Source organism: Dromaius novaehollandiae, chromosome 14, assembly GCF_036370855.1.
Source record: "Dromaius novaehollandiae isolate bDroNov1 chromosome 14, bDroNov1.hap1, whole genome shotgun sequence".
NCBI lineage: Eukaryota > Metazoa > Chordata > Aves > Casuariiformes > Dromaiidae > Dromaius > Dromaius novaehollandiae.
Window position 1 is genome coordinate 13,707,556 of NC_088111.1, and position 288,358 is coordinate 13,995,913.

The 288,358-nt window shown below is 40.7% G+C and overlaps 1 protein-coding gene across 3 annotated transcripts; it reads left to right on the forward strand.

Annotated features, from left to right (window-relative positions):
• The first annotated feature begins 17,220 nt into the window (after nt 1-17,220).
• On the forward strand, nt 17,221-213,974 carry GRIN2A (glutamate ionotropic receptor NMDA type subunit 2A). 3 transcript variants are annotated; one of them, XM_026096401.2, is made up of 16 exons: nt 17,221-17,572; nt 18,346-18,601; nt 19,345-19,480; nt 20,116-20,538; nt 125,262-125,854; nt 138,846-138,960; nt 154,118-154,323; nt 156,195-156,363; nt 156,488-156,641; nt 161,134-161,259; nt 164,568-164,797; nt 170,804-170,964; nt 189,304-189,491; nt 199,622-199,860; nt 201,411-203,071; nt 207,089-213,974. In XM_026096401.2, the coding sequence occupies exons 3-16, from the start codon at nt 19,391-19,393 to the stop codon at nt 207,102-207,104; spliced, it is 4,371 nt and encodes a 1,456-aa protein (XP_025952186.2). In that variant the 5' UTR covers nt 17,221-17,572; nt 18,346-18,601; nt 19,345-19,390; the 3' UTR covers nt 207,105-213,974. The 3 variants fall into 3 exon arrangements, with proteins under 3 accessions (XP_025952186.2, XP_025952184.2, XP_025952185.2); XM_026096399.2 differs by lacking the exon at nt 19,345-19,480 and having other exon boundaries at nt 201,411-213,974; XM_026096400.2 differs by lacking the exons at nt 17,221-17,572; nt 18,346-18,601 and having other exon boundaries at nt 19,404-19,685; nt 201,411-213,974.
• Nucleotides 213,975-288,358: the final 74,384 nt, after the last annotated feature.

Here is a 288,358-nt window from a genome sequence, read left to right on the forward strand (position 1 = left end):
TTTTTACACTCCTGTTAGCCTGGGAAATTGGTCATACTTTGATTCAGGTTTTGAAAATAAAAATAGACTCTTATTTTAGAGCTATTCTCATTCCTGCTGAGCAAAGAGATTTTTTCTGTCTGGCCTAGAATGCAACATTCTAGATTGTAGCTCTTTAATATGGCTGCTTTACTAGCCAATTTGTCTGATTTCTTCGTTATGGGTCTAGTGGGCTGTGTGCTTGTGTCCTCTTCAGTTTCAGATATCTGGCAGAAAAAAATGCCCAGGCCCACTTTCCAACACTTTTCTTCCTCCCCACCCCCACATTAATCTGCGCTCGTGTCCCAGAATTGTGGCTGTCACTGAGAATATGTAAGCTCTCAATTCTAGCTTGGAAATATTCAGTTCCTTAAGATCTAGGTCAGAAGCTGATTCAAACGTAATAATTTATAATAATGAAACTAGGGCAAAACAAAAAAACAAATGCAGCTTTTCAAGTATGGGAGAGGGGAATAATCCATTACAAACAAAATAGCCAGCACATCGTGAGATGAGATTAAAAAAATTCCTGCTCTTTACCAAATGAAGCTGTGCTGACCTGCTCGAGCAGCTCTCTTTAACTGTTGTTCAGTTCCTTACAGCTTTGTCTTTCCTTTTCCATTTGTGTAGAATGATGACGTGCAGATATTACAGTAGCTTCCAAAGCAGAAATGAACTTAGCAAAGAGAAGTTATCGAACCTTCTTTAATGCACAGTGATCTATGGTATAAACAGCGCAAATCTGCCAATCAGTAATTAGTTTCCTGTGATTATGCATTAAAAACAGTTAAATATTTTTATATGTGTTGCTAGTATCCATGATAATGCTGTCAGTCAATCTGTTGAGATTGTTACATCTTGGAGTTGCTAATATTATCACGTCTGTTTTTAAAGTATAGCTACTCTGGAGTAAAACAAAATATCCAAGGATTTCTTTCCACCTTGTACAGTTGTTTGAAATTCTTGTAATGTGAAAACTTGTGACCATGATGTTACTCCTGTTGCTATCACGTTAAAATGGAGAGCTGCTCTTCCATTGAAATTTTGTACAAATGATGCATTCCCTCTTCCCCCAAGACATGGGATCTGTCATATTAATTTGAACTAACTTTATTTGAGAATATTTATATTATTTAAGATATTGGTGTTAGTTTCTTTAGAACTAGTATGTTTCTATATGCTGTTGTTTGTTTATCCTCTCTAGGGCGTCTGAGGCAGTGTTCTTAGTGCATCATATGAGTTAATGTTCCCAAAGATGCTCTGGTAAAGAAAGACCTATTGAGTAGTCACTGCATGAAGAAGTTGTCCTCCCAGGGAGCTGGGCTGTAAGGTAGATACTTTGGTATACTTCTGGTGGTTGACAACAATTAATCCTTCCTGTAAGCTGCTCAGAAGCCTTCAGAGAGAAGGCAAAGCAGTGCATAAGCTTCACTGGATGCGCTGGGATCCTACAGGATAGCATTTCTGCGGAGGAGTCGGGACAGACAGGAAAAGGCAGACAAAGGGAGAGGCAAAGCTGTCAGAAGCCGATTTTTTTGGATGTGTTCTGCTTACCTGTAGAACTGGGCCGTGGCTTTTTGGCCACTTATTTATTCACTAGAAGGTACAGATTTGGGTCGGCCAATGGTGTGAGATTTCTATCTACTCCTATTGAATTTGTCCAGTTGTTACAGAAATAATTTTGGCCTGATGCTTTTGAAACAACGTCATTTTACTTAGAAATCCATTAAAAAGGTTAATATCCCAGCATCTTCCCCCAAATAAAAAGTTTTGATTTAAAGCAAACAAAATTATTTTGCTCTCTTGGATTAACCAGTGAACTGAAAATATCCTTCATTCACACAGCAATATTTGTGATGCTTTTATTGGAGGAAGCTACAGACAATTCAAAGCTTCAAAGTAAATCTGCTTTAATGTGTTTGAAAAACATGCAAGACATTTCTTGATGAGAAACAGAACATTTTATAATATGTGGAGATGAAGAAATCAAGAAAGAAAGAGGATAAATGACTCATCAAGAAAGCTGATGGCAAAACATTTGCCCCTTTTCTCCATCCCAGCAGTCTTGTGGATAAGCATATTAAAAAATAGTGAGATGCTGAAATACAACATAAGAGTGTGTGTGTTGGGGGGGAGGGCGTATCTATAGTTAGAAAATTCCTCATGCAGCACTTTTCTCTTCAGTCTTGGCTTCTTCAGACTTCACTTAGCTTCTTGCAGATGTAGTTTTTTGGTTTTTTTGTTTGGTTGTATTTTTTTTCAGAAGCAATGCAGATTTGGTTCCCAATAATTACAGACAAACTGAAGTTTTAATGTGGTGGGAAGAGAAGGATGTGGCATTCAGATCTATAGGCAAGCTAGATTTGCTAGTGGTGCTGCAACGTGCCCTTGCCTTCTGCTTTGTGCCTTTTCATCTACTTAAAGTGGTGGTAATAGCTGGTACAGAGGTACAAACTGGGACCCATTAGTATGATGCCGTGGTCCCAGTACTGAAGTAGTGGGGGAAATGCTGGGATAAATGTGGCAAAACCATTCTCCCATCTGCCCTGGCATACGAAGAGGAGAGCTGGTTCTTCACCAGTGGTGGTACCAACACCTCACAAAAGGTTGTGAAATAGTCAAAGCCTTCAGTGAGATGTGGCTTGCGTTGGTTACATCCTCGTCTCCTTTTCAAGTCTCCCTTCAAATTCCTGTAAAATCAGAACACCTGAAATAAAAGCTTTAGTGGAATGAAAATACAAGCAATGGCAGCCAATAATGTGATCTAAACTGTGTGTGTATGTATGGAGAAGGAGGGGAGAGCAATGCAGAAGGAGTGGTGTCTGCTTTCTGTGTTCTTCCCCCCTCTCCCCCCCCCCCCCCCCCCCCCCAGGCAGGCTATGGCAGGGATGTAACTGTAAGCTTTTAAAGGAAAAGCAGTTATGGTTGCACTTCTGAACCTAACATATGCCCTTAAGTAGATGACCAGGTTGGAGTATATGCCCACATCCTTTACAAACAGATTAGACAAGCACCACGAGAAATAAAGCAATCTGACAAAACAAAGAACATCACATCGCCAGGCAATGAACTGAAAAGGTGCTCTGTATTCAGAAAGGTTTTGACTGTCAGCTTTCACCAGGGCCAGGGAGCAAGGGAGGCATCACCTGTAATTTGCCTTGCTTGTGTGTATGCTGCAGAGCACTCAAAGGCACTTCACATGCTCCCGTGCTCCGACTGCGTGCTTGTTAGGTTCTATAAATGTTTCCCTGCCCCAAGCAGTTCAGTCTGGTGGAGACCTACATAAAGGGATTTCTTCAGTGCCAGCTATGCTCTGGCTAGTTTACGTATGCTTTTGTTAGTTTTGATTGTCTCTGAAGAGTTAAATGTGCTATTCTTAGCTCTGTTTCTTTGCTTGCTTGTTCCACCTCTGATGCAGTGCAGTGCTGCAACTGCAATGCATTGTCAGTTTGCATCACGTTACACCAGTAACAATTTTTAAATCAGCACGAGGTTACGTGATTTGTTTTCCTTTCCTGTGGTTAGATGCCTACTCAGTAATCAGAGATGCATGCTAACGATTCAAGAGTAGTTACAGATCATACCTTGACAGAGTAATTTGATGTGGACAGTATGTGGATAGCTTCTCAAACAGTTTTGGTGTAAACAATATAAATATAGCTGTGAACTGAAAATCTTCAACCCAGTTTTGAATGTAGTTTCCGTGCAGAAACACACTAAAATAACTCACTTATGCGGAACATTAAGGTTGGGATATTTGCTTCATGCGGGATGGGTTTTATTTTGCAGAACAATGCAGTTGATTAAAATCAGCTGTTTACATGCTGATCTGTCCAACTGATACCCTGTAAATGTTAGTTCAGACTTGGGAAATTTTTCTGTTTAGTGGCTAAATTTTTGCTGTGGGAGCAAATATGCCCCTATCATATGTTTGGTAACATTCTGGATGTGACTTTTTGGACAATTGGACAGAACCACAGAGAAATTTTTCTTTAGCTCACACAAAAGGAGCTATAATGAAATGTCAAGCCAGGAAGCTCTATGGACTAGAGACTTCTAAATTCAAATAAGAAAAATGGTACTACAGTACAGTTGCAGGCCTGGATTTTAAACCTAGTCTCAGACAATTTTAAGTATTTAGTTTGAGCACAAAATAAGTTTCCAGTGCATCATTTCAGTGCTGCCTGCGAAGTGTAAGAGGCTTGAAGACTGGCATTCGTGCCCCATAGGAGCAGATGAGTTCTCACGGGGTGGAATTAGTACCAGTGACTCCCCTGGATGGAGTCTGTACAGCGCACAGTCTCAGCAAGCTCGGTCATCCTGCTGCTGTGGTTGGAAGGCACAGTAACTGCTGAAATAACTGTTTTCATAGTCTAAGTTTACGTTTCATACGGAACAACATAAAGCACGCAGTTACTTTGTGCTTATGCAAGACTGCTGTGCTCCAGTGACAGACAGCATTTTTTAGGTAATTGCCAGCCACAGCAATGTATGCAGTTGCTTTTTCTCCCCTTGAGCAGTTCTCCTGCCCTTTGACTGTTAGACCACCTTCCCATCCATTTAAGGGAGTGGATTATTTCCTGCTGCTCCCTCTCCTCCTCTCAGAGGGAGGTCAAATACTGGGATGCTGTTCAGCTTGATAAGAGTAGTCATAGTGGAATTTTGTGATTTTGCCAGCGCTTTAACTATTCAGAAGTCTCGTGAATGAAGTAGATTATTCTGAGCATGTGATACTTCAAGAGGAACATTTTATACAGTGATGTACTTGATACTAAGAATGTGCATGATTTCATGTATTCAGATTAACAGTCTGGTACTCCAGAGGCAATAAATATACAATCTGTTTTGCTCTGCATGTGCTTCTATAAGATGAAATGTAGTTGGCTCTTCGCGTTCTCTGTAGTCACTAGAGTACACCTCTGTGTGCCGCTTGTCTGTGTGTGTGTGTTTAGCTGTAACAGGGCATGGTTTCTTGAAATATGACTGTATAGATGGAACCTGGATCTTAGGATAAGTGAGTAACAGGCATGTTTAACCTTATTTTAAATGGTACCTCAGATAATTTTGGCCATAGTCCTCTTACAGCAACATGGAAAAACAACTTGAATGTAGGAAACATAAAGGAAACAATACCATCCTGCAGCAAACTTCCAGGTGCAGCTTCTTGGTAAAATACCTGCTGGGTTCATATAGGACTAATCACTAGCCTTTCGAAGAAGAAATTATTTTTACTTTTTTATCTTAGCTTTTTTCTAGAGACAGAGTAGTTCATACTCTAATGTTTCCATGTTTCTAAGTTCAGTTAGAATTTTGACTTAATGTTCTCCCCTGTTACATGCAAGTGTCTTGTATGGATCCATATATAAAACCCAAGGCTCTAGGTCTGCGTTGATTTGTCAGTTCAGATATGTATTCTTTATACTTATAAAACTAACTTATTTGAAAAACATTCTGAATGTTAAAATACTATTCACTCATCCCTAGAAACTGAGCTTTATTCCTGCCCGTGCTCTTCTCTCTCAGCAGTCTAAGTGCCTTAATTGATCATCTTGAGATGAGGTTTAACTTGACAGTTAATTGACCTTCAGGGAGCCAAATGCTTTTTTTTGTTTGTTTTGGTTTTTTGTTTACACAAGTGCTATTATACCTGTGAAGACAGTGGGCCTGCCAGTGCTCCATGGAAGTGAGTTAACGATTCACAGACAAAATATATATGATTAAGTTGAGCCAAGAAACAAATTACCTCAAAGCTCATGAGGAAAAAGAATTTTAAAAGGATTTTACTGTGCATAAAAAGTACCAAGTCTTCATGGACCTGTTATGATCAGTTGGAGAAAAGAAAAATTGTCAAATCTTTCAGCAGTCTTCTCTGGCATGGTATGACCTATTTACAATATATGCATTGTAATGTGTGCATAAAAAGATTTATTTTAAAATAATAAGATACAGCAGTTTTGTATATAGACAAGGGAGAAGAATGCACTGCCAGGGCAGTGTATGGATTTTTAGGTGGTCTCTTGAATCAAAAATCTCTGTCATTTTCAGAGGATAACTGAGTGTGGGTGTATTTCCCCCCCACACCTCCTTCAAATTATGCTCTACTAAGATTCTTGGAGGACATCTGTTTTGGATCCGAATTGTACATAATTTTTGATGGTTTTTTTACTACCCTCTTCAGTTGTGAGCTGATTATTGGTGTTCTATATTGCCATATCCGCCACTCTGTATTTGGTGGTTTTTTGAACTGACCCTGGACTATAAAAAATTATCAGAGATAAATAAAAAAGTTGCATGAATTACTAAAGGAACTATTGCATGGAAATTCATTACTTCAGCGACAAACTCTGTTCCTTAAACAAGTGGCTGCAGTGTACGTAGTGAATGTTCTCTTACTGTGAGTCCTTTTCGTTTGACTCAGGATTGTACAAAAGTAACACAGAACGCCTAACTATTTTTACCTCAAGATACTTTCTATAGCTTTTAGATGTATACACCACTGGCACATTGTAAAACTTTAAACTGTCTGGTTTTGGAAGAGCAAAACTCTAAGATTTGATTTTTCTGGGTACTTATCACAAAACCAAAGTTGTCATTGAGGTCTTACCGCTGGATTTGGAAAGGAAGCTTACTGCCTAGAAGGTGTAATAGAGGGCAAATCTATCTCTTACCTTGCTCTGGAAAGGTGACTTCTTGCTTGCAGAAGGATTAGTGTGGTCAGATGGTCTTTAGGTTTTTATTACTTCCCTTAACTAAAACACTTGCTAATGAGCGGTGTGTGGGAATGAACAGAGGGCTGTCCTTTAAAAATCTGAGATAACATTTGGTTATCTTTCTACAGATTTGCCAAAGGCAATGTTAACTTTGTAGAGCAGTTAGGATCTGAAAAATGATAATCCTCCAAAGTGTTCTTTTTTAAAAATAAAAAAAAAGAGAGAAAATCCAGGCTTGATGCCCCATCTCACTTAGGCAGGAAGTGAGTGGTATGGACTTACAGTGCAGGATGTTAATGAGAATGTTTTTGTCATTTGTGTATTTGATTGGCATAACCTCATTAATGGAACTGGAGAGTGAGGCACCTGGTGATTGAGGGAAGGGTGAAAATATCATTTGGAACAGCAGAAGGGAAAAGGCAAGGGAGCATTTTGAAACAGTCCCCTCCCTTCTACCTTTGTTAAACTTGTATTTATAATGTTAATAGTAAAAATCTTATTATGGAAGTTCTTTCCCTCCATCCTGCTCTACTCTCTTCAATAGCACTGCTCTTGTAAGCACTATCTAACTTTGAGTGCTTGTCTAATTGACCATGGTGACATTTTAATGACTCTAAATCTAAGGGAACTGGCTGCCCCTACATCAAAACTCTAGGGGTTGTCAGCATTGGGGAGTGATGTCAACTGTGAACATGTTTCAGATGCCTTAATGTTAGCACAGGCAAAGCAACTCAAGTGAGGGAAATGAGTGTTAATGTGAATGCTGGCAGCAGAACTAGGATGGACATCCCAGTCTCCTTTCCTACGCATGTATACATGCTGATGGCTGGTGGAGCTGATGAAGAGGGGAAGAGATACCAAACAAATACTTGTAAGATATTTTCCCAATAATAAAGGGTTACTGTGGGAATGTTGTTTAAAAAGAGCATACTCATTGGCTCCTATGTAAAAACTTAGCCTACTTCTATTTCAAAGCATTAAGCTATTTTATCCCAGAATGGGGATTTTGAGGAAAAAATTCCACCTTACCAACACTATAATTCACTTCTGGAGTAAACTGCCAATCTAAGAATTAGTGTTATTTAAAAGTTCTCTTTTTTCTACTAGGGTAGAATTGAAAGATGCAAAATATGCAAAGACTAAGCAGAGAGTCTGTCTTTCATTTTGTTTTTGAACCTTGAACAGCTCTGTTACATCTGTGTACAAGGATGAATGTTGATAACCAGAGAAGGTAAAAAGCCAATTGGTAAAAATTTAAAGTTCAGACTTGCATCAAGGAGAATTTTGGCCCATACAATACATTTCTCTGATGGACTAGGACAACAGTGAGATCAAGTAGTTGTTATTACTTTAATACCTGCATAGGACTAGATGTGAGAACCAATGTGTCTTAAAATTGCTTAAAGAATATAGCTGCTTTACATTAAGTGTCTTTATTTGGGCTAGTGCATAAGAACCTACCATTCTTGCCTCAAATGCATTTCTGTTAATTTTGTTGTGGGAGTATCATTAACTATTTAAAGACAGAAGCTATCTACACAATGCAAAGTAAAATACAGATTCATGGCTCCTGAACCCTTGTGCTGTATTCAGTACTTCGGGAGACTGCGTGGCTCACTACCTTGCAGGTAGTGCAAAAGGTCTAAAAAGAGTCTTATCTTGTTGGTTATCAGCTTCCAGCATTTTGGCTTTCTGGCTAGAATCAAGAAAATGGATTATCTGTCTGATCTTTGCAAACAAAAGATAAGACCTGGCAGGCTTAAACTAGAAAAATATTCTTCTTCCTATATATATTGGTTATTTCAAAATCTGCATAGTAGAAAAGGTTGGTGGGAACAGAAGTGGTTGGGTGAAAGTAGTTAGCATACAACCCTCTGCTGCAGGAAATTCCAATTAACTGGCTTATAAAAATTAAGCAATTATATATAAATTCTGAAAATTGGATCTGGGACCAGTTTTTTCAATAGTTTGGCAAAGTAACTTAAGGCATTTATCTGTCTACATGGCTCTTCATGTGTAATTGTCACTTAAAAAAATAGACAAAAAAATCGATTCAAAAAATCCCAACTCTGCATGTGTTTTTGTCATTGAACGTGCATGTAGTATGTAGATGGGTAGATAACAAAACTGAAGATACTTAAATTTTAAAATACACATTTGAGCCTATCTTATTCATAAAATTATCCATTCTCCTTTGTGAGCACCAGTAATGAGCAGCAGGAATCATATTTCTTAGTTGCTAAGTTTTGTTGCTAGCACTAAGATGCCTCTTGGCTGGGAGCACAAGAAGGACCTACAACTTTTTAGTGAAGGTAAGTTGTTACATATTCAATACTTTATTTTACAGAACTAATGAGAACTATCCACAGTGCTTAGTTCTACCACTCCCCTTGCCGTGTTTCAGTATGAGGTAGTTCTGTGCCAGCCTTAAATGGTTTATCTTACAATTATACCTCTTCTGGTGCTATCTTTGAACAACTTTTGTACTGCTGGCTGGATTAAACTGGTTTCTTTGCAGTCCTTAAATTTTGTACGAGAAACACAGCTAAGGCAAGGTCAGATAAGATGTTCTGCTTGCAGGGTGCGTGACCTTACATGTTTTTTTTCCTGCAAACCTGGAGTATAGTGGAAATTTCCTTAGCATTATCATAGGTTAAAAAAGAGATTTGATACTTTTGCTGATACATCAGTGTTAATTTTTAGCAGATACTATTTCAAAGAGTAGTTGAGCTCAGTTTAAATGATGTGTATTGCATGTAAAAATTCTGTCCATATCCACTAAAGTTACTGTAATGAGGTTGTGTTCATGAACCCATTCCCATAAATCATAAAAGGATCCTTATTTGGAAAATAAAATCGCTTATGGTTTGCTGCCAGTTTCTGGCCTTCATAATAAAATTAATCAGGGAAAGTGCACCTATGTATTTTAAATAGAAGGTAACTAATCAAAATATATTTAGGCATCTACATATATGTTCAAATATCTATGAACATATCTCTGTTCAAATATTAAAACCAAAAATCTTTGTGCAAGTGATTTATATAATTTAATGTGAACAGAACTGCAACTTGAACTCTGAACCAGCTTGGAAAAATCAGATTGTAGCACTATTGCTGCGACGTCTGCATCAGCAGTATCCTCTGTGGTGCAACTGAAGCTACCAAGTATAGGATTCACATAAATCTCCGTGTCTGAACTCGATTTTCTTTTAAAAGCACCACAGAACTGTATTGTGTGACACCTGGAGAACTAGAAGCTTCCCATCTCCAGTCAAGTGTTTAAAGCAATAGTGTGACCTTTGAGGTTTAGAAGTAATGATGTATAAAAGTTAGAAATGAGCCTGTGCAGTCCTTGAGCTCTCTATACAGAATTCATACAGGAATGAATTATTTTCTTTTGTACCCTTAGGGCAGGAAAGGAGGAGAGGATAGGATTGTCAATGATAACTTCTCTGGGAAAAGGTGTGTATATAATAAGCCTGTGACTTTAGACGGTGTAACAAAGCACTTACAGAAACCACCACAAGCTACAGTCATGTCTACTTCTAAGAGTTAATTCAGTATGAGTTAGTTAGCAGGTAGGCAAGAAAGCAAAGACTTTCTGTATTTGCAGCAACCTAAAGAAATTCCTTGGACCCTTCTCTCCATCCAGCCTGTCCTCCCAGCCCCCACCATAAAAGGCAGAGTCCTTTCAGGCTTAGGAGACACTGTCAGCTGGCCAAAATTTTGGGGGTAGGTGAGATAATGTTGGCTTTTCTGGGTGAGGGGGGAGAGACTTGAGAACTACAGCAATGATTGATTTGCACATCAGCCCCTAGAAATGGGGTCATCCAGATAAGCTAAGCCTGCAGCATTTAGAGGAGATGAATGTGCTCTAATATGTTGTTTTACTTAAAGCTCCTTTGTCTTATTCTTTATTCCCACCAATGAGATTAAGCTGTGCAAGGTTTAAAAAGGCTAGAATGAAGCTAATTAGAATGAAACTAATTAGATCTCCTAGTAATGGCGGTTGAGCGAATGGAGAGCACTGTAGCCTGCAACTCCCTCCTAGGGCAGGGAGAAGCAAGAGCCTTGTTATCTATCAGAAATGAGGAGTGGAGGTACTTTGATAGGAGCAAGAGTCTTGAGTAAATGCAGAACCTAGAACCACCACGACAATTGCCCTTTAAAGAAGAATATGCAAGTGTCTAAGTAGCATTCCTGTATATGAACAGTATCCTGCCATGTAACACGTATGGCAGAAACAGGTAACAGAAGGCTCTGACTCATCATGTGGAACTGTAATTTAAGTTGAAGGAGGACTTTTCTCTCTTGGATCTATTCCTGCTGGCTCAGATGTCTCAAAAACCTTTAGCAGGTAGTTTTAATAGAGCTAGTGCCTGCAAATGAGAAATGGGCTGGATGCAAGAGGCAAAATACTATCTCGTCTTAAAAATAGAGCTGAGGTAACTTTGTGTTGATAAGGAGCTTCCATCAACCTTTACTATATTTGATTTTCTGGATTTAGAAGAAAATCTCAAATCCCTCACAAAAACTTGCTTGGTGAAGCACTCAGAAGCAGATGCAGTGTAGGCATCTTGATGCTTCCCACTCAGTACAGCTTAGTCTTACCAAGCAAGTACCACTAATGAACAATGTGTGAAAGGTCCCCTGTGTCTCTAACAGTCATAAGTACTTCTCTTAAAGTCATGGTAGTTTTCTTTATGTATTGAGTCAAATTTTGAGTGAAATAACCTCAGAATATTTAATGAAAATATTTTTACAAGCAAGATTAAAAGGACTGTGATAGTTTACCTGTCTTCTAGAGTCATAATGTATTTTCCTGATTAGTATTTTCAAACCTAATCTGTCTGTCCAGCTCCTTGAATAAATACATATGTATTTAAACAATAATAAATGCATATGTACTACTACATAATAAATGCATATGTATTTATTCAAGGAGCTGGATTTTAGAACCATGATTGTTTCCTCAAAAGATCAGGATGACAGTAATCTGACTTATTCAAATACACTTTTGGTAAGATTTCTGAAAACATACATCAGATATAGGCAGAGGGCCTTTTTTAGGTAAATGTTATGCATTTATACAGAAAGATTTTTATCTCAAATATGGAGACATAAAGAATGTTCCGTGTGAGGCAGGAGGAAAACTATTCCTGTCTTTATACACAAAGAATCTGAGCATCCTTTAGGTAGACTAAAATGAGCTAGTAACTACTTGGCTAGGAGACCTATAATACTGTCCACAGATAGGCACACGGAGATGGATTTACATGGTTCAGGAGGTGAGTGAAAAGACGAGAAGACTTAAAATTGTACTTTAAAAAATTCTGATTCACAGAAGTCTTGTCATTTTTACAGAATTCAGTGAGGAGGAGGAGATCATGTTTTGGCCCTAAATAAATAATGACAGTTGTTTACCTGCTCCTCTGCTGTTCTTGACACGAATGAACGTGCCGTTCTGCTCGTGCAATAGTCAGGCGTTTTCTGGAGTGATTCCTAGGATGTTTTGTTAAAATGCATTGGTATTTCACAGTTTCAGGGGGAGGGGAGGGAGGGAAGCTGTCTTTAAGTATTGACACCTGATTCAGTTCCCTTAAGCCCAGTCCTTGTGCCAGCAGTGGATGTGTGCTGGCATGGTTACTGACACAGCCTTCACAGGGCTGTGTTGCTGTGACACAGATTTCTTTGTAAATAGAGCAGCTTTAATTAAAAAGTACAGAGTTCACAATGCGATTCTGGCTCGACCCTCAGAGGGAGATCTGACTGACTTAGTGATTTCCCAGAGAAATGGCATTCCTTTTGAGAGCTGTATAGCACAGCTGGGAAATAAAGCTAGATTAACTGGATATGGGAAAATGGTTACAAAAAGGGCAAAGGCACAATCCTGATGAACCTGAAATAGCTCCCTGGACGCGTTCCTGGTGAATCTCAAACAACTCCCTGCTAACTGGAGTGAGTTGGGAAGCAGTAACAGGCAAGGGTCCTGGAGGCACCTGCTGGAAGTGTCCCCAGGGACCCAGACGGGGTCGTTTGCGGAGAGGCCGGAGTACTGTGACAGCCCCTAGCTCCCTTCGGTGATGTTGCTTCCTTTTTCTGTGGCAGCCAGCTCATGTCCTTTGCAGAACTGAGAGTAGCTTAAGGCCATCATTTCATGCATGACTTGGTAAATTGTGCAAGAAAGGACACTGCCAAATGAGGAGCTAAGCCAGTTTTCAGTAAGAGGGCCATCTGTGACCAAATGCTTTAATAAGTTTGGAAACAATCGAGTGTTTTTCTCCATTTTTATTTTTACAGTTCATTCAGCATGTATGTAACTTTGCAGCTCCCAAAGAGTGAGTTTGTGTAATTGTATGCTTGTTTGCTATGCACTAAGCTTTTGTTGAGTCAAGGGGTTTCATCTGAGGTTTGATCCTGCGTGGTACTGGAAAGTGACTTCCCATCAATGGCACTTTCAATTCTTGCTGCATAAGTTTTCTTGGGGTAGAGGGAATTCAGGTATTCATAGCAGAAAAAATATGGGTAAATATATTGTCACTGGTTATAGCAGTATTCTCTAAACATAAGAGGAGACTATTGCTGGAACTAGAAGTGTTTCTAAAGCTGGAATGAGTGCTAGGTAAGTCTCTCTCCCTTAACCTGGCCAGTTATTTGTAGTCTCTCTTCTCCACTTCGTTTCACCAAGCTGATGAAGTCTTACGATGCTTCCAAATAGCAAGACTTACTAAGTGGATCTGTGGTTCATTTCAGAGATCTCTCAAAACGTGGCTTAAACTTCTGAAGCAGTGGTTACCTCTCTTTTGAAAGTAAAATGGCAATATTTGAATATCTAATGTGCTGAAGAAACATTTTTCTCGGATGACTTTGGTCAAGAACAAATCCTTTTGCAGAAGGATGGTGTTGCGGGACAACCAACTACCTTACGGTCCCGGACCATGTGGGTCTGGTGTGGCGCGAGGCAGGGGAGGAGGGGGAGAAGGAGATTTACTGCATGACTCCACAACTTGTCTCAAAGATCAAAATTTACTGCCCAAGTTACAACAGTACAAAGCAACAATTCTTATTGACAGAAACTTAGCTCAGCTAGAATACGTATTTTCTAATTACACTAAAAGTTGTGCTAATGGCAACTGCTCAGCAAACAGACAAAGCTAGCTAACTTAGACCAGCTGTAACTGCCCAGACGGATGAACCAGGCAAAACAGTTCTGGCTGATCTTACCCGCGCGTTGCCTCGGCGGCCGCCGCGCGCTCAACCCCAGGGCGGTGACCGCGGGAGGGCGACGCCGTCCCGAGGGGACCCGCGAGCTGGCAGACCTGCCGCCACCTGCAAAGGGCCCAGGGTGGCCTCCGGGGCCAACCTGTTCGTGGCCTTCAGGGGAAGGCGGAGGGGGAGGCGCGAGGCCAGCTGCAGGTCTCGGCAGTCCCTGGCTCTGGGCTGCTGCAGGGTTCAACCCTGCTCTGTCGTCGTTATGACGGTCGCAGCCGCGGTCACGGGGTGGGGGGTGGCCGAGCACCCCGACGGCAGGCCGGCTGCCTCCCGCGCTCTTCAGCGCTGAAGGAAGGAGCCTGAGTGACTGCGAATGACTGCTTTGCTCGTGCAGTGGTGGTCCCAAGGAGAGATCCCACAGCTGGGGTAAGGAGGAGTTAGTTCCAGTCTGCAATGATTGACGCTGCCCCAGCAGTGGAAGCAGGTGCTGTCTCTCAAGGTCCGGAGGAGGAGGAGGAGGAGGTAATTCCAGACCACCATAATTAGCCCTGCCCCAGCAGTGAGAGCAGGCTTGGTTTCTCAAGGTCCTGGTGCCCAAGCAGGCCTTATCTCAAAGTCTTGAGATCTCCTGTTGGGAGTGTGAGGCACAGGAATGCGGACTGCTTGCAACTGGCACCAGATTGGGGGGGGGGGGGGGGGCGGGGAGAAGCTGGGTGCATCCCCCCACAGATGGTTGTAATCACTTTGCTTATGTTGCTCTTTCCGAGAGCGAGAGGCAAGATGACAAAGTTGTTTTCCTGAACCTGTGGGTTAAATTCGGCTTTTAATTGAGCTGCATAATCTGAGGTGAGCATGGCAAAGCAAAGCAAATGGGCAGAGAGTAACGTACACAGTGTCACTAATGAGTCTGCAGCAGAGGTAAAGTCCTTGTTGTGCTGGACCCTTACATGCCATGCCTCTCTTGCCTGCTTCTGAAGTATTCTTGTACCTGATAATTTGGCTGCTTGTTTCTGTTGGCAAATGTACTCTGAAACAGGTAAGTTTCAGAACAGGTAAGCCCTTTTGTAATTTAATGTTGCTTTGGAAAGGATTTAGTAAAAAAAATTTCTGACCCTTAAATATGGATTTATGTGCTGGGCAGGAGGCAGGGAAATCCCAGCTGGTGAGTGCTCTCACGGCGCAGGAGCCCAAACTTGCTGGAGTTATGTTGTAGCTTCTTTTAGATAAGTGCACAGCTGTTTGTGTGGAGAAGGCAATCACTTATGTATCAATCCATCTGCCTGTCAGAATAAATGTTCTCCAAGAAAATACTAAATTTGTAGCTTAATCTCCCAAGTGCAGGGATGTCTGTGTGTGTGAGTACTTTTGAAGTAAGAGTTCCCTTTTTACACATAAATTGCAAGGGTAAGTTAAAGACACTTAAATGTAAATTGTTTTCTTGTTTCTGCTGAATGAGGTTGATTTCTCACCATGTTTGCAGCTACTCTCTTTAATCTGAAATTAAACTGCAAAAATGCCTAGAGATGGACTTTGGATATATATTAAAATATCAGGCTACTTTTACAGCATTTACTCAGTAAGCAGTGATGTAGTGGAATTACATGAGGCTACTCTTGGGAAGGCTGTTTATGTACTGTGAAGTTTGGGCCCTATATGTTTGAGCAAACTTTTAATCTTTTTATTTTAATTCTAATTTGTAGATTAGTTTGGACTGAGTTTTAATGTGGTAGTACAATTGCTAAATGTTAAAGGTTTTTGTAAGAATAGTTAAGGAAGAAATATTTGCGGTAATGCTGAAGTATGTCTTTAGATTCATGAAAATCATACTGCTCTGTTAAAGTTAAAAAACTTGGCTATTTATTGTATTAGTTTTCCAAACCACCAAAATCAGTCAATGTAGTATACACAGCATGATATATACGAAGTATCTTCCAAATATACCACATCATTTTTAATATTCTGAATGTATGCTAGTGTTGGAGCCACAGTTTTTTTCCCCACTGTGAATTTCACTTGTATTTGAGGATCTTTAAGATCATGAATCGCTGGTTTCACAGTTGTTTCAATAAATTTGCTGAGTGCTAACACTGAAATAACCCTTATAGAATGGTGGAGATGCAGCCTGAGCTGCGGTAATGGGGACAAACATTGCTGTAATACTTACCAGAGAAAAGCGTGCGTCAAGGCTGAAGGGTAGAGATGCATGAAAACATCGAACTTTTAAAGATGGCACACTTACAGCTGCTTAACTGCTTTGCTTAGAAAGACTAATGCAATGTCTAAGGAAGTAATCCCTGAAGAAGTTGGGAGACCGTCTTTCAGAAAGGCGAAGCATAGAGCTATTGGGGAATTCTATGCCAAGGCTGCCGAGAGCAGTAAAACTGATGCATGGGTAGGTGTCTCAGGAACCGAGTTCTGTTTGCTGGGCCTCGTGGTGAGGAGCGAACCTCTGAGGGGCGACTCGGTTTTCTCCGGCTGGAGCCCAGAGGCTCTCCCGAGACAGGCGCCTTGTTGAGTGGCTGTCCAGACGCGTTGCTTGGCCTTGCTCTGAACCGTTTGCCCTATCCCTACCCGTGACCGTAAAGGATGGGGAGAGCGGGAGGTGGCATCCCCTGCGTGGTGGTTAGCTGGCCTACGCGCTCGTGCAAACCCGCACAGGTGGTGGCAGCCGGAGCGGGCTGTGGCGGGAAGGGGCGCGCGGCGGGCGCGGAGCAGGCAGGCAGCGGGGTGCCCCGGCAGAGGCCGCCCCGGCAGAGGCCGCCCGGCGAGCTGGCTGCCACGCCGCGCAGGGCAGCGCAGGGCAGGCGTGCGGGAGCTGGGGACGGGCCGTGACGAGCGTGGCCAGAGGGTGAGCTGGAATCGTGCTGGGGCGGGGGGGTCCCCAGGCGCAGCCGTCTCCTCTAGAGCGTCTTGGCCCGGCGTGGCTGCAGCCTGGCGCCCGCGGGGCTGCCCGCGGGCGTCCCCCTGCGCCCGGGCCGGCGCTCCCGCTCCGCAGCCCCTGCGCCCCGGGCAGGAGAGCAGCGCGGCTGCCCTGGCTGCAGCCTCGCCGCGGCCGCTGGCGCGGGGGCAGCGCTGCGAGCCGGCCGCCTCCCCGGCGCGCCCGGGCGTAGCGCGCCCCGACCCGACCCCCGCCGCCGGCTGCCGGCTCTCTCTCGCCGGGGGAGCCGCCGGGCGGCGCGGGCTGCCGGGGCGGTTGCGAGCCGCCCCCGCGCAGGGGCCGCGCCGGGCGCTGCGGCTGCGCCCCCCGGCAGCGGGGCCGCCGGCGCCCTCCGCCCCCAGGCGCGGGCAGCGGCGCTGGGGCTCCGAGCCCGCCGCCCGGGCAGCGGCTGCGGCAGCCTTGCAACTGCCCTTTAAAAGAGGGAGGGGAGGGAGAAAAAAAGATGATGAAGACGCCTGAATGTCTCCTGCCAAAAGTAGAGAGCACATCGCAGTTGCGGCGGCTCTGCTAAACTTGATCAAGGGGTATTTCAAGCGATAGAGAGCTGCCGGGCTCGCATTTACTGCGGTGGGAACAAGTTGCAGGATGCAATCCAGGGATTAAAGGACCTATTTTCCACTTCGTTGTTTGCAAAGGAATCTACTGAAATGACTTTGAGGATCTTAAAGCTGGAACTATGTGGAGGGAGAATGCAGTAAGTATTTCCCTTTCTGGCTAGCACGAATTTGCTCTTAGGAGTTGTGGCAGGGCTCTGAGCTGCTGAATGACACACACGCCTGTAAATGTTGCAGTCTCTCCCTGTTTAATTCTTGGGTCTTAGTTTCTAGTCAGCATTCGGGAGCCTTTAGGAAATGCTGGTATTCTTTGCGGAACATGTTATCAGCCTAAATTTAAATGTGGTTCCTTTAAGAGGTATCTTTAAAATATACATATTTACTGGAAATACTGAATGAAAAATCAAAGCAGTCTGAGCTTTTCGGGGAGTGATTTGCTCGTGTGTGTCTCCCTGGCTTTGCTTATGATAAACTCATTCTGAATCTGTTCTGTTAGGAATCTTTTCTGTCGGAAAAAGCTTTATCCCATACTGATTTAGCTGTTTTCTAGATTACGCTTGTTTTGAACCTGTCAGGAAAACTCCTGCCCTTGCTCATGTGGATGAGTTTGCTCCTGGCTGCCCGTTCCAGGCTGCATGTCTCCTCCGTGGAGCCCAGCGCGTACGTCGCTGCTGGGAGCAGCCGAGCGCCGCGCTTCCCCGGCCTGGGCAGGACGGGGGGAGAGGACTGCGAAGCCAGCCTTCCCGGCCACCTCTGCTAGGAAAGAGCTTAAAATTATACGTTAGCACCCCCCGTCCTCCCCAACTTCGATCGAGTCACTTCATTTGCTTCCCGCGCCCCGTGAGACGGGACTGTTGCTGTTTCCCCGCTACACCCCCGGCCCGGCTAACGGCTCTCCCGTCTCCCCGTGCAGACCCCCTCCGCCCGGCCCGCTCCGCCTCTAGCCGCGCTCCGCGGACGCCATGGGGCCCGCAGCCCGCGGCCGGCACCACGCGCGCGGCGAGCGGCGCGGAGGCCGCCCCTGAGCCCGGGCACCGAGGGGCGCGACATGCCCGAGGCCGCGGCATGCCCGGCACCGGCACCAGCTCCGGCACCAGCACCAGCTCCGGCCCCGGCCCCGGCAGCCGCCGCGGCCCCGGCAGCCGCCGCTCCGTCTCCTGAGGCGCTGGGTAGGTGCGGTGCGGGGCGCGGCGCGGCCGCCGGGGGGCGCCGTGGGGCCGCGGCTGCGGGGCCGCGCGGGCTCCCGGCGCGGGGCGCTCGGCGGGGAGAGAAAACTGTCTAAATGCGGGGAAGGGGGTGGCGGCGCGTTGGGCTTTTTTTTTTTTTTTTTTTTTTTTCCTTTTCTTTTTCTTCCTCTGGGGCTTGGAGGAAGCTGAAGCAGCTTCGTGCCTGCGGGGATTTAGGTTTATCTATTTATACCGCTTGCTCTGCTGCCTCGGCCGCTGCGGCGGCGAGGGTCTGGCACGCAGTGCAGCGCCTTGGGAAGCATGGTGCAATTGACTTGCAGTTAGATGGTCTCTTAAGCGCTCATCTCCTTGTCTGCTCCGAAAGAAGGTGATGATGCAGCAAGCGCTCGTCTTGGTGTGTGTTTCAGCGGCGGATGAGTCTGACTAATGGAGATGTGCTTGGCAGGATCAGAGGGGAGATCTGAAAAATGCCACCCCTGATTGGACAGCCTTGCTGGTGTGTTCTGCAAGATGCTTCGCAGCAAGGTTGGCTTTCTGTGGCACAGGGACTCCCTTCTTGCAGCTAGCAGCGAGCCAGTTATGGGGGTGGAAATCCCCCGGGGCGCAGAAATCGAGGGAGATCTTGCAGAGTCAGACTTGTTCTCCCCCATCTCCCTCCCCCAGATAGTTCAGATCACTTCTTCCATGGCTCATCTCTCTCCCCGTCCTACTCTCTCTATATTCAGCCCCCTACAGAGATTCAGTGAAGGCATGAAGTAAACCAATGCAGTGATGCTCATTTATGGAACACCCTCCCCTTCAGCACCAGTGACAACTCTGAGTCTGAGATCAGGACTTCTGAGATGCTCAAGTGAATGCCTTGTAAGAGGAGGGAGAAGAACTGAGATAGAGCATTGTGCCTCTGAACCTGTTCCAGAAATGCAGCAGATTCCGCACAAGCAGCGGCTCTCTAGGAGAGATCTTCAGAATTAAAGCAGCATGTTTCTGGGATGCTGTGAGATGTATGGAGTATGCGGACTGGGGTTTCCAGCAGACCTCTGGCTCACTTCTCTCCTTTTAAGGGAAGGCACGTCTTCCTGTTAGTCTAAATTTTGCATAGCTGTTCAAGACAAAGGAATCCAGATTTGTGTGTTGCCTTTTTTAGGAGGACAAGGTTAAAGAGAAGGATGTCTTTTTTTTAATGGTTTTGATCATTTTAATTTTTGTAGCCATCCAAGAAGCATTTTAATGGGTCTTTCCTCTGAACTTGTGCTACGTTTTTTGCCTTGCTTGCGGGAGACCAGTTATAATGTTATCTGTCATTGGCAAGGCAACTTTTTGGTGGGAGGTAAGAGGCTTGAGCTGAAACTAAGGTGAAGAACAGTGTGAGAAGCTGCTGAAGTCTGCATTGTGTCCAGATGCTTTGTGTTTAAAAACTTCACTGGAGATATACAGTATATATTTTTTCTTCTCTATGTTTTTTCTTTTTCTCTTATGCAATGTGATCATTTTTACAGGGTACAAAGCTGGCAAAGATGAGGAAAATTGGCTGTGCTCTCCTGGTACTCCAAGCTCTTCTGGCGCCTTTGGATCTTGTTCATGGAGCAGAGAAAAGTTATCCCATCCTTAACATTGCAGTGATTTTGGGAAGGACCAAGTATATCACAGAGAGAGATATCAGAGCTCTCTGGACCAGGGAAATGTCAGCAGACCTGACTGTTGATGTCAATGTAGTGACCCTTCTGGTGAACCAGACTGACCCTAAAAGCATCATAACACATGTTTGTGACTTGATGTCAGGCACCAAGATCCATGGAGTGGTTTTTGGAGATGATACTGATCAGGAGGCAGTAGCTCAGATTTTGGATTTTATTTCATCTCAGACTTTTATTCCAATTCTTGGAATTCACGGTGGGGCCTCCATGATAATGGCAGATAAGGTAGGAAAACTTATTCAAAGCTTTTGGTAGTCTAATGTACTTCACTCTGTTAGTCTCTATAGTGAATAATCACTGCATGCAGTTCAGAAGAGGATGCCTCTAATGGTCCCCTTCATACTTTGAAAAAGAAAAAAATATATGGAGCAGTGTGCTTCTTGACTACTCATCAGATATTCTGAAATATTTCAGGATTCATGTCTGAAACTCAACTTTCTTCCACTGTAAAAGTGGTCCTAATGAAATTTTACTCTCCACCAAACTGAATGCTGGTTGGCTTGGAAATCTTGTTAGCAAATATCACATATCGTTTTAAAAACAACAACAACATAGGCCAATAAAATGACTATATGGAGAAGATATAAAATTATGAACGGGTACTATTCTGCAGTGCTCATAAGAGTAGTAGTAGTAATAGGATGTTCATGTTAGCCTGGTGGTTTGTGATCCACTGTAGCCCATAATGTAAGTAGTCTTGCAAACTTGAACCACCCCTTATATTCGCTGTGTTCATTAAGTTGGAGTTTTACTTACTGGATACTTTTAACTTCATACTGTACTTCATGAAAAAATCTACAATGGGGTTGCTGAGCTCTGGAGATAATGACAAATTTGTTTTGTTGGAAAACACTTCTTTATATAATCTGTTGTAAGGCTGTGGAATGACAGACAGAAGTGACTCATGTATCCAGCTCATCTTCCTTAACACTGTAACAATTCTTTTAATTTTCTACTGTCACTCCATGTCTGATCCATAAAGTGATCAGTGCTCTGGTTCTGGGAACAGCAGGAGCTTGGCACCTCCTAGGACGAGGCTCTGCGGCAGGGGCTGCTGCGCGGCCTCGGGGCTGCGAGGAGCCCCGCGGAGGCTGGGGCGCGCTGGCTGTGTACAAGGGGTAGCCGACCTGGGGGTGGCACGTGGGAAGCTGTTTATTGGCTTTCCAGCACACCAGGCTTTCAATGTTAATCATAACTCATCTCTTGATACTTGTACCTTTTAGGGTTTCCCATTCATTATAGGTGGCTTTTGAACAGGACTTGAAGAGTTCTCCGAATCCATCTGAGAAAGTAGTGCAGATGTGCTGCTTCCTAAGCTGGGGGAAGAGGCTGCAGGAGAGATGCGATGCTTAGTTACCGTGGAGGAATCAGTGTTGCACTTTCAAAACTTTTTCTCTCTTTATTAACTGGGATTAAAGTGATCTGATATTTTAGTATTTTGAACAACCTACCTTTAAAACTTAAGTCACATGAAAGTCAGAGTAATAAGTGCTGAATTATTGAGAAGTCTATAACAATAGCCTTGACATCTTGATTAATACTGAGAGATCATTGCAGTCAGTGCTGCTAACTTAAATGTAAGTGCAGTGACCAAGTTACAGCAACAGTTAATTCATTTGCTTTTAATTACTGTACAGACACACCTATCCTTTTTCAAGCTGTGTTATATGTATATTTAGGCATTTTATTTAATACCTAATTTACTTAACTTTCCCTGCTTGTATAAAAACATTTAAAACTGAAGATCCCAGCCACCATGAGTGATGGAACGCTGGGAAAAATCCTTATGGATTCGACTTCACGCTCAGTAGCTGATGCAGGATGTTACTGATGCAGGTCTTTTTTATGCTTTTGCAGGGAGCTCTAGAAAGCGAAATAGGTTGTGTTTTTCCTGTCTCAGTACGTTAATAGTATTTCCGTTATTCATTAATATTGTCATTATTATACCAGTGACTTTGCTTTTAAGGGTTTTTGCAGTTTGCTAATAAAATGCTTTCCTGCTGAAACTTGGCTTCTAAGTTTCCTCTTGGGAAATCAGAACCGTTCTGTTGTGTGTTGAGACAATCTAACAGAGCTGTCTTCAGTAGCTTGAACTGGCTGAAGGAAGTGTGTTCATGTAACCAAAATTGCCTTAATTTTTAACCTGGCTTTTGTAATGAGCAGTGCGTTTTGCAACTGGATGTGGAAGATTGCAGTAATGAGGCTTGCATATGTCTCTCAATTAACCATTCATTTGGGAATGAATCCCTGGTAGCTGAAGGTAAAATTTGCAGTGCTGTCATAAAGGCAGAGGAGGTGATATCTGAGGGAGAGGAGTAGGACTGCAAATATACAAATTTGTCTCCCACGTCAGTGTTAGGATTTCAGTTGAAACACATGGATGCTTGCTAAATTATAATAAAGTTGATCAGTGTTTAGAGTCTTTGTTGTCTCATACACTGAAATCCTTGGATATGCTTAAAAAATGTGTGATCCCGCTGCTGCTTGTGGATGTAGTTGAAGCTAGTTTAATCCCCACCTCTAGCTTTATAACAAGGCCATTTCGTTTATGTCCTGATTGTGTGGCTCTAATAGATATTTTCCTCCTGTGTGGAGTTATGCGGATACTGTTACAGATTACTTTTACTTCAAACTATGTGCATGTGTATAGGTAGTACCAGCATGTTTGTAGTCTGCCAAGCACTGTGGATGCAAAGGCCAGGTAGTCGTTATATCATGCTGCTTAACTCCTAAAAGTGAACCTCACTGGAGACACAGGAGTGAGAATCGTCATCTATAATGTTATATACTTCTGAAGACTTCATGGGAATGACCGTGAGGAAATAAGCTTACCATATTCTATATTGTTAAGAAGTACTGCATTGATCTGGACTTCATTTGAAGATCCATCTCTTTAATAAAATAAAAAATTCTTACAGGTTTCTAAATATGATGTATAGACATATTCAAAGGATGCAATTTGGAAGAAAGTGCTCAGTCCCCGCACAAAGGTCTGTTCTGAGCACCGCGGTTATGCATGGTGCGCTGTTTTGAACGCCGCCTCTCTTGCCCGCTTGGCTGTACTCACTCTGCCTCGGTTCGGTAGAAGTTTGGCTGCAAGAAGATACGTTGCTTGATACAGACCATGGAAATCATGACAGGCATATGAAGTTGTCAAAGCTTATGCCATTTCCGAACCTATCTGACCTAACATCTGCTGTCAGGACCCTGCCGATAAACCAATGTGACACTTCCAGGACATATGGGATCTACCTGAAGCCAACTGTGCTGTTGACGTACCCTCTGGACAGTGTCTCCCACTCTGCTTCCCGCTGATCTTATGACCCGTTGTTGTCAGGACCTCTCCTGCCAGCGGACTGCTCCTTGGCTTTGGTCCCTGTTCTCATGGACTCAAAACATACTCAGGTGCAGGATGGTCTGCTGGAACGAGATTGTGTCCAGGGCATGTGTGTCAGCTTGCTGTGCACAAGCAGTGCTTTGGAGGGTGCTGAAAAGAGACGGCCTCGTTGTTCATTTTCTGTGTTGAAATTTTAGACATCTCAAACCAAAAACACTGCTTAGGAACTTTTTCCTGACTTGAGCATTTGGATTTAAAGCTAGTTGCATTTGTTTTGCCTCATGCAATCATTATGATGATAGTATTTATGATGCCTTTCTAAAATAGAACATCGTGGTTGGTTCTGTGAGAATAGTGTGAAGGAAAGTAATTTGTGCCACCTCTCAAGTGGTGGGGAGAAACTCCTATATATTGTAAGCACATGCAGGAGTACTTAGCATCTTTGAACAATACTGCTTTTGCATGTTGCAAAATTGAGTCTTAATTTCTCATTAGAAGCCTTCCTGAAAGCCATCAAAACTTGAAGAAGCATCTTAGTCTAGTAGAAGTACTGACAGCCATAATGCATAACTAAAGAGCATTAACGGTGGGGGTAGCTTTCCAGTAGGGTTCAAAGTGATGCTTCTGGAAACGGCTTTAGAAATGTTAAGTAAAATAGATCTTTGCTTTTCCCCAAAATAAATACTGTGTATGGTTAAATGATCACTACCAAGTATATTCTTTCTGCTGACAAGTTTTTATTCACAATAAAGACTTTTCTTAGTTTAGTATCAAACCCATTTTACAGCTACCACCATCTTCAGATTTCCCTTTTTATCCTCCAATATCCTCCCCCCCAATAGTAAGCAGAGAATCACAGAATAATTTAGGTTCCAAGGGATCTCTGGAGGTTATCTAATCCAACCCTGGCTCAACGATGAGCTTACTTCAAAGTCGGATCAGACCGTTCATGACTGGTCCAGGCAGGGTTTGAGTATCTCCATGGGCAGGACTACCCAGCTTGCCTGGGCAGTCGGTTCCAGTGCTTAAACCCCCTCTCGCTGTGGAGGAAAGTTTTGTTACATCTCATTCGACTTTCCCTCTGTGCGGTGACTGCTGCTGCTTGTCCTTTTGCTGTGATTCCCTCAGAAGAGTCTCGCTGTCTTTTGCATAGCTGTAGGCTGCACACCTGGGCTGGTTTAGGTGTGTCAGTGTCTCGTACTGGGAACCCACACCGGACACGGCATTCCAGATGTGGCCCCACGGGCATGAAGAGAGGGGAGTAAGCCCTTGCCCGGCCAGCGGGCCGTGCTCCTGCTTACGCAGCCCGGGATACGGTCAGACTTTGCCGCCGGAAGGGTGCACTGCTGGCTCACGTTCAGCTTGACCGCCAGGCCCGCCGTGTCCGACAGCCCTGCAGGGATGTTTATTAAGGCATCTAATGGTGAGTAAGCAGCGAGTGAAATTCTTGTGCTTTTTGGAATCTCGTGTGTGGATATTTTTCAGGTATTTCACTGCAGTACTTGCAGATGTTTGCGTTACCTGTCATTTTCAGCTCGTGAGAGCTCTATCTAGGATTGCTTTGTTTTCCCTTGTTCCTGAGATGCCAAAATCATACTGCACTTGTATGCCCAACCCTGTAGACATGAGTAGTGCACATCCCGACTCCTGGCTCTAGTAGGGAGAATTTACATTCCCTTATTTGTAACTCTGTGCTCTGCTCTGAGGGTTCCTCTAGGTGTCTTTCAACTTTTTTGCAACGTGTCTTCATGCTGTGGTGTCCACATCAAAGCAATGTTAAAAAAAAAAAAAAAAATCAGAAGCATGTTTACATGCTTAAGCATGTAAACAAGCTATTATGCTTTAAAAAATCTTGTGGTGATTGGAGGGGGAGTTTGGGTTTCTTTTTTGCTGTGGAATCTCTGCTGGAGATCCTGGTTCAGGGAACGTGCTTGTCTGTTTGCGTATCTTCACTGCGAGTTACAAAGTGTGCTTGTGGAGACTCCGTCCAGCGCCTGTGGCTGATCCAGAAAAAATGTCTTGTATTTTTACAGAAAATCTAAATGTAAACTTTATAATTTACCCTTACTGATAACTGCTATTAACATGAATATGGTGCTACACTCCTGAGCATTATATTAACTTTGGTTTTGGTTGATTCTATAAAAGATTAAAGTGTAGATTAAAAAATAGCTATATTCATTTAACTGGTATTTCACATCTAGAAATAATGTCTTGCACTTTCCCCAGCTTGGTTCCATTGCATGTAAGTAATATTCCTAGCTTCTGCCTCTTGTAAAAGGAGCAGCTAAACATGATTTATTTCCTTCCTTCCTTCCTTCCTTCCGCTGTTATGGGAAGCATAACTTTCAGAAATTGAGTTTTATTTTGAACTGCAACAAAAATGTTGCATAGACCTCTTCTTGAAAATCTGTATTCACTTGACCATGTCCACAAATATCGATAAGACTATTCATATGTATTTAAAAAAAATTCTCTTGCACATCAGTGAAGATTTTCATTATCTGCAGTACTATCTTCTGTGCCCATGTACCATAATCGTTGCTGATATTAAATGGTTACAGTTATGCTTGAAATCTATGTCTTACTGAGGTGAATGGAGTGAGTTTATGAAACTTCTGCTGTTCTTTAACTGGAGCCAGTGCTCTGTGAGACTGCGGTGGTTATGGTGCAGCGTACTGGTTTGTATTGCTATGCGTGTACCACCAGCAGTATAAGACGGTGAGCTTGGCCAGTGGGAGCTGGGGTGTTTGCTGCTTCAACAAGTCTTGGAGAAGTTGAAGGAACATCATGTTCATGATGTGAGCTGAGCGCTGAGCTTTCTCTCTCCCCCCTCTACTGCCTTTTTTTTTTCTTTTCTTTTGGTAAAGGATTTTCCTGCTTATTTCTGAAATAATGACATTTTCCCCTCATTCTTGTTGTCCTCATAAGTTTCCCTCTTTATTGAGCAAGGGAGAATGTGGGGGATTTTCTGGGATGCTGTGAAAGTAGTCTTTAACTGTCACTCTCATGGTGTTGAAGGCAGGCATAATCAGTTTAATTTATCCAAGTGGAAGGAAGATAGTTTTGAAGAGCTTGGGAATTTCTGTAACTGATAAGCAGAGGAAACAGAAATTTTCTGCATGGTTAATTTAGATGTAATACCATGTTCTAGGGTTTGCTTGGTTTTGTTCTAGGGTTTGCTTCGTTTTTGGAGTAGCTCAGGTATGAGTAAGTTCACAGTTCTTATGTTTAGCTTGCCTGAGTTGACACAGTTGCAGCTGTGCTTAGGGTGCAGGAGGTGATCCTATCAACCACGCTTACTTAGGAGAGTGAAGCACTTGGCTTCATTAGGATCCCAGTCACTTGCATTAAGACCAATGTATTTTCATCACAAAGATACCATTTTCTTTCTCTTCAAACTGTCTGTTCTTACAGTTCTCGAAAAAATAAATCCATAAGTGCCTCAGTTTGCTTTGAGCAGTAATGCTTCAGAAGTGCTAGTACGTCCCTGTTGTGGACGATCCATGCAATCTATCCAAGTTATTGCCTGCCTATAGGTAAGTATAACACAGCAGACTCCTGAGCTGTAAAAGTAGACCGTCAGACCATCAGTGTAACTTGCTGCTTGCCGACAACTTGCTGCTTGCCAGCATTCCTGGTGGCATCTTTGGAAGGTTTTCTTTTTATCTTTTAATTTTTTCCCAAGGATATCCTCAGATGTAAAATCCAAGATGATTTCCTTTAAGCTACAAAATAATAATAGGACTAGCCCAAAGCAAAGGCGGCATTTCTGGCAGTCAGAATATATCTAGAAAATATCATACCTGAAAAGATTCATTTTAATGAAAGTATGCAGTGCACAGAACAGAAGGACATTGGTGTTGTGTGTCAAACATTTTCATTTTATAATGTCTCATTTATTAATTGTTTTTGAGAGCATGCTTACATTATCTGAACGGACAATTTAATAGTGTGTTTTGTATTTGCCACCTATCTGAGCTAATAATTTAATTTTAAGACATTTTTTCAGATATATTTCTTTAATTATATAATTTTGGCTGCTTGGAGTATGTCCTGGATTGATCTGACCACATCGGTGAAGTGCAAAGAGCTCTGTATAGATAAAAAGAGAATCCTTGTAGTCCCCAATTGTTTTATTTCTGTTAAAAATGTGATCATCTGAGCCAGCTTTGTGTGCACCTTTTTTCTTTCTTTTTTCCCCTCCTCCTCCTCTGCCTCCCCTCTTCCCTGGAGCTATGAAGTTGTGTGGATTTTATTGAGGGAGCCCGGCCTGGATTGTCTCCCAACCATCTGTCACCATATTGTTTGTCTAAATCCTTGGGACATTTTCTTCAGTGCTTCACTGAAATAAATAAAAAAAAAACAGAGCAGCATCATTGGCCATTTATATTAGGTTTAGACTTAATGTCCTCAGGAGAGAAACGCTGTGCTCGCACTTGCGGCGCGCAAGCTAGGTGTGCGGTTTGTAGAAACACCGAGTTCTCTCGGGCGAGAGTCGCTCTGCCTCGGCCGGCCGCCGGCGTCGTGGTGGGGCTCGGGGCCCGGAGGGGCCGTGCCTCCCGTGGAGCGCGGCCGGGCCCCCCTTCGGCTCCGGGAAAAGGCTTTGCTCACTCGTGTCGACATACAGCGGCCAGCAAGCCTTCCTCCGCGTGCTGGCGCTCCGAGAAGGCCTGCTTGAAGGCACGCAGTGATGCATCAGCCGCTGTCACGAGACGTGATATGCCAGGCCAGAGAAAAGCTGAGACCCCCAGGCTGTGGGTGAAAGCCAGGGCTGGAAATAAGGTTGGTTAGATGGGGGAATATTTCAGCGAGAAATTAAATGAAATCGTGTGGAAGAAGTGTTACGTAAAAGCTGAGCTAGCAGGGAAACGCGCCTGCTTCCTGACACGCAAGCACAACGTCCCAAGTTGCAAATGTCAAGTTGTTGGTGTTGAACAGCTGTGATGTGTGTGTGCGATGCAGCTAGCCCCGCACCTCTGCTTTCCTCTGTGCTTTACATACCTGTGAAAATTAAGTGGTCAAAAAACCTGAGTGTCCAGAGAGAGAAGGAGATCCCAGACGTAGAAGTGATTTCTCAGTTGGGAAAGAGCTCGATTGCTCTGGGGAAGAGTCGGCAGCTGCTGCGCCTCTGGGTCCGTGGCTCCCGAGCGAGGTGGATAGGGCCGCCTGACCGGCCCTTGCAGCTTCCTGAGAAAGCAGCTTTCTCTTCCACATTTGTGACTAACATTTTGTTTGACTATTGACTATTTAAATGCCACACATGGATTAAAGAAATCATTTATAAATGTATATATCCAGACAAGTTATGCAATCAAAGTCATTCCTCCTCCCCTGGTCTGCTTAATAGCCACAGAGGCTGCACCAAAACTGACCTAGAAAAGCCAGCAACCTACCTGAGGTCATAAACTTCTAGGCTTGGGCAGTGGTGAACACTGACAACTATATGTTTACAGAATGGAGAACATTTAGCAAGATTGACCTGTAGCAAAAGTACTGTGCTGCAGTTGTGTCTCAGTCTTTTTTTTTTTTTTTTTCCCTTTTCTGATTTCCGTCTCTGACTACAGTGTGCCAAGAACCATATTGGATGGCTCTAGATGGGATTTGGTTACAATATGTTAATAACATTCTGCAAACAACTCCAGAATGACTTCTGAAAGTCATCTTTTGCTTCATATTTAAGCACAATCTGGTTTCAGGAAGCTAATTCTGTGTGTGTGTGTGTCTTGTTTTTGTTTTTGGGTATATATTCTGGTTCTCCTCCTTTCTCTCTCCCCGATTCCCTGACCTAAATTGGGGGGAGAGCATGTGAGAGTGAAATGCTTGTGTTCTGAGGAAAATTTTAAAAGGACGAGGAAGCAAGTTGATTTACTGAAATTTGGGGAAACTCTCTTTCCTTTTGAAAGCTACAGACACTCTTTTGGGGGTCTACTGTGAATGGGAACGGTAAGTTCACCCATCATGACAAATTTTGGGGCTCACTTCCATTCTCAAGGACTCTGCTCACGCCTACCGCTGCTAAGCTCTTCTGCAGACTGGCCCAGCTCCTGCAGGAGCAGTGTGCAGTGGCAGTGGTTCAGTGCATTGCATGGCTGCGGGTAGTTTCCCAGGAGGGTCCTATATGCCCGTCTTTGAGTAGCCCGATAAAGACATTGAGATTGAGAAGTGAAAGTTGGCTAGGAGAGCATACACCTTTCAGCTTTAAGATTGTGTGTCCTTTAATGTGGGATTTTAAGAGTAAGCTCCCATGTAGAGCTATTTTGTTACAAGATGACTCTCGAAGTCAGTGTTTTAGGCTATCTCCATCGTCGTTTTGGGAAAGTAATTTCATTTTTGGCTTTTAATGCAGATAGGCCGGGCTGTTTCCTTGTCATTGACAGGTCACCTGCTGTGATGCGACTGAGAAGACCGCTGCTGGTCTTGCTCCGCGGCCGGTGGAGCCTCCACGTAGCCTCCTTTAGTGGGTCTGGCAGGGCAGGGGGTTTCTATAAACATGTTTCACTCACGGTGTTGTCCGAAAAGCGGATTCGTTGCCCGGTGTGCAATGAGCCAATAATTACACACTCAGGAGAGACATTTATTTATTTATTTCAGAGTTGCGCAAGCCTGGGTGCTCGGTGGTCTCCCACAAATCAAGCACACCCCCCCAACTTTTCAGGTAGCATTTATACAAACAAATTGCCAGATTTGCGACTTTCCCTTGTACACTGATTGGTTAGTGATTTCTTCATTCCCTGGGTCCCACCCCTGCTTCTCAAGGTCCTGATCAATTAACACTGCCCCAGCTAGGTCAGTAGACGTTATCTCCCAAGGTCCTGACGAAGAGGACATAATCCAGACCCCTTAATTAACACTGTTTCAACAGTGAGAGGAGGCTTTGCTTCCCAAGGTCCTGGCACCCAAACAGGCCTTATTTCTCAGCCTTGGCATCCTCCCTTCTGGAGAGTGGGGCACAGGAATGCAGACTGCTTGTAACTCCCTTATCTTTCCAGCCTGCACCAGCTCTGAGGCCTTTTCTTAACGAACTAGGAGCGCGGCCTAAGGCTTCAGCAAATTTAGCTACTTATGCTAAGCAAGTGTGCGGCTACTCATGCTAAGCAAATTCTATCTAAGATAGAAATTATCCAAATCTACCTACTTCAAACATTCTTTCTGAGCTTCTCAGGGTTGCCTTGTAACAACGGGATTGCTGGGTGGGAAGGCACTTTTCATTTTGCTTCCTTTTCTTGACAGTGCTTGCTTCTTTTAGCGTCCTAACTTTTGTTTCTGGATTCTCTGCCAGTAATTTTGATGATGTAAAGTTTTGACCATTTGTATTTACCAACTTCCCTTTCCATATGACTAGAATTAACAATAGGAACGGTTTGTTTTCACTACATTGATTTTGTGTCTAGTGGAAACCCATTGCATATGTAAAACTATGAAAAGCAGAAGGAGCAAGGATTTTATAGCCACCTTCCAGCTCAACACAATTTACAATACAATTAGGAACGACAGTTATAATTGGATAAACAGAAAATAGAATTAAGGTAATCTATTCTAAGTGCACAACATTCCTATAATGAGTTGCTTTTAGGAATTGCAGAAACATATAATTACCAAAGAAATTACATGTTATTTTTTTTGTGTGAGGCTAATTAAGAGTGCTGGGTAAATTGTGTTGGCAGAAGCACCACAGCTATATGGAGTACCTAATTGGGAAGAGATAAGGCTTGTGAATTCATTGTAAGAAAACAGATGCAGAAACTCTGGAAACCGCCTGTGTTCTCCTCGAGTATCATTTAGAATGGTCTGTTTTATTTTAGATAGTCACCATTATCTTTGTAGTAATTAAGGTAACAGTGTCCTTTTTGTTTTGTTTGCATCCATTTCCCATCCCCTCCTCTGTCTGCCTGTATTTTAACTATTTGTTATCTGCAAAATGGCTGAAATTTCCTATTGTGGAACCTGGTTGCTAACAAAAGATGTCGTGGATGGCTGTAATGCTTATTATGCAAAACACGAAGCTGTAACACTTAACTATGTAACAGCAAATTGAATTGGTACAGAAGCTGTAAAAAGAAACATTTGCTTACTTTGCTTGCTCTTAGACTGTTTTTCTTATCCAGGCCTTTCTGTATGCAAATCTCCTTCCACCAAACAGCTGCTTCCAAGCCCCATCCTCTTGTTGTTCCCCTTTGTCCCGTCCATTTGCTGTTCCCACTTGATACTTGGCCATGACTCTAGCCTTAGAGTTATTTCCTCCACCCCAAACTTACTGCATTGGTACGCTTCTAGCAAAAGCAAGCTTGGCTGAGGGAGAATATGCCTCTTGGCTTCGAATTATGTATCCCTTAACATAGGGGTGTATGTGTAGAGCAGAGATGATAGTTGTGCTAAAATAAGACTGGAGTGATATCTCTGGAATCACAAGGAGAAAGTAGAAACTGCTATGGCTTTAGTCCAAGCCTATTTATAGCTAATAAGCAGAAAAACAGAGAATGGTTGAGAAATTAAACCAGGTGAGCTAGGACAACCTTGGTGGAGAGATGAGGTAGTGATAAAGTAGCAACAGAAATCTCTCATCTGTAATGATAGTGGTCTATTTGCATAAGAAAAAAGTATGAGAAAACCAGAAGGATACGTAAGGTTAAACAAAGTTTCCATCTCAGTATTTCCTCTGGATTCCTGGCTTGGGATTCTGGGAGCACTGCGCCTTTTCCAGGTGATCCCTTGCATGCTCATAGGCCAGCTTTACGTGCTGCTATAGATGGACTTTTGGAAAAGTGTTTTTCCCGGTGCAATGTAGGGAGGCAAGGCTGTAGTTAAGCATCTGGAAGCTGGTGTACTGGAGTCTGCATGTTACTCTGCTAATGACATTTTAAATTTCCCTACTGCCTTTCTTAGTTTTTCATAGTGCCTGGGACTCTGGGGCAGGGCCAGCCGAGGGGCCCTGAATGTGTGCTGTCCCCCCAGCTCTGCTGTGCTCCCTGCTGGCTAGTGTGTCCAGGCAAACCTCCACTTCTATAGAAAACAGATGATTTTGGAGCAATTCTCTGATTTGTAGTAGTGAATGTACGTTTCTTTCTTTCTTTCTATCTATCTATGTTAATACTATATATGCTCACCTTGATCAGGAGCTTTAGAGGAGTGCCAGTCACCTTGGATTTTAGGAGCTGGCCTGTGAAAATATATTTAAGATTCCCTTCTTCTATAACTGATTCTCAATTCAATTAATCTGAATTTCAGGTTTCCTATTAGGGGCTTCAGAATACTTGGGGACAGGATGGGCTGACATTAAAATGTATGAAAATAAGTTCCTGTTCATGATGGTAGGTGGCTCGCTGGTTCTGCAGTTTCTCTCCTGTACTGTGTATACAAGCGTGTTGTGCAGTTTCTTCAAACTTTTATTTCAAGCTGCGTGTTTGCTGGTACTTACAACTTGAACTGCGGTTATGTGCACCAAACAAAGCTACGCATCGTGAGTTACATAAATACTGGTGTGGTTTAAATAGCTTTGGTTTTGTCGTGAGGTTGAAAACAAGCAACATATTCAGAGAATGAAATGCAGGAAAGTGTCAAATGAGGAGGATTTTGTTTTGGCTCTTCTTGCAGGGTGAGCTCACTTGCAAATGGAAAAATACAAGTTTGTATAATTTTTTTTCCCCAGTTGGCCAAAGTCAGCAAATGTTCTCCATAGTATTTGCCAGATGTTACGGCATTTTTTTTTCCAGGCATAACAATGTTAAGGTCATGTCACACACACTTTCCTTTTCTTGTTTTTAACCTTTTTCGCCCCAGGATACAGGCTTGTGACTATGATCTCTTCTGCTTTGCCATTATTGTTCTTTACTATCTACTGCCATTTGGAAGCATAAGAACTTTTGGAATATTTCCAGCGATCAGTGAATAAGTAAAATTACACTAAATAGATGACATAGGACAGATGTAAGGGATAAAAAAATCCTTATGCTTAAAATATACCGAGCAGTTGTTCAGTAGCTTCTCAACATATACGAATATTTTTGCATTCCCCATTAGTGACTAAAAACACATCCTATGGTCTCTGAATTAAAATTTAAATGAACCTGTGGTATGTTTATGCAGGAGCCAGCTGTCGCCTGCAGCACGCCTGCCCTTGATGCTGACCAAAAACCTCCCCAGCCTTTTCTACAGCGCGTTTGCTTAAGTGTGGACTAGTTCTCCTTTTCCTTGTATGAGATCACTGACCTGAGTGGAGCTGTTTTCTGATTTATCCTGTTCACAGTGAGAGGTTGAGATCTTAAAATAGCGAGTTATTTCATCCTATAATGAAATGCAGCTCAGTAATCCTTACTCCTGTGCAAGTCCTATCGATGTGCTGAGCTGCGGTGGACACCTTGGTGGACAGTGCCTGAGAGTAGTGGAAAACCTGAACTAAAATAGGAATGAACGTTGCTCATTTCCCACCCTGGGCTCCTTTCTTTACTGTGGCCAATAAACAAACCACAGGCATGCAAACCTTCTTTCTGAACAGCCCATGGAAACAAATCTGTAGGTCAGCAAAGGCATCTCGAACTGCCCCGGAGGTCAGGTCTGTCCGGGCAGCAGCCGCGCTCCCCGGGTGCCGGGCCGCGTCCCAGCCCCGCGCGGGCAGCGGCATCCCACCGCGGGCTCGCTGCCTTCGCCGTGCGGGAAAGGGCTAGGAGCAAGGGCACAGTAAGTAAATGCTGCAAACATTTAGTATTTTAATGTCTATTTGAATGCTTTGCCTGAAGGTTTGAATGGTGCAGCATAAGGAGAAGACAGGAGTGTGGGTTTTTTGGTTTTTTGTCTCTCTAATGAGGGGCTTAGCAGGTGCTTTATGTAAAAGGTGCAAAGATGCAGACAACATCTCTTAATGTCTGAAGTGGAAAGTCCAAGCACTTGCAGCACCGTATTAGGCTTGGGGCATGTCCTGTTTGGGAGAACAGCCCCTTGGTAAGGGAATGGCTCAGTATGTCAAAGGCTGTAACGCTGCTTGGGGTCTCTCTTTCAAGTGACTCAACCGACTGCTGGTTAAATTTCTTGTTGATGTGCTGACTGGCTTTACGTAAGTAAAACCTAATACTCTGTTTAATATTTGTTTTGGGTAACTAGATTTTTTTCTTCCTCAGATCACTTTAAGGTTTCACTTGCATGTTTGACCCAATGAAAAAGGCTGTGTTACTAGCCAGTTCCTCCGTGTCCTCTCAGACGGTGGTACGTTTCCCTCTGAACAAGTATTCTAATGTTGCATTAAAAAAAAAATGTTCTCACTCCCTTAGCTTCTGTTTAAATCAAGTATGTACAGTCATTCTGACCCCTATTGAGCTGCTTTAATCATTTGTTTTTCCATCTGTGGAGAGCCCGCTCCTAAAGTAACTTCAAAGGGCCTCACCTGCGTGAAAGCTTCCACGTTTGGGGTAACCCAGATTACAGAAATGTGCTTATGCAGTAGTTTGAAACCTCTGGCTATCTTGGAGGTTAAAGCTGAATACCTGGTTCTGTTCTTCTGGGTGTATAAACCTGAAAGGCCCGTATCTGAAAATTTGTCTGCCACTTTCGCCTCCTGGGGTGATCGTACGCGGTGTGCTGTGCCACTCGGGAGCAGACCTGCCATCAGTACGCTCCAGGGCAGCATGCGCGCCCTGGCTCTTCAGGTGATCACGGTTGTATTTCCTCAGGGAAAACAAATATAAACTTCAGCCTTGATACAAGTTGTCCAATAAAAGCTTGTATCAGCAAATTCAGGATACTTGTTTTAATTTAGATGTAATCCAGCCTGATCTGTGCAGACTTCAATCAAATCTATGAGGAAACTTCAGGTAAAGTGGATCCTGGGGGAGTGATACCTTCCCTCCTTTGCTTTTAACAGTTTCTGTGCTGGCACTTGTAATCTCTGTTTACTAAAAATAAAAACACACCCCTACCCAATACAGATAAATTGAAATAGATATTTTGTGTCTAATGTGTACGTCATGCTTTTGAATGTATTGACAAATATAAAGTAGTTAAAATTTCCATCAGTTTGTGTGTGCAAATATGCTTCATAAAGTTGCAATATAAGAAACTGTTTCTGTAGTCTTCCTAACTGAAGTGAGTCTTCAGTTAGTCGTGGCGCTCCCATGCAGCGCTCGTCCCTGGTGTCTGGGATTTGTCCCACATTAATTTCCTGTGAAGAGAAGGGCTATGAGTTTGGTCTCAGTGTAATGACTCTTCTGGATTGTGATATTTGTCTGTAGAAATGCACTGCTTTGATTTTAAATTGAACTATTTCTGACTGTGGGCAAGATCCTAATTTTTGGCTTACTTGAGTCCTTACCACAAGCAAATCTCATTCTGGCATACTATTTCAATTGCACAGGCTTTCATTTCTGACTAAGGATTAGGAGGATTAACCCAGATTTTAGCAGTTCTCTCTGTAACCGGGTAGATAGGATTAAAATCTCTGTGATGCTCATTGTGGCTGTTTATTTCAGTTTTAAAATATTTAAGTTATGTCTGTTGACCATGACTGAAAATTATGAAATTTTTCTATGGATAAAGGCACAGCTGAAGAGCAGCATATTGAATTCACTGGGTATGATGTATTTCAGTAAAAAAGTTTTGCCTGTTTACAGGAGCATAAGATGTAGAATTTATCATATTCCTGATTAATTTTGCAGTTTGCAGTTTTGGTAAATTTACCAGCTAGAAAACATTGTAAAAGAAATAGATATTTTAGAAAAATCTAGATTGGTACTATTAAACTTAATCCCATTCTTATTTAACTCAGCTGGAACATCTTGCTAATACCTGATTGCATGTAGCAAACTTTTCTGTGCCAATGAGGTCCAGAATTTAGGCATGTGTGTTCCTAAAGCTTTTCTGCTAGCATCTCCATTAGAAGTAGAAATAATTTCACTTTGTTGTATAGGAAATGGAGAAATTTTTGGCGTTGTATCTGCAATTAGTCCCCCACATCCTGAAAAGCCCTGGCTAACTTTGTCATAGGTTCAGAAATTGGTTCCTTCAGTGACTGGGGAATGGAAAGACTCGCCCACAGGAGGAGACTAGGCAAGTTGGTTTTGCTTAATCTAGAGAGGGAATTATGATAGCTGGGTATATACAGGATGGAGAAAAGCTGGTTACCCAACATATATTGGCAGGAGGACTGAAACTAAGATGGGCATCGTTTAGGTGGGAAATTAGAAACAGTAAATAGTAGTTAAAGGGAAATAAAGAACTTCTGGAGTGGTTAAAAGCCAACTAGAAGGGAACTCGTAAATGAATGCCGAAGGAAGAGGACGTGAAGCATGAGGTTCTTTCCAATCCTACGTTCTTATTTGCGTTTTCAGAAAGCTTTGAGGTAACCGTGCAAAATCATAACAGAATTCTCTCTAAATCTAGCCAGGTTTATATAAATGCCAGATTTGGTCAAAGTGAGGTGTGTTGAGCAGAATCTCAATATACAGTTGATCATGTATGTGCTGATCAGCTGTGGGAAGATGGACTGGCTGTGGGATTCTTGTAGGGATATAGCAGACTGTTCCAAGAATTTCTAAAACCTCCCTTTTTAGCAAAGGGCATAATTTTAACTTCCTGGGAAAATGTTAATTAAAAAAATTATTTTTTTAAGGTAGGAGAATTTATGAGTATTCTTTGGGTACTTCTGCCTTTTTGCTAATGATAGTATGATTATTGTAAGTGCCCAGGTCAAGGAAGTAGAAACTATGGTATAAATACAGTGATTTTTTTTTGTATTTAGGGAGAAAAACTGATGGAAGTTTGTCTGTAAAAGAGGTGTAGAAGAACTGGGCTTCTTCAGGTCTGGGAAAGGGTATATAAAAAAAAAAGTTAGCTATGTTTAGAGATGTGTTTTTTTTTCTGGATTTTAGGCATTTTATCCCAAGAGTTCTATATTCACTAATTACATTCTGCTTTAGTAAGAACAGCTGTTGTCTAGAGGGGAACAGAACTGCCACGACTGAAGTCAGGAGCTGCTCCACAGGGATGATGAGAGCTGGTAACGGGAATCAAAGGGTCGGGACTCTGGAGCTGGGCGAAAGGGCTTGAAACTGTCTTGAGAGGCTGAGAGCGACCTCGGCCGCCCTGCAGCACAGCCCCACAAGCACTGCCCTGTCCTCACGTCCGTCCCTGCCTGCCTGCAGCGGGGACCAAGAGTTTCAAAGGCTCCGTGTGAGGGAGAGAAGGACAGGTATTCCTAAATATCCTCTTAGACTTTGAAAATCTCTCTCCCTTGGCCATTTCCCCCGGGCTGCAGTGTTCTTCCACGTGCGCTCCCCAGGAGCTGATGGCTTCTGTTGTACGCTCGCAAAGCTTGCTCGGTCTTCAGCTGCAAGGGGTTCCTCGGAGACAACGTAATTCACCTGAGGTCTTGTTGAGCAATGGGAAGTAAGGGTTCCTATCGCTGAGAATTTGATTTTATTATTGAATAGAGCTTAGAAAGGGCTACAGAAGGCAGCGCATTTCAAAATCCATAAATGCTGTGCAGATGCAAGCTGGGGCAGGTGTTGTCAGTACGTGCAAGGCTCTGCTCCGAGTGCGGGACGGGTGATATACAGCAGAACGTTAGCAAGGGAAGACTATACAAATGGTAGTTATGCTGCCTTATTTGTTGGCCTTTCTGTGCAGTAGCTGTTTAAAGAAACCAAATGGTGTTCTTACAGGAATGGAATATTCTTCTTAAAATAGACTTTAATAAAATGGCCTAAATCTTTACTGATGATTTACTGTGGCTGGAGAGTAGGGTTGAAGTGATGTGCTAATGGATGCTACATATAGTCTGCAACACATAGGTAGTACTGTTTATAAATAATTTTTTGCTTTAGAAATGACTGAACAGCAAATCAGATAAAATTCTCTTTCCAAGTGACCATGCCTGTTTCTTCCCTGAAGCAATTCAGGTTTCTTCCAGACTTCTTTACTATTGGAATTAGCATAATCTATTTGGCTCTTACAGCTGTTTCTCTTTCAGGGACCTGCAGAAGCCAATTATTTTGTGATAAAGTGCTTATTAATGAAAATATGTGGCTGTGCATAAAGAAAAGGCCCTTGCAGGGGTAAAAGTGCCTCAGAAAGCCTTTTAAGTCACTCCTAGGTGTGCTTTTGAGAGAGAGAAGAAAACAATTCAAAGCAGCTTCTTTGTGTTTAGTATGGTTTTGCCATTTGTGTGATGACCCTTGCTCTTGCAGTGGGAGTGGGGTCAGAGGAATAGACTGAAGGTGTAAAATGTAGGATGCATCTCATCTTGAACAGCAAAATTGATTTGTGCTTTGTGTGCACGTACTCATGCTGTTAAATAGGGCAGTACGGAGAATTAGAAAATGTTAGTGCAGTTTTGTGAATTCCCTTTCCTTTTTTTTTTTGGGGGGGGGAAGGTTTGGCTTAATCTCTGAATTAGCAAAGCTGGTATCATTTAACATTTGTGTTTTCATTAACTTAGCTAACGGTCCTGTATCATTTCTTACTGTATGTTGAAGCTGAAAGGAGGAGAGAGAGTGCCGAGCCTTGAAACAAAGTGAAGTGTTGCCAACGTAGCTGAAAGCTGAGGAACCACCTTCCTGGGTACCAGTGAAGCTAGTCCTCGGAGCACAGTGTGCCGGCTTCTTGGCATCCCGGGCTCCACGCTGCAGTTTGTAGCTCCTCCCCACCAAAGCATCAGTTTTGCAAACTTGACCCCATCTATGATTTTCCTCATAAATGTAACTCTAATTGTGCGGCAGTAATTCTCTCCCTTTGTAATGTTATAGTTCCTCTGATTCTTATAAACATGCTATTGGAAATGCCTGCACCATTTTGAATTTTTTTTATTTTTCTGATAATTTTTCTGATTCGTTTACCAGTTTAGGCTTAAGTTTTTGATTTTGGAGCAATGCTCATCTGCTTCTGGTTTTGCATTCCTCATATTAGAACTTTCTTTTCCCTCAGTTCCCCTCTTTCTCCCCCATGCTGCCACTGTCTTTGTGTTCCAGTCTAACTTCAGTGTCACATAGAGAGCTTTGGAAAGATATTTTTAAGCTTCGGTTGTCTTTTAGATTCCCCTGCTCGTAGATACGCATCTGATCGAATCTGACTGGCACACAGAAGCCCTCGGGACGTCAGCTGACTTAGCCCGTGGTCAGCCGAGGCTGCAAACGCGCGCCGGCCTCCTGCCTCAGTTTCGTTGTAAGTGCCTTTGGATGGCAGCTGCGCTTTGTGCTCCGCTGCAGATAGCACGCTTGCAGAATTCACCGCGCGCTCTTTCTGCAGTGAAGTCCAACATGCTGCCAAAGGAACAAAACAGTAGGAAACACTTGGCAAGTCAGCAAATTACTGTCTAGTCTGTATTTTGTTCCATGGCATTTTTGAAAAAAAAAAAAAAGAAGAGACATTGGTAATTTTTTTATTTTTAGTGGGAAATGCTCTCAGAGCCAGATCCCAATGCTCCAACTTGTGTGTTTCAAGGGTAAGCACCAATCGAAGCCTGCAAGCACCTAGGTGCCCAAGCAGACATTGAGGAAGATCTTCAGTCCTCACAGTGCTTAAGTACAATGCAAATGTAGCTACTCGTGTGTAAATAATTAATGATACGTACGTTGCTCACATATGAACAACTGATTCATGGATTGCCCTCTGTGATGTCTTCTACTGATGTATTTTTCTCTTGTCTGTAAGATCTGTTTAGCCAGTCCTGGTAAGTAAGAGATTTGCTCAGAAAGTAGTGTTGCTAATGCTGAGGCGTTTCTACAAAGCATGAGGAATTGTAAAGGTTGCAGCTCTGCCCTGCAGGAAGGTGCACGGTCGGCCAGTTTCTCGAACTCACGTGTGTCCCGAGAGCTCTGCGGGGCAGGCGGGCAATACGCTTTCCCCAAGTTGATCCGTGGTTTGGGAATACTAGCAATTTTGACTTCCTTGCCATTTCAGACTTGGACTGTTGGATCATGCTGCAGTGTTACCTTCTCCTGTGTATGCTTTGCTAATGGAGAATTTCTGGGCCTCTGTAATATTTTAGGGCTGAAGCAATAGACATTAGCAGGCGCGGAGACTTGGAAGAAATGACTAGCCAAACCATTATGGCAGAATGTAGCGTAGGATCCTATTATTCATGCTGTCAGAAAGGTATTTTCTGCCAATTGTACTTACTCTTCAGGAAAAAACACCACTAAACTAACGAATTTTCCCTCCCTGGCACTTACTGTTCTAACTTCTTCCATCTTGTCGAAGCTCTTCCAGTAGCATAGTCCTCTACTGACCCTACCGGGTATGTGAAAAACTGTTGTCCTCTGTCATTTATAGTATCTGCCATGGTGATTAAGATCCCACTGATCTATTTCTCTTTGGGAACTGCCTTGCTAAAGTTTGAGTGCTGTTCCAAACAGAGCATCAGGTAGCCAAGCTGGAAATCCCAGCTGGGAACAAGTGCCCCAGTAAGATACTGGATATGAACACTGATTTTTGCAGTACCAAGCATGCATCAGTAGATACTGAATGCATTAGCTGTTCATAGTTCTACGTCTTATCAAATAACCTTTCCTGTCTGAATAATCCATTATTGGAACAAGTACCTATGAAATAATTTATGGGTCATGAAATGCTTCCCTTCTATAACATACGCCCTTTTACTGTGAAGAGCACAACTTTTGGTTCCTGGAGAAGACAGAACTGAAAGCCTAACCAAACTGCTGTTTAATTCTCCTTAGCTTAACTTTGTAGCATTTCCACAGTTGTGTATATAGTTGTGAAGAAACCCAGAAAACCTGTTTTTTTCCACTGAGACACACCTTACCGGGCCAGATAAATCTGGTTAGAGGTGTATGCTGAAGCTCATTGAAATGTTATACCAATAGTGACACTGTAAGAAGCCAATGTTAGCATGTTCTTCTGTGGAAGTACTCTTATGCTGAAGTGAGGCTGAATTAATTCACTGCCGGTTAAATTGCAGATATGTGTCATATATGGAAAGCAGAGTGGTACCCGGAGTTGTGAATGATTTGCATATAAAGCATTTCTTCCTCTTGCATTGCAAGAGTATTATTCTCTGTGCCACTGGCCTATGAAAGACAAGAAGTACATCCTGTTCCTGAAGCTAAATTATTCCTTTTCTTGCGTTATGTATGTCTGATGATTTACTGAATTGTTTGGGGAAAGTTCAGAACATCATGTGTGACACTACTTAACAGATTAATCAGAAAATTTCCTCAAAAACTCCAACTTGTTTATGCTACCACAATAATCAGATTTTGCATTATACTGTTGTATCTCTTTCTATTGTGTACTTCTTGAGGAGGCTAGAGCACTGTACAGGAGACCCCCGGGCCAGACATGAAACGAGGAAGATCGCAGTGCTTTGAACTCTGAAACGCAGGAAAGCGCCTTAAGAGGAGGCCTGACGAACCGAAGTCGGCTGGCGCAAGAGCGGAGGGGGGCAGAACTGAAAAGCAAGTGCAGCAGCTTGTGTGGTGGCCACCTCCCTCGTGGAGAGCGTTTGTGAATGGTCTGTGAATGTTACCGAAGTTTGTACATAGAGAATAGACAAAGCTGAGAGTTTTTGCAGTGTGGCAGATTGCGAAATAAGTCATGCAGCTGCTATGCTATTAGAATGAAAAGGAAACAACAAGATATCTACTTGTGAACTAAGAACATTTATTATCTATGTTACACTTTTCCTTTAAATTTGTTAGCTGTTACTACTAGCATCCTCAGTTTAGCCTATCAAATCCCAGGTGGAATGGTTCCACTGACAGGGCTATGGGAAAATGCTTGATTATGGAAACAATAGGTATGTAAAGTGTTGCCGTAGAGAGAGATCAACAACTGATATTGTCATGTGCATAAATGCATTTTCTACTTACCACACAAATAGTGTTGCAATTGCTAAGAGATAAATGTGTTTTATGGGGCTTATGCTATGAAATGCATTATTTAACTTGGCTGCAAAGCCTAGGCATTCGCATTGCGACATAAGCAGTGCTTGCCATTTTAGAGATATTTTTCTCTGTGTCACATTAAAAGAAGGTGAAAATGGATTGTATATACGTAAAGGAACAGCTGTGTACCAAAAATGGTTCCAAACGTAGGACTTAACTGGCCCTTCCCATTTATGTATTGGCAAGTAATTTAGTGCTTTACTTTCACTCTTGTCCAGAATGCCACCAAAGTGGTAGTTGCAGTTAACTGCCACTCTCTTGGTGTATGTAATCATTAAATTCTTAAGAGAAAGAGGAATACCTTTCTGTTCAAAGATAAATGCTTGCTTTCCTCCTTCAGACTGTGATTAATGTCAGGATCCCCATCTTGGCACGCACTATTGTGCTTTTTTCAGGAAGGTTCAAATAAGAGCTATAAAAGCCCTGGCGCCCCAGGGGTGTCGTGGGGGCGTCCGTCTGGCAGCGTTTCAGGAAGCCAGTGCGGTTTGGCGGGAGGGATTCCCGCTCGGCAAGGCTGTCAGTCAAAATGTAAGGAGAGGGCGAACACCTACTGTCCGGCTCTGCGAGTTTCAAGTCCTTGCCAGCCAGAGCAAGTGACCTGCAATCCTTATCCTGATCTTCTTGGATTTGTAGCTTGCCTGGTGACAAGCAGGACCCAACGCTCTTGCAAATTAGGCAAATTGTACAGTCTTTGAGTTGGGCAGACCCTCAGCTCTTTTGTTGTTCGCCATTTGTAACGAGGTGTGCGTCAGAGGGAGGCAGCCGAGATGCGCTTACATCTTTGGAAAGGCTTCCAGAATGATTTATCAAAGATAAATTTTAGGGAGAGATCTGAAACAATAAACTCTGTTTGGCTTTGGGTTTGCGTGGCCATGATGACATGGTTCATACACTGTGTCTAAGTTGAAGAAAGTAGAAGCACTTGACCCCTGTCAGTTTGCACACCCGTAGCTCATTGTAGGGAATGTAGCAAGTATTAAAATGACAAACAAATAGATATTCGAATGCTTCCTTGAACAGACATGACTAGGAACGAAATAGAAACTGGCCAGTGGTTATTTATTTCAGTGTATTGTATTGAAGAGCTTGTAGCAGTGTATTTCCTCTGTGTATACATAGCGAAGTTTGCTTGCTTTAACTTTCATTTTTAGTGATTCAAATCAGTGACACTTCAAAAGCATGTGTTCCAGCTACATTAATGGTGACAGTTCCTTAGGAGTGATTGGCTTGTTTCAGTAAAGAGCGTAGACGGGATTTGCCTATTTAGGACTTGCCTTGGAGGTTACAGCTGTGCAAAAGCTGCTGCTTTATACTTGGAATGGGTATCTTGAGGTCCAGTAAATCCCATTGCTTTAATTATTTAAAACATAATCTTCACTTTTGTTAGATTAAATTCTTAATTTAACTTGGAAAATATAGTATGTGAGACCCTCCTCCTATTTTGTGTATGGGAGATGGCTTTTCAGATAGATTGTGCAGAACTGGGCATGACAATGTGGGATGATTGCTTTTCTTTTTACTTATTCATGTTAGACTGACTTTCCTTTAAATATTTCTGGTCGCAGCATTAGAAGTGTGTTTCCCCTGCAATACGGAGAGCCTCAGGGCTCTGTACTCAAAAAGATTTTTCTGCTGAGGCTCTTCAAAGCCGGTGACATTTTGGATATTACATCCTTGCAGGTAGATTCTGTCTGTGTCTCTGACTCCAGCATTTTTGTTTGCCGTTGATCTTGGTTGCGACCTAGCTGCCTCAGAAGGCTGCACCTGAGGAAGTTATCTGGGCAAGGGATTCCCCTACATTATCTCACGTTAGCTTTTTGCAACTGACTCTCACATCACAACGTCAGGTATTTACCCGCTTGCTCCCTTCTGCCCGGAGTGTGTAACGACAGCTCTCTCGGGGGTAGGTCTTCTGCAGCAACATCTCCCAGATTCCAGCTAATCTTCATGACTATGTAAATAATTGGTTAAAGCTTCAGGCTCCCAGATCCAGAATACAACATGCTGTTTCGTTCCAGGCAGTTACCCATGGCTTGTAGAATGTTTAGCTGATGGCTTGAAGACACATTTTATTAAAAACCTTGTGTCTCCTTTAGATCACTGCTAGAGATTTGAATGAGATGGCTTTAAGCATATTATATTCGAACATCCTCCCTTCTATAATTACATAAGATATAGAAGCACCTGGAAAGTAAAACTTTTGGTTGTAGTTTTTTCTGCTTCATATTTCTTGAGAGTTTCAAAAAAAATTTTTTTCCACAACCCCATTTTGGAATAACTTGTCTGTGATATTTGGGGCAGAATTTATCTGGGCCCTCTGGCCTCTGTTAAGATATGTAAATGCATCTTCCTTTTTTATATTCAGCCACCCTGAAGATATAAACCAAAGTCTTTTAGTGGCAGGTGCAGTGTTTCACTTCTCCTTTTCATATGAATTATATACAGGTAGGTTTTTTTGTTTGTTTGTTTCTCCTAGTCTACTCTATCCATTTTCCTAGCTATATCAGACTTGAGACAAGCCCATTTTCCCTGCTGTTTTCTGGCTCATTTGCCAAGTGCAGTTAAGCAACAGTATAAAATAAGCCTGTAATCACATGCAGTCCAGGCTGCGTGCATGGAAGGAGGCTCATTAGAAAGTAGGCCAATTCCTTCATGAAAAGGCTCCACGTTTTTGGGGAGTGCATCAAGGTGTACTAAGGATTGCATTCAGGAGCGTAGAGCAGGTTTCTGAACGGAAGTAACCTTCTACAATTCCCTTTGCATTCACGTTTTATCAAACCTGAGCTCAAGTGTTTGTACGCGGGAGTTATGTGAAACTAAGCTTTGTGTTATAGGCTGCCGCTTTGAAATGATAAGTAGGTTCTTGGGAAACACAGATCAAGCCTCTTCAGATAGCAGGGGTTCAAACTGAAACAAAGCCACGTGCTCATGAGCTCTCTGAAGCACTGGCAGGTTCTGACCGTTGCCACCATTGTTTTTGCTTCACATTTGTGAAGAGGGCTCAATTTGACCAATTCAGTATTCATTTAAAACTGTGTAAAATCATGTATTTTGTATGATTGTGGAAAATAAGTTTAATTGGACCTAATCAGGTTTGTATTTATAAATGCTTTACTTTAGAGGAAATATTTCTGATTTCATAAGCATCTTTCTTTTAATAGATTTAACTTAGATCTTGTATAATTGAAGTGGAAATTGAGGCTGCGAAAACTAACATTAGGAAAGGCTAAACATTATGGAGCAATTTTAGGTTATTTTAAAATAGGAGCTTTTAAGTTGAAAATGGATATAGAAAGCTGATGTGACTTTATACTTAATGCCATAACTTTATGCCTTAGCTCATGCAACCTATTTTGGTATGAATAAATCCCCTTTATTTGGTGTATTTCATAACTTTGGTTTTTCATTGTGCCATAATTATTTATGTTCATGCATAACTGCACCACTGAGGAAGTAAAAAGGGAAACTGGAGGTTGCAACAGCCATCTGGGAAATGACTTAAGATGAGGGATAAGCATAATAGTTGGGTATGTTTGCTAGAATGAACAGTAGTGATTGGAAAGTTACAGTCTAGAAATGAGAACTGCACTTTTTAATGAACCCTCTGAGGTGAACAGTTTTGATTAATTGATCTCCTGAATATTCAGGAAGATATTACTATATCATTTTACATCTGTTTGATGTATTTCAGGATATCTTCCTCAGTATGAAGCTAGTCATAAAACTTCCTTAAAAAAAATTGAAATCTGGGACTTGTCTTCAATATTTTTCAGCAGAAAATGAATTTTTCGGGCAGAAATGTTCCCATAGCATTCTACCTCATTTTCATCCTTTTGTACACTGAAGTAGGAGTGCTCATGGGCCTCTGAACAATGTCATAGTTGTGCTACATCCATGGTTCCTGCTTCTGAAGATGTGTACTTAGCAGTAATCATTGCTCTGCTGAAGCTTTAGGTGTTGCCTGTATGAGGCTTTCAGCTACAAAAATTTCAGGGCCTGACAGAATTGCTTATCTCATGGAAAAATGAAAATACGATCCAGCTGGGGCATCTGAATCTATCTAAAGAACTGTTGCTACTGCTGCAGTAGCTGTTGTGTAGTCTGGGCAGCTGCTGGACACTGTTGTTTTGGTGCAGCTGGTCTGGTATGTGGGTCTCGTGCTGCTGTGTGTGGCATCAGGATGGTCATCTCCAGGTGTGGGACCCCTTCTGCTACTGGACATAGACACCAGGCTTTGGTGTCATGTGGACTGGTCCCACCGTCGTAGCTTTGATAATATCCTGAAAGTGTGTGTTGTGGGAGGAACTCCATCCCTGACAAGCGGAGCTGAGAGGCAAATTGGTGTTGGTCAGTGTGTGCCAACTCTGAGTGTCTCCTGGTCTTTTCTAAGATCATATGACTCGCAGGATCCATCATGGGAACTCTCCTGTGCGCGAGCATGTAGGATAACTCTGGGAGGAATTACAGGGACTTCCCAGTTAGGTCTGTTGTGAGGACTGGAGTAGGAGAAAGGAGCTGTAATTGTGATAGCAGTTACGATTGCTGGTTTTCTGTGTAAGCTATGACCAGTATTGTAGAGAACAAGTTATGAGTTGCGAAATGAAATGCGTTCCCTTGTAGTGTTGGCTGTTCACTTGTACTGCTGGTTGTCAACGTTGATGTGCATTGGATTTCGGCATCTGTGACTGCCAATCTGTCAGATCATTAATGCTTGGTTTTAGTTCTTTTAATTGAGTAAACTCAGAGCTTGTGAAGGTGCTATAGACACTGAAACCCTGGGAGGCAGAAGCCCAGCAAATGCAGCCTTGTGTCTCACTACTGAAAAAAATCTTCCTTGGCAGAGTATCGTAATTGTATCAAACATTTCTGCTTAGAATTTGTTTCCATGAATGTCCTTTTATCCTGACTAAGATCATGAACGCAGACTGTTACAACATGCGGTTTGTGTAGAGTATGTGCGGACATCCCACTTGCAGAACACGCTGTAGTGGAGTAACATTAAGGAGTGAGGGTATAGTGAGTAGAGGTTATTGCTTAGAAGGGGTTAAATAGCTAATTATGCACCTGTACTAGCCTGGTTGCTGGGATGCTTGCCAGATTAGGTCATGTGTACATCCCAGGGCGAGTCTCCAGTACCATGAATCTGAGCTGGGTTCTCTCTCCTGAAACCTTCCGAAGCTGGGATGTATGTGATTCTTTGACAGTCCTTCGGTAACATGTCCTACCACGCATGCTTGGCTGCACAGTCCTTTCTTAAAGTTCTCTGGCAACCACGTGAGAAGCTAACATATTACTTAAAGCCCAAGGAGATGGGAAACAAGACAACCTGAAGGGAGCTGTTGGGGTTTGGATTGGATTTCTTCTGTGAGCTGTTTTGGTGTGGACTGACAACCTGAGTGGGGATAGCCCTTCGTCCTCGTCCGTCCTCTGCCCTGTGTGCTACTGAGCTCGGGCAGGACAGGCCCTGTGCAAGATGCAGAAAGCCAAGCAGGGATGGGGACAGGGAGGAGAAAGCCTCGTTGCAAGGGAGGGTTCCCTATTACTAGACAATGAAGAGGGTTGATGGAAACATCTCCTGAAAGTTTGGGGTGGGAGAGACAGGGGAGGTGGTTAGGGTTGCTGTGTGTCGGGAGAAGCCTTTGGGACAGGCCAGTCAGTGGGGTTGTGTGTACATATATGATGAAGCGAGTGGGATAGGTGGAGGGGGGAGGAACGAAATTGGTATAGAAAAGAAGGCCCAGCTGGAAAAGTTTACAGACTGCTGCACCACTGCACAAATGCTTTTCTTCTCTCCTCTGCCTCCGTTCAGATCCCCTGCAACGCATGCCTGGGGTTCTTTTCTTCCCAGCTGCAGCGGCGGTTCTTCTCCTCAGCGCCCCTTTTCCCATCGGAGGAGGGTAAGCAGCTTGCTGCTGCAAGAGGAGAGAGCTGTTGTGAGTAACTTTGAGTCACGGTCCGTTCTAAAAATCAATACAGTTGGGAGATTTCAACCTGAGGCAGTACTCCTGTTTTCAGCCACAGCTTACATGAAACCTGAAATTTATGTGCATATTTCCCAGGGAAGCTGCCATCTGTCTCCTTAGAGCAAGTTTTCATATATATAAATAACTTAATTTGCAGTTCACATAACAAACAATTACCTATAGGCTCTGTAGGTATCCCAAGGGTTACCTTGTGCTTTAATGCAGCATTTAAATGATAAAATAAAGACTGCCAAAGAGTTAGTATTAACCTTAAAGAATAACTCTTGTGATCAAGGATCAATTTAGATTGAGCATTTCCCATAGGAAGAATGCTTTCTTTTTTCATAGAAGGACAAAAGCTTAGGTTTGCTTGATTTGAATTCAGCCTGTTACAATGGCTGAAGAAAAGTTACTTGAAAGCACAACTTTTTGTACTTACTTGGTCAATACTTTAATCCTATATGCAACCTGAATTTTGCAGAAGAACAACAACTGCAGTTTTGTGGACAGCTATATCAGAAATAGCTTGCACCTTGTTTTGAGTATAAATTATGCATGTTTCTTAAGTACCTCACTGAAAGCTTCTTTGCCCTCATATTTCTGAACCAGGAGGCAAATAGATCGAGTCTGAAGCTATTCAAATGTGCTATTTACGAAATGGAAGTTTTATTTTGAAGCTTAAATTAAGAATGATTCTTTTAAGAACATCTTAGTAACTGTCTGTCTTGGCTGAGAGAATGGAGCCAGCGCAAACTCATCTTTCCCACCTAGGACCTCAGCTCTTAAACCCTTCATCTGCCAAGCAAACGTGCAGACACCAATTCCCTGGCTACAGATGTGCTTTCCATGCGTAATTTAGGTTGTAGGTGCAGAGGGTTCATAGCTGTAAAGGACTTACTGACCATGCAGTTTCTCATGAAAAATTCTCAAGTTTTACAAACTCCAAAGCAGTATCACGTGTCATGGAGCTACTGCTTCACAGAACGGGAACCCTTTGCTTTCAGCTCGAAGTGCTCTGTCTGCACTCTAACCATGAAACGTTAAAGATGAAGAAGCAGCGTGGACAGGAATCAAAGTGCCTTTATCAGGCATAAGAGCTCACCCTGACTCCCTTCACGTGTACCCCTTTCTTATGAAGCTTTCCTGTAGTCGTTAAAGGCCCAGATTCTCGCAATATTTTGTTAAATATGACCAATAACTGGGGGGCTGTGACACTTGCCTGGGATGCAGGAAAGTGAACTGGGGACTAACCCAGTCGTTTGCGTCCCAGGAAAGGACGTCGCCTCCAGGCTCAGGCGGGGGGTGGGTGGGATTGCCTGGCTCCCTGGAGAGCTGTTCTGCTTCCTGCGAGTAAGCGCTTCTGCTTGGCGTCATCGACTAGAAAGTTGGAGCCTGCCTGGAGAGAAAAAGCCTGGGAAAAGTGGGAAGGCCCATATCTAAGATCAAGTGGGAACTGAGTTCTGGTAGGATAGAGAAACCACATCTAATTCCAGGAATTTCACCTGGGTTGAAGAAGCAACAAGAAAAAGGCTTCAATGTATCATCTTTTCTGATAAAATGTTTCACTGGGCTATTTTCAGCTGTATTTTCCCTATCACTTAGCGGTTATGCAGTTGTACCACTCCGTCTCTTCTGTTCTGCTTGAAGGGCTCAAAGGAACAGGGTGTGAGAAAATGCAGTCTTCTCCCTGTTACTTGTAATGACAGTAGGTAGCATTTTTCAAGGGATGTCATGGTAAAGAAAACACCCTGTTTCATACACTGTTCTCTTTGACTCTTCATGTGTGCTCGACAAACCTGTATATGTATCAGCTGTACCTGAAAATGGTTTAATCTGTGTTAACCTACTCGGGTAATTCCCCGGTTGCTGTACTGCAGACACCTGCGCCCATCTGAACTGGGGAATTTGTAGCAGTTTTTGCTAAGCAACATTCCAGAAACTAGTTTGTTCTGAAAACTTACTGAAATTGAGAAATAATGACCCATTTTGCATGAAGGAACAAGTAATGGAAATTAATATGCAGTGATTTTGTCATAAAGCATTAATAGGGAAAGAGGAAGGAAAAAAATAAGCCTGCAATTAAACCAGAGTTGATTTAATAAAGTTCACTGTACTGTGAGTGAGATTACAGGCTAAATATGTTTATGCAAACAAGTAGCACAATAACAAATTACATTGCAGGGAAGCAGTTCATATCATAGCCATGAGCTTGAGTGATATTCTAAAAGGATATTTAATGATAAAACTCATTAATTTTTGCTAGCTATGGTAACTGAGCTTTATAAAGATATTTGGCTTCCCAGTTTGTCGAGAGTTGGCAGAGAAGTAACACACCTAGGGTGAAGATGTCCGCTTCTGATAATATCACTGGACGTGTAGAGTCCTCTTGTATAATGAATGATCTAGTTAAAGCCGCTGACATTCAAATAAATGCACCCAGTGGGAAAATCCCAACAGTTCTTTTACTGGTTCTTCTCACAGTTCTGTAACATATCTTACACCTTCTTGAACAGATGAGTTTTGAGTGTTCTCATAGTGTTTGCTTTCCTCCATGCAGAAGTGTGGAGAAGCCTTCTGTGAAGAAATAGGCCAGAGCTGCTAGAGGTTCTCCTGACGCATTCTTATCTTGTTCTGGATTTTCATGACTCTGCAACAAGAACTTGCACCTGATGCCTATTTTTATAAGTAAAATCTGTACATTTTTACTTGAAGTAATGGTTGTCTGTAGATGAAATACACTGCCAACCTTGTAAGTACAGCAAAGTGCTATTTGAACATCTGTCAAAATTGCCATCTGAGCCTACCTAGTTTCTTAATGTAGATGGGGGGGGGGGGGGAACATGTTTAGCTTTTGCTAGCCTTCAGGCTGCTACATTAAACATTGAATCCAGTGCTATTCTAATTATTTATTCTTTAGGTCTTTACAGTTGTTTTGTAGGATTCTGTAGTATAAACTGGACCCTAATCAAAGCAGAATTGTTCAGGGAAGAAGAGCTGTATTATCTCAACAGAAACTTTAAATTCCTTTTAATTGCTAGCTTCTTGAGACGATTAGCAGGATAGAAAATAGCTGCAAATAAATGCCATATGTATTTCTTTGATGGAGTTTCTTGAATAGTATGTTTCCATTTTTTTCTGAAAAAACATATGGGACAATGACGCATGTAATTCTTGTCTGGACCCAAGTTTCCTATGTTTTGGTTTTTGATGTAGATCCTTTGGAGAGAGTGTTGGACTACTACACTCATGCAATGATTGAGCAAAAAAAAATGCCGATAAGGAAAGGCTCAGGTATTTGTAGCGAAGGAACTTGTGAAAGTCTATGTATGAAATTGGTTTAGATCTTGCCTGCAAATAGAAGCTGGGTTTTTTGAATGGAGTTTCCTTTGTTGCTGTCTACTGCTCTCTGCTCTTCAGTCAATGATTAATCCACTTCTGCTTCAGGGTTCTGGAGATACAAGAGTGGGGGATAGTATATGAGTGCATGGAAGAATATTTATATTCCTACTAGATCTGTTGCTAAAGTAGTTTATATTATTAGATCAGCTGGAGCACATACAGATCTTGCCGCTGTCTACAAACCTCATCAAAGATCCTCAACTGCATCTCTAGGACACAGTTTAGTTAGTGAAGTAGGGAAGCTGTCTTCAGACAGAAAGTCTCCAGTTCCTGTATCAAAATGTGTGCAGATGCAAATGTATTTTGGAAAGTGGTAGATAATTCACGTTCACACGTTCATCCCATGTAATTCCAGGGAACCTGGTTCTATCCAGAGAAACAGAATTGCCCAGCATTTCATTTTGATGCTTAAAATATCACCTATGTTTGTGATAAATCCAGTATGAAGGAATGATCCTTTCAGGCTTCTCAGAAGCCTTTCTTTTGCTTCTCTTTTGTAGTGTAGTTACAAATAGACATGCTTATTTTTTCTAGTTTTTACTCCCTAGATTGGCTTTGTGCTCCCCATTCGGATTTGTGCACCGCAAAGGGAAAAGATCTTGAAATCAAGTAAGCCTTCAGTACTATGAAATGACTATCTAATTAATATACCACATTCACAGTTCCTCTAGTCATTTTGCTTGTGTTTTAGTTAGGAATTTATGCTCCCCAAGCAGATATTGAAGGCTAGTAGGTGATTTGTTGTGCTTAAGTCAGATTTTCTGCAATGCCCGTGTGAGAAATGTAGCTACCTAAAGTAGATCCTTAAAATGGCCATGTTAATACCCTTTATTTATTTATTTATTTACTTACTAGAAAATAGGCATATAATTTACACTTCATATTTTGAATGTGGCTTTTAATTCTGTAACTGCATTAAAATACAGACCATTTCTTTTTAAATTTTATTCCTTAAGTGATGTTTTTCCTATTCAAATATCATGATAAAACACATTCCCTAGAGGCTTGGTGCAGTATGAAAATGTGCAAGTAATGGATGCATATGCATTGTACATCTTCCTTCCAGATGGTACTGCTCACATTTATATTGTGTTGCATAATCACTTTGGGAAAGGGTGAACTAATTTGATTAATTAGAATTTTTTTTATAAATGCTAAAGGATTTTTCAGCAATGGCTGATGTTTTATCTGCAGCTTTGTCATGGCGCTGAGGTAGGCCATAGAAACCTGAGTTAAAAGAAAAGTTAACGTGGTATCCCCTACCAGCTGGAGGACAGTCAGCTTTTGGTTGTTGAAAGTCTAATTTAGCTATTGACTTTGGCATATAGGAAAAATAAGGGCTTTTTTACCCCTCAAACTACAATTCTCAAGAGACAATGCACTGTTATAAGGGATGATTTTGCTTGATTATTGTAAGCAAGTTTGGCAAGCTTCTTTTGATTACTGCTTCTTCCCCTTCCCTTGTATTATACACCCCTTGTATTTCTGTTAGGACCCAGATTGAGTGTCAAAGCTGTGGCCTCGTGTACTAATAGTTGTTAAAATACAGCATTTAAACCATTTGCACTGCATATATTTCCTAGTGTAAATGTCAGAAATTACTGTGAAAACTGAGTGACTGTTAGTGTTGCCGTAGGAAGCTATCTTAGTCAAGCATAAACTTGTTCGAATGTGTTTAACAATTTTATAAAAATTCTTGTGTTTCTTAACATTATGTTAAATGCAAAGAAAAACAATAAAGCTGTTTGGGAAAGGATGCTTACAAAAGTATGCTAGTTGAGTCATTTTGTACTGCTTTGAAAGAAGCAGATGTCTTGGCTGCTTCAAATCAAGACCATTTGTGAAATATGAATTTTAGAGACAGCAGTCATCAGGCTTCTGCCAAAATTTACCTTGGACAGAATTCTACAGGGTAGTCAATTTATTCGCAAATATATCTGTGCATGCTTTCACCTAAGGGTCAGCTTACTTTGAAGAAGAAGGAGGGAAACAATTATGAAAGGTATAAGGTGCAAGCAAAAGGCTTGTGTCTTGATTTTTCTCTGCAACTCTATCTGCAAACTACTGTCCTCTTCTCGTGGAATGGAACAGAAGAGGATCTTCTTTCATCATCTGTTTCTGTCCAGCTTTAACTGAGCTTTGGTTTTGGTTTTGTCAGCAAAATGTTTCCGACTTTACTAACTGTTGTATTATTGCCTTGAAATATTGTCTGTGGTTAATATTCTCTGCCTTTTGATTGTGTTTCAGGCTATTGTGCCAAGTTTTTCAGTTTCCGTCTTGTTTTTAGAGTGTCTTGCTCTCATCTGAACTTACAATTCTTTCGGTTTGCTTTTCTGTAAATTTTAATGCCACTGCCACCACTTGTCTGAGATGAGTCAGAACTCAGATACTCTATTTAAAATTCAAGGAGAAAATTCTAATATGTAAATATTAGTGTCCATCTGCTTTGAGATCTAAATATGATAGCACAGAATGGTGCTAGACGATCATCTGCCCTGCGATGCTGCCTGCTGCTGAATGTTCAGGGAAGCTGCCAGCGTCTCTTTAGTTTTCCTCTTCGGAAGAGAAAGGAGTATCTTGATTTGCCCGGAAAGCTTTTGCACTATGACCGTTCACTCAGGGCCAACTCCACGCTTGTTTCCAAGTTGGCTGTGACTTATGGCTGAGGAACCTCTTTGCAAAGTCAGATCTTCACACTTTGGCCTTACTAGTTTTTATCAGGAAATTTCACCTCCTGCTCATCAGCTCCATTTGACTGCTATCTCAAGAACTGCATTACAAAATCCCTCTTGTAAATGGCTCAAATGTCATATTAAAGCTTGCTTGGTGCATGCTATATTTCTTTTAGAAGGCTGACATTTGATAGCTTCTTTCTTTTTGTAGTTAGACAACTCTATTTTTGAACCTAAATTTATTCAGGGCTACCTCACGTGCACTACCGTTGTGTAAGCATCGTTGTTAAATTGCGACGCCGCTTACGCTCTTCTAATGCTCTGATCTTTCCTCCCATTCATGCAGCAGACAGGTGTCTCTCCTTCGGTCTTTGCTTTGTTAGGCTCAGCTGGCTGCGCTCTTTTGGTTTTGTTTCGTTTTTGTCTTTGTTTTTCTTCCCTCTTATTCCCATAACCTTTCTCTACACTTGTCCAGTCCCGGGTGTCATTCCTGCACATGGGTACCTAGAATTGTACAAAACGAGAGCTCAGATGATTTTCACCAGTGCTCTGTGGAACGGCCCGGGGAGTTGCGTGGCTCTGCTGGAGAGACTGTGACTGATGCATCCTGGGAGGAACTTTTCTTTTCCAGGGCCATGTTACGTGATGGTCAACGGTGATATTATTCATACTGGGCTTTACATTTTAGGAATAAAATAGGACACTGTTTCAGTGGTATGAGATATTATGCATCGTAAGACCGTTTTCCTTGTCTACAAATGTAAACTTACCATATTTATCTCTATGATAAATGGTATTTACCAAGAGCAGCTTTTTTTACTACTTAAAAAAGATTGATTTTAAAAATTAGATAGTATTGACTGTAGAGATCTCCTCTGAATTTAGTATACTATACAGGAAAATATTCATAGTAAGAGGCTGTGGTTTCTTTTATTTGTAGAGAGCAAAATAGGAACTTTGTTTCTGCTTCAAGTTGCCCTCCTTTTTGTTTGTTAGTGTTGTTCCCATCCTTAACTGGCAAAAGCCAACAGATCGCTTTTTCGTATGTTGAGAACAGGACTGTACAATTAGCAGCATTCTTTCTGTCCTCTCTGTCTGTTTTGGGATCATACAGGTAAGTTCATGTTATTAATAATTACAGATAGCATGTATCAGAAAACAGACCATTTTGTTCATTAGAAAAATATCAAACTATTCTGTAGAGTGACTGAAAAATCATTTAAACTCTATACTTAACAGATTGTGCACTGAGGTAAAATGTGGAGTATTAAAAGGGAGTTACGCTGACCAATTTGTTTCTTAAATGCTGGCATAGCAATGACAAATACAACTGAAAGGGGCAAAACATGAATTTCTGTGAAGGCACAGTGGTGACGGCACTTACTACAACAACAGCATTGCTAGCTTTCCCCATTAGTTCTTTGAAACAACTTATTTTATGACTTTTTCAATGGAGCGTTTTCTTCTTTTGCAAGATATCCTGCATAGCAAAAACTTCTCAAACAGTTTAAAGGCTACAAGGAAGAAACAATAAAGCATAGAAATAGCTGCTTTAATAAGCTGGCTTTCATATTCCGATACTGCCAAGCTCTGTGAAATTAAAGTCATTAACACCAAATTATGCTTTATGTTAGTATCTCATTTAGTCAAACTCTTCACTGTTGGCAATCGGAATAATACGGATGACTTCACGAAAAATGGGGCTATCTTAGAATAGTTTTGCAAGCGCCAAGACAAGCCTGGGTCTTTCCTGAGCACTGCCAGTTGCATAACAACTGAAATTATACCTGTCATTCAATTTGTCTGTATTTTGGTAGTTGCACAACTTGTTGAACTTTGTTCTGAATCTGTAATTAGCTATTTCTATCAGAAAAATGAGTTACTATTCTAGTCTATTCACGACTTGTAATGGACTAAATTTGGATCTTTCAGGAGCTGGGATGTCTGTCTGATTTTATCCTCATTTATCCGTTCATGGAAGACTGATATTTGCTTTGTACTTCATGGCCCATTGTGCTCTCGTAAGGTTAAATGTAGCCTGCTCTGTATATCTATTTTATAGATCTAAAATTATACATTTGTTTTACTACTGGCTAACTTTTAAAAGTTTCAGATGTATTTGTTCCTGTGCTTATGGCATATGGGAGCTTCAGACGAAAAGGTTCACACTTGATTTTACTGAATTTAATAAAGCCAGCAATCACACCATGCTAAGTATAATTGATGCGTTGGCAATATAGCCAGACTGCCTAGAATACAAAGTGATTTAGAAAGAATAGCAGGACCTTGGGATAGAGACCTGTGCTGTAACTTTTAAGCTTTCAGATGCAAGATTGATTTGTGCTTTTTCTCCCCCTCAGTACAAGGATAAAAGACTGGTGCTTCATTAGAGGAGTAAGAGGTAATGGATTTAGACTACGGTATGTCTGTATTGCAAAATCTCCTAGCTAAGAGAGGCACTGTAGCCTAATCTAGCAATAATAAAAACTCAAATTACAGGTAAAATCATCTGCTGAAGAATTTGACAGTTTGCTGGAGAAAGAATTCACCAGCTGAGTAAGCTGAAGCTGTGCGCTGCTTTGGCGAGCCCATGGCCACAGGTTGAAGGATGTCCTGACGTAGTAGAGGGGGCTTAGCACCACCGTCGCTTTCTTCCAGACATTATTGGTGACAGTATTTCTTACATCTGTTCGTATGTGATGGTGAGCAGCGGTGGTGCTTGGCAGTCTGGCAGGTGTGTCAAAAAGAAGTGGTCAAAGTATTGGACAAGTCCAAACCGTTTGGTGCAAGCATGGGGCAAATCCTGGAGTACTGTGCTTCCTGGTGTGTGATAGACCTGTCGTGCAGGTCTGCTCCTAAATCAGCAGTGTCAAAGTGCCAGAGAGATCCAAGAGTAAAGGACTGAAAAACTGGTCTCTGTAAAAGGCCATAGGCAAAGCCGCATTTAAGGAGAAGCACCTACAGCAGTTGCTGGGAAGGGGGCAGTGAGAGCTGGGGTGAGTCGTGCTCCTGCAGCGTGGCGAGGCTGGTGCTCGCGAGGAGCCTCTTCCCTCTGCTGAGACTCGTGCGTGCTGTCTGCCAGCTCCAAACCTGCGGTCGTGTGCCGTCGAGGTGCGCCGGACCCCGCGGCCCCGTGGTAAGCCGGCTTGTAACGCCACCGGGGCGAGGGCAGAGCCAAGCGTTGCTGGGTTGGGGCTTGGGTGTGTTCTCTGTATATGCGGGCATGTATATACACATATATACACACACACACACACACTCATATATATATAGTATGACTTGATGACATGACAGCAGGAAGCGTAACCGTTTCCTTCGGAACTTCCTATTACAACTCTGCCAGCTTTAAAAAGGGAATATCCAAGGCAACCTGAGGCAGAAAACTGAAGAACAGTGAGTTTCCAGCTCAGTGGAGCATAGTTTACCTCTTCCCCAAGGGGAAATGTAGAACATTTCCTTATAATTCAGGTGTGTAAATGAGCAGTACTCCAGGCACATTGCATCAGTCTTCTCTCTTGGCTGCAGCTTACTTAGAGTCAGTTTTTCAACAGCTGTATTTATTCTGTGGTCACTCTTATTGTAAAAATAATCTGGCTGTTCTGGTTAATTAGGAGCTGACTTAGAGATTATAAAATAAGAGGTTTAATATAAAATAAGAGATTTAGTTTATAGCATACACATTTGCGTAGCTTCATGCATTGCAGAAGCCCGAGCTTCAGAATGTATAAGATACTTTTGGAAAAAATTACCCCATTTATGAATGCACAAGCTTTTTATTTAGACTTCTGCACTATTAAGTTCAATTAATGCACGTATTAATTCATTAGATAACATAATACTGTTGTTAGTTACATTTTATAAAGAGTCCTGTAAGGTATATACAATGCGAATTTTGATCCAAGTTGAAATGACAGCAGTGTCCTACACTTTTATTCATTAGATACGTTGAGGAGATAGCCTCTGACATACACAGCTCAGAACAAATGTATTTTACCAGATTATTGACAGACTAGCGGCCCTGTATAAATCAGTACGTTCTGCAGTTCAGCTGTTAGCCTAATTTGCCCTAATAATAAGTTGCCTGTGGGCTGCGATTGCTGTGCAGAGGACTGACGGTTCCTCGTTCTGGTCTCTTAGGTGGCTTTCATCAGTCGTCGTTTCATGATTTCAGTACCGCTGCGCCGCTAACCACAGTACTTGTGGAAGCGGGCCCGGGCGTCGGGAGGGTTTGCGGGATCGGTGGGGCAGCGTGGAACGAGTGAGAGGACGGGGCGGCTGGGCTGCGCTGCCCCGCGCCTCGGAGCCCGGCCGAATCGGTGCAGGAAAGCTCCCAGTACTGCGAGTGTCGTAAAGCACTGCTTACTTGAGGGCTTAGTCAGGTTTTATCTCAGTGTTACCATCTGTGCATATCAAACGCTCTCCTTGGATTTTAACAGAAGTAGTGAATGTATTTTTATCCTTTCACCAGATTAAGATTACAAAATGGAATGGTCGAGTGCTACAGTCGTCCTTGTTTTCTTGTCCGAGTTAGTTACTGAGCGCTTCCAGGGATGATGTGCTTTCGGTGAGAGACAGCAAAACAAAGTGAGGATTGGAATATAGCGAATGCTGCAAATCTTTTGACAAAATGGACAGATCACTCGGCGGAATGCAGTATTAACCGAGAAACCAGCCCCCCGTGCCTGCAATAAACACCTGCATTTGATCGCTCTAGAGCGTGAAACTGAAAAGGTTGAAAAAACAAGAATATTGCAAAGATCTGGTATTTTACCGATAACTTAATCGAAGTGTGTTTCAAACAGAAAACATAAAAGTGCTAGAAAAGCTCTGGGTGATGATAGCTGCTCTGTGGAAAAATGAAAGTTTTACAACAACTTTTTAAAGGCAACTTGAATGATCAAACTCCACCCAGGTCACCTCAGCCTTCCAGCCATCTGTGAAGGATACACCGAGTAAAGGTGGTCTGCATATGTGAGTACTTGTTAACAGAAATATTAAAAGAAATACTGGCTCCTCTGGAATGGTTGAAGAGGTATATGGAAATAATCCAAATCACAAACAGAAGACTAAAAATTTGAAAGAAATGCACGGTATAATAGGAATTCAGTGACTGCATTGTGCATGTGTGTATCTGATTACTAAAACACAAAGAAAATCTAATGGTTTACCAGAGTCTAATTCAGTGTTCTAATGTTTCATTATCTGCTAGTTTTAATACGATTTTAATTAAATAGTAGTGGATTTCTGTTTTCTTCATTTCACTGTTCATCAAGCAAATACTTTGTTTCTTCTTTTCATCAGTGGGAACACTGCTGAACTGTACTTTCTGGGAATTTTTTTCTTGACAGAAGGATGTTTTTGCAGCGAGGATAATGATCAAAATGCAGGCATTCAGAGCAGCTGCATTCAGTTCTGTCACGTACTACACGAGGCATATCGAGATCTAAACAGTTAATCAAATTTTAGTTTCCCCCTTAGCCTTTTTATTAACTACAGTACTATAGATGTGTTTCTGGAATATATTCTTCATAATTCAATTTCTTTAGCTATTTAAGTAATTTTCTGTTCTTTAAGTGTCCTTCCTTTGTCTGACGCTGCTAGCATGGAGCTCTGAAGCAGCAGACAGTTTTACAGCTGAAATCTTTGCAGCACCTCACAGAGATTTTCTTGATTTGTGCCATGCCTTTAAATGTGGCCAAAAATCGTAATAACTTTCTACTAGCTGTAGTACATTCTTTTATAGCCGGTTGAAAAACAGGGAGATATTTAAGTGAAAACTTTTCTCTGAATGTCATTGATGTTCAGATGATTCATTTTTTGACACATTCCGTGGTAGCTTTCTGATGGGCCACCCATCAAAACTCCTTGCAGCTGCTGCTTGTGACAATCCAGGTTCAGTGTCTGTTTCTATTGCTGGTTCAATTACTGTTCTTTATGAATCACCTTTAAGCCCTCGAAAAGCAAATTAAAAAAAACAACTTAAGGTTAGCGTGAAGGGCTTTTTCCAGCATTGGCAAAACAGATTTGAGTGATCATATTAGGTGTAATGTAGAATTTGTTTTTGTCACAAACTGCAGAAATACTGACTGCACGTAAAAGCAAAGCTGGCAGAAGCCAGAGCTGTAAATGATCTTGCAGGACACTGTCCAACATGAGAACTTATAAGCAGCTGTCAAAAGCCCCAGTTCTAGCTGTTCTTCAGAAAGTTTACAGTTAATTTCAGAGAATTTATGGAAGTCTGCCTCCCGGTGCTCGTCTTCCCATGACAAGTGCAGACTACTTGGGCTATTCTTATTTATTCTTATTTTTCTCATTTAACTTAGAAGTTTGCAACCTGTCAAAGACTAATCTCTCTGCACCAAAGGTAACAACATCTGTCAATGATTACATTAGAAATTGGCAAAAAAAATCTAAATGTGCAGAGGTATTATTTTTTCTGTTACAAAAAGGGCAGCCTTCACACGTGCACAAGCACCCGAGTGTATGCACATGCAGCAGGTTATGAAGGAGTGTAATGTCTGTTTATGAAGATGCTATTCCCCAAAGCACTTCACAATGCAATTTTGCTTAACCTTTAAGCCATCACCTGGAATTAAAACACATAACTTCTAAAGCTGTTTTCATGTGAAGCAATTGTTCACAAATATTAGTCATTATATTTAGCAATCTCCTTTAAATATATGGCAATATATATGTGGAAATATATACGGAAAAGGAGATGAAGGAGATGCAGTTTTCTTACAGTCCTTTTTTGTCTGATAGCTCCTCAGTTTTTATTTTCTCTGTTTAGAGGTTTGTCCTTCCCAAAGATAATTCTGGTAGGAAATATTTTCCTTTTCAGAGTGTATTCGTTGATATTTAATTTTATAAGCGGTGTCTGTTTTTATAGTACCTGGGCAAACCACAGCAATTCACGTTGCATTTCAAATGTGAGTACGCTACCTGCTACGTGCCTACTGCCCCTACCACAGCCTAAAACATGCTGAATGCCCATAATGAGGGGCTGCAGAAAATAACTGTCATAAATTTTAGAGAAATCCCTGACCCTTCCCTGGAAGTTACTACTGCAATGTCTCTTGACAAAGAAGGGTTCAGATTCAAGATATTTGCAGCTTCGAGGAAAAACAATAATACGTTGATGATAAATGAGAGAAGACTTAAAATATGAAATGGAATCGGTTATACTTAGCGTTTGGGTTGGAAGATCTCCAGCTAGAGGAAATACAGTGAGATAGGCATGATCCAGCATGGAAAATTTCCAGTGTTTTGTCCTGGTTGGATGTGAAGATCCTTTCTATTGGAGAATACATCCTTTCAAGCAGGTGGGTAGTTCTTCATAAGCTTGTGTATAAACCCAGGCGATACAATATATACTCTGTGGTAATTCATGCAAAAACTTTTAGGGCAGAACAGCATTTGCACAACACTTGACTGCTGATTGAGAGAAAGAAATGTAAGCCACGGAGGGCTTCTGTCTGCTTTTGGCTAATACGACAAGCTTACGACAGGTACTGGGCAACGGCAGAGGTTGTAGGCTCTCTTGGATTCTGCAGGAAGTGTTCATGTCGCAGCGATGATCTGCTGCACCAGTCCTCTGTTTAAAAAAAAAAAACAAAAAACAAAAAAAAACCCTCTATGGTGCAAAGAAGGGGAAGCAGTATCTTTTACCTTGTTTAGAGTCAGGCAAGACATCAGGCAGCCATCGCTACCTATAAGGAAGCCTTCTTTGGAAAGCCTTTGCTGCTTTCAGCTCTTTTCTTTTGTATGGACACTGCTCCCCCCAGCCTTGTCGCTCATGCTCTTGAGTGCCCAGTATGATTTGATTTCTAAGTAATCATCAGCTGAAGGGTTAGCATTTGACTACCTGAGAAGTAAGAGATGTTTAAGACTGAAGTCATGCAGATCTTCAACGTGATTCAGGAGTTTGGTGACATATTTCCATGCTTTAAGACTAAAAGGTAGGAACAGAGATGTTACTCTGAACCTGGTGCCTGGCGGGGCAGCAGAGGTGGGTGGTTAGGCCTTACCAGTCGTGCAGCTTGCGGTGCTGTGCCGTTCCGTGTTAATACACAGCGCACCTCTCCGTGATGGAATGTGAAAACGTTTTGATGGTACTTAGGAAACAGGACATAGCAATGAAATTAGCTTTCCACTGTGGTTTACTGCTGTCTCTTGAGCAGCATATGCTAGTGCTTTGCTTGTCTGGGTTTGCTGCATCACTGCCTGTGTTGTTGGGCAAACAGGTTGTCTCAGGTAAATCTGAAGATCGTTTTCTTAGCTTTGATCCAATTTATTTAATTTGTAGGTTCCCCGTGATTTACTGCTTCTCCCCTACCTGTAAGACATATCAATATTAGAGCCACATGAAAACACTCTGCAGCTCATTTGCAGCTAAATTACCCCAGGCATGTAATTATAGCTATTAGTGAAGCTCCCTCTGTCTTCAGCATTCTTCAGAAAAGACCCTGATTAGACAAGATAGGTAAAAAGCACACAGAGGTTAGCAGCTGGACAGTCATTTAAGAAATCTCTTGATGTGACCAGGACACAATTTATCTCATGCAATAAAACAATATCTTAAGTGGGCAGAAGAGCTCTGCAGCACATTTAACAATATTGTTTTAAATATTACAATGGCAGTAAAAACTTGGAATTCATAACTTGAGAAAAATGATCTCTTCTTTGTCCTACGGTTTTTGTAGTTAACTCTTTGTAGTGCACTCATCCGTTTCACTAGTGGGGAATTTGTAAGTGCTGTTAGGCAGCAGATGTCACAGAAAATACCTTTCCGGGAGTTAGCCTCATTCCAGTGAGGTAGCTATCTTTGTCACTGCTTTCATGATCTGGAACCCGAAGGTTCATTTTTTTATTTTTTTCAGATTGTATTTAATTTCATACAAACCATTGGGTAAATTTCATAACCAATCGAAGTATTTAAAGCAAAATTTCTTAGTTATGACTGATTCTGATTCCGTAGTGTGCTGGTCCCCTTCTCTCTGTTCACTTAGTTGGCAACCTGCGTGGCTGTACCAGAATTCAGCGCTGTTGAGAATTGCCTTGATAAAGTACTCTTTCTGGGGGAAAAGACCATTCTGTGCCCCAGGAAAAAACTGTCTAGCACTACAGAGAAAACGGAGAGTACACCAAAAAAGCAACTGCGTAAATGACTTTAGCTTGAGGCATTCATGTTATTTTCAACATTGCTTCCGTGATGGCTTGGCTTAGCTGGTATATTGCTCTATACTGCATCGAAACAAACCTGTTAGGGTGAATGTTTTGAGGTGGACCTGTGAAGTGGGTGCTCTCCAGCCTACTCGTGGGTAATCCAGAGATTTGAAAGTGTTGCAGATGTTACAAGAAGCTGGACATAGATACAGAGGAATAGCCAAAGACATAGTGCATTCCACTGGGCCACGCCACCAGCAAATAAGCTGAAGAGAGAAGTGTGACTTTCTGTCCTGTTTGTACCTCTGTCCTCCCACCTAGTCCCAAAAGATTTCTGCTCTGGAAGAACTGAAGCAGAATGTTGTGCTAAAACAGATTTCCTGCGAACTCCTATCTTCCCATGTGTCCTATCTTCCCATGTGTCCTATCTTCCCATGTGTCCTATCTTCCCATCGCCTCATGAGATGATAGGGAGTGGGCAATCATCATCTGAAAGATACTTATACAGATATTAGCTCTGTTGCATTATGTTAGTGTAAGTTAGTTCTCTCTTTTCATACCCTGGTGATCCAAAAAAGAAATGGCTGTCAAAGAGAAATGTCTTAAAGAACGTAGGCACCTTAGCAGGATACAAAATGCTCTGCAGTACGTATTTACCTACCTAACCATCAAACCATCCACATATGAGTCCTCTCTTAGGTGTCAGTGGAATTGTTAATCATTCACGCTAGTCTTTGCTGGTTTTATTTTTCCAATCATATTTGCAAGGCAGTCACCTCATAGTACCATTTGTCTAGCATATGTAGTAGGTCAGGAGGTGTCTATGCAATCTACCAGGTAGCGTATCATCCTGTGCGCTTGGCCTGGTATTTATTTATGAACCCAACCTTTTGAGCTCAAGCTGTCATAGCAAATGTTGTGGCTGTGGAGGGAAGGTTCACTTCCCTCTGTGGTAGCACAGGATGGCCATCATGGCACACCAGCTACTCTGGAATATGGTATGGAATGTGAGCACATGACTTTTTTACAGGAGTTTCTTTATGTAGCTTAAAGAATTGGGAAATAATATTAAGCAGAAAATGGATGCAAATGCCAAAGAAAGTCAAAAAAACCTTTTCTGTTTAACAATTAGAAAAAAGTTGGCCATACAGTGTCAATGCAAATACCAATCGTGCGTAAATAACTTTTAAACAAGACTTTCTAATTTGCAGAATAGTGAAACTAAGATTACGTGAATGTGGAACAAGCTTTTGCAGCAGGGCAATTGCTCTACAAAGTGCATGCCTGAACCGAGGATTTATGTTTGTTTAATGGCTTTCGTGTGTACTTGATACTAGTCCTCTGAGCCTCTTGTGTATGTGTGCATATGGCTTCCGTTCCTCGTGGCTGTTGCGTGACCTGGTCTGTGGAATCTTTCTGCTGTACAGCAATGCTTGACAGGGGCCTTTTGTTACAACAGCAGCTAGGCATTGCCATAGTCTACCCCTAATCCAAGTCCTGATTACATAAAGAAGTATACAAATGTAATCAGTCTCTCTTCTGGAGACTTTATGGAACCCAAGAAATAATAAACTTTTTCTTGTGTCAAGGCTTTGGTGACAGATTCTGTGCTGGCGGCAGGGAGACTTTCAGCTGCAGGGAGATACCACTGTCTAGACACTAAGAAGGGCCAAGATCCTGGGCTTAAACGCAGCTCCGAGGTGAAGGGAGGACGTCCCGAGAAGGCTTCTTTCAGTGCTTTTTCACACTGCTCTTTTACCAGGTGCCTGACACAAGGCTGCACAGGCAGCCAGATCCCCAGGAGAAGGGGGAGAGGTTGCAGAGCCTGTTGGTGCACGCCAGGGCCCTGACAAGTGGAGGATAAATTAGTACAAATGGTTGAATTTATAATTATTTTAGAAGCAGAAACTGAGCAAGAATGTTTCCGGCTGATGAAACCACCATTTCTGCAGTAGTAGGTTTCTTCCTCTCCTCCTTCTCTTTGCCCCTTTGTTCTCCATGGTTTGCACAGAGAAAAGTCACAGACCTTACTAGTTCTCTCCTGACCTTTCCAGCTCAGCTGTTGAGAGACTCCATGTTTTGGTGAGCTTATTCAACCATGTTTCTAAACTGCCTTAGGAGGAGGACACTGTCTAATTACATCTATGTGCCATAGGCTATTGAGGATATTTATCTGGGTGCATAATTGGCCAAAATACTTTTTACTGGCATCCTTCATCTTTTGTGCAATTCTTCACCAGAACAAGAAAGAGAAGAAAGCTAAATGTCATTAGTGATTGAATAGCTCCTTAAAAAAGTACAATTCCTTATGTTTATAAAATAAGCAACACAGTTAAGCATGTGCTTTTATAGCAAAGCATGCCTTGTGGAACTAATCTCATCTTGAATACAACCTGTGTATAGTTTGTTTGCCACAAAAAGTATGAACAAAAACTTTCCAAACTCTTTGGGTTTTTTTGTTCTTTTTTCCCCTCCTGTAGCGTTAGTCCTGCAGATGTCTGAATTCTACACAAAACTGAAGTACACCCACCCAAGTAATGCTGATATATTAGAACACTAGGGGAAAATCACCTTATAAACCTTTCCAAAATGCTAAAATAAGGACTGCGATTGAGCCATCGATAACTAAATCCATCCCATGAATGAATGATGGATAGCAGAGGAGTGATGAACTACCCTGAACAGACTTTTACAGCATTTACAATGCCAAGTAACATTGAAGCAATAGCAAAATTGGTTTTCTACCATGTATATTGTAAATCACTTGTTAGAGCAAGGCCACCTGTGAACCCTGCAGATGGAAAGGTAGAATTGGTATGGAAGCTTTCCATTTACTTAGTTTTGATTCTAGTAAAATCAGATATAATACAGACTAATCTTCAAGTCTACTTCCATGTAGACTACTTAATTGCTGCTTTTACATAGGAAATAATTTATTTTTGCATTTTTCAAAAGTATTGCCTAAGCCCCCTATGAATGATCAAAGCGCCACATGCAACAATTTCATTAGTAGATGTTTCTAGTTTAATTTTTTAAAACATTTGTTTGTGGTACAAAGGAAAGGGACTTCATGATTCAGGGGAAAAATGAATTGGAACCATAAATTTCTAAGTCATTATGTGAATCCTGCTAAGAACAGCCTTCCCCTGCGCTTTGATCCCCTCTGTGGGGTGACTCGTGGTTCCTATCGTGGTTCCTAGTTGCAGGGGAAAGACTATCTTGCTGCAATACAGATGGAGGTGTCATATAGTTTATTTTATAAGTCTAACAATTGCTTGCACACTCAGATGGAAGACAAGAAATGGCACAAATACAAGTCCAGAAATTAGACTTTTATTTTTCTGCTGTGTATGTGTGTAGCACAAAACCCTGGAGTGCATTGGTCAGGCTGTGCCAGTTTTGCTTTAGGTCATCTAACTTTAGTCAAAGCATACGGTTAATGTTTCTGACTGTTCTGCTGAGAAATGGCTTTTTTGATTTGTCTGGGCATGGCCACTCACCCTGTGTGTTATTTGCAGCTTCGTTTGCCTGTGGATTGTTTCCCCTGTGTTTCTTGACCTTGAACAAGAATTGTGCTTCTGCTGTTATCATGAATAGTTCTGAGAGGGAATGTGCAACCTTTTCATCTGTGTACTTGACCACAGGCAGATGCTTCTTCAGTGCAAACCATAGTAACCTCACCAGGTCTTTGTCATTTTGAATTCTGTTTAAGGTCACTTTTCTTTTCTGTATTTATGTTCTCTGCACCGAACTAATAGTAGGCCCAAATTGTTTAATAGCTGCAGTATACCTGTCTTATACAAATAGATGAGAACTGCCTAAATAGCACTGTACTGTATAAAATGTTGCACAAATAATACAAATATGAGTATGACTGTGGTAGGGTCCTTCAGATACCTGTATTTATTCTTAGGTGAAATAGAGGATGCGAGAGCTGAAGTGAAAGACATATCTGATGTTACATGCTTATGCTAATATCAGCTATATTGTTTTGGTCCTATGTGATAAAACTTTTTAATAAAAAGGATGATTTGCCCAGGAGCTTGAGTTTGTAGAAAGCTTTCAGAGGTGAGATCAGCGAGTGGGCGCAGCATGGGAAGCGGGCTGCCCCGGGGAGGTCCCTGGGGAGCTCTTCGCGGTTGACACTGCAGCGAAGGAGTCCAGCGCCTGTGTCTGGCCCAGCTCATTACCGAGGGAAACAGGCCGTGGGGGGGGGGAGCATGTGGGCATAAACAAAATCTGCAACCTAGTATCTAGGAATAATTTTAAAAAATTGTACAAGAGACTCTTGTGGGGGAAGTTGGATTGCTGCTGTTTCCATTTGGAAAGGCTAGTCCTTGGCAGTTGTAAATCCTGAGCTACTGAGGTGTCTCCCCAATTTTTAAGGTCCTTCAGCAGAGATACCAGAGAGCTTACTGCCTTCACAGCCTTGAGAAGGGAGAACAAAATTGGACACTTTGCAATAAGGACTTTATTATAGAAATGGGATCCTAGATTGGTGTCATCTGTTCCAATGAGAATGGTGACTGTTAATTGGTGACAAATAATACTGACTGCAACAATGGTAGTGACTTGCAAAGAAGTAAGAGACTTAATATATTACTGACTTTGTATGAGATTTGGATTGTAATGGGGTAAGCAGTACTTTACTAAGGGAGAATGCAAGGTAAAATTCAGTAAATTATTCAAGTATACACACTTAAGAACAAGGAGCAACTGAAGAGCAAGATTTATTTTCTTTTTTAACATATGCTAGCTAATTTGAAAGCTTTGTAGATATTAGGTTAAATGGGTCTTAACTGCGGTCCCCCTTACCAGGGAATAAACCAGTCTTCTGCACCAACCATTTCTAGCTGATAGTGCCTGCAGTGGGTACCAACTGCAGACACACAGTACTTGTTTAATGGCATTGCAGGTCATACAGATTTTCACGATTTCAATAAAAGCAAATTTTTTTTTAAACAGAAAGAAGTGCAGAATACATATGATTTCAATAATATATTTTCAGTGGTCACCATTTAGTGTTGTGCTACTGTTTGGGAGCTTAATTTCTGGTGGAGGGGGAAAAACGGAGAAAAATTGTTGAGAGTATTGTTGACTATATTAGCACCCACAAGAGGTGCTCCAGATAAACCTCTTAAGTACTTCACTAAAATACTAGTTATTAATCGCTGGTCTAACCTACAGAATCTACTAAAAAGGTAATTACCAAGAGACTCCCAGCTCCAAAGTCATCATAGTTACTATTTTATGTCTTACTATAGAGAGTTAAGTTGCATATATCTGAAAAGACTCAGATGGTACTGAGCTAATGATACTTTTTTCATGTCAAAGACCTTATAAGAGCATTTAAAAAATAAGAATTTAATAATAACATGAATTAGTTTTTAATGTCATAACTTGCTGTGCTAATTCCTATGGCTTTGATACACACATATCAGTGAGGGCAAAAAGTCATTTTCTTTAAATACAGTATTATCCTACTTCCATGTGTATGGAAGTCTAAGTTCTTCTCAGCTTCTGCAGTGGATCGTTACTTGCGGGAGCTGTTGCTTGGTAATCGTTCAGAGCCAAGGAAGTGGAAGCAGTCTGCTTCATCTACTGTCTGCTTCACGCAGCTCAATATTGCAGCCCCTGAGCCTCTGTACGACATACCAGCTGGTTCAGGAGAGCATCCTCTGCCAGGACGTGCTCTTCTTCTTGCTTTAGAAAAGGCTTTTAAAGCACAAATGCTGAACGTAGACTTGTGGATTAATGACTTTTTGTAGTTTGCCAGCTTTGTGCAGATCATTGATTGCCTCTTAATGTTACTCAAAATTTTGAAATTGGAACTATGATTCTGATATGAAGCAAAAATACCATGGCCAAAAATCAAAATACATTGAAAAAATGTAATGGAAGTAGTAGAAGAGTAGTTTTAAAGTAGTGAGAAGAATTTAAACAGCTTCTCCCCGCAAAATCCAAGGTGCATTTGTAAAACCAACTTGTAAATTTGTAGCAGGAATAAATTCATGATTAGACATTTAGCATTAGTCAAATCTCTGCTTTAATAGAGACTCTTTAAAATACCCCTAATTAACACTACCGTGCATACAGGTTTTCAATAAATATGTCTCTTTTAGTTCAGAAATTTTATCTTCCTAGAATTGGAGCATCTTGGACGTTTGTCTAGGCTGCCTGGAAATCCTTGGTATATCCGCTGAGCTGTGCAGATGACTTGTTCATACACAGTAAATTCATCATGTTCAGATGTGCTGGACTTCCTTTCCAGATGGGTAACCTGTATAACACGTACATATTTTTCTGGGAATTTCTAGAAAATATGGGCTCTATATTGAAAAAAACACTGTATAAAGTCTACGGAATGTTATTATCTTTTTTGGCAAACTGGGAGAAGAAGAGATCCCTAGTTTCAAAGCTAGCATTGTAGAGGAGTTGTTTTTGCTGCCTGCTTTCAGTTCATTCTCATTTTCTGAGATACATTCAAGATCTGTTCAAACAACTGTGCAGATAAAATGCAGAAGAGGTATTACACAAATGAATTGTGCTATAACTGTATGAGTATTACGGTTATGTAAAAAAGGATGCCATGAAATCTTTTATTTTCAACAAATTAATGCAAAGGTAGAATGTCAGAATTTCGTAAAAATCCAAGCAAAAAATGAGGGCGAGTTTTTATTAAGCAAGCAAATGCTGGGGAGAGAACCCACGCTCATTAATTAAAAAGCACTTCTAACAACCTTGAAAGCTTTTTTTTTTTTTGTTTTTTTTGTTTTCCTTTCCCCCTTCCCTTATGACAGAAAGATAGAGAACATGGTTATCTCAGAAAAAAGAAATGATTAGACAGGCATGATCAGAGATGAGGAAGCACCCAAGGGACAACTTCACAAGCCTTTGCTCAGTCAACCCTGCAATGAAGTGCAACCTTGTGGAAGTAAAGACACCCGAGAGGCAAAGGAAAGACACGTTTCAAACTTTAAAGTCCAAGTCTTCTATAGGTGCAGCTTCACATTAAAATACTTAAATGTTACTTTAGATGCAAACTGTGATTTATTTCTAAGCTTGCCAAAGCCTATAAATACTGCATAAAATCAAATGAATTTTATTATAGCATAAGGATGGAAATATATACAACTATTAAGATAATTGAGTTTGATAACTCTGGCAAATGAAAGCAAACAAAGACTGGTCACTAGTGACAGTCTGAGCTTATGTTAGTTTTAATGTTATAGAGGGATCACTTTACAAGGCAAAAAAAAAAAAAAATTAAAGGCTGCTTATAGATGATGTCACGTATTTGATTTGGCTACTTCCTTTAGCTCTTAAAATGAATTCTCACTAACATTTGAGGAATTACAAACTAGATCAAATAGTCAAATTTATGTTAACGTTTCATATAGAAACTCTCAAACTTTCTTTCCTGACTAGAAATTCTATTAATACCACTTCTAGTTAAATAAATAAAAGGCTAGTGTGTTGATACCATCTCACTAAGATAAGAAGAGGATTTGTTGAAACGTGACTTGCTACCTGCAAATGTATTTTTCTTGCTTTGGGGGGAAGCAGGTGACATGAATGTGACAATGACTTGAGGAAATGATGGTTCAGAGATTGCTAGCGGGATGAGATTTTCTGACGCAGATGTTAGTTAATAGGTTTTGAGGATGCAATGGCTGTTTACTCACTTGTGAAACAAACAGGTCGGCTTCTTCCCACGTGGGCAGCGATCCTGAAGTGGTTCCCTGCCTGTGTGCCTTTGTGTCGGGACCTTGAAACAACTTACAAAGGAGTGAGGAGGATGCGGTCATACTGCACCGGCGGGCAGTGATCCTACAGTCAGACGGGGAACAGAGAGATGGCCAACTCCACGAAAATGTTTCAGCGCATATCAGGAGAGAGAGGAGTCACCGCAATGCAGTGATGGTGTTACAGATCTTTGGTTGTGCCTGAGCAGTTTTCCAAGTTCGGCACCAGATGCCACGCTGAATCCAGCGCTCCGCCTCACCTGACGGTGAGGAGCCAGCTTCAACTCTCCTGCTCAAATGAGCAGTCGTAACGCTACCCAGGGAAGCGCCACGGCCCGCGTGCGCCGAGGCAGCGAGCGCGTCGCCGTGCTGGATGCTCACCTCACTGCACACGATGCATTAGCTGTTTCTGTGTAGGCTTCACCTCTGCGGGCAGATGGCAATTCAGCAGCGTCGGAGAATTCACTCCTTATTTGCTGCTGAGACTTAGTTTCCTATAAAAATGAGCTTTTTCATTTGTTTTTGGAAAGAGTCGTATCCAGGTTTTTGCTAACTTACTAAAAGGTCGTAGATTGTTTGATGCCATATATATTTCATATAATTTAGGGATTTTGAAAAGGTTTAGTAGTGCATTTTAATTACAGCTGATAGAATCCGTTGCTGTTGGATCCTGAATTGACTAGTGCATCTAAAATTGCGTTAGAATTAAAGCTAAGGCTCAGTAAAGTGGATCAAAAGTAATATTCGATCCAGACATAGCTATTCCTCACGTTTCGGTTTTCCTTCTGTTCCAGACCTTCTGCCAAAAGATCTACTTATGCGGTTTCCCTCAGAATTGTAGCCTGGCATACAGATAGAGCAAAATAATTTCACATTGTTTTGTAACACTATTAGCAACTATTTAAATTATTGCATTCAGAGCCTCTTAAATGTTAAGAAAGATGGCACATGTACTTGTGTAGACGAGTTGGTGTTTGCTCTGAGGGACAAGTACCCAAAGGGTATTCTTTGGAGTTAGAGTGAACAAATGAATATGAAGAAGGGCTGGCATACTTTTAGTAGGTGCCTGTTTAGTGAGATTTATCGTTTGCTTGTTCGATCATAGTTGGAGAATACAGGAAAAGCAAACCGTTCTCAGGCAGGATGTGTAAAACAGGGCCTGAATGGCTTTCATTAGACACTCTGCTTTCCCTCATGCAGGAAGGGAAATATATGAAAGCACATGGAGAAGTTGAATGAAGGCCAGTAAGCGAAGGTGGAGTGAATTTTTACTTAGAGGTTTATTCTAGAAATGACTGTTCCCTATGTAGCTATTTTTGGTTGCACGATTAGCAGCAAACTTGATTCTTTGCCGCTACTTTTTAAAGCATTTGCCCCTTCCATCCATGTGATGTCTACATGTCAATTGAGAAGTGTTGACAGCTTTTCCTCCTATATCGCATTTTTTAGGCATGTACTTGCTGTCTACAAGAACCTGCTGGTGAAAACCTTCTAATTAAAGTGTATCCTCTGTGCCCGGTGATTCCAGATCTGGCCTCACCAGTTTTGCTTTCAACAGATTTTGTATCTTCAGGCTTCGGATATGCTGCCTAAATCTTTGGCTTCTAGATAACCAGCTCTTTAAAAATAAAACTAAGTAATTGAAATTCATATGAATTTAAACTAGCAGCAACTTTTCCCCAAAATATGATTTGTACAAAGCTATATATATTAAATTAAAGCAAAGGAGGGCTTGCTTATTTGAGCTTGGTTACATTTTTTTGCACAGAGTGACTGATCCGTGGGTGTTGTGTCAAGGGAGAGCATTGCTTGCGTTCCTCTGTGTTGCCGCTGCTCTTAAGCCTTTTCGTGACATGGTGTGCCATGAATGCAGTGTGAGAGCTAGAACGGGAGGTCAAAAGGGCCTTCATTATCTTTTCACTTTTCTTGGTTTCTTTCCTTGAGTTTTCTATAGAAGGGGCAGTTGGTAGTTTCTGTTCTGACCCTATTCAGTGTGGCAGTAAATGGGAAAAACAGCCCTGCCCGTGACCCGGCTAGCGGCTGTTTGCACCTGCGCGGTGCCCCGCAGAGCCGTCCTGCCCAGCTGCAGCGGTGCAGCGCCGCCGGCTGCGCAGCGGAAAGAAGCGCCTGGCCCGTGGGGTAGTTTGGGGCTTTGCCAGTGCTAAAGGGGAGATTCTGCTGTTGGGTGGCTCAGCGCCTGTGGCAGTGGCACGGTGTTTTCATGACTGCGTGCACCTCAGAACTTGCCTGTGCTGAGATCTCTCTGCTACACCTCAGTGGCTGGCACGTTACTCTCCAGCGGCTGAATTTTGTGATTTAATGAACATGAGCTTTGAAAGTATGTATCTGTTAATCCCACCCCATTTATTGACAAGTTCTGCTGTGAAATGTTATGTACTGGAAATCATTGCCACTGTGCATGGGATGTTTGTGTGCCTGCAAAATCCACTGTGGAGATCCTGCATCTGCGCGCTGGATCTACCCATATGGTGTCCTGTTGGTGCTCTGTGAGCATTTCCCAAAAGTATGTTTGTTCCTAAAATACGCAGGCTCACTGAAGCACCTCCTGGCTCCTCTCTTGGGATGGCTCGGTGCTTTGTGTGGAAACTTAGGGGCTTTATCACTTACAGTGAATCCTACAGGTACACCTACAAGTGGTGATCGTTACTAGCTATCAGATTACCGTCTGGTTGAGACGTCAGCTGGAGAATTTGGATCTGCCGGAATCTAAAAATACAATATGGTTGAGGAGCAGGCACCGTGCACATCGTGCATCTCCTAGGTAGAGCAAAAGGAGTGCTGGCTGCGCTCGGCGTGGCAGGAGCGGGCTGCCGAGAGGCCGGGGCAGGCCAGCGCTCCTGGCCGGGGCGGCGGGCGTCCCTGGGTCCGCGGCGTTAGGCCTCCCGGCACGTCGGCACGCTGCGTAGCGGCTTTGCCCTGGCGGCGCGTGGACAGCGGCCGCGTGATCTCCTGGGCGCAGAGCGTCTCTGTGCAGGCAGGCGAGGACGCTGCGAGGGGGAGGTGGCACATCTGGGGCTGAAACATGGTTTTGCCCGGTGAAACCTGCCCTTTACAGAAGAATCGACTGACCACAAGGCAGAGGGGAGTTTTCACCATGATACTGCCTCGTAGCGTGAGGTTTACCCGCGATAAAGCAGGCTGTCTAAGTTTGTAGTATATGTAATTCAAAACACCTTTTTAAATTGTATAGGTAATTGTCTATATGCTCATTGTAAACTAAGTGAAAATGTTATTGTAGAAATCAGTTTATTTACTTTTTGTGTTTGTATTTCTATATTAATTTTTGTTATACTCTTCACTTAGCTCTTTCTGATACAGCTATTTGTTGGTCTGTAGCTTTTGAAAGTTGGAAATTGTGACATGAAGTAGCTGTAGTGGCAACTGAAGCGGAAAAAAAGTGATATTTTTAGATAGAATGCATTTGTCAGAATATATTATATATTTTACTTGCATATTTACTTACTTCTCTATTTCTGTGGAGAAGTGAAGGAAAGGTGAATATTTTTCTGGGTACACTGACGGCTTTTTTTGGTTTTAGCGCAGATGATTTTGTGCTAGTCTTTCACTGCTCCTCCTTGGCTTTTATATTCCCGGTAAGTCGCTGAGGTGAGCGATGCATTTCCACTGCAGGTAACGCCAGCTACCAGAGTGAGAGGATGTGACTCACTGGAATTGTTTGAAAATCATTGTTATCCCTTGGCTTTATCCCCCTTTTTTTTTGCCCTAGAAAAGCTGTGTAGGATATAGCTCTGTCTGGGATTGCTACATGCGGTAATTGGGCTGGTGTGCATTTGGCTCCCGAGCACTTTGTTTTCAGGCAAGGCAAAAGCTCAAGGTTTTAATTTGAAAAGAAATTTCTTTTGAAATGGAGAAGTGCTCTGTAGGTGGCAGCATTGATGAGGCCTCGCTTGCTGCCACTGCCCTGTGAAAAGCAGCAGCAGACTGGTTAACTGAAGGCATTTTATTAGCAGCTTTTTGTACAAATGTAGAAGAAGCACTTGGCGTTTTGCTTATGTAATAAATTGAAGTTGTTTCATAGTCTGGTGACTTAAGGTTCATTTAAAAATTGTAGATAGAGTAGGTAGCATTTTTTGATAATTTGCATCTTTTACTTTTAGCAGGGGGCATCTTTTTTCAAACTATACATGAATATTTTATTTGTGAGACTGGAAACGAGTCAGCAGGATGAGTTATTGGTCATCTCATTTGGTTAGCTATATTGTGAAAGCTTTTCTGATTTACTCCTCAGCTCGGTCTACGTGCTGTATGCTCACAGGCAGAATTGTGGTTCTGCTCACTCCTGCTGAGTTCTTTCATATCTGTGTTTTGCTGAGAAACAGTGAAAGTCATTCTGAAAGCCAAGACTTTCAGGATGCTGTTCCCCTACCTTCATTAAGATGTTGTTCTTGCTAAGGATCAAATAAGCTTATTAGGAGAAGAGAGAATGCTCATGATGTAACATGTCATACTGACTCAGAAAGAGAAATCATGTAGCTGCAGATAATGTGCATTGAAATTATAGGCCCTTGAAATACTCCTGGGTTCCTTGTTCCTTGTCCATCTGTGCTGGACTTTAGCTTCCACCCGCACTGGTCTTTCATGAAGGCACCACGGTGTTTTGTAAGGGCACAAGGAAAGTGAGTTTTTAAAGGAAGTGATTAAATAAAACGGTGCATGACATTGTAAGTTTTAATGAACACTTTTCACTGCTGTTATTTAATTTAGTTTTATGCTCTCTGTTTTACTGCCTACTGGACTCCTATCTACTTTGGCTCGTTGGTGAAAATCTTAACTCTGTATCTCGCACTTTGTTGCATGAGCATCTCCAATTCCTGATTACATACATGCAAGACATCTTCTTCATATCACTCATTTTGGCCTCTTCATTTGTCTTGAAATTTATACTTGGAAGTTGACTCGGCTGTAATGCCGGTGAGGAACCCGCCATTTAGTGATGAGTGTGATGAACAGCAGAGTGAGGTTAGGCAATTTTCCTGTCATCTGTTTCTGCCTACAGGATAGGAATCCATGGTGATAAAACGTTTGATATGGTTTGGGTCATCTGAGCACTACAGTGCTTCTAACATTATTTCTGAGCAAGGCTTCTAAACATAGAGGGGGTATCAAAAACTATAGCTATTTATGTTCTTCTGCATGCTCATATCTCCAACAAGTTGCATCCTTAAATGTGCATTGGAAAAAATACAAACACTGAAAAGATGAAGCTCATTTTTTATCCTAGGTTTAAGCTTAAAACACACATTCACACAGTTTTATTTTTGAGGGAGAGTCTTAATTATTGTGCTTTGGCAGTTATACTTGCTCCAGAGTATCCAAGTTGAGAATCAAATGAAATGAAATAACACTTAATGGAGTTAAAGGTAAGAAAGCGATCAGAATTTTATGATTAGAAAAAAAGACTAATTTAGCTGTAAAATCTTACATGCTTTTGTAGTTCATTTGGCTCTTTGTCTTTCTCAGCTGTGTCTGATTTTGGGTGCCTGAACTGAGAAATACAGGTCTCGATACTCAGAAGCGTACAGTGCAAATGCAGATCCAAATCCTAAAACCTGAGCTGGAACAGTGGCGCGATGAGCACCTCCAAGTATTTTGTCACTTCTCCAGCTACGTAGTTGGGACTTGAGGCCGCTTTGGCCTGTGACTGCATGTTACTCATTATATCGCTTTCCCCTTCTGGAAAACAAAGAGAGTTCTTACCTTGTGGGTACTGGGAATTAATTAAATCACATTGGTAAACTGCTTTGAAATCCTAGACAGAAGAGTCAGAAGACTGTCAGAAAACTGAAAGGCATTAATTGTTGCACTATAAGCTTTAATACTTAATGACTGAAGAAAATGCTTAGAGCATGAGACTCCCTGAGAATGAAGGAGGAATGTTCTTAGCTTGCTAGCTCATTAACATGCTAAACTGTCTGTTTATACCTTCCTTTACAGGTGAGGCAGCCTAGACACTAACTCAAAATAAGCATAAACTTGTTTCGACAACTATTCAATCAATGAGACAAAATATAGATATGAAGGTAGAATCAATATAGTAGCAGCTGCTTCTGTCACCGTGCCACAGAATGGCCTGAGTAATAGTGATGTACAGAGATTAAAAATGAAGAGCCTGTTCTTAAACTATGAAGAAATCACTACAACAAAAGGTGTTAATGAAGTTGTATTAATAATAAAACAGGACTTACAAGCTTCATCCTAGTAGTGCTTTGATGCCTACATGGACTTTCTGACAGTAATTTTGAGGAAAGATTTAACATATAGTGACTTTTTTTTCCCCCAAATTAGATTTAACATGATTTGGTAAGTCATAATATCTTCCAGTTCATAGCAGATACTGGATGGATACTTCATTCACTGTTCCGTTTCTATCAACTGCAATGAAGTCATATTATAGACTCTGCTTAGTTTCTGCTGTTACTCTCTGCATTATGCAAACTACTAAAAAGCCATATGAATTAGGGAAGAGTCTTTTAAGCACAGCTGAAGTGACACAAGTGCACAATCCAAAAATAAATGAACTTTAGTTGTCTATTGTCATGTTAACTTTTTAATCTTTTCATGCTGAGTTCTGAAATGTTTTATTCATTATCATAAGTCTTATTTTCTGTTAGCCTGTTGTGTTCATTTTAATTTGCATACGCCTTCTCGGCTTGGGGAGCACAGATTCTGTTGCAGATTGCATGTAAGACGGTGCAGAACATTTGCACTCCTGGCCTTTTCCTCGGAGAGTGCATGTTCCCCTGGGTAAGTTTTAGTGCTTATGCTAGGTGCTGCATTTGTCAGCTTAAAAACAAACTACCATCATACACTCTGCATCCTGAAGTCCTCTGTTGGTTTATACGGCAGATACAGAATAAACAAAAACGGGCTGTATTTTCCCGCCCAACCCTGTGTGTGGTCCTGAAGTCTCACCTGCAGGGGCCTGTTCTAAAATTTCTGAGAAGATAGTACCTCTTGGGTCATTCAGTCTTATGGTTGTATGTCTCCTAGTGAGAGCTGTTCAGCAGAGGGGTTTTGGTGCTTGGAAGTGCATTGAGACCTCCAGATCTTCCCAGTGGAAAGTTCTGTTTTAACTGGATATCAAAAATGTTTTGTTTTTCTTCCAATGGGCTAGTGATCGTCTAGGACAGTTTTTATAGTGTGGCCCCAGTATTTTAGGTATGGTCATAGGGTGCAAACAACAGGGCTTACATCTCTCTTGGAGGAAGAGGAACAGAATCATAGAATAACTGGAGAGAGGGCATTGGCCTTTCTCAAGTGCGTGGTGCTATCTCTCCATGCCTTGCAGAATTTTTAGGGCAAAAGAAGAACCCCCTAATATTAGCAGAGCTAATCGATTAAATCAGTTCGGGTGGGATTTCTTAAAAAGGCAAATGAATTTCCATGTGGTTAGTGCTAAGTCATTTAGGCACAAAGAGATTTCTGCCGTCGTTCCCTCAGTGCCGTACCAGTATTACGCGTGAAAACCAAAGGCTTCGTACCGAGGCGATGTTTGCACACTGTTGGGTAAGGAACACAGGTAGCAGATTTGAAACACCCTTGTTCCCTGGGGGAGTTTGGTTTTCACAGTTTGACAGGACTAGCCGCCTCCCTGTTGCCTTCGTGAGCTCTGACTGTCGCCCCTGAAATATTTTACGCTTTTGCCTCTCCTGAGATGGATTTACATTATTTTTTTTTTCATATTCTCTTTCTAACCTCTCTGCTTTGACCCTGTGCTTTCTTGTTAATTCAGACATTTTACCAGCACAGTGATTTAATGGACTACAGTAAAGATGAGGACAAAGAGGAATTACTTTAATTGACAGAGCATTAGAATTTAGATCCAGACTTTTAGATCAAATCTCAGTCTGTTAAGTCATTGCTTCATCTTGAAATAGGGTTTAGAAGAGATCTCAAATAGGAAATGACAATTACATAGATATTTAAGGCCCTCTGGAGGAATGGATATGGGGAAAGTGGAAATTGGGGCTCGGTTATGGCACGTCACGTGGCGTGACCCATTCCCGTCTAGCAAGTGTGACGGTGAGGGTGTTCTGAGGCTTCGGTGGAGACGAGGTTGTCCTAGTGCATGTGACTGCCATGACAGAAGCAAAGGTTTTGTCCATCTGTTTGTTGCTGTTTCTGAAATATGTTGGAAAATTACGGACTTTTACACTTGTAGGAAAATAGGTATGAGAGAAGCTCAGTTTTCAGGTGTGCCTCGTATTACTCTTCCTTTATGATAGCACAGATGAAAGGACTTTATGCCAGATGCTGCCATTTCCCAGACTACACAGCTTCTCTCAGTGTAAAATGATGCATGAAAATGTTATATCTTGATAATAGGCTGTGCCCAAATGTAAAATGTGTCCTTGGAGCTCACTTTTTGTAGTGCTCTAGTCTTTCTGCGTAAGATGTCCTTTTGTAAAAGTAAGTACTGAAACAAAGGGAGCAACTTGCAAACACAGCTCAGGCTTCTGTTGGTGCTTCTGGACCTTCTCTTCTGGAATGATTTTTGTTGTATATTAAGCACTAGTTCTGTGGGATGAAAGGGGTGGGGGGTATCTTCACTTTTAAAGTACATGCTTATCACTTAGCAGACTGACTCTTGAGTTTAGAAGGTGTTTTGGGTTTAGGAAGTTGTTTTACGTCCTGCTGAATAGTTGTGCTGAGCACTGCCTATTGGTGAGGCTGGAAAACAACTAAATGCTTGCTCTGCTGTGGGAATATTTGATTTAGGAAAGCAGGAACAGCCATGTTTATACCACATTAGAATAAGCTGAAGCATTTTGTATGGTTGATGTGAAGGTCTTAATCTTTCATGTGTCTTTTAGAACAAATCCTCTAAAAATCATCTCATAGCAAGGAAGGGATGCTTTAATATGATTTAATAAATTGATTATGGTGAACATAGTTTAAACTATGTCAGTTTTCCACATCCTTTTCTATTTATCTGCACGGCAGTAACCAGTAAGAGGTATGCAGTAAAAGACTGCTGAAGGTCATTAGGTTTTAAAGGTGTCTTGTTTTTCTTTGGCTGTTCTGGCTGCATCCTCTATATCAGCACTCAAGACAAAGACTATCTAATCAAAGCTTATCTTTAGTCTGATATACTAATCAGGGTCTCACTACTCGTAGCAGTGCAGAGAAGTAGGTCAGGGTTTGCGAGACCTGAAGAAGGCAAGCATAAATTATATCTTCATTAAAACCATCAAACCATTAATAATTTGATGTGTGTTGCTCTATAAGGACTCGACAGTTGCCTTGCAGTATAGGTAGCTCGGACTGCAGATTGCATGGCAGAACTCGGATAGGACAATGGACGTCCGAGCGCCGCCGGAGCTGAGGTTCAGGGCTTGTTCCCCATTCTGGATCCCCCTAATAAGAAAGTGATGTTTTAGCCAACACATGTAGTTTTGTGGGTTTGCTACAGCATGTTCGAATAAAGTAACGTGAAGGAAATAGCAATGCAGTGTTTTTTCTCTTGCTGGTGGCTCTAGACCACTCTCCAGTGAACAATTACTGTGCAGCTTTCTTGCGGGGTTTGAGCACTTGATAACTGCACACTTCTTGGTGTCAGTATTAGCCTTTCACATCAGTGAGTCCTGAAAAGATTCTTACTACAAGGCTAAGACTGCTGAATCACTTCCAATTAGAGCTGATATGATGTTAATTAGCCTGATGCTGCTTGGTAAGCTGTTTAGCACTTTTGTCTCACCTATAATATGTGCTAGGAAGCTGTGACTTTTTTTCCTCTGAGTGAGCCAGTGAGTTTCTGGAAGTTGTAAGACTGCCTGGAGATTTAGTCTGATTGGGTGAGGGCTGATTTCACACGGGCAGAATTTCTCCTCATTGGATGCTTTGTCTGTAAAGCTCTTGGATCCATAGCAGAACAGTCCCCTGGCTCTTATCTAAGTGAGCTGAAATAAAGAAACGCTACTGAAAACCTCCTTAGAATGGCATCAGATCCACACCTTAGCTTACAAAGCTTTCTCAGAAACACACTGCATACAAGGCAGGAAATCTCAGTATCACGAGCAAGTGGTACTTTGTCATATGATCATTTTCAGGAAGGAAGGTTACAGCAAACTTTGAGGTTTTAGGTGAAAAAGGTCACTGTGTAAATTGAGAAATTTCCCACCCCATTCTCATGGTGTTGTCCGCTTACCCTCACAATGCAAGCTTGACTCCCAGCAATATGTTAAACTGTCTTCAACCTGCTCGTGACTTACATCTTAATGCTTTCCGTGCAATTTGTGAAACAATTTCTCATGCACAGATTTTGGACAAGATGAATCTGTCGAATCCTTAGTTATTAAAGCTGGTGAGCGCAGACCTCTGAGCGGACTCTGCTATCTCAGCAGCTGTAAGGACTGCTCCCCGGTGTTTTTGTGGTCAGGTCCCTTGATCTCAGTGAGCACAGACTTTCTTTGAGCTTCTGTGCATTCATTTAGTGGCCTTACCGAATACTTGGTTATCTGTCTGCCTGAGTTTTGGATGCATAATTTTACCCCATTTTTACCTCACATCTTAGTGCTTGTTTATTAGATTCCTTGTTAGGATACTGCCTACCATAGTGATGCCAGTCGGGTGCCCTGCCAGATGCCTAGCAGCTTGTGGTGTTAATACCATGCTTCTGATTGTGGTCTCCAGGTCCTTTGCTGCTTCAGCGTGTTTCTTGTCAGTGATCTCGGGCCAAAGCTGCAGAAAGGACTGTCTCTGGAGAAACCACCAACATGGCATTTAGCTGTATCATTGTCATTCATCTGTATGAGTGAAGGAAGATGAGGTGCGAGGTTTTAGGAAATATCAAAGATTATGTATCACTCCATAGGATAGTCTGCCTGGATATGTCTTCTATCCTGTAAAGATCATAGCTAATGAGTTGCCTTATCTGTTCAGGGCCACCCTTGAGCCTTCCAGAGAGAGCTATGCTTTCCGTTCTATCTCCAGATCATGCTGGTTAGCTGAAAGAGGATAGCAGAAAATACTTTTACGGTGCAGTTTTTGCTTTACAGATTGAGGTAAACTCCTATTATTCTCATCGGTGCTCCATATAACGTCACCACTTTTGCTTAGCCTTGGCCATTAGAGAAAAGGCAAGCTCCACGCAGTCCTTTTGTAAGGATCAAGCATTCTATCGAATCAAGCTTTTTTTTGCAAGCTGTTTTAAAGTTCAGCCCTCTGCTGTCCTTTTGGCAACTGAAGTGTTGCATCATCAGACCTTTTCTGATATGAGCAAAATGACCACCTGTAAGTACTGGTGGAAATGTCGTGAGGGAATGTCGATGAGAGCAGGCAGTCCCTGTTCTTTTTACACATTGCCTTCTTTGAAATCTCTCATTTCACAGAAATGGGCTAGGCTGGACCTAATGGAAATTTAATCAGAGATCCGATCTCCCACTTCTGTTTAACAGCTTATTGTTACTGCATCAGCTCAAAAGAAGCCTGACAGACAAGACAACAGACAGACCAGGGGACCAGTAAACAGTCTCTCCACATAAATCAAACTTAAGCTACACAAACAAAGAAGCAAAAACAATACAAATGAACCAAGGAACTGGACACATGGGACAAATATGTGTGTTCGTATCGGAAGGAATACACTAGCGTCTAGATGCATAGCAAAATAATCAGTGGAACTACATTTTATAAAGCAATGTAAAAAGCAAGTATCAGAAACTCCTATTGATTTCCACGTAGATGGCATCAAAAGGGACTTGATATATTGGTATCAATGACGATAAGCACAAGCACAGTGTTTAGCAGATCTTGTCACATAACCCAGCATAGGAGAGTGGGTCCAAAATTTCCCTGTTACGTCTGCTCACCATTTGCAGCTAGTCTGTGGCATTGCTACTTTGTGCTGTTCTATTTAAAGTTCAGTTAATTTCCATTGCAGTGCTAATTTAACAATTGAAAATTCTATATGAAATTGTTACCAAACACTAATGTGTTTAATCTGTGAAAAAAACCAGAGCTCAGCATGCAGCATAGCTGAATTAAGAACATGATTGCTGCCTTGCTGTTCTCATTCCCCATTTCCTGTTCTTTAACAGTGCAAGCTCAATATGGCATTAATTGTTCTACATACGTTTTTCACATATATTCATTCTTCTGTAAAGTTGTTGGATATCTTGATGTTGGCACTAGCACTTAAGATGTTGTTCCCTACTGAAAAAATATGGGAAGTGTCTTAAATATTTATATCACGAGTGCTTAAGTAGCCTCAGTGAAGCTTAAACACTTAAACTGGTTGAAATCTTTACGTGGTGCAGGGTTTTAAGGCAAATAAATGACTAAGTGCTGATATGGCTGTTCTGGCAACTTTAGAGTACTATTGTTTGGCCTGATCAAAATAAGATTAGTGCTGAGGATCTGTCTGCTCACATATGTGCACCTAGAATAAATCTAGGAAAATAATATATATATCATATTTTAGAAGCCTACTGTCTGAAGCAAGGCTGAAACATTGGCGCACATGCCCTAGCTAAAGAAACAAAACTAACTTAAATCCCAACACAAGTACATTCAGAAACGGAAACAGCCCCGAATGCATATCTGCAATGCGGCCCCTATCAAAGAGTGAATAGTTATTTTTACATTTTCCAGGCTTAACGGCTAGCAGCTAATCCATATCGTTAATGTGCAAGATGTTTTTTAGGTTTTTATGCAAGTATTAATATGGCAAGTTCAAAAGTTCACCTGTTTGACTCAGCTACCTGGGAACACGTTTTATCTTCCAAACCCCTCAAAATGATGCTGTAGTTTTGCTCAAAAGTTCAGATAAACTTATGCATAGAGCAGCAGCCGCAGGTGAAATGTCAGCCCTGGAAAGCAGTTTTGGGGCTTATTCTCAGAGGGGCGTGCATGTCTGAGGAAACGCGGTTTAAATATTGGAAACTGTTTCTGGTCATAAGCTTGATCAGTACTATAATATTTTTATAGGCGCGTATAAAGATCAAGGAGTAACTGCTGCTTTGTTAATGCATATGAGCTTGTATATTCATGTGCAATTTGAAGACGTTTGGTAGCAAGTTAATGGAAAAGGCTCTGTTACTAAGCATCAGAGCAGTATCCTCAACTGAGCGCTGGCTATAGTCAGTGTGGTGGCTTATATTTAATTTGCTTTAAAATGTCCTCCCTTAAGGGAGCTATGCAAGATTCAATAAAATACATATTTGATAGATTAATAGAGCTCATGAATTTTGAATGAAAAGAGCTAGGTCCTAGTGTGCCTTTTTTTCTTCAAATGCTTTATTAAATACACAGTGAGGCATAGTTTTGTAGAAGTGACAAAGTAATTTGGTCCTGTTATCCTCTGTAGATATTTTTATTTGGAGTGACGTGTCTCTTAGTTTAGACTACCTATCACAGAATTTCCTGCTGAAAATAAGAAATGACGTTTCATGTGACCACGCTGATGATAATTGTGAATGTAATAAACCAAAGATCTCAGCATTGCCCCCTTTTGAGAAAAGAAAGAATAAACAAAGAAACGGTCCAGCCCCCTTAGAGGAGTATGCCTTACTGTTCAGCAGCTTGGCTTTATAATTTTCATAAACGTGCTGGTGATCAAAAAGCTTAAGTTGAAGGAATACTGAGGAGAAAGTGGTGGTAGTTGTCGCCTGTTGTGGTGCCACAGCTCACACTGAACGTTTTAGCCCATGCTTCTGGAAATGCCCCCGTAGGATGTTTGAATATTACTGGAAGCACTTCTGTTTTGGAAGAGCAAAACTGCGTGAAATGCCTTTGGTTTTGAGAAAGTGGCATGGTCCAGTTCGCCGGGGAGCTGCCACGGCTTCCCCGGCACGGTGCCCCGGAGGGCGCCTGGGTGCAGTTCTCGGCCTGGCTCCTCGGAGCACCTTCCGCGCAAGCCGTCAGCGCACAGCTGCGCCGGGGCTGCGCCGGGAACGGGAGACGCAGCCGACCGCCTGGGCCCAGGGCGGTGCAACAGCCACCCAAGTACTTTTCTCTTTTAGGCGTAACTCTCTCTTACTTTCTTAGCATATTGCTCCATGTGTTGGAGACCCGCTCTCCAAATTGTATTTCTCCTGGGGTCTGAGCAGGGATATGAGCCAAAAAGCCATGAGCTTAGGAAAAAGAAATTTTGATTTATCAGAAATAATTTAAATATTGCAAAGTGGATGTTTTCTCAAGGAGACAGAACAGTGCATAGAAAATGCGAAATGCTGGGCTCCTGGTACAGTTGTGGCTATGAAATTCTGTAAGTTCATCTTTGTTATTTATTTTAACCCTCTGTGGTTCAGATTGATGCTCCTGTTTCCTGCCTGTTATGATTCATCGTTATTTCCTTTGTGTTTTATGTACAATGATGAAAGAAATTCTCTGAAGCTCACTTCTTTGCTTCCTTTATTCCATTTTCTGCTGAGAAATGCTGTCGAGTCATTTTATTAAAACAGTCTAAGGAACGTTACTAACGTTTCCATAAAATTGTTGAATTTTGGAAGCTCGCAGATAAAACAGGTGTTATAAATAAAACCTGCAAGTAATTGATGCGGTGACAGCTAAATGTGCTGCAGGCCTGGTACGCCTGTGTTTAGGATGGACTTTCAAACTCGAAGCTTTAATACAAGAGCAGCTTGTAGAGCAGGGGGACACTCGCCTCTGCGTTGGTGGGGCGGCTGCAAGGAGCCGGCCAGAGCGGGGCACTGAGCGCTCAACACGTGGGGCTCTTGGGGAGCCACAGGCTTGCAAGCAGCCTTTGCACTCGGCCTGACAATCCCCTAGCTAGATAGTTGTGTTTAACAGCGGAGGAGAAAGTGAGATTTGTATTGTATCAAGTCGTATCAAACTCTTTTGCTCGTGCAAAGCTGGGGGAGCCTCCAGCCTGACGGGTGTCGGACAGATTTTACCAGGGCGTCCGTATAAATCAGCTGGCATTTGCTGGTACAGAGAGACAAATAATAAGGATAACGAAGGCCCAGAAATATTCCTATCAAATTTTTATGACTTGAACAGTATTTTTTTTAATTTGGTAACACCTTCAGACCTCTTCTGTTAGAGCGTGCAGCCAACTTTTTTGTGAAGAAGTTGCTATCAGTCTTTCCGGAGACAATTAAATGTGTAGTTAGCAGAGCTTGGCTGGCAGGCTACAATACAAGGACTATGCAGTACTCTGCACTGACGTGACTTGTTAAGATTAGGGCTTTCGGCCTGTTTTTTTAGTTAGAATGAAAAAAAAGCGCTACTTTATTTTGGGGAGTTTCAGCTACAGGTGAGTAGCAGTAGCTGAAGGGGGAAAACGCCGAACAACAAGATGCAGGTTTATATTCTTGATGCACCACACAATGTTAGACCAGCCTGACTCCTCAGTTTGTACCTGAACGAGCCACACTTGCATCTCCTGCGATCATAAAAAATTGAACACTTTGTGTACTGTATAAAGGTTGCAAGGGCAGTAGGAAAAGAAACACAAGATTGAAATTCAAGGCACTTTCTGAAGAAGTGGGAAACTTCCTGCTCTGAATAAAGCACTGCTCAAAAACAAATAAAAATCTATTCAAGTGAAATAAAATAGGCATTTGCTTTTTGCTGTAACCAGTGCTTCAGAGGAAATTATCTCTCTCAAAGATGAGAAAGTAGCAGCAAACAAAGTATGGCAGATAGAGAGACTGTGAAAAACCATGGAAAGGAGAGAAGTGACAGCAACTTCTCCCCTCCTTCCATCTGCCAAGAATTGGGACAGAAAAAGGCAAAGTCATTGCTCCATACAGTTGGTGTGGAAATACTGGAAACTATATTAATGTAAAATTCTTTCTTTCAACAGATTTCCTGAGACAATTATTTTTGAAAGTTTCAGAATTATTCTGACATACCATTTTTGCACCATCTAAATATAGACTTTTCAGTTAAATAACTTCTATAAATATTAGTTATGTTATAGAAAAATGTAAAAATGAAACATTAAAATTATGAAAATAGAACAATTTTTGTTCAAATGCTCTAATTTTTAGATGGGGATGCAGTAGACTTTTGAGATTACTTTTTCATCTTGATTTAAATTAGGATTTTTCTTCCTGTCAAATTCTGTTTGAGTGGGAAAACTGTTTCCCACTCATCCCTTTTCTGCATCTATTTTATTCGTCATAGGACCAGCTACTGTTTTCTTTGAGCCTGGGCACATCTGCATAGTGCAATGCTGTACCATGAAGAGAAACTCAAACAAATGTGGGTGTCAGATGAGTAAAACTACTTTAAAAACTTTTTCTGGTCCCTCCTTGATAAGGTCTTTCAGGAAGGGTCTCTGACTGTATTTATTTCCCCTGCCTTCAGTAGCTGATTTTGATTTACCTTAGAATTGCTGCAGTAATTGCAGTTAAGTAGGAGGTACCAAATATCTGTAGACTCATTTATCATTAGGAGTCAAACACACACAGTTTTCAGGAACTGTTTATTGTCTTAGTGGCTACTTGTAATGTACATCTATTTTGCAGAACGTAGATGAGAAATTCAGAGCAGAAGCTTTCCTGGTGCAACACTGTAGTCAATCAGCAGACAATCATCAATGAGCACCACGGGTAAATAATACATTTTATGCTTGAGGGTTCAAAATAATTAAATAAAGACATGAAACTTCATAACTGAAAAATGTTTTTGCTGCCTCAGTCTGCCAGAGGTCCGATTATGTAGAACTAGCAGCTGAAACAAAGCAGAGCACTGAAAACTTCTTGCCGCATGATAGTCGAAAAATCCTGTGCCGTATTTGCCTAAACAGAGCATTATTGCTCTGCAGTGAAGAAGTTTACATAGGAAATAGGAACATAGCAATAAGAATGTTGATATTGCACATAAAGTACGGTAAGCAATCTTTCTCAGTTTTTCTTACGACCAATGCAGGTATTGACTGCAGACAGCTTCTTCTGGCTAAAGGAGAGAACTTGGTGGCCTTTGCTCCCAAGATACTCTTGTATTTCATCCCACTTCAGGCCTTTAAAAACCTTATAAAAGTCTAAAGAAAAATGCAAAACTTTAGATTAAACAGCAAGTCACTTGTACTGAACCTTCTACTTGAGCTGATGCCTTTGTAGATTTTTTAAAGTTATTTTAGCTTCCAATTGTATGTAGGCAGCATGGATAAGTGGGATGTGTTTCTTTCTTCCTCTCCAGCAGATTTTTTTTTCTCTCTTCTAGTCAGCAGCCTGGATATCAGTAATAAGCAGTTTTAAGCCGTAGCTGATTACCATTATATTTGCCATTATATTTATATACCTATGAGGAAATGAACTATGTCAGCAATATGTTTTGATGCTGGGAAAATCCACAGCAAAGACTCTACAGCTAAACTGTTCCCTGAGGTGCTTCTGCACCCTGTGAACTGTGGCATGTTGACAGCAAGAAGAGAGATGCTTTTCCACAGCTTTTATTCACCGAAATTGCATCTGAGATGATTATATGTTGTGGTTAGCCCTACATTTTGAGTAGCTGCATAAGACTGATAAAAATGAGCCTCTTACCTAGATCAATCTCGGTATAATACAAGTATGCATACAACTGTAGTATTTGAGGGGCATTCTGCTGTCTCCACCTGGGGACCTACAGGCTTAATGAGAAATGGCAGGAATATTCTAATTCTGAAAAACAGTCAGGCAAACTCATTCATATAATGATTGTGAAATACTTGCCTTTCCAACAGCAATTCACAAGCTGCATAGCTACTAGAAAGACATTTAAAAATCAGCAGCTCCACATAGTTGACTCCCAAGAATGTGGAGAGCTGGGCAAGGAGCTCTCGGGAGTGCTAAACCCGAGTGGTGGTGGTGGTGGTGGTGGTGTGCAGCTCTGTTTTGTTTTGGTTTTTAGCAATAAGGCTTGGAGCACTAAGTGTGTACCAAGGAGGGCATGTGGAGTGCCCTGGGGATTTCTGGCCTCAGCCTTGCATCAGTTCCAGGTAAAAGAGTGGAACAGCTGATATGTGACTTGATTATTAGAGAATTAGGTGAGTAACATAATTAGCGTCAATTAAAGTGAAAAATAAGCTACTTTTAATTTGTAATGAGATTAAAAGTAACAGTATTGATTAAATATCTTTCTGTAAGACCTTTAACGTGGTTATGAATGATTTTTTTTTGAGAAAAGTTGCACAGTGTCCAGAAGTCATACATCCAGTTGACGAAAAACATTGGCGTCCAGTAGCCCTCCAATACAAAATATAATTCCAAGTGGAAATCACTGTTTGGTGGATATACTTCCAGCAGGCCAAGGACCAAATGTGAAGTTGGACATCTAAAACAAAAATTACAGGTGCCCTTTCGGAATGATGACTCTGACTCTAAAGACAGTTTGATGTTTGCTGATTATCCACCACGAACTCCAATGTTATGGGCAAAAGAGCAAATACAATGTGTTTAACAGCAGGGGATTTCTGACCAGGAACGGAGAAGTTATTCCTGGCCAAGGAACCTGCTGTGAGAACTGGCTGTCCAGTTCTGGTGACTGTAATGAAGATATCTCTTGGGGGAGCGTGTGTGTGTGGTGGGGAGGACCATGAGGAAACTGAACAAAAATTGGAAGCATTGCTTCAGTGAGAGACTCAGAAGTATTAGGGTATTGATTTACCAAGAAAAAATGAACTGGTGACTTGACCAGAGTAATTAATTAAATGGACAACAGAACTTTCTCTTCAGCTGAATTACAGTGGTTTGGGAGGAAAGGGATTTGAGCTTAAAGAAAGTCACAGAGGACATGGCACAGTATTTAACTGTGAGAGTAATTAATTATTGGATGATTTTACTAATGTGATGGATGAACTGAGATGGATACTCCTTTACTAAAAATGTGAAAAGCTAGGTTGGTCGTCTTCCAAAACACGTACTGAAGTCCCAGTCGGAATTAATTCAAGGAAGGAATTTGTCTGCTAGAGAAAGCCTGCTAGGTAACAGTGGCCTTTTCTGGGCTGCAGCCTGAAATGTCTTTTATAAAACAAAAATAGCACATTTGTTGGTTCAATCAGAGGTTTCAAGTAACCCTGCCTAGTATCAGTGTTACATAATAGATTTGTAGTTAAATCACTTTTGATGTGCAATGTTGTCAGATTTTTTGGTACCATGCCTAGGGCAGTGGCTTTCCTCTGGATTATAATGATAGGAGGGCATCTGGATTCCTGTTTTGTTGTTGTTGTTGTTGTTTGTTGTAGTGTAACTTCTTTTCATTTAAGCTAATATTTGGAATCTTCTTAATTGTTTTCAGGTTACTACCATTCACTGAAATGGAATGGTTACTACTACTTCACTGAAAATGGAAGATATTAGGGAACTTTTGCTTCCTTGTGTCTCTGAGGTGTTGTATATTTTTCTTTTCAAATGACTTCATCCTGCCTTCATTCGTATCGCGTCTGTATACAGAGGCTATGGCTTCATGCTATGTTGTTTTCGGTAACAGTATGACATAAAGCATGCCTGTTTCCTCGCCTTCCCCCAGACATCTGTTGTGCCAGCACAATGTTTGTACGGCTGTGCCGCGAACCAGATCAAGGAACTGATCTAGCTTTTGAAACAACCTTGTAAAGACGAGATGGCATTTTGGCTTCTTTCCAAAATGTGAATGAACTTCAAAATGCAATGAATGTAGAAAAATGTGCCCATATCGGTATTTCCTGGACAGGCCATAAACTTGCTTCATGGTGAAAATGAAATCACAAGTTGTTTTCTTCCCAGAAGCATTTCAGACCTCCACCTTAACCTGTTGGGAGTACTGGTTAACGTTGGATGAGGATACAACTGTCAGTGAATTCGTCCATTGCTTTTACAAGGCAGGGCTAGATGATTTTGAGATGAAAGCAGCAAGGATGACCCTGTGATTTGAAGAAAATCTCTTGGAACATTTCATGCTCACAAAAATAGATAGCTTGTAATGCTACCAAAATCACTGATGTTGCAGGGTAGTGCCAGTTCCTGAATTATGTCTGTGCAGGAAATAGTTTAATTTTAGATTTAGAATGTCAGTGAATTTTCACCAAAAAAAAAACCCCCAAAACCAACCCATCAGCTGATTTCATTAGCTGACAACATTACAGACCAAGTAGCTGTTGGTGGTTTTTAGTTTGTGTAACTTTATCTGGAATATGGCACAGTCATAGATTCTTTTTTTTAAAAACTTTTTTTTATGTATAGCTAATATGAGAACTGATCATAAACCCAGTGTATTACTCTTGTGAATATAGCTCTTAATTGATCAGAACATGCTGGAGGCTTTCCTTTATGGTTGTTATCTATTTGATTATGTTTTCACTCCATTTTCCACTGTAATGGTTATTTTCTTTATAAGAAACATATTAAAGTCCTTAGGAGTCCTCCCACACACCTAAAATCTCATTTGGCAGACTGTAAACACCTTGACAGCTGGCTTTTTGGGTCAATTAAAAATAATGCTACTTTGCTAATGGTAATTTTCTTGTTCCTGTGCCTGGTAGAAGCCGAAGGTGCCGAGGGAGCTGACGCCTGCGTGCCAGACTCCTGTTTCCCTGTAGTGGTTGATACTGTCACCAGTCAAATTTACTGGGTGTTTGAACCAGTCAGCATTGTACTTGGTTTAAAAATGCTGTTTTCCTACTACTTCTTTTTCTGCCATTGATTCTCCTCAATGCTAATAAACATGCTGTTCTCTTGTAGCTTTTTACCAGAGACTGTCTCCTTCTGTACCCAAAATGCTGTTGTTTGGATCCCTAAAATTAGTCAGGCCTCTGAGTCTGCTGCTCAGTCCACAACGATTCTAGCTCCTTGCTGAAAGGACCCTAAAAAGCAGCCACTGCAGTCTTGTTCTTAAATGGTTATTTTAGGTTGACACCGGTCAACGGAGCAGCCAGCCGCTCTGCCTCCCAGGCGCGTGGCACTAGAGCTGCTCGGGCCTTCGAGCCGGAAGGGCTGAGGCCGCGCGCAGGGATCTGTCACTGCAACGTTCACTCGGGCCCAGCGCGTGGGTGAAATACTGCACGAGAGGATCCTGAGTGCATCAGGCTGTTCATTTCCTTGATACGTGTGTCTGTGCGCGTATGAATGTTTTAAGGGAATCTAGTTCTTTTTCAACAGCATTGATTTGTACTGATACAGTGTATTTGACAGTTATGGGGTCTCCTTGCAGATCTGTGAAAGACCAGTGTTTCAGTCCATTTTGCAATCACAACTAAGGGTTTTTTTTTCCTGTTTTTTCTTATGATGCCCCTCTTGGGTAGAGCTGAATTTTTCCTTTGAGTGAATTTTCATTGTATGTTAAGCCGTTTATATCATCTGCTGATGAATGGAATACTGTAGACTCGATACAACTCTCCTATAATTAGGAAGTATATTCTGTATTTCATTGCTGTGCAGTGAAGTTCAGCAACTCTTTTTATTGTTATTACTAGACTTTTTAACTAATTCTCCTGATTACACTTCAAAACTAGCTGGGCCAAGGCTGGAAGAATGAAGTGCTTTTGGCTGCTGCACTGGAAGAAGCTTATGACAACAGCAGCATAAAAACTCAAAACTCTATCCCTGAAGGCTCAGACTGTGTTCAAACTGAATCCAAATATCTCTGCTTTCTTCTCCCCAGTTTGTTTTTGCTGCTACTTACTTAATCCGCACACTTAACCCGAGAGAAGAGTTTCAGCTGGGGGATCTGGGAAGGAAATGAGCTGCTGGAACTGTTCTCGTTGCGCGGTAGTGGCGCAGAGTCGCCCTGGCCCAGCTGCGTGGCGAAGTACCCTCTTGCAGCCGATTTGTGAACTTCATTTCCCTTTTACCGAATACCTTAAAGGATAGACTTGTCCAGGGTGGAGGCCTTTGCTCCCTTGCTGTCATTATTCCTATTTGAATAAATAATTAAATGCTTGCTAAATCATGACATAGAATCGGGAAGAGGCCTCAGCTTCCCAGAGGCGAGTCCTGACTGCTGAGCGTTAGATCGTTCTTCCTCTGTGGTGCCTTGATTCGGGGAATGCTTAAGTTTTTCATGAATCTGCAACAACTTCAGCCTCGGGGTATAAGGGACACTCACCTAACAATGCCTCTTAGTCTGGTGATCGGTTATGCAGAGGTTGAATTTTACTGTAAAGAGAGGATTTGAACCAGTGCCATTCCCTAATGTATCCATCCTGTATTTTTCAAATATATAACCTATTACTGAGGAAAAAACTCTCTTTAGCAATTGTTTGGACTTGGTTCTTGCGTGCCCACCCCATATTGTTTGGTTGTTGTAGTGTAGGAATTTATCTATTTTAAATATGTTCTGTTGATGTGGGGGCAAAAAGTTTCTTCCACTTCTTCATAGATGAAAAAGATATAATTGATATTACCGTGCTGTGCTGTACACATTTTTCATGTTGAGTATACAGAATTAACCAATGAAAAATATTAGGATGAATGAATTTTCCATGTAGCATGGAGATGACTTGATTGTTTTTTCAAAAGTCTCACACGGTTTCTGAGCGATGTGTCTTTTATTCCAGCAAACATACTGGAAGATGGAGCATTAACTATTTTGGCTTTTAAAAAATGTCTTGTAGCACTAATAATGCAAATAATTTCAATGGGTTTCTTTCCACTTAACAGCTCTTTAAGTCATTAGAGTGCTCACTTAGCTCCTCATGGGATAAGCCCTGCTGCTATAGGTGTATGACCCTGCAAGTAGTGGAGGGACATAGCTATAAAACTTGCAAACTTGCATGAGGAAATCTAGTATTTGTGAGCCAAGTTGCTTTAGTCCATAGGGACTGGTCATCTTTTGGACTTCATTCTGTGCTGGCATTCAGACAGTTGTCTCATGCGTGACCTCAGTGATAGGAACTTCTCATCTTCCTAAGCTTGCATGCTTCTATGCTTATAATTTAAATTTCTATGCCTTGAAAAGTATTCCACAAATATAAGTTGACAAACAGACTCAAGTAATAGAAGTTATGCACCACTTTTTATAACAAAGCAGGCATATATCAATAAATAATTTGAAATTCTGATATGACAGAATGACCGCTTAAGTATTTCCCAAGCTGAATACGAACTAATATGTATTTTGCCGTCCTCTGAACAGTTCTGTGTAAGCACATTGTGCATTTAGCTAGTCCTTCTTCCAGGAGGTAAATGTAAAACTGCAGAAGGTATCAAACCAGGCAGTATTGTAATGTTTTGAAGCAGAGTCTCAGGATGGCTCAGGATATTAGGAACTTCTGGAAGGGCAAGTAGTGAGGGACAGACATGGTAGCCCTTATGTCTCTTGACTTTCTTCCATTTGCAGAGATTCTGTAAAGAGTTTAAAAGCTACTTACACACTTTGCGTTTCCTTTGATTTATGGAACAGGTTTGGAACTACTCTATCTAAAATAGAGGAATGTGGATGTTGGTCTCTAAGTTTAACAAAAATTTGTTGATCACAAAGGGTTCCTTAGTTTTTGGAGAGCTTAATTTATATTTTGTAGAATCAGAGAAAAATGGAGGTTCAAAAGGACCTCTGGAGGTCATCTGGTCCGGTCGGCTACCCAGAGCAATAGTGACTTTGGAGACAGGTCAGGTTGCTTGCAGCCTCACATGACCTTACTGTTTCAGCAGTTCTCTTTCATCTTCTCCATCGAGGTAGCTAGCAAGGCTGTAATTTCCTTTAAAGATATGATTGCGTGCAATCTGTCTGTAACTCTGGCTGCAATGAAGTCACAAGTCAGTATTAAGACAACACTTTTCCTTCTTTCTTTAAAAAAAAAAAAAAGAAAGAAAAAGAAAGAAAAAAGTAGTCAGAGATTAAACAGTTCACAGTTCACTCAGTGTTTAGCAGAAAAAGGCAGGATAAACACTTCTGCTCTAAACATCCAGCTGTTAGAAAGATGGACATTGAGCAAATGAAATTGCTTTTGTGAAAATTCTCTATCAACTTTATATTCTGCTGCAAAATGGCTTCTTTAAGACCATTTATAATCACAGATGCTCTATTTTTGTACAATTTATCTTACTGAAGATAATTCAGTCTAACAACTTGAAATATATATGAAGAATAGAGGGAAAATTTATGACTTGTGCAGTCAGCAAACATTTGGAACCTGCATTACAGTAAATCAGATGCATCATACTGTTTCTCCTTTTCTGGCAAGCCATGAAGAAACAGGTCAAGAAATGCTGGCAGCAAGCACAGCCTTTTAGACCTAGGTAGCTGGAAATGTACTGACTTGATTCTTCAGTTATTGCTGGGGAAAAGAAATAAGCTGTATTTGATTGGTACTGTTTTGATTCAAGTTCTCCAATATCTGCTGAGGGTGCAGAATCTCCCTTTGTTTTATATGCTGCAGCCTGGGAACTGCCACAGCCACAGAAGTCTAGAAATGTGAGATTTTAACATTTGGTGTTCCTGTAAGTATCGTGAGATAACACCCCGCTTGTGTGCCTGCTTGTGAAAATGCCAATTATCTATATTAATGCAGCCATACAACCTCAGAACCTGTTAAATTTCAGTACTCATAAAAGTTAACAAGCAAATGAGGATGTGGTGACTGTGACTCCTAAGTTTGTTCAGGTAGTGTTCTTTTGCCACGTGGCTTTTGAGCATTTTTGTATCTGACTGTTTTCAGATATGCATTATCTCCTGCTTAGGGCAGAAGTCCTTAAGTGGCAGGTTCAAAGTCATTTCCCCCTCAACCATATGCTATTTTAATGGTGACAAGTGGGAGTTAGGAAATACGCCTCTGTTGCAGTGTGAAAAAATACATTATTTTTGTGTGTTATGGACTCTTGTCTTTTGCTTCACAATGTGCTTAAGAAAAGGAATCAGAAAATCCAGGAAATGGTACCTACAGATGATGCACTGTTTGGTATCTCTTTCTTCTTTAAGACTCCAGGGAATTAATTGGAAGTAGCTGATGAAAGCTAGAGTTTTTTATGTTACTTCCATATGAATTGTTTTCCTGTCTGGAAAGGGTATATTTTTAAGAGCCACTTTGCTGTCCTAGCTATTTAAACAGAAGTCTGTATTTGCTCTGTCTTCAAATGAGTCTTTGAACATGCTCAGAAATGCATGCATCTAGTGACCTGATTCACCTTTGAATTCAAAAGTAACCTGGCAATGTAGATAATTAATGTTCCAATATTAAATTATATTTGAGACTATTCCACAACAAACTGAAGTTCTTTTTGAGAGTGAACTCGTCGTTTATTGGAAATAACTTTTGAGCTTAGTAAGAACTCATCGCAGTTCTTAATATTTTGAAGTCCATTTTCCTTTGACTTGTTTTATGCAACGGTGTCTTTTATTCCAAAACCATTTTACCATAGTGATGAAGAGATTGCATATTGTAATGCATTTAAATTTGTCCCTCTGGTGGCAGTAGTGGTGAGGCTATATGGCAGCAACAGTGGCGGATTTTGCTGAGGGTAAGAAATCGAATTTTACGGAGAGTTTAAGCTGCAGCGTGGCAGGTCTCCAGCTCTTTGTTTAAATTTCTCATCACTGTTTACTTGTCCAACTCTTGACCAATCTTAATCCAGCTCAAAAACTGCTTGTGTCTTACTGGATAAGTGTGAAGCAATCAACTGAGGGAACTTGAGAAGAAACAGATTCAGAGCTTTTCTATTCTTGCCCTTTTGCGCTGTGCCTTTCTGTTCAAAGATTGAGATGCAGCCCTGGAGCAGTGCATTGTGCCAGGAGACTTTGACCTAAGAAAAGCAGAGAAGACTTTTCTATGCATGTGTGCATAATTCAAACCTGGGTAACCCACAAGAAGGATGTAGAAACCTTCCTAAAGTAGTTACCGATTTAGCCATATCTGAAGTTACGTAAGGAATTTCTGTTTCGGTGTATTCCAGGTCATCCCTAGGGTTTAGTCAGCACAGAGGGTGGGGGAAGGAGGATGGGGCTATAAATATAGGTGTTAAAGACTGGTTGAGACGTGCTGTAAGTGTTAGATCTTGGTATGTGTATAAGGAACAGATTTGTGACACCAGTAGCTGAGGAGACCACGCAACTGTTTTCCCAAAGCACGAACTGCTGAGGGTTTAGGGTTCTGTGAATCCTGTTTGTTGGCAAAATTTCAAAGGATTTAGAAGGATAGGGAGCTGTGGTTTGACTACAGAAATGTGTTTAGCAACAGCAAATACTTAAGGTAAATTTAAGATTTAAAGATTTGTGTTCCTGGTCTCCCTCCTCTCTCTTCCTTTTTTTTCCCCCCTCTCCTCCCCCACAAACTCCTGTGGTTTTTTCATGCATTAATAATTATTTTTCTATACAGTCTTGCAGTGTTCTTTTGAAAGTTGCTTGGTAACTATTAATTCTCATTTGTGAGGATTTTGCATACAACAATTCTGGGCCTTAAGGTTTACAGAGTAATGTATGAATAAGAGACCCTATGTCCTGGAAAGATATAGAATTCTGACTTCTATTTCTTAAGACTTATATGCTAGTTATAAAAAATCTTATGTAAGGATTCACCTTAATGCATGATCTAATGAGAAAGATAGTTCTTCTAAATACTAAGATACATTTCCAGTATTAATAATAATATAAATAAAGTGAGCCTTCTGATTACAATGGAATCAAAGGAGCTGGTGATTGTTCCTTCATTGATGTGGGGCATGCCTGATTTCTGCTCGCTCTCTCTCTTTTCAGTCCTGCAGCACAAGAAGAAGATACGGATTTGGCCAGTACTACCATGACTCAATCTTTTATTCAGTAGGAGCTTTGCTGACTGCTGGGAGGAGGCCATGGCCTGCCTCTGGCTTAAATCCAACCTTCTGCTGAAACATTTCTCCCTGTGAATGGCTCTTACGCTTATTCTGTTCCCATGAGAGCAAGAAATGCTACTTGTTTTAATGGTTTGAATATTTTCATTTGTTTTAGTAACGAAAGTAGTTTTAATATGAATTTACTCTTTACATCAAAAGACCATGCTATCAATTTCCTCGCTGGAGAGAGGTAGTCTTGGGATACGAGTCGTCTGCTGTATTCTACATCCATCCCTCTCTGCAGGCATGTGGTCTGACTTTCAGCCAAGTTGGCAATAATGAACTAAGATGATCTGAGTTTTAATGGTGTTTGGAGGTACATGCACATCCCAAGAGTGTTGTGCGCTCAGCGTATACATAATAATTACATCATTTTGATTTTTGTAATTCTGAGGCTTGTGCTTTCTTATCTTGTAGCCCCATTTTATCTACATTTAACTACAATTAACTTCAAAGCTCCTTGCAGTGGTTCCAAGAATACCTATAATTAATTGCATCAAGCACCTAGCATACCTTGGGTATAAAATAAATAGTAATAGTGGGTATCAATTGACACTCACAGGGACTTTGCGATCTCTGAAGCTGAACTTATTAGGGGGTGAAAGTGAAAAATGAGGCAAACTTTCCGAAGCAAAGTAATATCCCCCCCTTTGGATATTGGCTTTGTACCATCCCACTTCTGGGGGTTTATAAAGAACTTGAGGCTCTGCAGTTGCCGTTTGGCATCTTTCACAAATGCTGCCTCAACAACAAAGGCAACTATGTGTGGGATTCATCTTCAATCTGTAGCCTTTATATGCTTAATTCCCTGCATGCCAGAACGTACTCCTGGTGCATGCGTCCACGTTTATTGTATTTGTTGGGTCTGTTGAAATGATGCATGTAGGTATCGTTAGTTGTGTGTAGTATTTTTCTGTGTGTAGTATTTAATAATTGACAATTATTAAACATAGAGTGCTTTGTGAAAATACCGTATATGTTAGGAATGTACAAAGGCCTGGATCTCAAAGAAATTTGGGCTCCTGTCTCCCTTTGAATTTAACGGAACTGGACACTGAAATATCTCTGAGAATGTGGGTCTGGTGCCCTTTGGATGTTTTACTCCTGCAGTGCATATAGCCATGGAAACACCATTTAGCTTTTGTAGGAACTATTCTCCTGCAGAGTGAATTAAACCAAATATTTTATTCTTGTAAGGCACTTTTTTCCTATAGGAGAGAGAATTTTAAGCCTTTAGCAGTGCAAAGCATAGAGTTGGAGGTATCAAAGGAAAAAGATGAGGATAGATGGTTTCTTTGACAGTTTTGTCTCTCTGCTGTGCCAAGTGACAGCCAATGTCTTATTTTAGAGGAAAGCTTTCCACACTGGAAATGGTGGCATGGAAATTCTCTCGTTTGGCCTGATCCAAACCATAGCTGATCCTGGTGATGCTTCATGCTGAGGGCCATTTAAAATACTGTAGATCCAAAGATAATAAGATTCATTCGATAGCCAAGTGACACTGGGACCAATGTGAGATTTTCTTTAATACTCTAAATAATGCTTTGAGTTATTTACTTGAATGTTAATTATTTTGAATGGTCTTTTGTGAAACAAAAAGTGAATGTGATCTACTGTTAACCTGGTTACGATGGGCAGTTTGGCTCTGACACTACTCTCTAAAATTTTCAAGCCATTATTCACGGAAAAGTTAGATTTAATATTAGGAGAGCACAGCAAAAAGCACTCCTAATGAAATTAAATCTCTAGTCTCAGCTGGCTGTGTACCTGGACAAAACTGCTACATTCAGCATTTAGTCATGGAAGAGTAAATTATTCTAATTTTATTTATTGATTGGAGCAAAGCTAAGTTAAGCTAATATCATATTAAATTCTTGCACTGTCCAGCATTAATGTAGTGTTTTTTGCAAAAGCACAGATAAATATGTAGGTGTCTTCTGAAATTCTGACAGATCAATTTTTAGACTGCTTTACAAGCCTAGCCAAATTAATTTATGCAGTCATTAAAAAGAATTGCAGAGGCACTATTTTTTAAGACTATCATGGAGGTTACTACTCATCATGGGCACTTACTACTTCTATTTAAAATTTATCCTTTATCATTAGGATTTTTTTTTCCACTAAGAATGTGTATATACAGGATTATGTATGTAAATACAGCATGCATGCTTTGAGATTGGCAGTTTTAGCTGGTGGACTATAGTTGAGTACCATGATTGGGATCCTGAGAAAGAAATATGGAGAGTATTGCAGATTAGTTGTTTTCCCCTTTTCCACATGTGAAAATATGCCAAATCAATAACTCTGCAAATGAGTTTTCAATAGCTGAGTTGAATAAAGATTTATCTGTAGATGTTCTCATAAGGAAAGTTAGATGAAACCTAATTGTTCTTGTGTGCACATTTCCACCTAATTTTTCAAGCAGAAGGTAAAGAATCTGGAGTGTTGAATGGAGAGAGCAAGTCATTGCTCACTGTTGAGAAGAGAGAGGTACAGCCTTAAAATCGTGATTTCCTCGTTCAGCGTACGTTGCTAAGTGGCAACATTTGCTTATTGATTTGGTAACCTGATGGGGTACAGATACATGGAAGACTTCAGGGACGGAAAAAGACCCCAAACCTTTATTTTTTTTGTACTTATGTATTATCCACAATAATAGAAAATAACAGAGAACAAAGTACTAAAAAGGGCAGTGAACCAAGAGTAAGATGCCATCAAGAGATCAGAATTGCAAGGTTCTCTTAGCAAGAGGTTGCATTCCTGTTGCAGATCTGGTGACTTCTTAAATTTTGAGTGTGTGGATTTCTTTTGGCTTGCAGTGTCTTCTTGAACTTTGGTTGTATTGAATTGCTGGGCAGCCAAGTCAAAGGTGTAATGATACAGTAACACTATAAAACTTAGTGCATAGCGAGCATAATAAATTGCGCTACTTGGTTCTATTAATCGTAGTAAATCTATAAAAACCAATATTATTAGTTTTTATTTTATTTAATATTACTACATTATAGTAGTTATATAGATGAGATAAATAGTAATAAATAACTTAGGTAACATTAAATTAAATTAAAAAACTGCAGGCTCCTGGAAAGAATGTTACTTTTCCCTCGTGGTAAATCAGGAGCGAATCTGACTGATGCTGAAGTTGCTGAGAACTTTTTCTTGAGTTTGCATAGGCCGGTTTCAACTCAGGTCCTTCCTGATGTTTAGTTCTTGTAAAGGCTGAGGTAAATTCTTTCAGCAGGTAAGGTAAATTTCTGAGGCTGAGGTAAATTTCTTTTGCTAATGCATTTATTTTTGTGACTTGAAAATAGCCAGAATTGGTGGGGAGCCAAAGGGAGGAGAGAGGCTCTAAAAAATCTCTTTGCTTCTCTGCTTTACATTTTAAAGAAAATAAACCCATGAAACGAGGGCTGCAGTTCTCAGGACTTCTCCGCTGAAGAAGTACTGAGGCTGGCGCGGCGCAGAGCGGTGTGGTAGCGAGCAAGGCCTGGCTGTCCCTGAGGGCGGGAGACGCGGTGCCGGTGCCGGTGCCGTGTCCCCGTGAGTCCTGCTCCCTAGCCCTCCCAGGAGGGAGGAGCAGGCTGAGAGGCAGCTGCTGCAGCCCGGGAGAGGTCCGTGCTCCCTCTGCTACCCGCCCCCAGCCAGGGCCCTGCCTAGTGCTGTTCAGATGTTTGGGTCCGAGTTTAAGTACGTGGTTCGTGAAGAGCAGGAAAAAGATGGGTGTGACTTAGAGCACCTTCCTCTTTAATCGAGAACCTACTTTGTCTTTTTCTTGATCCTTTATGCAATTTGGCTATCCCAGAAGCATCCTGGCCTGTACAGGCCACTGTAATAGAGTTCTGCGCCAAGAGTTTTCCATGTACTGTGTCCTCAGCTGAGCCTCTCTGTGATCATGGTCATCCAATCAGTGATGCTTTTTGAATCTGAAAATTAAATGTTTTTGTTTGCAATTCCAGTTAGACAATTTATCTTAATCGACAATTAGACAATTTATCTTAATCTGCAAGGGGCGGATAACTTATCATGGGCCATTTTTTTGTCAAACAAAAGCGATCATGGAAGTTACCGTGTGTGATATGTAGGTCAGTATTCAGGCAGACCTTTGAGATGGATGTTCCTGGTTAGAACTTTCCCTATGCAGTGAACTTCCCAGAGAAGACCTAAGTGGTTTTAAACATAAAGCAAAGATGTATTGTAATAAGTAGAGTTTTTTTTTTTTTTTTTTTTAAACTTACTAAATATCAGAAACGTGAAAGGGCTGGGGAAGAGAGAACAGAAATAAAAAAGGTTTATACACCATTCTCCCATGCCTGCTCTGTTTTTGCAGGCAAGTGGAATAGTGGCTTAGAGAGGGCATGGAGTCTCCATCCCTGGAGATATTCAGAACTGGACTGTTCAAGGCCTTGAGCAAATTGCTTTAGTTGGACCTGGTTTGAGCAGGTGGTTTGACTAGATGATCTCCAGACATTTCTTCCTACCTGTGCTACTGTATAGTTCTGTGTCCTAGCTACCATGCTTCATGCTAGTTAGCTCAAAGACTTTCTGAATTGCAGTGAGCCCTAGCCAGCCCTTCTGGTCCTTAGAAAGTTTTTTCCATCCCTTCTATGCCCTGGGTGCATGTATGCTTTTGTCTGTGCTTCTCCAAGCTGTTGCCTTTCAGCTCTGTGCTGTGACTTTCTTGTTACTGCTCCCTGTGGTGTCTCAAACTTTTCTCCCTTGTTGCTGCTCAGCTGCTTCCCAAAAGAAGACACAAACTTCTGTCCTTCCCAGGTTATTCATCCTGCCCAACCATTTGTTACTGGAACATCATAAATTACTGAAGATACACTAAGATAAAGACAAACCAGATGGATACTGTCTGTCCTGGTAGTCCGTGCTCCCAGTCCTGTTAAAGGACTTAGCAAGCAGAGCTGGAATGAAAAAGTCAGGATGTTTCTATCACAGAGTGTGAAGCATCATCAAATCCCTTACTCTGTAAAGCAACCTCGTCAGGGTGAACATGGCTGTGGTCAGTGTGGTCTGTAGTGGCAACTATGGAGTTAGATGGAGAAAGAAGATCAAAAAGGAAGAGGTTATCGTTGGTTGATCTTGTGGTTGATCTCATTGCTGAAGTAGCTGATCTAGTCCTAGTTTGATACAATTGTCCCCAAATCACTTCTCTAATATTCCGTTACTCTACTTTGTTTTCCAAAAGAGGATAGTTACAGACAGACATATTTGGGATAAACTCCTCTATGTCTAGGAAGCATTCAAACAATGTAATGCTGGGTTTATGGAAAGCCTGTAAATAAGCTTTCAGCATGCCAGAAATCACCGTTATAGTTCAGTGCACATGGGGTTCAAAAGAAAGTGGTGTCCACAGACATCCACAGCAGACTTTTCTTGATGGAAAGGACATTTTTGTTTGTCTCAAATGAAGACTGGATCCATGCACATGTCATTTGGGAGCTATGTCTCTCTTCCACTTCTAATTAAAACAACTCATTTAAAAGAGTAGAAATTTAATTTTCTCTCCATTATTTGTGAAAAGCCCCAAAGTGATTTCTATCATAGCCTTTTAATGATAGCAGAAAATGCATCCCACAAATCAGCATGATGCCAAAGAAACTATTTTTACTAATATAAAGGTAATTTTCCGGGTAACATTGAGTTTGACTAGGTCATTCCTCACCCAAGGAAGCATCATGCCAGGAGATTCTAATGGGGTCCCTCATGGGTCTAGAAATTAAGAAACACTTTTTAAAAAGTCTTATGAAGAGGTTTGCACCCTTTCTGTCAAAGATAAGAGACGAGCACTTGCCTTCCTTCTGTTACCAGGAGTAGATGCTTTCTAGTGCTGGTTGTCAACCAGCTACACACTCAAGTGTTTACTGTGAGGCCGTAAATTTAAATGTAAATGTAAATTTAAATTTGGAATCTCAGATTCCTAAAATGTGGATTTGTCATATTTTGAAAATGGTGTGTCAAATGAAGAAAAAAAAAGATTTTTTTTCACTTATTGTTCATATATGCCAATCTGCAAGTTTTCATATGCATTTATAAAAACTGACAGAAGTTGGGATGATCTGTAGTTTAATTCAATAAATAAAAAAGAATGTATCAGTACTTGGTCAGTAAACTTCAGAATGTATTTGGGTTAGATTTGGAAGTTGCTGTGAACATACGCTGGCTCTGGGATTGTCCTTCATCTGTTGAACTCTAGTACTTTTTCCCCTTCCCTTTTCTGGTGGCAATATCTGATCTTTTAGGTTGTTTTTCCTGAGAAAAGTTAGAATAGGTGAACTTTTTTCAGATCATTAGTGGTGGTGAATGTGATGTATTGATCATAAGAAAAAGGTGTCTGTATTTTGGAGAAACATGCTCCTAATGTGATGATAACCCTAATGGGATCCATCATAGATCTAGAATTTAACAAATCATTTAGATTGAAGTCTTATGGAAGGAAGGGGTTTGCATAACTTATGTAACATGAAAAGATGAGTATTTGCTTTCCTTCTGTTGTCAGAAGTGGGTGTTTTACAGTCACAGAAGTTGACCAATGTTAAAATTGCTTGGGATTTTGGATAAGGCCTTGACTGTTTTTAGAGTTTACTTCTAGGAATCTGCTAGAAATATTATTCTGGAAATTGAAATATTTAATTTCTTAAACAGCACGAAGGGAAAGAACATCCTTGGAATCTTATGTGTGTATTTGTATTCTTGATCTATATGATTCATTATGAAATTTGCTGCTACTTTCTGTAGTATTTCATCAGTTTGCCTATGTGCAAGAGTAGTAAAGCTAAGTTAAACTTCTATCAGTACATAGAGCATTACTGACATGAGAGACAGGGATGAAAGCACTGTGGAAGAATTGTAGCCTGAAGAAAATTTCAGCCAGTCCACCTTCATTAATTTTAAATGGCCTTGGCAAGTCTGAGGTGTAATCTGAAAAGAAATTTGGAAGGCAGCAGGATTGTGGAAAGGGAATTGGGATAGGAGGAGGATTTGTGGTCTGTGTTGGAGAGGGAATGGATGCTGAACCCAGAACATGAGCTGGGTTCTGAGGAAAACAAAACAGAACAAAATGCTTTATTGCTGCTGCCCTCATCAGAAGTCTTCAAAACATCAATTTAGATTAGTATCGCGCTTGTAGTGCTTAATTTGGCTGATGGATAAATTGCTCATAATGTTCTTATGGTAGTAAGTGAACCAGAAATCACTATCCCTGTCCTCTAGTGGAAAATAGCTGAAATAGTTTTGGTATTATAAAACTTGCTTGATTAAAATAAAGTCTGATATTGAAGCTTTTAATGACTGGAGAGGTAAATGTCTTTGGCTCTGCTGTGGTCTCTTAGTTTCTTCAAATTACTCATCAACTATTAGGGCATTGCTTACTATAATGGAATCAGTATGGCATGAGGAATATTTTGTTGACGTATGTATATATGTATATAAACATAAGGGTATTTGTGTGTATAGATGTGCATTGTTTGTATTTTACATATTACTATTTATATTGTTTATATTCAGTTGTTGTTGTAAGAATTAAAATCCACAACTTTGTTCTCGAGCTGAGCTTTTTATTGTATGGTCTCTAGGTCTTGGATGCAACCGTGCCTAAATATGTATAATGATGTCATTTGGAAGAGAGCGAGAGAGTACTGCAGGGACCTGAACAACTTCGTGAACATTTAGAAGGCAGAACTTGGTCAGGGAACTTTAGGCGAGGAGAATTTGGTTAAGGCACAGACTATTCAAGAGGTTCTTGTACAGTCTTTTAGTCCTGTAACTCCAGTCAGCTGATGACACTTATTTATACCTCAAATTAATTGGATACTGGTAAGCATTATGTTAGGCAAGAGGGAAATCAGTTAATCATGCCTGATGACCTGTCAGGACTTTACGTCACAGCCATCACCAGTGTTTGTCTGGAAGCTGGCAGATCATTTTGTGATCTGTTTTGGTGGAAGCGGTATTTGTTGTTCTTTTGGCTTATTTTCTTGATGTGCTTCTAAGTGGATATAGTTCACTGAGCATGTTCAGTTGGTTGCATTGACTCATTGATTGCATCATTAGTCTTTGTTCTCAAAAGTCCAGGTTTTCTTTATTTTCTGCCACGGTATTAAGAATTAAATGGCACTTTTTATGTGAGCCTGCACAGCCAAAATTAGAAGTCTCAAAGGGCAGTGAAAGACCTGTGCTGTCTTCTAGCACAACAGTGTTGCTTGGACTATCTGTTTGGAATATGAAAAGATGATGACATATCTATATGCTGGTCAGGAAAAACAAAATGAAATTATTTGTTGATGCCAATGTGTTACTCAATAAGAGTGTAAAGCAGGAGGAGGCTGAACAGATAATGTGTAATATATTACCTGCAAAAACTGCATTCAATAAAAATGGAAAGCTTGTGTTAGCATACATTTTATGTTAGGATACATTTAATATTTCCAAACAGTCCTTTAATTCTACAGCTCAGAGATGGAAAATATAAATGCTTAGTATCAGTTTATGTAGGAAGACATGTGATTTTGAGGTAGTCTGCCTGATTTGATTTTTGGATTAGAATGAGATAAAATTTGTGCTTTGCTTTGTATTTAGTAATTTGTATCATTATAAATGTGTGTGAGATTTTAAGCACCAGTGAATTTTTATTTGTGTCATTCCAATCTCTGAATCTAACCTACACTTTGCAAAAGCTGTAGACTAGTTTAATAAATTTCAGTAGTAGGCGACTAGGTCTGCAGTCAAATACTCATTGCAGAAACAGTTGCATCGCTGCAGCCTGCTTGCCTTGCACCACTCCCTGCAGTGTTTGATGCTGCCCCTCGTAGGGGCTCCAGCCCTGGCAGAGCTGATGACCATTGAACTCTTCATCTGTTCCAGTGCAGAGTTGGCCGTTTAAGAGGAACGAGGCCCAGAAGCCTGTTTAAGCCAACCTGATTGATTTTGTACTGAAGCGAAGAGTGTTCCCATGAGTCATTCCACCCGCCGCACCATGAGGGTGGCAGCTGCCAACAGGAGTAACCAGCTGGAGGGGAAAGAGGAGGAGGAGAATGGGAAAAATGGGTTAATTTATTTTAAACACAGCTGTTTTTAACACTAACCATCATTCACTGGCCTGAGAAATCTGAGCAAAGTCTGCCAAGCTATCTCTTCTCGTGATTTACAAGATTTCCCAGTTTGTAGATTTTGGAGTATAGAGCATGTGCAATGGCAAAATGAGTTAAGCGGGAGGCCCTAGGGCAGTGTGCTCTCCCAAACTTTGATTAGCAGCTAAAATATTAGTTCTGAGTTCTAGTGATTGGATCACCAACCTTGCCAAGAAAATAAAGGTAGTTCAAATAGTAATACAAAGAGTAACATAATTTGTAGAAAGTTCCATTCAAATGAGATGTTTGGCAGTTAGCTATGAATTGGTAGTGTGACTGCTATGCCTTCCTCCCAGTGGTTACTTAAACGTCATGGCTTACATGTAAAGGTTTAGATTTGTGTCCCCTTGCCCATCTTCCCCCCCCTCCCTTTTTTTAATACTAGTACAGGCTGAATAGAAGTTAGTCAACACGGCCTTGCAAAAACATACCTTAAGGCTTTGGTGGATATGAGACCTTGATATGAGACAGGCCTCTGAAAAGCAGGTGACGAGCACGAGAGAGGTGGAGTTCTCTGATTTGTGTAGTGAAGGGAATAACTGAAACTGGTTCATGAGTATACACCCCACTGAATCACGCTCTCTAACCAAACTTTTGCTGCTTTTTCTCCTTTCTTATTTTGTGTTTACTCTCAAGAATTGCCTGTGCAAGTTTTTCATACTAGAGTGGGTGAACCTACATGAGCTTTTAGTTTGGATCAGGAGCACTACTTCTGTGGCAAATCTCCCCGTTGTCCCAACTTACCCATGCTTTGGGTGGCATCACGCAGTGGTCTTGGAGTGCTCCAAGTGGATTTGTTTTGTACAAAACTGCATGGGAATTTGTGTTGCAGGAGCTCGTCCAGCGAACTCCGGGCACTGAGGAGCGCATGGTCTGCAGGCGCGGGCGGGGGTGGCCTGTAACGCAGTGCCTCTGGGGACCCGCTCCTCTAGGATTGCTCAGCGTCTTCATACAGACAACGCACTTTCTATTTTGCAGACCTACTTTCTTCTCTCTTGTTTATTTATGTATTTAATTTGCTCCCCTCTCATACATATGCATAGATCAGTATTTCCAGAATATAGCATATTTTGGATCCAATTCTACCAATTCCTCACATGTGAGACAGCTGTGACATTTAAAGCTTTGCGCGTATTCACTACCTGCAGTGCAATCCTAAGGCTGGTCACTGAGTACCTGGAGCCTCTCTGGATATTCTGGAGAGTTTTAAGTACGTGGGTCTCATCTTTTTGAATTGGTCGAGAATTAGTCCTAATCTTTTAGCTTCACAGTAAGTAAAAGTACTCCGGTTTTCATAATAACATCTTCTGCAGCTGGTGCAGAAGGGCGTGTGGGGAGAAGAGGTGTGTGCTACAGATGTTAGGAAACTGAGTGTGTTAGAATAGTTTGGAAACTACCTCACATCCATCAGTAGGAATAGGCATAAGGGGCTCTCTGTGCACCTAGGTGCAGGCTTCGTGATTGCACTGGTGTGTATTTAACTAGCTATCTGAAAGAGAACGAGCAGATGACCAAGTCTTCCCACGTAGCAATACTAGCAGTCAGGCCCCATTTATCTCTCTTCTGCTTCTTTGCAGAAGAAACTACAATCATTTTTAGCATTCTGTCTCCTCAAATTCTTCTGCTCACTGTATCTTAATTTATATGAATGAGTTAATGAGAATCTCTCATGCATCCATTTAATCTCCAAATGCAGCAATATATGTACTAGCATAATTGCTCAGTCAGGCTCTCGTTTTGATTTAGTTCTCTCATTCTCCAGTAATAATTTGAGTCCTTCCTGTCAAGCGGACAATACTTTTCACTTTATGCTTATTCCTACCATAGAACCAAGCATCTATGTATTGTTTTAATGATGCTGTTTTTATTTATACTTCAGACTATGTGTTGTGTTGAATTTTGGTCGTGAATACCCCGTAAAATCTGTTCTTTCTTGAAAGTTTAGATGAGGCCATAAGAAAAACAATTCTTCATAGAACAAGCAAATAGAATATTTTAACTGTTCACCACAAGTGATTTGATATTTTCATAGCAAGCACAAAAATACTAGAATAGAGTACTTTGTTTCTATGGAGTGACTGTATAATAATAAATTTAACTTCTTTATGAGATTGGTTGAGTACAAATCAAAGGAAAATGTGCTTTTAATCTCTTAGAGGGAATATTATTACTTATCTTCATGGGGATGAAACAGATTTCTTTCAGAATTCTATATGTATTATATTTTACTGGTTTGAATTTTTTATTAGACTCCACTAAAAGTTACAAATTTTTCAGCTCTGGAAAACCTTTTCTGGACAGAGGTAAGTTGTAGTTGATCTCATTGCTCTAAATGGACTAGTTTTCAAATCTATCCAATTTTTGTTCCACAGTCAGATCATGTGTTATTATTCGATGCACTGAGATAGAATGGGTATAGTCATAGCATACATATCTATCTATCTATCTATCTATCTATCTATCTATGGACATGTATAACAACATATTATTGTTCGTATGTAAGAGTAGAACAACTTTTGCACCAGACTTCTGGTGACTTGGAGGAGGAGACTAGAGACTATTTCTGGTGGGCTGCTTCGAAGGCATTTCCATGAGGTGTGGTATGCTAGCCTGGGCTGTGTTAAATTATTCTGCATATCATTGGGGATAAATAAATCTTCCAGGAAGGAAGAAGTTCATATTTTACAAGGAAATTAGTTATGCTTGCTTATTCTAAGCCTGTATTCTTTATTACAAAGGAAAACTATTATATATTTGAAAATTGATATCTGCTGAACACTGCCTTTTATGAAAACACATTTTTATAAAACAGTCATTGTGCAAATAGAATCTGAAGCAGTAGAGAGATGATTATTGCTGGCTAAGCTACATTACGAAGAATAATGGTTAATTACTGCTGTAATTTAGTGAGTTAAACTTTCACTGACCCTCACTGATGCTATTTGAAATCATGTTATTCTTAGTTTAATAATAAAGATGATTAACTTTCAGAAAATGGGCTATTGTAAAAGGCTTTCCTTAACTGTTTGTGATTTGTGTCTGGTCATCTGTCACAATGTATTACTTCGGCTTACTGGCTGACTTTTTAGGGTTTTTTTTCAGTATTTCTTGAAGGTGAATGTCAATTCAGTGACAGAGGATTTTGTGTTTGTATCTTCAAATGAAGAGTGTTTGGTTTAAAACTGGTAAAAATTTCATATTTAATATTTTTATATATAGTTACTGGAGCAAGTACAGTGAAGGGTTACTAAGATGATTCAGGGATTGGAGCATCTCTCATATGAGGAGAGGCTGAGAGAGCTGGAACTGTTCAGCCTGGAGAAGAGAAGGCAGAGGGGGGATCTTAGCAATGTGTATAAATATCTGAAGGGAGGGTGTAGAGAGGATGGGGCCAGACTTTTCTAAGTGGTGCCCAGTGATAGGACAAGAGGCAACAGGCACCAACTGAAACACAGGAAGGTCTGTCTGAACATAAGGAAAAACTTTTTTACTGTGCAGGGTAACAGAGCACTGAAACACGTTGCCCAGAGAGGTTGTGAAGTCTCCATCCCTGGAGATATTCCAAAGCCATCTGGCCGCAGTCCTGGGCAGCCTACTGTAGGTGACCCCACTTGAGCAAGCGGCTTGGACTCGATGATCTCCAGAGATCCCTCCCAACCTCAACCATTCTGTGATTCTGTGATTTATCAAGAATCGGTGGCTGTCTACATATTTATTAATAATACATAATCCACAAATAGTGAAACAAAATAGCTGTTGTCATCCATGAAGGACATGATTTGTTTTTTATTATTCATTTATTTCTAATGATGTCTCCAGCATGCTGAATGATGTCTCTAGACCTGTGTCAGCTGTGGACAGCAGAACAGATTTAGGATACGTTAGAAATAGCTGAGCTATCAGCAGAAATGCCTTTCTGAGGCAGCGTTGTGGAGGAAAGTTATACTTGTGTGATGCTTAGCCAAAGGGTTTGTAGGGAGCAGGAAGCTCAACTCATAGATCAGTAGGTACCTGAACACCCCACCACTCCTCTCACGTGATGCTTTCTGACATCTGCCCTTCTTGACCAGCCTCGTGCTGATGAACAGATACGAACCTGCTCACTTTTCAGTAGCTGTTTGCTCTTCTCCCCCACCACTGTTATCTAAGGTCCTTTGCCGTAGCTCAGTGATTTTGAAGTCCTTGCCAGGTTGCCCTGTGGAAGGGCAGCTGAGAATAACCTCTGCATGCTGTGGGTCTCTGTGCCATCCCCTGCAGCTAGTGCTTGGTAATAGAAACATGGACACTTGTTCTTTGCATGTCCTGCGGTGATGCTTTTTTCTCAGTACATGCTCCTGTCCTGATCCTGAGCAACCAGATTTACTCCCACAGAAATCATTGAGGATCAGAATGGAGCTTTCTCTGCATTAGCTTGTTTCTGCTTATTTCTCTGAGATTTCTACTGAACTGACATAGTCTTGCAATTGTGGCAAAAAATGTCTGTCCACTGAGAAGAATCACAGATCTTGCTAACTTTTATCCAGTCAGGTAGCTGTCTCCTGAGGAGCTTTGTGTGGGATATGATTCTGTTTTGTGGGGGATAGTGTGCAGCAGGCTGGTGAGGCATTGTTTTTACATCTCACTTTTCTTTCCCAATTTGTCAATACACTGTGCAGAAGATCACCACATTTAGTAGGGATTTAAAAAGTTTAAAATAAGCTGTGTCTGCTCCTGAATACAAGATGATACTTGTTCCACTGGTCCATCTTCTTTGCACGAAAGAGGGAGGTCCAGTTCAGCTTCATTATTCATCTTCCTTTAATTATCTGTTAACGTAACATCAAATATCATCACCTGGTGAACTCACAGTCACGTTCTTTTTAAAGAGAGAATTACCATTCATGGAAAGGAATACCAGAACTACCTAGTGGGAGCAAAGAATGCAGTTTTCCTCTGTTCTACATTTCACCTGTTTTCCATGAGGTTTCCTTTGATGAAGTATTTTGCTAGGATTCACATTGCTGCTTTATTTTTCTCTTCGTTTTCAGTAGTTAAACATGTGACATTAAGCCATGGCAAGTTTGAGGACAAATCTTAGCCTTTATATTAATAAGGCATTTAATCATAGTGGAAATGTTAAATAAGTTTGCTATGAATAGCAAGTATTAGATAGAAACGGCTAGGATGCTGCTTTCAAATCTCAGTGGTTTTCAGATTGTGGATGTTGGACACTAGAAGATCCATGGGCAATTTCTGAAGGACCTGGGAAAGATGAGCAATCCTATAGTCTGTAAACTTAAATGTGTTATATTAGGGTATGGTACCAGGAGACACAAATTGAGATAAATCAAGATGCACTACTTTAAGGCAAAAGCACACTCCCTTGTGCCTTTGATACTAAAATCTAAGTTGTAATTGCAAGTTTCTTAACAAGCTGTGTTACATAAGCTACTGGAAATGTAATGAGCACTGATTTTTTATGTGTGGAACTGAAGGCACTTAACAACTTGCAAGAAGAGGTGGTTTGTTTGTTAGCCACTCTAATATAACGCAGAGAAAGGACTCTGAAAGGTTGGCATCTAAATCCCTTTGACGTACAGTTGTCTTAATGAAAATGAGCAAGTATCTACACTTTGTATTGGTACTATCTATTTCAGTTAACTGAGTACTTAAATACCTTCTTCAGGACTCGCACAGTGGTGTAAATAAAACTGGCACTACAGATCTCTGCGACATCTGCGAAGATGCTCTTTTCTGCGCGACTGTCCCCAGCTCGTCCTGGGGCCGCAGGCTGCTGCACGCCCGACTCCCGCTGCCTCTGGATGGGAGGGCACTTACCACTTACTTGCACCATGAGTATTTGAAAAAATCAATCAACTATTGCAGTCTATACTGAAATGAGTTTAAAAGGTTATATGTTTCTTACGTATTTTAGAGCACTTCTGAAGTTTATTATGCTTTTCAATATGAATATATAGAATATATGTGGTGTTGTAGCTTTTTAGGTAATAGCTGTATGCAGAGTGTTGTAAAATGCAAATAAGCAAAATTTATGACATTAAAAAATCAACATGAATAATATATTTTGTTAGTTATGCATCTCCAGTACAAGGGTTACTATGTCTTTCACTTCAAAGTGTGAAGGTATGGTGCAGGTTCAGGAAGATGGCTTCAGTCCTCTTCACACTGTATTAAACATTGTACAAACATATTTATGCTTTTTTATGGGTGGAAATGAGATCCTCAAATTGCTACAGCAGTGCAGTATTTACTGTATCTCGTATGACTGTAAAATCTGTAATCACTTCTAGAGAGAATTACGATGCCCTGTAAGGGCCTGAACTTCGCATTTTGAACATTGCTCTTGAAGTTATATTTTCCTTCTGATATTTACTGTAAATCCAAACCATACTTTAAATTTGCTTTGCTTTTGCTTTGTGCTTAACTAAGGAATAGTAACTTGAACTAGGCTATTTCATAGATGAAGTAGTTTTACTGCTCGTATAAAAAGCTCAGTAATTTAACTATATGTGGGTAAAGCTTTTCTGCCCAGAAAATTATTTGCTTATGGGAATAATGCTTGACAAATCTCTTGATGTGCGATATTCTCACAACTAAATAGGTTAATTCATCCTTAAGCAAAAAGCCAAACTGAAAATACAGATTTAAGTACAAATTGTGGGGCCATGTGGGGGAGTCAGAAGTAGCATAGCATAGAATGCAATATAAAATGCTCACGTGCTTATCTGTTCCGCACGCTTACATTGTAAAACTGTTGTGTCTGCCTACAGCTGAGCTGACATCCTTCCTCACCGTCCCATGTTCCTTTTGATGTGGATGTGGTAGCTCTGAGTAGTGGATGCTTTCCAGCTACTTTAATGTGAAGTATGGGTTTTTTTTGTTTGTTTAGCAGTTGTGGTTTGGGCCATGATGATTCAAAGACTCTGCAATGGATGTCAGAGTAAAACATCAGCTGTTGCTCATGTGCTTCTGGTTCGCAGTAAGACTCATTCTAAGGAAAACAGTTGGTTACCCTCTTGGCTGGAGCTAGGGGGATGTGTAAGTCTTGATACAGATGATACATATCAGAAATTCTGTAACTGAAGTTGCTTCTGACCTGCTCTTATTGACTGTAAAATGGAAAAAGGTATCCACTGCTAGCCTGATAGGCTGATCACTCACTTTCAGAAAATACGTAATTTCTGTTAGCATAACAGAAGAACGGCTGTTCTGTGTCACGCGAAGGAGCTGTCTGATACCGTATCCTGCATCTTCGCTCAGAGGCCAAAGAAGATGCCTAGACAGGAGAATATAAAAAGGACAAGAATATATGGTTTTTCCCTTGAGTACCCTCTCTTTTTCAGGTCAGCTCATTGTGCATAAGAGCAGCAGAGCACACTGAGTATTTTGAAGCACTGCCTTCCAGAAGAATTTAAAAGCAGCATACATGCTTTGGATAAGTTATGATGCATTTGTAACTTGCCTTCCAAAGGCAGGAGAGTCAAGTTCTCACCTCGTCTCATTTAGCACCCAAGCTACTTGGGGAATCAAAATGGTTATCTCTTTTTGAAAGCACTGATTCTCACATGTCTTACCCTCATCTTCCTCTGTTACTTGCATATCTCCTACAAATCTCTGTTGCCATGGAAAGCTGATCTGAGTACTCCCTGAACTCCATTTATCCTTTCTCTTAAAAGATTTCTTTCCCATGGGAGCAGCCTGTCTGGTGGTCCTCCCTCGCTGGCCTCGTGCTGCTGGCCTCCTCTCTTCAGTGCAACGCCGCTGGAGTAGACAAGGTGCACAGAGGTGGCCAGTCCGAGAGCCCTGGCTCATAAAGGAGATCAAACAGTTACAAGCAGACAATAAAAAGTTAAACCGTCTTTATATTTTTTTTATTTGCTTAATATTTTATATTCACCATTTGGTGAAAGGGGGTGGTGGGGGAGGTTGTTTGTTGCCTTCAGTTTTACTTGTTAGGTGGAGATGTATGGAAATGTCTTAATTAATGGTTTGCTGGCATCTCATCCCAACACAAGTGAGAAGTATTTTAGCATTCAATTTAGACCAAATGTTTTCAGATAAGGAGATGATGTCTAAGGCATTTCTACTGATATTTAATGATGCATATCTTTTTATATAGTGTATGGCATTTGTGCACACATTTACAGTACACACTGTAAGTAATTGGACTGTTGGGCCTGATTCAACTGCCATTGAAACCAGGGGTAAATTGTTACTTATTCTGGATATAAGACTGGGTTCTTGGCTGTAGTGGTTTTAAATGTGAATGTAGGTCAGTAAAGTTCTGATCCTGTTTACCCAACTAACAAAGTTTGGATGGTGTTGGTTTTAAACCTCCAGCGGTAGCGAGTGTATGAAAAACCTTTCTGTAAATGTGTCTGATTTGTGAGCAGGGAGCAAGCAGTGCGTTGTATAGGATTTTCCTGCACAGGTTTTATACTAGACGAGATGTAAAATTCAAACAGAGAATTGTACTTGTTCTCAAGCACTCTAAACTACGTGTTCAGAACCACTCTTTCCATAGGCTGGTGGTATCAGATACATATCTAAATTATCCTATCTGATATCACCTTGTAGTTCACTGAAATGAGTACTGCCTTTGATAGCAAATAGCTAGAATGAATAGTTGTTCCCAGGGGATGAGTTACTGCAAAGCATTGATTGTTGAAGATTTGCATAATCTATTCAAACAACTTAGATTTATTGATTCCACAGCAATAGTCATATAAATGCATGAAATTTTGCTTAGCTATTACCATTAAATGGAAAATATTACCAAATCTACCTATTTTAATTTAGCAGATACCTAAAATGATGTCAAGTGAATTGGACTCTATCCTAGTGAGTTCTGTGCATGGCACACAATATTTTCTACGCATATGTTTAAGGTTATGGATGGGTTAGAGCAAGAGAGATTTGGGTGAATGATTTTGGAAAAAAATTGAATCATGCTGGTGCTGTGAAAAGCTCTTAATCAGACAAAATGTGGCCATTACACTTTTTAAAGACTTATTACATAACCCTTTCAGGCATTAAATTCTGTAAGGCTAAACACTTGGAATGAATTTGTATGTGTTGAAAATTAAAAAAAAAAAAAAGATTAGATTGCTTCAGTTTTCATTGAAAAAGGAAGATAAAATACTGCTTTTTCATTTGTTTCATTTTCTGGAGTTCCTTAGAGATTTAGATTCTTTCCTGGTGTCAGAGATGTATCTGTCTACACTGCAACGTAGCTGTTAGTGTTTCCTTTTGAAACCAGGCAGTTAAACTCCATATACAACAGTGCTTCCAGCAAGCGCGCCTGTTAACAGTGGGGTTGCTTTAAAGATGTATAATTAGAACTAACAAGCTACTCCAAAATATAACACAAGTAACTGTAAATTAATTGCTTTGATTTTATATCCATTGCAGCTCCCCAAATTGCCCAGGAATCAGTAGGAGCTCACCTCTGATGGCCTCATGGGAGGAGACATGGTTCAAACTAAATGAACAAATTCATTTCATAGATAATTCTTTATAGCTCTCAAGGAGGGTGTGAAAATCCACGTAGCCCAGCGAGTTGTTTTGGTAGTAAAATATGCAGTTTCTCAATACAGATAAGAAACAGTGTAAACAAATGGCAAATAAAGCCCTAGTGTGAATCTGAGAGAGCAGAGTGCTGGGGCTGCCTAGGCTATGTCCCAAGATTTTTATTTCTTTTCTGAGGCCTAGGTGACTCAGTTGGCTGAAATCTCTCATTCATCCTATGTCATTAGGGCGTTTTCTTTCTAGAGGAGGTAAATTATGCGTTCCAGGGAGCTGAGAGTGCTAGGAGAGGAGAGTTATCCGGAATGTGCACTTCTTGTGCGTTGCAGTGCGGGAATACCCTTTCCGCAGATGCCTGCATCCATCCCTGCCGGATTTCCTGCATCTTGGCCTTCTGCCAGGCTAATGCACCGGCTCACTGAGGTCCTCTCTGAGGGCTTTTTATTTCTATTCCCAAGTGAAAAGTTTTCTGTGGTTCTGCCAAAATTAGTTTTTTGTGTTTCTGGAAAAAAGTTTTGGCTTTTATTACTTTTTCAACAAAAGAAAGTAGAAGCAGTGTAATTCTGACCTACTGTATTGTCAGTCTTAAGTCATCAATTGAGCCTGAAAAGTAAAGGAATTTGGGAGTCAAGTTTTCTGCTACTGAGTTTGTCACATGCCAGTGTTCTCTGGAGTTACGCTTTGCTTCTTTTCCCCACAACCATGAAAACTAGAAAGCTGCTTAAAAAACAAAACAAAACAAAACAAAAAACCCCACCACACTATACTTATGATTTTTATTTTTTATAATAACCTGACTCCAGAGGGGACCATGCATTCCCCTTCCTGCCCTCTGAAAAGTAAATTGGATTGTGGTAAAATCATGATAGGTGACAACACTGCAGAACTTTCTGGTTTTGGTTTGGGGTTTCTGTCTGCCTCATTTTATAGCATCTTTTTGTGTGAATTATTTTTCTTATCCAGGCGGGTAACCTCTACAGGACAGATCACCGTCAGTTTGTTCTGAACTTTCCCATGTTTCTGTGCTGAGAGCAGGAACAGGGCCCGTTTTCTTCTAATTCACGCACCACGACTTTGTTGTGATGTACCAAGTGTGCATTGCTGGCAGATTACTGCTTGCGTGCAGCAGAAAGCCAATTACTTTTACCACTATTGCTGTATTATCTTCATAACAATTGCCTTCTTGGGCTTTGAAAAGTCATTAACTTTCCTGGCTGCTTTCCGATCATTCATAACAACTGGTTGAGGAGCCGTCAGTGAAAGGGCAGGGCCTCAAGAGCACGCTAAGTGAAGGCAGGTGTTCCCCGAGGTGTCAGATGTACTGAATGATTAATTTAAAGTCAGTTTCCATGGAAAACTGGCTTTTTCTGGGCTCTTCAGAAGACTATTTACTTGCATCGTTTCTACTGCTAACCTGACTAATTACATAGAAGCTGAAGGATGTTGGTTGTATAAATCATGAGAAACCCAGACACCTAAATACAAATATCGTGAAACATTTATCTGCAGTCATGACAAAGAGCATGAGAGCAATAATATTAAGCTATCATCTATGCAATAAAAATTATCCTTCTTGCTAACTAGTTAATGCAGTAGGTCACCTGCATTAGAGTGACTCTTGTAGGAATCCCCCCCTCTCTGCAGGGTAGTGCTAACAATTTACACTGATGTTCAGCACCATGTCAAGATCCTGTGCGAGTTAGGGTGACTTGATTTATGTGAACATACAAAGCAAATATCATTTGCCTGAAAATCCTCTTTAGTTTCCCCTCTCTTCCCTGCAGGCATCAGCGCTCTGCTGCTTGTTACGTGCTGGGATTCACTCTCACCGCCAAGGGCGTGCAACAGCCTTTACTCACCCGCGCTGTTACGGTGCAGCCGGCTCCACGTGGCCTTTCCGTAGGCCCACGTGAGCCCGTTCTGCTCTCCTTCAGTGAGGCAGTCCCGGTGCTTAGTACCTGGAGAGGAGACGAGCCAAGGGAGCGCGCGGGGTGTTCCCCGCAAAGGCGGTCGGTTGGTCTGTAACAGCGGAAGCTGAAGATCATCTAGAAAGGAGGCGTGTTGTGAAGGAACCTCTCACTGAATGGCCACAGACAAGTCCCTGCGGGGTTTGCACGAATCTTTGCGTCTTATTTACCAGGTTCAGTCATAGGCTTGTTGACGTCATTTCAGTTTTTCAAAGCATTTTTCACTTCCATGTCCTGGTTGCCCAGGAGCTCAGACTGAGACTCCACAGTTTGCAGGGTGTGACCGCCGGGCGACTGCTCGGTGTGCGCAAGCCGGGTGGTGTGCTCCAGCTCCGGGAAGGGCTTCCCCATCACTGTGCAAAACTGGTTTCCTTGCATAATTAAATTGTGTTGTTTCAACGCGATGACATGTTGTGTTACTTTGATTCATTAGACATGACATTATGTTATTTGAAGAATGTAAAGGATCAAAAAACAGTTTTGATAAGGGTAAAATTAATGACAAACTTCAACTGTCATAGCAGGCCCAGATACGTCAAAAGGTAGTATAAAATGAAATATATATATAAAAAATCTGTTAACTAGCAAAATTCCTAGGGCAAAACCATGATCTGAAAATACAGAAACCGCTACGAAAACAATCCCTACAGGCTCCCTTTAGAAATGGGAGAGAATATGCTTGATTAAGCTGCTGCTAACCTTTCAAAATCCCGCTTCTCTCCATCTCTGTTGCTTGAAATAAAAGGGGAAATGTCAGATGTTGGAAAGTGGTAATATACTGCCTTCTGCGATACTTCCCTTTTCTAACCTGAGTTTGCCTCAGACTTTGCATATTTTAATTTTTTTTAAAAAAAAGTCAACTCTCCCTTCATCCTCTCTGCGGACCTTTGTGCATTGTCTGGGCCCCACATTTGCACCAGTTAAAGGACAAAGTAGGGAATTTTCCATCTTTTTTTCTATGTCAGATGGCCTTGATCCTTCTCAGTAACAAAGGATGGAGCATGAAGAGTCTTTAAGGTACATGCAGATTTGGTGAACGTGACAAAATCTGCACCGTCCCCAAGGACGGGGAGGACCACTTGCTGCATTCGGGGGCTGGCCACGCTGCTCTGCCGCGGCAGCCTGGCATCGCGGGGACGAGTCAGGGCCCGGGTCCCCCCGGGTAGCGCCGGGCGCCCGTTGGGGCGGCAGTGGACAGGCGGGCGATCCCTGCGGGCCGGGTCCTGCGTGTTCTGTACCACGGGTAAGGCGGGAGAGGGGACAGGTTCTAGGGGAGCACGTTTCTTCTGCTATTTGGCAGTTAGATTAGTAAATTATTCCTGCGCTTGCATGTTGCTTTGCTTTGCCTGAAAGTACATCACTTTGTATAATTTCCCCCCAAATTGCTCCCATGGTGCTGACGGAGGAGTGCTCTCCCTGGGCGCCTCTGCGAGATGTTTGCGTTGGGAATAGCATGTTCTATAATGTAAATGAATAGAGGCGGTAATTTAATAACTTAAGAGTTTAGAAATGTGCAGGGCGTCTTGGGAGGAAAGGTTTTCCTTTCAGCTCCACTTCAGTATTTGCATTTACTGAAAGTTTTCCATGGATCTATGTATTGCCACAACGGAGGAATGATACACCTGAAACCTAGATGTTAACAACAGCTAAACATGACTTACTACACTTTTACCTGAGGATCATTGCTGTTCACATTTCAAGTAATTTAAGAAAACTGGTAACGAGCAACTTGGTACTGTAAGATACGTTATTTACTTATATTTGATATTGGTACAAATAATTTCCTTCTGTATTTTTTATGTGATGCTAAATTATTCAGCTTAAATTTATGACTAATCTCTGGATTTCAGTTTTTCACTCTTCATAAACATGCCAAATAACTACTGCAATTCACTAAACAGGAAACAGTTTGCATTGTAAATACAGACCTACCATTGCATGCTTTAGAACTGTTACAAAAATGTAATATTTAAGCTACAGTGGCATAAAATAGAAGAAAAATCACTTTTTTTGCAGGATCGCTGTGTAAGATAGAGTAAGAAATAATTAAGATAACTTTAAAGTTCTACTGATGGTATCATCATCATAACCTTCCTAACCAGTTAAAATGATTCTTTAGGTTGCTTTTTAAACCACATTTCATATCATTTCTTGCTTTCTGCAATAATGTGGTCTTACCTTCTAAACAAATATGCTTGAAAGGTCCACCAAATGGAAGACCGATTTCAGCTTATGTTGATCCCTATCTTTGCATTTTTATTAAAAAAAAAAAAAAGAAAAGTGTACTGTTTTTACATCACAATTTTTTTTTCCATAACTAACTGTTGTGTTTTTTTCCCCTAGTAGGCAAAAACTACTGTCAGGGCTTACCTCGGGTGGTGCTGCAGCTGTGAACATGCCCACTGATCTAATAGGAAAGCTGGAGATAGGAGACTAACGTGTCATGAAAATAGCTGAGGATGAGGTTTAAAGATAAATATTTCTATAATTTGTTGGAATTGGGGAAGTGAAATGTCACTTCCCCAGAGATAGCCACCGATTTATAGACTCAGTACACTAATTAAAAAGCATTAATCCATGAAATGGCAACACTAGAGAGAACTGTTTTGTACGTGAGCATGGGAATGCTGAAGTCCTGTTCTCCTACAATGGCAGAAGTTTATATATACAGTATACAAAATTCTACAAATATACAAAAGTCAAGAATAAGTTTAAACAAGAAGCAAATGAAGGATTATTTATTTATGGCATGAAACATCCTGAGAGATATTTTGCTATAAACTGTAGGTTCAGGTGCAAGACAGAAGGAAACAAAAAGTTTTAATTTGTTCTTTCCTCTTTCTTTTCATTGCTTTTTTTTTGTTTAGATGGCTGTGTTAGAATCCATCTAAGAAACTGCAACAGAAAAATCAAATCAGTTTGAATATGAATAGAAAATTACTTTATCTTTTTCACAGCTTCTCCTAACTAAGTTTTTTTCTCAGATGAACGTAATGTGTTGGGATTTTCATGCTTTGAGACTTACCTGTTGAATAGAATTTTCATCGTATAAAAGTTTTTGCGTTGGATAAGTGACATAGCTTCCTTAAGCCCTCAGACAGTAATATCAAAAGGTGGGGGCCATCAGAAAAGAACAAGAACACATTCTTGATGTACATTTACACTGCCTCCTGTATTATATCTATATTCCTAATTCAGCAATGACTTGGGTAGATAAGATAACATCTAAATGAAAATAACTAAATAAATCTTTTTAAAAATACTTCAGTTTGCTTTTGAATGTAGAAAAGTAGAACTTAAATTTTGTATATGTAATAAAATACTAAGCCTGAATAAAGCAAAAGGGTAGTAGTGCCCTTTGGGAAGAGTAAGAAGCTTTAAACCCCCCCCCAAATTAAGAGTTTTTTAGATGTTTAGGGAGACAATTGTTGGATTCTTTAAAGTTTTACTTATTTATTTGTTGTTTCTTCACTAAGATTACTTTTGTTGGCTAAACTAAGTGGATACTATGTCCTTGAGTATTTTCCTGATAGACATTTAAGTATCTGCTAAAATTCCCGAAGCTACAATTTGCTTGTAATCTTCTATCTGTTTCAAAATCATTGTGAACACACACAATCAGATCGTGAGCTGTTGTAACAGCATCACATGAAGTCAGTGGAGCTGTATGGACTTTATTCAGATGAGGATCAGACTTGTGGTAATTGTCTCTGAACTTTTCCTGAACCCCAAATCGTGTTTCCACTGTTTAATTGCTATTTTTCATCATTCTGATCGCATGCTGATATTAATTGCCTAGTTTTGGCTGAAGTTCCTGTTCCACCATTATGAAAGGATGCATGCAATATGGGTGTGAACTTTACAAAAACATTTAATCAAAACTCAATTTTTAAGATACTTCTCTAGCAATAAGCTTACAAAAAGACAGGCTTTATTTTTAATATTTTACTCATCTTGCCAGAATCCTTTAATTGTGACATAGTCCAATGTACGTGAGACCTTTGCTCAGTGCCAAGGAAAGACGTATGACAGGGACTGCTGTAGGTCAAAAATCAGGGCTATAAATAAATCTTGTGTCTGTACTTACTGATTAGAAAGGTTGCGCTTGGTACTGCCCGCATGAGATGTGTTTTGCCTTGAAAGGCTCTGCCTTTTCAGCTGCCTTGTTGATGAAGTTCCCTGTGATGCCCGCGGGATTGGTATATCCAAAGACTATGATGTCTTTTACTTTTTTTTTTTTTTTAAGAATTGTTCTACTGCATTAGTAGTCATAAACCATACATATAAGTGGGCTAGAGTGAAAGGATATGATGGAAATAATTTATTTACTTTATTCTAAAGGATTTTACTTATTTTACTGTTTTTAGCAGAATCTGTGTATGTATTATCACAGGTAAAAACCAGGATAAGATAGGAGCTGGAGAGGAAAACTGAAGCGATTAGATTTGGCTTTGCTTGATAGTATTTCTCTATGGTCAGTTGGGAAGCTATAGCAAAGTTGGATTCGTTGTATTGTCTCTTGATATCTAATTTACTTTGTAATGGTAAGTTCGTAAATAAACCATTAAATGCTGACTCTGAGCAGATTTTCTGTGTGCGGGTTTCTTTAGCTGGAAGTGTCCCCAAAGGAAAATTGCTGTTTGTTTGTTTAAGTGTACAATGCAGGAAATCGCTCCTAGAAACATTTGGCAATAAAATCCTGCTATTTCAATTCTCTTCCCAAGTATGTTTTATAATATCCGTAACTCACCTCTCTGGATTTAACCCAAATACACTGGAAACCTGGCACTGACGTTCGGAGTGCTTTCTTTCATGTGACAAATATGCCAAAGCGGATGATTTCATTAGCACCAGGGCTGTGCACTTTGTTACCTTAGATGTCAGTCTTCGTGGTTTGACACCAGTCATAAGACTGGTATCGCTGTTAAGCTGTAGAAAATCCTGGTGTCAGGTTCTTAAGGCTCTGAAAGTAGTAACACTCCTCATCTTCTTTATGAAGAATATACAGACGCTCAGAGTTTTCTGTGAATAGATTTCAGTAAATAAAATAGAGAACTTGGAGAGCTGAGTTACCATCCTCAGTAATAATTGTATGTTTGACACCACCCTGCCATGAAACCTAAGTCAATTAATCTGTTTCTGTTCCCCTCAACTGTAAAATAGGATAGTAGCTCATAACCACATTTGTAAGACTCTTTATATTGAAAGCGCCGTGTGTGTTAGTAATAAAGTACTTAGGAAAATATTCGTCATTCGTGTAAAGAATATGTAAGAAATCTTGCATGATCAATATCTTATTTTTTAAATCATAAGCTTTTCTGTCAGCAGGAATTTATGCATTCTGTGCGTGGTGTACATAAGTCCTCTTGTCACTACTCGTCAGGAGTAAGTAGTGAAGTAAAATGAAAATAAAGATTTATATAGCTGAGCGTATGTACTTTGATACTTGAATAATGGTGATGCAAAAAAAGCCAGAATATAGCATTCAAAAATAAATTTAGCTCTTACTTCAACATGGCAAAAAAACCTTATAGAGACCTTTGGTTTGTGCCAACAAACTATATTAATATGTTGCCTATTTTTGATAGTTGCTAAAATAATAGCAACTTCATTTATGCTATATAAAATGTTATGAATGCGGTAAAAGCCTAAGACTAATATTAGAAATAAGTCTGTGTCCCTCGGGAAGGCACTGTAGCTATCAGTTAAGGAATTTAAGGCCATTGTTTGAATTTACTTCCCTTTAACTCTCTTAATGAGGACACAAGCAGCTTGCTAGTGGTCCCTGGAGTATCGTTCCCTTAATTCTACATCGGGCACCAATGGACTGTGATCTGAACGTTAGTGATCATGAATAGTAGTGAACTCAACGTATAGGTACAGTAAATCTAGTCTTCCAGAGTTTGACAGCTCCCACCAGTCAGATGAGCATGTGGAAGCTAAATATCTCTCAGAAATAAGGTCTGGAAATACAGCGCTTCTTATTTATTTATTTATTTATATGCACATGTGCATTACAGCTTATTTTCACTGTGACTTTAAAAATTGCTACGAATTTACTGGTTCACGCTAAAGTTTTGATGAATCTAAAACTACATGCTGGAGATGAGTTGCTTAATAGTGAGCAGCTCTCTCTAGGGAGCTTGTGCTTCATCAGTAAGTACTGATTTGACTTATTGTTGTCTTATTCAAGAGACCAAACAGTCAAAATTTCCTACGTAAATATATGTGTCATTTTTTTAGCAAGTATTTTAATTATCTGCAATACTTACTGACAGTCAGTGTTGTTAATTTATGATATGAATAAAATGAGGCTAAGAAAGTTCTTTGAATGCAATGAAAGTTTGGTAACCATAGTGGAGCTCCGAGAGCAGAAGAACTAGAGAGTATCTTCTTCAAACTAGTCCAAAAATAGTAATCATTCACTGTCTTTGATATTCCAGGATGTGATGTCCACGTTCTTCCAGTTTGGGGCTTCCATCCAGCAGGAAGCCATCGTCATGCTGAAGATCATGCAGGATTATGACTGGCACGTGTTTTCTCTGGTGACCACCACCTTCCCTGGCTATCGAGACTTCATCAATTTCATTAAGACCACAGTGGAAAATAGTTTTGTGGGCTGGGACATGCAGAACATCATCGTACTCGATACTGCCTTTGGAGATGCCAAGACCCAAATTCAGCTGAAGAAAATTCATTCATCCGTCATCCTGCTGTACTGTTCCAAGGATGAGGCTGTCTACATACTGGATGAGGCTCGTTCTCTGGGCCTTACTGGCTATGATTTCTTTTGGATAGTTCCCAGCCTGGTTAGTGGTAACACAGAAATTATCCCCAAGGAATTTCCTTCAGGACTCATTTCAGCGTCTTACGATGAATGGGACTACAGTTTAGAAGCTCGGGTGCGGGATGGCCTTGGGATCATTGCCACGGCTGCATCAGCCATGTTGGAAAAATACTCCTTCATTCCTGAAGCAAAGACTAGCTGCTACGGACAACTAGAGAAAAATGACCGGCCGTCTCACACATTGCACAAGTAAGGCTTATATTGCTGTTTTGTTTTGTTTTTTTCTCCCCCACATAACCTTGGTAGTTTTTCATTTTAGTGCCTCTATTTTTCCGTGAAGGAGGATAATGCTTTTTTGTTAATCCCATCGTGCCCCTTTTAAGCAATGATTTTCAGATGCTCCAAAGGAATGTGTGATAAGGCTTGTTGCATTTTTTTAACGTGCACACGGAAAGGTGTGTATGTTCTGTGGAGAGCAAATACTGCTCGGTCTGATGGAGAAGATGGCAGAAATTAGTCAGTCCTAGAGGGTATGACACTGAGTCGATAAAATCATGCCACTGTTTACCTGAGCTATGGAGGCCTTGCCTGTGTCTCTGCAAGTCCCACTTGCATCCGGAGGAACCTGGTAATATTTTAGAAGAAAAGAGATGTGCAATGTTTTTTAAAAGGTCTCCCTGGAGATTATAGAAGTATGAGATTAGTTAGGCAGCTTTTATCACCTAATAACTGAAATCTGTCACTCTTGCTTGCGAGGACTTCACTTTTGTCACCTCTACTAGAATAACTGTAAAAACTAATCTGCATTAATCCAAGTTGATATGGATGCTTTCTCAAAACACTTCATGTGGGAACAACCAAGGTTTAAATCAGGATTCTTTGCTCTTCTTCTTCTTTGTTTTTTTTGGCTTTTAAAATTATGCCTTTGATGTGGTACTCCTCAGTACTTGTATTTAAAACATTGTATAATACATGCTGTGCAGTAATACATTTCTTTATCTGGTTTGTGAGAGGGAGTAAAGGGAATCTTGCATGTTTGTTGTACAGCTCTTTACAATATCTTGTATGGGAGATACTAAGCAGTATTTATGCAATCTGTTTGAACTGAATATTGCAGATGAAGCTTTTCCTATAGCAAAGCAGGATAGAACTGGCACAAGAGGAAGCTCAGTGCTGATTTCATATAGGGGTACGTGCATACTTAGGTTAGAAGTTGACTGCAATATGATGTCCTAAAAGAGTAATTTTTTTCCATGAAAATGGCATCTTTATGCATAGCAGTCTTCATATGCTCTCTTCAATGCCAACCACTGCTAAGTGAATGGATTTTAGTATTCCATACATGTATTGCATAAACAGTGTGACTAAACTTTTGGGAGACTTGCAGAGTCCTCCTGAGAGTGGCCTTGCCTTTAGTATGATGTTTGCACTCTATTTTTTGTTTGGTTGGTTGTTTTTGTTTCCCCTTTCCTACCTCTAAGCCTTTGCTTCCCGAGCTGTAGCAAACCACCAGCAGAGCCGCAGAAAACGCGTGCCTCTCCCCTCGCTGGCCCCTGCCCCGGGCAGCGCCGGGCTGCAGCTCTGGGGCCTCCGCTCCCCCGTAGCTCCGGGCGAGGTGGTTGCGGGCTCATTTGTCTCAGGGCAGAGCACTTGAGAGGCAGTGCCGGGGTCTGCTATGGGTACGTGATCCTTAAATAGTTCTTTTTTTCTCAATGCAAGTGATGAAAATGACAGATAAACAGAAGTAAATGCAAAGAGCATCCCATTAACTAAAACGCTGTGCCTCGAGAGTGGCATCTGTACAAACAGAGAAGTCTAGTGGCAACGTTTGAACTCCAGTTTCTGGGAATGTTGAATTGTGTTCTGTTGTCAGATAGAAATGTTTGCCTTACGAGTACTGCGGCTCGGTTGGATGGCCCACAGGCGCTCAAAGCCCTTCTGCAAGAGGCCCCTACCCCGTGCTGTTGGTAACGCACTGCTGTGCGGCCGAACCGGAGTTCAGTAGTCAGCAGTAGTTATCATCCTTTTTCTCATTACGGAGGCATGGCTACAAGAACAGGGCTTGTGAGTGTTAGGGCAGCGAGATTAGACTTCAGCAGGAGATTCGGCAGTGTGCAGCGCATGAGGCATGTGGAAGTTGTTATTAAAAGAAGAAGTTGTAATATAGTGTGTTGTGTTAATAAAATCACTTTGCCATGCACGACCCGCTGAGCTGTGAAGTGGGCATGCTGTTCCTGTGCAGGAGACTCTTTAAGCTTCTCCAACACCACAAGAACAAGAAACGGGCTGTTTTTAATTCAGAAATGTCAGAATTACACGAAAATGAATAAACTTTAAATAGTCCTTCTTATATAACTCCCCCAGACTATTCTTGTCACGTATAATCTGTCAGAAAAGCAAGTATTTACTTAGCAGGGCTAAATGCTTGTAATCTCTGGGAGCTGACCAGTCTCTGCATGCCTAGGTGAATATTCCCTTCCCTCACCACTAAAATACGGGTTTCTTTCTTACATGACAGTCTAAATCTCCACTACAAATCAAAGGCTAAACTGGGATTTTGTACTGAAATGTAATCTTCAGTTTCAGGCCACAGAAACTGTATGAAGAAGCGAACTCGAGCAAAGGATTTTGGAGCACACTTAAAATGAGAAGGGCTAAAATAATTGTAAATAGATGATGGACCTAAGATCTGCTGTAGTGTGCCTTGCTGTCGGGGCTGGGGATCAATGCCAAAGAAGTGAGATTGCATGAAGGGTGCTGCAAAACCAAGCTCAAGAATGGAGCAGAAAAGTAAGAGGATTTTAGGCTCCATCTATTATTTTGACAGTCTAATTCAGCTTTAAAGCCAGAATAGTGTTCTAAGCCTGTCCGTAATAGCTAATTTGCTCATAAATGGAGGGAGGTAACACTTTACATGCTGCTTCCTGCACTTAAATAGTGACTCTGTTTATGAAAAAAAATTATTAGTTTTATGAATTCTCTATTTCTGAAGAAATTCTAGTATGTAAAGAAAGCTATGAAGTAAAAGCTCCTTGTCCCTCTTTCTATATCAAATCCTTCAAATACAGAATTGGCTTTAATATAAGTATTTTTGGAAGCACACAATTTATCCTCCCCCTGCCACTGCAATTCTAAGATGGTTTTATTGGCCTTCTAGACTCAGCAAAAATGCAAGTTTCCTTTAGTTTATTGGAGTGATCTGATCAGTCTTCATTTCTGATACACATGGGAAGACTAGAGTGTTTCCCCAGGGATAAAAGATTAAAAGTAAAATCTAGTATTCATTTTCAACACATTGAAAAAAAAATGTGTGTGTGTGTGTGTGTGTGTGTGTGTATATACACACACACACACACACACACGTAGGTTCAGATCTAGATTTTTGCCTGGCCTGATACGTAGCTGAGGGGAACATCAACAGTCTGCATTTGCTGAGCCCAGTAATTTGCTAGCATCTTCTTTTCCCATCCGGGTACCACCCAGATCCCAAGACAGAAAGAGATCATTGTGCGAAACGCTGGCGCTAAGGCAGCCGAGTAGGTAGATTTAGTAGTTCATTAATGCAACGTCAGTTGGATAAACACACACTGTCTCTCTATCAGAAAAGGAAAACATCTAAGCAAGCAAACAGCAAACCCAAACCCTGCCAGTCCTCATGGAAAATTCTGCTCCTTCGTGGATAAAAATGCTTTGTCTAGTTCAGTATCGTGTTGCGTAGAAGAGTCGTAACCCTGGGAGAACCGTTTCACAAAAACACATCCAAGCAGTCAGCCTCGGGGATCGGGACGACAAAGCTGTTGTCCTGTTGTCCTTCTCCTGAAAAGCGGAGACGCGTCCGTCTGTAGGCGCAGCCGTTTGTTGACTCTGCTGTGGTTACCTGTAGTCCCATTCGGTTTATAACTCCAAGGAAATAGCGTGCAGGACTTGGATGCTCATGTTTTGGTAGTGAAGCTGTAGGCTAGGAAGGTCCCCAAAGCGCCCTCTTGCTCTGGCCGGGCTGTGGTTTCATATTCCTCCCAGCCGTGGGCTCCTTCACTCCTCGCTAGCCCGGGCAGTCGGAGACGGGAAGGCCGAAGCAGGTTTTTCTTGCACAAAGGCGAATCTCTTGGGTCCAGATCCTTTGAGCTCAGGGCCAGGTACGATCGTATTAGCTGCGTTTGAAAGGCGCGAACTGCTGCTGCTGCCGTCTCCCCGTGGCCGTTTCGCGGCCGCGCTGTTGGGCTGCTGCCAGCTCGTGCGGTGGCTGTGAAACCCCCTTTCCTGCCATGGCGAGGACACGCTGCCTGTCAAGGCCTGATACCCATTCATCTAGTTCAATATTTTGATTCCAGTTTTTAGCGATGACAGATAAATTTTTCTCTTTTTCTTTTGAGGAAGATTGAGTATTACATGGACACAATGGTTTGATGAATAATCCAGCGAATCTGTGTAATGTTTCCATGCATACAGGTCAACAGCCAATTTACAGCATATGTGTGCATTTCATTAAGTCCTGTCAAGGCTTAGGGAAAGCAAGTATCGTCTGCTTTACTGTATGATTGAGAATGCATCATTATTTAACTAATTATATATGAAGCAAAATGCTTTTTCACCAGTAACGTGCATGCTGTGCAGGAAAACAAATATTATTTGCATTCACCTAACATTGTGCAGGTTCTCCTGTTGTTATTCCCCATTTTTATGATTCTGCTGTGTTTTTATGGGATTCACTGAGTGTCCATAGGTGTACGTTGCGTGTAGGGTGATGGTCGGAGACTGTAAACCCTAGTTTTAGAAATCACATACGCTGTTTACATGTTATGGCTGTAACCAGCTAATTTGATTATATTTTCAGTTTAGGACTTCATTTTTGGTAACTCTAATGTCAAATAGGTTTGAGTTTTTGAATGCTACTAAATTTCTTTTTCCCTATTCTTTGCTCCTGCATATGCTGCCAGACTGGACTTTTTGGAAATAGCAGTCCAAACACGGATGACTTACCTAAATGGTTAAATGCATGGCTAAAGCTGTAAGCCACCAGCTGAGCACTGAGGATTCACAGATGCGGAGAGCAGCAGATTTCCAGTGAGAGCGGTATATTGAGGTGCGGGTCTTAAATTGAGCGCCAAACTATCAGTCCTACCAAGCTATAAGCAGCTGATTTCAGACACCCTGTATGAGAAGCATTTTCAACATGATCAACGTGAATAAATGAGTAAGATGCTCCAGAAAAATCGTTGTCAGTGGCAGGAACCCACTTACTCCAATTTGTTTGTGTGGGGCTAGCTTCTGGCCAGGTGACACAGTAGAGTATTTTGGTGATTTGCTTGGTAGACAATGATATGCTAAGTGTAACTTACTGCTGATGAGCGTATTTTAAACACTAAAAACTAGATATTTGCACTTCTGTTGATTTATGTGCTGCAATTGGCCTCTTCTGTAGTGTGAGAGCATTTTCTATATAGTTGCATTAATCAGCTAGAATTCAATCAAACTGTTATGTTCCTCTGAAAGTAAAACTAAACTTTGCCAGCTACAAAATAGGAGATATAGAAAAAGCACTCAAGAGACACAATGATGGTTTACTAATAAAGTTGTTCAAGAAATTATAGAAAATATATATCACAATTTTCTCCCAGCTTAGGTCAGCTTAGGAAGTAGAAGGTACAAGGCAGTTACCCCAGGAGGGTCTCTTGGAACACTTTCCCCATTTTGTGACACGGAAAAAAAAGGAAAGCGCAAACATAGCCTCCTTTCTGGAAGTTGAGCACGGCAGGGCTTTCAGGGCTGGAAGCTGGCCTTGAAATTCAAAATATAAAAGTGAATGGTCTTGGAGATGGGGTTGCTGCAGATACCTGCCCCTTGCAGAAGACCAGTCAGGCCTTGTACAGAAGACAGTTTCAACTGTTTCTCAGGTGGTGAATCAAAATTTAAAAATATTGGATCTTTTTGTGAAATGTGTTGTTAATAATAATAATAATAATGTCAGCTTACTAAACCTTCTGCTGGTTTCAGTTATGCTAGTCTGTGGCAACCTCTCAGGTTCTAATTTTGGCCACTCCTTCCCACATACATATATATATTTTTTAGCATGGTTCCTCGAGGGTTTTGCTGCTGATCTGGCAGAATTGGGGCAAAATGACTTTTCCAGACCTGGTGCAGCTAGTGCTTTAAGGGGCAGCTGGCCGGAGGTAGAAGTGGTTGGCATGTCATACCTGTGTCGCAGCCACGGGGCATGGTGTCCCCCAAACTTGGTTCGTGCGTGCTGGCTCGAGGCCCGGCCACGCGCAGCTCCAGCAGCAGGGTCACGGCTGAGCTGCGGGCAGGGGAGTGGTGGCCGGGGAAAGGGGAGGAGGAGGAGGAGGAGGAGGGGACACGAAGAGGAAGAGGAGGCTCTTTGCATCACTGGGAATGATTTGAAGTAAAAAAAAAAAAAAAAAAAAAACCCTGCAAAGTCTAAAATATAAAATTGTGCTTATACAAAGCTCCACTGTTTGAAGTGTGCATCGCTACCCTGTTTAGTACTAATCTATTTCAAGATAACCCCAAAAGAATTATTAAAGCATCAGGTTACAGGATTTTTTGTCTTAAATGTACTTACCACACACGATATCCTCTACATTCAGAGTTTCTTGAGTTAATCTTAATGATGTATACAGGAGGTCTGTTTCTTAAGGATAATTTTTTTTCCCGGTATTATGGATACATATCTTCCCGATTTCCATGGCAGGACTGTCTGAGGAAGCTCAGCACCTCCTGGCCTCAGCAAGGGAAAGGAAACAAGCTCGTGCCTGGATTCACGCCTGGTGAATTTGGGGTACGACACTGGGTAAATGCCAAGCCCAGACAGGCTGCCTAGATTATTGGAATGGTTGGTTCATGCTGTTTGGGGAAAGTGGAAAGAGCGCGTGTGCGATGTGTGCTCGTAGGGACCCGTTGTGTTTCTGAAGCCGTGGTGTCCTCGTCGCGTACGGCCTCTCCGTCATCAGCGCCTCCGCCACGTCTCTGCCCTGGGGCGCTGCCCCGCGGAGCAGCGAGGCCCTGGCAGGGCCGGGGAGGCGCCAGCCCGGCGGCCGCCCGGTGCCCGGCTTTGCCTCCGGCAGTCACCGCCGGCCCCGAGCGCAACGCGTTACGTGGCAGCCCTGGGCGCCCGCCCCGGGACGCCTGTCCCCACCGCCCGCGTCGCCGGCTGCTGTTTGCGGCGAGAGGAGGTTGGTGGAGGAGGGGCTTAAGACTCGGCAGTGGAGAAGCCAAAGCATCTTTCTTGGCAGGAAAAGGAGATACCGTTACTAATCTGGGAGTGGGTTACACTATTTGACCCTAGCACAGACATTTTCCCATTCATATGCCAGTTTGGATGGACTGAAAGAAAACAAGGAAACATGGAATAGATAAAAATGGAGAAAACATCAAAGCAAACCTAGGAAAAAGGGAGGGAAAGAAGAGGTATTTAAAATTACTTACTTTGTTGTGAAAGCATTTTTCATCATATGAATTATCTTTATGTGAAAGAGTTATATTAACTAAATTGTGTGCATTTATTTTTTAAGGGATCAAAGAATTTAAGAGTTCTAATTCCTTGTATTGCTCCTGTGTATGCGCAAGTGCAGGCGTGCACACACTTGCAGACACGTGTGCGCACACACACACACTTGCTGGCTTGTGAAATCCAGGTCTTTTGCAGATGTCCTAATTACGGTGGCACAACAGCAATACAAACGTATGTTTACACATTTGTAAAAGTATTTTCTCACGTACAACATCTTTTTAATGCTGCGATCCTTGCAGCTTTTTAGAACGGTGTTTTGGGTTTATTTGATGCCTAAGTAGACCTGTCTGGCCTCAGCGGGTGCAGAACGCCGCTGCTTCAGGGCTCGGGCTGGTTTCGTCCTGTGTCTGCAGCAGCACCTCCTCGTCGCTGTGGAATACTTTTGAGGGGCGATTCCAGAACCTATTCCATAATTTTGACTTATTTTCAGTCCCATATATATCTTGAAAATGTGCATTCTCTTTGCCTCCCGGCCAGGTTTGGCAGCTTGAATTTCCCTTTGAAAAGCCAGTTGATTGAGCAGCTGGTTCATGTGCTGTTGCCTGGGGAGAAAGTTACCGCGAAAAGAAGAAACGAAAGGATAAGTCTCTTGGTTCACTACTGTTAATGGACGACCAGCAGTAAGATCAGCTTGCTCTAAGGGGGAGAGAAATTGTGAAAGTGTAGTAGTGCCTCAGGGTCTTCTGGGACCCGGGTGGGCGGTTGGGCATGATCATGTCCATGGCGAGGACGGGAGTGTGGGGAGGCTGTTCCCTGTCGCGGCATCCCAGAAATACAGCGTGCAGGACAGTGCTGCTGTGTCGTGACTTCCCTGAGCACTGTCACTAGCGACATTGAGACATAATTTGTTTTTTATAGTGTCGGCCTCCTGTGCAATATGTTGTGCTTCCCTTCTGTCACTGCTTGTTTGTCGTTGCAGTGCTCAGGTCCCCCACAGAAGTTCGGGAAGCTGGGGGTAGGATTGCTCTTCGTTTTGAAGCAAAGTGATCTTTGTAACTTAGAGTTGGTATTTCCTTTAAAAAAAAAAAAAAAAAAAAACTTGCCACAGAATCTACTAAATCTTCTTTCTTTCACTCTCAAATCCTTGCGTCTGTTGTGCATCCTGCATATACATATACGTATGTAAGGGAAACACTTGTGCATCTTGCATACAGAAATATACATTAAACATCAAAAGAAATCCTATAGCTTGGAAACGTGTTTTCTGTTGTATAACTTAGAAGCAGAAAGTCACAATGATTCTACTTCAGGAGTGGTCAGAGTGTTTCTGATGTTTTAACTGTTTTTACCCAGTGTAGCGAGTCCTTATGAAACCCTTTGGGGCAAGGAGGGCCCACATCTTCTGTAAGGAGAGGAGCCAGAAAGGTGCTTGTGTTCCCCATCGTGCCCTACCAAATGGTCTTCTAAAAGCTGAGGTCCTACTCTGACCCTTTGGCAAAGTATTTCCCTGATTTGTTAGTGGAAAATGGTTTCGAAGTTGTAGGATAACATTTAAAGGATCAGAAAACCCACCTCGTTTAAATGTGTTCTCTCTCCGCATAGTCAGAATTTTGGCTCAGATAAATATTGCACAATGTTGGCATTAATCTGAAACTTTATCTGAACTACCTCTGTGTCTATAAAAATTAAGTTGTGAATCTTGAGAGCGATTTGTGACCTTGGTGGTTCAAAGGCATGCTGTAAATACAGCCAGGACAGTTCTGCCATGGCATTTCAGTGCCTCTCTTGCTCGGGCTTCTGGGTTGCTCGGGCAACCAAAGAAGAATCGTACAAACATTTAAAAATGGTTTTGAAATATAGTATAGGCTTGGGTCATAGTATGATAAAAACCTGTTTTGACTTCAATTTTGAGAATAGCTTAACTTCTGCCAAAATTCCTGGTTTTCATACAGGTGCCATGCTTATTCAACACAGCAGAGGTTCAGCAAAAAGGCCCTGGGGCATGTTGCTCGCAAACTCCAGCTTACAAAAGTCAGCTAAGCCTTCAGTGCCATGCTATCGCAAGGCCTCCTGCTATCATGCCTGTGCAAAGGTTGCAGCATTAATGAGGTATGAAAGCAGATTAACTGCTAATCCAAGGTGTATGCTACATTCCTCCCTTAAAATAAGGAACTCAAGCACTTCATTAGCTTAAGAACAGGTATTTGCAATTCCAAAGCTACCTCAGAAGTATATTTTGACCAATTCAGAAACCAAAGATACCTTGAAGAGAATTAGTCTTGGGCAAATTTGAAACTCTCCAAGAATAACGTATAATATAAATGCCTTTTCCTCACTCTTCTTAACCAGGAATAGACTATGTGCAAAAGCACACAAGTTCTTCATCGAGGCAAGGATTTTAGGATCTTTGCCGGTAAAAACAGGACAGGACTTCAGTCCTTCTTGGAGGAAAAATGGCAACTCAGAAGTGAATGTAGGTTTTAGGCATTGGTTGCTGTGTTCCTGGTCTTAAGAACGCAGGCTGTTGATGAATTTGATACAGAAGAGTGTATTTGGAAGAACAAGAATCTCTTTGATGTTCTTTTTTTATTGCTGCAATTGAGAAACTGGGGTAGCTCAGAATGCGTCATTCACTGGTACCTTTGTATATGACTCAGACAATACACTTTTAAGAGAATTTTGGCAGATAAGGGTGTTTTTTTTTTTTAACTTATAAGATGTATTTCACTACTTAATGCCTGGTAAATTCACACAGTTTAAAAATATACACTGAATTCAGTTTTTCGTTTTAGATTTGCGGTTCATCCTTCTTGTTGGAATGCAGTGAGCATTGCTGCAACTGCAGCACAGCGTCTTGTGATGGTCCCTGAATAGCTTCTGGACTAGAGCATTTGCATATCAATTCCCAGATATGATGAGTGGTATTTGAAATCTGGGGTAACGATCCTACCAAATTAAATAAAAGAAAGGATCAACGCAAGCATAATCACTGATGGCTATGTAATTAAAAATCTGGCTGGACGCAAAAGCCTTATGTAATGTAGTGTGCATATTTGTGGTTCAGCTGTTAAGAAGAGACGAAGTTCTCAGCTTTGAGTTTTATAGATTGAAATGTTTTGGATCTGGCCTCATAAGACACTGTGTGTGTTGTGTGGGGGTTATTTTGGTGTATTAATCTGAAGGTCTGTAAGAGACAGTAGGTCCATGAGGGAGAGGCCACCTGAGAGAGACTGAGAAGTAAGAATACAAGTAGTGCATGTTTTAGCAGTATGTCAGTGTTTTACCCTTTAATGGCTTTTTAGAGATTTTATTCCAAAGATCTCAGTGTGTTTCATTTTCAGCAGTGAGTGAACTATACGCTGGTTTCTTATATGTATACACAATCAAATTCTATTTAGTGGTTTATCACGTGCTCTCAGGGTGACAAACAAGCTTTTTATTCCTAAGCAAGCTCTTTTGGTCCTTGGTGAGAAATGTAATATATGGGAAATTAGTTCAATTGAAAAGGAAAACTGTGCCAAAGGGAAAATTTTCACACCAAAAGTCTGTCACAAAATATGAGTTATTATTATGGCTAAATTTACAAATTGCTGTCAGACTGGTACTGAATGGTGTTAATATGATTGTTTAGGGCAGTGCACATTTAATTATTAACTGTCTTGATACAATGCCATTATTTCTTCTGGGTCTATATACTTTTATTTAAAGTGCTTCTACTACTGGGATTTTCAGGCAGCTGTGTCTGTATGGAGCCTTCTCCTCTGAACAGGGAACTGAAGAATTTTGTGTCAGACTCAGCAGGAGACCAGACCGCTACATAGAATAGCATGTGAAACAGGATCAGTGTCTTGGCATTAACGTTCCAGAGCAAGTTATGGAGAATACTTTTAAGAACTTCTTTAATACCCTCTGAAAAGCATTTGTTTTAAGGATGGGATGGAAAGGCAAAAGGATTCGGTTCAAGGAGAACATGTAGGTGAAAGCTTGGACTAGATTTCATTTGATGGAATATGCTAAGTGTTCAATGGAATTCACTTGGATGGTCAATATAGCTATCGTGGAGAGCATGTTGTCTTTTCAAAGTGCTTTGGGATCTCCAAGATGGGACTGCAGTCACCTCTCGTCTGCAAAATAGTGCTGTCAGGTTCATATTGACCACCTGGGCAGTTGGGTTTTTTCAACGTGACTGAAGAGCACCAATGCCAGTACCAGCATTTTGCTCTCTTCCCTTCCATGCTTGATTTTCTTGGGTGAGGGAGTTCCAAATATTGTGCAAAATGATAGATTTTTGCAGTATTGCCGTGTGGGGAGGTTGGTCTGCATACTGTAGTAGCTCCGAAACTTGGCAGCAAGTTCCCCATATTTGTGCTTTAAATAAAAGCTGCTATTTCTCATCGCTCTTTCTGACCCTGAAGCAGTGAAAACAATCTGTTCTCACTGTGAAACACTGAAGCTGTATGGAACTGGAACAAATATAAATACAGTTATATGTTATAAATCTGTGAAAGATTATGAGAGAAAATTAACTGGGAGGAAAGTCTAGACCATGAGAAGAGATGGCTGCAATGCTAGCCTTTCTGAGTCAACAAAAGGCCTTTGTTTTGGAAAACAGGCTACTTGGTTCAATGATGAAAGGAAAACAACAGTCAGAAATTAAAAACTAGTATGTATGAAACAGGAAATGGAAAAGTTAGGTAATATTAGAATAGTGTAAAATTAGTATAAACTCAATCAAGCATTTTAAGACCTTCTGGGATGAATCTGTGGCTAGAAAAGCTCCAGGACTCCATGGAGCTGAAGGACGTCTCCACGTGGAGTACAGAGATCCCTCCCTGAAGGCAGGTCAGATCCGATCCACCTTCGTGTCGGAGGGCCGTGCTCCCAACACTTCCAGCCCAGGACTAGCTTTCGTGGAGCTGCCTGCAGTGTTGTTAGCCAGCGTTCGTATGTGTGCCTTGATGGCACGGTCCAGGCCAGAGCGATGACTTGGTAGAAATGGTATAATCACTAATAATCTCAGCATTGCTGCTAAGTATTTTTCTATGCTCAGAACATTCAGGTTAGCATAGCAATACAGGAGGAGAAAGTGTTGTTAGGGAAACAAAGCAAGCGATAAATACGGAGGCACTTAGACTTTTGCATGTGGGTTAATTATTTAAAAAAAAAAAAAAAAAAAAAAGCACCCCACCATCAGTTGTTTATAATTGAAAATGTTGAAGTAAAATATCATTGACTCTGTTGAAGTTTTCCTGTGTGTTTTTGGCTGAAGCTATTAGGGAAATTTATCCAAGCATCGCAAAGGTACTGTTGAAAGTTGCAGTATCAGAGGGGCTGGTGGGATTCTTGGAGGTGCAAGGAGGTGAAACCAGAGCAGATACACTTACCTCTGGGTACTACAGTGGTGAGACAGTAGTATGCATTGCATACAGGTCTGATATAGACTGTCTCAAAAGGTGCTGAAAAACTAATGGAGTTGTGCAAAGTGTGAAAAGATAATGCATGGAGTGTACAGGTTGTACACAACATGGAAACTACTTCTTTAAAAATGTCTGCATTAAAAATCATGCATAAATAATATTTTGCTTTTTCATCTATAAGGAATGCATAAAAATTCACAGATTCTCCATTCTGCAAACCTAGGCTTTTACAGAATTAATGGGATTTATTACATGTATTTTGTCGGTGATTCTGATGACTGAATTAGCTTGCTCATTAACTGCTGGACAGCTCATTAATTTTTCACTGAACTGTTTTTTTTTTTTTTCCTTCTAGGTTTATGATGAATGTGACTTGGGAAGGTAAAGATTTGTCCTTCACAGCAGATGGCTATCAGGCACATCCCCGGCTGGTGGTAATAGTACTGAACAACGATCGTGAGTGGGAAAAGGTGAGTATTATCTTTAGGTAAAAGAGATGAGAAGAGATAGGAGAGAGTTGCTACGACCCTATTAATGACAAACAGACAGATTAACGTCACAGATGTTAATAATGATATTCTGCTGTAACAGATTTGTCACAACAGTTCAAAAAAGATAATTTTACCTTATTCTATTACCTATTCTAAGTAGGTCTAGAGAGTTCTTGCAGAGAAAGCAGTGTGAAGATATGCCACATAGATTTCAGACAATTTTTTTGAAACATGTTTTGCATTTCTTCTCACAATTTAGTAAAATAAAATGGATGACTGAAGAATCTCCTGAAACTTGAGTCTTAGTTACTTAAATTTGCATGATTTGCATATATGAACACAGTCCAGGAACCCTTCAAATATTTCTTTTGTTTTCATATTTTTCAATGGATTTTATAATAAAAGTATATTTTTTGCAAACCATGAAATTCTTTTTGATTTGCAGGATAATCCATATAAAGTATGCCTACAAATTCAGAATCATGTTTTGTGTTCTTCTGGTAGACAGGTGATCTCCATAAATCTTTATATAGACTAAAAGGAAAATGTACTGTAGAGAGTAAATAATGTTATTTTCTCAGATATGTAAGAAGGAGGCAGAGTGCAGTGGCCTAGAATCTAAGCACAGAGCGGGACTGAGCCTCCACATCTTCCCTGTTGAAAATGAATTTACTGCGCCGGGTTCTGCTGCCCATTTTTAGGTATTTGAAAAGAATAGAAGCATCATACTTTTGTGCAGATAGTCTGAAGAGATGTATATTTTAAATCCTCTGGGTCTTAATAGGACGGTTAGTCATATATGCAAGTAATAAAAGAGGGAGTTTGTCCTGAGCATTTTTTCTTTCTTAATACTGCCAGCTCAGCCTGTGAAGCCTTTGGCTCTGATGTTTTGCAGGTTATCCAAGGTCTTATGTTTTAAGAACATGGAACCTTGTAAAATGTTTACAATTGGAGAATAAAAAAAAGCCTGTATATTCCCCCAAATTTATTTGAAGTTCATAAAACGTGATCCTGCATTATCAAATTTGCTGCTGAAATCCATAAACTCTTTTATCTCTGTATAAACTCTTTTTTTAGAATCACATAAAATGTTACATTTCAGTTTGTAAGACTGCCAGACTTTTAATGACATTGAATAATAATGATGAAATATGAATTACTGTAGGATATCTAAGTAAATATGCTAGTCATACAAAAACATTAAAAGTAGGCCTGGATTATGCTATGTGCTCCTTGACGTTCATTCGATGCAAATTTAATTCTCTGGATAAATTTAATCCTATCCAAATGTGTCAATCTGAATCTTTGGAGGAATCTTTTGCTCAGTAACCATTATGAAAATTTTTTATCCTATTTTAAAATTCTGCATATCATATATAATGTTCTGGAAGAAAGTATTATACTACATGGGGAATATTAGTATGAGGCACCAAAGGGAGAAAATGGTTAAAGACAGAGTCAGCATCCTTACGGGATCGTCATTTCATAGGTTTTATGTCTTGAAACTTCTCTTAAGAGACCATTCAAAGGACAAGGGGAAATTAGTTTGAAGTTTTTGAAAAATGAGCTAATAACAGCTAGAAATGGTGGTTGTATGAACAGGCAGTATTTCAAAGAAGTAGCCGAGGCCTGTTTTAGCCTCCAAGTGAGGCCCGCGGGGAGCGGAGGCCGTGGCGCGGGTCCTGCTCTGGGTGGCCGCTGCGCCGGGCCGCCGGGCTCCGTGGAGCCTCCTGCACGCCGCCTCGGGGCAGGTTTCCGTCTGAGAAATCCCTTCCTGCTCACTGCTGGGTTTGAGGCTTTTCTAGGGGGGAAAGAAGAGTGGCGGAAGGGCGGCTGCTGCCCGGGATGATTTCTGCACCCACCCCTGGCGGCCCCGGTGCCAGCAGGCCGGGCCAGTCACTGCGGCGGGGGCAGCCTGCCCCTCGCTGCCGCTCTCGCGTCCCCTTCCCCAGCGAAGGGCTGTGGGACGGAGCCAGGTCTAACTGTGTCACGGGGAGAAGAGAAAGGTGGCCGGCACGGGCTGTCATCGCTGGGAATATTCTTGTGACCACAAGCTGATCCTTGCCTGCAGGGGGGAAGACAGTCAGGCGAGTTATCCTGGCAAGCTGCTCCTGGCCACACTGGTGCACCCCAGATTTGTAGCAGCACAGTTTCATTGTGCTGTGCTTTAGAAATAATAGAAAAGTTCCCTTGGCTTGGAGACATGCAAAGGTCCTTGCCAACCCCAGCAGTTTATTCGAACCTACCTATCATGCCGTCTTTATGTGCTTCTCAAGTTTCTTTCCTCACTCCACGTCTCTTGGCAAATTTCTCTCTTCCCTCTTTTTTTCTGTGGTAGCTGTTCTGCTCGATTTTAAAACTGTCTGGGTTGGAGATCGTCTGAGATCCAACATTTCTGGCTTTGAGTTTCTAGGCAGGTGCATGCTCTTCCTTCCAATTACACTATTTCAATGAGTTTCACAGATTTGTTCTATTGAAGTCTTATTAAACAGCCTAAGTCCTATATGGAAAACATCAAGTCCCAGCGTCTAGTAAAGTGATTAACTCGTGTGAAAACCTGGTAATGCAACAGCCTGCTAATCCTTGTAATGTAACTAATGTACATAGAAATTGCAAGTAGTTATTTTATTATTTATTTACCCAGTCTTCTCCTGAAAATACAAGATTTAATATGAAAACTCAATTCCGTTTCCTTTGGCTTTAGTATAATAATCTGCTTCTACTTAAATACAATTTTTCCTTGGTCTCAATATCGGCATACCTGACTCAAGGCTTGAGGTTATAGAAAATCCATTAAACCGTAGTCGAAGAGCATATATCTTATCCCTAGGAAAGTATGTTCCTTTTGCCTTTACGAATGACTCAACATCAAAACTTTGAAATGGAAACTTCCCACATAGATGGGGTTGGCTGAGAGATTTGTCCCATATCTGATTCTGAAAAAAGCTGGTTGGCTGATAATAGTTTGGAGACTGCAAATTGCTTCTGGGCATGTTCAGCAGGCATCCAGCAAGATATTTTGACAGATCCTAAAGCAGCTGCTCAAACTTCTGACATCAACATTCATATTCTTTCTGCTAATCTTGACAGGCAAAGGGGCTGCCGTTCGCAGGCAAGAGATTTTTAATAAGACGAGTTTAATGTGCGTGTTTCAATGAAGCTCGATAAATTTGCCAGAAGTAACAGCATTGCCCAAACACCACCAAGGTGCTGCGGGAACACTGCGAGCTCTGCGGAAAGCCTCGGCAGTGCAGGCAGCGGTGCCAGCGGCAGCAGTGCCAGCGGCAGCGCCCGCGCGGGGCCTGGCTCCACGCCCGGTGACTCTCGCCCAGCCCCTTCACTGCACTTGGTTTCAAACTTCACAGTCCTGTGGTTTTTTTATTTTTATTTTTTAACTTGGAAGATTAATTGGAAATAAAACCTCTCCATCCAATATTAAAATTGCACACTGGAATATAATTAGCAGTGGCTAAATTAGGCCAGCAGAGGCACTTTAATTAGCTGTGCATATCATATATGTTAAACAAGGTTGGGAACACTGTACTGCAATTAAAGGAGAGTGTTTTACACCTGTAAAGATGAGTACCAGAATTAAAAACAATTTTCACTAGCGCTCCCAGATAGGTATAGATAAAATTACCCTTATTGCCTGTATTTTCTTCTCTTTTCTGAAAAGTCTAATTGTTGCACTAATACTAGCTAAAGTTGTAATTTAAAGTTTGATTTCTTCTTTACGTTGGTGAGCATGAGTGCTTCCCGGAAGGTACAGCCTGCGTGCCGTTACTGGCCATGTTTAGATTATGGAAAAACCTGTTGATGTAGGGAAGGAAGTGAGCACCTGTCCTCTCCTGTGCAAACAAGTGTTTCTAAGTGTTGGGAGAATTTGTGAGATGTGAAAGTCCAATATTTCTGTAGCCAATGAAATTTTACAAGAGGCAAGAGTAACATAGCACGGTTGCTAGTTAAATGCTGTTGCAAGAATCATTACTTCTTATATCCAGGTTAATTATAATTGTAACCAATCATCTTTAACTTTGTATTAATGCAGCATGTAATGTGCAACTAGATTTTGCTCTGATTAACTTGCGCATGCCAGATTTGCGAGCTCTGCGTCAGGTGGCATGCGCTTGTACGAAGCCGCCGTGAGCGGGCAGAGGGTGTGCGGTCCCTGCCCGGGGTAAATGAACCGCGTCCTTCACGGAGAGCTCCATCTGCCTCGTACCGTCCCACTCCACGTAGCCGGGAGAAGACGGCTCTCGGGTATAACCTTGTAGGAGAAACTTCACTGGGCAAGAACTGGAAGGCATAACGCTAGGTCAGATTTCTTACAGTGCTTTGTGCCAGAGTATCGTGATAATAAAAAATCACTGAGATAGTTCAGGGTGATTTCTCAGGAAAACTTGGTTGCATCCAGAGCTGGTGTCATGACAGCTGAAAAACCATGATGCCTCATGATAGACATTCACTACAAGTTGTGAAGAAATGTATATACTTTAACTAGGACAGCTGAAATTGCGTGATCCATTGACTGGTATATATTTTGCCTGGGACATACTGTAGTTTTATGGCCTACTGTGATACAGTAAGGTTTTTAAGCAGATCTTTACATCTTGCACAGCAGATACAGCAGTACCTCTTTAACATTTGTTGTGTTGTCATTTTCTTTGTTCCATCCTTGTTGCTTAGTCTATTAATCTTACTGTAAACATGCCTATCCTGACACTGTTGAGTATATCGCTTCTGTCTTGGCAAGCTTTTGTTTGGCTTAAAGGTGCTTCCTTTGACCTTTACTGTGCTGAATGCAGTCTGAATTGCAGCAATTATTCTGCAGCATTTCTTAAATGCTGTCATCCTAAAAAGGCATGGTGCTTCTCTCTGTTGCTGCAAAGGAATCGTAGCTGTCATGCAAAGGAGCAGCGAAGCGTGCTTTGCTCCTGTGCTTTACAGCTAGTACTGGAGAGGAGAGAAAAGGAGTAGGAGGACTTTTGGTGCAGCTGTTCCTCTCCCAAAGTGAAGGTGGCCATCTGGAGACCTCCAGAGAGCCAGATCTTAACTGGGTGCAGAGAGGGACAAAAAGGCTCCCAGCGCCGGGAGGGGGGACCTAGGAGACTCCTCTTTAATGACATAATCAACTTATAAAATGGTTTCTCTGGGCATGAGTCTGAGTTCTTGTGCTACATAAAGACAGTTGTGACATTTCCTAAAGCCAAGACTATACCAACCACTGAGGATTTGGTGAGTGCGCATTATTAATTCTGTACTAAAGGATGAGGCTACAGGAGCTGGTAGCTTTTTTCTCGCCCTGTTTTTCTATAAACTCTTTTGGCATTTTGTTTCCCTTTGAGCCCTGGCGGTCACGGTGTTGGTGCTTTGCTATCAGCATAAGGAGCACCCCTGAGGAAAGAGCAGTACATTTGCATACCCCGTATGAGATTTTGCAGCAAATTTTGAATACTTCAAAGTCTTAAAATGGATGTCTTCAAACCACCTAGGATACTAAACAATTCCCTATTAGTAAGACATGAAAGTGCTTATATGGTATTTTTTCTTTTAAACTTCGAATGTCATTGTGAAATATGGACCTTCAAAAACACGAAGCGACACAGAGGTTTGCAGCAGGAGGTGCAGAGCAGCTGCTGTTTCTGGAGGAAAGGGGTTTGCTCTTATGCCTCGTTCTGCAGTCGCCCGTTACTGCTAACCTACCAAAGTTAGTTTGTGCTCTCCAGTTACCGACTTAAAACCAGCCCTTAATTCCTTGAAAGTGGAAAAGTGTGATGGAATAAAGATAACAAATAGCTTTTCTACAAAGCAGGACAGGTTAGATTATGCATTTGCTCAACATTATTTTCTTCACAAAAGTGAGGCAGTTCAAAAATGTGTTTGCAGTAGATGTGTATGCTTAGCACAGCAAGAACACCTTTACAAATTCTTCTCTTAGCAAGGGCTTAGTGACTTGGATAGTGCTGAGGGCACATAGAGTGTCCGTGCCATCATGTAACGTTTTTCCTTGCATGAGGATGACGACTGTGTCTTGTGCACCGTTCCCATCTGCTGGGAAGAGGGTGATATGACAGGATGGATTCATTTGCCATCTGCGAGGTGTGCCGGTGTGACAGACTTCCTTCCCGTGCCCGCGCTGACACACGGGGAAGGTCCTGCTCGCTGCTGTTTGCTATTTCTCTGACACGTTGGTCTCTGTGCCCATGGGTCACTAGGGTTGTGTCAACCATCCCTGTCTTATTTAGAGGTTGTACCAGCAACTGCAGCTGGGGAGGGGACTCTGTGAGGTACCGTAATGAATAACTTTGCCAGTTTTCTTTTTCCTTTCTTGCTTAGACCAGCCATGTTTGTCTAGCTGTTATACGGAAACGCCACAAATGGTTCATTATCACCCTCCTCAGCTGCACTCTTCAGGGGATGAACATGCAGAGATGAGGGGTCACTCCATGGAGTATGGTCCATTTGTAGGGCATTTAGCCCAGTGTGGCGGAGAGGAGGATCTCACAGCTGCTAATTCAGGCTGACATCAAAGGAGCTCTTCCGTGCTCTCAGCTATTTTGTGTTTTTATTCCTGTATCCTGCAGAGATTAAACCAAAGGGAAAACTCCAGAGTGCAAATGAAGATGGAAGAAATAGCTGAGGGAACGTTCAAAAAAATACACGGTGGCATACGTACATGGACTTGTATAATGAAAGCAGTGGTTGCAACTCCATACCTGAAGCTGTCTTGCGCTTCCAATAGTGTATCAAACCAGTTGTGTGTGAAGAAACTGTGTATTTTTTTTAGAGTCCCAGTCTTTTGGCCATAAAAGAAAGATTCATATAATTTGGGGCAGGACCTTTCCCAAGGACAATTCTGTTGCCCTTTTTTTAAAGGAATACCGTCTTCTGTATTTCTCTGAGACTGGAGCCACATCATTATCGATCTAATTAGGAACGACAGAAACATATCAAAAACCTCTGGATATTTTGTGGCATTTCCACACAGTGGAATAAAGGTTATTTGGGTCTGGTTTTTGACAGTTCCATACCAGAGCATGTCTGTATTTTTTGAACGTTAGTCTTAGCTTGAATTTTCTGTTTGAAAGGTGTTTGCTTTACAAATACACACTAATGTGTAGTTTTGCGTTCTCCCTCCTCTCCCCTTTTAATCTAGCAACACAGATGTACTGTAGTGTCTGCTGAGAATAAGCTCATTTTCCCTTTTAATTTCTCTAGTAATGTTAATTGGATTCTTAGGAGGTTTAAGCAGAAGGAAGCTCTCTTTCTAGACCCACTTTTATGCTCTTTGCACTCTAAGCATGATATTCTATTCTCTGTAGCTCTATTTGCTACACACTGTAACTACATGTGGTTAATTGGGTTTAAGGTTGGAGCATAAATCTAATTTTCAGACCTGTCTTTGAACTACTCAGTAGTTTCATCTTTCAGCTTGCATAATCTGGAGCTCCAAATGTTCCTTCTCTACTTTACTTAATGTTCAAGTAAATGGGTATCATTCTAAAAAAAAGTCATGTTACTTCAATGAAAAAGAGATGTTGAAAAAGCATACTTCAGAAAAATAGGTAGATTTTTCCTGTGTACTACCTGTGCCTAGAGGTGCTAAGGAAAGGATTCCTTAGCACGTGAGATTTCTTAAAAGCACATGGATGTAGGTGAGAATAAATGTGTGTTACACTTATGTAGGGAATGATCTTAAATATTGTTAGCTTTCTAGGGAAGAGGAAAGGAATATGGTATATGCTGAAACAGATGCAAGAGATGTTGAGAAAACTGCCCTGATTTGTGTACAGCTAAATTCGCTGTCACTGGGGAGAGGCCACACCAAGGATAAATGTTACATCATATATTGGCTCTTAAATTCAAGATGTCTGGGCCTGCCACACGAGCTCAGGTGCATCAGATTCTCCACGAAGCAGAACGGAGAGCGTGTCCGGCTGCGCACCAGCACGGGCCGTGCTTTCAGGAGTCTTGCTTCCCGTGGCGCTGGAGGAATTCATTTCCCCGACCACCCCAAAAAGTTTTGAGATTTAAAAAATGTTTCCATTCTGTTTCAGAGAAAAAAAGTCAATTTCAAATTCACATCAAACCATCCCAACCCAAACAAAAAGGAGGAGGATTGGGCTAGTTGAAATTCTTTCTCCTCAAATTTCTCTCTACATTATTCTGGTAGGTTAGAATGTATTTCTGGATAGCAGTTCTAGAACTAGACATACGGTCTTCATCGAAACAACCTTTTTCTAGTTAGAAGATAGTAAAAATGGTGGGTTTGATATCTTTTGGAACATGAAAGTCCACTTTCTGAACGTGCAGTTTGTGGGTGAGGAGCAGTTTTCTTCCAAGAAATGAGGTCAATGGAAATTATCTTCAGGAAAGTTCCCCTTCTTCCCATCTCCCACGCATTTGCTAACAAGATACAGTGGCCATCTGGCAGGCCTGTGTGATATTTGAACTCCCCTGTTGACCTCTTGTCCTCTGGCTACGCTTTTCCAAGCAGCGATGGCTTAACAACTGAGGAGAGAAGAGCAGGCTCGCGGATGGCAGGGAGTTCGCCTGAGACAGTCGAGGTGCGAGCTGGACGGCTGCGGCTGCAGGCGGGAAGCAGAGCGTCGCGGTTCTCCTCTGCACTGTAACGTTTCCGCAGCAGAGGCAGCGCGTTTCCTTCTGCGTGCGAGTTTAGCACTGTTAATTTTAATTTTTGTAGATCTTTTGTTAATTTTTTGTAGTCTTTGATGCACTGACTATGAAAATTTTGCCCAGGCTCTGCTAAGGATGTGCAGAGTTGCTGCTTTCTACTTTAGTTTCCCATTTTGCGGAAAGGAAGAGGGAGCGGCAGAGAGGACAGTTACTTCGGAGGTGTTCGTGTAGCTGGTGCCGAGGGGAGTACCTAGCCGCAGTTTGCCTCACCTACGAGCGGGACGCTTAGCTGCTGAGGGGAGCAGGCCTCTGGGGCCGTGTGCTGCCAGTGCTGAGCACAGCCCCGGGAGCTGGGCACATAATTTACGTTGTGCTCTTTTTGGGTACAAAGTGTAAGGATGTATTGCCAACAGTGTTTCAAAACACGCAGATTTCCTGTGACTGTGCTGTATATTTTATGCCTTATCTATTATATTCCCTTACATAATAGTTACTTGAACAAATGTTTGAATAGGCTTGGGCAAGTGATCGCTACCTTCCACTTGTTTCTTTCTGTTGATTTAGGAATGAGTATTCTCCTGCCATTTGCTTTTAAAATATAAAATCTCTAATAAGTCCTTCAGTTTTTCTCCAAGGTTAGTATCATTGTGTGGTAACTAACAAGAAACAGTGTTAGATATTAAGCTTTTATATTGTCACAGTCCTCTACTTTGCTCTTTTTAGCTATGTAGGCTCCTTCAGTTTTGCAGTATGATTCAAATCCATCAGATATCTGAATTCTTCAAAACTAAACCGTAGTGAATCACAGTATTATACCATTAACATCCTTAGAGGAAATCTGGGAGGACCAAGTTGCAGCTCATCGATGCGTAACAGCAGTATCTGGTTTCTGTTTGATAGTGTTGTCTTCATATTATTAGCAGTTTAGCATAGCCTGCGTCAGACCAGTGAGTTCAGATTTCATGACTTTTTTATAGAGCTTGCTATAAAAAGTCATTGAATCTTAGTTGTTTAACCTGTGAGACAATTCTGGGTGCGTATTTTTCTTTCAGTTTAAATTCCCTTGGTGCATACCACACAGATCTAACTTTGCATTGCAGAAAGATAACCTGTGGCATTTTAATGAGTTATTTAGGCTTTAAAGAAATTTTTTGCAGTTATATGCAAAGGACCCAGACCAAATGCAAAAGTAGTATATTTTCCATATTTGAGGCTGGTGGTTTAAATTGCAAATTTGAATTTTGTATACTTGGTGAACAGTCTGCTTAGTGGTTCAATTTTGCATTGTGCTCAAGCCTTTGTAGCTAAACAATGTTTAAACAAGCAAAAGCTGTTTTTTTATGTAATATTTTTCTCTGAGGTCCTCAGCAGGGTTTCAGACTAGCTTTTCATCCTATGCCCACCCTCCCAGGTAGTATACCTGCACATCTAAATTTCAAAAACTTAAAATTTCATTCATTAATTAGTTGAGAGTTGTCACTCTCATTTAGAGTTTTTCCACCAAAAGTATACACATCAAATGTGTTCTGTCGTTCAAATTGCTTGTCATTAGCATTATAAAACATTACATGAAGGCTATCTATATCTGTGATATCAATATTAGTAAGCATGGTAGTTTAAAGACAAACCTATTCTATCTGAAATCTGGATGTTTGGACTTGCTTGGAGGATGCCCTTTTTTGTTCATGCCATCAGTAGCTATCATGATCACTAAGTAGCGCTCTCTGAAAATTTGCTGTGGAAAGTCAAGCATGCACATATACTCACAGTGAGTGCTGCAAAACACCAAAGGCAACTGAATTTTGAAACTGTCCAGGTTGGTAAGCTATTTCACTGTAAAATGGTTTATTCAAATATCACTGCTGTCTTCTACTGAGAACAGCAACTGAACTTTTCATCTTCTACTTTTCATGTTCTATGTATGAACTTATTCATATTCTATAGTGTTTATAGTGACCTTTATAGGAGAAGCCAGGACTTGCATTTTATTTTTAACTCCTCAGATACTTTGCTTTGTTATTATAGGTAAGTCACTTTAACAGCCAGTGTTGAATGAGAACTTAACATTCGAGTTTGCAGTGCAGTCATAAGTTCTTACTCTTTGTAAGCAATCTTCTATATTATAGTCATAAACAAACTCTCTAATAAGCTGACTATGAATATTGTTATAACTTGGGATTTTTTCCTAAGCTGCGTGCAGTTTTTTTGGCATGCCAGCTTTTACTAGTCTCTACAATAGCCAGCATATGCCCTAATTTATGTACCTGAAAAACAGAGTTTCAGTTAGTTATCCAGCTTGCAGGGAAGGTTGAGTTACTTTAGTTCTTTCGGTATGAATCATTCTAGGAGCAATGAGGAGCTGATAGTATTGCTAACAATCTGGCAAGATTGTCAGTCCAGTGTGTTTTTTCTAATGTGCTAAGCTTCAGCAGGTAATAAGAATTTTAAGTGACTCAACTGCAGTCATTGACTATGATACCATCTTGTCTGTAAGTACATTTTTCCCTCTTCAAGGTAGTTATCTCCAAACCATTGCAAAATATAATTTTTTTAATCTAAAAAAATGTATTGGTTGCCCATGCAAAAATCTTTCTGGAGAAGATTCTTCTTCAAAAAACCAGTAATCTTTTCTGCTTTTAAAAAAAATTGACATCAGAGTCTGAAAATATCCTTTTCTTATCTCACTGAAGAGAATGTAACCAAGCTGTTGAATGACTGCTTCACAGTGAATAAAATTCAGTGTATGCTCAGAGCCTTATGGTAAATATGAAAACCGTCATGATTATTTTTGGTTGAAAGTGCATGCTGCTTTTTCAGAGGTAGTAGTTAAAATTGGAAGTTTAGGTGAAATTAATTCCTTTAAGTGAATTAAGAGCCTGAGTTTTATTAAAACCCCCATGGGACTTAGATACTTTGGTTTAACGTGTCACGGTTTCGGTTTTATTAATTATATTTGATATTACCGAATGTTCATGCAGAAGGACAACACGTTAGCTTCAGGTGACGCTTTGTCGGCTAGCACCTCGCCCGTGGGGTGAGAGGGGGCTGCCCCGCGTGGGAGGGAGCCGTGGCAGTGCCTGCGGCTCTGCCGGGGGCGGGTGAGGAGCCAGCCAGCTGGTGGGCCAGGGCCGGGGGCAGGCCAGGGCCGGGGGCAGGCCAGGGCCGGGGGCAGGCCAGGGCCGGGGGCAGGCCAGGGCCGGGGGCAGGCCAGCGCGGGCGACCTCACGACGGCTGCCTGCTACCGACCGTCACGTCGGGAAGAAGTAGTCGGTGAGGCCTTCAGACAGCAGGAAGACGCCGCACGTTCAAATGCTCTGGTCCTCGTGGGGAACTTCAACACCCTGACAGCTGGTTGGAGGGACAACACAGCGGGGCACAAGCAGTCCAGGAGGTTTCTGGAGTGCACTGATGGCAGCTTCCTGACACAGGTGATTAAGAAGCTGAGGAGGGAAATGCTCTGCTGGACCTTATACTGACAAACAAGGGAGCCCTGGTTGGGGCCGTGGAGGCCAGGGGCAGCCTTGGCTGCACTGACCAGGAGATGGTGGAGTTCAGTATCCTGAAAAGAGGGAGCAAGGCTCTTCCTTCCATATTTGCATAAAACTAAAGTCTTATCCTTCATTTAAAATAAATGAATATGAAAAAAGTGATGTAACCATTCAAAACTATTGCTGAAAGACAGAAGGAAGTGCAACATCTCCTCTTCCACGGTACAGCTGTTTAGAAATTGAAATAGCAAGTAGAGGTGGAAACTCTTCACGTATGAGTCCAGCATTTGCAACAGAGCAAATACAACATCTGTGCTAACTATTTTTTAATTAGAGCAGTCAAAATCTAGCACAAACATTTCCCAAATAAGAAGAATGACCTGCAGGCATTTTCTAATTAATATCCTTCCTCATTTGCCATCCTTAGCCCACCAGCAAGGTTTTCTCCAGACTATTCTGCCATTTTTTTTCTACCATCCTCCATGACATTGAAATCTTTCTCTTGTACTTTTTTTCTCGTTGTGCTTCCTGACACTGCGGATCACTCCCAGTACTGGTGACAGAGGGGACAGTCAGCAGTGGCCGTGTGCTTTGTGCACCGCCTCAAGCCCAGACGAAGCCACTCTGACACCCTGGGACTGCAGCAGTAGACCTATTTGGACAGAGAAATAGGAAGGCAAGGTCTTAGTTTTTAATTATTTTTTAAATAAGGTAACAATGAGTGAATGTTGAGATACATCCATTGAATGCCACGGATACAAAGTTTGAACCTAACTTTTGAGACTTGTTCACCACAAAACATTTTTCCATAGAGATGCAACTGTTAAAAGAAATTAGCATTTCCTCAAATTCAGCTGCTTAAAAGTATCACCATTTATGTCTTCCTCAGAACAGTGAAATGGCAGTTACTCCAATTAAAATACTGAAAGAGGGTCATGATTCTTTCTTTAACAACAACAACACAGTTGCATTTTTGACAGGATCAGATGAGTTCCCGTTCTTGCGAGCCGCTCGTGTTCCTGTTGTTCCATGTGAACCGATGCAACCGCTGGGGGTGATTTGCAGGGAGAAACGCTTCCCAGTTAGGCAGAGCTGCCGGCCTCTTCCCATCAGCTGGCATCTAGTGATTTGGAAAGGCAGGTGCTGCCGCGGCCGTGCTCCCAAACACGCAAAGGCAATGCCATCCCTGTCGCATTTGTTTTCTTTTGCTGGTTGGGACAGGCAGGTGGTAGGGCACGTGGTTCTGCTTTTCCCCCCTGTTGGCACTGATATTCCACTTGGCACGTTTGCACTCTGTTTGGCGGAAGTACTGATCTGGCTGGAGTTTTCCCCCTTCCCGTGGGCCAACTTCAGGGAAGACTTCGGGTGCAGGCATGAAGGGCGCTCCGTAGGCGAGCGTACTCAGGCCCAGACTCTGCTGCGAACGAGCGTATATACTGTAACTTGACAATCAATCCATTTTTACAATGCATCTCTCTCGTACAGGGTTAAATAGGTTGGTTTCCAGGTGCATGAAATTAGTTTTCTCGCAAAAGCCTCATCTGCCGAGTTTGGTTAAATTTCATACTTGAACTGTCTAAGTGGTATTCAGAAATCCTGTGCCCCGCTCCCACTCATTTAGAGATGAATTCCTAATTCCCTTGAGATACTTTGAATTTCCTAACTTAAATGTATAGAGATTTGGCATGTTTGTATCTTACCTTAAAGCTTAGCAAAACATCTTGTCTTGTAAACATGATGGAAAGCAAACTGCAAAGGTAATGTGCTTATGCGTTTCCCTAGATAGGAATGGATATAAATCGTATTCCTCAGGAGCTGTTGTGATTCATTTTTAAGCCTTTAGAAGACAGAAGGGGCTGACAATTTCTTATGCTTTTTTTGGATCGGAATGTCTCAGATTGTACTGTTAATTTCAACCTGTTTTCCTTGCAAAACAAATATTTTGTCAGTCTCGTGATTATCTTATAATTTGTTTAGCTAAAGTAATCGAAGGATTATTAAAATGCCTTGTATTATAAATTTTTTGGATTGCTAGCTCATTTATATTGTCTGTCATCACTAGTCAGATAAAACATGCAATTAGATTTATAGATGCAAAGTAGTTAAGCACAATATGAAAAAGAAAATGCTAAAGTTTTCAAAATATTTAAATATTTTATGAATCATTTGCCACTTGCTGGTGTTCTGGCAGCTGAAAAAAATGTGGGCTAATTTAGAAGGAAAATTTATAATGGTAAATACATAGAAAAGTTCCATTTAAAGTGGGGTACGCTTTCTTGCATTCCCTCTGAGTGGTGAAAGTACATATTTACTTTAAAGATTGAGATTTTCTTGATTACTCATTGTACATTTAAGATTACTTGGCATTAACTAAGACAGAATAAAATGCATTATTTCTAATGAGAACTAAATCATGCAGAATTGGAATTTGTGTTTACTAAAAATGTAATTTGATCTGGGCCAGGAGTAATGGAACGCCAGGACCAGGTAAAATGCTGGGATCTCTAAAGACAGCTTTTAAAACTGTAATAAATGGAAGAGCTTTGTCTTTCGATGAGAGGAAAAAAATAATGTTGTGATAGCTTGGTCATCAGTCTGATGGGTTTTTGAGGGGTTTCTCCCTCTCCCTCCCACAGAGGCTTGTTTGCTGACTACTGCAAATTTGTCCCGATTACAGATGGAGTATCTGCTTACTGTTCTGGTTCCAATGATATGTAGTCAAATTTCAGTGCATTTATAGCCATGTGTTAGATAGCAATAACTGATGTCATCCAGTCTTTATAAAGTTGTTACCTCTTAAAATAGCATTGTCTTATTTGTCTTCACCGCAGTGCATTTTCTCACTTAATGCAATTACTAAAGAGTTCTAAAGTAGTTTTGATAATGAAAATCTAAGACAACTGTCTGCAGTACAGTTTCTCATAACTGTATCTCAGCAAATTTAATGTTAGATCTCATTGGTCAAAAACAAGCAAGCAGGTATCAGCAGTATGTATGTCTTCACATTTCAGGTGGGAAAATGGGAGAACAACTCACTGAGTCTGAAGTACTCTGTCTGGCCAAGGTATAGCTCTTTTGCAGACAGCGACCCAGACGATAACCATCTGAGCATTGTCACTCTGGAGGAGGCTCCCTTCGTCGTTGTTGAGGATGTGGATCCTTTGATGGAAACTTGCCAAAAAAACACTGTGCCATGTCGTAAATTTGTCAAAATTAAGTAAGTAAATACACAATATTCCTCCTTTTTTGAATGCAAAAAAATATATTCCCTTTATTTCCCTATTTTCTTATTAATTCTTATTTCTTTCATTGTATGATTTTTTTCTCCATCTTGCTTTTTTTCTTTTACTTTGGTATTTTTCTTTCTCTTCCTTTCTCCCTTTCCCACACTATATGCTTTTCTTTGCACATATTTTTCCCTTTAATAAGTTGGAAGGGAATCAATTCAATTTCTGGTTAAATACATGCGCATCACATTGAATTAATGACAAGATAGTAAGTTTATAGTAAATTCAAAATCAGCTAGAGTTAGCCCTTTCCAGTCACATGAAAGAAGACTGCATATTCTAAAATCAGGTTCTGTTTTAATGAGTCCTCTTTGAATTGTTTCCAGGTATATAAAAATGTGCCTGTTTTAATTAAACAGTTTGAGAATGCCTTCAATTGAAAAATATATTTATGCTTAAGTTTGGTACAAAATAAACGACACCAGCACAAAATACCACTGTGACAGACGAACTAGAGAAAAGTTCAGTGGTTTGATCACTCTATAGTTTTGGAGTAATCATTAGAAATCAGTGGAAAATTTCTCACTGTGCATTTATCAGTATCGCTGCACCCATTCTGTGCTTCAGTCTATGTATTTCTGAAATGGATATAGTAATTGCATTTCTTTAATTGAGCAGGTATTAGGGGATTTAATCCATGTAAGTGAAGATTTCCAGAGACTGCTGAATGGTATTGCACATACTTGCTGAAGTCTAGAGAAATGTTTTGATTGACGTAGCTGGACTTCTTGATCAAGTTCTAAACTTTTTTTAAATTTTAATTTCAAATTCCTACAAAGCCTATAAAATATCGCTTTGGCCTCTCAAGACACTTATATGGAAAATTTCCAGAGGTCATGAAATGAATATTTAAGAAAAAAGTAAAGGGAAAGTCCTCATCCTGGATCCACATGGCTGGTCACAGTTTGGGACTTTGGTTTCCCTTATCGGTGCTTTTCTGTGCTTGCAGAGTGGTCTGCGTGCTCAGAGGGAGTGCAGTACTCGGGCCAAAAGTCACCTTTTCAAACTGCGAGAAAAGGTGCAACATCCATTTTCAGTACTGCAGCCCGCTGTGCCTTTCACAGCTTACGTTTTGGAAAGTTCTGTAATTACTAAGTGACATGTAATCTTATGTCTTAAGAGTGAAAGTAATAAATGTTAAATTTAAGCATAAAATCTGTGTTTGAAACAGATTGTTGGATCAGTAAGTGGAGACTGTATGTTTTTATGGCATGTTAATGAAGTGTTTCCATAGGCCAGACACTACGACAGAAAGCATGTCTTACGAGGTCTACCATGTCTTCTGTTCGTCTCTGACCAAACCATTGCAATATTTTGTCTCTGTCACATTATCTGTAGAAGTGAGCTAAAGACACTTAACATTATTTTGCCCTGAAAACTGTCTGAAAAGCTTTATGTAAATCTACATTATTATTTTAATAATAGAAAGGAGCCTTATGCTTGATTTTGTGCAGCAATTGTTTAGATGAGAAATATTTTAGGACTCAATTAAGTTACTGAGTCATTTTAAAAAAATCAAAATATGATTAGTGAGAACTACAAACACAATATAAGGCATCCTTGGGATTATTTCTACATTGATTCAGAAAAACGTGGTCCCTCACAAGTATAGAGTAGTATAGAGAATACCATCCCCACAAAACTAAGAAAAAGTAAGAAACCTATTAAACTAGACTTGGTGTGCAAGTAACTGTCTTCATCTTGGAAAACTAATCGCAGAAAGTTGTGTACAATATGCTGAAAATTGCTGCTGTAGTTCCATTTTTCACAGTTGATATGTTTGTCTCTCGTCTGTTGGCAGCAACTCAACCAATGAAGGAACTAACGTAAAGAAGTGCTGCAAAGGATTCTGCATCGATATCTTGAAGAAGTTGTCTAAAACTGTCAAGTTCACATACGACCTGTATTTGGTGACTAATGGGAAACATGGCAAAAAGGTCAATAATGTGTGGAACGGAATGATTGGTGAAGTAAGTTCTGTTAGGTAGAAAAAGGCTCTTAAGTAAAAACTTAGCAATGTTTGGGTTTAATTCATTTGGAGATGTGGTATTCCCTGATGAGCAATACTGGTGGTGTCTCTTTTTTGTGTGTTAGGTGGTGTATCATCGTGCAGTCATGGCTGTGGGGTCTCTCACTATTAATGAAGAGCGCTCTGAAGTGGTCGACTTTTCAGTGCCGTTCGTTGAGACGGGCATTAGTGTCATGGTGTCACGGAGCAATGGCACAGTTTCACCATCTGCTTTTCTAGGTATGAGTGTCCAGCCCTTTCAGATCGTTTAATTGCATTCTATAGAGTTGGGTAGTTTTCACTGCTCCTTAACCGGGATACTGTGCTGACAAGTCTCTATACAATTTTTGAATTGTATGTTGGAAGTTTATATGGTGTTGACATCCTGTTTAATGGGAGGGAGGGGTCTAGCACATGTTGAAAATGCTGTTGGCTTCAGATGTAGTAATTGGAAAACAAATGATAATGTTTTCGTTATAAAAAAAATTCCTCAAAGACTTCAACTGGAAAAAGTACTTCCTTAAAAACTTTTTTTATATGCTCTAATTTATGTTTGTTTAGCACAACTAACTATTAAATGTTAACCTTTAATCTCTTTTTAACACTTAGGTTCACGAAATAGTAATAAAAAAACCCCATGTAGAACAGTTAAGAAAAGGAAGCTTCATTATAATTAAAATAGATCTGACAGCTAAATTGACAAGAGATGCCTGTGGCTTCCATGCTGCACACTATAATACTACACTGGAGAACATCTGAGCATTTTCTCCATCTTTCCTTTCAGCTGTTGCGATGATGGGATTCAACAGTGGAGAAGTAGCAATGCAATGAAAGGCTGGATAGAAAGAGATGGGATATGAAGAAGTGAAGACTTCTGTCTTCTCTCCTTCACTTGTTTACTACTCCTTTCTATTATCCTTTTCCCCTTTCATTATTTTTCTCTGACTTTATTTTAGTGCTTATTGTTCACTTCCATATTTGGTCGTTAGCCTGAATTTAGCTGAAGCTGAAAAGAGATTGAGCCATCTCAGATGGGTCAGAAGTGTCCACAGCAAATGCTGTTGTGTTCCCCTTTTGTTTATTGGAGCCCAGTGTTTTTAAAGATATTTTGCACAGAAAAGTAGTGCTAGTGACATTAAAATAATTCAAGTGAAATTGAAAAAAAAATTCAGTATTTCCCAGATGTCTCATGAAGCAGTTTAGTATCTTGAAGTCCATTGGGTCAGCAGCGATGCCCTTTTTGTATCACTGATCATATGGTTTCTTTTTAGATTGCTAAGTGTAAGTTCTTCATTTCCACTGAAATCACATATAGTCATCGAGGAGTTGATCATTAGTGTAGTATCAGCTACATTTGGGCAAAAAATTGGATTTTCTTGTAAGAGAATCAGCATTTAACTACAGTGTTTATTTTTCATGCCTGTTTCAAAAAGATGCATCACAAAGCTAAAGCAGTGGCTAATAAATGCAACACGATGAATGATCAAATAACTTCCCAAACCTGCTGATACATAAATAAGTTTTGTTGGTGGTTAATTTTTTTCTGAGTAAAAGACTGATGAAAACTGTAAGAGGATCCTCTTTCTAGGAAAATATTTGGATAGTTGTTATTCATTTCTGAAAGTCATTGACTTGTACAGTTAATTCATTCTTAAAATTGTGGTTGCTGCATGTTGAAATTTTAATTTGGACTATAAGTGCTGCGGCATTTTCTGAAATGTGCTGTAAGTGCAGTTGATTTCTGCTTGCTGTGGACTCCGCTTATCTCTTAAAAACCTGCTTACAGCTACAGTCAAAACAGGCACTGCCCTTGCATTTTTCACAACAACATAGTTATTAGATAAATACATTTAATGTTATTGGTTTAGCTGGACATGCATAGGATTTAAAATGAAAAAATAACTCCTGTCTTATAAAGCTCTATAAAATATCATTATTTTTGAAGAAGTCTGATTTACTGCACCAATAAATCAAGTCTGTGCTCTCAGAACTGTGTTCTGTTTTTTTAGACATAGACAAAACTGTCACTGAACTGGAATTAACTGTGTATTTTGATCAGGTGTGAATGGTAGTAAAATGCTTTGCTATGCAAAATACAATCAGATTGGTAACTGAATTCATTCAAAGACAGTTTTTTTTTTAAGTGAGTGCAGAATAGGAAAACTATGCATCTATATTTATTTTTTAAGTTTTTTTTGGATAAAACTCAAAGTTCGTGGAGTAAGACCTCTTGTTCAGTGCCCAGTATTCTCCATTGCCCATCGTTTGAAATGTAAGCTAGCAACTCATATACTAGTATTTTTCTGCCGTGTTATAACTCTGTACTGAAAATTCATATAAAACCTGGTGTTTGTCTGGGGGAAATTTTCTTTGCAAATTAAATGACAATGCTGAACGTGTGTATTGATCAATACTATGACAGGAAAATCAACTTAGTTATTCAGTTTCTGTACTTGTTCAATTTTACTACTTGCTATTCTAAATAGCTTTTTATTTTGCTTTTGCTTCTTTTAATTCTCTACTTCCTTACCAGACTGCTTAAATTATTAAAGAACGTTCTGCTTACACTGTTGTTTATAGCTCGACTTTTTTGCATTGTCTTGTTTGCCCTTTGCCTTATTTGGATTTTGACAGATTGTTATTGGCATTTCTACGCCGATGCTTTTGATAAAAGACTTTTTGGAGCCTTTTTTTTTCCTATGAGAATGCTATAAAAATTTATATGATAGTGCTGTGTCTAGTCTTCATGGAAATGTGTTCAAATCATCACTATGTTTTCTCATTCCAACTGGTTCATCAAATTTTATTGATTTTTTTTTGTAAAATCTTTTCTCTTATTTCTAGGGTTTTTGTTCTCCTTCATTTAATAACACAGTCAAATCCCTTTAATTTTCATTTTCTATTCTTTATTCTATTTCTTTCTAATTTTCAATTTACCATGATTTCAGGTAATATGTGAGTTAACAGAATATTTGTACTGAATATTTTGTACTGAATGTTTGCACTGAACTGTATTTGGCTGGAGAATGTTCTTTACCTCTGTCTGCTTCTGAACTGCTCTATCCCTATGTTTTAAGGATTTTCTATTATTTGCTTGCTTATCATACTCTTCCAAGCAAGTATTTGTAGTAATTGAAATATCTCTATAGCCTCTCTTAAAAATTATTAAGCCTCTTCTTAACCTTCTGTTAAAAACAGAAATAAAAGTTTGGCTTAAAAATTCCCTGCTTCATCTCTTTAGACATCCAAAATCACAAGTGGGGCTGTTTGGAACTTGGGAGGGTTTTTTTGTTCCAAATTTCTGGAGAAGTTCTAGCAAAGGCAACTGATTTATACACTTGGTCCCAAATTATTATGTTACATGTTCTACTAGTTCTGGGTGATGCATTCATATGAAGTCCGGCAAAGTTCAGATTGGGCTACATTTTTCTCATTTTACTTCAGCTCTCACTCGTAATCATTTCCTGCAATGATGGAAGAATTTTTAGTGGTTTCTGGTCTTAATCTCAGTCCAAAGAATGAAGAAGTTGAAATGGAGGAACCGCTTGGCCTTTCAAAAACAGTCAAAGCATAGGAATGAACTCATGTCATGTCACTCCCAGTGCTTCTTGTTTCTGTTCTAATTTGAAATAGTATGATAAGATACTTTTCTCACACTTTAGAGCACATCTAACATCCATTAGAATTAGCATATAAAATGCCGCCAAATGAGCCAGCCTAACAAAGGGATACTACCTTGCCATACAAACACTTTCTTCCACATCCTTGTGCCGTAACAGCTACAACAGCGTTTCCTAAAGTGACAATTTGTGATTGAACAAAGAAGATATTTAATAACGTGTTCCCTATTTCTGCTATCACGTACTATTACCATATCCAAACCTTTCAATAATTACTGCTTGTTCTGGTATTTGAAACAGCTTTTTAGTTTTCTCTTCCAACCTATTGCTTTTACTTAATCATGTTTTTTCTGTCTTTCAAACTGACATCGAGTTTTCCATAAAAACCTCTTACTGGGGGGCCTTGATTTCAGAAATTTTCTCACAGCTGAGAGTGAGACTTGCAAAAGGAAGAGTTTGTAATTTGTAGAAACAACTAAAACTTCACTGGAGGTAGATGGAAAAGAACACAGAGAAAAATTTTCTGAAACATAAAATTTGCTGTGAATGCAAGCATTTGGCTTTTTTCCTACCACTTTCTGCTGGATAGAAACCTAGAGAGAGAAGTACTTTGCTGATTTACCAAAAGTCTTAAACATATGCTTAATTGCTCTTGCTTTGCCAAAACACAGTCATAATGGCTGGACCATTATGTTGATAAATGCACATACCATAGGATGTATAGAAATGGGATACCTTATGTACTTGTGGACTGAATAAGCAGTGGGTCAAATCAGTATTTGCCACTCAGTGTCAGTTAAAGCTTTGTCAAATAAAGTAGAAAAGCGTGCAGCCGTCATTTTTGGATCACAACTCACATTTAAGATTTTAACTGTACTAAGTTTGTGTATAGTAACAGCAGCTGGTTGTAGGTTTTCTTGCTTTCTTTTGGTAGTTCAGGACAACTGATCTCTTTATATATTGATACTTTGCTATTTTCCTGCGTTTTGGTTGTTAAAAGCTAATTTGCAGCAAGCCGCCGGGCTTGCCTGGCCCGAGACATTAGAATTCCGGTTGTGCTGCGCCTGGTTTAATGAACTGTGTTTCTGTTTCTCTTGTCTGTTTTGCTGCAGAGCCCTTTAGTGCTTCTGTGTGGGTGATGATGTTTGTGATGCTTCTCATTGTATCCGCCATGGCTGTCTTTATATTTGAGTACTTTAGTCCTGTAGGATATAACAGGAACTTAGCACAAGGGAGAGGTAAGCTTTGCATTTTACACAATCCTAAAGCTATAAAAAATCACATATTTTCCATGCCTTGCCCTCCACCTTTTAAAATAAACATGACATAGGAATAAAACTGTATGAGCAGCTATGAAACTGTGTTGCACTTAATTTAAAATGTGTTTTCTTGAGAGCTTCTGTGCTCATGTTTGTATTCTGATCCATTGCAATGAAGAGACAAAAGGGTGATATTACAGAGAGCCACGTTCGAGCAGTATTTGGTTAGTGTACTTGTATCAGCTGTAGGGTGTCAGCTTAAAAAAGGCATTGGAATAAGTTCTGCAGACTCCTGCCTCTTGTGGCTTCACAGGTAGCTGAAAGATGATGATCTAAACTGCTGTGGTTCAGTGGTAATCTGGGAAAAACAGCTGTTAAGTTGTATATAGTTTTACTAGTGTGGTTCAGTGGTAATCTGGGAAAAACAGCTGTTAAGTTGTATATAGTTTTATGTAGTCCCTATAAAAACATATGGTTCTCTTGTGATGAATTCCGCCTGGAAATGGGGGCAGTGGCAGAAGGGCATCACTTCGTACTGTTTAGCATCCGTGACTGTAGAAACTTCCCTTCGTTTCCAAAATATACCAGCACAACAAAATTAATACAGAACTTGCTTTTCTCAGTGACAGCTACAATTATTATCATTTTGACCTGAGAAGGAGGGTTTCATCTATTGTGGTGCCCTCGTCCTTCCCTTATTTTACATTCAGTTCAGTAGGCTGACTGTTTTTAATTTCTAAATCATACTGGCCTCATTTCATATCAAGAGAATCTTCCAGCTTGGTGGAAGCAGTCCTAGAGACTATTACAGGCTAATGGTTTATTCTAGTTCCTATGTTTGGTTTGTTGCCTGAAAAAGGAAATTATTGTAATGATCAGATGATCTAAGGATGTGAATAAGCTGGTAAATTTGTAACCACTGTCCAAAATAAAAGTATTCTGTAGGAATAGACTGTCTTTCTTGAGAAAGGATGTATTTAGTATTACTTCAGAGAATCTGTATGATAGTCACAGGGAAAAAAACAGTCATTTAGGGGCAGTATTTACACTCACTTCGCTCAGTTTCCTGCCATGTCTTTGATATTTTAGTTCCACTTTTTAAAGTCTAGAAGAACCTCAACAGGCTTTAATGTCCATCAGCTACTTACATTTAGGTAGGTTAATTATGTTCAGAGGGGAAAAACCCCCGTGATACTGTTATGGAAAAGTGACGAATCTGCTCACAGCCAAAATTCTTCTGTCTTAAAATAGCATCAAAATAAGATTGGTTTTACTTCTTTTAATGTTGCGAGCCTGTGATTTCCATTGACTGAGTCCTGGCCTGGTGCCTTTGAAAATCAGGAATGTACAATTAAAACACACATCAGTAAGCACATAGAAGAGCTTCTAGTCACTGTTTCCAATAATAAATACTGTTAACTTATGAAAGCAAAGTATTTAGTGAATCATTTTTAGTACTAATCTATGAATAATGACAAACACTATAATTAGGAAGGTGAAATGAGAGGTGCATATGCGTATTGGGGGGTTGGGGGCTAGGCTGTTCTCCTTTCCTGTGCTGCTTCATGTGCTGGAATTGATTACGTAGTGCACTTATACGCTGTCCTAACCTATCTCTAGAAACTTGTCACAAATCCAGTTGCCATTCATTTAAAACATGGGAAGTTTAAAATAAATGGGAGTCTCTATGTAGCTTTCTACTTTCCCTAGGCGTTTTTGGTAGGCTGGAGCTCAGTAGTGGTACTACTACTATCACCAGTGACATAAGCAGAACTTTATACTCTGTTCCCTTGGCATATACTTTTCTTATCATTGCTGCTCAGAAAATGCACATTAGCCATGTATCAGCTCAATCTTAAATGGCCCTGAAAGGTAGTTTCATAAAGCAAGAGCCGGCTCCATTACGCAGCACTGCTGCAAAAGAGAAAGAAGATAATCTAAGCTGTTTTGCTTGATTGCATCGTGAAAATATGGCACTATATCTGTGAATGTTTCTGCTGAAATGAGAACATGCACTGAGTATGCCCACTTTGGGTTTATTTTTTTAGAACATTCCCTTTAGGTCCATTTATTTCTTCCATTATGAGTATTTCTGTTTATTGCTTTGTCTAGTAATAGCAAATCCTCTATTACATTGATATAAGTTCTTGTAAATCACAGGAATAGAGAATGAGTTAAGGAAGGATAATTAAATCAGATTTTTAGGGGGTGTCCCTGGGGTGTAAGGAGAAAGGATGGGGGCAGTATTGCAGGTGTCTGCATCTGAACTTATTGTCTAAATTGCCATTTAATTGAAAAATAGGTACTTATAAAAAGGTCAGATGATTCAGATTCAGGAGAGGCCTATTTCTCTCCGCCGAGTATGCAGGGAGCCTAGATGACTAGCTCTGTGTGATGTCTGCAGTGTAGCTGCCTCTGCTAGGTAAGGATGGTCTTGCCTCTGTTCCCAGAAGGCTGTACAAAGAAGCCTTTTCAGGAGCATAATGTCTTTGCAAATCCACTTGTGCCACTATATGGGAATGAGGGCAGTATGCTGAGTACTTGTTCCTGCTTTTGAATCAATTCGAAGCTGACTGGGAACAGCGATAACAACTATTGAGGAGCTACATGGATTACCTGGGCCAGGTTTTTGCCTGTCCCAGCAGTGCAGCTGAAGCCAGTGCAGCTGAGTCTGTACATGCGAGGTAGCCTTGGTCCAGTTCACTGCACATCTCTCGTCTGTGTGGTTAGCTGCTTTGGGCTGACGCACGGATTGATTTCACTGGGTGGGAAGTTACCTAAATGTGGGCGAAATATTAGTCCATTTTGATCTTAAATATTTTTATCTAAGGATAACAGAGTGTTAAAAAAGCATAATGTTGGAAGACTAGAGATTACAAAAAATAATTTGGATGAGAAAAATATTTCAACTCAATTCTTAAGTGTCAGCTCCACAGTTTTCCATTTTACATGTCAGCTGGAATAGAGGACTGAAAGGGGCAATACTGCGGCACATACCTTACTGCAAGAGAGAGAGCAGAGTTTGTATCCTTTGCAAGCCAGATCTGGTGCATGCTTTCAGTTTTCATTTTAAAACTTTTGAAGATAATTCCCCATAGAAAACTGTTAAAATAATTTAACAAATGTGGAAATGTCATTGCAATAGAGAGTGCCTGTGATAAATCCTGTGTTTCCATTGAGAGTACAGTGAATAAGTATTGAAATATTTTTAACCATGTCTTTGTGAGTACTTTGGTGTTGTTATGTGGGATACCTGCAACTAAAATAACTGCTCTTTGCAATTACAGATCCCCATGGACCATCCTTTACCATTGGGAAGGCAGTGTGGTTACTCTGGGGCTTGGTGTTCAACAATTCCGTGCCTGTGCAAAACCCCAAAGGGACAACTAGTAAAATCATGGTGTCAGTCTGGGCCTTCTTTGCTGTCATTTTCCTGGCTAGTTATACTGCCAACCTGGCTGCGTTTATGATTCAAGAGGAATTTGTTGACCAAGTGACTGGACTGAGTGATAAAAAGGTAGGTCTTCTAGCTCAAAAGAGGTCAGTCTCCATTTTCCCATTCTTCACAATCATAATAAATAGGCTGGTTTTGCATATTGTTCTAGCTTTCTTCTGGTGGAAGTGTGCTTCCTAAATCTTTGTTCTTTCTTGTGAGTTTTAATCAATAGGTTTATAAATCAGAACCCATACAATTAATTTTTATTTCATTTGTGTGACGGCTTTGCTATGGTGGTATTGCACAGAGTAGGTAAAGTCCATTTGCAAAATTATTGTTCTAATGGATGTGCACAAAGCACATAAAGGGCGCTCTGTTTTCAAGTTTGTGCCCAGTTATTTTAAAATGAAACCAAATATTGACATTCAGAAGTAATATTTAAATAGAATATAGCACAAGGGAGAACTTCTCAAGGGCTTTATCTCAAAAGACAGAAAATAAAGGAAGTTGTTATTCAAAAGAAGGCAACAACTCAAATAGCCTTGTGTCTGTTTTTTATTTTAACTCTTTTTTATGACTAGGCTTTGAGCATACTGTTGAATTATCACAGCATGAATTGCAAGCATGGCTAGAGGAAAGATAGATAAAAAGAAAACAAAATGATAGTAGTTTTGTTTTTATGAAGTTATGTTGTTGAAAAAACCTTTGGAAGAGTATGAAGTTTGTTAAAAAATACCCGTATTGTAAAATAATATACTTAGAGCAGATAAAAGGTATTCTTCTCTTGAGGATTAAAAAAAAAAGAAGAAATAAAAGGAACTGAAAAATGCCTTTCTCCTATTTGTGCCAAAGCACAGAACATTTTTCTGGGAAGTCCTGGTTTTGGCAGGACTTGGCTTGTGCCTGACCCAGCCCTGGCTTTCGGTTCTGCTGGTGCAACCCCTCCACCTCTCTGCGCCTGCTGCAGAGCCTGTGGGCTGGGAAAAATTTCAGTGCTTGATCAGTAGCCATTGGCTAATGACTTCCTTATTTTTGTGATTTTTCTGTACTCTAAGCTATTGTGAAAATCAAATTCTCTTAGGTAGAATAAATATAGAAAAAAAACTTGAATCAGAAGGTAGCATCTGCTCTTGTGCAATCTTCTGATCATTTATTTGATCTACTACATTTATTTTTATTCTAAGTTTTTCAGAGTTTTGTCTGAACCATATAGAGATAAATCAGGACATCCTGAAAAACAATAATCTCTTTCAAAATATTCTTGTAGTTGTGTACGGTTTTTTGCCTCCTCTATAATCCTGAGCTTGTGCATTTTTACCATTTCAAATGATTAGGGACAATTGATATATATATGGAATATAATATGATTCATGTTAAATTATTTTTCTCCCCTCTTTGCCATGTTGCTTCAGCACCCTGTTAGTAGTAGAATAGTTCAGGAATTTTCAGTACAGTTTTTTTGTGGAGAACTCTGATCCTTGCTGCAGGCAAAGCACTCATGGGCAGGGGCCTGAGAGAAGACAGAGGTTGGTAGGAATTAAATTAATTTTAAAGAAATAATATCTACAAGTTCAAGAATTTCTTGAGAAGTTCACAATTTTTTTAAACAGGGAAATAACGAGGGACTTAATAAAGTAATCTTGCTGGTTAATTAAAAAATTATAATGGCTGAGTATAATTTCAGTTCATAAACCTGAAGATTACTTTACTATCTATATTAGTTAATTTGGCCTTCACTAGCTAATGCTTGGTTGGTAAATCAGTTCATTACTCTCCGTCCCCCCACTCTTTCCTGCTCTCACAATTGAAAAGCTAAGCTCTTTTGTCAAGGCTGCCATGCAATAAAGTATTCCTAGGTAGAGGTATTGGGGTTTCTCAGTCCAGCTCCACACGTGATAGATTACAGAGGAAAAGAGAAGTCAGGAAAAAACCTTTCTCTGAGCAGTCCTCCCTGACCCTTGGCATTCAAGAACTTCTATTCAGGAAATGTGTAACACTAGCATCACCTCTCTGTTTTGCTGAACATAAAATGATGTGATATTTACCCTTCTTCTTGGCTTTGAGACCTCTTGAGAATTTGCTCATCCTTCATCATGTTGCCAATGAAGTTTTTGAATGCCATGCCATCTATGTGTCACCCAGAAATGCATGGCACAGCACGTACTGGAGTTACTAGGGGTGGGTGTTCATAAACTCGAATGATTCAGAAGACAAGAAAAAAATTATATTTTGACATCCTTGTGTATGTAAAAGATTTTTAAAAGCTTTGTGTTCATAAAAAAAGGTACAGAAAATGAGTCCAAAAGTATCCAGCAAAGCAGGTATTCATAGAAGCTGTTACTTCTGAGACTATATTGTGCCTTTTTCATGGAAAGAAACAGAGATAAGATTACTAAAGGAGAGCAGAAAGCAGTGAACTGAGCTGACTTGCAGAGCCGTCGGCTGCCTGCTTCCTCCACGCAGTCCCATTTGAGAATGGCCCCATGTGCACGAGGGCTAGGGATTACTTCCAAGGTTAATAGGCAGCCTGAATTATGCCTTTTGCAGATTCCTTAGTTTTGCAAGGTTCACAGTATTCTCGTAGCACTATTTTATTTTTATCTGCAATAAGATATGTGGCACATACTCTGTAATTGCTTTCAGATATGTCTGTGTTGTATTCGAGCAGAGTGAGGTCAAAAGGTGGTAGGGATGATGGATTATTTAGGGTGACCCTTTTACCCCAATCCATCTCTCCATTTCAATATTAGACCCTCACGGTGCTTTTTCGGAGTTGTCAGACATAGATATTGATTGCTTTTCACTTACTGATAATTATAATAATAGTCTCAGAATTACTGAGGAGTCATATTTTTCAAAAACCACACAAAATCAGAATGTCAGCGCTTTCCATCTGGTAAAAGAAGAAGGCATAGAGGTCAAACGTGGGTGTATTTCTGTCACCCCAATCCAGCCATAATTTCCATTAGAATTTGTGTTAGTAGAAGAAGAAGATTTGCTATTTTCTACTATTTTAATAATTTTTTCCATGGTTCCTTAAAATACCCTAGAACAATAACTAACAACTGCTCTGAATACCAGCCTTTCTGGGCAAGCATGCAAATCATCACATTAACTCGGTATTTAATGTTTGTGAAAGATCACGTTACTGACTAATGAAATTATCAGTTTTATTAAGGCATATAGGTAAGAGAAACTAAAAGTAATAGGACTGTTTTCTCAGCTGAGACATCTATTATGGGAATCCTGGACCTCTAGGATTGGAGTTTTGTTACTGTGCGCGCCACATATCTAGCAGCAGGCAGAACGGGGGAAACAAGACTGAATTGTTTAGTCTTTTGAATAACAGCAGATCTCTTTGCAATTATGATTCAAACAGGGGGCTTCTGCATTAACTTTAAGGATTTTATTAACAATAAATTTTTTTTTCAACATTTCACAAAGTGTCTAGGAAGAAAATTGCCTCCTAGCAGACACGATATATTTTAATTCCTATCATGGGGCTTCAGGGAAAATGAGTGCATGTGCAGACTTGCTGCTTCTTTCTTCTCTCATGCCTGCCACATAGATCTTTGCTGCAGTCATAGAGTTTATGTGCTTCTCTAAGACATGTCTGTTCTTAGAAGATAAATTTAAAACTACTGATGAGAACTTTATACACCTTGAACATTTATACACACGAATGCGCTATTGCTAAAAAGAAAAAAAAATAAGGTTTTTTTTTTGCATTTACGAATTGTCTATGAGCAGGCAGTAGTAGCAGATAATGATTTCCAAAAATTAATCTCAGTGTGACTGTTAAAATTTGTTGGTTGAATGTGTGGTGCCAAGAAACTTCCATTAATGGATGGTGTTTGGAACTACTTGTCTCTTTGAAATGTGAGTATTTGAAATCCATGTAAGAGTTATTTGCTTGCTTAAACTGCTTGTTATCCCCTGTGGTCTTTGAATAGACAAGTCCATTTTATTAGTCTCTGCTCTCCTGAAGAAATATTTTTGTGTTACATGAATGTTCAGTTCAGAATTGATACCTCGATTCCTTCAGCCGTCCTGTGTGAGGATTCCTCCCCCTGCCCCACCAACTTTCACCCGTATGAATGTACTTGAGAAGTGAGAATATTCAGACAAAAACTCAGTTTATAAATGGCCAAGATACTCCACCGTGATCCTTCTGTTCCTCCAGTTCTCCTGTCACACCCCAGTATTGTGAGTTGAGCTTGCAGAAGGCTCACCTCAGCTGGATTTCCAAAAGATGTCAACCACATGAACAACAGCAGTTTTTACAGGTCTTGAATTTGATGTTGATTTTTTTTTATTATTTTTTTCTACAGTGCAGCCTATAGGAAGATTAGAAACAGACATTAGGAGTTACTGGAAGCCATCTCACTACTTAAGGAATTAATTGTCTGTAAATTTAAATGAAGTTAATAGCAAGCTACATCTACATGAGCAGAATCTCTGGACATATATTTAAGAGCAAGGTTTGCCTCAGTGCTGCACAGGAAACACGGAAAGGAGAGAGCAAAGACAGACTAAAAACCATGACTAGTATGCAGTGTAATTTTAGCGTTTGGGTCAATTAGAATGTGTAAGGTAGTAGCAAAATAATCATTTAAAAAGTAAAGCTGTAAAAAGGGATAATGAGAGAAGGAAGAAGTCTGTTATCTAAAAGAGCAGACAAAAATAAAATTCATTGCTTTATGCTTTGTCAAAATATGTTTAATTAAAATGAAGCGTTTAATTGTAGTTCTGTAACATGAAAACATTGTTGCAGCAGCAATGCCACAGTCAAGGTCTGATGGAATTGAAAATACTCCCACTTTTTGTATAAGCCTATTTGTTTCAAAATTGGCCCTGGATAATGGGAATTCTTAATGCCCCGAGACCAAACTTTAAAAAGAGGAGTATGACATACGTAGCCCAAAGGGAGCCGCAGCTGTGTGAACACTGGCTGTCTCTCGCGGCGCAGGGTGGCTCGCTTGCTGTTCCGGCTTCGGCAGTAGTAACAGACTGCCCTGTACCGTGCAAGTCATGGGTGCCTGCTTTTATTGATGCTCAGCTGAATTTCCTCATTAGCCAATAGCTCCTCTAATTTGCGTGGCCTTTTAGTTTCATTGTTAAAGAATCATTTTAACTTAGTCCTAAAGTGTCACTTGACAGTTAGAGGGAGATTTTGAAAAGGAACACACAAAATTTTGAGGTCTGTTTATGTGAGATTATCAGAATGATTTCCAAGTCCAGAACCTGAAGGTGCCCCGAGCTCTTGCTAATCCTTCGGAGAGAGTCCTGGCTTGTTTGTGCTGATGTGACAGAGATACAGAGGGTAAAATTGTAGAATCACTCTATGTGACCACAAGCAAACGGCTTGCAGTTTTAAACTGTAGAAGTAAACAGGGACCAGGACTGGAGGTGTGAAAGCTGCGGGAGCTCTTTTCATGTCGAGCGATGTAGCTGCCGTGCCACGTGGGAAGATGCAGGGAGACTGTAATCCCCCCTGAAGCTGTCTGCAGTGGGTGACGGGCAGCCCCCACGCTCACTCACCCGTCCTGCCCCGGCACAGGCTTTCCCCAGGGATCCTCCGGAGCCGCTGTTACCCTCCCTGTCCAGTCGCAGTGAAGAGCATCCTTTGGCCTTCTCTGCCTGTGGGGACCCAAAGTGTCTCCGCTCAGACTGGCAGAGGGGTGAAATGAATATCAGAGAAAATGCTGGCGTTTTTACAAGCAGACATGCTGATATTTAACAAGTATTTTTGGTTTTCTGGGCAGATGTTGGCAGATGAGGGACATCTTCCAGTATCTCATGCCGTATTACAGTGCACAGGAGCAAGTTGCGTCAGAGTGGCAAAACTGAGCTGATTTTACTTTGGATGTAGATATTTCTGTATAGTTAAGCCAGTGTGAAGACACAGTTTCTGGTATAGTAGAATTAACCCACAGTGTTTGCCTGGAAGAAATTTGAGGCAACCTACACAACTCATGTTCTTTTCAACCTGAAATTGCCCTGTTAGATTTTCCTTGCTTAAGGGACATCTTCACAGCCCCCCATTTGGAATGCCTGAAACGCTTTGTTTTCCCCTTTTGTCTCTAGTTTCAAAGGCCACATGATTATTCGCCTCCTTTTCGATTTGGAACTGTTCCAAATGGAAGCACGGAGAGGAACATCAGGAACAACTACCCAGATATGCACCTTTACATGACGAAGTATAATCAGAAAGGAGTTGAAGATGCCTTGGTCAGCCTGAAAACTGGGTAAGCTTATTCTGTGGGTCTTAAAGAATGCTCCAGACATCGCAGAAACTGAGAAATGCTGCTCTGTACCTACCATGATACTGAGCAGGCTGATGTCATGCATGGTGTGTGGTACTTGGCTCTTTTTTTCTACTGAGTTGTACAGATATCAGGAAGGAAGATGATCACCTATGATTTGTGTGCGTTTTTTAAACTCTCATGGAGGATTTGATGTCCCAGGTACAGTAGGTTCAAAGGGCAGAATTGGTATTTCTCAAATTAAAAGACCGAAGAGTCAAATGGGCCTGGACAGGGGTGTGGGTCTGACGCAGGACGTGATGATTCGTGTCCTCCCTGCTTGTCTTTGCAGCACTCTCTTACAGGAAGGTATGTCGCAGGGCGCATTTCTGACAAAGCGTGTTTAACAAACCTGGCCAGTGTGCAACTATTTGTAACGGCTTTTCACCCTCCGTCCTTTTGGCATTCTTTTGGGTCCACTCTGAGATTTTCTTCCCTCCTATAATTAGCATGACCTTGCATATTGGCTGTCGTATCTGAAGTATTGACTCTGAGCTTCTTAGTACCTGTTGATATGAGATAGTCTCAAATGTACTACCTACTTCTGCTTCTGGCACTTTGAAAATGTCGTCGTTCTTCCTCCTCCAGCTCTGAGATTTAGACTTGCATACTACCCATCTCTTTCGCTCTCTGAACCAGCCCCTTCTACGTGGCTGGACTGAGAGACTCAATTCCAGTCTTAATCCTCCAAAGGTGTGAATGTGAATCACTGCTTGTGTCAGTACGCATCAGCATGAGAGGACTGTGTTAGCTCTAATAATCTTTTCTTAACATATAGGCTTGATAATGGCATGTGTATTTTTGTTAGTAATCTTAGATTAAAAAAATGAGAATTTATCAAGATAGGCATGATGCTTTTTAAGTGAGAAGGCTAAGTTATCCAAAGTAAATTAGGTGCATCTGCTCCAGTGGCTGTTTCATGGCTCATTTTGCTCAATATTATTTACAGTGAGCACAGGAGACTTTTTTTTCTATACTAAATTAAGCTTTTACTTTTGGGCCCTATTGTATGAACTGCATGTCCTTTTAATTTATATCCGCCCTTCCCAAAATGTGTAGGGGATTTTAAGTTATTTCTTATGTGAAAAGATGAAACTATCAAAACCTTTCTCTGGCATCCAGGTTCTCTTCTTTAAAACATTATCCTTTCTATTATTTTCTTCTCCACCGTCTCCATCCAGCCTTCTGGACTCCCTCTGTCATCATTCCTCAAGGCATTCTCAACTGGCATTTCTCAAGCACAGTTTGTCCCATCCTAAGATAGACACATACCATAAGGTGAGATGAACCTCATCCAAGGTCTTCCGAACCGGAGGCAGAGTTGCAGCTCATGCCAAGCCTGTGCAAGCTACATTTCCTGGGTGACAGCTGAATTGTGCATTATAGATAGTCAGCTGAATGCTACCATTCAGGCTGTGAATTTTTAAGGAGGTAGCTGTCCTCAATTTCAGCCATTGCTAAGGCTGTTTAGTTGGATGGATAGTTTATTTAAGAGATATTTCTTGTCCTTTTTACCAGCCATTTGTGCTATTGAAAACACTAAGAAATTGCTGTTAGATTTAAAATAAGGCCACCTGTCAAGCACTTGAGCATGAAGAGGGGGCTGCCTGTCTGCAGGGGAATTCAGGACATTTACTGAAACTCAGATTGGCTGCTCTTGTGCCAGCTGCTGCTCTTCCTCAGAAGCTTTAGTCCTTTTGACAGCATAAGCTATTCATTTTTATAGATTTTTTTTTCCACTGGAATTTCTTTCTTCTTCTAAGTGATTTCTCAATGTGGACACCCCCAGGTGTCTACCTTGATTCCCTTGATTGACATTTCTGTAGCAGATGGTGCAAATAAGCTGCCATGTGCAGTGGTTTCCAGATCAATGTAAGTAACTGTTACATACTGCCGTGTTCCTTAGTATTCTATCTGGTGGCACCTAGACAAGGATTAAATGGCACACCATCAGCCACTGAAGTTTCATGCGGTAGAAGTGTCACTTTGTGTTTGATTTTATCACAGCTTGGGGTGTTCCAGCAGAAAAGTAGTGTCAAGTGGGCTTACGTATTTTCTCCCTTCAGTTTCTGCAAAGCAAGAAATGCACAAAGACCCAATTAATGTGGTAAATGTGGGCACATAAACTCAGTTACAGGTCATGGGACATGACTGCACCTTCTTTTTGCCTCACAGAGTAGTTTCTCTTTAGAAAGATGATTTTCTTTAGGTGACCAAACCCACTGAGCTCCGTCATCCTCATCTGTCACTTCCACCTTTAAGGCACCTACCCTTTTCTTGTTGGTAATGCTGTGATGGCAGTTTCCATGGCGGACGTGTCAGGGATCAAGCCAGGGAACTGTAGAGCTAAATGTGTGTGTTTCTATAGCTCGGATGAAAGAGATGAGACTGTAATATAGGACTGTAATAGCTTGCAATCTCTGTGGGGAGGACAGCAAAAAGCATGAATTGTTATTTGCTAGTGTATTACAGTTGCCTGCCTCTCCTCTGTCTATCCAGACTTACATGCTACAAAAAATGCTATTTTTCACTTTTTTAACCAAATTTTCTGTTCTTTTTCTCAAAATACATAAATTTTTCCTCATCTTTGTGACTCACCCTCTATAGCCTCTCCCCCATGAATTATTTGATGAGATTAATTGTTTCACTCGTTCGTGTAACATTCACCCTTTCATCCTTTTCTAGATTTGATCAAGCTGTTAGCTTCCCTGCTTCCCCTTGGTCCCATAATTTTAATGTGTCTTGCCCGATGGAATCTATGTCCTCTTTTGATGATGACCTGTCTTTCTTTCCTCAAATTCCTTCTTGTTCTCTAGCAAATATAATATTTCTGTTTTCTTCTTCAGTATGTATGTGTTCTGATTACCTTATTACTGTTATTCTGTTTTCATCTTTATCTCTTGTTGGAGCTATTCCTATACTTTTATCTTTTTTTCCTTTTCATCATCGTCATCAGTATCATCCAACAAGCAATTTGTCTTACATATCTTCTTACATATCTTAAAGCCTGCTGCTTCTTCATAGTTTTTTGAAGATGAACTACCTGGTAATTATAGAGTCATAGAGTATAGACATGGGAAGGACTTGCAAAGGTTGTCTAGTTGATATTGTTACTGCAAGTCAAAATAAATAATACCTGTGTTATTCCTGTCTAATATGCTAACATGTATGCATTTTTGATATCACTTTCAAAACTACTTTTGCTTAATTGAAGATGTGAGGCTTAGTCCCCTTTACTTGCTTATATAAAGTGCTTGGTTTAAAGCTGCAGCAATAAATACCAGCAATCAGGCAATACTTAATGACTGAATAATAATACTCACGTGGCATCTGATCTAAATGGAATCAAACTATCAAGCTGCCTCTTTGCCAGATTTCAGTCTAGTTTTGTTGTTTCGCGAACTCTTCAGTCTCTAGATCAGCTTTAATTAGTGTTAGCCTCTTGCGATATGCTGGGAAGTTCTTGGGCTTTGAGATGATGGTGCTTGATATATAACATTATTGAGTTGAATGGGATGGGGAGAAAGGGAAGGAGACACAAATGTAAAGCTTCAGATACACAGATTTCTGTAAGATCTTTGTTTTTGTGTGTGAGTTAGTTTGCTTTTTTTAACAGCTGGAAGACAGCAGAATAGAAGTAACTTAAGTATTCTAATTGACTTGTTGTCTACTCTGATTTCATATTTTTAGTTCTTTCATTTGATGGATAATCAGGTCCTTTTATTCATTTTGAAAAAAAATAAAGAGCAAACTAGGTTTGTTATCCTGCTTTCTCACAAGAACTGAAATATCAGTCCAGTTGCTAACGTGGACAAGGAAGGCCCTAAGGGCAGAAGTACGGACCGGGAATGTTGCACTGAGGTGTATAAAATCCATGGTGTTCCTTGCCATGATCAGCTGGTTCGGTGTAGGGGTTAGAGGGGGTTTTTTGTTGGAGTTTGGCAGTGCGTGCAGAGATGAGTGTGCAGCAGTTGTGCCCAGGAAGCCTCAAACGAAATACTCAGCCTCTCTCTGTTTGCATCTTTGAGGGCTCTGACAAGGCTAGAAAGATCAAACTAACAGTGTTTCAAAAATTAACATATAGGGAAAGCATCTGCATTTATTTTTTTGAATTAGAGCAAAGACCCTCGCTACATGGGCAGTAGTGTGTCTTTAGCAGGCTTGGAGCTCTCTTGTTTAATTAGCACTGAACATTTTTTAGATCATTCTAGAAAAGAACCAACTGGGAAATACTGCAAATTGAAATGAAAAAAGGATTTTTGCTTTAGGCTGGCATCGACATTATACCTCCTACTACAGGTGTAATCCCTGCAGGGAGGTTCATTGCAGCTTGCTCATGAAGGCTTGCTATCGATGGCAAAGGCTAATTTATCAGCTGTATTGGCTTTTTCCATTCATTTGATGAAATCAATGCTTGTTCCTGGCAATATTAAAAAAGTGTTATCTGTAAAGCCTCAGCAATATCTATCTCTTGTCTTATTTCTGTAGGTCACAGATATAGTTCTCAGAAGGGTGCTGAAACATCTTTTTAATGAGCGGCAGAACTTTCTCTACTCCATTTATTAATTGAAGTTATCAGTTTGCAACCATGCCTACAAAAAAGGAGCTAAATTCATGCATCTTGTTATTAAAGCACTGCTTAATACCTTTCAAAATGGCAAAATACTGTCACATATTCAAACAAACTTAGTATTGAAAGTCACAGTCTTGCAAGCTAGTCAAAAAGCACCCGGATGTTTTTCTCCAAACTTCATGCATATAAAGGATCAGCTGAACCATGTAGAGCGTCATCTGGCTCTTTAGGCAGGAGCAGGGCTCAGGAATTCTCCAGAGCTGTTTGTTTCTCTTCCTCAACGAAAATAAAAATGGTGCATTTATTTTCCTGAGCATTATCTGAAAGAAGAAGGTGTGTACCAGTATGTTAGCTAGTATTTTCTCCTTTGTGGGAGGAGCCCGGCTCTAGGAGCGCCATGGTGGGTCCTCTGTTCTTTCGATGTTTATTGATAAAATAAATAAAGTTGTCCTCTGTACCAGAGAGAGGGATCCTATTGATTTTGCCTCTTGAAGAGGGAAATAAGTCACTGAATAGGAATTTGTTAATTGTTGTTTTGCTTACAGTGGCTGTTTGGGTTTGCTTCTGTTTCCCTTGCTGTTTTTTTCCAGAAGAGTTTATAGTTAAAGGATGCTGCCTTTTTGCAAGAAAAACAACCTTTTATGTTTGAAATTCTTTTGTCTGGGTATCAGGTTGTAGTTTTTGAGGTTTGCATGTAGTGTTTCTCTGTATATGAGTGTTCTGCTGAGACAGGCATGTAAAACTGTCAAGAGGAGAAGATGCAATGATAATAAACTGGAAATACGTTTAATGTTCTCATCTTTGCCTCAGCATATCTACATTTGTGTATTGCCTGGGCTTTAAGTGCTAATGCCTGAAATTAGAAAATTTGATTAGGAAATTCTTTCTTTAGTATAGAAATAAAATGGGAAACTTCTTTCACTTGCATATTCCCTGTCACTGATGAGTCTGTCTGATTTTTTCTTCACTTCCTCAGTTTTCTCAGATATGAGGGCTGCAGCTGAATATCTCACAGTGTGTATCTTGTTTCAAGAAAAAGGATGGCATCTCTAACTGATGCTGTGTTGTGGCAGCACATTGATGTGAGGACTTTATTTCTGTTTCGTTGTAAAAAGCTGTCAGTGTAGCTTGTTTCAAGGAAGCTGCAGTAACGAGTCCCTTGTATTCCATGGGCAAGCAGTGCCTGCTGTACAGCTGCAGATGCCCTCACTATCATGAACCTTTTTCAGTTTTTATTTGCAGTCACAGCTGTGACTATCTATTCAAGGCTTTGATGGTGAAGTTTGCTTGGAACTCCATCTGCCTTCCTGCTAATGATTGCAGTGTTTGGTATTTTATCCACACCAAGTTTAATGCCTTATTCCCTAGTTGTCTGTGGCATGTTGGCAGAAATAAGCAGCAGCTTGGGAAGAATGGCAGGATGACAGCTCTGGTGCGCTGCAGGACCTTAGACAGGTATGGTCTCAAATACAGAGGATTATCGGATTTGAACGGTCTCCTGAGAAGATGCTACTGGTCTGCAGACATGTCCTGAGCTGCTGGTTGCTTTGGCCACGTATGACTATTCTAGTCTTCAAAAAACTTTAATAACATATAATGATGCTAGAAAACACACCTGGCAACAGCTAACTGAACAGTATGAGTGACAAGAGAAGTGATTCCTCCCCCAACACACGCTCTTGTTGTGCAAACAGCCATATGTATTAGAATCCCGTGATATTAGGTACAGAAAGTGTGGAAGAAAACCCCAAAAGGCTCTGATGCCCTTTTAGCCCTCAGACTCAGCTTATTGCCCTGAATTGAATTTTTGCTGTGTTTATAGTGCTGATAACTTGTGTGCAACTCACAGCTTTGTGCACTCTGTTGTTTGCTGAACAGATCCAGGATGGGTCGGAGGCTGTGCTGGCGGCTTCTGCGGTGTGTTACGGGCGTAACTAGGAGGCAAACATCTCCACTTCTGTGAGCTGGAACATAATTCAGATTGTGCCCAGCAGGTCCTTCTGTTAATTAGGTCTGTCAATTAAAGTGATGCTGTGCCTAAAGTAAAAATAAAATTAAAAAAACCCTTGTCTTTTAGGGAGCCAGCTGACATCTCCATACTTGGATTGAAAAAAAAACTTTCATATTTATTCCAATGTTTTCCATTTATGCTCAGATTTTTACGGCAAGATTGTCAACAAAATGTTCATTGAAGTATAAAACTTTAGTCTTTTTGTGGTTCAAACCATTTCAGCTAAAAAGGGGAGAGATGATGTGAGAGAAATAAAGTATTTAAGAGGGAAATTATATATTTTAATTTTTCATAAAAAGCAGAAGTTCTGGATCATTCTTGTGGGCAGGTAATGACAGCTTGCGACGGGAACACGAGAAAATGTTCAGCAGACATAAATTTTTAATCTTTTAATCTTGTGGCTCAGTGTTTTCTGACTGTTTCTGATTGACAACACCTTACAGTATTTATGATAAAGAAGATTCACTCTTTTCTTAAACCAGTAATGTTACAGTAAATATAAAAATTCTTTTACCCACTTTTTAAGGAATTGACAAAAATGGTTGACTTTGAAGTGCATTGTGTGAGGGAGAAAGGAAAGGTCAGTGGGGCTGGAGGAGGTTTCTGTAGTCTATAATAATTTACCACTTGCAACCCTCCTGGATGCCTATTATGATACATGAAGTGAGAAACTCTGCTGCAGATAGTTTTACAACAGACAAAAGTTTATGCAAATATATTTTTAAATAAAGTATTAAATCTTTAATGCCCAGTTATCTTTCCGAAAATGTGATGTTTTCCTGCTTTCTCATGACCTGCTCTTATAATCTCTATATTCTGAGCCTGCTTGGTTTTTGTGCTTTTCAAAAACTTCAAAATTGGATTAAAAAATAAAATGCATCAAATGAAATAACCAGTTTTTAAATGGGCGATCTTTGCCCATGTCATATTTTTTAAATGTCACTGAAACAACAGTCTGTAATTAATTCCCTCTTAATGAAGAAAGAATGATGTTCTCCTCTTTCAAACTGTCTTCCATAGTCAAGTCTGAAAGCCTCAGGGAATATCCTTTTTTTCACCAGTTTCAAACTAATGAATCTGAAACTCATTTATTCACATCTGATTTGGAAAAATATTTTCCTGAGTCAGCATCTGCTCTTATCATAGTCCAAGATATGACCTAAGATAGGAATTAGCCTTTCTTTTCCTTCTAAAGGAATGTACTGAGTGATAGAGAGCTTCCAATATGAATTTCTCTCTTTTGTAATTTTGTTAATTTTGAGTTTAATTTTCTTGCCTCCTGTGTGCAGTGAGGCATTGCATTGCCATAGCACAGTTGTGCATTTCAGTAGTATGGAGGCTTGATGTTCAAGTGTTTTCCATAAAAGAAAAGCAAGTCCATTCAAATAATAGACTTTTTTTTTTCCAGAGAGGTGATCATTTCCAGTAAAATTTTAAGTGATGAAGTAAAAATATTTTAATTTTGCTGTTCATTGTCCTTACAATGAGTTGTCCAATTCATGAGGAAAACCGTGTCATGGTTATGGTCTACTTGATAGAAATCCAGTTACTGGTGTCCATAATCTTGTGCCAACATTACTGACCACCTGTTTTTTCTTAGAAAGTACAGAAATGAATGTACAGTGGAAGCACTGGCATACAGCGTAGCTTGTTTTCTGACACATCACAGTAACTTTAAAATACCATGAGAAATACTGAGAGTTGCATGGTATGTGCTACTTTATTATAGCTTCCTGTCAGTTCCCTAAAGTGTTATTTCATTAAGGAGAAATGTTTAAGAAAATTACTGTCCATGTTTACATCAGATAATGGATATTTAGATAGGATATTTAATGAGGAGATTTTTGCCCTGAAAAGTCAGTTTATTGTGCTGGGTAATCACTGCTTTAAGGGGATGATAAATCACAAATGTGAATGTATGAAATAAGAAATTAATATTTCAGATAATGGGCTATTAATGGTATTTGTAACTAATGGCCAGGAATATAAAATAAGTTAGAGGACTGATTTAACTAGCTCCTGGATGACTCTACTTCCATGCAAAAGCACCTGCTAGCCCATTTTTATGGCTCTAAATTTTGGATAATTTTGGAGGCTGATGCCTGGAACTATTCATTTCTGGAGCTGATCTGAAAGACAAAATAAAAGATTTAAAAGAGTTGTGAGAAAGTAATATGTGGAATATTTCTAAGAAAATAACTGATTTGAACTTTAGTTTTCTCAGTCAAATGAAATCTTAAACCAAGCACTGAAAAGTTCAAGCAACTTTTGTCATTGGTCATCATATTTTATGCCTGTATGCTTTCTGCCTCATATCTGGACTGGAAATAGAAATGTAGACTATTTCAGAAAATGTATTTCTGTAGTACTCTTTAGTACTAGTAAGTTGAAATAATCACCACTATGGAACATTTAACTTTTTTGATTTTAGGCAAAAGCAAGCAGTTGTAGGTCTCTCTCTCGCTCTCCTTTCTCTCTCCTCTTTGCTCTCTGCTCTCTCCTCTTCGCTCACTCTCTCCTCTGCCTCGTCCCTCTTCCTGGATTGACCACAGACCTTTAAAGTTCATCAGTGATTGACAGAGTACTATATTGGTGGAGTTAAATTGCATGATTACATTCTGGAGCTCAGATGTTGCAAAGACCAAAATTACAAACAAGTCCAGGACGAAATTAAACGGATCTGTGGAAGGTGATTCATTTACTAGTGCGTATAAAACATCCTGGGGGCTTAACACAACCTCTAGCTCAGGAAATTTCCATTCATCTCAAGCCAAGAAGGGAAAATGTTCAGGGAAGATGCCCTTTATACATGCCTTGTTTCTTATATTCCTCCTGAAGTATCCATTGTTTGCTGGTAACATATATTCTTGGGGCCTAATGTCTAAGCTAGTGAGGATCTACTGGCCTTGCATAGGTTTTCCTAACCATATATACCTCCAGGGAAACTTGTAAGTCAAACAGTGCTGAACAAAGATCCCAAACTACCTGGGGTAATGAGATGTTTCCCATGCTCCAGAAGGCCTATTTATCCCTGTCAGTTCTGAAAGTAGGTACTAAATTATTGTACATATACAAATATAATTTTCCTTAAAATGATCCAAAGAAGCTAATATGTGAATAATGATTTTTTCCCTGTCATTCCATAGAAGAATCTCTGCTAAACGGGTCGGCCCATCCAGCATTTTCTCTTCTGGTTGGCTGAGCTGAGTCAACTTCTGCAATCAATAGCTTCATTTACTTTGGCATCGGATGGCTGTGTTAGCTTAATTTCAATTTACGTTATGGTGCTTTCTTTTGGACTTCCTTCTAATACTCATTTCAGTATTAACACTGAGTGGAATGATACTCAATTGATGTTATAGCTGAATTCATCCACGCGAGGAACTGGAAGGCTGGTTTACACTGAAAGGGAAATTGCTATTTGTGCTGAGATAGGGTGGAGGTGTGAGGACATTACCAAGAAATTTGCTGTTCCATTAAGGTGTGTTTTTCAGAGGTCTGTTCACTAAAATACCAACTCTGAAATCTGGTAGTTTAAAAGAGAGATGTGCCTGAATCAGCGTAGCTTTCCCGATTTTACTTCTAGTATTACTGCCAAAATGAGCAGAGTGCAGCCATGGCTTGGGGGTATAAAGTGCCACTGAATTTCTGGGCAGTGTTTTCTGGATATATAATGATTGATCCCTGTTTCCCATCACTTGCTCACCTTTCAGGACATGCAGCAGTTCTCACATCCTTGTATTTTTTCCATATGTGTTGAAAAGTCTAAATAAATAATGGCCTGGGTAAAACTTACTGTGTTATTTCTGAGGACTTGGGGGTTGGTTCTTGCATTGAAGAACAGCAAAATAATAATGTTGATGCTTAGAGGGTTATTGGGTTCTAAGGCACTCCATGAAATGTCTGGGGAGGCTCATGCCTCTAGTTTCAAGTTATCTATTAGCAGAAGCAGACGTCATTTAAAGCTGGATCACATTTTCAGGACTTGCTTTGCAGCCATAAAATAACTTTTTTTTTTTTTTTTTTTTTTTAATAAAGAAAGTCTGTCTCTCCTGTTCAGCTGATCCAAAACAGTTTGCCTCCTGGAAAAAGCTGTTTTATGTTGATTTATTCTTAATTGCATTAGTCAGTACCTGACTACTCTTTGGATTTTTTTTAAAATGTTATTCTACAGGTCTATATTACTTTTCTTTTTTCTTTAGTAATGCAGTTATCCATCTAATGTTTCTAAAATTTAAAAGGAACCTGGAAATAAAATGAGCAGGTGAAAGTAGCTAGGTCCCATCCAACTTTGCTTCTTTTTAGAAGTAGCTATTCCAAGTTTCAGTGTACATTAGGTTTGGGGATGAGATAGATGCTTGGTGAAATGTGCTGAATTTATCCTTCATTATGCTATTGTAACTGGGACAAAACCTTTAATCTAAAAATATATTCCCCCTACTCGACTTTCTTTTCAAATTTCATGTTTTGATAAACTGATGCTTTGCGAGTACTTCATTACTTGGCTTCGGAGACTTGAAGTGGGACACTATTCCATGGCATAAAATAATTGCAAAGGCAAGGCCTGTTTAATTTTCCATCATTTTGTTGCCAAGAGAAATGTTGGAGGGACGGGGCGGCGGGTGGCCGGGATGCCGGGAGGACGTGGCGCGAGGATGGCACCCCTGCAGGTGACAGCAGCCCCGGGGTGCCGAGCCACGTAGAGCAGCTTTCGTGGCGGCCGCCGGTGCCCTGACGGGTGAGGTGGAGCCTCCAGCCTCGCGGGTCGCAGGGTGCTGTGAACGTCTGCCAGAGCTGCTCGTTCTCGTTCTGCATCTGCGCTTTCTGTGCGAGGATGGAAGTAAGGACAGTTTGAGCTGGGAGAAGAGCTGAAAGGGAGGAGATCCGGGCCCTGCTAAGGAGTTTATCATTGAAGTGGGTTAAGCTCTGTTAACCTGGGTTTTTGCAAGGGGGTGGTTGCTAAATTTCCCCATAATGAATGGGTGATGTTAAAATGTCAAGGAGCCTATCCAGTGTATATGAGTTTAAGATTCGTGAGCAGCTACTTGAATACATGCTGGAAGATAGAGTCACTGCTGGGGATGAAGTGCAATCAGATAACGTGAAATGCGTTTTTGTGAAAAAGTGGATTGAAGAAATCATCAGTCCCTCAGGTTATAGGTTAAATACCTGCTTCCCTTGCTACAGCAATATCAAAGTATCACTTTAGAGTACTTCCATATTGAAGCCTCATCCTTACAGTACTGTTTCTTTCCTTCTTTGACTGCAGCGTTATTCCATATAGAACTTACAGCATTAGGTTCCTGGACAGAGTTTTAGAGATGCACAAATGAGCTATATGTCTCACTGTGCACTCCTGACATACCCTTTTTTTAAAATCCCTTCTGTGGATTAAAAAAAAAGACTGTAAATCCATCATATTTTATAACCAGCATTTTTGTACCTGAAAAATGTGCCTGCCTCCTTCCCTACAATAGTATTTATGATCTCTAAAGTATATGCTCATGTTTAATCCAGCTTTAATGTCAAATTCAAAAAGGCTACTTTAAGGGTCATTAAAGGGATCGATTCTGCAGACTATAGAATTTATTTTTAAAAGCAAAAGGGGTGAAAAGAGGTACTTTCTGCAGATTCTTAAAAGAACTCTTATGAGCTGCATATCTCCAAAATCATGTTAAGGGCACAAAGCTTTTATTAGTAAAAGTGTTCTTAATGCTGAGGGGATTGAAGAAGTTGTTAAAAGTATTTGTTGAGGATTCACTGTCTTGTGTTCTGATACTTGTAATAAGACAGTAATTTCACATATATTCCTTTGAAAGGTACATGGCTATAGACCTAGTAAATAGCTGTCACACTGATCATATAATACTCATTGTAATTTTTTTGTGTAGTCACTTTGGCATTCATCTACAGGAGATTTTGAAGAATAACATTTGTTAATTTTTGAAGCCACCTAGGCAAATTTCAAAAATAAAAAGATTTGATTTCATTAACTAACTTGCCTTAGAATAAAATTCATTTCATTTGTAATGAAATTCTGAGATTTAAGAATCTCATTCTTAACTATATAATTGACCTGTAACTACACAGAACAATCCTCAGAAGATTCATATTTGGGTTAAAAAATACTATTTCTCAAACACATAGCAAATTCATGAGATGCAGCTGTTCACAGTAAAATACGATGCATGCAAATTGCTATGATGGTGCACTTCATATATTGCATGCATTCTGTTTTTGTGTGTGTCAGACCTGCATTAGTAATAATACACAGTTCCTGCGTGGCCGTGAAATGAATGTATTTGGAGTGTTAGAAAACGCAGAGATATAAGAGAAAAAGTTGACTCTGAAGTTGATGTCCTGGATCTGACAGATGAACACTGCACCTAATGGTACCCATTTAGCAAGAAATTAATTCTGCAGTAGCTATTGTATGTTTGGATTTACTGTGCTAGTTGAAAACAGGAAAGTGACTTCAGTCACACTCCAATTTCTTTGATCCTCAAAAGAAACACAGTATTATTTGTTCCATAGAGTTTGTTGCTTGACAATAAGGAACAATAATGTGAATAAACAGGACCGCATAGAAGCATCTCCTCCATTTTCTGAAGCCTGCGATATACCTTGTATTAAGACACCAAGTAGTTGGGAGGGGCTGATTTCTAGTATCCTGGATTGCTGCTTTGTGTCTCCAGAAGTACGGAGCAGAATGCCGTTTTAGGTTATTCACTCGTCTTCCTTTTCCCAAGAAAACAAAATCTCTCAAGAATCATGTAGTTGGTTAAGGAAGCAAAGTAATATTTTTCAAATGAACTGTACTTCTACTCTTGAGGAAGAGGCTGTCACTGATAAAAGGGCATTTTCCGTACTTCACCTTTCAGTGCCTTAATTTTCATTTTATGATTTTGGTGAAGAGTATTGGCCAATAATGAAGATGAGGAAAATGACTGTTACCTTGTGAAGTGTTTTCAGCTTTTCAAAAATGACTTTGCTGTACCTTTTCCTCTAACTTTCAATTTCTTTATGCAGTCATTGTTTGATTGTGTGCAGCAACACTTTGGAGAATGGGTTTATGTGATAGCTATTCTCATTCTTCAGCTCTCATACTTTTTAGTGACTCATAAATGTTTAGGTACATGACTGTCCACATTTGTTTTTCAGAAATCTGCCACTTAAAATCATTACAATCCATATTGCTCTTTGGGGTTATTTTAGACTTATTCCAATCCATAATTTTATAACCCCTGATGTTCTCCTAGGCTGTGAGAGCTACAATTCTCCCTACTGCCCTTTCCTCTTTGTGTTTGCCAAGTAATGAAGGACACTTGCCTTTGTAGTCTCTATATAAATATTTCAAAATGTTTATTTTGTCTTCTACCTGCGATTATTGCAGTAGTTCAGAGGATGTTTACAAACCTGCCAGTTTCTCAGATGAGTCATCACACAAGTCCTGTTCCCATCCGTTCATCAAAGATGCCTGGCGCATTTGGCTGGTCCGTGGCAGGTGAAATCTTGTAGCTTGCTGCATTCCAGTCTCTATAGTTCTCTTTCATCTTTCTAATAGTTCTTTACAGTTTTTGTAAACCTACACAATGTGACACAGTTTTTTGCTCCTGAAGTGGCTGCTCTGAAATGACAAGTTAATTGATTCATTTTAATGTGACTGAAGTTTGCAAAGAGCTCTGAGCCTTTCTTCATGTGGGGCGCTGTACTCAGTGCATGTAAGCTGTTAGAAACACGTACGTAACTCAGAGAGCAGGGAGGTCGCTACTCGAGCCAAGCCAAAGCCTCTCACCTGTGTAGCACAGCTGAATTTTTCTGCCACAGGAATGAGGATGCTGGGGGTTGCCAGTCCTTCTGCAGAAAAAGGAGGAGAGAAGGCAGAAAAGGGAGAGCTGGAGCAGAGATGAGGCTGGCCGCTCCTGCCGCGCACGCAGCCTGCCCGGCACCGGTGCCAAGAGGAACCATAGATGGGGCATTCCTGATGTGGACAAAGCAGGGAGCAAACTGCTGCCATGGCAGTCCGCTGGCTGGCACAACTGCCCGCCCTGTCCTCTCCTAGAGCTGGCTCTCCTGGCCAACAGTTGTAATAGGGTCAGCTTCTCAGACTTGCCTACGTTTTGCTCTCAGTATTGAGAAACTCTTCCTGAGGAAGGCTGAAAGCTCTTCAAAATGTAGAGTGTCAGGAAATTCACCTCCTTTACAGGGTTTCCTAGGAAGTTGCCCTGCCGGCTGGAAGCTCTGTGGTTCCTGTCTCCTTGCCCACGCGCCAGGGCACGTTGTGTTCCGAAGCTTTGGTCTGCGGGGAATGGTACTGCTGTAATCAGAGCATATTGAAGGGATAATTAAGCCCTGAGAGGTTATAAGATTTATGTTGTTAGTGGAGAAATGCATTTTGAGTATGAGTTTGTATTTGTAAAGTGCAGGTCTTTTTTAAGGCAATCAGCACTGTGATTTACAGTAGAAGCACTGGGCAGGAATTGATGGCAGAACCTTTCAGCGCTCAGTGCTTGTCAAGAAAGTGCCTCATGTTTTTAAATCTGTTTGTGTAATGAGATTTATTGTGACCTTCTTGAAGTAGCATAGCAAAAACCCCAGAAAGTGATGCCTTTGGTTTTCTGAGAACTTGTGTTCCTTGCTGCGCACTCACTGGAGCTGCTGCCAAAGCTGCTGCAGGGCAGCTGGGGAGGGATCCACAGCCAGCGAGTGAAACTGCTGTTGTGTCTTGCCTTTCTCTCCCAAAATTTTAGTAATCTGCTGAATAACTAAGGAGGCAAGTATATAAACAGTGCGATTTCAAATGTAGCATGAGGCTTTTGGCCTGGAGTCTTTTAGCAAAGATGTCTTTTTCCTCTGTATTTCTGAGTGACTCTGTTTTGACAGAACAAGAGCTGACTCTCTGGTTTTTCTCTGTGTTTACCAGCCTGTGTTTTATATGCTTACATTGCAAAAAACAATAAATCCCAGAACAAAACAGATGGCAGTTTCCGCAGTGTATCTTAACCTCGGTTGATTGTTTCCAGTGGTGGTCAGTGCCTACAGAGAAGAGCATTAACTGCCACCCTGTTGCTTGAGCCACAGCCATCCATCGAGAGAGACAAGTATCCTTCCTGTCCTCACAGGCGACTGGCTGAAGTCTAAAATCATGGGACTGGACTATATTGACTATGGTAATCATCTGCTTTATATCAGAAATGTTGTAAGGGTCTTGAGCATAATGCAAACAGTCTTTCTTCATTTTTTCCCTTGTGCCCTTAACCAAAGGACACAGATTTTTGTTTCTTCTCTCCACACAAATCAAAGAATGTCTCCTAAGTGCAGAATCAAGCCATGTCATTTAGAAAGCTGTCAGACCTTTTGTTGAAGACTCCAAGTATGGCCAGGACCCCAGTGCCTCCTCCCCAGCAGCCTCCTGGCTGCTCCCCAGTTTAATTATCCTTAGTGCTAGGTAGCCATATCTTACTTCCCGGTTCAGTTTGTGACATTTCAGCTTCAAGATATCAAACACTTGTCTTCTCCACGTTAAAATACCTACATTTTAGAAGGAGAAGAAGGAGAGGGTGAGATTTCTAGCATTAATGAAGCTAAATTGAGGATTGCATCAATTGAGTTTGAGGGAAGAGTGGAAAAAGTAAGGAAATGATGGCCTAGCTGACCTTCATTACTTTTAATGGTTTCATGAGCCACCTTCAGTTTCTCATAATTAACTACACTGAGTTCCAATATGATGACTTGGAGGGTGACTCTTGGGGTAAATATCCTTGAAGGGAAGCAAAAATTTACAGTAAGTAATGGGAGAAACTTCACTCTGTATTTTTTCATAGCAGCAGGCAAAATCCAAAAACTTTGTTCTGTTATTTCTGTCAGTCTAGCATGGGAAGGATAGCATCTTTTTCTTTAGCACCTAATTTTTGCTATCTGATCTGGAGTTCTGGAAAAGTTCAGGGTTGTGTATGAATCTGTTGGTTAAATATTTAAGAAACATTGGATTATGGCATGCACGGAAATAAATTTTTAACTATGTCAGGAGCCAAAGTCTGATATGCCTAGATCTTGCTCTGGTCTGTAGATATAAATGAAGAGCTTTATGAACGTACGCTGATTTATGCTAGTGGCAAGCGTGATTCCAAACCTTCAACAGCAGCTGAATTCACAACCGGTACATACTGCATAGTGATACAATATAATCAAAGTTGATGCCCTGGTACCTGTTTGTGCCACAGCGAATATATTTTTATAATTCCCTTCCCATGTAGACAGGTCCCAACTGTTTATAAACAGCATTTTCCCAGCCCCTGTCATTTGCGTTCCTTCAGAAAATGTCAGCCGGGCTCTGCGGTAATGCGCCGTGGCTCTTCCAAGGCGCGGAGCGGCAGCGCCGAGCCGCGGGGCTGCGGTGGGGACGAAGCCTGCCCCGCGCTGTGCGGCTGCGTCCTCCCCCTTCCCCTGACTCCGATGGGATGGGCCAAGACGTTGAAAAGGGAGACTGTGTTTTTGAGGGTAGAGAGTAACTGCGATGTAGGGCATCGTTTAGGTGGTCTCTGAATGGGCTGGATGGCAGATTTTTCCTATTGCCACTGTATTCTGTTCGTTCTGTTGTGCAAGTGGTAGAAATCTATATTGCAGTATTAAAGGTTTTGGCTGCAGCTGAAGGCACCTATACAAAATATACTTAATTTTTATCTTTTTCCCTTTAAAGATTGCATATGAATTTCTTTAGGTATAACAATGTTATTTCTTGGACGCAGGTCTGCTGGTGCCAAGGGATTTGTTCTTCCAAATGGCCTCTTCATGTGTGTGCACATGCACTGGCTTTGGCTGTAAAACATCCACGCATCTACCTCTTCTAACTTCAGCTTTACAGTGGTCCTTAAAAATTTTCCCTGTTGGATGTTGCCCTTTTTTACTTTCCTTAGCACTTTTTTGTTTTCCTCTGTTTCATTGTGTTCAGCATACGCCTTAAAGAATGGGATTCTCCCATTCTTACAGTTTAGGTAGATAGGGTGAAAGGTTTGAAATTTTGCACAGCAAGTTCCTTTATTTCTTCTGTGCTCCAGGTACACAAATAACCTGTTTGGAGCAATGAATTGTAAAGAAATATTTTCTGTATTTTTTTAAACAGAACTTTAGATGTAGTATCTGTATCAGATATACGTTATTACCTTCCTCTGTCTTAGCAAAGACTTTACTTCCACCTTCATTTCTTAATTTTGAAAAAAAAAAAGATAAAGGTGTGTACAGAAAACAAATCATGTTTTCAGTCTCATTCAGTATTTTAAATAAGCTAAGTGGTTCGTTTTATTTCAATTCTAAATTCTCTATTGTCATTTCTGTAGTCTTTTGATATCATTTTGACTCTCAAGATACTTACTACCCATTTTGAGAGCAAAGATGCATAGATAACAGGGCAAGACATTCTGTAGCTTGGTTTCAGTATTTTTGTTAACAACATCTCTTAAAATAGAAGTGCAAAACTGATGTGCCCTACTTTCCCCTCACTAAAAATAGATGCCTTTTGTTAATTTTAGATACAGTTGTGTTGCATATGTAATTAATGATATCAAAGAATTCATATGCTATTTAACGGGGTCCTAACATCAAGGGCAAAAGAAGTCTGACAACTGCTGTAAGGGCAAAAGAAGTCTGACAACTGCCGTCCCTAATGATTTGGTTTGTAAAATGTTTTCTTTTATTTCAGGAAGCTGGATGCTTTCATCTATGATGCGGCGGTGCTGAATTACAAAGCTGGAAGAGATGAAGGCTGCAAACTTGTCACAATAGGAAGCGGATACATCTTTGCCACTACAGGCTATGGAATAGCACTTCAGAAGGGATCACCTTGGAAGAGACAGATTGATCTAGCCCTCCTTCAATTCGTTGGAGATGGTAGGGGACAGTTTTTTCCTTTTTTTATTTTTACTCTGTATGTGTACACATAATTTAGTTTTAGTAGCTCTGAGCCTTTTACTGCTGGTCTCTTAGAGAGTCTTTAAAAACAAACAAACAAAACAAATGAGTAAAACAATTTCTAGATGCTAAGACAGGAATTCTCTTCTACTCTATTCTAACCTCACTCTCCGGGAATGTTTGCATCTATTTTTGACAATGGTTAATGCTTTCATATATATATGCGAATATATATATATATATAAAACAAAATATAACAAAATAGTGTTGGCCTCAATGTTAGCATTTTAGATTTTTTATTGCCTTTGAGCATTGCTATGGAGTTTTTACTTGGTAGACATGTAGTCTTTCAGCGTGACCAAATATCTGATATATGGCTGTCTTCTAGGTAGAGGACTCGAAGAGATGTAATCATCATGACTGATGGATTTTATCTGGTGTACAGGGAGAGATACCAGTGTTGTCATTATTGGTCTGTTGGGTTTAGAGAGGCTTATTTATAAAAGAAACAGTGTTTACTTCTGCTAAGTAATGTATATGTGACCCATAAAACTAAGTTTCAAGCAATTACATAATCTCGTTTTAAACAGTTGGATTAAATTGGCTACAATATTTGCTTTATTTTTCTATTTTTGAATAATGAGCAATAGTATTAAGAAGTGTTTGATGTTGAAATCCTGACCCATTTATAGATGGGAACTGGAACCAGAGAAGTTGAATTATTCCTTCCAAACTATATGAGAAAACACTGGTAGAGCCCGAAAGAAGATCTGAGGTGTCTTTACAATTGTCTTTACAGTTGCCAGGGCATCGTTGAAGTTTTCATTCTTTTCAACTTGCATTTTCTTCATGCTTACTGTTTTGTCGCTTTTGGTACTTTCTCATCCAAGAAAAGAAATGAAATTACAGGTAAAGAAAATAAACAAAATAGGAGACAAAGTATTTGAGGCAGTTCAAGGAAAAAATTCCTCAAAATACCAAGAGTACTGACTGCATCTGTATGTATAACTGTGTCCCCAGATTTCAGGGAGAAAACAAAAAGGCTTGGAGGGAAGAAGGGGCTATCTTATTATGTACCTACATTTTGACCTGTGGATTTATATAGGATGTGCATATTTATGTTTCTAACCTATTTTCAATAGCTGAAAATAAATAATTGTCTACAAAACTCAGCATGAAAACTTGCACGTGAATAATTTACAGAACAACAATGGATAAATGGCATCCAGGTTGTTGAAGGCTTGTCCTGAAATACTTGCTGGCTCACATGTTCATCATTGCTCAGATATTACTTCAGAAGACAAGAATAAGTTTTGAATGCATGAACCATGGGAATTATGAATATGTCTGTGGCATTTTTGCAGTGCCATTTAGAACGTGTTCTGAACAAGCCATGAACGCCAAAACGTACATTTCCTCTTATAAAGAATCGCTATACTTCTTCAAAAAATGGTGTGGGCACAATGTAAGAGGACAGCGGTTGGACATATACAAGGGGTAAGAAGGATTGTGGGTACATTTCCTTCTATCCCAGAAGCGTGTGCCACCTTGTCTTTCTTAGCTGTACCACAGATCTAAATGATACTTTTCTGGATAAGCAAAATTTACAATAAATACTAAGAATAATCTTAAGGTTGAAATTTCTTCTGCGAGTGAACTGAAACTAAACACCAGGAAATGAAATGTAAAGAATGATTTCCTGAGACTAGCATGATCTGACCTTTGTAATATAGATCTAATTTCAGTAGTTCTAGGAGTAATCTTTTTAGCTATGACCTTGTATAACTGTTGTGATGACTCAGAAAGGATGAACTCAGAGTTCAGGCCAGCATCACTTTGCTGTATCACTAAACATCTCTCTGAAGTTATCAAGTGAGACTAAAAGTAAATATGGTTGCAGGGAAAGGAGAGTCTTAAGATGCAAGTCCTGGGAAAGCTACACTGGACTCTGAATGAGGTTGTTTAAGTAAATAGGCATACACAAGTGAATGTATAAATACTTCTCTCACATGTGCAGCCTCTGCAGAATTAATTATTCTTTAAAACTAAGCCTGTAAAACAGCAAAACCTAGCAGTACTGAATTATTATTCAGTACATGTAATAGGAAATTCATCTCATTATGGAATAGTTTCAATGAATGATTATAAATCTAATGAGTGTCATAAATGTAAGAAAAAATTCCTAGTGATTTGTTTGAACACAGTTTCTTGATATGAATGTTATGCTAATGAGAGAAGGAGAGAACCTTTTGGATGATACTTGCTAGATATTTGGATAGGACCAAGTAATTTATTTAAAAGTATATCTTTGGCCTACAAAAATCATGATTTCATCTCTTTTACATCTACACTGTGCTGAGATATATTCTTGAAATGTCTTTTAAAGCTTTAAATTTCCTCTGCATTTATCTGTCTCTTTCTGCATTTTCATGCATTGCATAGGGCTGATTTTTCCTTGTTTCTTCCATGTCGTTCTCATATCCGAGCCAGTTCAGTAACACATTTGAGTGAAATGTTTGCCTAGTTCATATGAACCTTTTTCCTCTTTCTTACTGATGTAAAACATCAAACTCAAGTATTACTGACGTGTTCATGCCAGAGCATCTTTTCATACTTCCCAGAACATTGCTTTTCTCTGCACTAATGTGAATGGTTGTGAACTGTCATTTATGTCTTGTTGACATTGGAAAAAAATTAAAGTAGAGACAGAGAGATGTGGTTTTGTGTTGGGGACAGCTTTAGGCTTAGACTGGGTGAATTACATGTAGATACATGTAGGTACATGGGTAGCATTCTGATCCCAGGGATAGTTCCTCTGGGCGGACAGATTATACTGCCAATTAACGATCATTTTGGGAATCCAACTCTAAAGTCTCAGTGGAAGGAGGCAGGCTACAGGATGACACATTTGCTCCTCTGACAAGGAGAAAAAGGGAGACAGAGGGAAGGAAGACGGAGAAGAGTTGTTTATGAATTTAAAGAATAGCTACTTAGTTGTCTCACAAATAGAATTATCCCCAAAATGTTTCATCACTTGGGCTGTGCAGGTTCATATATGTAGCCCAGTTTCTAGAAAGTTGAGATGAATATGCATTTGTTAGTAATCATGTTAGTTGCTTTGGACCACTGAATCTTTTTTAATACACTGAGGTAGGAGTTGTTCTTTTCTGTATAAAGGATGCATGAGTGAAGTATATTTCTGAGTGAATTTCTGTTTTTGTACATGTCACTGTCTGCATATCACATCTCATTATCTGTACAGACTTCCAGCTGACAATTAGCATCTGCAGTTTTATTTAAACTAGTTGTTCATCAGGGTAATTCTCTAATGTGCAGTGGTGGTTGTGCTTATGTGGGGCTTGCTGTAGTCACAAGAGGATTTTTTTTTTTAACTGAGAAATAAAAATATTTCTATGGAGAAGCAGAAGAATATTTCTTAATCCTCTATCGAGAAGTAGAGGCACCGAGTTGTTCATAAGCAGCTAAAATGATGTGGCTGCTAAGAAACAGCACCATCACTTTGTTTGGATCTTCCGCCCACAACAACAGGGATCTGTCAGCACAGAAATGCTGTGCGCTCAAGACTTATATGATACGTGCTTTGATTTCTTTTATAAACCTATGTAAAGAGCAGTTGGGTTGGCTGACATACCCAGAATCTGGCATGTTCCCCTAGCAGCTGGGGAGCTGGGTTTTTTGCCTTAGCTTGCAGTCTGATCAGGTTGGTAGAGGCTCGGGCCCCGCAGACCGCGTGCCTTCGCCGGTCTGTACCGCTGGCCTGCGGCACTTGGGTGGGTGCCTGTCCCCCGCCGCTGCAGCCTCGCGGGCTCCCCACCAGCTGGGTGAAGGCCCCGATGTTCCTCATGCTCCTCTGGCTTAGGGTGTGTGTTGCCATTTAGAACAGAGTGGTATTTCAAATGTATTTCTCTTTGACTGGTGAGCTAACGAGGCTGCTGAACTGCGAAGGGCAGCGTGGCTTTGCGTGGCTTCAGAGCGTGCATGGGACAGAGCTGGCAAAGACAGACAGCCCTTAGCTCTGTGCGGTGCAGCAGAAAGAGAGGGACAAAAGACGCATGACAGCACAAAAGGATGGAAATGAGGAATGGGAAAAGGCTGGGTAGAGAAGGCAAGTATGGAGAGGAGTGGGAGAGTATCGGCCAGCTGGTCAGGTAGAGCATCTGCTGCGTGTCAGGTGTCTGAAAGCCATGGTGCTACCTGGGGTCAAGGGCTGGGTACAAATGAAGGGCTGGGAGGGGATCTCCAGGAAGAGAGGGGCAGCTGGTATAGCTGTATTAAGCACTTAACCCTTAAAGCTGCAATCTTTAGAGCAATTAGAGACACGAAATACCTTTCAATTCTGGTTAATCTTTATGTACTTCTAGGATGGTTTAAATTCACTGACTAAGAATTATTTTACTGGATGGATAATTGTTTTCCACTCCTTAGGGGTAATAGGTAGCTGTAGAAATAAGATTTGCCCCCTGAAATCTGGCAGAGGAAAGCTCTTTGCATTTTTTTCATGTTTTAGCATAAGCCTTCCAAATCGCTGTCTAGATTATAGGAAAGTGTAGCAGCGTGACTCACACTAGCTGTTAAAGACCGAGAAGGAAATACGTATGTGATTATAAGGACATATTTTCGGTGTGTGCTGCTTAGGCAGAATACACCCACAATCCCAGTGATTTTCTGTTTATATATTTAGTGTCCTCCTTAAGCACTGGGTGGAACAAATGTGACTGGAGAGTGTGAGTGCATAAGTGGGGGGTGTTTGTGTAGCTGAACAAGAGTGGGAGGGATTGTAATATTGGAAGTCGTGCTTAACAGTTCTGCTTTAATTCATCCTTCAGTAACGGGGTCATGCAGACCATAGTCATTAGCTCGCGATAAGATTATTGCTATTAGTCATCTGTGTTCCTTTTATGATATTTACAAGGGAATTAACTCAGAAAATTCACACTGTAAGAGATACTGTTTGGGGGGTTCCAGGGAAAAAATGAATTCTAAAGGTCACTGTGCTTTTATATAATATATTACATGCAGCAAGCATATTGTATGGTTCGTATAACTAGGTCACATTGGAATTGATGAGCTTATTGAACCAAACATGCTTCAACCCGTTTGGCTTCTGACTCGTCTACTCAGGGCAAAGTCTCTTATGTTAGGATTCCCAGATGGCGGGGTACTACCTTCCTCCTCTGTCACTTAGGGGAAGTTGTCACCAAAGCAAGTGTGAAACAGTCTGTCCCTGAATTTGAAAGCTGTGCGGTTTGTATTGTGTAAATAAGCGGATGAGCCTGCTGGCATAGCCACAGTCTTTTGAAACTGATGCCCTCGTTACAAGTTTGATGGAGAAGTATATATTTAACCCCTTTACTCAAGATTCATAATTGATATATGTTGGTTTTCATGTATGCTGTCTGCTCAAGCTGAGCCTCAGGTTAGTGTTGCCCCCCGTGGCAGCATCGCTGACAGCCTGGTCCTCTCCATGCCAGCTGCTCCGCTGCACGCCTGACCGCGGCCTCCTCCCGCGGGCCGAGGGCACGTGCTGGAGCCAAAGGTCTGCCCTTCTTCAGCCGTAAAACAAAGCCTGAACACAGCCAAATCCCATCTTTCTTTGCACCTTCAGGATACTGTTAATACGCTGAGGTAAACGTAGATGAGATGGAAGTTCGGCAGTTAGTCCTTTTCTTGCTTGCTCTACGCAGACTGCACGATGGTTGCAGCACACAAAGTAGCACAGTATGGAGGAGAACTAATATTTCCAGGCAACTCTCTTTCATGCATGGCAATGTTTTTTGGTGTCAGAGAGGAGTGTGGCTTTCCGCTGCAGTTACGGCTACCTGGGAGGCGTGTGGCATTGGCATGGCCTGGCCTTGGCGCGGGGACCACCCGTTTCCACAGCTCCAGTGGCTGCAAGTGCCCTTGTGTGATGGACCTCACCGTGTAAATACAATCTTTCATCCATGCCCACGAGAACAGTAGTCCGTTTCAGAAATGTGACTGTCAGAGAACCCTCCATTAGATTATTCCTTTCTCAGTTTGCTTTGGGTTTGCTTTTTCGGTTCTGTGCTGTTGGCACCTCGATGCCATTTCTGTTTTGGGATAGCAGTGAAGGTAGAGGCTGGCGCTTTGCAGAATCAGGGAGCTGTCATTTGCAAACAGCACATCAAATGTTAAAAATCTTTTTTTGGATTCAGAAGGGACATAATACATATTTCTTAATATGTGAGAATAATTAAATAGATTAAAACTAAGATAAGAGCTTTTCTGAAAATTCCCCCCAGAGTACTTAAGGAAGTAGTTGAGGCAGTCTGTGAACCATTAGTAATTATCTCCAAGAACCCAGGGAGAATGGGAAGAATCCTGGATGGCTAAAGTAGAGCAGAAAAACATTTGTCATTTTTAAAAGAAGAAAAATAAGAATGCAGTGAGTTATAGACTTTTACTTCAGTGCTTATAAAATATTAAAGAAAATTATTCAGCAATTTATTTCTGGTTTCAGATTTACCCATTACAAATCTTGTAAAAGGGTTAAGGGCTATGATAAGGAAAAACACGCAGTTCTACCCTTTGATCTATATCTTTCCTACGTCTGGATAATGATGTTTTTGTTGTGAATTTATCACTCATTTCCAGAGGATAAAGTGTCAAATATGTTAGTGGTATTGCACTAAAATGCTTGAGAAATAAAGGTGTTTCTGGGGTATTCAAAGGCAGAACGCTCAAACTTCATGGTTCTGTGCAAACAGCGGTGAAAGCAGTGAACACCATGTACATAGGAACAAACCCAAGAGAAATTCAGAGAGATCTAAGTACCGTTTGCCCTGTAACCTAAAAGCACTGTAAATAGTCTTGCACTACCACCGAGAGAGCTAGAATTTTGCTGTTTATTAGAATGAAGGCCATATTGTGTTTTCAGTGAATAGTGCAGAGGCTCAGCTCACTGCTGAAATACGATTCTTTAAAATAGTCACTTACACTGCTTCTGATATGAATGGGGCAGGTTTTATGATACAGTGGTGTAGAAATGAACACTTATCTTACTGTAGGCACCATACAGTTATTCATGAATTTTGCAGATTAAACATACTGTGAACATACTAAACAGAAAATATAAACTTCTTCCTTTTGTCAAATATGTTCAGAACCGTTCATTTTCTAGTCTCGTGCCAGTGTCATGGTATACTTTATTACTGAAATCCGGAACTATTCATTTCATCTTTAGTGTCATCCACACACAGATGCATGTAGAAATTGATTGTGGTATGACATTCCTGCTAGTAAGTGTCTGAAATGAACATAAAAAGCCTTAAAATAAGTCTGATTAATATTTATAAGTATCTTGAGAACCCCTATGAGATGCAGACTTGAACTGCATGAACACATAGTCACTGAGGCCTGGCATTTATATATATTGAGGTTGTTGCCTTACATTTCCAAGGTCTGTCTTACAGAATATTTGAAACTTTTACTTGCGAATTAGAATTATGCACACATGGAGACTACTGAACTCTGCAGTGCCCCATAGTCCACACTGCTGGTCTAGTACATTGCTGTAGGTGTCATCACCCTATACATTCACATCAAAAGTTAGAGCATCCAAAATTTGAAAGACATGCTATTCCTCTGAAAAGACTTGATTCTTTTAAATATTTTTACTGAATGAAAATTTAACTATTCCCAGAGTTCAATGCTTTGAATTCCAACTCCAGGCCAGTTTTGGAAGTACTTGATTTTTATAAGGAATCAGTCCACACCCCCATTCAGAAATTCTTTGTGTCTGAGCTTTTTGTAAATCAAAATCGTATCCTAATGTGCTTTATAAACCACATATGTTTTAATTTTAAATGCACATTATAACAATGGGTTAAACTTGAAATATTATGCATTCTTTAAATATCTTGAGTAAGAAAATAATCGACAGGAAGGGCAATAAAAAGATCTGACATTTTTGCCAGTTTTATAGGATCAGCTGTTTTGAAGTGTTATTAAAGTTAAATGAGTAACTGTTTTATAAATATATACGTGTGTGTGTGTGTGTGTGTATATATATGTACACACACACACACACACACATATAATACTGTAAATGAGTAACTGATTTATATATATAAACCAGAGTTACCAGTCTAATCTGTTCATTGCTAGATAATGTTATTTCATAAATACGATACCTTAATGATTCGCAGTGCTGTACAATCAGTCTATCAAATTGTGTTGGGTTACTGTGGGATGTTGTTATCAGCGATTTCTCTCATTGTCAGCTCTACAGGAAGGGATATTACAATAGCAGTATTTGTGAGGCTCTGGAAACGCGTTATTCTTCACAGCTTGCTGGGGCACTGTCATTTATCTCGACTCGAACACGCATAGTTTGTTTCTGTAGTGATGTTTTTGGAAAGGTTAGTGGATTATCAATAGTTACTTTAGATGTACATGCCAAAGGGAAAGAAATGCATAGGAAACAGTAATAAGAAAGGCTGTTAAATTCCTCCACAAATTTTGTTATGAATTGTAAAAGGGTACAGCGGTCAAATCAAATTGATGTTTGACAATCTCGGGAGATGTGAATTTTCCTGTGGGAAGGAACGAGGGCTGATTGCCAGAACTTCGGATACTGATGCACATACCAGAAATATTGCTTTGTCTTTGGACTTTAATTTTTTTACTTTTCTATAGTCTGTGTGAATTTTATTTATAGACCTTAGGAAAGACATGAGAGAGAGATGGGGGGAACAGCGCATTGAGGTTTAACGTGTTGTTTGCATACATACCAAACAGAAGAAATCCAAATATTCTAAGATATGGAAATGCAATTATGAACCTGAAATATCTCTCAGTAGTGACAATGTGCAATAACCATATTGTTGCAATTACTGTGCTGTTGTGCATGTGTCCTGGATTACATGACTTTTAAAGATTCATTAGGCTTGACCTTCTTCTTGGGGGATGCTCTAAGGGGTTTTGAAGACTGAGCAATGTAATTTTGGTGAAGATGCACTGTATTTTTCAGACATAGAAGTTCAGTTCATGTTTGAAGCACAAAACTAAACTCAGAATTAACTAAGAACTGAATAATCTCTCTTGCAAATTTGTGAAATGCCCTTTGCTGAAGTGCCTTGGTGTTTGTCCTTTCTACTTCGTTTCCTCCGCGTTCTCTGAGAACCAATTTCACCATCCCAGTCCTGTGCTCCACTTCCAGCTCACGCATCCAGGTTATCTGTGGACTGCAGCTTTCCTATTGCCCCGGCACTTTATCCTGTAAACTGTTATTGCACAGCAGCTTAGTGATTTTTCTAATCTAGCTTTCAAGTAGCTGAAAAGTCAATATATCTTCTATTCACATTCTGGTGATCTTTGCTCTAATGGTGTATGGACCATAATTACTGAAAATGTGTTCCTTATTACAGAGCTCACTGATAGGGATTAGGGATCTGTAGCACGGGAATTCTTTCCCCAAACCAAAGCCATATAGCCTCATATATTTCACCATGCTTTCCTAGGGAACATCTGGAAAGACCGGAGGTCTGAGCCAATGACTTCGTAAGGGGCCTAAGGTCCAGGCATAGATGTCAGATTTAAAGCCCATGCTATTTGAGGGATCTGTAAATATTGGCTGTGTGGCTGGCTCTGTGTGTGTATCTGTGTGTGTATGCGCCTTTGGTGCACGCGCTTGGGCTCGCTGCTTGCCAGATGTGCAGACGGGAGCAGCAGTGGTGTCTATTGGACTGGGATGGGAGGAACCTCCTGGGTCCAAGCATGCATTAAATTTGGTTCTGGTGGATCGAGAAGGAGGAATCCCCTGGGATGGAAGCATGCCAGGCACCACTCTGTAGCAAGTGGTACTAATGATAACACAAGAAAGTTACTCCTAAATCATAAGTCCTAAAATCTGAGGACATCCCAAACTAGGGTCCTGTGAGTCGAACTCTGCTATATTTGCAACTCCTTAGTAGGTAAGACTAAAATGCTTTGCAAATGACGTATTAAATGGTGCTGTATTTTTAAACCAGCAATGACTTTCTGATACCATGGACTTTTATAGTTTACCTTATCCTGTGAGCACAGATTTCCAGATTCTAACTCTTCTCATCACTTGCTGTTGCCAGGGGAAATGGAAGAGTTGGAAACACTGTGGCTAACCGGTATTTGCCACAATGAGAAGAATGAAGTCATGAGCAGCCAGCTGGACATAGACAACATGGCAGGAGTGTTTTACATGCTTGCAGCAGCCATGGCCCTCAGTTTAATAACCTTCGTCTGGGAGCACTTATTTTACTGGAAACTTAGATTCTGCTTCACTGGAGTCTGCTCAGATAGGCCGGGATTGCTGTTCTCGATCAGCAGGGTTAGTATTACTTTCATTCATGCCCTTGAGGCAACAGAAAATATAACCACTGCCTCCCTAAAACCTTCTGTCTTTCCTCTTATCCGCATGATAGACATTTAAAATGCACATTTTTAACTGTGACAAAGTGATCGAGGGGTTTAGGATGTGCATGCCCTCCATGGGAAGTCCTTTCTCCACTGGGTCATTTTAGGGTATGAATTAGCATATGACAGGATAATCAGTAATCAAATACTGAAATCTAATATGTTTAGGGGAGATTTTTGATGAAGGAATGTTAAAGTTGCTCAGATGTGGGAAATGGATTAAATATATGTAATGTAGCTCTCAGTTTTGTTTATTTCTTAAACAAGTAGATTTTAAGTGATAGAAGTGTATTGGAATATTTTTGACATAAGTTTTTCCTGATGGCAAACTTCAGTAAACTATATGAAAAAACACCAACCACAGGTGTCATTTATATATTTGGTTAGAGACTAAGACCTTTTTTAATGATAACTTTACCAAATCCAAAGTGCCTTTACATACTCAAGTAACTGATACTTGTAGTAGAATTAGGGAAGTAGGTGCTTACTCATATATTTTTGACAAATGAGATTTTTTTCTTTTTTTAATGCATAGCACTTTCATTAGCTAATTAACTTTGTGGGATTTCTTATATAGCTGAGGAGAACTGAAAATGATACTAAAATGCCTAATTGCTTAAAAATGTACTGAAATTACCCTCTTGAGTAAATTGGACTATATTGGAACTGCATTAAAATTACCCTGCCCTATACTGTTGGGGAATCTCTACAAAAACATATGTACTCCAACCTCCGTATTTTCCATTTGAACTTTATGCTTTTGGCTTTTCACATGTGAAATTCTCCTAACCACTGAGGGAAAGAAGTATGTATTTCAAAGGCAAGCTTCTGAGAAATACAAAATCACAGGGTCTGAAATGTCAATTGAACTCACAGGGTTGACTAAAGAGGTTGGAGTTACAAGACGGACTTCAGCCTTTTGCTCAAAATGAACTCAATTTCAGGTTTTATAAAAGAGATGGGATTTTTTTTTATATCTATTAGGACAGGAAAGCTGAAATGCCATGATGGGAAGCTTTTTTTATTTCAGTGGAAGTGAAGAGTACCATAACTTCCAAGCAAATATCCTGACTTCAGGCTTGTTTAGAAACATAATTTAAGCCCTGGTCTAGACTAATAGCATTTCCATTACTGAAGGTTAGTTACTTTTTGTGATGGGACAAGGAGACCTTTTGAGGTCCCTTCTAATCTTGTTTTCTGGAATAAGCATGGCAGTCCAACACAGACCACTCTTTTGTGAAATACTGGGAATTCTTTTTCTTTACAGTGCCAGGAGATATGGTAGACCTTTTCCTTATACCTATATGGAAAAATATTTTAAAAGGACAGATATGTACTTTTAATCATTCCACTCATTAGATAAGCAATGTTTAATTTTTCTTTGTTGCTAATAATAAAATAGGTTGAAAGTAGTTAAAGTTTACAGCTAGTGATTTAATTTGTTTTATATTACTCCTATTATAGGGTATTTATAGCTGCATTCATGGAGTACACATTGAAGAAAAAAAGAAGTCTCCTGACTTTACTTTGACCAATTCCCAAACCAACATGCTAAAACTACTACGAACAGCAAAAAATATGACCAATATTAATCCTTCAAGAATCAACTCCCCCAAAAGAACAGCTGATTTTATTCAGAGGGGTTCCTTGATTATGGACATGGTCATGGATAAAGGAAACTTGATATTTGCAGATAACAGATCCTTTCAAACAAAGGACAACTTCTTTGGTGACAACATGAGTGAACTGCAAACGCTTCCGGGCAATCGACACAAGGACAATCTTAACAACTATGTTTTCCAAGGTCAGCATCCTCTCACACTGAATGAGTCAAATCCAAACACAGTAGAAGTTGCAGTAACAGCAGAAGCAAAAGGGAACTCCAGACCCAGGCAGCTTTGGAGGAAATCTGTTGAATCTTTACGTCAAGAATCTGTACGTCAGAGCCAAGGTTCCCAGAGAGAAAATGGGTCAGAGGAAAACAGGCAGCTTTCGATGAAAAGCCAAAGATACCTTCCTGAAGAGATTGTCCATTCAGATGTGTCAGAGACATCAAGCCGAGCCACTTGCCATATGGAACCCGAAAACAACAACAAGCACCACAAAACCAAGGACAACTTTAAAAAAAGGACAGTGGCATCAAAATACCCAAAAGACTGTAGTGAAGTGGAACTGACATATCTGAAAACCAAGCAAAGCTCTCCACGAGATAAAATCTACACAATTGATGCTGACAAGGAGCCAGGATTCTGCTTGGATGCCCCCCCATACATCGAAAACATCGTCCTTCCCGAAGCTATCGAGTTTCCTGATGTTTACCAAGATCACAATGACAACTACAGGAAAGCAGAACATGTTAACAGGACTCCCTTGCATAACAAAGACAGTCTTCCAAATAATGACCAATATAAACTTTATTCAAAGCACTACACCTTAAAAGATAAAAATGCTTCCCTAGTCGATATGAATGATAGATACCGGCAGAATTCCACCCATTGTAGGAGCTGCCTTTCCAACTTGCCCACTTACGCGGGACACTATACAAGCAGATCTCCCTATAAATGTGATGCATGCTTGCGGACGGGGAACCTCTATGATATTGATGAAGATCAAATGCTGCAGGACACAACGAACTTATCACTCCCTGAAGAAATATATGAACATGGTTGGGCGCAGAATAATGCTCTGCAATATCATAAAAAAAATCAGCTGAGGATTAGCAGGCAACATTCTTTCGACAATATCCTCGATAAGTCCAGGGAAATTGATATGGGAAGACCCGCTCGTAGTATAAGTTTGAAAGAAAAAGAGAAGTTTCTAGAAAGTAGCCCATATGCAAACATGTTTAGCGTTCCCTCAAGCAAACTGTTGAGCAACAAGGCCCCATTTTTAACTCGTGCTCTAGAGGACAGTAAGCGGAGCAAGTCCCTGTATCCTGATCACACCGCAGATAATCCCTTCCTGCGCTCGTATCGTGATGACCAGCACTTATCTCTTAGGCGAAGTCCAGTTGATCTTTATAAACACTCATTACCATCAAGAGGAAGAAACGATAATTATTTAAGGTCCTCTATAAAATCTACAGCATCATACTGTTCCAGAGATGGTCGGATACATAATGACATGTACATTTCAGAGCATGTTTTGCCTTATGTTGCAAATAAGAATAGCGTGTACTCAACTCCAAGGGTTTTAAATTCCTGTAGCAATAGACGTGTGTATAAGAAAATGCCTAGCCTTGAATCAGATGTTTAAATTTTCCATGAATACTTTATCTATAGGGAAAAATAGTTGCCACCATCTTAGAGGGAGAATTTATCCTTTAACAGTATCCTGCTATGGTAAATGATATGTAAACCTCTCCCTTTCCCAGTGTACTTTTGTACATGAATAGGTAAACTAGTATGCTCTTAACCATCCTTCTAAAATATGTCTTGTTAAAAAGGAAAAAAAATAGCCATTTATGTATGCTTTATATATAAATGGCGAGCTATACTGAAATAGCCCAAATATATGTTGGCAACTATGTTGTTTTGTATCTAATTATTTTACTATTTTGGTTATTCGAATTTATGTTGCTAAGTATCATTCAATGTATTTTTGTCCTTAGAAGTGTCTAGTGGTTTTCTAATACTGGATAAGCAATATGGTATGCATGTAGTATGACACAGACAAAAAGAATTAGGAATGCATTTGCACAGATACAAAAGTAAGACTCTAAAAGAGAACAGAGATCTAGATTTTCAAAAATATATTTTAACTTCATAACCATTTGCAAACAGTCAGAACAACTACAAAACCCCCAAGCCCCAGGGCCCTAATAAATAAAAAACAGTGTGTTAGCACTAAACCAGAATGTTTATTCTAGACTGACAGAAAATAAATGGGAAGACTATAGGCCCCAAAATGTGAGCTTTTGTGTACCAAAAGGAAGCCCCCTGGGTTTTGGTTAATGGTGATGTACAAATGCTTTCGTTATCTTTCACATGCACTTACCATTACAAACTAAGTTCACTGAAAAGTCTGCAGTCATCTTGTCAAAAATTTCACAGCTACCTAATCCAGAGTATATATTTTTAGCTATCAATATATGGCACTTAAATCTATGGAGCTGTGGATTCATTAGTAACCTTGAGGCCTAATATATATGTAAGCTTGCATTTGCCCCTTACTGGTGATTACTCAGGGCTGTATAGTATTTCTTTTACTCCTTTGCTTCCAAAACCAAATCCCAACGTCCTGTAGTCCTTTGTTCATAGTGCATTAGTGGTGACATCTGATTAATTGTATGTTTAATAATATTGAAGTTGTTAATACAGTATCAAACAGCAACAGCCATATGTTCAATGTAATCAGTAAGGAATGCAATACCATTTATTTGCATACACAGTGAAGGATTAACACCTTTTGAGGGACTTCTTCCTTCTCAAATATCATGCATATTTGCTTTTTTAAACTCTCTAATTAAATCTGTCATATGAATTGAATATATGCACACACGGTGAGGTATAGAGAAACTAAGGAACAGTATCTTTATCATCATTCATAAAGCACTAGTGCACAAAGATGTTACATACAGGGATGCATTCTTATACAAGCTTTATTTTTAATAAAGACCAATCAGATGATTTCACAAATAAAATCTATGCTACAACCTCCCCCCTTAGTCCCCTCCCCACTCCCCCCCAAACACCCAATCCCCTCAAGATTTTAACTGTAAGCTAGGGCAGAGGGGAAAAGAGAAAGTCTTTCATAAATAGAGTCTACAATTGTAATTTAATTTAAACTAAAGTAGTAAATATAACTACTAATGTATTTAAATATTGAAAGCATTCAACAGGTCATGGTCTCCCATTCTCCCGCTATTCTGAGAATTGCTCTAGTATTTTTTGTGAAGGGGAAGTTTAGATTTTTCAAGCCTAATTTCCTTATTTCACTGAAGAGTTGAGGGTTTTAACAGGAAAACCATTACCGCTGTGGTTTGAAAAATGTGAATATTACCCTAACTTTTTTAAAAGTAAAACTCTCTTCAATAAGATCTTATTTATGTCAGCTGTAATCATAGCATCTGCATGACAGAGGTACAATCTGCAAATTTTTTATAGTTTGGGATAACACACTTCAGAGGAGAGTTGTGAATGGAAGATAATATAGGTGATGGATAGGGATAGACAAAATATAGCTTCTCAAATTTTTGTTTACAATTCTTTGATTAACAGATTTGAGCTGACTTTAAGTACTGAACTGTCCATAATGAGCTCTTGCTATTTACAGATGTATTTGTGCATTCACCGTACCGGTGAAGGATGATGTTTTCTAAGAAATGAAATGTAAAGGAATTTGAGCCTTCCAGTCCCTTTTCAGCTTCCAAAAATCTCATTATACTTTATTATAATGAGGTATGTTCAGAAAGCTTATCTGTGGGCGTCCGCAGGCTGTCCAGAGCAAGTATCTTTTGATTATTCTTTATTCAGTCGTTGGCCTCTCTTTGTGGCCCTGATTCACACAGTATGCTTTCTGCACCCTCGCCGGAGCTCATCCTTATGGACAGCAGGTACTGCCTGCCCTTGCAGAGATCCCCATCTCTCAGCAATAGTTGCATGAGCTAAGCAGGACTAGGATGTTTGTGCTCGTCTGCTTTTAGCCTTTGCCAGCTTTTCTGATCTGTTAGACTGCCTCAGTTGCTTGCTGACTTTGTTTTCTCTTCAAGAAGGCAGCAAGTTCAGTTCCTTCTTTTCATAGGTGCTGTTCATGATGGGCCTTCTGGTTAGCAGTATAGCAGTGAAAGCACACTTAGAGGACTTGCGGCATGTCAGACGTGTGCAGATCACTGAGCCTTAATTTCTCGGCACAGTTCAGACATTTGCCTGCCTGCTCCAGGGCTGGGGAGTTGAGGGTGTCTGGTGAACGGGCTGTTCTACTCTTTGAGCGTCCTCGGTGGTGTCCCTGCACCATCTGGACTGCTGCTCCTGTGACTGCTCAGGAGGGTCTGTAAAATTCTGCCTAAATTCGTTTCTCTCCTGAAGCCTCCCAGGACCTTCACTCCCAGCCCCAAGAGTCAGGGCGATAAATGGCTGGATGAAGGCTACTTTTCATGAGCAAAACCCTTTCCCAAAGATAGGTGTATATTACTTGTCTTATGTTTACAGGAAGGCAAATGCACTAAAGGCATAAATACTGTTGTAATGAGCTCAGTAAATATATTTGAGGCAAATTTCATTTCCAATGAAAACCACAAAATATTAAGTAAAGTCTAAGTATTTTGAACAAGCTGGTGTGTTTCAGCAGATGTGGTATCTGCTGATATCATGCCATGAGCTGCCATGCAAGTCGCTGAAAATTTTACTAAGTAAATCATAAAACTCAACTGTGGCTCTTGTCTTTCACGTGGTTTTAAAGCTCTCAAAATATTGTCTGGTCACTCCAAGTCTTTTGTATCATCAATGCTATCAGCAGCTTGGCACGCATACTTCACAAGTACTGTATACAAAATGTGGGAAACAAAAATTCCCATTTACAACATTTTTAAGTAAACTGCTGAGAGCTAAATATTCTAAAACCAGGTGGATTTATCCTTCTGTAAACTAGACAAGCAAATTAGCTTATAAAGAAATATATTGCAGTGTTTGCTCTTTAAGATTTGAGCAGATTTCTGGTGACTATAGAGATTCATCATTAGATGCAAATGTGCAATACAAAAAAAAAAAAAAAAAAAAAAAGCCCAAACCAAAACAAATTAAAGAGACAGAGGGAAGACTCAGTAATATTGCACAGCGATTGTTCGCATGGGAATGAAAAATGCTGCCTTAAAGGAAAAAAGCACAGAGACTGAAGGTAGAAGCAATAAGAATCTGCATGCATTTGTGGTTTTGATCTTGGCATACGATATGACTGAATAGAGGGGGAAGAAAAGGCTAAAATGCAGGGTGGTAGATGATGTGGTTGCTGATACATGTAAAGAAGAAGAAGCTGAGAAGTTGAAGAAAAATCTTCAACAGTAGAGCCGCAAGCCACAGCTTGTGATGCTCAGCCGTAGAGGGAGTGGCGTTCTGAGTATTGCCTGAGCACTGTTGATGTATTTGCACTGCTTTTCAATGAAACCGAGATCAAGACTTTCTGTATTTCCCTCTCTCTCACTCTAGCTGCTGCTATTCTTGAAGAGGAGAAAAGAATCTTCCTGCCTAAGTGGCCATCCTTTCTGTACCTTTCTGGATGGTGCTGGGGACTTGTTACATTTTCCTGATTACAGCTCTAGCAGTTTGTTGGTCATTCCTATCACCAGGATTTCCCGTGACTCCAGCTGGAACTGGATCAGGCTGTAAATGATATGGGCCAGTGTTGCTAGCATGTCCCGCAGTGTTGCACTGCTCCCGGATGACACCTTTTGTGGAGGCAGGATATTGAATGGCTGAGGAATGGAATAGGTACGCGGAGGTAAAAACAGCTACGTAGACATACCTGCCTCTTGCTTTTTTCCTCTTTTAAAGACATTGCAGAATTTCTTCATGTTTTTTGTCTTTCCCTTTTGCCACAGCAAATTTTTCTTTTTCCTTTCAAATGGATTTTGTGTTCTGCTTGTGTTTCTTAGAGCAGTGTAGCCACCCATTAACTTAAACGCATGGAAATAAGATAGTTTAATATATAAGATAAAATTAAGGAAAATAAGATTTTTTTGTATTTCTGGAAAATTTCATTTAATGTTTTGACAGCTTTTGCTCAGAATTCATCATTCTCCTATTTAAGAAGCTATGTAAGGAAAAAGAGTGCTTTGGACATACTGAAACCAAACCACCGCCAGCTCACCATGTTTCGGTATCATCTCATAAGTACATGTCTCTTTCTCTGTGATCTTTCAGGAAGACCTTTGAGGTGAAATAAGGCTCAGAAGAAAGCTAAAGGAAATCAGGAGTGCTTTTTTTCCTGGTGAAGTGAATCTTTTTAAATAGTTTTAAAGGTAGTAAAAGCTAGAGCTGTGTAGCTTTGGGTTTTGATGCTGGAAGACGAGGCTCTTTCTGTTGCCAATGGAGAGACAGACAGACAGACAGAGACATGGACACCCCTCCTGATGGCAGTTCAGAGCTCCGAAGGCTGGGAAGTAGTTAAATTTCTAATGTGTCCTGAAAACACTTACCTCTCTCTGTTGATGTTTTAGAACGTGCAGGCTCCTCCTAACTTGGACACCCCAGGTTAGCTTAGTGAAGGAACAGCCTGCTTGCCCCCCGCCCCAGGCTGTGCCAGCTGAGCCCGCAGGTGGGTGCCGGCGTGACCGGGCGGTGCCCGGCGGCCCTGCGCGGAGGGCAGGAGCTGCGGCGGTGGCACCTGCCCGCTGGGGCTGCGGCAGCCCCACCCGCCTGGGCCGTCTCCGTGTTTCCCGTTGTTTCCCGTTGTTTTCCTCGTACCGTGTGGCTGTTCAGCGTGAAATGCCGGTGTCAGTCTGTTGCGTGCAGAGCAAGTTCGTGTGATCGTACAATGACAGGGCAGCACACGCCTCTTGCAGTGCGGTGACGGGGAAGATTTTGGTGTTATTCCTGCTCTCGCTGGGTTCATCAGCGTAGAGCAGGGACTGTGATGTGAAGCCAAGGGGCTAAAGGTCAGCTAAGATTTAGGAAGCACTGAAGAGGGGAATCTTTTTGTTGTTTTACATTTACAGTACTTGATAGGTAAAACTTGCAGAAAACAGAACTTTTTATGGAAAAGTCCTCTATTAGTTAATATAAAACAGCAACCTGTGGCTTGAGTAGACTGTGTTAAGTGTTGATCATCATGTGCTCTTCGGGATGAGGAGTGTCATGCATTCCCTGCTAAACCTTCCCTTTTCCAGCTGTAGTCTTGTCTTAGTTCAAAAGTCTTTTTAAAGTCGATGTCTTTCCTGTATAGGGCAATCTGGTTTGCAATGTAAAAACAATTTCCTGGTGATATACTTAATTTGGTGTTGGCTTACTGATATTAATTTTCTAATTTAAACTTCCTTTCTATTGAGAGCCGAGCCTCAAAGCGTAACAGTGCTGAAGGAACTTCTGAAAGCGCATAAAAGCCCTCTAAAGTACCAATTTTGTAATGTGAGCCATGGTCAAGTTAGCCTATACTGTCTTCTTTAAATATATTAGCAAAATATTAGTATTTCTTGTCACTAGGAGGGAGCACAAGGTCATCGCAGCTGTGTGTTCATGAACGGAGAGAAACGCACGTCTGGCTGACGGCGTGGTGGGCCGCGGGCAAGGCTCAGCCCACAGCCGGCGACGCTGCGGCCAGGGCCGGCGGGAGCAGCCTCAAGGCCGTTGTGTGTCTTGCATCGCTTCAGTCGTGCAGGCCTTGCAGTCTGGTGTGGGCGTTTTGTACGTCGTGTAAAGTTCCTGTTGGTGCGTGGCTTCCATCGTGGAGGTCATCCCGTGTCCACCCGTCCTCCTCCATCGCAGTGCAGCGGCGGCGAGGCCTGTGGGCTGAGGCCGCGGCGGTGCCTCGTCGCTGGCGGTGGTGGTCCCCCGGCGAACGGGAGCAGAGATGCTGCTCGGCCGCGGGGGGTACTGCACTGCTGGTAAATAAAATCCTCAGATATTTCACCTCAGACCAGCTCTTCCCGTTTTCGCCCTGCCCCTGCTTCTCTGGGCCGGCGTGCAGAGCACGGTCTCTACGAGTGCGCGCTCCTGCCGTGCCCGGCCGCTTCCACGGCCCCGCTTACAGCCAGCGTCGCCCCGAATGCCGGGCAGGGGCGCCTGGTTGGTCCTGAGGTTCAGGAGCTTCTTTTGTTACGTGCTCTAGGATGTATCTGCAGTGGTTTAGGGTGTTTTTAAAACGAATGCCAGTCTAGGCAGCTATAAGCATCCACTGCCGATCTTGTGCTGATCTTGTCATATCTATAATTTAAGAGCCAGAAATAATATAAGTAATATTGAGTTAGTTCACTGTTTACCAGATTTTTGTTGTTTTGCATCTGAACGACACTTCTTACTCCTTTTGCTTAGTTCTTTACCTGTACTGAAAACAAGGCTAAATTAATAGAGAATATAACCATGCTGTAATGTTGTCATGCAATACCTTTATTAGTAGATAACCACACTAAATATAGTATTACATACTTAAAAAGAGAGATGGTTTTGACTCTCCAACTCTTAAAAAAGTAGTGGTGATAAGCAGTTATACTTCTAGATGTTTTGTCCTTTCCCTTTTGCATTAGTATTTGTTTTCACTAATATATTTCAAAAATTATATTTCTATGTGCACGTTATAAAACTGTGAAAATAAATACCAATAAATATTGTGATACTAATACAGTGCACAGTAAAGTTCCAAGCGAGATTATACTTTCCTTGGGAATTGCTGAAGGTTTCCTCACTTCTCATAAATGGTACTAAGCTTTAATGTGGGCAAATGATATTATTTACAGTGACATGAAATTTTAATGGGCAATGTCTTGCTTTGCACTTCTGGGACTATGAGAAGAAATGATATGTTTTTCTCAGCAAATGCATTATGAAAATACTTTTTTAATTTAAGTATTGTACATTGCAGTACATAAGAAAAGCCTTTTTAAAGAGATTTGTGTTACGTCATCACTTACAGGATTCTTTAGTCTGATAATTTTTACTGAACCCGTTTTAAAAATGGTGTTTAATGGCAAAAACAGTTTGGAAATATACTTTGGTTTCTGTTTCTATGAAAAATTGCAAAACTTGTACATGGAATTGTATTTATGCTGGTGACAGCCCTCATTAGGGTCCCGTGCCTTCCTGTGTTACCTGGGAAGGAGACTTTCCTTGCTCACTCTTGGGACAAGATTAGAGGAGTTTTGAGAAAATTTCTGGAGGATGTATTGTGCAGCATTTGAAATGTAAATGACCTTCAAAAGTAAAAACAAAAAAAAAGAAACAAAATTGGAGGTTCCCAGGTATACATATTGGCGGATGGTCTGTGACAGTCACTGAGGCATGTGGTTTCCAGAGTGAATGGTAATTATTAACTGAGGTGATTTGAATTCTACCTGAGTTTGTAAATCGCTGAAAAAACGGGATTTTTTTTTTAAGCCAAAGTCTTTATATTGTCATACAAGGTTTCACAGGAAAATGGGCCAAAGAATATGATTAAATATGCAAAAGATTAATCCTATGGAAAAGGATATCCTGTCATCTTGATATGCACAAGCATATTAATGGTAATAGGAGCAATGTGTGTAATTTTCCTGTCTATTGCTATGTAGGTTGCACTATTTTGAATGATACAAGCCTGATATTTTAATTACCAAATACCATAAGAAGCTGTTTATTAACAGTTTAAACTTGTTAACCTAAATATATATACAGTATACACACGCATGCGTGCATACTTTCCAACCTAGTCACGTGTGAGTAATCTCCCAAGGCCACAGGACGCGTTTCAGCGGCGCTTTGTTTTAAGTGGTTCTGTCCTCTCCATTCCAGATTTCCTAAGTCCCTAATACTCCAGCAGTGTTTATTTTAGTGCTTGAGGATCAGGAGTCTGCTGAGCTAGGACATGTCAAAACACGTAAGAGGAGAATTCCTGTCTGAAAGAGCTGGAAATGATATGTAGTGTAAGTAATAAAGCCATAGGAAAGGGATGTCTTCTCATACTGTTTAAAACATTCATAGCCAGGGAGAGTCTATTGGCCTAAATATTCCGACTTTAAAAGTCTGTGTCAGCTTACATGACCCCAGACCTGATCATTAAACACTGATACTTAAGGTAGCGAAGGGAGGACATTTAAAAACCAAAAATTCTCCAGAAAAATTCTGTAAGTTCCAATTTTGTCTATGGTTCATTGCTTGCAGGTCTTGGAGAAGAACTTGCTTCCAAGCTTTTTGCTTCTTGCTTCCAAGAAAATTCTTGCTTCCAGGTTAGCTTGGTTTTACGTGGCGCAGCCTTAGGCGAGAGGCCTGTTGACTTCCTCGGGGAGCGAGGGCGGGACGGGAGAGCAGGTCCTTAGAGCAGTTTATGCTCAGAACTAAAAATCCCCAAACCAAGCTGTGCATTGCGAAGGTACAGGAGTTGCATCGTGCAAAATCGTGTGCAGCTAGAAAGGAAACTTGTGCAATTTTTAATAAGAATTGTTTACAATTTACATGTTATATCAGCTTTTACTCTCTTTTGTGGACACCCTTAGGTGAAATCAGCTGTAAGATTTTGAAATAGTCGTTTTCATTTCAGAACATGGTTTTGCACTCATGGGAAGAACAGCTTGATCTCTCGGTCTTCACACCTCATGCCCACGGGCACATGCACATGGTATCTTGTGTCTTCCCTGTTTGAATCAGATGGTACAAGAAGAATTCACTTGTGTGTTAGGCAGACTCCTGCCTGATTTGTAGCTAAGTATCCTCTTTTTATGCAAATTTGTGTGCATACATTTCAAGTTCTTCCAGAAGCACTTGACCTGTGAGTTAATAATGTTAATTTTAATTCATCAAATTCAAATTTACACTAAACCTGAAGGGCATTTCATTCTTCCTTTCATCCTGTTTAAAGATTTTTGCTGACTTAGATGCACTAGTATTTCTCTATGCTAAAAAAAAAAATCTCAAATTGCAGTTTTAAAAAATATTTTTACCTGTTTACTTGAATAATGTAAATTTAATGTGTTGTCCTGATTACTCTTTAAATACATACATACATATATATATTTAAAAACTTTATATATATGTTGGGTTTTTATATATATATATATAAAGTTTTCTATGGGAATGAGGGGGAAGAGAGGAATTCAGTATTGTGACAAAAATTCTATGAAACACTTATTAACATTTTCAAGTAACATATTGCCATTTTGAGTCTGCTTTCAAGTTATTTATGGTTGTATCCTGAAAAATGAGACATAACCGAGAATTAGTATTGAGTCTTCTGTTGTCATTCTAAGACTTCAGTTTATTTTCATTTATATCTTGAGAAAATAAGAATTCACAATATTAGCTGAGCATTTTGCTCAAAAAGAAATTCAGCTGTTAGTACACTTGGAATGGTATTCTTATTCCGATGGGGAAAAACCACCAGGTGTACTAATTTGTACTCATCACACGAAACACTAAGCTACGTTGCAGTAGAAAATATTTGCACAGTAAAAACAGTTTTACCAGAAATTTTGAAACCATTTAATTCCACACACAGTAAATTACAAAGCCGATCACTTCTGTTATTTACTAGTGCAAGTTACTGTAACGTTCTCAAGAGAGTAATATTTTGAACCAAAGAGTAAGTCATAAATTTCCAACTGCTAGCAAGGAGTAGTAGAGGTTTGAAGACCCCTTAACACCTGGGGAAATAAATCAGGATATTAGAGTAGAAATAAAAGTATATTGATGAAGCAGAATAAAGCATAAATAATTCATTTATAAGAGATACCAAAATTTCATAATAAAATTAATGGTCTAGTGGATTTTTCAAAAGAAGGGTTTGGGGAAAAAGAGAATAATCAAAAACTAGTTTTAACATTCCAGTTATTGCCTCTTTTATCAGATAGGTTTAGCAAACAAATGAATTTTAACACGCAAGCGTGTGCACACATACACTTATGCATTTTAACTGCCGTGCTGCAAAGATGCATATACACCTGGCTGCCCCAACATACATCTGTCCAGGCCTCTAAAATCCTGGTGATAGTTGGATCTACCCCATAGCACATGTTGCAACTTAGAGGAGTTGGGAGTCATATACCTTTTATTTCCTGTGTTCTGCATACCATCTCACAGCAGTTCACCCCTATATTTTAACCCAGTGCATGACTGAGTGCTAATACTGTATAAATATTTTGAGACATATCTGAATAAAATGTTTGCTTCTAACTTTTTATGATAGAGAAAATATAATTATTATGGTTGTCTTACAAATTGTATTGTGTTCATTTTTGTTAAATATGTAGAAAAACATTAAGGGAATGGGAGACTTGAATGTCTGTGAGTAACGAAGTGTATATAACTATTTGGAGAAAACACACGTGCCAAGTATAATGATGTAAAAATGTAAATATATGAAAAATTCATTTTTCTAATAAAGATAATTTCTGCCAATTGATATGAAAATGAATGATGGTATCATTCGTGTCTGTGTTCCTTGGTAAATGGTACAAGATGAAGTGTCATCTATGAATAAAGCTTACCTTTGTTTTTTAGTTAGTAGCTGATTTGATCTGAAAGGTGTTAACAGCCTCATGTTTTGAGCCATCCTTTGCTGTTAGAAATTATCAAAAGGTGAAGAAGCCTGAAGCTAATGCTGACAGTATATACTTGATGTTCCCATTTTAATTTAATGCATGAAAAGGACAGAGACAATTAACTTATGAAAAATTCATTCAGTGTGAGAAGTCTAGCTTGAATGATGTTCCTCAGTAGAGGGAGCATCAGGAACGACGTTAAGGATGGCCCGTTGCATGTGGCCCCGTTTTCACATATTCTGAAGTGTGTCAGTCCTACAAAACAGGGTGGGTCTGTCCGCACAGAAGAGGTGACCTCAGCTGCAGAAATGCGGAGGCTCTTTGGGCAATGTGGAGCTGGCAGCCAGAGCAGGGAGAAGGTGGTGTCTGCCGAGAAAGAAGCTGATCCTGAGAGGATCCTGGAGGCTGGGAGGTGTGGAGCTCTCCTTCCCTGCCAGCGCTCTTGGAGGTCAGTCGAGGGAGGATGGGAGAGCAAATCAGGGGCCTGAGAAAATGGATAGATGTGTTACATGATTTTGATCTTTGATGCAGCAAACTTTTCTAATATTCTGGTTATTCAAGAGTTAAATCAAAATAGAGGTTTTGGTGGAGCAATCAAGCAATGAAACAACGGCAGAGAAAAGATACCAAGAATACATTGAAGACTCTCGAGGTTCCTGCAGTAGGCACCATTAAAAGATGGGAGAGGGCCTAAGTCTCAAGGGACGACAGCAGAGACGAAGACTAAGGAACACCAATTTAAAAATTGTGTCCTGGAAGGAAATCAGCTGAGGAACAGGCTTGGGTATGAGACTCTGCCCCACAGCTATAGAGGGGAATCGAGGAAGGTGGCCTTGAGACACCTGAACTTGTCTATGTTTTGAGAAAGGAAACAGGTTTCAGGTATGGAGGCTTTGTGTGGCTGGAACCTGTTGCTTCTTCTTTGCTGTGGCTCTTTGGCTGGAGGGATAGTAAGTCTGTTTGGAAGAAAGCATGTGAAGAGTCTTGCAGCCATCAGCTGCAGCTCTTGAACTCGTATGGAAGTGCATAACACGGGAAAGGGGATCTGGCAGTTTCATGTGCAGCTGAGAGAAGGCAGTGGTTTCACCGGGGGCCAGGAGATACAGGGACGTCTTGTTCCAGAGGGCTCAGTCTCGCGGTTTTCTCTGTGATGAGAGAGTCTCAAAGTGGGGATGTTTGATGGAAATGGTGTAAAGGGTGAGTATGAACAAACCCAGAACAAGCCAGTGGGTGGGTCGGCTCAGGGATAATATTCTGTACTTGCCGTTCAGCTGTGCAGGCTGTGGAGTGCCTGGAACATGAGCTTAAAGAAACAACTATGAAAAGATGAGAGGTGCTTGAGGGAGCTGGAGGATATGAGCCAGGATGATGGTGTGGGAGAAAGCATTTACAGGGATGGAGGGAGTGGGAGATTAGGTGGCAGCCAAATGTTGGAGTTAGCTGTTGGGACAGAGCATGTTAGAGATGTTTTTCAGCTGGGAATGAAAAAATTTGGAGACCATTTCAATGAACAGGACCAGAGATGCTGTCAAAAGGTGGTAGTGTGTTGTAAGTGCCTGCTTTGTGGAATCAGTGATGGAGAATGGGGTGAGCATGCGTGGCTGCCAGGAAAGAGATCTTCAAATTGGGCTTGAACAGATTGCAAAATATCCTAGAGAAGGTATCAGCTGGAAAGTCAGCGATGATGACTGAGGTTTTAAGGTTGGCCATTAAAGCTGCGACATTGGTTGTAGTAATCAAAGGCCAATTATAAAGTGAGAAGTGGTGGAAAGCATAAATGGAGCTGACACAGCTCCCAAATCCACCACAAACGGGGCCCACATGGCTTCTGGTTCCCCTGAGAGCACGTGCTGGCTCTATGGAGAGAAGCAGCAAGGCTGACGTGGTGCTCCTCAGTGCCCCTAAATAATATCTCAGGTTTCCAGCATGTCTCATCAGCTAATGAAAATCTTCCTTTATTCCATAAAATGGGCAGAAACCATGCTTTGGCAATTGGAATAATGATCTTTGTGGCAGTGGGATGAAAGCCATTATATAAATTCAAAGCATGATTTTGATACATGTGCTTCATCTTGAATACAGAAGTAGCAGACAGGAGGTGAAGCTTGCTCACAGATACCACACAAGAGAACAGTCCCATTTATTTGTTCCCAAGGTAAACATGACTGCACAGACATTATGAAAGATATAAAACTGGACTTCTGTCCTTAATGAGGTTTTTAATGATTCAAGACTGCTGGGCTTGCTCTCCTCTGCTCTGCAGCAGTTTTAAAGGGACTCCACTCTGTTTGTATCTAAACATTCCCATTTCATGAAATAAGATGAAGTGTGCCCAGGCTACTGACTCTATCTGAGCATTCCCTACCCCATGGACAAGCTATTCTGTGTTGCAGAATAACATATGGTGATCCAAACAGCTTTGGTCTCCCTGCAGCACTGTCCACCAAAGGCCCTTCAGTTATCTAGAAACCACAGGCGTTTACACGGGAACTGGCTCCCACAGGAGACAGCCTACGTGATCCTGGTTTGGAAAAACGGTTTTCACTCCAGTCGTAGTTCTGGCTGAAGACCTGGGCTGGGTTTTGTATGCAGACTACTCCTTCCATCTCTCGCCGTCACTGTGTTTTATTTCTAGCTGTGCCTTTATGAGTCACCTACACTTTAGCTTTGATTCCGTTTGGGATCTGGTTCAGACATATTCATGTTCCCCCAGATCGTTCTTTTGAATCTTTTGTTGATGTGTCTATGGCAACTGTCAGTCCTCCAAGACTTCGCTTATTTAAAAAAAAATTTTTTAAGTGGCGACTAGGAAACTGAAGTTTTTTTAATTTGACATGTTGTACTGCCAGCAGTGTTCACAGCAAACTGAGTAATTAACTCGGTATAAACACAAGTGTCTTACTGTAATTTGGATACAAAATCACCTGTTTAAAGGTCATTTGATAAAGTTTACTTTTCTGTTTATATAGAAATACCAGCCACTCTACCCGTGGCCCTGATTTTCCTGTTGATCACACCAGCCACTTGTCTCCCTGGTTCTCTCAAGAGCTTGGGAGCAGCATTGGCTTCCCCTTGCAGACTTGTCGTGGTGCAAAAACAAGCCCTGGAGTCCAGGGACTGAAGCAGAGCGGCTGCGTGGCCCTGCCCCGCCGCGGTGGCTCTCCCCTTGGCAGCCCCGTCCAGCCGGCGCCTCCCCGCTCGCAGCACGGCTTGCGAGTGCCGATCTCTCTTCACTAAAGAGGGAAGAAAACCTCCGTGTAGTGAAGGTCTTTGAACTATTTTCCGTTTTTCCTTCCTAGGAAATTCCCCCCAAAGTTTTACGTGGGGGTGATTTCCTGATTGTTTATTTATTTGTTTTCCTCCAGTTAGCTTACGGAGGACGACCTGTACGGAAGTTGACTATGTTCTCCTCAAATCAGTATGCACAAATCTTACTAATTAAAAATAATTTGTGTTTATAATGTAAGTGATGATAAATCCTTAACTACATTAATAGCAATAACAGTGAACCCAATTTTCTTTGCATGCAGTAGGAAACAGGGGAGGGTAATGTGGAAGGAAGCCATGATTAACGCCGTTTAGCCAAGGTGACTTCAAGGTGAAAGACATTTTCCAGTGATCTCCATGCAGTTGCAGGTGCAATTTAACAGCTGTAATCCAGGAGCCTTAAAATATTTGTGTTGCAGAAGCACAAGCTTTCTAGTTTTCTTTCTGTTTTCTGAAGAGAGTGGATTTGAGCCGCTAGTTGGGCGTCTTTCACCTGGTGAGACTACCGAAGGTGTTCAGAGGCTGCAGCGTGCTGGCAGTCACGCCAGTAGCATTTCGCACTTCCCGCAAAGTCCTGTGAAAGAGGCACAGAGCAGGAAACCTCAGCACAGACCTCGAGGGACAGAGACACGGTATTAACCAGCTGCGAAAGCTTCAGGCCCTGCCGTTACCGAAGGGCGCGGTGCCACTGGTCGCTTTGGGGACCGATGCTGTTGGGAAAAGCCTGCAACCTGCAGTTCTCCGGCAGCCGAAATGCCGCCGGGTCCCTCGGTGCCCTTGTAGCAGGAAAAGCAGTTGTGTTGCCGTGGAGAGGGCGGCGGGCAGGAGCGAGGGTAACTGGAGTAACTTTGGTTTTCGACTTGCGACAAACCTGCTGCTGCGCTGATCTGAGAACAAACCTGCCGTTACACTGGTTCGGCCGCTGCAGAGGTTTCCCGATGTGGACTTTGAAAACTGCAGTGCATGTTAATTCCTCTTATACTTTCTACTTTACATGTAAACGTGTGCAAGGAGCTTTTTCTAAAACCAGGGATGGGGATGGTACTGAATGTTTTTGCTAGGAGAAAAACTTTCAAATAGGACTGGACAGCTCTAAGCATCCTGCAAAAAATGGTGCAAATCTCCCTCTTCGAACATGTCTCTCACCTGCAAGAATGGCTCACAGACTGAACGTGGTGGTACCTCTTAACCAACCCAGAAAATAACTTATTAAATTTGTTAAATAAAAATCAGATTTCAGATAGTTACTCCAGTTACATTTTTACCTTAAATAGAAATGCTGGAATGATGTCTGGAAGATAATCACGTCCTTTTTTGCTCAGCTTTAGATCCACTGCCTTCCCTTTCCAGGGACGCACTATAATCTTAGCAAATGGGAGCACCCAGTGTGCCCATTACTATACTTGTACTTATGTTCGCTTTTGCATATCTCTTCTCTGGACTAAACAGCCCTGCTCTCCTCACTTTCTTTCCTGTTTTCCCTTCTCTCTCTCTCCTCCTAATAGTTTTCTCCATTTTTGTCCCTGCTTGAACATCAGGGCAGGTGTAAGCTGTGCCTTGAACCAGGCCTGCAGGGTGAGCACATTTCCGTGTATTAGTTAAAAAAATAACTGTAATTGTAAAAATTGTTCCTCTCTGTTTCTGTCTCAGTAAAAACTAACATTTTGTTTGTTTCTGCACCGCCACTCTGCAACGGGCAGATGATTTCAGTATTCAGAGCATAGTGACGTCCATATCCTTTCTTTTTATCCAAATGTTATTTTTGTGCGCAAAACATTTGGATAGCTCAGGTTATTTCTCCTTGTGTATATTTATTTTGGGGCATTTCTAAATACTAACATTTGTATTTCTTAATATTGGAGTTTGACAGGTCATTTTAGATCTCTTTCAAATTAATCTAGCTTGGAATAGCAAAGAAATGTTAGGCTACCTACAGGCAAGGGCTAGTTGTGCCCTGTGTTAAGGCGTGCTGGATCGCTTTATACGCATTTCTGACCTGAACGCTTGTGTGTTTCGGTGTTGCACTGCATGTACTGAGGACTTTCTGAGCTAATGTTCAGCATCAAAAGAAGCTCGATTATGTAACATGACGTACCAGGCTAGACCACTAAATGCTTTGAAGTAAGAGAATGAGAAATCCACAGTTTAGGTTATCAAGAAAGTATTAAATATTGATGTCTGGAGGAAATGGAACACTTGTCTTCCCTTCTTTCCCACCGTGGCTGAAAACAAGCGCAGGTTTGTTTCTGGAGGCAGCTGTGCACAGCGAGGCGAATCAGGCTTTTAGGGAGAAATTAAGTCAATGGGAAACTGGCCCTACGTGGTCACAGCGTTTTCACATGTTTTTCAGGGCTCAGCACAGCACGTGGGCACGGATATGCCGTGTGGGCATGGCTCAGCACGGCGGGGGGAGGATGCAGACCCGAGCTGGCAGCTCACTGCTCGCGTCCGCGCGGTCCCCGGCTGGTCCTGCTGTTCCCGGGGCAGCGGGAATGAGGCATTTAACCCACGGCTGCGAGGGTCTGCGGGGCGGGAGGTTGTCCCCGGGGTGACAGCCCACCCTCCTGCGGGCCACCAGCTCATGCTACAATCCTGGAGCATATCTGCTTCACCGCCGTAAAAACAAAATTCCCATGATTTTAGATAGAAGGCAAGCTGCAGTTATTTACACACAGGCGATCCACCATGGATTAAATACAAATTAACCCGGCCTGGGCGGCAGCCTGGTGCCCCGGAGGGGGGTAGCGTCGCTGCGGCTTGGTGCCTTGGCAGTGAGGGCTGCAGGGACGCGTGCGAACCCGTGGTCACCTGCGCGGTGCACGCCGCGCCAGGCCTGGACTCCTGTTCGCTGCCCTTAGCCGCAGCCCCTGAGGGGCTTGTAGGGACCTGACGGCTCAGCGGCCAGGAAGGCCAGCGGCACATTGCAGCGGGGTGTCCGACAGACCTGTGTCAGGTGCCACAGGTGGTTAGCCAGGGCGTATGGTGTCGGTGTGGCCTGACAGTTGGATGGAGATGTTATGAAATCTTCTGCTTTCCTGATGGTAGGATTTTTACAAAAGTCTTGCTTCATTCTTGGTGGGAACAAAGCAGTTCAGAGTGTGGGAGTCTTCGGAGACTGGCTTCTAATGCTGGCCCCAGTGTCGTGCCATCTCGTGAAGGTCCCTCCAACTCCTGGTGAGTTCGAATGCAAGGTCTTTGCTGGAGATGTCGTCTCTTGCCACTTTCCTACGTGGAGAAGAGACTAAAGTAAGGCGTTCCCAGTCTTTGCAGAGGCCCATTGGCTTTGCAGTGATAAAACAGGAAGAAATCCTCAAATACTTTTCTTCTACCCTGAAGGCTATTGGGATAACGTCACAGGATCTGCCCATCTGCCAGCAGACCCCTAATGCACGGAGAGATGCACCTGAGCTGAGCCCACCTCTGGAGCCACCAGCACTTGGGAGGAGATGTGCCGGTGGAGGTGCACCTCCAAACGGGTCTCGTTCCACAACAACTGCAGGACCAGCCGCAAAGCCTGGGCAGCAGGGGCGGCCTGTCGCTCTGCGTGCTGACAAGATCTGCTTGCAGCGTGAGTACGTGGAGGAACTGTCGTTTTTAAAACTGCAGGCTTTAAACTAACAGCAAAGCACGGAGAACAGCAGACATTTTACCTTTCGTTGGACTGTATGCTTGGCCAGACATTGCACAGAAACTTAATTTTCTTTAAACCATGTGTAAGTTACATTGGTAAATCATTTTTATTTAAAGACTTTTCCACATGTTTTTTTCAATGGCTCATGCTTGCAGTATTTGATATGCATTAGAGGCTGGTGAACTTGCCGAAGTGTCCTCGGGGGCCCATGAATATGAAAGCGTTTCCTTTTTTGCTTCGTTTTTCGTTGGTTTTGCTGGCTGGTTGATTGTGTGCAGCGCACAGCAGCTGCACTGAATGTTATCGCGCTGTCCTCCTTACCACGGGCACAAAGGCAAAGCCCTTTGGAGGAAGCAGCTTTGTTTCCCCTAAAGAGCTTCAGCACGAGAAAAACGATCATAAAAGAGGACTTAATGAGAGAATTCGAGTTAACTATAACACGAAGGATCCAAATATTTTTTTAATGAGATGCGTTATAAAAAGAAAAGCCTTGTAATAATGGTTTCAGAGATTTAATTAAAAGAGTAGCTTCATATTCCAAAAATGATCTTTGTGCCTGAGTTACATCTTCATTAAGGGCCTGCATTTTAATGGTCACCCAAGCAAAGTAAAGATCTCTCTATAGGAGCATGATGGCATCAGTCCTATTTCAACATTGCGATGTCTTTTAATTACCTTCAGTGCACTGCTATGCCAAAAACCCCGCAAACAGATGCATGCTTTTCATGGAGCTCTAGCTTCAGCTAGCAGGTGAGATGAAGGAGCAGGAGGAAAGAGTGTCACTAGGTAACTGAATAGTTTGACGTGAGCTGTCCATTTCTTGGCAAAAAATAAAGTATTAAATGAATGTTTCATAGAAAAAAAAAGAAAATTCCCAAACAGAAGCTCCGATCCAGGAATACTGAAGTAGCAAGGAGAAGAGAAAGGTCAGGAGTTATATTTGCTGCTGCAATTTGTTTCCTGGTCCATAAAGAGGAGTGTTGGGAGCATGACAGCATCGGGGATGAGATGGGACAGCTACACAGCGGTTGCTACTAGTGTAGCAGCTAACCTGGCAGTTCTTCACTCCAATTTCTCAGTTCAATCAGTAAAACAGTCAGTATTCAGCCCAGACAGGTCACAGAAGAAAGTCCTCCTTCCACTGGTAAATTTCTCAAACTGCAGAGTAGAAATAGTGTGTTCCGAATAAGAGATGTTACACAACATGTTGTGTAAGAGCAGTATTGATTTAGGGTGTGACTACCGTGAGGTGCGGTGCAGCAGGACGAGACGCCTGCCGCGTCTCGGGACGCGCCATCTAATTCAATACCGTTGCTCTCTGAGTTAAATCTCCTGAGTGCGAGTGAGCCAGTTTTCTGTTCCCCTGTGTGTCAGTGTAAGTGTCACACTTCCCCAGAGTGATATAATACCCCCAAATATTTAGAGGAATTATTTGAATTCTTGTATTTATTTACATTTTGATTGCTGTAGATGGAATAAATTCTCTACTTTGAAGTTTTATTACATTAATGCAGCTTGTTTAGTGCAGCCTAATTCATTTTGGAGATTCTCCTCAAGCTTTCAAGCTCCAGGAAAGGTAATTTCAAGTAAAATACAGTAAGGCCTATAGTAGTCATTTTGACACATGGCACTCTACTCCACTTAGATGTATAGAGGGAAAGGAAAAGACACATATGACATTTCTTGATCAGTTCTCAGCAAAAGTAAATATTTTTCTTTTGAGGAATCAAGCTTTTGGAAGAAAGAAAAGTCTCTTGGTGTTTTTTTTTCTTCATTTTCACATGTACCCTTTTTCCTGTGATATGTTACCTGCTCTTGGCATATGCGCTGCGATGTATCTTGGCAAACGGAGACAGTAGTGCTGTAAGTTATTAGGGGCCTTATACATGCCGTGGCTGCCGACAACGTTGTCTCCAGACATGCAGTGTTGGGCGGATGTGCTTCACGGGCAGGTGTGGGGCAGGGGTGTTGACCCCCTTGACTTCATGTTAGACAGAAAAGCTTTGAAAAACTGTTTTTCCCGGTGTGGCTGTCTTGTCCGTTGAGCACGCCACGTAGCCAATGTTTTAAAATCCTTGTATTTCCCCACATGATTAGATTTGAATAAAGTGCAGCTGCGAAAGGATTTAAATTCTCTAATTTGCTTCCTGTACCATGCGCCAACTCGACGCTTGGCAAATACAGTTTTTATAACCTGTGAAGAATGTGCTCATAACCTTGTATTTTAACAGGGGCTGCTTGCTATTCTTGCCTTAGTCTGAAAAGCTTGATAATAAACATGCAGACAGGCAAAACTATCGTGAGAGCATTGACTGGTTGTTGTAATAACTCTGATTCAGTACCTTGAACAGCTAAAATGAAATGGAACCTGATAACATCAGTTTTGCATAGCCCGTATTTTCTACCAGCTTTTAATCATGTTTGTAGCAACTTTTCATTAACAGTCTGTCCTGAGAACACATTCCTCCTTTGTTCTGTGGCATCACGGACTTTTTTTTTTGCTTTTCTAAATAATGTTTTTGCTCTCGTTCATCTGCACTCCCTGTTTTTTTCAAAAGGTAGATTTGATGGATATCTCCTATTGAAAATTGTCTGCTCAGTTATTTTAGACCACATAAACCCATCCAACCAATTGCAAGGTAATAGAAATTCCTGCTGCTAAATCACAGCGCTCGTTTCGACCGTGTCGCCCACGCGTGCCCCACGGGCAGACCTGCTCAGCCGACATCCCGCCGGGCACAGCTGGGGCCTGGGACGCGCCTGTTGCGGCTGTGCAGTCGGCGCAGCGGAAAGAGCTGCCGTCGTGTCCGGAACAGGAGCTCTGGGATAATCCAGGGGGAGGGCAGTCAGACAAAGCGGGGAAGCTAGCACAGGTGACGCTGCTCAGCCTGTGGGGAAACGCAGCGCTGCTTCGGGGGACCCTGCGGAGCAACAGCAGCACGAGAAGAGGCCCCCTGGGAAGCGGGGAAGTTGGGCCCCTGCTCTGCTGGCACAAACGTTTGTGCAGGTGAGCAGAGAACTGGATATGCAGCTGACGGGGTTCGGTAAGAACCCGAAAACTAAATAAAAATGCTTTTTTCTTGGAGGGAGCTTCCCCCTGCCCCGGTTCATGCCGCACGTGCGAGGTGGAGGCCTGTTTCCGCAAAGGGCACGTCCGGGACCGCGGCTGCCGGCTGGGCTGCCGGGTGGGAAAAGCACCTGCCACCGAGGCTTCACGCTGTGGGAACTGCAGGAGGCAACTGGGGAATTGCCATCGAGTTTGTAACCACAACATAACTAAAATCTGCCGTGTTGACGACTGTTCCTAATAGCGACGGTTGTCTTTCTGCAGTGTGCTGGCCGTGAGGATTTCCCGGTCTTTTTAGTCTAACCTCTCCACGTGCTCTGGTACAAACCAGATCGGGCAGTACTTGGGCTAAAAGAATAAAGTGCTTCCTTACATTAACTTTTTCCTGGGCTATTGCCCAGCCCAGAGTGAACCTGAGCTCTCAGGTCAGGCTGCACAAGCCCGAGCACCCGAGAGGACTGCGGCGCGGTGGGTGGCATTTAAATCGTGATTTCACCATCTGTCCCAGCGGAAGACGTGGGATTTCTCACGCAGAGGGCTGCATTTTGCGTTGACTGCACTGTGTGGATACGGGACTCCGAGGGGAATTTCACAGCTTGGCCTTCCTCCTCGGGGCTCCCAGGGCTGCCGGGTTTCCCTTGGCGGGAGGAGATGTCACTCCTGGAGGGAGGGAGAGGTTTGGGGGAAAATTCCCTTGCATCAGTTACAGCTCCAGAAGCATCCGAGCTGGTCTGCTGGGTCCAAGAAGGGCAGAGCGACTACAACCTGCAACGTAACTTAATGTGAACGAATGAAAATTTAAATAAAAAGCTGCACGCCAAATCCCTAATGAGCTACCTCGGCTGTAGTTCACAAGCTCTAATTAATCTTTCCCTGGTACTGAAAGGCCGCGGCCCGGGAAGGACGGCGCCAAGGGCAGCACCGACGAGCCCTAGCGAGGGTGAGCGCCGGCGGGGGCTGCCCCTCACCCCGCGCCCGGAGGAGCCACCGCGGCCCGGGACCCCGCTGCGCAGGTGGCAGAAACCAGGGCCGGGCGGCGGGCAGCTCAGCGGGCCGCACTGCCGGGGGGACACGTGCAAGAGGTGGTTCTCCGCTTCCGTGAGGAAGAGGAGGAAAATGCGTTTTAGTGCACATTCAAAGCACAGCTGAATGCGATCGATGGTTTGTCATTGGTTCAGGCTGGGGGCTAAGTCACGGGTAAAACTGTTATGTGTGGCACCAGCTGCAAGCGTGCAACCGCTCTGGAAGCCCTTGGCCACCTGCCTCAGGCACACCAGGCACCTAGAGCTATCGCTTTAGCTTTGCATCTTGGGCCTTGCCAAAACTGGCCCTTGCAGAGCTGTGGCAGGTGCAGTTTCAGGGCGCGGCGCCCCTGCTGTGCTCGCGGCGCTTGCCCCTTCCCCCCCGCCCTGCCCCCGCCCTGGGGCACGCACTGGTGTGCTGGTCACAGCCGCAACGGGTAAGTAATCCCAGCGCAGGTAGGAGTGCGTGTGCCCAGCAGGCTCGAGCCCACCTTTGGCACTTGGCTGGAGGTCTGCGCTTCCCTCGGCAGCGATCCCACCTAACACCCCGCTGCAGGCTGCTGCTGAATGAATGAATTCCCCACCCTGAAAAGAGAAAGTAGATCAAGAAAATAGCAGTCCTACCCATATTTCGGGCATTTCTGTGTGGGGTGCAGAGGACCGGACGGAGCTGGCAGCCCTGCCGTGACTAGGGCACAGGCTTGCGCGAGGCAGCAGGGAAGGAGGTCTCCCATCTCCCGGGATTACCTGGGGTGACAGGTACCGTCTCATGCATAAGGACAGAGCTGGAGGTAAGCAAGAACACCTTCCCCTTCACAGGAGTGACAAAACATTCAGCAGGCCAGGAGGCCGCGTGTCCGGCGGCTGGTGGCCGGCCAGGAGGAGCAGGCTTGGCCGCCTGCTCCAGGGGATGGTTGGTTGCAGAGTTTGCATCCCGGCGCAAGAACTTAGAAATGATGTGGGACATTTCATGGCTAAAAGGTGGTCTGCGTGCCCCTGACCAGTCTGCTTTGCTTGTCTCAGGTGCTTCCATCTTGACCAAAACCAGCAGTTAGTGAAGAGGCAGCACCCGGGAAAGGGAGTTCCCGTGGCTCAGTGGCTGTGACGGGCGCGAGGGCCGGCTCAGCTTGGCACTGCCGCGGGAGCACCACCCGGCTCACCTCCGGGGAGGACACGCTGACGGGGAGACGAAACCGTGGCTCATCCTGTCCGTTTTGCGCCTGCAAGATGCGCATCTTGTTGCACTTGCTGATGGCACCGTGAGGGATAAGTGGCTCAGGGCTCCTCCGGTCTCTCCTTTGACTTGCCCTCAGACAGGAACTTGATGTACCGTGTTCAATCCTGACCGTTTCGACGCCAGGAAATCTCTTGTCACAGCATTTTGACTGAGTTTCGTTTTTTGCCTGTTCTGATGTGAACGTGGTTTCACAACAAATACAGTGTCGCTGCAAAACTTTGTCACCAGTCAATGGATGAGAAGATGTTAGAGCATTTACAGAGAAAACTAAAAATATTAGCATAGGAAAATAAACACAGTAAAGGGAAATAAATACAGTCCAGGCACAAGGACTTTTTATTTTTAAATTGGGGATTGGGGAGCAGAGAAGCTATTATTTTATATTATCTAAATAGTGATAACAGGGTCGGTCTTTTGTTAACACCCACTTTCTTCTCTTTGACTTGAGCTTGACTTGCTGAAGCCAAAGACCTGAATTATTTCATACATGTATTGGGTACAAATGTATTGTAAATGCAGGGATGTGGGAGGAGCTCATTAAAATAAGGAGGAAAGCTGCATTCCAGGTGCAGGAGCCATTAGTATTCTTCTGCTCCATTTCCCTGAACCACTGCATTTATTAACCTTTAGCCAGATGAGAGACGATTTCTCCTGTTTCTTACGTAACATTGGAATTATAATTGACAGAACTGATGAAAGGGAAAAGTCTTCCTGCAACTCAAAAATTTCTTGCTTTCACGTAGAGGATTTTAGGACAAGAGTCTTATCAGTTGTGAATAATTGCATCTCATTAGCTGCATACTGGAGATATATGTATATTAGCTGGAGTGGTACATATATTTGGCTGGGAAATGTTATAGCATATTTCAAGTAGAATCAGCGATGTGAAATCCAGTGTACATTGCGTGTTTATGTAATCCGGGTTATATTGCTAGGGAGATAGCAGGAGATGATAGTTGTACATTCTGGTGCATTTATGGAGGACTGTTCTGCGAGCAGGCTTCAAAAAAGTAGCTGTCACTCTTGTAGTTAATTGGGCAGCTTATCAGCACTTGGTACTCCGTTAGTGGAAGCTTTCTTCTGGGGTCCCACTGAACACCCCCCGCCTCGCTATGCAGATTGCCTACTCAGAGCAATTTTTCTGCAGGAGTCAGATCTGGGAGTTTCCTACGTAGTCAGTGAGAGTCTCGGAAATGTTTTTTTGTGATACCTCAGTGGATTTCACTCTTCTAGGGAAAGTTTGTTTTGTGTCTGTCAGGTAAGTCCCAAAGGACAGTGGATGTTGGGGTCTATAGCAGACAGAAAAAGCTGCCAAGAAGTCATCTGCATGAGTGGAAGGCTGCCTTAGCCCTTAAATCCTTTTAAACATTAGGAAAATCAGATCCTCTGTTTATGGTCTTCAATTTGCACCCTTTATTTCAACATTATTCCATATAGTGGAAAACACCCTAAAACATTTTAGAAAGATGGCTCTTTTCATTAAAATTGCATGGTGTATTGCCAAGAGAGAGCGTCCCTGCTCCCGAAGGTGATTAAGCAGTTCACCTGGGAAACTAATTTGCTCTGTCCAGAGGCCGGCGGTGCCATACATCTCTGCGATAGGGGCTCTACCCGCTGAATTAACCTGGCTGCAGTGCAATAATTAATTGCTTTCTGGCAGAAGGAGTATCGTGCTATTGCTTGTAGTTCAGAGACGATTCAACTCGCACATGCAAATGCTGGCATGAAGAAAATGCCAACTGCTCTAATTTCCAGCAAAACATTGATAAAATTGTCAAGCTGATGAAAAACAAAAGCTTCCTTCTAATTTATTTGTTGTTAAACTAAGAAACAAAAAGTCTGCTGTTTAACTAAGGAACACTTTCCACATTTTGCTGTGAAAAGGGCTAATATTGAACACTGGAAAAATTCATGATGAAGTTGTTGGAATACCACTATCAGATGAGTTCTTGTGCTTTCTTTTCCAAAAGAAAACTGCCAGTTTCTGCTTGCTCATAGTGGATTAGAGCCATTTAACCTAAGAGGGTCTTTTATGTATAGGTCATTTCATTTTATAATTTTGCTAAAGTTACAGTTACTTTTTACGTAAAGCATAACAGCAAATTATAGGAATATTTCTTTCTTTTAAGCTACTTTATACTTTCCTTTAAAAAAGAAAATAAAATACCATCTCCCATTTTTTTTTCCTTAGGATAACATATGTTTGCCAGCTTCACCTGTGACTTGACCTGAGGATTTTAGCGCCTGAGCAGACAGCGCGGGGAGTCAAACTCCCAGCGAGCGACACGGCCACTGCTGCACCGCACGGTGCCCAGAGAGGAGACGAAGAGAAGCAGCAGCGCATTTCCCCTGATCGCAGTGAGATTAACACTTGTAGGCTGGTGCTGCTATTGACTGCAAATAGCAGAGCCTGGGGGACTGTTGCTGCAAACAAATGGGAAAATGATCAGCAATATATTCATTACCAGTTAGGAGAGAGTATCGGTGATGTTGTTGTGGTGAAGAATTGTTTAGCTTATTAAATTATTTTCCTAGCATATGCTTTTTTTCACAGATATAACTTATTTTAAGTATTACAGATGGTGCTATAGAAGAAAAAATACAGTATTTTCTAAGCTGTAGAATTATTTTCTCCTATATTTCTATGGAAAATAGTCAGGATTCATCAACTCTTCAACCCTGGAAGAAAATACGTAATCTTCTACTTCATTATGCTTTCAAACAGGCATGCAGGGAGTTGAACCAAGCCCTTTAAATCAGCAAAATATTCAACACACAGGGAGAGATTTTCTGGGGAGCACCAATTTACTGGTCAATCAACAAACTAAAGTACAGAAGATAATTATGTTGTCTTTGAGGAAAGATGGAAGAGGCTTAGTGAATTTGCTTTCCATCAAATTCAGCATTTTCTTAAAGCACAGATGGAAGCACAAGTACAAAACCTTCCAAACCATTCAGCCAAAGCCAAACTCCGAGTTGGACATCATACCAAGAGCTCGTATAAAACCGGGGCACAAAGGTGAAGGAAGAAATGAAACAAAACTGCACAAAACTATTTTTAATCCAAAAATGAGATTCTAAAACATGTTAAAAAGCCAACAAACACCCCCCGCCCCCCAGTCTGTAAGCCTGTTGCTAGCACGGGGCAACCTATCCAAACTGGCTAGCTAGAGATACACTAGCATTCAGACGTGCAAGAGGAGATTCTTTCCCTCCTTAGACTTGTCTTCTAATGTTTGTTAGATTTTTTTATTATATATCAAATATTCTCCTTACTTGTGAAAGACAACTGCAATTTCTCATTAATCAGTACATAAGAATCTCGTGGTGAAGCATATTATGAAGTTAGCTTTTCCTTAAGGAAATTTCAATATAGTCTGCCCTTTCAACTTTATAATGTAGTTTGCTAGGAGGAAAACATTAAATCCACCATCCTGCCACTTCTAAAATATAATCTACTTCAAAGCTACAAATAGAGACCTAGCACAGGGAACACACAGTGTCTTTGCAAAGCCCAGCGGACTGACGGTGGCTGTTTCCCTGTGGCAGGTGCTGCGACTCGCGCTGTTCCCGGACCACAGCAGCTAGGCGATGTGCCGGTCCTTGTGCTGGTGCAAGGCTCCCGGCTGTGTAAGTTGACTCCTTGATACTCCATAGCTGTATTCTGAGACCCCCCATTTTGCGGTGAGGTGGGCAGACTCTGTTTTCGTCCAAGGTGCTCATAACATGACCAAGGAGAGCTGTGAAACACAGTGGTGCTTTGGTGTGCTGGGCTGCTCAGCACCAGAGCTGCTCTACTGCAGCCCGGTTCTTTGGTCAAGGCACCCAGATGGGTTCAGAAATACCACTCAAGCCCCATAATGTCTGTTAAAGCATTAGAGAAGTGCTGCTTAAGCAACTTCTACTGATCTGGAGGATGCAGGAAATGCAACGGGCCTAATGCAGTGGTAGGTTCAGTACACAACAGCTCTGTGGCAGGAAACACATTTTGTAATAGTCTTTATCTGTTTTATCACCCTGCTGAGGTGTGGTGTTGGAAACGTACCAATTAAAGATGTTGGTCATGCTTACTGTCTTTTAAGTTCACTGTATGGAAAGGTAAAATAGTATTTTAGTTTTCTGGTGGGAATTGCAACTCAGACAGACTGTTGTGCTGGACACCCTGCTCTGCTCACTTGTCTAGTGATAGAAGCTGTTCAGGGGTCTATTCTTGCTCCAATTACATCACTTACCAATTGGTGCGAGCTAGACTGAACAAAAAAGCATCTTTATTCTAAAATAAATGCATTCTCACAGATAGCAGTATTGGTATAATTGTACCAGTTAATTTGAAGGGAGATTTGCCCACGTAAAGAAGCTTAGAGGATAGGGCCATATTCAGTGATGCATTTAGAGTAAGGCTAAAGTGATGAGATTTATGCCTTTTTCCCTAAGTGTCTCAAACAGGTATGTTTTACCTGTTTCAATCCTCTTTAGTGCTGCCTATAATCATGCCCCTATTAAAACGACACTTTTAGGGACTATTTAATTGATAGAGTCTCAAGTATTCATTACCTTAATTACCCACTATAAATTACCCAGGATACTGTATCCTTGTTTGGCTCAAAAATAATTACTTGTTATTATTCAGGTGCTAATCACCTAATCTTAATCTTTTGCGAGTTTATTTTAGATTTTAAGAGGAAAGATTAAAGGCAAGTCTTAAATATGTCTGTTCCTTAATTTGTTTAATAACAGCAGTGCATCCAGGCTGCCTCTGAAGAACTCCCACAGATCATGTCAGACTCCAGAGCTGGTTAACTGGTGGTTGGTCCACGTGTGGTGCTGGGAAAGATAGGAAGGGTGTCCCCCTTTCTCTGGGACGCTATGTGCCCCAGGTCTTTCCATACCCTCTGAGACTCATGCATGAGCATTGCTCCAGCTGTTCCTGTGGGATTTCTTCTGAGCACTTTTGTATGGTAAGTTGGGTTGCTCCATAATGGAGCTGTGTGCTTGCTGGTCCAAGTGAAGGCAGCTCTTAGTGATGTGCTAGCTCTGATTCAGAGAAAGGCCTTGAGGTGGACCATCTGCTAGGTGTTTTCTGCTCACTGGCACGCTGTACCTGGTGAAGCTGCTGGGAGCTACTGGTGCTTTTGATGTGCACATGTAAAAGTGGCTCTGTGGTTTTACATATAAGCACATGTCTGCATGCCTGCTATTGAGATTAGGCTTGATATCTGTGAGGACAAGTTGTACTGCAGAGGTTAGGTTCACCAGGATTTTGCTAAGGGCAGTGGCACGCAAGACTAACCCGCAGTACCTCTGGCCTTCCTCCTCAAAGGACAAGGAGGTGGCCCGCTGAGATGCCACCTGACTGTGGCGTTCAGGGAGAGGAATCTCCCCTCTCGGATGGTGAATGAGGGTGAGCCTGTGGATGGACAGCCTTTTACTGACGTAGCTATGGACAATGATGTCCACAACCACCATTGGCCAAAAGACTGGTCCGGAGCCTGAGCCTTCTAAATCCAGGAATACGAGATCTGCATCACAGTAAAGTCAACACTCAAAAGCTCTGGTTCAGGCCATTTATTTCCCTGTGCTCCCAAACTATGAGAACATGGGTGTGCAGAGATGGAGAATGACCCGTTTAATTGGATGTGCACCTTACTCCTGATCAGCTTGTCTGAGGAGGTCCTGTGTCTGTGTTACAGATCCCACACACTGTGCTTGGCAACCTGCCCTTCGCACCTCCCCTTACAAGGCCGGGCTTGCCCAAGGAAAGCATTAAAAGCCACAGCCTCCAGCTTTTCCCCCAGAACCCTTGGCAGGGGGTTGTCAGAGCTTTATGCGATACCCTGTGGCATGAGAAGGGACAGCGGGAGCCTCTCTGTTCCCAGTCTGCCTCCAGTCAAAAGTTCACAATTTGTTACGCTGTACCTTAGACAGCACGGTATCTCCAAGCCCCATGGATCTCAAAGTCATTTATAAAAGAGGTATTATCACTCTCTCTGTGTTGAAAAGTGATTGAAAAAATTTTTCTTAAGGTCACCCATCAAATGCAAAAAAGAGTAGAATGAGATCTGTTGTGTTCAGCAGGCTACACTGCCCCACCGGCACACAAAACATACACTTCAGTCATCTGCCGAAGATATGGTGAAATTCTAGTTTGTAAGAACAGTGTTTTATGAGGTTGTAGTGTCTATAGACCATTCACTGTAATCCGACAACTTGGCACATGTCAGGAAAAGTCCACAGCATTTTATGTTATTAGTGGAACTATTTATGAATTTACTTGGTTTATCTTGGTCTATCTACTTTCAGTCATATTTTTTAGGAAGAGAGATTTTCAAAAAATCAGATTTAAGGTATTCGTGCCAGTGCTATTTCCAGCTGATGTGATTTTTCATGGCAATTAGGGGAGCAAATAATTACACAATGCGATGTTGAGGGTGTGAAAAATTTAATATAACCTATCTTGTCCAGACTAATCAAAGTAATCCTGATCAAAAGATGGTGTGAATTGTGTGTGAATTAATATGATCATACAAATGTCTTCAAGTGTTCATAGTCTCTTTGATGTGGCCAAGCAGAAAAGCCTGAGGAATCGGTGACTAATCAGGGAAAGTGACTATTTCTGATAACAAAATGCTAACCCGCTCACAGTAATACAAATAGTTTGGCTGTGCTAAATCACTTTACCAGGCTTTTCTCTGTATTTGTTTTCAAACTTGACTTTTTGATATTTGACTGTCTAGACCTTGGGAGGAAGCAGGGAGAGACAGAGTGTTGTCTTCAAGGGGAACATGATTATTATGATAGGTAAACAACACCTGATGTTGTACCCAAAATATGATTTACTTCTTTCAGAAATATTAAACAATTTTTAAATGCTACAATGTGAAATAAAGGAAACATCTATAATATTTTTTCATTTGGACTTTATGTCTGTAAGTGTCCCAAACTATATTTACTAAGAATATATGCATGGTTATATGCCATGTTTGTGCACTTCACAAGAAATAAAGTGCTTCTATTCGGACACAAAAATGTCCAGAGTTTGTCACTGAAAAATAAAATTGATCTCAAATTAAAAGTGAAATACGCAATGATAAAATGTTGATCATTCTAAAAGCTTCGGTGCATGTCTGAGCAACAACATAACCAGGTCTGCACGGCATCCCAACAAATGCTAATGTAAAGGAATGCGAAACGTGAAGGCAGGCCCTTGTTTGAATTTCATTGTTTGCCAAATGTAGCAGGATAAATCTGAAAAATTAGTGAAAAGGCAAATAACTGTTTGCCCTGTTGGATGCACTTGCAAATGCCTTTTAATGGTATTTGAGACTATATTCTGACAATTTCACTAATGAACTCTATTGATTCAATGAACTGTATCTGTTCATTTGGTTCCCTTATGAATCTGACATATAACAGTGTTCTGCATTTAAAAATGTGCCTTTTATTTTTATTTGAAGCTTCTGCTTTTTCCTCCATGAAAACCATTATAAGCAAACTGAACCAGAGCACCTGTTCTGAATGCTGCAGTATTAATTTCTCTGCAGTAATTGGTCATTCAATGATATTTGTCAATATGTGCATTCAACACTAGTAGTGCTAGTATTTAAATATGAGTAACATTTAAATTTAATTTTAACTAGCAAGCTCTTGGGAACTCTGATACCAATAATTGCTGGGGAAAAAAAATGCAAACTATAAACTTAATTTTGAATTCACAGTGTGCTAAACATTGCTTATACCCGTCAGGGCTCCTGAATAAAAGTCTCAGTGATATAATAGATACCGTTTAAAGTTTAAACTTTGAGTAAGTTCCCAGATTGATATCTTGTTTATTCACTGTCTGGCAAGAACTACTCTTTTTATCAATTCCTCTATAAAATCCTGCAAAATGGAAATGCTACTGATTACTCCATGGTACCTTGAACCATGATGGAAGATCTGGATAGCAAGGTCTTGTAGGATTTGGCCTCCATTTTTGTAATAAATTAACTTTATTCTAGGAAGAGAAACTTCTCATAAATAGCACTCGTTTCTGGCAAATTAAATTAAATGGAGTGGGTTTCCTTGGCAGCAGCATTTGTGACTGGTGAGGCCTGCAATAAAAGCAGCAGTGTCCTGCCCCGCACCTGAGCTGCATGCAAGGTGTTTGTGCTGCGGCTCTTGTACGCAAGCCAAGGCCTGAGAGAGATTGAGTGTGTCTGAAGGTGATGGATCCCCTGCCAACTGCGACACATTCGTGTTTTATAAAACATGCCCCACACTCTGGTAAGGTCCAGGAAATAGACTGAGTTCTTATAAACTGCCTAGGGTGTTATGGCTTTATTACATAAATGCCAGACTCTGAGAATGAAGCACTTGAAGCTGTAACACTTTGAGGTCTGCTTGCCGCCACTGCTGGAGACGGGAGCTGCGTGAAGTGGACCCTGGTCTGAACCAGTGTAATATTCTTATATTCCTCTTAGGTTTTGACTATGTAGCTGGCTTTGATCACTTGTTTATCAGTTAGTCTTCTCAGGTGGAGCTTTTTGTTATATTTCTGTAAACCTGAAAAAGGCTTTAGCGTGTGTGAAGGTGGTGATGTTGTCTTGTGGTTATACTGGTGGACACAGGAAGGCAGGAGAAAAAGTGTAAAGCTCATTGATTTTGCTTATAGTCGTTATGTGAAAACGCAGCATTGGATCACTGCTTATGACTACGTGCAACAGGAGAGAAACAATGAGGTGCCGTTCACATTCCCAGTCATGCTTATGCATGCGTGCATGTGCAGGGGCAGATACTGCATGGGGTAGTATGTGCAGGGTCTTCTCTCCATCCTTTACTGTTAGTTAGTGCTAAGACATTTTAACAAGAAAAGAGTTTTTGAGTTCTCATTTTATTTACATATTTTCTCAAAATAAGAAGTAAAAACAGTGATACTATTTGTTTCTGCTCTCAGAAGAGAGAAAAGAAAATGAACATGAAAAATACATGTGAATGTACATTGGTGTTCCAGTATTATCTGAGTCAGATGCAAAGAAGATATTTATGTACATAACATGCAACATAGGCAGGATTTAGGTAGGATTGCTAAAGCCCAACAGTAGACTTTGTGCTTTCCAAAGGGAGTCCGCTGGCTCCAGACGCAAGGCCAGTGAGATGAGGGTACCTCTGAGGCTATACAGCTAAGAGCGTGAGATTAACTGGCTAGGGAGAGAGAGAGTTAGAATAATGAGAAGCTGCTTCTCGAGGATGCTCTTAGTCCCAGCTTCCGGTCCCAGTTCCCAGGGTTGTCTCCATATTTTGTGTGAATACATCGTTACATAATGTGCATAGTCACTAGTTCTTTACAACTGTCAACATTTATCTTGTTTGAGACATGAAGAAATTCCCTTAAATAACATATTCATGTCTTCTAAGTTTCATTCCTTTGGGGCATATTTCCATGGAGTTATTAAGAGTTTTTATTTTCCTTTCATGAATGTGCAACATTCAGCCTTGAAGTTAGGTCTGTTTTTCCTTTGTTCTTTAATTTTGTTATTACAGCAATACAGAAAGTACTGCAGACAGTGCAGTAACTATAAATAGTTAATGTAAAAATCTTTTCCCAGTTGTGGCAGGATAATATCAAAATGTTCTGGATTGTTTATCTGTCTCTTAATGATAAGCACAGAGTAATAATAGATATTAAGAGATTCCCCAGGGCTAATGTGCTTGATGTCCATGTCCTGAAAGTTTTTAATGTTTAATAAAATACAAACTAGCAATGTAGGATGATTTTAATGGTTTTCACATTTTTTCTTTTGTTTTTGTTTTTTTTTCCAGATTTTGTTTGGATAATGATTACAAAAGCACTGCAGTTCTGCAATTCAGGTCTGCTCATTTCTGAAGTTCATGTTCATATAGAGAGGCCAGTGCGTATTTGGGAAATGTACTTGCACACAGGCGACTGGGTTCATTGTCCTCTTGTGTCTGCAGACAGCAATCAGGAAAACATCTGTGCTTAGCTGGAGCTGATATTCATGGATTGGATTCAGATGTTGGCAGAAGGCACATACTCAAAGAGCAGCCAAAAGATGGTTAATTGACTGTCAGCTTTGGAGTGTGACTATTAGCTGGGAGACAAAATACTTATTTACAGAGAGTCACAATACTTATTTGCAAGGCAAGCAGAAAACAGTGGGAGCCCACGTGGCTGGGAGAAATGGGAATGAGCAGCAGCAGGGTAAGGGGCACTGAAATGCTAGCATCTTTTTTGCCAAAGGGGGTACATAGAAAAACCCCATCAGCTGCAGCACTTATTCTTTCTCCATTAAAAATAAATAAATAAATAAATATATAAAATATAAATATATAGTTATCTGGTAAGGGAGCTCTCTCCTGAAGTTTGTGTTACTTGTTGTTGCACTTCAAGAGTAGGGATTGTGCCAGGTTTACTGAAACTGAGCTGCTAAGTGAATTATCAACTATTGCAGGTGTGTGGCTGCCTTAAAGGGAGTTCAGCCTCTCTTTAAAAGAAGATATACTGGCTGCAGCTGTGTTTGCTGCTGGTTTAGAGTCTTGCCTTAGCCTTTCCTAGGAGACAAAATAATGTTCCCTCCTTCATTTTTTCCATCATCCTTGATGCAAAACTGACTGAGCGTATAACCAAATGTCTGACTGGGTGAGTTATGAGCGCAAGCTCCTCTTCTTAATGGGCTAGGACTTGATTGTTCTGCAATTCTCCCTCTTTTTATGTAGTGTTCTTCAAGTTCTATAAAACTTTTCTAATAAAATGAGAGGCTAAGAAAGTGAGTTTTTTTTCTCCCCTGTGTAAGGAGAATAAGTACACTCAGACTGGCTGCAGATGTGGAAGTGGTTTATGAAGATGGAAGTAGGGTGTTTTGTAGCTGAGGACAGCATGTGGTTTTCAGCCTTCTGGATCAGCGGGCTCCTTTGCTTTGGGAAGAGCAGGGCTACTGACTGATCTCGGCCAGACGGACAGATCTGGAAATTGGTCACAATGTGGAAAACAGTCTCATGGCAAGCTGTTGAATGAAAGAAAGCTCGTAATGCTCACCAGCTTGACATCTTGTGACTCCTGTTGCCTCACGCTTAAACAGCCATGTCTCCCCTCACCCCCCCCCCCGCCTTTGTTATTTTGTAGCTTGGTTTCTTGGAGAAACAAGGATTATAGGATAGTGTCCAGCCTGACGACTATCCCCTCCTCTCAGGGCAATTTTGGAATCTGCTGGCCAGTCTGAAGCAAAGTCAGAAGAGATTACAAAGTTTTGTGAAAACTGGTGGCTGGGCAGAGGAGGAAAACCCCATGGTATATTTGGCTCTTACAGTTCAATATGTCTTAGACATTAAAAAAAAAAAAAAAATCCACCCAGAGGCTCACCTGTAAGAGCTACTCCTGTACCTCAAGTAAACCTTACATGGTGTACTATGGTTGCCTTAAAAAAAAGCTTACTCTCCCTGCACCCCCAGCCCCTCTAATTGAATTGAAGCTGTAACAACCAATGACTTGAAAATACATTGAGATCACTTATTTTGGATGGACATGCAAGTGTCTTATTGTGCTGGATTTTGGTCAATATATCTTTTAACATATGGAGTCTTAATAGGATACATTTCCTAGGCTTTTGTTTCTATACTGTTAGACAGTGGCAACGGGCGCTGGAAATGCTCTATGAAGTCTATTTCTTCACAAATAAGAGGCAATAAACTGCTGCGACTTGAAAAAAAAAAAGTAGTTCTTTCACTTTGACAGAACAATATCTGCGCTAAACTGATACGTTAATTGAGTCTGGCAGCCTCCATTTAATTGTGACTCATTGCAAATGATAGAGTTTGTCAGCTCCTCAGTTGCAGTTCTGTTTTTGTAGTGAGAATAAAAAAAGGCAGCATATAGTTTTACCTTTTTTTCCCTAAAAAAAAAAATCCAAAACTCCATAATTTTGAATGTTTTAAGGTTTGCAACTCTGATTTTTCTAGCCATTTCAAAGATTTTTGACCCCAATAATTTTAGAATTCACCTACAGTATTCAGCCTCACAATTTATTTGTTATCTCTGAAGGCATGCCTCTCTCATGGTTATCACTACTGCTGCAGATTTAAATCTCTGTAGGAAGCAATTGAGCACAAAGCTTCCTTGGTGTAGTTATGCTGTAACTATAACAACAATAATAACTGTTGTCATTGGCTAGTAACAAGACCAACACTTGTACCAATGAGTAACCCCAGCGCCTACAACCCAATTCATCTGGGTGTAACTCACATGATGCTGTTGTTGAGTCGGAACATAAGTGAGTACTAAGACTTTTTTTCAAAAAGTAAGGAAGTTACCAACATGAATCGACCTCACGAGAACATACCCCACCTGCATGAAGAGGGTCATCAGTCATTGTCATCTTTTGATTTGTATTGTGCTCATTATCCAGACAACTTAAGATAAGCTGAAATCTTAGTCAGACACTTAGTTTGATTGTATCTGTATCAAACAAGCTTTTAGTCCCAGCTAACTGAGTTGAGAAAAGAAAGGGTGGAAGGAAAAACAAGGACAAATAAAAAGTGATGTGTGAAGGCCTTGGCAGAACTGGAGTGAACTACTGGACCAGTGCTAAATCCATTCAGTTGCTCCCAATCACTTGCAGAGCTAAAGGAATGTTCTTCATCCAATTTACCAATAAAATCCTGGTTTTTAAATGCTAAGATATGCAATAGCTTGATTAAATACTTCTGAAGTATTTAAATTTTAGAAATTTCTTCCTGACTTTTGTAAACCAGAGAGTCCAGACGCACCTGTGAAATTCTGACCACCATGTAGCAGCTCTTCTAGTATTTAAACATAGCATCCTATGCTTTTAAGTTGCTTCTCAAGCAGATGATATGGTCAAATTTTATAAAGGTGAAATTTGTAAAAGATATGAGACTTAACTTAAAAAGGAAAATGGGAGAAACTGGCAAGCCGAATATCACTTCACAGAAATCTGTACTGGTGCAATTCTTAGCTTTTGGAAGGGAGGACCTGGGGGGGTGGGGGGGGGTTCTGCTGCAATGGTCAGTGTCTGCCTCACTTCCAGGGCTCTCTCCAGTGACCAGAATGGTTTTGAATTGCTGTTTTGTGTGTGTGTGCTTATATATAAATATGTATATAAATACATATACAAATATATATAAGCAAAAAATGATCTAGGATTCAGAAAAAAACCTAAAATATTTCAAAATATCTTTAAAACATCCCAACAATAATCAGTATTGATGTAAGTGGGATATTGCTTAAATATTAAAGTCCTATTACTACCACATCCATACTAGCGAGATGTTGTGAATTATCTCCATCTTAGAAATATGGTTCCTTAGTAGATCCTTAGAAATCTTAGTTCCTTAACTAAGATTTAAGATCATTCTTGATTTTGACATCATATTGCAAAGTCTGAAACTTCTTTTTTTTTTCTTTTCTTTTCTTCTCTAGTGCAAGGTATCGCTAACATGGCTTTATGTAAAAAGAAGCTGTGCATAATTTAAATACTGCCGATGGTTAATGTTGTAGTTATTTGTGCTGTGCCAATGAGCAATGTTTTCTTAGCTTTGCTTTATAGGACAAACTTGCATCAGTCCGCGGGGCCTTACCTCGCCGGCTTCTCCCCTGTTTTTATCCAGCTAATTCAGCCCTTGCATTACCTAAAAGGATGTAGTTAATCATTATGTTCCTAATCTTGGCTCTTATTGGGACCACAGTTAATTAAGCTTACAAATTGACGTGGCAACGTTTGATCCAGACAAATGACCTCAGAGGAGGGTTTGGGTCGATTAAAAACCTCTGGACCAAACATACAGCCTGGGAGGAGAGCGGGGCCGGGCAGCCCCGCGGGGCTGTCGCATGGCATGAGCCCCGCTACTGAGGCCGGCGCTGGGCCCCACCGCGGAAACGCTTGGCCAAACATTGACCGATTCACGCGGCTGAGGAAGCGCGTGGTGCCTCTGGGGGAAAAAGAAGGGAAAAAAGGGTTTAGTAAAGAAAATGGCAGCTGCCTGGGGCTGCAGATGGGGTCTTGTGTGTGTGGGGGGGTGCCCCGAGGCATAGCGCCCCGAGGGCTGGCGGCCTGCGGCTCCTCCGGGAGCCGTGGGGTGCCGGAGCGGCGGCAGTTTGCCGTCCCCAGGCCCGGAGCAGCCCCGGCTCCAGCCCGCCTGGCGCTGCAGGGATGGCGGCTGCCTGGCCCCAGGCTGCGAGGCTGGAGAGGGGAGCGAGGCGGGTCGCCGTCCGGCTGAAGAGAGCGGGGCCAGAGCAGCTCTGCCGCTGTCAGCCGCGTAACCCGCTGGCGCGGTCCCCAACAGCGGGACGCGCGGCGGTGCGCAGCGTTGCGGGTGAGCGCGGTTCCTCCCGCTTCGCGTGGTGACGGGGAGCGCCATGTTAGACTCTGGGCGTTCGTTCCTGAAAATAAACCCGTGCACGAAGGCTTTGCTTGACAGGATCTTGTATCTTTCCCAGGTGTAAATACATTTTGTGCTGCTTTTCCCCCAGCGTCTGGGGCCGTGTCGGTTAGGTGCAGCAGCACGTTTAGAGACTCCGTTGTTCTTCTGCGGATGCTGGAAGTACTGCGGGTTTTTGTACGTTTACTGTGATACTTTCTGTCTTGTTCCCTATTTTCTTCTGAATTTGAAGCACTAACTCACTCTCCACCTTGCTGACTGCTGTTGCAGTCCAGGCTCAGCAAACGATTTTTAACCTCTGCTTTCAGCGTGCTAAGAAACTTGAGCTAACTTTAAAGGGCACTGATGTTTCTGTGACTGAAGCATAGATATATCTTCCCTCTGCTCCCGTTCGACGTGGTGCTAAATAGTCTTGGGTGCTTTCAGGTCGGAGCCGCGAAGGGCAGGACGCTCGGTCCGCGCCACGTAAGGGCTGCGGCCTTTGGGCCCCTTCAGCGCAGAGAGCTGAAGTCGTGCCGGGCTTTGCCGAAGGACGGAGCAGCGCTCCTGAAAGGATCCGGGAGGTGCTCCCTTTGAAAGGGAGGCCGAGCGGCTGGATGGAAAGGAAGTTACTGTAATGGGCAAATGACGTGCCTTACTGTTGATTTTTGGCACCATTCTTGAAAGGGTGGGGGTAAAATAAGCAAATGGGAATGTATTGTCTTTTGGAGAATCTTAAGAGCAAGCTCCACTTCTTGTACCCCTTGCCATGCTGATTTTTTCTTTCAGTTGTAAAAAATCTTGTAAATATTCTGATTCTTAGTTTTGTATGTATTTTTTCCTCCTTCCTTAATTTAATTTTGAAGGAAATTGATGGGAAGCAACTTACAGTGCTTTATTGTGGGTCAAATGCTGTTTGAATCTGGTTGATCCAAAATGATTTGTTTCTGTGTTTTATTGTTTTCTAGCTGTCCAGCAAACTGGAAAATCTCTGATGCACCCAGATCTTCTAAACATATCTGCTTCAGGAATATTTATATATGTAAGTCTTTTAAGAAAAGATTGCTCGAAGCTCAGATTTTTTTTTTCCCTTGAGGCAAAGATATTTTGCATTAAAAAAAAAAAAAAAAAGAATTTAGATATATTGTTGTTATCTTTTGCGGATAATTCTGAAAACATTACCAGGTGAAAATAAGCTTGCTTTTAAAACCTCAGTTATTACAATATTTAAGAACAGAGTGATGTCCCTATGGTTATATTTTTCAGAGTAATGTGTTATTACTGGAACTAAATTATTCATATAAAAAGGATGATTGATCAAACACTAGCCACTATAATGTGAGGGCTAGAACAAGGTCAAACTTATTTTACAGGTATATGGAAACTAATAAAAGCACTAAATTGCACATGCAGATACAAGTTTCCTTTCAGGAATATCATTGTTTTCATTGCTATATTTTATAGCCTGTTTTCCCACTTCCAACTCTATGAGAAAGACCACAACGTGCCTTTATTCATCCTGGCCTGTTAGCATTTTACAAAGCATTTATTAATGGTAATATTGAAGCCAGGCCCTCATTTAGATATACACTCCTAGGTCATATGAGAAGTGGTGTAAACCTCTTGCAAAATCTTTACATGTCAAGTAAAGATTATGCCAGTTCAGCGATCTCTCTCCCAGCTCCAAGCAATCTGTTCTCAAAGGTGTAAAATTTACAAAAAAAACCTGGAGCCAACAGAATAACAATCATGAATAGTTTATCTGATGAATTTCCCAATCAGTTGTGGTATAAATAATTTACATATGAATTTCAACGTTGCATGCATTACCATTCCTAAACAGTGATTACATCTGAATCCAAATCACACATGCGGCAGGAAAAAGTGTTCAGTACTGCAAAAGTGTTCAGTACTGCAATAAGTGAACTGAAACGATGTCACGCAACTTATCTGACCAGCCACACAACCAGCCAATACTGCGTGAGGAGTTAAGATGAAGAAGTTGGTATCATTGGTACTATTTATAATTAACAGTAGAAAAAGTGCAAAGAGCAGCACATGCTGGAACGGTTAGGTGACGATGCAGTCTGCTTCCTGGCACTCCATGTAGCACGGGCACTGTCCCTGCTGGCTTCATTATTCCCTCAGATCGTGCTTTGTACGAGGTACAAAAGTTATATACTTGTGCACTGATATAGAGAGAATGCATACACTTGCAGGGGCTATTTACTAACGCATCAAGGACACCCATGTTAGTTTGTTCCTCGCAGCAGGACCTGCCCTGTGGTCCGACAGGACGGGGTGGTTGGTGGCAGCATGGGTGTTCACGTTCAGCTACGTGGAAGAGCTGCTCTAAGGCTGGGTGTCTGGTTTCGCCACTTTGCTGACCTGCCTCTGTACTGTAGGCTACCCTGCTTGGCAGCAGCCAAACGTTTTAAATTGCTGTGATGTGGACAGTTTCCGCAGCAATAGCGAGTTCAAGCTATGTAGGTCAGTTCTACTAATAAACCTAAAGAAAGTCAGAGCATGAAGGGCTTGTGCTGTAAAAGGGCCTAAAGAGCCATGATGACAGTGACGCTGCTGAGAACTGAGAAATTTTTCTCAGAGTCCGAGTTACCCTTATCGTAGCATGCTGTCTTGCTTTAAATGGTGATGTATAGATCTATGTATAGCAGCACTCTGTCAGTGTTACTGAGTTCCATAAAGCCTTAGTTGGGTGTTTTATATCTGTTTTTTAAAGTGGTAATGAAGCAAATGGCAAATAAGTGACTGATTTACAGTCCCCCAAGTAATTGACTGTACCAAGTACCAGTTCTTTAGGCCTTGCTAGCAATACACTTATCCAATCACTTAACAGTTGTTTAAAAATTGTCTTCCAAATCTCTCTAGCTGCCCTTAGCAAGCAGTGGGTTTATTTTGTGTTTTATGCGATACTGTTTCAGGCAATCTTTGGTCTAGTCTATTTTTATCAGTGAGTTACTCCGTTGGGCTGCTTCACTGTTGAAAATGCTGTGCTTTCCATTACTGTGCCATTAGCCAAAAGCCTGCCTGAGCTGGAGGTCCTGGAAGCATAACCTTGGCATAACCAGGGAGCCATCCGCCCAAAACTTGGCTTGGGAGACCTGTAGACAACTACCTAGAAAAGGTGCCAAAGAGAAGGCAGCTGATGCCGGCTGTGTATCTTGGTTCACGTCACTTACCGGTTGATTCTCTGGGAAAATCTCGGGGTCTTTATGGATCCCAAACTTAGAGCCAAAACACTTTGTGAGTTTGGAGAGGGGAAATAAATTGTCAAATGACCGTTCCTATCTTGCTCTCCACAGACAATAGCATTCTTATCCTCTTATCTTTGCTATTGTCACAAGTAGACTAGATTATCCAATTTTTTTAATGTTGTCATCTGTATCTCCCTGACCCTTTCTGTGAGTTCCCCCTCTGAACAGGGGGCCCATACAGTGTATTGTTGTTCTTCATCTCAGCTTAAGCATTGCTGTTGCTTTTACAACAAGTCGTTAATCAGTTGCTTCTGTAGCACTTTTCAGACGTGTAATAGCTGTTCTCCATGTTTCTGGGATTTCTCCTATTATCTAAACTCTGAGAAAATTGGGGAAGCATTAATCTGAGAGAGATCAGAGCAGATTAGCTGACGCAAAAGGCAGTCTAGAAGTGACTAACAAGCAAAGTTGAGCTTTTCAGTTTTGTTGAAATAAAGTTCTATGATTTTTCCAAACTATTTCTATGCCCATCTGTCCTTTCTGTTCTCAGAGAACTGTTTACACTGTTGACTCTTCCTTTGTTTCTTTCATTCTGGCAAATCCAAGTTCTAGAAATAGAAGATGCAGCTCCTGGGTTGGTCTTAGCTGTACACATACCTCGGGTTTGAACATGCATTGATTTGGCACCTGATAGTTGTACAGAAGTTGAGCACTTTGCATACAGAGAAGGTGAACCGAAGCTTGTTATTTAATATTAATTTGAAAAAGGGCCATGTCTTCTGTACTTGGATGTCTGTTCCTTGATTTCAGCTCCTTGACTATTATCACGTTACTACAGCTTGCATCTTTCTTTTGATTGTTTTTTCCCTTTCATATTCAAACTTTGTTTAAAAAATTTTATTACCTATTTCAAACTGGTGCAAACTGTTGTCAGCTATTGCTACAGTTTTAGATTTTACCAGGACTTTCTTTAATATTGATTACTGTAATGACTGTATTGAAGGCTGCCTATTGCCTGTTCTCTGAGATGCCATCAGTTCAGAATCGTACAGTTACTTGATATTAAGTTGTCCCCAGTGTTTCAGCCTATCTCCCATTGTTTTAGCTCCATAATTGGTGACCTAGTGTTGACAATTTAAATTAATGTTTTAATTTTACATTCAATCTTTTCATTCCACATTGTCTCCTTGATATGCTTATTTTTAGATCTTTTCATCAATGTAAAAATGCCTGTTACAATTTTTGATCATATCATTTTGCAATAAGCATAAAATGAAATAGATTTGTAAAACAAATGAAATCATTCATAAAATGATTATTGAACTAAATGAAGAGTAGCGAATTAGTGAAGATCTATAAAACCCAATGATGTTCTCTATTATGTGTATTTGGAAAGAATAGGAATTAAAAATCTAGACTATGAAGTGTTCATTGATTAGTCTTGTAAATTCTCATGGATATGGTTAGCTTTTGGCAGTTTGCAGTACTGGTTGCTAGAGAGAGGACTGGTTATTGTACCTTAAATTTTGCATGTGAATCCTATGCTAACAGTGAATGTTATTTTGTGTAACATATAATAAGATCTAAATTATCTGTAAAACATGAATATAATTGTTTATGTTGTCCTGGCTGTGTGCAAGTAACATCATCCTAAATTGACTGTATTTGGGCTGCAGGTAGCTTCACGCTGCCAATTTAAAAACATGCTATTTTTCCTTGCCTTACTTGACCTAGCAATTGGGTATTCTGAACACCTCTGCAAGAGATGTAATGACATGAAAGTGATTTTGTTTGCAACACAATTACTTTTTCTGAGTGATCTCTTTTCACAACTCCAAAAAACAATTTGGTCTGTACTGTTGCGTTGGAGCAGTTATTGGACGTGGATACAGGAACCTTATTCAGTATGATGATTTGGGTCCCAGACAAAATACGCTGCATCACATAATTTCACTGCCCACATTTGTTATGTATTTAAATAGAGCTGAACAGGCTGTTTTAGATGAGCATACTGCATCTAGAAATGCCAATTTGTCAAAACCAGAATTGTGTGGGAAAGGACTGATTGGATCAATTTTTTGTGTGGAAAAAGTTTTAGGAAACAGATTTCAACTGCTGAGAACATCTCCCTTCAACATTTTCAACATGCAAGTACCAGTTTTCTTGGCTTGGAAAAAATATTTTAATATGTAATTTAATATGAGCAGAATAAAAGAAATACACAGTATTTTTATGAGAATAAAACAATTCTAGGAATATAAGTTAGACTTGAAGTACTTTAGACTCTGTTTCTGCATCCACACTGTTTTCAGAACTCGCATATGGTCAGTTAGCTCTAACTCATACCTCTTAAGTTTGCATTAGATACTCTTGGCCTAATGCTGCTTCCATTTGAAGTGATAGTAAAACTGCTTTCAGGTTAGGTCAATGACGAGCTCTTGAAAAGCCTGTCTTTGGCTCCTGTGACAATATGCACAATCCAGTAAATGTCTACCAATTAAAGAGCTCCACTGCAGTGTGCTCTCCTGCTTTATAATGGAAGTGAAAATAAAACTCCTGCTTAAAAAGCAATTTCACCATGAAGATTTGAATGTATTACAATATCATTTTCTATGACCTTTTAGTGATGTTTGAAAAAGTATTGCTTGCTGTCTAATGAATGCAATTTTTTTGTGTGCATCGTTATTTGTGAGAGAGTTGGTGTAAAAAAAAGGAGATCGGTTCCCATGATGGTCCCTTGGAATTGCATTACTGAGGATAAAACCAACTGGATTCAATAGAAATTACCTTGAAACCAGTAAGTTGTTAAGAATTATTTAGAACTTAATTTAATAAAGAGTGATATTTCTGCATGCTTTTTAAAAACTATTCCACATAGTTATTTGGCATTGCCATTTTTTATCAAATTATACAACACTTTAAGACTTGAGCATGTTCAGTAAAGACTGTTGGTATCATTTGATTACAAGACAGCTCAAGGAATATAGTACTGTATTTTTCCAAGCTGTGTTTGAATGAAATTTTATTTTTGGCCAGTTAAGTACTGAAAGAATTGCTGTTGTTGTGTAAGATGATGATTTTACCATACTTTAAAGGACCTACAGGGGCCTTTAAAGGACTATATAGACCTACACAGAATATGCCTATAGAGGGCTTTATATCCTTGTATGCCACTTCTGTTTCACTGATCTAGCATCTCCTTATTCCAGAGTGACTGTGAGAAGAGAAAAGCTATTTAATACAATCAATGGCCTTTTGGCATCCACTGGAATACACGTTTTCTAATTATAAGGCAAATTTCAAAATACTGGGTAGCTGGGTTATAAAACATAGGTTTAAATGGAGGCTGAATGCATGGTAGAAAAATAAGAGTGCATCAATACCCACATAAAGATGAGGTGTAGTTTTGTTATTACTAAATAGTGAGAAAGATCTTGAATTGTTGGTAATTCTCTGAAAACATCAGCCCTGAGCTTCTTGGTTGTCAAAAACTAAATACACTCTTAGAAATTATTAGGAAAAGACAAACACAAAACACATCATTCTGTCTCTTTATGAATCCATGGTGCATTCACATGCCAAATATAGTAGAGTATTCTGGTTATCATCATCTCATGAGACAGAGGTAGAAAAGAGAAAGAGAAGGGTATCCAGGATCAGAGATATGGTGTACCTTCCACATGCTGATAAAATAAATGTATTCGGGACAGAGTAAATAGGCTTTGAAAAGACTGTGTGTGTATGTATGTGTAAATCATAGTGACCTGTGAAATCATGGGTGGTGACAAGAACTTGAGAACAAGAAGGCACAAGGTGTAAAGCAAAGAAAAGGAAGTATGTTTTTCATGTAAAGGAAATAATAAATTGTGGAACCACTCACTGGAGGGCTCTGTGCAGAGAAATGTAGGTAGATTTGCAGTGGATTAGACAAATTCATGTGTGTGTGGGGGGTTAAGTGTATGGGTGGCTATTGAAGAAGAGATTTAGAAGCAAAGTCTGGCTGAAAAGTCCTAAAGCAGTAGGAAGCAGGAGGAAAATTGCTCTGTGCTTGTTGAGAGGACAGAAACAGAGAAGCTGAGATATGGGAAAACCCTTTGGATTAGATTAGATATAGTTTTCATATATGTATGTGCACACATATGCATGCAGTGTTAGACTGTGTGATAAGATTTTCTATTTTTTCTGTGCATGTATACAGAAAGAGACCTCTCTGTCTTTAGATAGGTATAGCTGGGGGCAAACATATATATTTAATATCCTTGCTTTGTTAGTCACGTATTTCTGCCTATTATTTTCCAGAGGCTACAAGCTGTTTTATACCTGTCAGTTATTGTTACTGTAAAACTCTGAGGTCTTTTTCTGCTGTGTATTCAGTGCAAGATGTTTCTTTGCCATATATGGGCTGTATTTTGTTAGAATTTGGCTTTGAACCTTATTTGCTCTGGGGGATAGGATCCTGTTGTTTAACTACATACTCAGATAGGAGGTACAATTTAGAAATAACATCTGTGCAGCTGTTGGGACGTTTGCATGTGCTGCCAGACTGTCTCTGTGATTACAAGCGTGTAAGGATTGCATCGCTGCTGCTGGCTTCCTCCACTCCAATTAGAGAATGGAGATCTCAGATCCTCCCTTTAATAAAGATCCTTTCTTATTTGATTTGAGCTTGACTTGCAGCTTTCAGGGATTAGGAGTATTAAAAGAGCTGAGCATGCCCTTGGGGGAAAGATTGTCTTCAAGTGCCGTGTGTTAGTAATCCCTGAGCGCTGCCGAGCTGGGAGGTGCAGGCTGCAGGGCTGTACTTCCATCCGATGCACGCAGGGATCGCGGTGATGCCAGGCCTCTGAGGGGGGGTTGATTATGAGATGTCAACTGGCACGGGGAGCTGGAGGGGGTCCGCTGCTCCAAAGCATGCTGAGAAACCCCCATTTAGCTCTAAATACAGGCTATAACTGCAGAATTTGTGCTCCTAGTGCTTTTCAGGATGTCTTGTGTTCATTTTTGTATGGTCTGCTGTAACTCGTTAGTCATAAGTCTTGTAAGCTTCAGAAGGGTTTTCATATATGTGTAATGTAACAAAATAAGGGAAGAAGACAAGCTGGGAATATTTTATGGATATATTTCTTCATCTAAAAAACGCTATTTTACATACAGGTGGGATTTCAACATTTGGAATATTCTCTCTGAGCAACTCTGGGGAAGGGAAAGTGTGTGTGTGTGTGTGTGTGTGTGTGTGTGTGTGTGTGTGTGTGTGTGTGTGTGACAGATACCCAAATGAAGACAAAACAAAATTGACATTTTTGATGTTTCAACAAAATTCACCTCCAAAACTTCTTAGAAATGGGGAAACCTTGCCATTAGGTGAATTAAAACCATGTTTAAACTTGAAAGCCTATTAGTAAGGAAATAGTCTTTCTATAGCCTGATCTAGAAAAGACTTTTTTTTTTTTCTTTTTTTCTTTCCAAAGCTCTTGGGCTGGACTCTGTTTATGAAGCCATGTGCCCAAAGGCAGGTGAAGCACAGGATGCATCTGCACTGCAGTTGCAGATTGCTGACCCAGACTGGCTTTACCCTTGGTAACTTTGGACTGGATAGGAAGGAGGACATGAGACAAAGAACCAGCAGAACTTATTATTAAGAGCACCGGATGGCACCAATGCAGGTGCTTGACTTCGCACCTGAGGCGGTGGGTTCACGCTGCACTGCGCTGCTCAGACTTGCTGCGGTCCTGGAATCTCTGCAACACGCTTATGCGACAGACATACCCATGACCCAAGAAGTTTCGGACTGAAGGGAAAGAGTCAGACTTAGTTTACAGTCTGATCACCAATATAAAGAAAATGAATGCTGGAAAAACAAGCCCTTGATCTGGTTTTGAATAGCAATTATGATGCATTTAGCATAAAATAGTAGTTATGGAAAAATAGGTTTTCTTTTTCATTTGCAGCAATGTGCTTCCCTATGAGACTTAATTAATGGCTCTTGTTTATTCTTATTTCTCCCTATTATGCGAGTACTCAATGTAAAAAATATTTAATTAGGCTTCTGGGCAGCCAGCAAGTTCATTTAATGTAGATATAGAAGCATCTCTGGATTTTAGAGGGGAAAAAAGGAGAAGGGGCATACAGGGGAAATGTTATTAGTAGTGGTATCATAGGCAATTTGAATGGCTTTAGCAATCAGAGTGAATTTTTACAAAAACTGAAATTTGTACTTCTGCAAAACAATTCTGACAATGTAGAATTACTTCCAGTAGCATGTTAGATAAACAGAGCCTGGAAGCTGTAGCCCACTCACATATAACATTTTGTCTTCCAGTGGATATGGGAGTCTCTAGAAACACATCTATGTTTTCTTCTACTTTTTTTCAATTACTATAATAATCTTTCCTTTGGATAAGGTACTGAGGAATAAATTTCAGGTTAAAAAATCTTCCTTCTGGATAAGACGGGCAGTATTACGCCTTGCACTACGATAGCAAGATTGACAGAGTAACCAATCTACTAGGTTCCTCCTACAAGCATACAAATTAGAGAGTAAGGTGAGCGTTGATGGAGGGATTGAGCGAATCAGTCAGAGGCCTGTATCATTTACATTAATGGAATTTTTGCCACCAACTTTCTATTAATTCAGGATTAAGCCCTCACTTATACCAAGGGTTGCAGATCCACTGGCATCAAGAACTGAACTCCAGTGCTGTAGTGTAAACTTATGTCTGCCTCTTTCACATGAAAAACACTGCTCCTTAAAAGCCATCAAACTTCCTTTGAGGAACACGTTATTCCCGTGAGAGACTGCAACTGAAAGCAGCAGCTTATTGTTTCATGTAGCAGTTGTTTAATTGTTTCATGTCTGTGTTTGGTTCATAGGACCTAGAAAAGAGACCAATATGAAGAGGTTTTGCTTCTATCTTGTGATCCTTAAGCCAACAAAATAGAGAATTAAAAGAAAAGGAGGAAATTGTGAGCATAACGGAGGGGTAAAATAGCTCAGCACTCATTGCAAAGGGAGTCAATAGGCAACAGTGAACCCTACGAGTTACAGCAGCAAAAGCAGTGAGTACAGAAATAACAGTAACGCTTCGGCTTCCTGATGACTCCATACAAAATGAACAACCGGAGTCCTGCTCAGTCAAATTTAACATCATCCATTCTCATCCCTGTGTAAATCAGCCAATATGGAAGTGCAGGTACCTCTTTTTTTTGATGACATGACTAATTTATTTGTTGAGCAGGATTTAGAGTGGAGAATAGAGATTTATCTTTTGGCTGCTGTAATTGCATCATTCATCAACTCTTTCTTTGCCTTTGGCAATAGACATATTCTCCCCTGGCATGGTGCTAATTTTAGTTCATTTAGCTCTCAGTTTATTTATTTCTTTTCTTCATATTATTTACTGCAGCTTAAAGACATAGTACTCTGGCAATATATGTAGGCCATAATCTTCAGCTGTTTATTCCCTGTCCCATTTATTTTTATATTGTTGAGTGCATTTCTTTTTAGAGTTTCGAAACCGAGCAGGACTAGCAAGAGTGGCCGTCTAAGGTGAGTGGCGGAAGGCCTTTTGGCTGTGGTGCAGACTTCTTTGCCCTGTAATGCCAGGCAGTTTCCACCACTGATACTTTTGACCAAGTGTCCTCTACTGTCCTCCTTTCAGCCCTGGGAAAAGGCACAGTAACAGCATAGTCACCAGTTGTTCCTGTCTGAGGCCTTAAGAATAGCTTACAGTATATGACTCCTAAATCACCAAGACATGATTTTTCAATGTCTTGGGTATTGTGTCATCTTTAGGGGCGGGTGGGTGGGGTGTGTGTGTGATGCTGAACAAGAAAGAAAGAAAGGATTTAGAGATTTTTCTCATGCACAATTTTGGAATGATTCTGAGGCGTGAAACAGGTGAGAATTTGACCTACACCCTGTGAGGTAAAAGATGACTGTTAGTTCTGACTCCTGAGTGCACTGTGCAGCTACAGTTTAATACAGCTTTAAAAAAAAAAAAAAAAAAAAAAAGGAAGTACAGTTACAGAGGAAAAACGTAGAAGTCAACCATTTGGGGCATTTTATTTTTGTGAACTACATAGCTTCACAAATAAAATGTTTTTAAAAAGCAACATTCTGAGTTCCTCAGCCTACCGGTGTGCCTATTTCTATTTCATGAAAAAGGCAAGAAAAAAATGTAAAGTGAGAATAAAAGCTCTTCGCACACATTTTCTTGTTGGGTTGATGAGGTGTTTTGCCTTGGAAAGCAGTTTGGATAGAAGACTGCAGATGTGCTTTATCCACTATGCTCTAAGAACTGCATTTGGAGAGGATTATTCAGGATCAGAGAAGTTATTTTTTTCATTCCCTGACATAGTTCTTAATTTTATTCTCAATTGTTTGAGATATCAGATCTGGTACAGGGTTTTTTTCCTAAGAGAGAAAAACAAGGGGTTGATATGATTTGCATTGGCTTTCTCATTCATTTGGATTTTTACTGGAAATGCCTAATAAAAACCTGAAGGAACAGATGCTACTTGCTGAATTTCTCTACTGCTCACACACCTTCAAGCTCTTACTATAACCTTGCTATAGGGGCTGCTGTTGGTCATCTTCCTGTTTTTGGTGTCACTGTCCTTTGGCAGTACATAGATCTTAGTGAAACAAGATGTTGTTTTTGTCTGCAAGCTGTATGCACCATTTTTTTTTCACAGTCTGCTATGTGTGAGTGCTAAGGTGAATTTCCAAATCACATATGTTTTCTGCCAGAGATGAAAGGCCACTTAAATATGCTTTTCTGGCTCCCTTCTCAGATATAATTTCCTTGTTTTCTTTTCTTCCTTTGCACTCCTCTGGCAATATGGAATCCTAATATCTCTGTGTACCTATGTGGCTTTCTTCACTGTGTTACCAGAGTGCATTTGTTAGTTAATCACAATACATGTTTTCCCGAAATACCTATTTCTAGTTAAAACTCTGCTCTGATTTGCACTTGTGTTCAAATTTGCAGAATGCTTTATTAAAATTGGTTTCCGAATGTGCGAAGTAATTTCTTTTCCATCAGATTAATAGATGTTTAGAGGGAGTGAGTAAGATGTTTTGGAATGTGCTATATCCAGCACGCAGCATGGGCATTCAAACTAACCTTAACAGTAAAAAGGGAAAGTACTGAGAGCTCTGTTTTGAGCTGGTATTTCAGTGCTGCCAAGGTTCCTGATGTACAATGGAAACCTAGAAGCTTAGGGCAGAAATGATTTTGTGCTGAATGTCTGCAGTCTCAAGCTAGAGCTGCTCTGTGGGATCAAGTGTAATAAGGGAATTTCTGCTCATCAGCCCATCATTTCTGACCACCTGTCCCATAAAACCCAGTGCTATCAGGTTTGTCCTTAGAAATCTTACCAATTTGGAGAATTACAAGTGCCTAGAGAGTAAAGTGTAACCAGATCTTTTTATAATGCAAACAAAGCTGGCTGAACTTAAGCAGTGTCCTCATTGAATGGGAATATTTAATTGGGGTCCATGTATGCACAAGTAAACAGTAATGTTGGTCTATACATTGATTATTAAGGGACAGTCAAATTCTTTGATATTCAATTGGAAATGAAAGCTTATACAAAATCTGGAGCACATATCCAAAGGCAAAACTGAAGTCCTTTTGGAAATTTGAATCTATTTTTGAAGCTATTCTCTAAACTTTTTTGTTGAGATCAAGTCGTGAAAAGAACGTTTTAACCCTTCTTGATCCATGTGCAGTCAATCAAATTAATGATGTTCCTATTATTTTGGTAAGTAGTCAGAATGTGTGCGACATAAAGAGCCATGTCTTTCCCCCACAGGAGGTCATCAGACACTGAAAGAGCTGATGACATTTCATAAAACACAGTTATGGAAAGCACTGCTTGAGGCAAGACTGATCTTTACCGTTTCCAAGGCAGAAAAATGATTCTAATGTGTTTATCTAGTCTCAGCTGTCATCAAAACTAGCTTAGCCTTATTAGTTACACTTAGCAGGACTCTTCAATTAATCTACTACTACAGGTATTTCTTAACTAGTGGAACAGAGACTGCAAAATTATTCTTAGTATTTAAAGTTGGCTATACTCATTCACAGATTACTTAACTAATTAGAATCCCTAGACAACCTCTTATTTTTATCTAAAAGAGTAATGTTCCATATCTCATCACTGATTTAATATTTCTTTTAAAGTGAACTGCTGTGGAATCTAAATTTAGAAAGGAACTCTGAATAGGGACAGTCTTTCCATAGCTTAGAAATGAATTGCCCGTGAATCATTCCACAACAGGTTTAGATGACTAATGTATTTTTGTAATGAACAGTATATACGTTCTCTGTCAAACTTCAGGTTTAATTGGAAATACACTCAGCTCACTCCAGTGACATACTCAATACAATTTTGGGGTTCTGTGCAATTAAAATGAAAATTATAGATGTCAATGACATTACACTGATGATAACATTATGAGTTGGAAAAGTGGCATGTGTAGGCAAAGAAGGAAAATACGTCTTTGTAATGATGCTGATCTATAGGTGTGCTAAATCTCTGCAACTTGAATCATTCCAACTAGTATTTGGAAAAGTAGATACAGCATCTAGCTGAGCTCAATCAATAAGGGATAGAAATGGCTTTTATTTCATTGGTCTTACAGAAACAACTGGAAAGTATTTTCTGTTTCTAATGCTTCTGTTGGTGGCTCCATTAGCTACATTCAAACAAATCCACTTGTTAATGAGTGCAGTAATATTGAGACTACCTTTACTTGCTTGTGTCAAGAATTAGGACCTGGAATATGCTATTTGAGGATAGATTATCCAAAGTTGAACCAATACTTTTTTCTTTCTTTTTTTTTTTTTTTTTTTAAGACAATCACTCTCCTCTCCATTCCACTCCAGAACGCATCAAAAACCCAGCCCTCCTTTTATCTAGTCTTGTGAAAGCATGCTTTCCTCAAGTTAAATTTTACTGTTCTTCACTCTTTATCCTCCTTTGAGGTTCATTTAAAGAGGATTGCATCAAAATGAGTGTTGTGGATCAATCTGTGACTACTGAAGACTTCCATCTTTGTTTAAGCCTGGTGACCTGGCCTGGCAGGAAAGGACTGCTCCTCCAGAGAGCCCTGGAGGGGCACCCAGAAAGTAATTGCTGCTCTGGCAGGGTTTGGGGAAAGGAAGGGGCTTGTTTGAAGGAACCCAAAGGGCAGGATTGAGACCTGTTATTTTTGATTTTATCATTGTTTAGGACACTTCTGGTAACAAAACAGAAGCATCATAAAACTGAGGAAATTAGAAATTCAAAATAACGTCTGAAAGCCCAGGAAGTTATTCCTGTGTGTGTCTATAATGACAGTAACCCATCTCTGTTGAGATAATCTGCAGCCTTTGGGAGCAGACATTCTGGAAAAGGGAATATTGAAACAGTTCTGCTTGGGTTGACTAGGGCTTTGTGGGTACTGGAGCAGTCTTACTAGGAAGCAAAATACCAAGTGAGAGGAATCACACACCATACACATCCGTGTTCAGACACTGGTGGCTAGCAAAATGACCAGCTCCCAAGTAGCAATGAATGTCTAGGGCAGGAGAGTGGTTAGGCAGATCATTAGGGGAATGACACAGCCACTTTGGGCTATGGGGTCCCTTGGATAAGGTTGTGTCGCCCAGCCTAAGTTTAAGTACATAGTACAGCCCCAAGATGTCATGGGATCTAAGGAGAGCATTAGCAGAGGAGAATGATAGAGCTGCTCTGGCAGTTCAATCAGGTTGCCTCAGGAGGTCAGAGAAGGTGACTTTAAATTACTGCTGTTGTACTTTAGAACAGGAGTAGCTGCTACTGTATGCCACCCCATCTCCCATCCCTCCTCTTTTTGTTCTCTCCTGTCAGTGATGCACTGTTCTGCTGTTTGATTGATTGTTTATAAATTGAGGAATTACAGCCTGTTGAACAGCCAGGCACTGTGATTTAAGTTTTCCAGGTTTCAAGCTAGGTGTGTAGCCAGTAGTGACCGCTAGAAACTGAACCCAGCCTCTGGCAGATGGTCAAAGCCAGGCAGAAGAGTTGCTTTTGCTGATGAAAACTTTAGCTCTGTAAGCTCAAGCATGCTAACACTAATTGAATCTCGTGCTTCACACTGGTTGACTATGCAAGGTTTATCCCCTTACCCTTACGGCTATGGGGCTTTTTCTATCCTCTCTGAAACATGTGGTGCTGGCCATGGCGGGAAGTTGAATCCCGTGCTAGATGGCTCAGTGGCCCGATCTGGCACAGCAAATCAGTTGAACTGTGTATCATCGCATACCCGGCATTTTGTTCCAAGTGTGTATAAACTTTGTTCGGGTTTACATGAGTACACTGCAGTGCTGAGAGAAGCAAAGACATGTTTGATTTAACCCATAGAATTATAACCAACTGAACAATTTCACAGTAACAATAATAAAACAGAAACTTTTACTGTGAATTATTTTAATTGCAAGCTTGTTATAGGTTTGCTTAGACTGAGGAGACGGAAGCAGATGGTAGTATTTGAAAATTCACACAGCTACGGAAGTAATAGGTCATTTATGCAGTACTAAAAACCCCACATATGACTAAGGAAACATCTTAGCAGAGAGAAACAGTTGCATGCGATGCAGCTCGTCACTTTACATGTGACTGTTTGTAAGCTGCTGTGTGTTTTGTGTAAATGTGTCAAAGGAATTTTTTAATTATCTTGGCTGGACCTGTGCTTTAGAGGAAAATAGCATTTGGATCACACCACTCTTCTTTTCTCTGGAGGATTTAGAATTAGACAAACCTAAATGTGAACCAAAAGTCTGTTCCCATCTGCAGTTAAGTAACTCTTCAAAAGGCTAAAGGAGGCAGTAAAGGAAAGGATTGTGCAAACCACAAGGGTGTTGTTCTGGTGAAGTTCAGGTGGTTATAAATAGGCTCACCTATGCTTTAAAATGTGTTTCAGATTTTAATATTAGACTTGTAACAAAAAACCTCTGAAAACTACATGTTTGTTGAACTTTTTTATTCAACAGAAGTTTCTGAAATATGCCTGAAATTAGTTCGTAATTCTGCCAAAAAATCACAGCAGTGTTTCTTATACCCAAAAACATTTACTAGCTTGAGAGGTATCGTACTGGTTACAACTGGCAATTGCCAAGAGCAGGAAGCCTTATTTCTTTACAACTTGAGCTAAATAACCAGAGTCCACAGGTGTGGTTGTCAGTGACTGTCATCCTTTTTAGGTGGGACAAGCGTTGGAGTATGAAGGAATGTGTAATGCTTGTTTGACTGATGGTTCTGTCTCATAGATGCATGAGCAGGACCAGGAACGGAGCTTATGGCTCTTCAGAGACAGGAGTAGGCTAGTTTGGTGGTGATCAGTCTGTTGTGTTTCTTGCTGTTAATGGAGTTACAGACCAACCAACCAACCAACAAACAACCAGAAGAGCACTGGCAAGTCACTTTAGGAAGGAGATTCCAGGAAATGCTGTCAAGATTTGATAGTGTGAATTGTCCTATCTCCTTTCAGCAGCTAGACCACTAAGTTTTATGTAAGCCAAAGCTGAGGATATGATTTTTGTCTCACAGATGAACAGGATTTCTTGTGCTGTGTTTTTTGTTAATGTTGTTGTTTTTGTCTTTTTAAAAATAAATAGAAAGATTTTCAATAGCAGACCTCAGTGTGACTGGCATTAGGTTTTATCCCCTTGCTTTGACATCTGATCAACTGGGTTTGCATTGACCCTAGATTGGTAGTGTCCACACACCTCAGGTTGTGTAAATACTGTGTGAAAGCTACAGTAGATTCATGCTTGGTAATTATTGCAGCAGTTAATGGGTGAAGAAGACAGAGCAGAGAAAGAAATTATGAACCAAACAAATGGATTGTGACAGGCTGTCTTTGGATAAATTGCTGTACATAACTGCACAGCATTTCCTGCAAATTGTGCTTTACAAGTTGAAGATCTAATTAATGAAGTACTGTAACAGATTAGCATTGGAGTCATTTTTCTTACTACTAATCCCCAATGCCTGGTATGATGATTTTATTACCTTGTCTGGTTTTTGGAGGTTTATTTATAGGAGCTTTGGCCATAGACTAGCAGAATTATTTCTTAATACTTCAATCCAAAGTTATTATTGGTTAGGCTTGTTACGAAGTAATTCTTTTCTTTTGTAGATTAGTACTTTAAGATTTCTAGGCCTGAAGTGACATTTGCACATGCACACATACATGTGGCCTTTTTCTCTCCAGTAAAAACACTCTGGAAAAACAAACTGGGAAGTGGTCAATGAAATGTTGCATAAGCACAGGTGTGTTTCATACTGGTACAGGAAACTTGTATTTCTCTGGGTGTAGGAGCTGGAAATATAGGTTAATGATGTGGCATATGGGAAACTTTCTTCACGCATTTGTCTGCCAGTAGCTATGAACTGGTTCAAGCAGCAGCAAAGAGTACGATTTTCTAAGGAGGTTGGGTGGGTATTTGGTTACATGACTGTAGCTGAAGACAATCTTTGGCTAAGTTTAGCTTTAAGTCAAATCTACTATAAATTTCATAAAGAAGAGAGACAGAGAGGGTCCAGAGGTCACCGAGTCCACCTAAGTACTACATACTTTTCCTAGAGTGATCAAGGGCCTTAAATCCTAAAAATATAAATAAAAAGTGAAGTCTTGAACACTTGAATCCATGTCCCCGAATTAAATAGCATTCCAGCACGCCTGACATGGAGCAGTCTGCTGCAGCCTGAGTTTGCTGCTGGATCTCTTAACGCAAACCCCAGGGTACAGTAGCAGTACTGCAGCTGGGTATAAATTGATTCTAACAGGATTTAGTGATTTATTGCATCAGATATAACAGCATGGTGCAGATATAACAGCATGGTACAAGGTAGCATGCTATGATCAGATTTAAGCAACATATCTCAATGTGATGGCTGAAATGTCAAGGGGGGAAGGCATCTATTTTTCTGGTCAGCCAATACTAATTGTCCTACCTGATGTCCAGCATAATTTTTTCAAAGAATCAGAACAAGGAAGAAAGTTTATGAAGAGAGATTTATGTAGCATTTCTGAACATACCACATCACGGACAGAATGATTTTTAATAGATGGATAGCAATCTAAATTCATATCTAGCTGTTTTAGCTATAACTAGTAGTTAGATGGAATCAGTCAAGACCAAATCAGCCTTAGGTGCTGTTCAGTGCTTCTGTTCTTACAATTCACCTGTTGACATAACAAATTTGTTAAATTTCAGAAGACTGTTGCTCTATAATTTTACCATATCACAAAGTGCTGCTGCATAAATAAATTGAAGTGAGAACTGATGAACCTTGGCTTTAGGATAAAATATTTTGTTCATTATATCTTCAGAAGAATTTTTTATTCTCAGTCATTTCATGTTGTCTCTGATATATTTAGTTTTGTCTGTGGAAGGGAAGACCCTTTAATTTACTGATTTCCTCCCCCCCCCCCCCCCCCACTAAAGCTTTTGGTTTCAAACCATTTGCATGAGATTTCTCCAACCTATAATATCTCCAACCCCAAAAGGTGAGAAACCTGATTTGACTCTCTGAACACTCAATGAATTCTTCAGATAAGAGGTTATGTATGCTAAGGTAGTTAAACAGAACAGCACTGTATCTTATTTGTTAGGTTTTATTGAAGTTTTTGACATGTGAGCAGTGCTGGTACTAGAGTAAATGCCAGCAAAAGTGCAAGGCTTTTTTGTGTAATGGTTACATGTGTGAGAGGTATTGGACTTGGTTGGTCTGTGCACCTATACCTCTCTGTGCAAGATGGGGTCAACATGGGTTTTGTGGCACAAGGTCAAAGTGGAAGAAGGGTGTGCATGCCTCATGTCTCCTGCACATTATGGAGCTCTTCTCTGCAGTGCTGTTGATGGGGACATACAGATAGAGCTGTAGATGCAAAGCTGCTTCTTGAAAGTATCTTAGCGTTTCTATGAGGCATCCTTCTGTAGCCCTGGGCAAAACAACAAACCACCAATAGCAAAACATTTGAGGAACTTCATATTGAAGTCTGGTCATTTCCAGCTTACTGTAGTAAAACCTGCAGAAGGTCTATGGTAGGCTCTGACTTCTGATGGCATGGGCAGAATTTCCCTCCCCACAGCAATGTGTACATGGCTTGTGTCCTTAAATTTACTCTGGGCTCGAAGAATGATCTAGCTTTGATTAACAACTGATCACTCAGGCTAATGAGCTGTGTCCTAGCTCCCCAGTTGTAACCTGATTCCACGTAGAAGTTTTGGGGGAGGCCCTGCCACCTTCTCCAGGCACTAGAGATCTTCCACTGTCACTGCAGGAGATGTGGAAAGGATAATGCAAAACTTCTTATAATAAGAATGTGTGGGAAGAACTCACAGCATGGCAAAGATGAAGCTCATTAGCAAAATAATCTCTTTAGCGATTCTTATTTTCTTAATGTTCCCTTTTGAATGACTTTTACTGAACTCTTGCCCTCCCAAATTCTTTTTTTTTTAAACCAAATAAGTGCCAAGAGGAGTAAGAACCCTTTAAGAAATACTAGTATCAAAGAAAGTTGATGATGTTTTGTGGCTGGATAAATACTTCATTATCCTACACTTCAGGAATCCTCACAGTGTGAGCTCTTCCAGGGTTTCTCCAGGAGGAAGAGTCAGTCACAAAGATGACAGGTTTGGCTAGAGAGGTTAGCCTAATGTAGCTGCACATCTCTGAAGGGCTGTTCTGAGATGTGTCGTGAAATCTTTCTCAGTTTCATTCTTTGCCATTGTGGCTGTTGTGCCATCTTGTGAGTGTGTGCAAAGAGATCTTTAATGAGGAAGGAAGCATAATCACTGGGATAACAGTCCAGTTCTGGACTCATTTTTTAAGGTCACCAGAATTTAATATGCATGTAAGTTATAATTAATAATGAGTGGTCAGTCATGCAGAACAGGATTTTCTCAGCTAGCCACTGCAGCATACTTGTTCTTAGTAAAACCTTTATTTTTACTCCTTCTACTGAGAAAATAATGTTTATCTGTAAAAAGAACAAAACTGCTTCTGAAAAGAGGTAATGAGATATCATGTGGCCATTAATGCACAGGAGTGTATTCATGAGGTGTTCATCGTGCCCAGAGACGCTTGTATGCGTTTTCTGTGATCTCTCTTGATAAATTGAGCTTGTGAAAATTTCCTGCACCACTGCAAAAATGACTGTATGCGGGTTCTTTGTCTGTGTCACTGAAATTGTATTACCAGTAATGGATTAGTGTGTCAGAGTGCATCATACATAAATGATTTTTAGATGACCACCCTTCATTCGGAGTGTGTGGAATACCAGACTGTGAGGAGTACCTAAACTGGCTATTCGGTGTTCACAGAAGATCCAGAGCTTGGATCGTGGGTCCAGATCCAGAATTCAGGGAAAGAAGTTCATCAGATGTGTAACTGCATATCTTCTATTTTGCATATAAGAAATGTGAACGCGTTGTGTATTTTAAAGATCTTACCCGGTAACTCCTTTATCACCCAGCTCTGTATCTATGTTTCAGATTTAGCACTGATCCCTTGAAATCCGCAGTTCTATTGGAGCTTAGTTTGGCTTGTTACTTTCTGGTTTGTGTAATCTGATGTGGCTGCTTACTTTGTATGCTCAAAATATCTATGCATTCAAGATCTGCAGGTGTTGCATTTACTGTTTTCATTGTCCCCATCTGCTGGCTGGTAGGATGCTGAAAGAGCAGGTGGATCATGCTATAACCCGTATCTGTTAGGGTGCATCTGCTTTGTCATGAAGACTGGATCAGCTCTGTAGCATTGCCAACAAGCAGCCAAGCTTTCTTTCTGCAAAACTTGGTCTTTACCTTGTACTGCATCAGTATGGCCTTAAACCTCCTGCACCAGTACTGGACCTGTAGAAAATCTTTAGTGTGTTATTCTAGCCCTTTCTCCCTTTTCTGTTGATGTTTGCTTCTCAGCTAGCACTGTTTTTACTTCCCACTCCCTAAAAAAGATGTTCTAATTCATGATATTATCAAGCAGGAAACATTCTAGATCTGCACCTCTGACAGCTGGTGAAAAGCAGAAGCATCGGGTGTTAATTGGCTACTGTTTGTTGGACAAAAGCTCCAGTTTGCTTCTAAAATTTCGACTTCAAGGGAAATTTGACCTCTGTATTTTAGGTTAGCTACAGCAGCTAACTCTTGTAACAAATCTCAGTAGCTGTTTAATTTCCACTACCACCAGGATGAGACACAATTTCTGGAGGGGAGGTTGAGGCCATAGAAATTTTTCTGACTCTGCACCTGAACTGTCTGATAAACTTTGGCATATTCATTAATCATACTTATTTGATGGCAAACCAATTTCACTTGATAGATTTCACAAGTATTATTTGCAAGCCACTCTTAGCTGAGTGTTTTCTGTCCAGATCATGTGCCTGGCAGGCTGGATCAACTGATAATAATTACTGCCTCTTCATTTAGTGTTTAAATAAAGCAAAGCTTTGAATAAGGTCATACATATGCAGCAGCTTTCTGCTGGCAAGCGGTATTGCTCAGAGGTGCCATGTTGTGTCATTCTGACAGCAGAAGTCCTTCAGAAGGACCCAGCCACAGGGGTAGAAGGGCTTTTCTAACTAGGTTGTTCTGTTTGTGTGTGGTTCGCTTACACCAGTATGAAACTGAACTTGGATAACCTAAGTACCTATCAGCATTTCACTGTTATAGGAAATCAGGTTTTTTTTTTCTAGAAACATTGGCTAAATCCTTTTGAATCAATTTATGACTCTCATTTTTCTTTTGCAAGCTTTCTTATGGCAGCAGTATGGTCTCAGCATAGTATCAGAATGCTCCTATCTAAAAAAGGAGAAATAATAATAATAAAAAACTTGCACAAGCTGACTCATGAGAAAGAAGTGAAGAATAATCCTAACTTTCATGGAGATAAACAAAAAGTTAGGCTTCGAGACAGTGTTCAGAGCTTCTTTTTCAGGAACAAATCTGGATGAAAGGAGAAAGAGAAGAATATTAAGAGAATAAGCTATGTTCTTCTAAAATACCTATCTTTTTGTTTTGATCATTTCCTTTTTAACTAAGATAACTGTTTATAAATTTTAGCTGAAAAGTATGTCAACTGATTTATCTTTTTCATCACATAAGCTAATATAGAGGGTATGTGTAATGCCTTGGAGAAGTTTCTGACAGAAGATAATCATCAGCTTGGCAGTGAGGAATGGCCTTGATGTATAAAATCAGCACATTTTTTTTCAACTCCAGTTGCAGATACTCCACTGGAATAACAGATCTCAAAAAGTATCAAAACTGTTCATCCAGTCATAAATTCTAGTATATGGATCTTCTATCAATCTGCCTGTGCCTTGCTGAAATATAGCAATTGTAAAACATGACACTGTGTACACAAATTCTTGCGTTGATTTTGATAGGGCTCTTTCTGTCATCTGGAATGGACTTGGGCTTTCTATTTGACAGAAAAGAACACAGTATTAAAGAAAAAACTCCACTGATGTGAGTACATTTCCAGTTATCTACCAATGCTGGGAAATTGAATTAATATGATCACAACAGTGCTTTTTTCTTTCTTTCTTTTTTTTTTCTTTTTTGGATGCTCTAAAGAAATGACTGTAAAAACTCTTCATGGGAAGGAGTATCATCCCTGTGTCAGAGATGGAGAAAACAGAACTGCAGCAAAGTCTAACCAAGGACCACAAAACAAATATTAGAAATGAGATGAAAAATTAGGCTGTTGGAGATGTTTCTTCCCCCAACAGAACAGTGCTTATGTCTTCACCACATAGTTAGGAACCCCTTTGAATAAATAACATGTCTTCAGTGAATTCTGAGAATTCTGTACTAGTGCCAGCCTCTGCTCTTATTTCACCTCCTTGAAAATGAAATTGGTCTCCTAGTGCAAACAGTTTTGTGACATATGAAAGACCTGTGTTCTATTTGCCAGTGGTAAATTAGGGCTTGACTGGGAGAAGGATGCAATATTTCATAAGGATGAATGCACCCTCCCAAGTCCCACAGCATTTTGTTAAAAATGCACATTATCTTTAAGTGTCAAACTGTTAATCTGTTAAGCCCTGCATCCATCTTCTGCCTTAATTACTGTGACAGGGATGTGGAGGTCAGAGTTATCCGTGTGAGCATCTTGGGATGAGTTCTTCAGGGATGTAAATTCAGGTCTGGGCCATTCCTCATCGCCATGGTGCTATTAATCTTCAAGCAGAAACCTCTCCGGGTATTCTGCAAAACAGAAGGAAACCGATCGTTATGATAGACTTAATCAAGAGGGGGAATGTCGATAACTTAGCTCAACATGTGAGAAAATAGTGGTTTCTTCATCTTCAAAAACAGCATCGAAAGTGTTACTTCAGCTGTGCTACCTGCAATTGTTAGGTAGTAAACATTTTAGGGTTTTTTCAGTAGGTTTAAACATAGCAGGTCTGTTCACATAGAAAGAAGTCCAGCATTCATCCGTGGTGTTGAATCGGAAATATACCTAGCGTAGGCTTATTGTTTGTTATTTTTACTTCGGTAAAGTCTCCTGACGCCCCTGGGCTGTCCTCTCAAGAAGAGATGAGATACCCTGTGGTGCTGGGTGCTATACAAGCACAGACTAAAAGGACTGGCTATGCCTCCAGGAGACTGTAATCTCTAAGGGAGTGGAGAGAAAACAGGCAGGGAAGGGAGCAGAGGGGAGGGGATGAGTTAATGTTGTTCAGCCTGGTAAGGAATGGTCTTGGCCCCCATCGAGCTGTCTTTCTTTGCATAATAAGCTGCATGATGAGTTTCTGCTTACAATGAACAAATGTTTTGGAAATGAGAGAGGGATCATTAATGCTATCTGGCCTTTGCTTTTCTTTATCTCTGTGGAAGTGCTTTCAAAAGTATTTTAATAAGCAGAGGAACCCATTGGAGCAGATTGCTACAGATGGTTTCGCCTAAATAGCTGCATCTCTCTAATGATTTGAGTACTATTAAGTTGCCTTTTACTCAGCTGATCTTTTGAGCTGAGAGCCCACACAGTATAGTATTGAGATATGCTGTTAATAATAATTTTTATTAATATTGATAGTATGAATTGTATTAACGTGTTATAAAGAAAGAACCATTTCTTATTAGGTTACAGTGCAACAATCTGAGCCAAAGTCCACTGAAGTCACTGTGTTAGGCCAAACCTTGGTGCCTTGCCTCTGGATCTGTCTAACCGCACAACACGGCCGCAGACCAAATGCCCATGCAGCGCTGAAGACAGTCTCCAAGGATGAGCAGAAGCAGACGCTTGTTGGTAAGAAAGCACACGTGGAGCACGTGCCATTCGCAGCGTCCAGCAGAGAGCGGCTTAGGGAAGTCCTGAGCTAGTCTGCACTGTGCCTGCCGCTCGCTATGTTCAACAGCGCGCTGCTCTGTGGAGGTGTTTAGCCCCTCTTTTGACTCCGTTATACTTTTCTTCTCTGCATCATTCTAGGAGTTTTACAACTTAGTTATGCTATGTATTTAATTACTATAGAAATATTATCTCTGTCAATATAAAACAAAGTATTTTTATAACAGTATTTAGTGACCACAACACCAAAAATCAGAAGGTGTAAAGGAAAAGTGACTTTTTTTGATAGAGTTGTGACTGGAATCAAGTAAAACTCTAAGACAGACCTTGGAATTCAAATGTGAATTACAGAGCTGTGTTCTTAGGTCAACATGGCTATTTTTAATGTTGCTTGCCTACTCAAGATTGTTTGTCATACATGATCAAACACAGGGTAAGAGTTCAACGATTGCTACTAAAGGCTGAACACTTTAGAAAATCTTTTCATATTTAACACGGAGGGGAATTTGCCATTGAAATGATCAATTTAAGGATGGAAGTGAGTTCTTGTCAAATGCTGCATGTAAATTAGGGCTATAAGGTGACTAAAAGAAAATTATAGGTCTTTTGCCAAGATTGCTGGCTGAAGTTTTATAGCCTGTTCCTTGTAAGCGATCAGACTAGGTGATGATACTGGTCTCTTCTGGCTTTAAAATTAGTTACTTTAAGTATGTAAAGAAGTGAAAAACTTTTGAAAATTTGGCCCCAAGTGTGGATGCTTGCTTTTGAAAAAATCTCGTGCTGCACTACCCTCCTGATATGCCCTCAGCGTACCAGTTACTAGCTTTATCAGTTTTACAAATTAGCTCTCCCAAAAAGCAGGAAGAAGCATTGCATTTGTATTATAAACTAGGGTGGAGTAAGCTTTAGAGTTTTCTCTGGCTATAGTCTGGCCTTAGCTGAATTGGGAAAATCATGCTGCAAGAATTGTTTCTGTTCAGTTGTATATCATTTATTAATAAAAAACTGGGTGATTTTCTCTGAAAAATAATTGCCTTTGCAGAGTAATAGAGTCCCCAGTTTCCTCTTACAGCTGATATAACACTGTATCCTTCTGAAATTAAACCTAATTTGAAATATTTTTCCGAGTTCCAATTGTACTTGATCTAAACAAGCCCACACTAAGAACAAGGTGTTTCTCAAAGAGTTTGCATGGATGTGACTGAAATATCAACCCCATTTATAAGTGGATAAATGAGGCAAGGTGCCATCAAATAACTTGCTTATGTCATGCACGGGAAGTTTATGGCAGAACTGGGAACTGAACCAAATTCCAAGGCCAAATCTTTGCCTTAAGCACAGCTCTTGTTGCTGCAAATAGTGTTCTTCAAAAAGGAAAAGAGCACTTGAATTTCTACTTCATAGATCCACGTCTGACCTTCAGTAGAGTAGTGTAAGAAAGGAATCTCAGCTTTAATCAGTTCATTTGCTTGGTTGCTGTTTTTTTATTTTCTTGTTTTCCTGCCTCATTCTTTGCATCGCTGCTGACATGGTGCCAGAATACGCATAGGTGTGTCGCTCTGGATCCAAGTCACACTCTTGGAGAGTGTGTAAAGCAGCAAAGGCTCCTGTGGGGTAGAAATCAGGTAACGCTCATGTCTCCCATTGGCCTAAGAAAATGAGAAAGAGGTTATGCATTCCAGCTGACAGGACCATGACCTATTTTAACAACTGCTCAGACATGAAAAACATTGGAGAAAGGAGAAGGACAAACTAGGCTCATATCCGCTTTATTTCCATCTTTGATCCCTTTCAGTTCCTGTCTCTCTGGCTCGACACAATATGCTTATATTTGCCTATATTAAAATTCTGAATAGTTTGTCATCTGTTTACTTGGCATAAAGCTGATAAAAATTAAATACATTACAGCACATTAAACAAAAAGCACGTTCTCTTTATTCCTCTTAGCTGTGGGAGATGTTCCTTTGAGGGCTGAGGCAGTTGAAGGTATGACGTCAATTTTTGGACTTGCAGGGAGGCAGGCTAGTTTGAAGGTGTTGGTGTTAGGCACTCAGAAGTCTCAGGCTGCAGTTTAATTCTGCTGCGTGCTTTTTTTGAAATCTTGGAGCAGTAGATTCATCTCTGTGTGTTTCCGTTTTTCATCTTGGTAGGAACAGTAGGCCTTTACAATTTCCCAGGCATATTCTATGAAATGTTCTTTTTGAGAAGTACTTAGCTAACACGTTGAGGGAAAGCATAAGTATTAAATGTGGGAGATGTTATAATGACTGGATCTATAATATTATGCTATCCCCTAAATAAATATAAGGGCAGGCTAGGAAACACAAGACCCATCTTTGGCATCCTGCGCTATCAGTTTCTGGTTTTGCTGGATTTATTTAACTCTGCTTTTGGCAATCTGAGGATTCTTTGCTTTGTGGTGGATGAAGTGAGCTGTTTGGCAACCCCATTGTATATAGTATTTCTAAGTGATGTAATAGTAATAATAAGTTCACGATTACATCTGTCAGAACACTGGTGATGGAAAAACTTGAGGTTTCAGTTAAAAAGGTGTGACTTGGACTGGCTCCAAGCTTACTGGTGCCTCCATAAAATGCCATTTTAGGTTACAGAAATCTATAAGAACTTAAGAAAAAATTTAAAAGACAGAGAGGCTAATGTCTAATTTGTTTCCTTAGGAGAACCTATTTTTTAAAAGTGTCTTTAACCTGTTGACTTATTTTAAAAGCAAAGAGACATTACAAGTTTCTGAAGAAATAGCCCCTTAACTAGGCTGAGCATATTTATATAATGAAGAGCTAAACTAAAAAGCCTTTCCAGGCAAGTCATGACCTCATAGGCAGAATCTTAAGCAGTCATAAATTCTCACAGGTTGCTGGTCTACTGGAAATGTATGGTATGGAGGCAGTTACTGTCACCGGAAGCTGAAACTAAACAATCACACTTTTGTGGTGCTGGCCTTGGGGCCCAATATTTCTGATGTTGCAATAATATTTCACTGCAGGAGAAAAATGTGGGATGACTCTGAGAATGCAATCAATTTGAGTCTTATGTTCCATTCACAGCCTGGGGGGCATTATCACATGTAAAAAGGTAGTATCTTTCCGCGAATTAAAGTCCTACATTAAAACATGTGAATAGTAAGTGCTGAGATCTGCTGGTTATGGACACATGCATTAAGTAATAAAATCACAGCTGCTGGCTGATATTGCTGTGTGCAGTAACAGCCTGCTAAAAAGATGAAAGACTATTTGGGCGATAAAATTCCTTGAGTCATCCTCCCCTGCAGAAACGTTCAGAAGTCTCCCGAACAGAATCGTCTGTAGGTGTTCCAGCAGATATGATGTACGTCTGTGTCTGCCTTCCCTACTGCTCTCCGGAAAGCCTGAAGTTTCATCTGAACACCAAAAGATTATTTAATAGTGTTTCCAAAACCTGAAAACTGTATATCGGGTGCTGTCTTCATGATCACTGTTCTTACCTATTTTCCAGGGGATGTAGCTCCGCTGGAACCATGCAATTGGGCTCCTCTTACTAGCCTCTCCATTTGTCTGCTCTCAGGTTCATTAAGGCGAGAGTTTCTGTGATGGAGGAACCATTCAAAGCGCCATTAAAGAGTCCATCTTTTCTCTGGATGTGTTATATCTCTTCCTGGGATTAGACGTTTAGTTTTTCCTCTAGTTGATGATCACTGATGATCACAGGAAATGTGTGGAGTCCAGAATGGGGTGGGCAGAGCATGCTAATATGGCAGCAACCACCACACAAGAAGGAAAGGGAGTTGAACAGTGAGACTTCTGTTTCTGATCTGTTGCATCTTGTGAGTTTAAGCCTAAAAATACCATATTACAGGGAGGTTATTTTTGGAAAGCATTTTAGAAGTTCTCTGACTTTTTTTTTTTTGTTCAAGATGTTCATATTTTTAATGTATAGTAAATATTTGCTTTTTTTTTTTTTTGAGTTTGGCTAGTTTATGAACATTGGTCCTATAGAATCCAAGTAGACAATCCTGGATCTGGAAACAGACTAGTGTAAGCAATAGAATTGCGATGTCTCAGCTCCATCACTGACCGTTATGGGGCCATGATCGCTGTCAGTTTGGTGCTCTCTGAGTCTGCAAAGGGGGAGTACTATTCATTCTGTACTGCAAACTGCTGTGAGATCAGCATATGAAAGAAAAACCAGGAAAGCTAAATATTCATTTCTGTCGTCCCCATCTCACTTTGGGTGCATATAAGAGGGAATATGTCACTTTTGTCAAGATAGACGTATTTGGAATTGCTGAAGATTGTTTGGAGGTACTGACTGGAGAACCTTGGTTAATGCCAGTCAGTTTATTTGCTTCAATTTTTCAGCACTGGTCTCAGCTTTGCAAAACAATTCTTTACGTGGATATTATGAACTAGTGAAATAGAATTTGATATATTGCTCTTGTATATTGAGTGTATGTTCCTGAAAAGGATGCGTAGCTTAGGTGATGAGCTCAAACTAGCAGAGTACTCCACTGCAGCCAGTAAAGTACTGCCTGATAGCAAGGCAATTCCCTTTCTCTACAGAAAAGTGGTGTAGTATCTTCAGAGTCCATGAAGAAACAATGTGACACAGTAATAACAGAAGTGTGTGAGGCTCAGCCTTGACTGTGTTGTGAAGGTAAGAGAGGAGAGAACAGTTCCAGGACAGATGACCTTTAATTCATGGAGTATAAGGGGGAATACTTACATTACTGAAATAAGGAGTTTTTTCAAATTAAAAATTGGTTTTCAAATTTGAAAAAAATGTAGTTTTTCAAACTAAATTATTCACATTTAAGATTGCTGATGATGAGGTTTCTTTTCATCATCTGTCTTCAGATTCTGACTGATTTTTCACACAAGGAATGTTAAACGTTTTGAAAAGTGAGAGTGCCTTTGCAGATTATACCACCGTAGACATTTCTGAGGTGCTACATGTCCTATATCGCGCTGAGTGGATTTCAGTGGAGGATGGTGCAGACATAGCTCACTTTTAAGGCATGTCAGTGTTGTTATTCCTTTGTATTCAGGAAATAAGGAACCGAAAAAGGATCCTAGTCCAGTGTATAATTAGTTCGAAAAGTCCTCCCATCCTGAACATTGCAACATCAATCAAGTGAAAAATAAAAATCACTTTTCCCTTGAGCAGTGAACAAGTGCTGTGAAGATGAATGGACAGACAGATCTGAATGCACAACAGACATGGAAATTTTCAGTGGGAAGAGTGTCCAGGGTCAGAGGACTGGCATATGTCTGGAGACAGACATATATTCTGCTTTTAAAAGGAAAAATCTGTAGCAAGAACAAGCAATGGCTGAATATTGAAAAGCTCTTCATGGCTGCCAGAAGAACAGCAGCTAAAATCTGCATTTGAGTACATAAAGGCTGCCGTGAGAAAATGACTGCAAGAGTGGGTTGAGTTGTGTTAGGCTGAGCAGACTGATTAATTAGCAATTAGAGATTTCTGTTGATGAAAGCGGTGGAAAAAGAGAAATGCTCAGTTCTGTTGAACTACCAGCCTGTATGTGAGATGGCACCCCGATCTTGCTGCTGTCTTTGCACACTTGCAAACACTAGGTGTTAACGTGCTAAAGCAATCACTGAGAGAGGACGCTGTGGCAAAGGCAGAGTAATTATCGCATCTCGGGGTTCACAGAATACACTTTCATAGTTTGTTGATGTCCAGAAATACGTAAGATGAAATAATTCAGGGGATCATGTGGAACAAGAAAATGCTTAAGTGGGAAGGGAGCCAGACTGTTGATAAGCAAGTGGGGGTTAGTGTTATGCTTATCAGCATGTGATATCAGACAATGCTACCAGATTTCTTCTTGATCTCTTTTGCTTTTATTTTTTACTATAGGTATTGGCAGGGTATTTCTCTCTCTCTCTCTCTCTCTCTCTCTCTCTCTCTCTCTCTCTCTCTCTCTCTCCTTTTTTCCTTTTTTGTTTTCTTTCTTTTTTTTTCTTTCTTTTTTTTTTTGAAACTGAAATTGATAACATTAGAATCCCGAAAGCTGTCAAGATCAAATGAACTCAATCCTGTGTGTTTAATTTTAAAATGCAGTTGACTTTAGAAATGTAAAAATAAAAAACTGTTCCTCTTTCCAATAGGGGTGTGTGAAACCTCAGACCAGTGCTAAGGAGTACATTTGATGGCTTTACTAGTTCTGCCTAATGAGTATTAGCTTGAGTAAGAGAACTATTTGTTTGGCATATACCACAGATATGTAAGACCTTAAACTGGACTTCCTAATAAGCAAAGAAAAGCAGCTGATACATATTTATGTAAGTGCAGTGGTTATGTATGGCTTACAAAAACATACATCTTGTTGCTGACACAGTATGCAAAACTTGTAGCCACCCTCTCTAGTGTAAACTTAAGAAGCATTTACCACGTCTCATACTACTTGGATTTTGAGCCATATCATGAATTGAGATTGAGATTAAAAAGGGCAGTGTTTTTCCACTCCTGGCGAGTGAGTGAGCATTTGTAGGGTATCTAGCACTGTGGAGATGGTAACATTTTTAGAAGAGTATTGCTTTCTGATTTATCCTAACAGCAATTATCAAATGTATTCCCCCAAATGGCCTTTTCATTTGAAAATCTCAGCAATGAAAGTGAAAAATGCTAATTCATGTATCATAATAAATAGTGCTGGGCATCATTTCTCTAAAGACAAGAGAGAAATAGTTTCTTATTGGAAATAGTGTTGATCTGTCCTTTTCTAGATGTCCTCAGTTATCCTTTACTGGCAGATTCTTGTGATTCAGTTGTACTGAATGCATATGCTCAGAATCGAACTCGAAGTACTTTGACAAGAAAAAAGGAATGCTAGCCCGTGTGGTCGTTGCTTTCTTAGTGTTTAGAGAAAATTCTGCCACAACAATCTGGGGGGAATGTTATGAGTGTGGGATGGCGGGATTTTGAGTTCAAGAGTGAGGGTCACACAGATGAGACATTTTTCACAGGTGAATTTTAGAGCCTATGTTGGCTGTAGAAGTTGTCTTTAAATGGGGATCGGCTCATTCTCATCGGATTTTTCTTATTATGGATTCTATAGAAGAAAACCTGGTGTAGCTAATGTAGATTCCTGTATCTAATGTTAGAGTTATAATTTCAGAGCTAATGTTTCTGAAAGACTCTGTAAAACTTAGCTTGGCTTCAGGTTTGGAACTTTTGGGGGTTTCATGTCATAAACATTTAGTGTTTTTCCTTTAATGGTGATAGTCACTCTGAGGTCCTCCTGGATATGGTTGTCTGTGTTCAGTACAAGAACACTTCAGGTACTAAGAGAGTATTTCTGGATTTGCTCTATATGCACCTTAGAGTAATTAAGAAAGAATTTGGCTTATGAACCTTAAAAGTAAGTGAAGGAAAAGGGCTGAAGGTCAGATTTCTAATCAGAATTCTTGCATTCCATTCAGAAGCATGTACACAACTAATCTATATCCAGTAATTATCATCACAACATTTTAGCTAATCACAGTTTTAAGAAATTTAGCCTCACAATGACTCTATAATTAGGGGAGTTATTTTTCTTAAACATATGAAGAATTGAGCCATAGAGCAGCTAAGACACAGTTCCTTGGAGGCACTAAAGTCTCTAATTCCTACTGATTTCAAATGACTTTTGATCAAGACCACCCAAAGGTCTGTATAGAGGTAGCTAAGTTCCAGTTTCAGCTTCTGAAATATCCATACCCATGTGCATCTAGCCAATGGAGTATTTCTGAATACTACTTTATTTCAGTAAATCTGAATATTTACTATATTTAGCTAATACTATTTTAATTTGCATAAGCAAATTAAAGTATTAGCTTTGTTCCACTTTCAGGTTCTGAAAATACTAAATTGAATAGTTTGAAGAATCCATCTAAACACACATTCATCTAGGTTTTAAAAATTGCTTGTAAAATGAAGATTACCGACAAATCATATATCATCTTGAACCCTCACTGGTAACTGAGGTTGTGGCAATTCTTAATCTTCATCTCAGGAGTCCATCTGAATCTGTGTGTCAAGAGTCTTCTCAGCTCATGGCAGCCTTCTATGGGGCCAGCTCGTCTAAAAGCCGCCTTTCCAAGGTGACTGATGCAAAATTTGTGTAAAGTATTTTGGTCAGCTGATCTTTTCTGCTGTTTACCTGTAATTTTTTCTTCTTTATTCCTATTAATTATTTGTCTTGTGATTTTCTGCACAGTTTTTGTGCTGTCATTTTCAGTACAACAGTTTTTCTTTTGTTTTCTGGGCATTTTGCTTAAAGCATGTAGTTCTCTCCTGTGTCTGTAAATGGACACAGCATAAATAAATCATGCTCTGATGCAAGCACAAATAAGATTTAAGTTGGATATAGAGTCAATCTCGCTGCAGATGATGAGGAAAACAATCCACCTTTCATCACATTCTGAATATGGATTCTTAAAGCATTGGTTAATGTTAATAAATAAATCAAAGACAGCTTCTATTATATACCAACGTTGCTGATATATACACTCATATTACTAAAATATTTATAACATAAAATGGGAAAATGTATTTTCAACTCATATTTCACGAAGAAGAACCTATAAATAAAAGAAAACACATAAAGAAAGGCAGAAAACACAAAAATAAATGAAGTAGTGAGAAGAAATTTTTTTCCTGCTAGATAATTTATCAGACAGGCTGAATAGACTTTTGTCCCACGGTACTCTACTGAATAGTTCAAAATATTCCTATTAAGTGGGAGGGAGCTTTTTGGTGTGTGCTTGATGTGCTCATGTAGTTCATATTATGAGAGGATCAGAGCAGAACAGAGAGACTTAAAAAGCTTTGTATTATGGTATATGTATGATGGAACTGCCTTCAGTTCCTGCAGAACAACTGCAAAGCGGTCCAGGAGACTGGTGTCGTTCCCACACCATCCCCAGGAGCTGCAGGTACCCTGAGGGGCTGCGTGTCCCCCGGGGCTGCCCCAGAGCTGTGCAAGCCAGGCACACGTCCGCACTGCCTGGGACCGTCCTGCCCTTCGCTGTGAGGTCAGCGGTGCTTCCGGGGGACACAGCAACACGTTTCACGGTCCCATGCCTGGATTTAACTGACTCAGTTCATGGTGTGGCAGAGAGGAGCTGGTTACTCTTCGTTCTGACCTGAAGCGCTCAGGTTAGCGCTGTGGCATTTCCCTGTCCGGGCCCCCTCGGACTTCAAGGATTGTCATGTTTTGCAGCTGAGCTCTTGCTGCAGGCCAAAGCTTATGTCATGCTTCGTTGGAAACCTCCTGCGGTGGTGGTGAAGAACGAAAAGGCTGGGACCAGGGAGGTCGCTTGGCCCTTTGCGGGGGAAACAGGACAAGGGGAATGGTGTAGTGAGTGAAAGAGAAGAGGAAGATTATTCCTGCGTGAAATGTAGGGACTGCCCCACAGCTGCAGCACAAGGAGTAACACAGAAGGTGACATACTGCCTCTTAAATCTTTAAAGCAGGTTATGTGCTTAGTACTGACAGAGAACCATGCAGCCAACAGGCAGTTTGGCATCTTCTTTGTGGCAAAGTCTACAAAAAGGAAATCTATGTCTTACAAGAACTAAATAAAAGATACAAAAAGAATTCTCTTGAGAGGAGCACACACATTATGGGAGCAGGTTTTTATTTGGCAGAAACAGATCTTTCAACCCTTCCACGCTTCCCTACCAGGAATTTATTGCTGTAAAGCATGTACAGCAATAGAAATAGCAAGTCATTCTGGAATATGGATTAATCTTGGGTTTAAGTTGTGTGCCTTGAAATGAAGGACAGCTGACTGGGAAAATGAGCTGTTTGATAACAAAGTAACTGATATCTAGAAAGTTTCATGTCGTGCAGTGCCGTGCAGTGCAAACCCAATGATTCGACGTTATTGTGACGACACTTCTAACTAAATCCAGCCTTGACGGACTTTAGCCTAAGGTCTTACTCCTCCCTTGAGGAAAGGCTGTACTCCTATACTCCGCACATTGGAAGGTGCAGAGGAAGAACACAGAGAGACCTATAAACAGACATGAATCAGCGTCTGTAGTTTAGAAAGCCAGGTGGAGTTTGTGGTGAAGAAAGAAAATTATTTTCCTGATTTTTTTTTTAGTTCATGAATTATCACTAAAAAGCATGACCATCAAAAAGTGTAATCAACAAAACAGCTACTGTGTGATAATTGGAGTCAATAATGAAGACTTTTTGTACCCTGGATTTTTACATTTAGAAATGATTAGAGAATCATAGGGTAATTCTGGCTGAAAGGGACCTCAGGAAGTCCTGTTTAAGTACAGGAGTGTTGATTCATGTTTTCTCCCTTGCTCAGCTTTCCTTTGGGTCTAAAGGGGACATTCAGCTCTAAGTTTCCTTAGAGACTTCTCATTCTTGGACTCAGTCAATTGAGGAGGAAAATCCCCATTCATATGGCAGAAGGCACATTCAGTATGTGCTACATGTACACATCCCAGAGTCCGGGGTCTCCTAATGAGGTGAGGCACAGCCCCTGACGCTGGGAAAGGTGGTGTGTAAAAAGCCACATTCAGACACTTCTCAGATAGAAGTTCAATCCTAAAATGAGAAGTCTGTAACTATAGCAGGACTCCTCTGAACAGAAACCATCAGCTGGACTGAGTACCCATTATCCAGCAGATTGCATCTGTGATAAAACATCACAGAGCAAGGCAGCAAGCTCCAATTTGGGGTTTTTCATTGATTAAAAGAAGAATCCTACCTAAATTTTTCATACGGTTCTTGTTGGTAACTGTTTCTCAGTAGACTCTGGTGGGGCTGTTTAATTTCTCATGATTTTGTTCCTTTCACAGAAGTCATCGGCTATAAGTAGAGACGGAGATTCTAATAGCATCCACCACGTTGTCTCCATGGCAATGAGACACATCTTAGTTCACTTGGCAGTCTTTCTTTGCTTATTCTTTCTTTGCATTGCTGTACAGGGAACAGCAAGTGAATTTACCAGTATAGCTAACAAGAAAATTGTAGCTAACACATATAATTTACTAGAAGCATTATTTGGGTTGTACTTCAAAATATATTATTATGACATTTGTAAGCAATTTCATAACTGACAATATGTTTCAAAGGCCTTTGATGTTTGACTCAGGCAGGAGAGGAAAAGCTATAATATAGTTTGTAGAAGTCAATTCTGAAATTCAGACTGCAGTCAAACTTTGCATTCCCAGACCCTTCAGGCAAAGAAAAGGTTTCTGCTTGCTGCAGTCTATCATTTTTCTGTGACTTTGCTGTGGGTAAGGTATGAGGTGGTACTTGTCCTATTCTCTTATCTGTTCTCTAGAGAAGTGCTAAGTGAGGGAAGCTGAAAAAAAGAGGAGGAAGAAAGTAGGATATGACAGAAATTCAAGCAAATATCGCTGTGCTAAAAGTAGCGAGGTTTAAGATCAGAAGAGGAGACAGTGAGTGAGAGAGAGAGGGAGGGAGAAAGGAGTCTTCTGTGCTTGGGGAAAATCCTCAACTACACCAAGCCCTTTTGAATAAAGTGATGAGTGAAGGGGCTGAGAGGTGACTTTGGATTTGATGAGTAAAGTTGTCTTCAGGATGCAGGTGCTTTATGACAAATCAGAGAGACTGATAAAGACATGAGTCACAGGTCTGAATGACAAAAGGCATCACTGTGATCGTCCCAGACAACCTGCACCCACATGCAGAGAAGGATTCAATCCTGAGTGGAAGAATTTCAAGAAATGGGCCATCTTCTATATTAGTAAATAGCTAATAGTATGTCTCCCAGCTCAAGTCGTTTCTCCAGTTTTGACTTCCAAACATTGAATCTTGTTTTATAGTGGTTATTAGTTTTGTATTGTTTATATTCATTAGCTCCATGATCAGAAATATTGTTTCTCCCTCTTTTTGTTTTCCCAGATACTTGTAGACTGTGGTCATATTGGATTTTTACCTGTGTGATTGCTGGAGCTAATGATGCAAAGGGATAGCAATTTAACAGGCATGGTCGGAGTAGCACGGCATTATAATGGTTCCTTTCAAGAGCAGCAAATTCCCATTCTGTGCTAGTGCGTTGTATCCACACTGATAGAAGCCCTGATAGAGCATATCTGGTGTATGCCCACTCCCTAGAATCGTTTTTCCCTTTCCTTTCTCTTTCCTTCCCATTTCTTTTTCCCTTCTCTTCTCTGTGATACCTGCTTCCCTTCAACAGTGATGATTCCAGTTAGAGCAAATGTGGACTCCTGGGGAAAGGTGTTTGCATGTGTCTGTGAACTTGAGGGTCTGACAAATTGGGCCAAAGCTGGAAATTCACATTCTGTTTTCCCTTCTCTGTCCATTAATCAATGAATTAGAAAGAGCCACCCGCTTTCTTTTGCAATGTAACTGTATGATTTCCATACAGGAATAAAAAGAATTTAATTGCCCCCATCACTTGGAAATATTAAAATAGTAAATTGGGCATTGCTAGAAAGAGCAGCAAGTGACTCTGTATACTGATATTAATATATGTTTGCCATTTTGCCCTCCTGCACTTAAACTCACCTCTATGCTTAAAGAAGAAACTGAACAGGGCTACTAGCTCTTTGTCTCTTTATAATAAACTTTGATTAGACTATTAATTATGAACTCTTCAACTCACATCAGGATTTCTATTTTTACACCCCAGTCATTGGAATGTAGCCAGTTTTTTTTTATAAGTATCATGTAGTTTCTCATTTTTACTTCTTATTTTGTATTAGGATGCTGAATACACATCTGATTTGGACTGTACACTTCAGCATGTATAAAATGGGTCATGACAGGATACAAATTAGAATTTCAAATACTTTTGATGAAGTCATTGGGATGTGAACAATGAAATGCCTGGCTTTCTGGACCTGGCAACTACTTTTTAAATGAAGTTTTGTGCTCTCAGAGCCGCTCCCCGCCTCATCGCTTTGCCCCGTCGCCCTCCCTGCTGCGGAAGCGCGCTGACACAGGCTAGCCGAAACAAAGGCTACGGGTTGGGCTCTGCCTGCAAATGAACTCCGCAGCCTAGAGAAGCTTACCAGTGAAGCCTGTCTGCTGTAAACCACTGTAGATATTGGTGATCAATTGGACAAGAAATCGAAGCCTGACTTGAGACATAAGATTCGACAATCTGCCCATCATAATCAGTAAGTTCTCCTTGGCAATAGCCAATCTGACGCTTTTGGAGGCAAACGAGCCCCATCCTCAGGAAGCGAATACGTAACATTGTAAATAGGTGAAAATGTCTCCAGCCTCTCTGGACTTAACCCTTCAATTCCTTTCTCTTTTCCATTTGTTCAAAAAGCAACTTTGCCATTTTTTCAAAAAGCAACCTTGTTGAGACAGAAGCATTCTTTGGAAAACATACCATTTATAGCCAGAACTCTTATTCAGCTAATAGTGACCATTTAAAAACTACCAGTGTCCCAATATCCTGATACCAAACCTGCTGACAGAAAAATGAAATCAGCAAAAATTATTCTGATTCAACATTAAGAACTAAGAAGAAAATGTGAATTTTCCGTATTTTTTTTTTTTTAACCCCAGACACCCAAATCAGACTAGCAAGTACCCAGGATCTGTCCTCTTACCTGAGCTCTTCATAACTTCTACAAGAAAAGGTATCTTCACTGGGGGAAGCAGCCAAGGGTCACCTTACCTGTCCATTAGCTCTTCACTGAAGTACAAGGAGGCTCCGTTGACATCTGCTTGTACCAAGAGCTGGGGTGGGTAAGAAAATCAGAATTTCATCCTCACAGGATATTTCAATAGTTCAGTCTTTGCTTTCATTCTAAACAGAGGCTAAAAAAGCAGAATATCTATTATTTTCTTTTCATAGAATGGAAACACAAAGAAATTTGATGTAAAAATGGTGAAATACTCTCTTTGAAGTCGGTTCAGCATTAACTGCAGTGTTAAACTGCTTCATGTGAGCTCTATGCTGGAGATGGCATTGCCCTTCTATACAGAAGTCAGCTAGCTTGAAACCCCCTTCCCAATGTACCCTCAGCAGTCTGATGGTTATGTCATACTGGGTAATTTTGTCAAATCCAAGTGTGTAGAGTAAGTGTAATTCTGCAAGCATATCAAATCTCATAGATGAAGGACTGAACAATGTAGCATGATAATGAAGTATAATTTAATTGACCTACAGTGCAATGTGGTATTTAGGAATGTTAGTAAAATATTTTGTAGCAGGAAATTTGAAAAAAAAAATCCAAAAAAGGCTTTTACTCATAAAAAATTCCTTTTTCTGAAACTGCTTTTTCTATCAGAATCTTTCAGGTTTGAACTGATGTCTTAAGCCCCATGACACGCACTTCTGAGACAGTAAAGCTTAGCAGTGGGGCACAGCCAGCAGAACCAAACTCTGCTTCTGGGAGAAACTGCAAATTAAAGAAGGAACTAACCTAAATGGTGTTTGATTTGGACAGTGAAAATGCAGTATTCCTTCTTAGTGTCAAGAAGTAATGATCATCTTTATGAGGGATAATCTTTTAAAAAAAAATCCCCTACATAATATTTAATAAAATTCATCATTAACTCTCCAATGAAAGCTGAATAATAACTTTCATTGGATGGATTATGAAGATCAGAAAAAAGAAGAGTTAATACATATTACACAATTTTTAGTAGGTTAAAGGCTGCATGAAAACCTTTTCATTATTAGAAATAATCTAGGCAAGCAACACCTCCTCCTCCCCATTTCTAGCACTGCTAAAGTGCCTACACAGTCCTATTCTTTTCTAGCCATTATGGACGTATTAGGTAAAGGTATGCTTCAGAAATAGGCAGCTATATTTAAGGAACCATGTCTCATTTCCTAGCTCTCTGCACATTTTTGAAGCCAGTGTTCCTTATATTTAGTAGCAGTTTTACAAAGAGAAAAGAAATGCTTCCTTGAAGGGATGCTGCCTTTTCAAAATTATTTTGAATCTTCAAATAATATTCCTCAATGTTAAGAAGCAATAGTAGTAAGTGTCATTGCAAAGAAGAGAATGGGGCTGAAGGCTATGGGAGTTACAGAGAGTTAGTGTGTTAAGTTTGCTTCTGTGTTTTAAGCAGAGCTGACCTGATTGAAGTGATGGACCAATTTGTTTGCTAGTATAAATTTGCATCGTTGTACTGAACACTAAGAGGCAATCTGTATCTATGTGCATGCTGGATGCTCAGTTTTCCTGAGGGAGACCCTCTAGGGAGGCAGCCCAAATGTTATATAAGATGCCTGCATATCTCCAGTCTGAAGCAGGAGACAACGTAATCACTGGACTATGAGTTGAATCATGCGTGACACTAGCATGAACTTAACAAGAGGTTCCCTCTGGTTCATGTAACTGTGAAACCCTGGCTGCTCTTTGCACAGGCCTTTGAGCAAAGCCCCAAGATGACGAAAGAAGCAACAGAGCTGCTGGATGATTGGAGGACTTGGATATGGAACGGGCCGAGGGCCAGATATGAAGCGGAAAGAAAATCAAGTGAAAATGCTAAGGGCTCTGTGCAGCTGGTTGAGACAAAGGCACAAGCTCATTGCTACTTGTTTTCTGAAGTTATATACAAACAGTATGGTGATGCAGATCTTCAGGCAGATCCACATTTAAGAAGGACATAGACATAATTTTTATAGCCCTTATTTGGGTTTTATTTTATGTCACCAAACTTATTTCTCTCCTCGCCTCAACAGCCCACCAACGGCCATTTTACAAACATCATTTTAAGAAGCTCTTTTGGAGAAGAGCCTATTACAGTATTTTGCTTCTTTCTTGTAAAAAATGAGACAGGAAAATGACCTGGGGCACTTCGAACTTCAGTATCATCAGTAGTGAGTACGTGGACTGCGACAGATATGCACACACCAATATGCACAAAATATCTGGACTGTAAAATATTACGATACGAAACCTACATACAAACTGTACTTAGGATTTTGTTGTTTTATTTTTATATGATGAAATATTGAAAGTCATGAAAGTTATATAGATATGGTCAGATATTCACATTTTCAATGGAATGTAGTATTCCACCTACTCAGAGCTGGATGTTAGATGAGTTTAATCATCTCAGTAGTCCAAGCAAGAAACAAGCTGTTAGCAAATACATAATGTGTATTCAGGATTCAGTGATGTAGATGTCTTAATACAGCAATCTGGTGGCATTTTGGGTTCTCTCTAATAGCCAAGACATCCAGATGAGGCTAGGACATATGACACAGGAACTATGGAGACCCGTGTCCCTTTGGGGAAGCCAGAAGCCAAGTGATATGCTGTAAGAGTGTTGCAGCACACTAACTATAGCTGAATCACAGCCACTATGTTTATAATAAAGTTATGTGGAAGAACCTGTCTTGAATTCTAGCTATGATGAATTCTGAAAGAAGAAAGACTTGTTAATATTTTTATTGGTTGTCCTAGTTTTGTTGATGTTAGAGAAGGCCAAATGCGGTGGACTTCAGGTCACAGGGGACCTCCTTCCCAGTTGGCCAAAGCCAAATTTGGTGAATTCTTAAATGCAGGGGATTTTTCCTATCCCAGTCTTATAGATGCTTTGTTTAGGAGACTGGACTAGAGACCTTCTTCAAATTTAAATTTTTCTGTGATTCTGAAGCGGTAAGTAATGTATTGATATTGTAACTGTTGAAGTTATTTTATGTGAAGCTGTTGAATAACATCTAATTGAATACATGCCTATAGTAAATCTAATCATGTAAATCACTGTTTTATGTCTGTATTTTGAGGTTTCTAATGGCAAGCTTAAATTAAATAAAAAGAAGCTCTGTTAGAGGCCAGGAAATTTATGTAGGCAAAGACAATGTCAGGGAAGACTAAGCAGAAGAGCTGGTTTCTAGTGCAGATATGGACTTTATGAAAACAAACTGATTTTCTTTCTTTATCCTCAGTTCAGTTAAATATATTAGAATTATTTTGGCTATATTAGGGCTTTATGATATTTTCACGGCTAGGATTGATTTTTTTTCTGATAGTAAATATTTTAGACAACATTCCTCCTTGTTATTTTTATGGGAAAAAGAGCCCAGGTTTTGAGGCAAGCGAACAGTATTGATATTTATAAAAAAATATTCTTATGTTTCAGCCATGTAAGTCATGAAATTAATGTAGGACATCATAACTAAGACATGTAATTCCTTCCTCAGGCTGCCAGTGGAGTGATCTACCTGTCATCACTCTAAGACAGAAACAGTATCAGCCTCACTTAGGATAATTAATGCCTAATGTAGAGGGATATGCAAATCTTGAATTTGGATCATGTGAGAAAGTGATGATACTGGTATTCAGGAAAATTCTCTGAAGTGGATTTTTGTTATATGCTGATATTAATGTCAACGGTATTTAATCATTTATAGTATGTGATTTCTTAGACCATCACGTTTTTTTTTTAGTTATGAAAGATAATTGTATCCCAAAGAAGGGATTTATTTCTCTCCATCTTGTCCTCTTTATTCTTCAAGAAAAACTATGATGTGGATTTCTAATGGTTAGTTTCAGGAAATAGATTATTTTAGAGCCTAAATAGAGAAAGAATTTTAATTTCATTGCAAGAACAGGCAGGATAAATTAGTTGGGAGGGGATAAACTCAAAAAAAGACTTTTTCCAAGGATAATTATCTCTGAGAATATCCAGGATAAGCAAAGAATTTTTGAGTGAGCACACCATTATTGTTTTTGTTTCTTTTTTTCATATAAACCTGTTTTACAGCATTAGATACCTGTGAATTTCTTTAAGAAGACACCTATTCCTGTTAATGCAGACTGATAACTTCAGCTGTCTTCCACTCTGCCCTAGAATTACCCCGAAGCAGCTCTAGCTTTCCTGGGACAGAAGTAACATGGCAGAAGCAGGCTAAAGTGAGACAGAGCAGCAGGTTTGTAATGACAGAGGTGCTGTTAGACAAGGCCTTGTTTCCTGTTTTAATCTAGTCTTCTGAGGTTCCTGTTAACACGCATTTTTAGACTACCCGTCTTCTAAATCCCAGACAAGCCCCGTCCTGCTCCCTAGCTGAGGGCTGCATGGAAGCTGCGCAAGCAGATAGCCAGGAGCCAACATTAACAGGTCAACTTTGAGCAGCTGTTCCTGCTCGGAGGGTGAATCCTGCAAAGTGTCAGACAGCTGCTGCCGGAGGCTGTATCCTGCGGCTCCCCAGGACTTCAGAATGCTCCGCAAAATCTGAATGTAGCAGAAGTGCAACAGAGAATTCCTAAAATAACAGCGTGGAGAATTGCCTGAGTACCATAGTAACTACCATGGTGAGGAAGAGCTTTGCCTTCTTTGGCTTTACCATTCAAAAACTGAGAATGCAGAGAATTTGTAAGGAAAAAAGTATTTATTATTTTCATGTTACGTGATTGATCTATTTGTTGCAGCTTTCATTTGCTTCTTGTGTGGGAACAGAACTGCACAGTTATCTTGAATGCTCATAGTTGTGTTTCTTTTGGGTTCAATTTCTTCATGACAATATGTGATGAAATTTTATATCAGAGCCTGTTATACTGTATTCTTTCCTGTCAGTGGTCTTCAGGCAGGTAGATGACTTGGCCTTCATGACTTTTCTAGCCATGTGAGGCAACGCCAACTGTCTTGTTGGCAGCCTGCGGTGGTTATGAACTCTGTACCTTCCCCTTCTCTGCTGGATTGTAGTGCTTTTAGTACTAGATAGTAGGTGTGAGAAGGTCTTGGAGGATGTGATGCCAACCCGGGACTGCTGGTGCAGGGGCACTGCCGTTAACAGAAACATCATGTTCTGCGGTCAACCGGATGACTAGCAAAGCCCCTCAATAGCCTGGGAGCTGTATCCCTTAGTGAAAATCTCTTAAGAGGGGTGCAGGCACACAGTGCAGTCCAGACAGATGGGAATGACTTTCAGCAGCTGAATCACTGTTCGTGTGCATTAAGTGAGTTTATTAAGGGAAGATTCCCAGTTCAGACAGCTGTCCCTAGCATGTTCCCAAACTTAGGCTGAGAGGGACATCTCAGGATGAATCCAGGGCATGTGTCAATGTGAAAAATAACTTCTGTGTTCCTCAAAAGAAAGCATAGGGTTTTGCTTCAAGTCAGCATCCTTATGACTGGGTGGAGAAACCTGTTAGGTGATCCTTTAATGCCCTGGCATAAAGAACTCCCATTAAAAATACATAGTTATTGTTGTTACTCTTTGCATTTCTTGTTGCCTGATTTCCTAGTTCATGTGGATCAGTCCAGTCACTGCTGGATGAGAGGTCACCAAGGAATGCCTTTGAGCTGCAGTTGGTGGCTTTCTAGCTAAAGCGCTTCAGTAGCCAAGCTAATGTGCAGTTACTGTATCAGGATGGTGGGGGGGGGATGGACTGATCAACCAGTGAAACATCTGAAATCTTATTCTTTCAAAGGCTTGTTGAAATTTTCACAACGTGCAGAAAATTTTTAACCCAATATCCTGAGCTAATTTTGCAAGGAAAGTTCTGCCTTTCCAGATTTCCTCCCACAGTTCATTTAAACAAGTTATTCTTCACCTTTTGTTCCAGGCTGCTGTGCTGTTAAATGCTACTTCAGAAATGACTGTCTTTTACTGATGGGTGAAATAATCTCTGTGCAAAGTCTGGAAATTATTTTCAGTCAGGGAGGTATTTTAAGCTTCTTTGAAGTGAGAAGTGCAGGATAAGGGGGATAGGCAGTGCGTGGGACTATGAAGTAGGTATTATGCATTCTTTATTGGCTTCTGATATTTGGCGCTTTATGGGGTTTTGAGCATGTCATTTAATTTCTCATCATTGCCTTCTTTTTTAGAAAAAATGTCACATTATTTTGCCACTACAGCTGGAGGATTTTGAATGGAATAAATATGGTCATGGAATCACAACCCTAATTTTATTACCTTAGCGGGACAAGGGAGGGTTCCCTGTGCAATCTTCCTTTGAACACACGTCTTCTCACAGATAAATTTAGCAAGGTAAATTGGAGTAATGGGGTTACTAAATTAATATCCCTCTCAGACACCAAAATATCTTTCTATAGCCCTGAATGTTGCATTTTTGCTTTGGGCCTTTCACCAGACAGGCACGTAGAAATGAAAAGCATGTTGCTATTAATGATGGCAAAACACTTATACATCTTTAAAAAGGACTTACTGCTGCAAACTTTTAATTCACCAAATTATGACTGTGTTTCCATTTCCCATACTGATCAGCTGAACTCTGTGCCTTAATTTAATTAATGATTTATTTTTGTTTGCTTATCCATGTGTCCTGCAGGTGGCCATGGAGGGATGTAGGTGCTTATGAACAGAAGAGCATTTGCTGTCCCACAGATCAGGTAGATATTCTGACACCTGGATCTTTCTTTTCATGCTGGGAGTGGGGATTGCCATCTGTTTCTCTCTGTCATTTAAAGGACTAAGTACTTCCAGGACTTATATTAGGAGTGACAGAAACACTGATTTCTTGGCACTGTTCATTTCTGCCGTGTCTGTTTTGTGAAAATCCTGACTTGAGGACTGCTCGCAGGGGAGGAAGGGAAAGGGAGGGTCACTACATATGTGAAATAACTGGGCTCTCAGTGTGTCTCGCTCGGTGATGGCGCATATCTGTATGTTGCTGAGGTCAGTAGCTGCTAGCTGACGTATCATAACTGTATCAGACTGATCATGGATTTCAGACATGGCAATAATAACCCAAGGATTTATACATCTATACTCATGAAAAGTAATTTTGCACTGTGTTTTGTTTGCAGCTGTTGTGATGCTTATCTCTAATGCTGCATGAAATACGATGGCTTTGGAAAAATACAATTCAGATGTTCCCACAAAGCCAGTATTGTGCTTGCTCTGATTATGATATTTGTCCCCTTATTTGGTCTAGGCATGTGCTAAAAGAAATGCACAAAATTGGTCGCCTTGATAAAGCTGGTGTTCACACAGTTTTAATAAAATTAAAGAGTAATCTCAGTACCTCCCTAGTGTCCTTATAATCTCTATGCCTTTAATCATCTGTACTGTTTACTGACAGTTCAGTTATCAGGTATAATGAGTGAGCCTAATGCTTTAATGTTTGTTACTGGCCTACTTTCAAAATCCCTTACAGATGCAAGTTGTATATAATTTAAATAAGAAATGCTGCATGTAGTCATCATCATAGTGCTATCTACAGCAAAGGAATGCCATTTCCTTTATTTAACCTACCAGCCTGTATCCCCCCGGATACATTTCTCAGAGTTAAAACCAATAGAGTTCCAGTTTGTAGATTTCTATTGCTCATTAGCTTTGCAAGGATATGGTACTGCTGTGCTCTCTGGTCTTGCTCAAATTAGTCTTACATCTGGTGTCGGTTTTAGCCAGAATGAGCATCAGAAAAGTCTGGACATTTGTTTTAGAGAACAACAGTGTTCTGTTTATTTGAATCTGGTTAGTGTCTTAAAATGCACTTGAGTCCTAGACCACAATGTGATGAAGAAAATCTATGTGTTGGTTCAAAAAATATGGAAGGCTTAGAATCAGGAACAATTTCACCGACATCTCTAGAATGGGTCTGAATTTGCAGAAACAGGCATCTAACATGAACAGCAGGGCTGATGTCTCAGGAAATTTCTAATACCTCTCACTCTGGAATAACTACTGTCATGGGAATGCAGAACTAACTTTATCTCCCCATATTATTTCCTAATATTTGAGGTGCACCTTCCCAAGTTGTGTGAAGGACTGACTGACAGAAATATAAGGAGAATAAGCCTCTCCCCCTGCCTTCCCCCCTCAAAAAAGAGTATATATGAAGTCGTAACTGGTCTTTTGCATGGCACAGTAGGTTACGGGAACATAACTCAATTTTCTGTTCATCCACATGCAGAGATCACCACTTGAGAATGCCTTAGTTAGGATTTGGTAGTATACAGAGGTATCCTTTAGAGCTGTTCCCTTGAAGAACACTTGCAACCCCCCCTGCTCCAAGGCTCCAGAAAGATAGCAATTCATCAGCTAAAGAGATTGTGCTACCATATGGCATAAAGTTTGAGTGCTGCATGGGCTTCTCTGAAGAGAAGCACCATGAGACTTTTTTCAAAATCATTGTTTGCAAATCCCCCCAAAACAGCTGACGGCAGGGGGAAAATATGATATTGTGGCTATGGCTCAGCTATGAACCTGCAAATCTGTCATGCCAAACCTCAGTGTTATTTGTTGGAGAAGTACGGATATAATAAAAAGAGATTAAAAGGCAAGTGAACATCTTGAGTGTGGTACTGAACAGCATTCACACTCATACTCAGATATTTAAAGAGTTAAAAAAAATCAAAAGAATTAATAGTTCAACAGTTTCCATCAAGGGAGTTCAAAATAGTCAGCTGTCTGGCATAGCTAGCACAGTAGAGTGGTACTTCTCTAGTCCATAATACGTGTCTTGAGATCTGTCACCATATTGACACTTGGATACTGGAAAATTAGAAAGCTTTTCCAATTATGCATTTCTCTGGATCATGCATCAGTGGCACTTTTGTAATAAAATGAATCTGGAGAAAAGCCAGACCCTTCTTTTCATGTTCCTTTCAGTATTGTTTCGTATTTGTCTTGAAACAGGGGCACCTTCTAACACAGTGCAACCTTTCCTGCTGTTTGATCCTACTACAAATATCGTGCATCTTCTCTTTACTGTGCATTTCTATCCTCTCTGTGTCTGTTTAGTTTTGGGGGCTTGATTCTGTGTTTAATGCTCGACAACTTGTAACAGCATAGCTTGTTATAATTGCCCGTAGAATAAATCTTCTTGATTCATGTGTATCAAGATGCATGACTAAACCCTCACTGTATATTTTGCTGGTGTCTGATATTAAACTTCTTCATACTTTAGTCACACATGAAAGAATGATGTATTTATTTTTATAACCCAATTTAGCATCCTAGCACTACACTTTGTAGAAGGAAAGATAACGAAGGAAAGCAGTCCTTCTATTGACTTGCTGTGATCTGCTAGTCAAAGTTATCTGGAGCTTTTTGTTTAGAAAAGGAATGCTTGGAGAGAGGGAGGGGGAGAAAATTGCTAAAAGCAAAAAATGCAGCTACTCGCTACTTATTTCTAATCTTTGCCCAGTCTGGTATAAAGCTCAGAGAGATGGAGCTCTTGCTCTCTGTCTATTAAGTCAATTTTCACATGCAGATA

What these genes read in the sequence shown, in the direction of transcription:
- GRIN2A (XM_026096399.2), top strand. Translation starts at nt 20,134, where the DNA reads ATGAGGAAAATTGGCTGTGCTCTCCTGGTACTCCAAGCTCTTCTGGCG. An exon ending in CGTAAATTTGTCAAAATTAA is followed by an intron (nt 154,324 to 156,194) that starts GTAAGTAAATAC and finishes GTCTGTTGGCAG; the next exon opens with CAACTCAACCAATGAAGGAA. An exon ending in GAACTTAGCACAAGGGAGAG is followed by an intron (nt 161,260 to 164,567) that starts GTAAGCTTTGCA and finishes TTGCAATTACAG; the next exon opens with ATCCCCATGGACCATCCTTT.